The sequence below is a fragment of the Clytia hemisphaerica genome, unplaced genomic scaffold (assembly GCF_902728285.1).
Source record: "Clytia hemisphaerica strain Z4C2 unplaced genomic scaffold, Clytia hemisphaerica genome assembly, whole genome shotgun sequence".
Classification (NCBI taxonomy): Eukaryota; Metazoa; Cnidaria; class Hydrozoa; order Leptothecata; family Clytiidae; genus Clytia; species Clytia hemisphaerica.
The window spans coordinates 103,017-343,283 of NW_027104439.1; the positions used below are offsets into that span (position 1 = coordinate 103,017).

At 35.2% G+C, this 240,267-nt stretch overlaps 15 protein-coding genes across 23 annotated transcripts; 10 read left to right on the forward strand and 5 right to left on the reverse strand.

Annotated features, from left to right (window-relative positions):
- The first annotated feature begins 11,428 nt into the window (after window positions 1–11,428).
- LOC136820798 (uncharacterized) lies at window positions 11,429–18,943 on the forward strand. Its single transcript, XM_067077024.1, has 2 exons — window positions 11,429–11,537; window positions 16,770–18,943. Exon 2 carries the CDS (start codon window positions 16,775–16,777, stop codon window positions 18,791–18,793), a length of 2,019 nt encoding a protein of 672 aa, XP_066933125.1. The 5' UTR covers window positions 11,429–11,537; window positions 16,770–16,774; the 3' UTR covers window positions 18,794–18,943.
- A 5,837-nt stretch (window positions 18,944–24,780) lies between these two features.
- Window positions 24,781–27,201, forward strand: LOC136820812 (DNA ligase 1-like). Its single transcript, XM_067077046.1, has 2 exons — window positions 24,781–24,891; window positions 25,093–27,201. Exons 1-2 carry the CDS (start codon window positions 24,842–24,844, stop codon window positions 26,111–26,113), a joined length of 1,071 nt encoding a protein of 356 aa, XP_066933147.1. The 5' UTR covers window positions 24,781–24,841; the 3' UTR covers window positions 26,114–27,201.
- Window positions 27,202–32,761: 5,560 nt separating this feature from the next.
- Window positions 32,762–39,917, reverse strand: LOC136820815 (coadhesin-like). Its single transcript, XM_067077050.1, has 12 exons — window positions 39,874–39,917; window positions 38,739–38,801; window positions 38,021–38,165; window positions 37,602–37,855; window positions 37,173–37,349; window positions 36,702–36,872; window positions 36,042–36,212; window positions 35,452–35,622; window positions 34,968–35,138; window positions 34,486–34,656; window positions 33,960–34,124; window positions 32,762–33,239 (listed from the first exon to the last, which is right to left on the reverse strand). The coding sequence occupies exons 2-12, from the start codon at window positions 38,788–38,790 to the stop codon at window positions 32,932–32,934; spliced, it is 1,956 nt and encodes a 651-aa protein (XP_066933151.1). The 5' UTR covers window positions 38,791–38,801; window positions 39,874–39,917; the 3' UTR covers window positions 32,762–32,931.
- A 3,724-nt stretch (window positions 39,918–43,641) lies between these two features.
- LOC136820791 (A disintegrin and metalloproteinase with thrombospondin motifs adt-1-like) lies at window positions 43,642–53,497 on the reverse strand. Its single transcript, XM_067077017.1, has 17 exons — window positions 53,395–53,497; window positions 51,897–52,044; window positions 50,888–51,135; window positions 50,272–50,436; window positions 49,923–50,093; window positions 49,311–49,481; window positions 48,287–48,577; window positions 47,642–47,654; window positions 47,480–47,501; window positions 46,945–47,014; window positions 46,624–46,768; window positions 46,162–46,415; window positions 45,770–45,946; window positions 45,353–45,523; window positions 44,806–44,976; window positions 44,313–44,477; window positions 43,642–44,035 (listed from the first exon to the last, which is right to left on the reverse strand). Exons 1-17 carry the CDS (start codon window positions 53,468–53,470, stop codon window positions 43,728–43,730), a joined length of 2,766 nt encoding a protein of 921 aa, XP_066933118.1. The 5' UTR covers window positions 53,471–53,497; the 3' UTR covers window positions 43,642–43,727.
- A 4,056-nt stretch (window positions 53,498–57,553) lies between these two features.
- Window positions 57,554–59,328, forward strand: LOC136820794 (uncharacterized). The gene is made up of 2 exons (XM_067077020.1): window positions 57,554–57,792; window positions 58,188–59,328. Exons 1-2 carry the CDS (start codon window positions 57,627–57,629, stop codon window positions 59,204–59,206), a joined length of 1,185 nt encoding a protein of 394 aa, XP_066933121.1. The 5' UTR covers window positions 57,554–57,626; the 3' UTR covers window positions 59,207–59,328.
- Window positions 59,329–61,323: 1,995 nt separating this feature from the next.
- LOC136820796 (inhibitor of growth protein 4-like) lies at window positions 61,324–71,227 on the forward strand. Of its 2 annotated transcripts, XM_067077022.1 has the most exons (10): window positions 61,325–61,499; window positions 66,591–66,662; window positions 67,543–67,709; window positions 67,919–68,021; window positions 68,178–68,192; window positions 68,503–68,566; window positions 68,982–69,117; window positions 69,394–69,432; window positions 69,692–69,753; window positions 70,376–71,227. In XM_067077022.1, the coding sequence occupies exons 1-10, from the start codon at window positions 61,463–61,465 to the stop codon at window positions 70,413–70,415; spliced, it is 735 nt and encodes a 244-aa protein (XP_066933123.1). In that variant the 5' UTR covers window positions 61,325–61,462; the 3' UTR covers window positions 70,416–71,227. The 2 variants fall into 2 exon arrangements, with proteins under 2 accessions (XP_066933124.1, XP_066933123.1); XM_067077023.1 differs by lacking the exon at window positions 68,178–68,192 and having other exon boundaries at window positions 61,324–61,499.
- Window positions 71,228–80,312: 9,085 nt separating this feature from the next.
- LOC136820792 (protein NKG7-like) lies at window positions 80,313–84,576 on the forward strand. Its single transcript, XM_067077018.1, has 3 exons — window positions 80,313–80,678; window positions 83,651–83,785; window positions 84,093–84,576. Exons 1-3 carry the CDS (start codon window positions 80,447–80,449, stop codon window positions 84,257–84,259), a joined length of 534 nt encoding a protein of 177 aa, XP_066933119.1. The 5' UTR covers window positions 80,313–80,446; the 3' UTR covers window positions 84,260–84,576.
- Window positions 84,577–87,506: 2,930 nt separating this feature from the next.
- On the forward strand, window positions 87,507–128,580 carry LOC136820802 (colorectal mutant cancer protein-like). 6 transcript variants are annotated; one of them, XM_067077030.1, is made up of 16 exons: window positions 87,507–87,738; window positions 102,144–102,460; window positions 104,155–104,312; window positions 104,768–104,929; window positions 111,201–111,365; window positions 111,620–111,788; window positions 114,390–114,739; window positions 115,318–115,429; window positions 116,047–116,108; window positions 118,375–118,503; window positions 118,756–119,074; window positions 119,303–119,421; window positions 119,883–120,012; window positions 120,560–121,536; window positions 121,979–122,305; window positions 128,303–128,580. In XM_067077030.1, the coding sequence occupies exons 1-16, from the start codon at window positions 87,674–87,676 to the stop codon at window positions 128,387–128,389; spliced, it is 3,648 nt and encodes a 1,215-aa protein (XP_066933131.1). In that variant the 5' UTR covers window positions 87,507–87,673; the 3' UTR covers window positions 128,390–128,580. The 6 variants fall into 6 exon arrangements, with proteins under 6 accessions (XP_066933131.1, XP_066933133.1, XP_066933132.1 ...); XM_067077032.1 differs by lacking the exon at window positions 87,507–87,738 and adding an exon at window positions 99,911–100,069; XM_067077031.1 differs by lacking the exon at window positions 87,507–87,738 and adding an exon at window positions 101,563–101,842.
- A 3,090-nt stretch (window positions 128,581–131,670) lies between these two features.
- LOC136820806 (bifunctional protein FolD-like) lies at window positions 131,671–140,438 on the forward strand. Its single transcript, XM_067077040.1, has 10 exons — window positions 131,671–131,749; window positions 134,158–134,254; window positions 134,657–134,741; window positions 136,660–136,719; window positions 137,793–137,983; window positions 138,383–138,536; window positions 138,804–138,887; window positions 139,119–139,230; window positions 139,718–139,810; window positions 140,208–140,438. The coding sequence occupies exons 2-10, from the start codon at window positions 134,190–134,192 to the stop codon at window positions 140,309–140,311; spliced, it is 948 nt and encodes a 315-aa protein (XP_066933141.1). The 5' UTR covers window positions 131,671–131,749; window positions 134,158–134,189; the 3' UTR covers window positions 140,312–140,438.
- Window positions 140,439–141,722: 1,284 nt separating this feature from the next.
- LOC136820808 (uncharacterized) lies at window positions 141,723–156,165 on the forward strand. Its single transcript, XM_067077042.1, has 16 exons — window positions 141,723–142,005; window positions 142,231–142,276; window positions 144,224–144,461; window positions 144,763–144,904; window positions 145,769–145,962; window positions 146,389–146,512; window positions 147,584–147,750; window positions 147,968–148,119; window positions 151,327–151,498; window positions 152,005–152,099; window positions 152,586–152,742; window positions 153,419–153,482; window positions 153,699–153,967; window positions 154,238–154,415; window positions 154,668–154,835; window positions 155,692–156,165. The coding sequence occupies exons 3-16, from the start codon at window positions 144,231–144,233 to the stop codon at window positions 155,799–155,801; spliced, it is 2,223 nt and encodes a 740-aa protein (XP_066933143.1). The 5' UTR covers window positions 141,723–142,005; window positions 142,231–142,276; window positions 144,224–144,230; the 3' UTR covers window positions 155,802–156,165.
- Window positions 156,166–156,973: 808 nt separating this feature from the next.
- On the forward strand, window positions 156,974–165,301 carry LOC136820809 (early endosome antigen 1-like). Its single transcript, XM_067077043.1, has 7 exons — window positions 156,974–157,062; window positions 157,671–159,223; window positions 159,691–160,097; window positions 160,501–162,585; window positions 162,871–163,576; window positions 163,832–164,019; window positions 164,523–165,301. The coding sequence occupies exons 2-7, from the start codon at window positions 157,694–157,696 to the stop codon at window positions 165,211–165,213; spliced, it is 5,607 nt and encodes a 1,868-aa protein (XP_066933144.1). The 5' UTR covers window positions 156,974–157,062; window positions 157,671–157,693; the 3' UTR covers window positions 165,214–165,301.
- Window positions 165,302–165,517: 216 nt separating this feature from the next.
- On the reverse strand, window positions 165,518–188,657 carry LOC136820810 (triple functional domain protein-like). 2 transcript variants are annotated; one of them, XM_067077045.1, is made up of 12 exons: window positions 188,575–188,657; window positions 172,334–172,651; window positions 171,403–171,923; window positions 170,795–170,898; window positions 170,555–170,624; window positions 169,995–170,087; window positions 169,075–169,221; window positions 168,112–168,222; window positions 167,516–167,665; window positions 167,044–167,224; window positions 166,506–166,569; window positions 165,518–166,281 (listed from the first exon to the last, which is right to left on the reverse strand). In XM_067077045.1, exons 1-12 carry the CDS (start codon window positions 188,585–188,587, stop codon window positions 165,924–165,926), a joined length of 2,130 nt encoding a protein of 709 aa, XP_066933146.1. In that variant the 5' UTR covers window positions 188,588–188,657; the 3' UTR covers window positions 165,518–165,923. The 2 variants fall into 2 exon arrangements, with proteins under 2 accessions (XP_066933146.1, XP_066933145.1); XM_067077044.1 differs by lacking the exon at window positions 188,575–188,657 and adding an exon at window positions 176,255–176,610.
- Window positions 188,658–197,558: 8,901 nt separating this feature from the next.
- On the reverse strand, window positions 197,559–213,589 carry LOC136820795 (uncharacterized). The gene is made up of 6 exons (XM_067077021.1): window positions 213,352–213,589; window positions 212,462–212,669; window positions 201,247–201,572; window positions 199,447–199,729; window positions 198,638–199,116; window positions 197,559–198,053 (listed from the first exon to the last, which is right to left on the reverse strand). The coding sequence occupies exons 1-6, from the start codon at window positions 213,407–213,409 to the stop codon at window positions 197,626–197,628; spliced, it is 1,782 nt and encodes a 593-aa protein (XP_066933122.1). The 5' UTR covers window positions 213,410–213,589; the 3' UTR covers window positions 197,559–197,625.
- Window positions 213,590–229,209: 15,620 nt separating this feature from the next.
- LOC136820801 (uncharacterized) lies at window positions 229,210–232,290 on the reverse strand. 2 transcript variants are annotated; one of them, XM_067077028.1, is made up of 6 exons: window positions 232,061–232,290; window positions 231,609–231,721; window positions 231,201–231,318; window positions 230,223–230,311; window positions 229,891–229,938; window positions 229,210–229,524 (listed from the first exon to the last, which is right to left on the reverse strand). In XM_067077028.1, the coding sequence occupies exons 1-6, from the start codon at window positions 232,215–232,217 to the stop codon at window positions 229,456–229,458; spliced, it is 594 nt and encodes a 197-aa protein (XP_066933129.1). In that variant the 5' UTR covers window positions 232,218–232,290; the 3' UTR covers window positions 229,210–229,455. The 2 variants fall into 2 exon arrangements, with proteins under 2 accessions (XP_066933129.1, XP_066933130.1); XM_067077029.1 differs by lacking the exon at window positions 229,891–229,938.
- A 3,264-nt stretch (window positions 232,291–235,554) lies between these two features.
- Window positions 235,555–239,523, forward strand: LOC136820800 (lens fiber membrane intrinsic protein-like). Its single transcript, XM_067077026.1, has 4 exons — window positions 235,555–235,796; window positions 237,985–238,129; window positions 238,969–239,109; window positions 239,320–239,523. The coding sequence occupies exons 1-4, from the start codon at window positions 235,686–235,688 to the stop codon at window positions 239,460–239,462; spliced, it is 540 nt and encodes a 179-aa protein (XP_066933127.1). The 5' UTR covers window positions 235,555–235,685; the 3' UTR covers window positions 239,463–239,523.
- Window positions 239,524–240,267: the final 744 nt, after the last annotated feature.

Sequence of the window (240,267 nt, forward strand, 5' to 3'; positions counted from 1 at the left end):
AATACGGCTAGGGGGATTTCCCAATTGGGGGAGCACGAATTTTAAAGACAGGTGGGGGGAAATGCCAGATGGGGGATTTTAGCTCTTATTAGGGGGGACAAAAAAGTTGGAGGATGCCATGACCTATCCTAGAGCACATGTTCGGTTGCTTATAATTAATTGACTTGGAGGCAGATAGGATTCCTCCTTTATATAATCAATATCTCTCATGACAGCTAAGCCCCAAAATACAATGACATAATATAAAACATAAAATCAGGGCCTAAAGGAAGAATAATGGCTTCAGCCAATAAGGATTATGTTTCCTGAATCTTAGTTGTCGAGCCTCAAATCAATTAATAGATAAAGATCAGAGATCTGACCTCAAGGAGAGCAAGTGTTGAAAATACTAAATAAAATAAAAATGAAACATAATAAACCAGCTGCGCTGGAAGGTCAGCCCAATAAGTTTAAAACGATTAGAAGGAAGTACAATCAAGAAACCTAATTCGTTGTTAAAGTCAAAGAGGTTGAAGAGCTCATTTTGGCTGAAACTTCAGACGAAAAAATGTTTAACACAAAGTTGGATATGTCCAAAGTGAACATGGGATAGATGTTGGAATTTCACCTGGGGGGATACTAGGTTTACGAGGTGACGGGTGTCCGAGCCGAAATTCGACCCTTTGAGAGACAAAATTTTGATGATTTTGGGACCCTTTGAGAGACTTTCCTAAAATTTTGGTAGATTTTTTCCAAATTTTGGTCAAAATTTCTGGAAATCGTGTCCTTTTTAGAGAAAAATTTTTGATAGAGACTAACTTATGAATTTGTACCCCTCTGAGAGACTTTTGAGGCCTGAAAAAAGGTACCCTTATGGTTCGCATCCATTTTGCCTAAGTAAACCCCCCGGGAAATTTCACCTAAATCTGTTCGTTAGAATGTCTTAAACCTGTTCGTTATTCTCTGAGAAAGTATGAGGCCCCCTAGCGGTTTGCGTGATGGCGTGATCAAGATTTTGGCGTGATGCGTGATAGAGCAAAAATTTGAGGCGTGATGCGTGATTTGGGCTATTTTTCGCTATTTTTTGCGTGATGACAAATTTTAGCGATTTTCGTGATGCGTGATGGAGAAAATATTTTTGCGTGATTGCGTGATTAGGTGTGCCGCTGGGGGGCCTCGTATATCCGAGGCGGTCCAGGGGCGGATATAGGATATTTGAAGACCTTGTGAAAGAAATCCGATTTCCCCGATTTTTGCTCAAAACCCGTTTTTATCCCCGATTTTATTGCGTTTGTTCTTATAGAGCTTTTTGATGTTATGTTAAGATGTAATTTCCGCCATTATGGAAGCAAATGTTCGAATCTCTAAACAAGATCTCTCACGCAAACCGAAATCATTAATTCACGTTTCAATTGTAGTCTTAGTGGCACTTGCAATTTTTACTCTCGACGACTTCATTCTACTATCACTTTCACTTTTTGAACCTTTCAACTTTTATCAACAACGACAAAAATATTCGAAAACGAAAGTTTGTCTCGATGTTTTTAAGATTTTACTTTTACTTCAAAGTTATTTTTGGTTGAATAAGCGAGAAAAATTTGCACGAAATTATGATTCTGTTGTTGTGAAAATTGAACTCACAAGGTCATAATGTATGCGTTTCGTTCAAAACTATGCAAAATTATGTAAAATACACACATAATGGCTCTTCACCACCGAAAAAACACAAAATATGATAAAGGTTTCTTTGAAAACGCTATACGGCGGAGTGTATAGATTCTCTTTAAAAAACAGTGAGATATCATATTTCATGATGACGTAAATCAGTGTGTGTGTGTGAGAGAGGCAGTTCGCAAATAATAAAGAAAGAAAAGTAAATTGATTTGTATACAAAAAGAAGAAAGAGCGATGAGAAGCTTGTTATGTAAATTTTTCACACACGACTGAACATACAAGAAATTAAAGTCTTGTCTAATTCTTCAATCACTTGATCAAGAAAATTGACCTTGTGAACGCACAACTTTCACAATGCCTGTATCCGCCCCTGCGGTCGCTTTAGATGTTCACTGTTCACTGCAGCTTTCATCACATTTGTCAGATTGATTTAAATGACGTGTTGAACCAAGTAGGCCCCTAGTATAATGTGAATGAGTAGGGGCATTTTATATTGAGGAAGCTGCGTCGAAAATTCCGTCCAGTTTCGATAACTCAATCGAAAGTTATGATGATTCCAAGTTTCTGTTACGCCACACTTTAACACACAAAAACTCTCTCTCCACACAAGAAAGCCTCAAAACCAATCATAAAAAACTTTCTTTTATACTCTCTATTTATTTACAATGCAATAGCTCCTTTCAATTTATTGAATAAACAAAAAATTTTCATTTTTACTACTTTCTTCTTTTATATAGTGTTCTTTTATTATTCTGATATCATGCGCAAATCTTAATAAATGAAGTGACGTGTTTCTTTTCTCTTCCAAAAGAAAATATTTTTCGCGCCAAAGTTTTACCGATAACTTGTTTTCCGAAAATAAAATAATCCGAAATCGGATTTAAAAAACAAGTCCAAATGCGCTGCGGATGCTGGAAAAAAAATCGCGGAACCGATTTGAAGGGTCACCGGGGCTGACCAATAATATTTTTATAATTATACTTTTTTTCCTATTTTTTTGAATTTTTCTAAATATATAAATCAAACCAATCAAAAATTCTGTAGATATAAAGTTTAAAAAGCCAAGCAGAAACACAAACACAGCAATCACATAAACGCAAACACCAAAAAAAAACTCAAAAACCCCAACAGAAATGTAATGCAATCTGGAGTCCCCGACTTGCGACAGGCGCAGCAACTTTAAACATGTTTTAAGGACGTCCAAGACTCAGCCTCCTCCAGATTCCATAACCCTGAGCCTCAAATCAATTAATAGATGAAGATCAGAAATCTGACCTCACGGAGAGTACTAAATAAAATAAATTCCATAATTCCAGATTCCATAACCCTGAACCTCAAATCAATTAATAGATAAAGATCAGAGATCTGACCTCAAGGAGAGCAAGTGTTGAAAATACTAAATAAAATAAAGATGAACAATAAAAAGGGACTAATATTTTTATAATTATACGCTTTTTTTCCTATTTTTTTGAATTTTTCTAAATATATAAATCAAACAAATCAAACATTCTGTCATGAAATGAGAATTTTATGCAAAAGTAGACATAAAGTTTAAAAAGCCAAGCAGAAACACAAACACAGCAATCACACAAATCACATAAGCACAAACTTCAAAAACCATTCAAAAACCCCAACAAAAATGTAATGCAATCTGGAGTCCTTGACTTGCAACAGGCGCAGCGGCTTTAAACATGTTCAACACTCAGCCTCCTCCAGATTCCATAACCCTGAACCGACCCGCAGTCCAAACAAACTAACAATCATAGAAAAATAAGCAAAAACTCGCAAACAAATACAACGAAACAAAAAAAGGGGTTAAACAACAGACAAAAAACTGAATACTCTCGCTGCAATGAGAGAACTTGATAAACTGTTTGCTACTGTAAAAAGACAGACGCCTACCTTGAACACTTCGACAGCTTCTATGTGTCCCCCTGAAAAAATTAAAAAAAATTTTAAACAGCATTTTAACCCGGAAAAGGAAAACACTGTCAGACCGGACGAATTGGACAATCTACCTAGTTTTGTAGAGTCGCTTCGTAAGATTTCTTCAACAATCGATATCAATATTGAACCTCCTACCATCGATGAGATCACAAAGCATTTACAAAAACTCAAAATCAATAAAGCAAATAATGATATTGACTCTGAGCTTCTAAAGAAATGTGAGTGCCCAGCTCTACTTGACGCTATTCGCAAAATGACAGTAAATGTATGGGAAAATCTCGACATTCCCTCTGCATGGGGAAACTCTAGATTGGAAAGGCAAAGGTTCTAAGAAGGATCCTACTAAGTACAGAGGCTTGAGTATCAGCTCAACAATAAGCAAACTAATTGTGAACATTATCCTAAGCAGACTCCAACCTTGGTACGAGGCAGAATTGACCGATGAGCAAAACAGATTTCGACAGAATCGAGGAACGACAGATGGGATCTACAATATCAAGCGTATTCAACAGATCTCTAACCGTAAAATGCAATCCCTTTATCTGGTATTCGTGGACCTATCCTGCGTTCGACCTTTATCTGGTATTCGTGGACCTATCCTGCGTTCGACCACATTCCACAAAAATGGATGTTCGACTCAATCAGACTTCGATTTAAGGATACCCAAAATCCTATCGTAATTGACATTCTTGAAAAACTGTACGAAAAAACTTCCTTGACGTTTGAAGAAACCACAAGGAGGACCGGAAAGCCCAAATCTTTTTAATCTTTACATTGACTTTGTTATGACAGTTTTTCTTGAAAAGTGTCAACAGATCAAAGAAATTGAGTTCTTCCATCAAAAATATCGATTGAATATCCATGCCATCTCACGAAAACAACGAAATGAAATGAGAGATAAAAATAAACGTTCTTGGGGTACCACTGAGATTCCATGGTCAGGATATGCTGATGAATTAGTGTTGTATCTTTTGTCAATAGATGGTCTTCAGAAGAGTATTGAAATTCTTGATAAAATCTTCTCAAATTTTGGTAGGACAATAAATAATACAAAAACTGTAACGATGATCCTCAATGCTGATGACATACCACCGTTATTGTCAACCTCAAAGGTTTTAACTTGAAAAATGTCACCGTCTTTCGATACCTCGGGGCCTATATAAACTGTAAAGAACCCAGCACAGGAGATAGTGAAGTAAATCAACGTATTCAATTAGCTTGTGTAAAATTTGCTGAATTATCAAATCTCCTGCAAAATTTTCACGTAAATTTACAAACTCGTGTTTCTTTCCTGGATTGTTTTGTAGGAAGTCGCCTGACATATGCATGTCAGAATTGGTGTCTAAGCACAAATCAATTGAACAGGCTAGACATTACGTATAGAACATTTTTGAGACGCATGGTTCGAAATGGCTTCAAACAAGTGGACACTGACAATAATGACTTTTGATTAGTCATTAATAACGAAAACCTACATAAATTGTGTGGGACTCGTGATGTCAGTAATTTCATCAGATATCAACAATCCAACTACAATGAACGCTTATTAAAACAGCTTATGTTTAACGATGACACTTTGAGGAAACGTGGTCGTCCAATGAAAACGCTCTTGGAGCAAGTCATATCAGATAGAAATTTAACTATTGATCAGTTTTGTAAAAAATCTTTTTCAGAGAATGTGTGAGATTGCCATAGGGCTTCCAATAATACAGACAAGCAAGTTGTCAAGTAGACAAGCAAGTTGTCAAGTATTCTTTGAAGCTCTATGGCCAATGCAATCTTTGTAGGGTTTAGATTGTAAACTTTTATTTATTAATACTATTAAAAAAAACAAGTTCAAAGAGACAAGAACAAGACAAACGATAAAAGACAAGTATCAGAAAACACAAATTTTCAAAAAGTAGACCCAGAACCCGGTTCGACACCTAAAGTCTGAAATGCCATGCAGACGTCCACACGGTAAAGAAAGAAAAATAAAATGACAGTCACAATTGTATTTGTTTGGTGTTTGAATAGATTTTGACCCGTTTCTACATCCCTGACATTTAACATATATTTCTACTCAAATAGTTATACCATTGTTGAAAACAAATGTTGAAACAGTGCTCGATACACTGGGTAGAGCTTTGATACATATATTTTCATTTGTTAAAATTGAAAATCCATATATTAATGTCAGTTTCACGCCTTGTGCGATCATCAGATATACTATACTACAAAAATCTTTTTACTCAAATAGTTATGAAAAGGCAAAAAAAGGTTCAATCTATATATTAATACGCTTTTATTTTGAAGAATTCTTACTCAGATTTATTTAGACTCTTAAAAACTTTCTGTTACAGTGGCGGTTCCCTGATACTTTCAAAACTTTTCAAAGTCTTTCAAAACTCTTCAAAGTCACCCTCAAATGATGATGGTTAGCCACGATGGCTAAAAAGATCTAACATAAATAATAACTCAAGAAAACGCAAAAGTTTTGTAACAGAGTAGAAATAATATACAGCAAAGACAAATGAATGTTCTTATATATTTGTATTGTAATATTTGTGACATTAATTGTAAATATAAAAGATTTCCCCTTTTTCTCTTTAATTTTCATTCACAATGCTTAAATGTTTATTTCACGTGCATTTGATCGCAGACATTTTTATACCACCAACAGCTCTAACTTGGAACGAGTGGTTGAAACATGGAATTGTGATGTGTATGGTGTACATGTGTGGAAATGTGATGTGGATGGTGTGAATGGATAAAAAATGGCACCAAACAGAAGCTTGCAAGGTCCCTAACAGAGTGGTTTTAGAAGGATGGAACTAATTAATTATTCAGTTATTATTTTAATGTCTTAATGACAATTTTTGACAAAAATATTAACAGAATCATAAAATCTGATGCAAGAAAAGACAAAAACACGAAAAATATTTATAATACAGAATGTGATGTTGATAGTGTGAAAGGATATAAAACGGCACCAATCAGAAGCTTGTGAGGTCCCTAAGAGAGTGGTTTTAGAAGGAGGAAACTAATTTTAATCATTCAATTGTTATTTTAATGACTTAATGACAAAAATATTGACAGAATCACAAAATATCATGTCTTACAAAGAAAAACACCAAAAATATTTAGCATACCGAATGTGATGATAACAATATGGCTGGATATAAAATTACACCAATCAGAAGCTCGTGAGTTCTCTGAGAAGGTAGTTTTAGAGCGATGTGTTTTATTATATGTAACCATCATATAACATTACAAACATTACAATATGTAATATACCTGTTATACGTATATGGTTTCAAATATTTTCTGGTCTGCGTTATACACGGCGCAAACTGTGAAAGATCGATAAAAGCACATGGTTAAATTTTGATGTTTGAAATGGTTTTATATGGATGAAATTGCTTGAGAATTATGTTTTTGATAATTCTTTGTGTTTTCCAAACATTTTCCTCTGCAATGACATTGATTAGAGTCAACCTGTCATCACTGACTTGTGACCTGCGACCTGCGACCTGTGACCTGTGACCTGCGTTTTACACTAACCGCTGTATTTTCATTTACTGTTGAAATCTCTTTGACAACAAGTTTGTTTCGATACTTCAACCATGTTTATCAATCAAACTTACCATGCCACAATCACAACCAAATGCATTCAAAAGCATTTTATGAGTACATAATTAATAATGAAGTAATTAGCAATTTAATGTCTCATAAACATTGCTCCTCTTGACGCCATCTTTTTGTGCGCCTCTCTCTTGAGACCTTTTTCTGGCGTGCGCGATAAAAGTTAACATGTCTGATACAGATCTCAAGATTTTCTACGGAAGAACGAACTTTTAGATATATGTGTTGGGGTGCGGGCATGAATGCATTTGATCACAGTTTACGCGTTTCTTTTTGTGAAGATCTGTTTCTTTTGCGGAGTGAAAGCCTACCTGGTGAGAGTAGCATATTCACATTATTTGCAGGGTGAATTGCAGAAAAATCATACAATGTCCTGTCTGCAAAAGGCACTTTTTGAGGACCCATAACTCAACTTTGCATAATGCAATTTATAAGAACTTTACAATTTTGTCAACTTTACTAAATAGCCTTCCTTAGAGTGTTATATATTATATAGAATTTTTTGTTACAGCCCCAATCTTGAGAAAAATGTTATATACAGACTTTGTTACGGACGGGACAAAAAGTTTTTCACTCATAGCCAGCACATGTAAAGTCAAGAAAAAAGAAAACTGCTGCAAAAAGCATGTAGTTCCCTATAGTTTATTGACTTGATATAGTTAGAACATTTGAGTTATCTCAAAAAATGAGGAATTAAAACTTTTGTTTTGTGCTGTTACGGACGGTAAAAATTGTTGGACCATATTAGTTTTTACCAGTTAAAAATTCAGAATAGATTGCTTTTTAAAGGCAAAATAATGTCTTTTTTATAACCATTCAGCCAGTTTAGCTTGCGCATCAAAAGCCCTTAGGATGACAAAGATGGTATTGTTGATACTCTCTAACTTTATCTTTAAGGGGGATATGAATTAGGTTTTTATCAACCACGGGAGTATATCGAGTAGTGTGAAGATGTCTTGTAAATACATGCTTATAATATATGCTTCAAATGGAATAAGAGAATGAGACTTGAAATCTTCACCATAAATACAAGCTTTAGTAAATAATAAACCTTTAATAATTACGAGAGTTTCTTCAGGAAGTTTGAAAGCGTTTTCAATCTAATTGAAAACGATGGGAACTTATTGAGCAGTAAAACGTCAAATTAAGAGCGTCAATATATCATCAGTGTATAAGAATGGAAAAGATACTAAAAAATGTTGCTGTATATTTACGAATTTGAGGCCGACATGACGCGCCTTAAAAGACCAAATAATAAATACTTTGATTTCAAAACAATCATGGGTATACCCGGACTTATGAGACTAACTTAGTGGATATAAGTTAGTCTCATAAGTCCGGGTATACCACGTGGAAGACCTCCGTTTCTTACCTGTGCATTGACTATTAAAAAACTATATTTTTACTAACTTTTTCGTAGAAAGTGTTACGCCTTCTAAAGTTCAAAAATTTACGTCACATGGTGTTTTGAATAATTTGACGTCAAAGTTATTTTTGTTAAAAAGTCACTGCAGTAGCTTCTTGCGTTACAGAAATTTTTCATAAACTCATATTAGTATAGTAAGATAACAAAACAAAAGTTCTAGTTCTAACTCTATTGAATTATCACATAATACATAAGTACATTTTCGTGATTTTAAACATAAAGGATAACATAAAATAAATAAGTTAAAAACATTAGCGCAGATGTTGTTTAGACGCTGGTAAAAAATGAGGGTTTGCTGGAAGATAATTAAAAAAATTACTAAAAAATAATTAATTATAAAGCATAAATGGTGCTTTTGTTGCGGACAGGACATTGTATGATTTTTCTGCAATTCAGCCTGCAATCTATGATTTGCGTAAAATGGAGACCAAATTGCTGTCCCATGTTTTGTTAGAAAGTCCCAATTTAGAGCCATTGACGGTATAACTGAGATAGAAAGAGAGAAAAAATCAAGAGTGTAGGAAAAATATATCTTGCAGCCCGCTGGGTTACTGTAGTTTTTTTTTCGTCACTCTGGAAACAAGACTATTTTTTCTAGCCTTGTGCAAAATTTTACTGCTCTATTTATTCACATATCATTCTTTCATTATGTCAGCATTTAATTGTAATGCTTTTAATACTTTGTCTTATTGCATCATATAGCAACTATCTGGTCTTTTGAATTTTTATAAATAAAACCTTCTGAGTAAGCTGTTTAATAGATCTGCAAAAAATATATTGCTATAGAAAATACAAAGTAAAAAGTGATGTCCAGACGGTGTCAATCAAACAACTTCGAACAAAAATCGCAATCGAACCAATTGAACGTATGATTCAAATGCGATCGAATAATTGCAATTCAATTGTCAAACGTAATCAAACAGCCAATTCCTGGGTAATATTCGATTGTGTTTGATCGAGTAAGGTTAGTTTGGTTCGATTGATAATAGTTGACTATGTTCGATTGGTTCGATCGATTGTCAGTTGCATTCAATTAAGCTTCGATTTCAATCAATTACGATTATGTTTGATGAGTTTGATTGCAATTGAATTGTGATGTCATGTTGGATATAATTAAAAATTCCAGCACTTAAACTATGTATACAATGAGAGAATTAAGTGTACACTCAAAACATAATAATCAATGCCATTAATGTATATAAAACTGTTTTCATGCTGGGTTTTTTAATTATCCAATATGGCATTGGGCAGTTCCAGAAAAAAACCATTACCCCCTGTGGACGACAGGGTATTTTGGTGGAAATCCTGAGAAATTTGAAAAAGGTTTCGGAAAACCCAGGATTTTTCCTCTATGTAGTCGTATGAATCAGAAAATCCATAAAATTTGCTCTTTTTTCTTGCCAAGAATTGGAAAATCCATAAAAGTTGCTCTATTTTCTTGCCAAGTATCAGAAAATCCAAGATTTGCCCATAAAAAATCTTGAATATTATGGGAATCCTGAAGTTTTTCAAATCTCAAAATCCATGTCGTCCACAGGGGGTAACGGACTATAACTGGTTTCTAGCCAATCAGGTTCGCGCACTTCCAATCAAAACAATAATATCACGTGATTTCAACAATTGTTTAACAGCCAATAGAATTCTGCGACCAGATTTGGCATCTACAAAAATACCTGGTTACTCTCTGTTATATTATTATTTGTTCAAACTAAATGCTATACTTCAAAATTACACGAACAGAGTAGATGAGTCTCCCAGCTAGTACAGGCGTCAGAGAGTCCTCTTCTAGCAAAAAGATCTATCAATACCTACCTGTCCCAAAATAATGAACAGATAAAAGTAAGAAGTTTATCTACTCAGTAGTGTACTGTTTCTATTTCTATTTGGTTGAGTTGCAGGGGGCTTTGAGGCCTATTTTCGCAACTATAGGCGCTTTCAATGAGCACCCCGTCAGCACCTTGGACTGACTACCCAATTTCGCCCCTCACATGGCATGGGTTGACCCGGGCGAAGGTTCATTCACTTGCCAAGTGAACCGGCTGAGAGTGGGAATCGAACCTCAGTCACCTGGTCATCACCTGTGACCTGTGCAGCAACCAACCAAGGTCAATGACCACTGTACGTACTACTTGCCATATGTTATTAGTTCACTCTTAAGACAAGCAGATTGGGACGTGCAAACTGTGTGTGTGGCTGAAATCAAACTTACAACATAACCTAGCTAGAGATACCAACAACCTTCCAAACCCCGGACGCTATAAAAGTAGTTGTTTGAGGAAAATGCTGCAAAGAGGTATAGTAGGCTGGTAGGTATGAGCATTAAAAGGTATATACAGTTAACATAAGAACAAATAAATCATAAATGAAACACCAAGTGAACAGTGAAGAAGAACAAAGTCGAAGAACAAAGTCAACCATTTTAGATGATGGTGGCTTGTGATCATTCTTTTTTGTGGGTAGCCCTTTTTTGTTGATGTTTGAAAAAGTCTCGATTATTCTGATGTTTGGTTTCTATCACCTTAATCTTTATGAACTCTACTTCCAGCGTGAAAGAGACGTTGTTGTAGAAACCGGGCATACTCATTAAGGCGCACGGATGTTGATTTGACAACTTTTTTTTCAAGTAGCCAATCAAGATTGAGTTCAAGTTTTTCTCGGAAAAGGCACCGGGGCTGTCAATCATACTATAGCTCAAAAGTTGCTGGTGGGAATGATGGCTAAGAATGATGGGATGAAGCCCAAATTTTTTTTTTTGCACATGTGATGTTTGTGGGGCGTGGGTTGTGATCAAATCTAGCATCCACACAAGTTTACAAACAAGCTCCTCCATCCTGGTCCTGCGCAGAGCTAGAGCTGTCATTAAACTAAAGGTCCAAATTGTAGTATGGTGAGTATATTGTATTTTATTCCTACAGTACAGGTTTTATTTTAAAGCTTATCCATCTAATTCTAGACTAAGATTTGAGCCTGAAAAACAACTCTGTGAGCCTCAATCACATGCCCCCCCCCCAATATTTTGCAAAGTAATTTTTTCTTACTTAAAAAAGTCTTATATACTGTTTAGAGGGGTGAAATAAGGGAAAAGTCGAAAATTTTCTTCGTCGCTCAACCATCAACCAACCACTAAATTGGCAATATTTAAAAAACAGCGATAACTTTAATTTTATTGATATACAGTCAACTGCTTTAAGGGGGGTGAGTACGGGGTTTGCGATTTCCGAAATACCGAATAATTTTGCCGAAATTTCTGAAATTCCGTAAAAAATACTTGCAATTCCGATACCGATTTTTTGGGATATTTTTCCTTGTTTTGACTAATTTTTCATCAAATTTGATTTTTCATTTTTGAATTCCCAAAGAAAGGGATAAAAACTTTATATTACCAAAATTTTGAAGCAAAAATTCATGGATTTCCAATATACCGAAACAATTTCAGGATTCCGAAATACCAAAGGAATTTTGCCTGATTTCTGAAATTCCGAAGAAAAAAAAGTCGATTTCCGCAATTCCGAAAAACCGTACGCCCCTCAGCTCTAACTTTGATGGGACGATTGGTGGAAACATGGGACTGGTTGATATCTGGTCTGTATTTTCACTTACTGTTAAATCTCTTTGACAACAAATTTGTTTTGATACCAATCATACTTCTTCGTTCCTCTTAGAGTGCACAGACACTCGCGTGTGTTCCACTACAGATTTTTCTCATATTTCTATTTAAAAGCCTACTTGGTGCGAAAGAGAAATCGTGTATTTTTTAATACGCTATTCATTAACTCAAATCAAATGACTTTGGAGGTTTGGTGAAATGGTGGCAGAATTGCTGTGTCGATTTCGTCCCGTTTTTACCCCAGATGACTACATAAATGATAATAGTATATTTTAATTTAATTTTAGCTTCATAGTAGCAGGTCCACATCAGTGTGTTTTTATTGACCTTCTTTACCAAATAAATTAAGACAAAAAATAAATAATTAATTTTATTTTTTACTTTTACTATTAGGCGAGACCAATTTAATTAATTGTTCTACAGACAGATCGTTAGAAAAATAGGGGTCAGTCGGTCGGCAAAATAAGAATAAATCTTTCATTTATCAGGGTTGGTAAGGTACCGAGAAAATTTTCCAAAAAGTATCTGGATCAAAAATTCACTTTCTTTTTTATCTTCGATGAAGATCATAATAAAATTTTAGTGTATGAAATGCTTTTTATGATTTTTCAATTTCTTGAATTAATTTTCAGCTTTATTCAAGTTTAATCCTTACAAATAACTAGTGTGTAAAATATATTGTAGTGGAAATTCGATATTATTATTTTTTTGATTTTAGCAAAAATAGTGTCGGTCGGGCCCGTAGAACAACAAATTAAATTGGTCTCGCCTTTTCGGGGTCAACATTCAAAAACGCGAAAACTGCCTTAAGGGAAGAAACTTTTGCAGAACAAATTTTTGCGGAATTTAATTTCGCGTTTTTTTGAAAAATCCTCAAAATTAAATTCTGCGAAACACTAATCTTCTCAGGATTAAAAAAAATCACCTCTAAAATTGATCTTTTTAAGGCAAATCAGGCTATTTTGTAAACAAAAAATTCTCTCAAACGTGAAATTAAATTCTGCAAAACTTCAGAATTTTGAGCTTTGAACTGCAAAATAAAATTTCGCAAAATTTCTTCTCTTAAGGTAGTTCCCACAAAAATTAGTTCCATAAAAATTATTTGCCGCAAAAATTAGTTCCCTTAAGGTAGTTCACATCGAGGGGTCTCACTTGGAGAATCAACATTGAAAGGTTCTTTCGATTTTTCTGGTTCACATTTCTTAGTGGTCTTTATCAATTGAAAATCAATTCTTCTGTTTCTAGATGGGTAGCGTAACTGTTGCTTTGCTTCACGATAGAGTCTATTATTTTTCACAAATCTAATATGCTTTTAAATTATGAAAGAAATGTGTCCACAATAGGGCAAAACTGTAAAAATTAATTCTCCTGAGATGCGGTTAGTGTAAAACGCAGGTCACAGGTCACAGGTCACAGGTCACAGGTCGCAGGTCACAGGTCAGTGATGACAGGTTAACTCTAATCAATGTCATTGCAGAGGAAAATGTTTGGAAAACACAAAGAATTATCAAAACATAATTCTCAAGCAATTTCATCCATATAAAACCATTTCAAACATCAAAATTTAACCATGTGCTTTTATCGATCTTTCGCAGTTTGCGCCGTGTATAACCCAGACCAGAAAATATTTGAAACCATATTATACGTATAACAGGTATATTACATATTTTAATGTTATATGATGGTTACATATAATAAAACAAATCGCTCTAAAACTACTCGTTGCTATTAAGGTCGTATCTTCCGGTGTGAATATCTTTTTTCATGAGCTATTTTTAATTCGATTTTTAACCATAAAAATTTTCAACTTTTCATTTTAAAGCGATATATTCAAAATCTGCATTAATTTTGCTTTTTAATGGTACCCATAACAATTAATGTTGAAGAAATTTTATAAATTTAAATTGTGGAAACATGTCCTTAATAAAAAAAAATTTCAGTATTTTTGAAGCTGTGGGACTATTTTTAAATTCTACATCTTGAATTTTTGACAATGTCTTGAGCCGAACTCTTTCTATCAGTTTTTGTCAAGGGGGTTTATATTCGATTTTTTTTCTTTGAATTTTTGGCGGTCAAAAGTTGAAAAAGACGATTTCTTAATCATTTCAATAGATAAAAGCCTTTATATCTTTAAGTATAGATATGAAACCATATCCTCCTGAACAAACTTCGTTTATTTATTATAATTTCAATGGAATGAAATAGAAAATTTCGTCGAAGTTTTGAAATTAATCCCGCTATAACAATTTTAAGGTAATTTACTAGTAGATCGTTGCTTGTAGAGATTTTACTGACCTAATTTCCAGAATATTTTTTACGCAATAAGCAAACAAATGGCCCATAATACAATAAAGAAATTTATAGATTCAACTCCGATAGCTAAAATACATTAAATGGCTTTATCACCTCAATAGATAAAAGATCCAATGGCCCTTTTACAATTTGTTTTCTTGTTAATAAGCAGACAAATGGTCCACAATACAATAAAGAAATGTTTTTATCCAATTGTTAAATGGTTTCATTATCTCAATAGAGATCCCATGGCCCTTTTAGAATTTACTCTTTTGTTTCTAGCCTCCAGCTGTATTTCGAGCGGGAAAAAGTTTTCGCGGGGAAAAGATCCCTTTCCCCTTTTGTCTATAGGTTAGAAAATCCATTATATCAACAAATCAATAGAATCAAAAGCTATTATGAGACTCGTTTGTTTTTCCTTTATTAGACTCCTAATCAATAGGTCTTTTACAAATTAGAAGATTTGATAAACTCAAGACCGGCCTTAAACAATAGCATCACTATGGAAACGAAAATTTTGAAATCAATCTCAAAATTATTTTGAAATAGGGAAATAAGACCTTAATTTCAACGAGTACCTTCTCAGAGAACTCACGAGCTTCTGATTGGTGTAATTTTATATCCAGCCATATTGTTATCATCACATTCGGCATGCTGAATATTTTTGGTGCTTTTCTCTTGTAAGACATGATATTTTGTAATTCTGTCAATATTTTTGTCAAAAATTGTCATTAAGTCATTAAAATAACAATTGAATAATTAATTAGTTTCATCCTTCTAAAACCACTCTCTTAGGGACCTCACAAGCTTCTGATTGGTGCCGTTTTATATCCATTCACACTATCTACATCACATTCTGTATTATAAATATTTTTCGTGCTTTTGTCTTGTTAGGCATCATATTTTATGATTTTGTCATTAGTTTTGTAAGTAAGTGTCACTATGTCAAAATAGGTTGTTATTCTATTCAATTGTCATTTTATAATATCTAAATAGCATGTATTACTTTTTTGTAATTTAATGCGCTATGTATTGATGTTATGTTATGTTATGTATATGTTATGATCTTTTTTTTTTTTTTCCGGTCTGTACTTTGTTGACCTGTGACCTGTGACCTGCGACCTGTGACCTGTGACCTGCGTTTTACACTAACCGCCTGAGATGTGATATTTTCTGATTTTTTTTCAACCGCGAGAATTAGTTCCTGCTTAAAATTGTTGCCTTAAGGTATTCAGTGATCTGAAGCTCCATTTACAGTATTGCATCAAGTTTTTTAGTGTTTTTCTTTTTGTAATTTATTTGAAGGGAGGTTTGTGAAGAAATAGAAGATTTGCTTTGAAGGGTGTGAAGGACAGTAAAGAACTCTTTCACTCGGTGATAGGTTCACTTTGTAGCTGTACTAAATGCTCTCTTCAAGCAAGATTAGTGAGTTATGCCACACAGGACACAAACCTGGATTGAAACAAAAGGAAAAAAGAAAAACTCTTATTTGACGTTTTTTTTCTTCACTTTTTTGAAAAGTGATTTTTGACTTCAGGTGATCATAACTTTTGAACCAATTATTTTAATACATGAAAATTTAATTAAGAGACTCCCAAATTTAATAAAGCAAGGTCGACCTTACATATCACTTTGATAGCTCTAAATCGTCACCAAACATCCAAAGTATTTTTGGACGACCACCCGGTAAGGCTGGTGTAAGTATTCCACCTCAGAGGGGGGACAAATGAGATCTGACGTTTTTAATTACATAATCCCATGCGTTCCAAAGCAAGACAATACCGAGTTTATGTATGTGTGTTTTTCAGCGACGGAGACGGTAAGGTTCTAATTTGGCTAGATCATGACCAACTGAGGACGACGGTAAATCAGCACTTTTACCGTCCTCGATTTTGCGGATCAGAACTGCGGGTTTTTCCAAATCGCCTCAGTCACTTTACCGTCCTGAAAAGTGCAAATACATAAACTCGCTAATACCAGGGTATTATCCTGCGCTATTAGTAAGCATAAAGAGCTGAAAATATGAACGAGGTTGTTCAGATTGCTTTTATTTTATAAAGTTATCTAGACTACCAACCACTCCCTATAAATGTTGATTGAAATGATAATGTACATTATCTATAAGCTACATTTTGATCCCTAATAAAACTTCGCTCCATTGTCAGTATTAGGGTTAAATTCAAGTAATTCTATTGTTAATCTTATCTATGTCATTTTTAGACATCATGGTTCTTCATACAAGTACGATAGAACTCATATCATCCATACATGGTCATCAGAGGCGAGCTGAACGGTGTATCGAGAAGAAAGATTTACAGGCTGCGGTAAAATATGGGAAAAAAGAAATGTGTAGAAGATTTGACAAAGCTGGGAGACCACTCATTCGATTTAAGTACACTTTTGCTGATGTTGTTTATATTACAGACGAGTCAAGTACACGAGAAATAACAAGTTATGTTTTGCCTATCCCACTAGATAAAGTTGATGTTCCATTGATTGATCAAAATAAATATTATGCTGCTAAACGACGTATTGAAGAAGATCCCTCAATTATCACGTCACACTCAGTTTTCGTTGTTGATTGTAGTGGTTCAATGAGAAATGCAGATGTTGTAGCCCATCGCAGTAGATTGGATTCCGTACGTTACTCCATTGCTACAGAGTTCATCGCAAAACGACTGGACAAACCTTCCTATGGCATCACTCCATTTGATGTAGTCACTTTGATTGAAATGCGAGATAATGCCACTGTTATTTTTGAGAAAGAACCAATGAGCTGGATTCTGTACAACAAAATCGTTGATAGAGCTAAAGAGAGCAGTCCATACTACCATGGCAATTATTTACCATCCATTGAAAAGGCACATCAGGCCTTGAAAGATGGCGACCATGAAGATTTGGCATTGTTTTTGTTTTTTCTTACAGATGGTAGACCAAGTGATTGTAATGGAGACACAAACATTCAGTCTATTCTTAACCAAATCTCTGAAATCGGTCAACAGTTCAAGGACCGGTTGAACTTTGGGATGGTTGCTTATGGTAACCAAAATGAAAACATGGAAGTATTGGAAAAAATGACAGCAAGCTTGTCACTCAAAGGATGCACTGGAAAATTTGAGCGCTCGGATCTCAAAAAACTGAATTCTCTATCAACGTCTATTGCTGAAATGTCCAGTACATTGACAAACACCCGCACTTTACTCACTGCTGTCAGAAGTAGCAAACGGAAAGAGAAAGATTATACTCTGACAAAGTTTAATAGGAATGTCAAGATTCCAGGAATACACTGGCAATCGAAGAATGTATTTAATCATAGCTTAACCCGTTATGAGTTTATCCGATCTGGGAAAGGATTCCGCTGGGAAGAGAAACCATTGATGAACAAGTCAGCTGTTGGAATATCCTTTAATAATCAGCCTTTTGGAGAAGGCGCTGAACGTATTGTTTATCAGCTATGTGAAATCAACCAGTATGGTAAGAAAGTCGGTGAAAATTTAGTTGCAAAAGATGATAAATTTCAGGGTAGTTATGAATATCTCCAGTATCATGAATCCTTTTGTAAAACGCAAAGGATTTCTCAAAACCTGGCAAAAAAGTTTAATGATCTTCTAGATCGATCTCCTTATGTTGGGAAGAGTGTTCCTCGTATTACGTTTCTCGATTGTTATGTTTACACTTTCCTTGATCCAGATGACAATATTGAGTATAATTATTTGGCAGAGAGAGAATTGGATAATACACGGTACATAAAGTGGAACAATAATGCAGGAGGCGTGCATGGAATGACAAAACAAAAGCGAGTTGTTTCACAAATTATTGAGGAGGAAGAAGAAGAAGAAGAAGAAGAGGAATCAGGACCTGAGACGACAAAGTTTGAAGAGGTTGATTCTGCTGATGAAGAGGATCATTATGGTGGCCTAGAAAAAATTGAATTTCTATCAAATGTTAGTGCTAAAAATGTTGATATTTTGGACGAGGAAGTACCGCAAGCTTTCACTCATTTCACTTATATGTGGAGCAAGAGAGAGAAGATGGTGTGTGACCTCCAAGGTGTTCTTGATCAGGCGAAACGATTGTTTGAGTTTACAGATCCTGCTATCCATTATGCGTCCCAAAATGGAAGGCGTCATGTTTTTGGACGAACAGACAAGGGAAAAAACGGTATGTTAGAATTTTTTAAAACACACAAATGTAACAAGTTGTGTGACTTACTTCGACTCTCAAGCATTAAACGGCAAAATTAAGATTTTTTGTGATAGATAATTATCATTTTCTTCTGTTTAAATTTTTAATTTAATAATAATTTTCGATATTTTGTGTTTTTTAGTTCATCCCTTTTTTGTCTCAGATTGATTTTTCATACTCAAGAAAGGATTTCTTGTGTTGAATGATTCAAATTTTTTGTTAATAGCTTTCTTGATTCCCCCTTGATTCTTTTGGATTGTCTAAAGCGGTCCAATCTTATATTCTAAGTATGTTTTTTTTTCATGAAACAAGGTCGTTAGTAGGGGCCACTATGTCGCGAAAAAGCTTCCCGTGTGCAGCAGCTTGTGCAAAGGGATTTTATGATTGAATATTGTTCCTTGAATGTAGAAGATCAAAATTTGAGAGGTGGGGCCGGGTGTGACCACCGGTTGCCATGGAAACTGACGTCATTGGTTACTATGGCAACCAAAATAAAAGGTCGTCAAAATTGAAAAATTTTTGTTTCATTCAAAAGAGCATGAAATACTGATAAAGAAAAAGGTCACAACCTATATCTGAAAATGAATATATCAGGAGATATAAAGGAAATAAGGCAAAATGACGTCATAAAACGATGACGTCAGCGAAAAATCAAAATTTGCCAAAATTCGAAATTTTTTGGTTTTTTGAAAAGAAGACCCTCCAGTGAACATAAAATATTATTACGAAAACGTTTGAAAATTTGTCTAAAAAAGTCTATTGGTCAAAATTGACAATTTCATTTTTTGCCTGTCGAAGGTTGGAGCTTGCCCAAGCACATTACAGGCAAAATTTAAAAATATCAATTTTTGCTCATAGACTTCTTAAAAAGGATTTTCAGACTTTTTCGTAATAATATTTTTTGTTCACTGGAAGGTATTCTTTCAAAAAAACCAAAAATTTTTGAATTTTGGCAAATTTTCATTTTTCGATGACGTCATCGTTTTATGACATCATTTTGCCTTATTTTCTTTATATCTCCTGATATATTCATTTTCAGATATAGGTTGTGACCTTTTTCTTTATCAGTATTTCATGCTCTTTCGAATGAAACAAAAATTTTTCAATTTTGACGACCTTTTATTTTGGTTGCCATAGTAACCAATGACGTCAGTTTCCATGGCAACCGGTGGTCACACCCAGCCCCACCTCTCAAATTTTGATCTTCTACATTCAAGGAATAATATTCAATCAAAAAATCCCTTTGCACAAGCTGCTGCACACGGGAAGACATAGTGGCCTCTACTACGTTGCCCTTTTTTTTGATAATCTTTATTATTAATTTCATAGCCATATAGATTGTTGGAGTTAATTTATCTATGTAATGATAGCCTTACCTGTCAAAGCCTTTATTACAGCGTTTTGATATTCGCTAGCGAATTTAACCTACCGTAAATCTTTTTCCGGGGGTAATTTTTTAGATTTGAATTTACAATTTTAGCCTAGACATGGATTATATTGGTAATCATTGCCCCCTCATTAGTGTCCATGACTTTGATAGATTTTAACAATAGGCTGTAGAAAACTTACGCATTCCTTGCACATTGAATTATTGAGTGATTCGCCATCTTTCTAGATTTGTGTTTTTTTAGAAAATTTCAGAAACCCCTCTATTCCTCAGATTATGAAAGATTATTTTGAAATTAGTTTCAGACTTCATTTTCAATTTTACAACAAACATTTATAACGATTTTTAAAGTCTTTCAGTCACACTCAAATGTTTACATACGGTGGCTATTTTTAATGTATATTTTAGGCGTACTAACAAACAAACTAACGCGAATAAGGGCGAAAAAACGCGAAATTCACGACATTATATTTTTCGCGAGCATGAACTTTCGCGAATCAAGATGTAAAATTGAGAATTTTTCTTTTTCCTCTTGAATTGGCTTGAAACATTTGTCCTTTGACTTATTAGTCTTTTAGCAAGCTAAAAAGTGCCATGAAAACTACATTTTATTCAAAGTTTGAATAAATAATTTCGTCATGAATTTTTCGCGAGCATAAACTTTCGCGAACAGGGCCAAAATTCGCGAAAATGGCGAAAGTTTCTGCTCGCGAAAGTTTGTACGCCTAAAGTAGTTTCACGTGCTCTCCTCTATGTAGGTAATGAATTAGTGACAAGTCGTCTGTGACGACGGCCTGTGATCGCTAGTAAATTAAGTCTAGGTTCACTTCTTTATTGAAGTTAACTCCTTGGTTTCGAACATCTTCTGAAATATCAGAACATGATATAGTATTATAAAGAAGAAAACTTTTGATTGTTAGAGTTACTTTTCCAAAGTTTTCACTAAAATACCTCTCAAGATTACTTAGCCTGTTTGATTCGATTTATGATTTAAGTCTAAAATTTATACAGGTTTTAATTTTTCAATTTTCTTTTTACATAAGCCAGTTTTTAACATGAAAATGTTTTGATATTAATCATAGATCGTATTTATCTTGTGTCATTGTATAAATTGCTTAGATTTTTGGTTTCAGCCAAATCTGTGATGGTGAGGTATCACACCCTACAGTCTCTTAAAAAAATTGGCTCTTAAAACTAGAGAAAGAATAAAAACTTGGGAACAATGGGAAATACAAGCTTAAACTTATTGTTTTACAAAGGATCTATATCGAGTCTGATCACAAACAACAAAATTTCATTTTTGAAACATACTCACAGGAAAAAATTTTCGATTTCCAAGGTTGGAAATTCAATATTTTTGGGTTGGAAATTTTGGTTTTATAATTGAAGGTTGGAAATTTGAGCGATTACCTTAAGCTGATTTGGAAAACGTAAATTACCCATAGGTTTTGTATAATAAACCAATGCCCTTGAAAAATCAAGTGAAAAAAAACCAATGCAGAAATGACAGATTTTCCAAGGCTGCTAATGGAAATGGAAATTTTTATTTTCCGAACAGTTTGGGAATTGAAAAAAAGGTCAAAAATCGATGTGAAAATACATATTTTTGTAAATTTGATACCTCGGGTTGAAAAAGTAGACTTTTTGGGTCGGAAATTTGCTGTGTTTCTCCCAAACAGTTTGGAAAACGTTAAAAATCCATATGGAAATTACATTTTTCTAAGATTTTGAGACCCTTTCTTGGAAAACTTGACTTTTTGGGTTGGAAATTTGTGTTTCGCCCAAACAGTTTGGAAAACGTTAAAAATCCATGTGGAAATTACATTTTTGTGAAATTGAGACTCTTTCTTGGAAAACTAGACTTTTTGGGTTGGAAATTTGTGTTTCGCCCAAACAGTTTGGAAAACGTTAAAAATCCATGTGGGAATTACGTTTTTGTACCATTTTCTGCGCATGTCCTTTAAGAAAACCACAAGCGATTTTTCGCGCAGAACTGTTTTGATGTAAATCTAAACCGAGATATTAGGCTATAATGTGAGCAGTCAAGCTGTATTTTTCCGTCAGGTGAGGCGTTCCTTCGGAGCGGCCTCGGTCAATCGCAGTGAGTTCGCACAGTGAAGCACATAGGGTACTTGTGTCATAGTTTCAAATGGTGCCCTGCTGAGCTGTGTGAGTGATCTAAGATCAACCACGTACACTCATTTTGTTTTATAAGCATACGGTAAATTTCGGCTGAAGCTCACTATGCTTAAGTAAAGCTCAATTTTGAGCCTCGACTATGCTTAACCCTATGCTTGGTGAAGGGTAAAGATTTGTTAATACTTTAGAGGATATTTTATTTTTTACGTTCACAAAAACGAAAAGCTTATTGTAAGTTTAGAAAGTGTACATTCTTAAGAGACCAAGTTGTGTTATTTATAAGAGATTAAACAAAATAAAATCACCAATTTTGTTTGTAATTCTCTTCTTCATTCTTCTGTTATTTTCTGAAGTTTTTGAAATTATGATTCTAAAAATTTCTTTGGCTGAGCCTCAAGGTATGCTTAGCATATGCTTAATTTTTCAGCAAATTTGAGCTTCAGTATGCTTATAAACGTTATGCTTATAAAACAAAATGAGTGTATCTGTGCGAACAATAACGCCCCCCCCCCCCCCCCCCCCCCAATAACGAGAGATTGACCGGGAGCCATCGAGCCTAGGCTAGCGAGTGACTGTTCACAAAAACAAAAACCTTGTTTAAGATTCCTTTTCCCACATCTCTGTCATCACTTTTTGGATTTTGGCTTTTTTCAACCTGGATTTTTGAAAATTCCAACCTTTTTTAGCTTGGATTTTGGCTTTTTTCAACCTAGATTTTCGAATATTCCAAAATTGTTAAATTTGGATTTTGGCTTTTTTCCAACTGAATTTTAAAAAATTCCAACCTTGTTAAATTTGGATTTTGGCTTTTTTCAACCTGGATTTTTGAAAATTCCAAGCCATGGAAAATGCAACATTTCCAACCTTGGAGAATGTCCCACATTTTCAGGTTGGATTTTCCATTGGATTTTATCTTTTTTCCAACTAAGAAAACTTGAAATTTCCAACCTTGGAAATCGGTCATTGACCCTAATTATTGTAATTGATGAAAAGGGAAGGATCATTAAAGTCTTTAAGGTCGTAGAGACTTTCATTTAATTTTGTCTAGTTTCGAACTCATTATCCAAAATTAGGCTCTTTTGGCGTCTCGAGTAAGATGTAAGAAACGCCATCTTGAATAGAGTAGAATATTTCAGTAGGGAGAATTTCACTTCCTTCTTTAATTACTTCTCTAATTCAATACGGCCGATTATAAATATAAACAGGCTTGATGTTTACAGAAATTTCAAAATTCATTGCCACTAGGTTGTACGTGAGATACATTAGTAGTTGGTGGGACTTCATTTTTTGTGGGACCTGGAACACCCTTCAACACTATGATCAACTATTCCTGACTAGATATAGTCCAATCTCTATGAATTTTTCCGCATACAAGAAAAGAAATTCCAAAATGTTACCCGGAAAATGATGACGTCAAAAGATGGGCTAAAAACGAGAAAAATTGGACTCGTTTATCAAAGTAAAAGTTTTTAGATCAGTGTGTTTTTATACATGAGCAATTTTATATAATCAGGAGGCTCAACTCTAATACAATAATGACCGGTTAGTGAGGGCTGTACTGAGAAATATTGCCCGAGGTCAAGTAACGACCGAGCTTGCGAGGTTGTTGCGTTGACCGAGGGCAATATTTTCAGTACAGCCCGAAAAAAACCGGTCATTATTGTATTTGTTAACCGTTTCCTTCAACTTTGATTGATTTTTAGCGCTTTATCCAGGAAAAATAGCGAAATAAAGCAGAAAAAACAAGCGAAAAGAGATAAAAAATTGCTACAATTTCTGACGTCAGAAATAAAAAATGATAGAAATGATGTCAACGCATTGTTCATTTTCCTTTGAAAAAGTGACGTCACAATGAATTTTCCTAACGACGGGCAACTCTGGACAATGTAGGCCCGTCGTCATGCGAAAAGAACCAATTGCATTGCGCAAAAAGCCATGTAGCCCACTTCGAAAAAGTAACCGGTTAACGATAGCGAATATTTGAGAGCAAACTAAATAAGACCAACACTGAATCAAGAGTATAGATATATATAAGATAGTAGTTAGTCCAACTCTAATACAATAATGACCGGTTAGTGAGGGCTGTACTGAGAAATATTGCCCGAGGTCAAGTAACGACCGAGCTTGCGAGGTTGTTGCGTTGACCGAGGGCAATATTTTCAGTACAGCCCGAAAAAAACGGTCATTATTAATTTCGCATAGCGAAAGTATTACAATAGCGAGGTTAAGCAGGAGTTTATTTTGTGCCGTAAGCGCTCTATACCGTGGGATTTTCGCGGGCTAGCGCCAAACTCCTGAGGCTGCTTGTGTCCTGTGGATTTTGACCTGTACGTCGTTGGTTGGGGAGTGGATCTAGGCCGTGAAATTTCACAAAACAACGGTGTCGAAATCGCTTAGGATCTAAGGCACTTTTTAGGCTACGGAGATTGGACTGAATCAGTTAGGGTCAAAATCACCCGGGAAAATAGATAAACAAAATAAAATTTTTTTTGAAATTTTTTTTTGAGATTTGAAATTTGGAGCTGAGATCAAAGAAAGCTTTTTAATTTACTTGTTATTAGATACTTTCTGTTATATTACAATGAATACACAAAAAGTGAAAGCATTCTTATCGCAAAAAAATGTCAAGATGTAAGTTGTAAATAAATAATCTTTATTACTATTTTATATCAACAACAGCAGACGTTTCTTTGCTGTTTCTGCTCTTGTTTGTATCTACTATAAAATAAAGTTACATGTCTAGCTACTTTTTTGTTGTTGTTCTGTCAAAATCAAAAACCAATAGATACTTTGAACAATATGAAACCAAATTTTTTATTTCTTATTTTTTAGTGTTTCTGTGGTGCCATCGTCATCAAGTAAACAATGTCATCATACCACTCAACCACCACAACTTCCATCAATTTCCCAACAACAACAAAAGAAGAAATCTCTATTCATATTTCCAACTTCGTCTTCAACTTCGTCCTCAACTTCGTCCTCAACTAATTCACCACATCAGCCTGTCTTAAACCTTGCAACACAACCGCTCAACTTCATACCAGAAAGAAAAATTATCCCCAAAGAATTATACAACGTTCCATCATCTTCAAATTCAACCACCACCACTACTGCCTCTCCTTCCTCTCAAATTACAGAACCACCAAAGAAAAAGATCCGTTTTAATTTTGATAGAGACATTTCACTTTTTAAAGAGGTAACGTCATGTGGCACGTTTCTTCAGAAAAAAGGCACTCCTGCCAGAAGAGAAACCTGGGATAAAGTTGCTGAAAATATGGCCAAATTATACCCACAAGATGGGGAATACAAAAATAAAACTGTTAGAGAGCGCGTGACAAATGAAATGAAGGAACACAGAAAAAAAAACAGTGCTGAACTTAAAGGGTCTGGCATTGCACCTGAGTACAATGAAAGGGACAATCTTTTGGATGGACTTATAAGTATGGAAGATGATTATTTGCATGAAAGAGAGGAGGAAAACAATAACCAAGCGAAAAAGAAGAAAGAAAAGGAAGAGAATGGAAAAGAACAGAGGAACAGATGCTTTGAAAGGTTTTCTGAGACTGAAAAAAGATTGAAGAAGGAAAAAAAGCCACGACAGCAAAGGTCAGATAAAAAAAAATTTGACAGCAAGGAGATGATGGATTTTGTGAAGCAAAAGTGGGATAATGATAAATTAGTTAAGGAAAAGGATCAGTCTTTGCTGGAAAGAGAAATTGCTTTGAAGGAAGAAGAGCACGAGAGGACAAATTTACTAATTGCATCCTTGAAAGAAACAATCCAGACTCAAAAAGCCTTGATCGAGAGACAAAACGAACACATTAAATTATTATTAAAGGAGAAAGAATCATAGGGTGACGTTAAAAATCATCTTGTGAATTGTTTTCCTTCTAATATTATTTTGATGTTTTCGTTTTGTATACAAACGTATTCCTTTCAAGGCTTTTTAGTTTAGATGTTTTGTTGCAAGTATGAAATAAGTACTTTTGTTCTCTCACTCTCTTCTTCTTTCAAAAAAGCTTCTCTTTCAAAAAATCAAGTCAAAAAATGGATTGAGAAATCATCTGTTCCATTTCCTTAATTTTATTTTATCATTTCCTAGAAAAAACCAAAGTTTTTCCATAGAAAACTTCACATAAATTACTTTTGCTTCATGTTCTCGTCATTTTTTATCTTTCTGTTGTTTTTTTTATCTCATCTTTTGTGTCAGATTGAGAGAAGTAGACTGATGTATAGAACTACATCAAATTTAAACTAAATCTGGCTTTTTCCCTTCTTCAATCTTCTTTCAGTTTCAGTAGAGCTTTCATAACATTTGCTGTTTTTTTCTTTTCCTTTCTCTTCCTTTCTTGATATCACAATACTAGAAAATTTTATAGCTTTTTTATTTCCATACTTATAAGTCCGTGTAGAAGATTATCTCATTCTTACTCAGCTACAATTTCAGACCTTTTTAAGTTTTTCACAATATAACTTTGGTGTTTCTTTCATTTCATTGTTGACTCTAACATGAATAAAAAATTTTTTTGGGAACTAACTTTATAAATTGGTCATTTTTCAGCATTCAACCTTTTTCAAGTTTTACGTAAATTTTATAATTGCTAATAGGGTCTGGCAGGGTGTTTCAATGACATTACCTCTTTGAGTAGAGAGCAATCTCTACTGAAATTAAATCAAGTTTTTTTTCTGTTCAACTATCTTCTATCAGGAGATTTGGGTTTGATATCTGATTTACATGTTTTTCATAAAAATAGTTTCTTTTAGGCTGATAGGGGACTATTAGAAATCTTGAATTGAGAGATATATTTTTTATTTTTCATATGTTGTGTTCATGGAAAAATTACATGTTTTATTCAAATGATCTATTTTTCTCAAAAATCTTGACAGTTAAAATGCTTTTCAAAAGAAAAAATTTAGTTTTACCTTAATACTATTGGTAGTTATGTGAATTATACAAAGTGAATTTACATTGAATTATAAATTGATTTATTTATTATTTATTTATTATTTAAATCTAAATTATATAAATTATATTTATTTATTGAAAATTGTTAAACAAAGAAATTATATTTATTGATTGAAATGTTAAATTGTTAAATATGAAAATAATTAATTCTGATGTTGAGAATAATGTTAGAGTACTTTCTATTATAGAATGAATATACTTGTCTAATTTTAATTATTGAGACACGTCCCGCCTAGATATGTTTTCACTAAAGGTGTGTTTTTAATTGAAAAAGAGTTGTTGCAATAGGCAGACTGTACCTTTATAATTATAAAGGCTGGTGCGTCCAGTCAAAACACAGAGTTGATCTGTAGCATCTTGCTTCACCTTTGTCTCAAATGTAAATTGAAACAAACTATTGCCAAACAAACTCTTACATTTTAGCTTTTTTCCTATTTTTCAAAGGAAGTGTATGTCATTTGAGGCACAAAAAATCTATACTACTTTACTAAAGGTGGTGGGAAAAGATAAAATAGGATTTTCTTTCAATTACATAATATATGATTGTCTTTCAACTACTTTCCTCCATAAATATAAATACTTCAAATTTTTCCTTCAATAATAGGGAAATTATCATTATATAATGTTAGAAACAGGGAAAGGGTTTAAAGGGACTCTAGGTTTTGTCAAAAAAGACATAAACATTAGAGAGATATTCAAGTAAGATTTGTTTTTTAGGAGATTTGTGGTTTTAAAAAAAACCGTTTTTTCCACATTCATCACACGTCAATTGATCTTCAGATTGGCTGGAGGTAGTCTTCCAAAGCAGGTGGATCACATTCAAAAAATTGAGCACACTTTGAAGAATACAAACAATTGTGGCAATTTTGAAGGAGGGCTGAGACAGCATACTGTTTAGCAACCGGACTTAACCCTGACTTCATCATTTTTTTAAAGTCTGTGAATCGAAACCTTTCGATAATTTCTCCAAAACACCACTCAACTGATACACGAAGACGGGACATAGCTCGGTTGTACTCTTGTTGATCTTCATCTTGAGGATTGTGGAAACCAGTTTGGATGCTTTCGCTTAAAGGGTACGCCGGATCACCATAAACACACAAACGATTCCCATTAACACCAACCGAATACCTTTCAAGATTGTCCAAAATCCCAGACTGTGCTAACAAATACGAATCATGGCGAGATCCTTCAAGTGGCCCAAAGAAGTTTGCTACCATTCCATTAGGAGTTGATATGGACTGAAATTTGAAATCGTGAACTCTTTTATGCCCATTGTACATCACCCTTTGCATTAATTTCGGGCGGGCTATGGGTCGGAGGGTTCCGTCAATGAATCCCCAGCAGTTGTCAAGTGGGCCTCCTTTGGTGTGGATCCTCTCGGCATAGTGTGTTAGACGCTCAGGAGACAGCCAGGGTTGATCAAACGATTCCAGCAAATGGATAAAGTTGGTGCTTATGTGGTCCAACACATGATTAAATATTACACACAATGTTTCTTTGGGTCGACCAAATTTGGGCATAAGATCAATAAACCTGCAAGGAAACGCCAAACGTCGTAACAACAAACACAATGCCTCAACTGAACTGCACCTCACTCTGTTATGTGTAATAATTTCATCTCCCAAACCAAAAGCTTCAACAAGTCTTATAATGTCAACTTTCTTAAATCTTGTATCCACTCGACACTCTTCCTCTGACCACGCATCAAAATCAAATGGCGCCCACCTCTGCAAAACTCTATCATTACGTGCATCATTTCTAACCCCAGCATTAGCAGCTATCATTAATAAATTAAAATCCTCATCTTCAAGCACACCTGCCAAGTAAGCTCCCACAAGTTCATCCACAACATCAACTTCACCATCATCATCATCCTCTTCATCACTATCATCAGCTTCATAACCACTACTAGAATCACCATCTTCGTTCTCACTGTCATCAACATCACTTACTAAAACCTCATCATCAGAAGACTCAAAACCATCACCAACATCAGAATCAACAACAACATCAGAATCAACAACAACATCAGAATCTTCATCATCTCCACTGGAACTGTCAACAATCATTTCTTCTTCATTTTGATCACCAACAGCAAAATCAATCTCCATCTCTTCATGATTGGCAGCATCCATTTTAAAAGCACTTTATTCTTAGACGTCTGAATAAGTCTGAAAAAGAAAGCTGAAAAACAAAAACCAAACAAAATTTTTTGAAGCTGGAACCGAAAGTGAAAGGCGGCAAAACAAACATTACGTCACACGGCATAGATAGCCTCTCTGCTTAACTGTTTTTTTCCTTAATACCGTAACGTTATAGGAGTCAGGCTAAAACACCCCGGACTGAGCCTAAAACCTTACGGTACGGCACAAAATAAACTCCTGCTTAACCTCGCTAATAGGCTTTCGCGGCGGCGGTGCAAATTTTTTTTCCGTAGACGGGCAGAAATATCTTTAATGGTCGGAAATATCATAGCGTGATGGTCGGAAATATCATTTGATGGTCGGAAATATCTTTTGATGGTCGGAAATATCCAAAACTCTGAAAATTTGAAAATTTAATGGTCGGAAATATCCCGCACTTTTAAAAATGCTTCATCCAGCAAAAAAATGTAAACAAAGATGGTAGCAAAGGTGGTGTGGTGTGGCCAACTTGTTGTGTGTGCCAGACAAGAGTAGCTTTTTATTTTAAGTTTTTGGGACACTGACTGAGAACTGTTCTGTTTCTTAGTTCTTTATACAGTATTTTACACAATACGTAGACAGCTTTTTAGGGAGAGAAAGTGGTATTAACCTTTTTATTTAAACACGACTCTTCTTTCTTTCTTGTCTTTTTATATCCTTTCCTCCTCTAGCCCCCACAGCTCTCAAATCACCCTAAAGCTAGTCCCAACCCTACCTGGACACCCTCCCATTCTAGACCTTACCCCGGTGGATCGATCTTAAACCATACGTTCGGCGGAAAATTTGGCTTCCAAAATCGAACCCTTACAGTGCATCCAGCTGGCATTGAATGCAGAGAAAATTTTGCCAAAAAATGACCCTTACAGTGGGGGCTAGAGGAGGAAAGGATATAAAAAAGACAAGAGTCGTGTTTGAATAAAAAGGTCAATACCACTTTATCTCCCTAAAAAGCTTGTCTGGCACACACAACAAGTTGGCCACACAACACCACCTTTGCTACCATCTTTGTTTATATTTTTTTGCTGATGAAGCATTTTTAAAAGCGCGGGATATTTCCGACCATTAAATTTTCAAATTTTTAGAGTTTTGGATATTTCCGACCATCAAATGATATTTCCGACCATTACGCTATGATATTTCCGACCATTAAAGATATTTCCGCCCGTCTACGGAAAAAAAATTTGCGGCGGCGGTGCGGAAAAAAAATTAGAAAACGAAAGTACTTGATACGATGGACGAACTCACTAAAATCAATTTACAAATTACACGCTCGTATAACCATGGACGATTTTCGCAGGTTTTCTTTGGATTACGTCATATATCTTTGTGTCTTTAGCTTCACAGTTTTGATTATTTCTTCATTTTCTTATAAGCATATACTTTATAAGAATCAAATCAATAACTCTTGATAGACGATGATATACCTTTCGGTAATCAGTTCTTACATAGTAAACAAGGGACAGCGCACAATATGAGCATATTTATTTTTCTTATAGGCATTTACTTTATAAGAATCAAATCAATAACTCTTGATGGACGGTGATATACCTTTCGGTAATTAGTTCTTACAAGGTAAACAAGGGACGGCATACAATATGAGCATATTTGTTTTTCTTATGAGCATATACTTTATAAGAATCAAATCAATAACTCTTGATAGACGGTGACATACCTTTCGGTAATTAGTTCTTACATAATAAACAAGGGACAGCGCACAATATGAGCATATTTATTTTTCTTATAGGCATTTACTTTATAAGAATCAAATCAATAACTCTTGATGGACGGTGATATACCTTTCGGTAATTAGTTCTTACAAGGTAAACAAGGGACGGCATACAATATGAGCATACTTATTTTTCTTATAAGCATTTACTTTATAAGAATCGAATCAATAACTCTTGATGGGCGGTGATATACCTTTCGGTAATTAGTTCTTACAAGGTAAACAAGGGTTGGCGTACAATATGAGCATATTCATTTTTCTTATAAGCATTTAATTTATAAGAATCAAATCAATAACTCTTGATAGATGGTGATATACCTTTCGGTAATTAGTTCTTACAAAGTAAACAAGGGTTGGCGTACAATATGAGCATATTTATTTTTCTTATAAGCATATACTTTATAAGAATCAAATCAATAACTCTTGATAGACGGTGATATACCCTTCGGTGATTAGTTCTTACAAGGTAAACAAGGGTTGGCGTACAATATGAGCATATTCATTTTTCTTATAAGCATTTACTTTATAAGAATCAAATCAATAACTCTTGATAGATGGTGATATACCTTTCGGTGATTAGTTCTTACAAAGTAAACAAGGGACGGCGCACAATATGAGCATATTTATTTTTTATAAGCATATACTTTATAAGAGTTCTTAAAAATTAAACAACAATAGTTCTTAAATTGGTCTTATTTTTTTAGCGATTTTAAGCCTCGTTGTTCTTGTAAAATTGTTTCATCAAGGCTCGATGTAAAGTAGATTTCAGATTAGCTTCAATCTCTACTTCTTCTTTTTCCTATGTAGTTCAAATTGTAGGCGAAATTTTCGACTTCAAGTCGTCTTGTTGTATTTGTTAACCGTTTCCTTCAACTTTGATTGATTTTTAGCGCTTTATCCAGGAAAAATAGCGAAATAAAGCAGAAAAAACAAGCGAAAAGAGATAAAAAATTGCTATAATTTCTGACGTCAGAAATAAAAAATGAGAGAAATGATGTCAACGCATTGTTTTTTTTTTTTTTTTTTTTTTTTTTTTTTTTATGTCAACGCATTTTTATTTGGATATACATATAATAGAAATCAAATATATTTTAAGAAACTGAAACCCTGCAAAGACTAGTGTGAAAAACTCAAAAAAATGTCCAACAATACGTATTGAAAAATACGTGTCTAATAAAATGTAGTAATAAAAAAAACCAAAAACACTGAAAACATGAATTAAATATTACAAATGAAATTTGTGACTTCTGCGTCAGCAGTGGTGTTTTTCATTGTTCACGCATTGTTCATTTTCCTTTGAAAAAGTGACGTCACAATGAATTTTCCTAACGACGGGCAACTCTGGACAATGTAGGCCCGTCGTCATGCGAAAAGAACCAATTGCATTGCGCAAAAAGCCATGTAGCCCGCTTCGAAAAAGTAACCGGTTAACAACACCGGTTAATTAGGGCCTACCATTGACAGGGGTGTTCGTTGTTTCATCGGTTTTGTCACTTATTGTTCAAAAATTCAGTCTATGTAAGGGTCGGCACATTCCAAGCATTCTCCCATCCTATAATACCCCCTGGACGCGATGTCATACTGTGAATTCTGCAGAACTTTAAATAATTAAGACAAGGAAAATTTAGAATTTTTTTGTAATAAATCTTTTTCGTTTGTCCAAAATAAAGTGCATTTAAGTTACAACTTTTATGTAATAGATAATTTTTCAATCTGACCCACGGTGCTTTAAGTGACTACTTGAAATATCAAAACCTGCGGTGCTGTATATGTATATGTTATGAAAATATCACTTAATAAGGACTTTGATAACACCGGTATTTGACCCAGGCGTATTTTGGTGTTCCCCAACATGGATCATCGTTCATCCAGCTATTGTTAGCTTCCAATTTGCATGATTGTCTGTTGTGACATCTGTTGGCAATACGTCCATGACCACCTCGGCAGCTTGTGCTCCAGAACCAATCAACACCGCTTCGGCAGTATGACTTGGAAGTTCGTCCCCAGAAGTAGTCCTGCAATTTGATGACTTTTCCAGATCCACAATCGACATTACGTGACGATCCTTCGCATGTTTTGAATTCCATATATCCAGAATAACCTGAAATAAGATAAATTAAATTTTAAACTCTCCTTATTCACTTGCTAAACTGCATCAAGACCATTAAGTGCCAACACGTATATATGCGAATTGACCTCAGTTTGAAAGCAAACTAATGAACTGAAGTGCAATTCAAACTTACGACTTTCGAATTACATACTGCAACTGATCTACCGACTGAGAAAGAAAGTGTCGGATTTTGGGCTCACTGATGTCACTAGGATCCGAAAGAACCATCTCCCCTGGAACCCGTGAATTCATTATCCTCGTTATCCTCACTTTTAAAACTTTGTTAACATCAAAGAGTCCTTGATTTGGCATGTCTGCAGCATGTCAGTGACTTTTGTTGGTTGCAAGGAATCATGGGTAATCAGGATCGCTGCACTCTATAACTACGGTCTAATGTTGGATGTTTTTGTATCTAACCAACGGTGGGCCGTTACAGAGACGTAATCGGTCTTGATCACCCATGTGTCATTTCGACCGTGAAATGGCCTTCATATTTGTATCTTTAAACCTTTTCTTAGCTCTTTGCTGCTAGTTTATCTTTTAACTTGATCAAAAGGATCCTGAAACAATAGATCCTTCAAACTATCACATCAAACTATACTATGGATAAATTACAATCTAAGAAATAAAGCTGCAAGCTACATGGGGTTTGTGGAAATGCTGGCGAAATAATTTAAAAGGTAATCTAAGATGATAAAAAGTGTAACTTACAAGAGTGAGTGTTGCAGTTTCTGCTTTGTTGAGATGAACCTGAACATGAAGCACCATTGTATTTTGGTGAAGGATTATTACAAGATCTGGTTCGTGTCTGACTTCCTGTTCCACATTTTTTGTTACAAGATCCATATCCGCTCCATGATCCCCATTTTCCGTTGACTAAAAAAAACGGAAAAAGTGCTTAAAAGTAGGTGCAAGCTAAATATCGGTAAATATAGAACTGACAAGTATAAATTCAAAAGATTATTGAGCTTTGTCAGTTTCGGATAATTTTTATGGAAATGTACCCTATTCCTAGATAAACCTTTCACAATTTAGCCATCTCTCTCGTTCTGGTTTAAAACTATTACGCATTGTCCCAGTTAGCATAATCTCTAGGTTAATTTGTTTTAAAGAACCAAAGAAACCGGTTTGAACTTAATTCATTGCTTAACACCGTAAAGTCGCGATCAAGTTCTTACAAAGCATATCTGTTAAAGAAAACCGGCTAAGTTCCTTTTGATGATTAACCTAAACTTACTTGGACAGTTTTGTGTGTTACAAGCTCGGCTGTCAGTGGCTGATCCAACACAAGCTTTTCCTCCGTATTTTGGTGCAGGGTTGTTGCAAGATCTCGATCGTGATTGGCTTCCACCTCCACAAGGCTTGTTACATTGGCTGAAAGCGCCATAAGCTCCCCATTTACCATCGACTATAATAGGAAAATAAGAATCTTTTTTCATCAGCAATATAAATCTCTTCGAGATAATACAATAAGAGACCGTTCCTCGTTTGTGTATATTTTTGGTTCGCACGGTAAAGTATAAACTGCAATTAAGAATTTAAAAACTGGGATTTTAAAGCCTTTGTAAAACATCTTTGACTACTGCTTTTGTAAGCTGTGCATCTATCGTGTCTGGAAAAACTACTCATGATAGAAACTCATAATCAAACACAAAATACGAAAAGCAAAAGAAAATATTGTTGAATTGGATATGAGATTATAAAAGCAAAATATGGCACCTGGACAGTTTTGTGTGTTACAAGCTCGGCTGTCAGTGGCTGATCCAACACAAGCTTTTCCTCCATATTTTGGTGCAGGGTTGTTGCAAGATCTCGATCGTGATTGGCTTCCACCTCCACAAGGCTTGTTACATTGGCTGAAAGCTCCATAAGCTCCCCATTTACCATCGACTATAAAAGGAAAATAGGAAATTTGTTCATTAGCAATATAAGCCTCTTCAAGATTATACAAGAGACCCTTCCTATCTTGGACTTATATATTCTTGGTTCGCACGATCAAGTATAAACTGCAATCAAGAATATGAAGACTTGGATGTTAAAGCATTGGTAAAATATCTTTGACCACTGCTTTTGTAAGCTGAAACTTGATATCGTGTCTGGAAAAACGATTCATAGTAGAAACTCAAAATCAATCTCAAAATTCAAAAAGCAAAAAAAGGTATTGTTGAAAGGGATATAAGATTATAAAAGCAAAATATGACACCTGGGCAGTTTTGTGTGTTACAGGCTCGGCTGTCAGTGGCTGGTCCAACACAAGCTTTTCCTCCATATTTTGGTGCAGGGTTGTTGCAAGATCTCGATCGTGATTGGCTTCCACCTCCACAAGGCTTGTTACATTGGCTGAAAGCTCCGTAAGCTCCCCATTTACCATCGACTACGAGATTGGAAAGTTAAACATTAAAATACTTAAAAATTCCCATTCTTCCCTTGTTCTTTCACAATCTGCAGCAAATCTTTTCTGAAAGACCTCATTGTCCACAAATATCTTTTTTTTGTATATGTTAGTGACATATTATTTGTAGCTTGGCCCTATCGAGCCATCTCTTCTGGAATGGGTTAAAGGGTTTGTTTTAAATAAGAGTGATATCATTTGCTTAAAAAACATATTTTGCTTATATCAGCACAATATAATAATAGGCAGACAATGTCCTAATATAAAACATGTGCCTGATATAAAACGGGAACACTTATGTAGAATAACCCTTCAAACACCAGATTTTAAGGAACTACAAACTACTTCAGTGCTAAAGAAAAGCCAACTAAAACTTGACATGGAAGGTAGACTAGACGCACCTGGGCAAGGATCAGTTCCACATTCTTGTTCATCTTCATCAGATCCTTCGCATTCTTTTCCACCATGTGCTGGTGCAGGGTTTGTGCAAGATCGAGTTCTTTTTTGTGATCCACCTCCACACGAGGCTGAACATTCACCGAACTCACTGTACTCTGTCCATTTACCATCGACTAGAGAAAATGCAAGTTCGGTTGATTAGAATGACTATGATTTTTCTGAAAGTTTTTTGGAAACGTGTAAACCAATGGTTCAAGAGAATGTATTTGGAATACTTTACATATATGTAAACAAAATCAGAAAAAAACTTCTGTAAATTCTTCTTAACGTAAATAGTTATCCACAAAATTTTCAGGAAACATTTGGATATAATGCATTAGAGTGTAGACACCACAAAATATTTATACCGAGATGAAGTTCTGAGAAAAGGATCCCTAAGACCATGTTCGTACGTGGCGGTCCCGTTTCGCTCCGAAACGAAATGAAGCCATTCTTTTGGTTAGTAGTGACGTAACACTTGAATGTAACCAATAGAATGGCTTCATTTCGTTTCGGAGCGAAATGGAGCCGCCACGTGTGAACATGGTCTAAGACCGAGCTGTTGGTGAAGATTCTAAAGCAATATAAATTGTATTGTGATCAAGTATTTAATTGCCACGCACCTGGGCAAGGGTCAGTTCCACATTCTCGTTCATCTTCATCAGATCCTTCGCATTCTTTTCCACCATGTGCTGGTGCAGGGTTTGTGCAAGATCGAGTTCTTTTTTGTGATCCACCTCCACACGAGGCTGAACATTCACCGAACTCACTGTACTCTGTCCATTTGCCGTCGACTAAACAATTTAACAAATTATAAAAATTGATAACGATTTTAGTTTTAGGCTTAGTAGAAATGTACATCAAAATTAGCAATGATTTTAGCTTGCTATAGTCTAAATAAAAATTGTTAGCCCGATTGCTTTGCATGAGCAAATTGGTCTTTCAGTACAAATCCTTGTGAAAGTGATCTTACCAAAATCTGAAAGAGTTCAAAAACATACTTTGTTTTATCAAGATTGATATGTTGAGCGGATAAAAGCAAAGAAATAACCTCTCATGTGAATAATTTACATCAAGAGGAAAGAAGAGTATACCTGGGCATGCTGGGACGTCGCATTTTCTTGTTTCAGTCAATTCTTCTTCTGGACAGTCAGCACCACCATTCTTTGGGACGGGGTTGTTACAACTTCTTTCACGTTCTTGGAAAGAATCGCCACAGCTTGCTGAACATTGTGTCCATTCACTCCAGTTTCCAAATCCTCCATCGATTGCTGAAAAGTAGAAAGAGGCTCATATAGCAATTACAGTGTATTTCTTTAAAACTTCGTATTAGCGAAATTTTTCGTTACGGATCTAAAGTAGTTATACAGTGGAGTCTCCATAACTCGAGCATGCACGGGAAACATAAATCTTCAGACTGGCCATGTTTACGATTTCCTTTTTTCCCTTAATTTTAGCCTAACTGTTCTAATAAACTAAGTTCTAATGAAAAGACAGTGTATAAAGGGAGGACATTGTCTTACCTGGTGGGGCAGCAGATGGAAAGCTGTAAGCGTATTCGGAAGATTCGTCAGCCATGCAATGTCCATGTCCTTCAGCGCATGACCCATAGTTGCTTCCGTCATGACCGATACAACTTCCTGATTGATCAGCAGGATTCATAAGATGAGCTTCATAAGCTGCTTTATCGGTGGCCATCCAACATTCTCCCCAGAATGTCATGGCAAAAGCAACACCACCGAGTTCTTTGACTTTTTTGGCACATGCACATCCTAATCTAAAAACGTCGCAAAAATTAATATTCAGAAATTTATATATCACCCCAGATGTCTATTTAGGTGATTAAAAACGTTATGTAATAAAAAAGATGCAATACAAGACTTGCACTTGTTGACAAAAGTCAGCATCTTTTTTTGGTCCAAGAACGGAAAATCGCACTCACTCGCCAAGGGATTGTTTGAAGTTATGCCAGTCCAAAAGTTTGCCGGTGTAAACATTGCTGCTAGCATCACGATTGTTTGCAACTTGTTGATGAAAGACATTTGCATCTCTGCTCAAACATCCTTGCTTAACGAACGCTGGGCAATCTAGTGAAAAATACCCAAAGATAATGAATTATTCTAATACCTAAATTTCAGTACCAGTGTAGGCCTTCCAACCCAGTTTTTTTAACTTCAACATTCTTCATACTAATCGGATCCTTAATAAGAAATGTAACTTATAAGCAAATCGCAAATCCTAAAAAATTGAGTGATTTAAATAATCTTTTCGGTTTATGATGAATCTTACTGACCGCCCCAGCGGCCGAACTTTTTGGGAGGCACCGAAGATCATATATTCACAATTTTTTGTTACTTTCCTACCAAAATTTTTACACATATATATCTTGCGCCAATTTTGAGAAATTTGCCCCCGATTATGCCCCTATTTTTGACAAACCGCTGCAATTCTAATATTAATAAAAGTTACGTTTGCCGGCCCCGATAATTTAGTTTAGTTCTTTTTTATACTAATTTACATGGCAAGATATAAATTTTCTTAAACTCTAACTATAGTAATATAGTGCAGCAGAGGAGAGCTTGTTTTTTAATATTTACCTTTCACCTCTGATTGACAAGACATTGTCATAAAAACACAAGGAATTCTAACACGTAACTTACCATCTTGTGCCAAGGCAACCCCAAGAAGGGCCAACAAAACGAAAACTTTCATTGTCAGTGGATCTGTATTGGAAAAATAAAATAAATGTTTAACTTTTTCAGTATTGCCATCCAAGCTAAAATTCTTTGCCTTGAAAAAATATTCAAATTTCTGTCTCCACCAGTACTGAAGGAGTTAAGATGAAAAAATCAAGAAAATTCACTTGGGGTAAATTTCACGGTGAGTATCTGTAACCTTTCAATGATTTAAGGCGCTCAAAAATTAACTTAATTTCAATAGTTTTGTTACCATAAGGCGTGGTTACATTACATTAATTTATTTCAAAATTTCTGAAGTTTTTTAATCAAGTCTTTATGATTAAAAAATTTACAAGTGTAACAGTCCTCTTTTAAAGAATATAAAGACCTATAAATTCTTGAAAAAGAAATCATTTCTTGCGATTCTTTACCATTTTTTTGGTAAAGAGTTTAAAGTTTTTTTCTTCACTTCTCTCGAGATCAAAGGCACCGACATGATAGTTCATTACATTTTTTCGATGAATGGATTTTCTAGCGTTTTGAATTTTCAAACCGTATGGCTAATATGAGATAGGGGTGAAAGATAAGATAAGAGAAAGATTTTGCATGATGGATGGATATCAGCCACGAGTTTCTGTGTTCATCCTGAGATATAAAATTCTTCTTTTCTTCTTGGTCACGTAGACGAAGAAGTTCAGCAAATATGTTGTTGTAGGCACTTTTTTCGTTCCTCAACTTTAACCACTTGCGTACCCAGCAAGACCTTTTAAGCTCGACATTTTCGAATATTTCCTCTCAAATTTCCGTTACAAAAGAATTAGCACAATACGTGCTGCAGCCTTCCTCCTTTAACTCATGTCGTTTGTTGAGTGAGAAAATGAGTTGAGAAAAACGATTGAAGATTTGATACAACATACAAAAATTTCGAAAAGACTTTAAAGAAAATAGTTAATTTCTTTAATGTATTTTTGATTAAAAAATTTCAAAAATTTTAAAGATATTAATGTAGTGTAACCACGGCTATAGACAACGATAAATCTTTTTTTCTTCTCATACCTATAAATATACCCAGTGAAATGTCCAAATTCAGAAAGAATTCAAAAAAATATCTTCATACCTTTTTTAAAACCACTGTGCTTGCTTCTTCTTAATGTTTCAAAAAGCAATAATCAATTTTAACCGAATTCATGATATATATTAATTCACTAGTCCACCTGTTTCAATCATTGGTAACATGATAAACAACAGATTCCCTTAAAAAGAGGCTTCCCGATTACAAAGTCGATAAATCTAATATCCGTTTTCAAAACAATTATTTCTAAGTGACAAAGCGTTTCAAGTGTAAACTAAAGATTCTTTCCATTAGCACCAAGAATCAATAATCCAACAACTTGCGAATTAGCTTTTTTGGAGATTCTGCAAATCCAATTCCGTTCGTTTTAGCGTTCAAGATCAAAGTTGTTTTATTTTCAGTTTTGGTGTGTTATGTCGATCAATATAGTGTTAATTTGTGATTTCTATTGCAATCTTGCATTAGGAAATTAAGTGGATTGTGTTTGAGTTAGGTTTCGGTTTAGAACAATTTTCCCCGAAATTTTATGCCGCTTTCACTAGAAAATTGAGATGATAAAAAAAAACAAAGGGAAGTGGAGTTTGCGATAATTCGAATCCTAATGCTTGTTGTACTTACTAAAAATAAAATCTAACCATGCAACTAAACAATGAGATGTTAAATCAATCCCTTTTCGAATGAGATTAATCTTTTACCACGCCGACTTAAGAAAAACCATTTTACCGGTCCTCCAGCTGGCTTTAGGTCGAAATCACTCTCTACAGCAACATCTTCTTTTCCAGGTTGCAAGTTTGAAATTTAGCCAGTAGTGAAAATTACAAGAGGACCTCATTATTGCTTTCTCTGAATTTTAACCTATGACAACACTCTACCGTAAAGTTATCGCGTATGATCCAATTTATGGATCCAATTTATCCACCCAATCCTTTAAAGAATCAAACTTTACAGTACGTAGCCCCCAAAACGTCAGTCAGATTTAAAGTTGTTTTCGAATCTAGAGGAAAAGATGTTTTACAAAGATTTTTGCTTCATGAAAAACTTTAACATCTCTATTTTATTTCCCGAAAGTTCTTTTTCAAAATCTTCAACTTCAACAATATTTTTCGTTTGCTTAAAAACAGGCCTTTAAGCTACGAATATAAAATTTTTACCATAGTTTGCAAATGTGATTGAGAGGGTTTTGGGGATAAAGTTGTTTAAAGAAACTTTTACAGTATACCCCTGGTTGTGAGAACGCAGGTTTGGGGCCCCAATAACGTAGGTTTGAAAATTTAAAATTAAATTAAGAAGCCCAGTGGTAATAGAGGGAGAAACTATGAACATATTTTTGTTTTCCCATAAATTTATGACCCGATGGATGTAAAATTTATGTTTTGTATAAAATATTACAAGATTTTCGATAAAGTCCAGACTGAAAATTTAGAAATTTTGAAAACTATAATTTTGAATTAACGACGTTTTAATTAAGTTTCTGAAAACCAATTTCTTTCGAAAATGGTTCCATTTATGTATGGAATATGTTGCGGAAATTTTGGAAAAACACCTTAACGGAAACAAAAAAAATATTAAGATTTAAAGTTATGTTTCTCCTATATTTTGCAAAAAATATGACAGAATATGTCGTTTTTGCTGATTCAGCAAAAATTTATATATATAATAATGTTAATTCTTTGTTATAAACTATTAAGTCAAGTTAGTAGGAACAGAATTTCAAGATTTTTTCTGTTACTCATATTTAGAATTCTCGGTTTTATCAATGCTGGTTCTGGTTGACCTTTAAGATGCTATATCTTTTACTCATCCTCTAAAGTCACAAATGCATCTGCGTTTTCTGAAAGGCATTAGGCGTAAATCTTTCTGAAATCATCAAAAACATACTCACCCTCAAGAATAACCATCATTCTTTCGAAATAAACAAAAATCGTCTAATTCTGGCTAATTTAAAGGTCAGAATGCGGGCTCTTCCAGAAAAAATTTAATATGGGGGGATATAACATTTTTTGGAAATTTGCCCCCGGACATTGTGACTTTTGACCCAGGACAGCAGGTGTAACATTTCACTACCCCCGGACATTATATTCTCACCCCCCCCCCATGTACGGACATTTTCTGGAAGAGCCCAATCCTCATTTTAATAACAACCTATACGTTTTTGGGGCCAACTAAGTTTTGGGGGCCATATACTGTCGACATTTTCATAAAATAAGTGTCACGAACAACGCTTACCTCGTTTTCAAAATGTTGCTATGGGGATTGATCGGTTAGAAGGGTTCATAAGACGTTTACTCTATTTATAAAGTTGAAGACTCAAGGTATTTCATCACCTTGGTGGTGGTTTCAAAACGAGGCTGCACTCGTTTATGAAAAGGCCATAGAATTCGGGGGAATAGAATGATAATATGGCGAGTGGTGATGTCACACAGTGTATAATCATCCATTGCGGTACGTCGAACAGAATTGGAATGGGATTGGATCTCATTACAGAGGGTGAAGTGAGAAAACAATATTGAAAATACATAGCTTAAAACCATTTACTTTCAAACAAAAATGCTGAAGCCAAGAGATTTCCAACAGTGCCAATTCTTTGCCTGCAGACCAATTTTATGAGTTTTAAATTTTTAAATTCAGATATTTGAATTGCAAACAAGGCTTTCTTTAAATCACTATTACAGTGAGACGCTCTAGTTCTCTATTCTAATTTGTTTTCAACGAAAGAGGACTTTACCACACTAGGTTTTTGTTATCGAAAATGGTATATTCAGGTACGACGCACCGGGTACGGTAGGTACGGCGACGGCCGTACCAGGTTTTCACAAAAAATCCCGAAATTTTCCTCTTTGTCGGTAAAATCCCTTAAATTTCCTCACTCGCGGTACCAGATTTAAAAAGCTTTCGTCGTACCTGTCTCGGTCATATTTATCTCTAATCTCATCCCGGAAGACTGGCTCTAGTTTTAATTTGTGCTTTTCTGTTTAGATTTTGCACTTTATCTTCAACATCATGAAAAAACAAGCTACTCTCAGGTGCCTAATAAACGTGCCTTCACGCTTATTAATTTTTCGAAAATTTTCCAACCCCTACTGACCTTATTAGGACCCCCACGTTTACTAAAATTCAGAAATTTCTTATCAAGCATTTTTCATTGGACACGTCTTATCTTTGAAATAGAGAGTAAGTATTTTCTGCAGGCTTCCAATAACGTTGACCTAGACAGCTGAAAAATTAACAAGTTAAGCAATTTCAACAAATATAATTATACTTGTAGGTGTGACAAAATATGACTTATTGTTGTGTTACACTCAAAATATGTGCATCTTCTAGCTTCCAATAATTAGGGGTATTTTCGACAAATAATCAAATTTCCAACCCCCACGCTTATTAAGACCCCAACGTTTATTAAAATTCTGAAAAATTTCCAACCCCCACGTTTATTAGGCACCTGGAGAGTATTGGATTTTGCTTGATTTTGTGGAGTTATTTATAAGAACAGAAGAAACGGCAGGCATTTATTGTATTTTATTTCTCCCCATGACTCGTAAAAAGGTATGTGAAGATCGAAAAAGGAGTATAACATGTTGGGATAAGAAAAATGGGCATCAAACCAAATCAAAGGTCAGAAATGAGGCTCATTGTTAGATCAATTTGTAGGAATCAGGCACCCCTTTTATCAGTCCGTTAAATCTTACTTTTTCCTTAGCTTCCACCGAGTCACTGAGACAGGAGTGTCTTCAGAAACTACCGAACTACTGTAGTAAACACAAAATACAATTCACTGGTGGTTCATTTAAATTTCTTTCTTTCTTTCAGTATAAATAGAAATGTAAGGTGCAATTGAGTTGAATGTTCTGTGCGGAATATAGCCTACAGTGCTGTATATTAATTTGCTTTGAAAATATCACTTAATAAGGACTTTGGTAACATCGGTATTTGACCCAGGCGTATTTTGGTGTTCCCCAACATGGATCATCGTTCATCCAGCTATTGTTAGCTTCCAATTTGCATGATCGTCTGTTATCACAGTTATTTCTGATTCTTCCATGACCACCTCGACAGCTGGTGCTCCAGGTCCAATCAATACCACCTTTACATACTGATTTTGTGGTTCGTCCCCAGAAGTAGTCGTGCAATTTGATGACTTTTCCAGATCCACAATCGACATTACGTGATGATCCTTCGCATGTTCTGAATTCATGGTAACCAGACCAACCTTTGGTGGAAAAGAGAGTTTATCTTCAGATCGAAATTTGTAAAAAATGAGGTGCTCGCTCTATTGAAGGCATATAAATAATTGGAAGGAATGCTTCAACCATTTCCTTTTCAATTTTTACGTTGTGTACTTGTGGAGAGATCAGTAATCAGGTAAAGAAAAACTAAGCTCATAAATTACAAATCTAAGAAATAAAGCTTCAAGCTAAATGGGGTTTGTGGAATTGCTGGCGAAGTAAGTTTAAAAGGTAATCGAAGATGATAAAAGTGCAACTTACAAGAGTGAGTGTTGCAGTTTCTGCTTTGTTGAGATGAACCTGAACATGAAGCACCATTGTATTTTGGTGAAGGATTATTACAAGATCTGGTTCGTGTCTGACTTCCTGTTCCACATTTTTTGTTACAAGATCCATATCCGCTCCATGATCCCCATTTACCGTTGACTAAAAAAAACGGAAAAAGTGCTTAAAAGTAGGTGCAAGCTAAATGTCGGTAAATAGAGGACTCTTTCTGCTTCAAAACTATTACACATTGCCCCAGTTAGAATAATTTTTAGGTTAATTTATTTTAAAGAATGGAAGGAACCATAGTTATTAAAGAATAATAACGGCTGTCTTGTCACCCCTGATAGTGTCATTCCTAGAGAAGTTATTCAGTCTACAAGGAAAATTGAAAATTGATAGGAAAATATTTCACTTCTTTGAATCTCATCGTAATACACACATGGTAAAGTCTTCTTGTTTTTCGAATTGGACTAGCAGCTAAACTTACTAGGACAGTTTTGTGTGTTACAGGCTCGGCTGTCAGTGGCTGATCCAACACAAGCTTTTCCTCCATACTTTGGTGCAGGGTTGTTGCAAGATCTCGATCGGGATTGGCTCCCACCTCCGCAATCTTTACTACATTTGCTGTAAGCTCCATAAGCTCCCCATTTACCATCAACTAGATTTTTAGAAAAAAATTCAAAACTTAAGGAGCATTTTATTTTGCTATTTTATGATTTTCAGCATACTTGACGAGGACTCGAGTGTCTTGTACTGAAGCTACATTATGTAGATCTAGAAGTTTTATTTAATTTACCCCCAGCATATAAAGTAAACCCAGAAGGCAAAATTATGCATATTGTGGAGTAACGGAGCTTGCAGCATATGTAGTGAGGATTGTGGAGGTGATGCAGTCCATGCTTATTAAGAATTTGCAATACCCACCTGCCCCAGTAAGAAAAAGAGTACAATTACTTTAAGCTTGTCGGAGTATAAGACAAACGTTATTAGAGGGCTCTTGATTAGGGTGAGATATCTCATCGCAAGCAACATACCTGGACAAGGATCAGTTCCACATTCTTGTTCATCTTCATCAGATCCTTCGCATTCTTTTCCACCATGTGCTGGTGCAGGGTTTGTGCAAGATCGTGTTCTTTTTTGTGATCCACCTCCACACGAGGCTGAACATTCACCGAATTTACTGAACTCTGTCCATTTACCATCCACTAGAGAAAATGGAAAGTATAATATTTCGTTAGCTTCTTAGATTCCTCTAACAATACTTTATTTCTTGAAAAACTACACAAATTCTAAGATCGAATTCGGTGATCTATCTACCTAGGGATTGATGCTTTTCAAAAATCATTTAAGATAAGAAATTACAGAAGCTCTAAATTTTTATGCGTTGTCCAAAGAGGCCATCCCCCAACTTTAACGAGTTTAGATCCACGTTTGCTGGATGACTGGTATACCTGGGCATGCTGGGACGTCGCACTTTCTTGTTTCAGTCAATTCTTCTTCTGGACAGTCAGCACCGCCATTTTTAGGGACGGGGTTGTTACAACTTCGTTCACGTTCTTGGAAAGAATCGCCACAGCTGGCTGAACATTGTGTCCATTCACTCCAGTTTCCAAATCCTCCATCGATTGCTGAAAATAGAAAAATTATGGATGACTATCCACTAAGAATAGTTGTAACCCGGGGGAAGAAGTCAAGTAGTGTAGACTAGACTTCGGAAAACCAACCCTTAAGAGAGACAAAAATTTTGCGAATAAGTTACCCTTAGAGAGACAATTTTCGAAAAACTTCTTTCCTTAAGGATATATCTACCATGGAAGATGTTGCCAATCGATCATGTCATTACCTGGTGGGGCAGCAGATGGAAAGCTGTAAGCATATTCAGAAGATTCGCCTCCCATGCAATGTCCATGTCCTTCAGCGCATGATGCATAGTTGCTTCCGTCATGACCGATACAACTTCCTGATTGATCAGCAGGATTCATAAGATGAGCTTCATAAGCTGCTTTGTCGGTGGCCATCCAACATTCTCCCCAGAATGTCATGGCAAAAGCAACACCACCGAGTTCTTTGACTTTCTTGGCACAAGCACATCCTAATCTGTAGAATGGAGGAATAGTCAAGAACTATAAACTATTGATTTAACTATAAACTATTAACTTCATAAGCTGCTTTGTCGGTGGCCATCCAACATTCTCCCCAGAATGTCATGGAAAAAGCAACACCACCAAGTTCTTTGACTTTCTTGGCAAAACACCCTCCACCCTCGATGTATGAAAATACTATCATTATTAATTTAATATCTCACTCTTCAAGAGATTGTTTATAGTTGACCCAGTCTAAAACTTTGCCGGTGTAAACATTGCTGCTAGCATCACGATTGTTGGCGACTTGTTGATGAAAAACAGATGTACTTCTTTTCAAACATCCCTGCTTTGCGTATGCTGGGCAATCTGGCAAAAATGGAGAGGAAAATTATGAAGTATTCGTTAGACTATTTGTTCATTTTTATTAGAAAAACCTTCATAGGAAAAATATTTTTAATAGTATTCTAATTTCTACTTGTCTAAACTAATTCTAGTTCGATCGACAGAGACAGAAATCTTGAAAGGAAGTTAATATGACCTACCTTCTGCTGTCAAGGCAACCCCGAGAAGGGCCAAGAAAACAAAAACTTTCATTGTCGGGAGTTCGGAAAGCTGAAAATCGAATACAAACATTGATAAGATCTAACATTCCGCTTTTTTTCAGGAAAGAAATCTTTCGTCCTGTGATTTTTTGAAAATTATTAGAGTAAATTGTAGTACACGTCTTTTTTATAAGGAAGCCGTTTATAAGGAACTTGAGGCTGAAAATGGTCCAAAAAATAAGGAATTGTTAGGGAACAGAGATTTAAACTTGAATTTGCACACATTTACAAAAGCCTTAAACAAAAAAATATTGACGAAACAACATTCAATAAAGGTCTTTTTGTTGGACTGTCAATTGTTATACTTAAACACAAGTTACACACTTAGCAATTCCATAAGCAAGTAAATAAGGAACTCGATAAGGAACTTTGAAACTGAAATCCTCTGGAAAGATAAGGAACTCCAGGGTCGGAGCCAAGTTAAGCTTCCTTATAAAAAAACTTGTATATTGTAGTAAAGATTTATAAAACCTACCTCTCTTTGACCACTAAGTATTCTTTAAATTTCTTTAAAGTTCAAGAAACTGTGGTCTTTATCAAAAGCAACTTCTTATATACAAATTCACAAGTCCACCTGTTTCAATCATTGGTAACATGATAAACAACAAATTCCCTTAAAAAGCTGCTTCCCGATCACAAAGCCGATAAATCTAATATCCGTTTTCAAAACAATTATTTCTCGGTGACAAAGTGTTTCAACTGTAAACTAAAGATCCTCTCCATTAGCACCAAGAATCAATAATCCAACAACTTGCGAATTAGTACTTCAAAATTGTTCAGTTGGCTTCTATGTTTCCTAGGTCAAATGCTCTTTGTAGAAAACAACAGAAAAACCATTTTGAAATTGGTTTTTGAATAATGCGGTGCTAATTGATTCGCTCTTGGATCTTTGATTAGGATAACTAATTACTTTCTTTTAATGTTCAAAAAAGGGAGGCATGATTTTTGTGTGCGGCAACGAATTTTTTGGATGATACTTATACATGCAATGAAAGTTTTCACATAAAAATATAATGTTAACAGGATAAGTTTTAGGATGAATTTAGTAATTATAATAAAGACCTCAATATCGACATTGACCCATTGGTACCAAAACAAAAACAAAAATATCAAAGAATCAAGTATCTCCGTAGGATTATCTTTCTGGAGATTTTTTTCCGGACAATTTCGGAATTTTAGTCTCATCCAGAATCATTTGCTATAGTAAGAAAAGAAGACATTTTTCACTTTGATTTAAAAACTTCGACAAATTTTTATCTTTTGCACAAAATTCAAGAGCTGCTAAAACATCTGTATTTGACCCAGGCATATTTTGGAGTTCCCAAACAGGGATCACCATTCATCCATTTGTGATTAGCGTTAATAGTACACGATTTTTTTCCATCACACTTTGTTTTGATTACTGCTTGGCCTCCTTTGCAAGTAGTACTCCAGAACCAATCAGGACCAACTCGGCAAACTGTTTTTGATGTGCGTCCCCAGAAATAATCACTCAACTGAATGGTTTTACCGGCTCCACAATCAATCAATCGAGTTTGCTGTTCACACACAAGAACTTCTTGAAAATCTGGGCCTGAAAAGATAATAAAGCATCTATTCAAATATACCGCATTTCTTCCCTTGCTGAGAGGTAAAATACCAACAATTGTAATCTAACACTGGCAATGATATTTTGGAAAAGGAAGTTTTTTCTCAAAATCTTTAAAACCACAAGTGGTTTGTTTTAATGTGCTTTAACTTGGAAATTTGGAAATAAGAGTTAACTCCAAGTAACATTAGACTTAAGACTAAATACTTAGTATCTAAAAGTTCTAAATTTTTTCAATAAAGACTTTAATAGAATATAGGCTGAAAGCCAATAAACCACTCCCAAATGGAAATACTTAATGAACTAAGTGGAAATACTAAAATCGCTTTTCTCGACCGAACTTCAAGTTTCCATAAACGACGAAAAACGCAAAAATCCACCCTTAGAGAGACTGAATTTTAAAAATTTCGTCCATTTTTTGACGTTTTTGCCACCCTTAGAGAGACTATTTCCCCAAAATTTCCAGAAAAAGTTTTCAAACTTTATTCCAAATTTCAAGAATTTATGACCCTTTGAGGGAGTCGATCTTTTATTTTGATACTTTTGGAACCCTTTCAGAGACTTTCGAGGGTGTGAAAAAGGGACCATTATTATGGCTCGCACATGCCAAAAAAAATCTCTAATCACGCTATCACGCAACAAAAAAGTCCCAATCACGCCATCACGCAAACCGCTGGAGGGGGGCCTCTTTGAAGACCTGAAATCTTGAAATTCTTACTTGGACAGTTTTGTGTGTTACAGGCTCGGCTGTCAGTGGCTGATCCAACACAAGCTTTTCCTCCATATTTTGGTGCAGGGTTGTTGCAAGATCTCGATCGTGATTGACTTCCACCTCCACAGCTTTTTGTGCAGGATCTAAAAGAAGTCCAATTCCCATATCTTCCGTTGACTATTTGAAAAATAGATATAAGATAACTGATATATCGCTAGTATTTTGGCATAGTTTAGAAGAAATTGTTCTTGTTTACATATATGATTACAAAGTTTCTTAGAATGAGAATTCTTGTTACTTGCTTTGGTTTTTGGAGAAGACACCATTGTTTCACAGCCCCGGTGGAACTTTTTCCCACAGTGGGGATGAACATTTCTGTCGAAATCACACTAGAATTTCTTTTCTTCTCAGCTCAAAAAACCCAGTGGGGATGGTTTTGGAATTCCCATTGAATTTCAAAAGCGATTGAAAACAAAGTCAAAACTTGGTACACTAAGTAAAACTTCAGCATTGAAAACTTGAACAGGTTTGCTTACATACATTGAGAAAGGCGTCCGTTGATAGATGTTTAATAGAAGGTCATTTCAATTTGTTAAAAATAAAATAGCTGGCGCTTACCAGGGCAATTTTGAGAATTGCAAGTTCGATTTTCAGTTGCTCGCCCTAGACAATCTTTCCCTCCATATTTTTGTGGCGGGTTGTCGCATGCTCTTGAACGAATTTGAAATCCTCCTCCACAACTTTTTGTACAAGGTCCATAAGAAGTCCAATTTCCCCATTTACCATCGACTAAAGTTAAGAAAAGTATTTGCTATCATCGGACATTATTGTATCGATCGATAACGTAATCGTTCAAAAGGTTGAAAAAAGATTTTAAAGCAAAAATAAAAACGATTCATTTTCATGACGAATAAGACATTGTTAACGGTTGTGGTCATTGATGGATTTTTTCAGAGTAACCGCTCACCAGGACAATCTTGAACATTGCATTGTTGGCTTTCAGTTGAAAATCCCTGGCAACTTTTGCCTCCGCATTTCGGTTTATTACAAATTCTTGAACGAGTTTGAAATCCCACGCCACAACTTTTACTGCATTTTGTGAAAGATGTCCAATTTCCCCATTTGCCATCAACTATAGAAAGTCAAAGGTTTGGATGTTTGTTTTTAACTGGCATTCCGATTAGTATTATTCTTTACTGGGATCGGCAGCGTTAGGTTTTGTATAGTTTTCTGTTAAACGTAATTATAAAACCTTTAGAATGATGAAAATCTTAGCTTAAGAAAACGGAGAGACCTGTTGTATATTTTTGGAAAGCTCTCAAAAAATTAAGATTAGAGATATACTGCAAGTATAGATGATTTCTATAACCAACTCGAGATATTAACCCTTAAGAACAGTGTTTTTCAGTCAGAAACAGCTGTTTTGTCCAGTTTTTGCGCTTTTTGAAGACCAATATCTCGAGTTAGGTACTGAAATCACTTATAACAAGTGCTTTGACTAAAAAAATCGAGCGATTTTACAAATTTCCCCCTGCTAACCAGTTAAATTTTGGAAATAACTGAAAAATAATTGATTTCATCACCTGTTTGGTTTTGTTGATGTCCAATGAAATAAACATATTGAGATCCTATTCCACCTGCACAAAGGTTGTGTTTAGAAGAGACACATTTCGTAAAATCATGTCCAATACACCCATCAGATTTTTGCCATTGATTTTCGAAACTAATGTTATAGTTCTGTTCATCTGTAGCAATCCAACACTGATTGTAATCACCAACAGCGAAGGCTATACCATGCTTTGAAGCTCTATTCGCACATTCGCCTATCAACCTCAAAGAAAATGTTTTGAGAAAGTTTCATACAATATGAAGGTACGCCTTTTTTGGGTGAGGAGTAGATTGACACTTTATAGGGGGGTTTCAAGGGGTACTGAATACCGAAATACTGGCAATTTTTATCCGAAATACCGAAATACCGAAGCATTTTTAGACAATTTAGCGTCACCGGCAGCAATACCGGAATACCGTACTTTTTTTCTTAAAATACCGAAAAACCGGACAGAAAAAAGACAAATACCGTGTCAACGTAAACCTTGAAAACACCCCCCCCCCCAGCCGTTATAGTACCAGCTCGGGGGAAAGGGCTACACAAAAAAGCCACCAAAAGGAGCTTTAAAAATTGGAAAAAAACAGTCTCTAGTAGAGTGTGTCTTTTAGGAAGTAATTGGGTATAAATCTACGTACCTTAAGGGAAGAAAGTTTGGCGGGAACTTAATTTGGTCTAAATCCACCAAATTAAGTTTCCGCCAAATTTGATTTTTTTCCGTTATCCGCCAAATCAAATTCCTATTCTATTTATTCCCCCTAACGTGTGCTATTTCAGGCTTTAAAACATGTTTTTTCTTTTTAATGGCGTTTTTCGGACAAAAATGTCCTTCATCCGCCAAATTAGATTACCGCCAAATTTAGTTTCTCAAGTTAACCGCCAAATTAAATTCCCGCAAAAATTTCTTCCTTTAAGGTAATATTTTTTCTAGGGGACTGACTGTGAGAGTCATTTCCTTGGATCAATTTGGTTTACTATTATCTTACTCTTGTAAAGACTTTTGGTAGTTTCCCCAATTGACTTGCTTTCCAGTAAAAACGACACTGTGCGAATCTCTGTTATTCGCGATTTGTGTGTGATAGACAACTCGGTTTGTCTTGATGCATCCTTTTCTTTCAAACTGAACTTTGCATTCTGGAATATTGGAGAAAATCGTTTATAAATGGCGTTGAAATAAAGCTCTTACGTGCTTAATCGTAAAGAGGAGGTCACTTTGCAATTTTTCGGAAAAAAAATCACCCTAGTAGCATTTTATAATGACCTCCAATGACCCCCCCCCCCTATTTTATGAAATTGTCCGGAAAAAGTGCCAAAACCTTCATTTCCCTAGGGCTTTTTGGGAAATCATCCCAAAATTACTTAATATTGACCCTCTCCCCCATTTTATGAATCTTCTCATAGAGTACCAACCTTTCTGCTTATTTCAGCCCCCCTACAAATTAAGCACATAAGAATAGCAAATTTTGTTATCTAAATTTCCGAAAAAATAAATCTTATCACTTCGTGCTCGCGGCGCGCCATAAAGGCCATAGCTGCGAAAAAGAATCTGTCCACCAGGTTGGCTTTCATCTTTTTCATCCAGATTTTGGATTGATATTACATGAGCGGAGTGAATTGGTTAAAGCGAAATAATTGCACCAAGATAAACCGCCAACCATTAACATAAACATTAGAACCCAGTCGCTTTCACTTTCATTTTCAAGCGAGATGCGCACGCGGTTTTAATTGTTTTGGCTAGTCAACCAGATCAGATCGTCATATTTGCCCTATCCCTTTAGAGTAGAGCGTGGTATGCACAGAAAGGATGATCAATCAATCCTCACCACTAGCCTGATCAGGAAGATCCTTCCAAATTAGCTTAAATCTTTCGGAAGTTTTTCTGACTCTTTGAGAAGATTCTTCCTCGTCGAGAAGTGGAAAAATACTCTCGGGTACCTAATAAGTGGGATGCCCGCTAATAAATCTTTTGAAAATTTTCCACCCATGACATTCTTATCCCCCCTCTTATTGATTTTTGGGAAAATATTTTTGAAAGTTCCCTCGTTTGCCTAGTCTACACAATAGACAGATCCAGGCTTTTAGGCCTTACTCTTGGTCTATAGGCACTGCTATAGGCGGCCACTAGTGACCCCCACCGGGAATTGCTTATTAATAGGTTTAAACATAATAGACAACATTCACAAAAGATGTTTATCAATAGAGATTTTAAATAAAAGAATGTTTAAAACACCGCTGATTGGCTTAGGTTTCGAAACTCTCTATTGTTTCACTAATTTTGCTGTATTAGCCTCCTTTTCAAAAATTTACTACCAAGGACATTTTTATTCACTTGAGTAATCTTGCCTATTTGTTAAATATCTTCAAAACCTTTTCGGGGAACCAACGTCTTCCTTTGGAAAGAACCTTCCTGTTTTCGGGCATACCGAAGTTGGACTGATAGGATTACTTCCGAAGTTTCAACACCTATGATTTCAAATAACGTACCCTGAGCATCGAAAATGCTTATTGATAGCACAAGTATCAGTAGAAATGTGAGTAGTCTTTTCGTCATTTTCTTCATTCTTTTCCTCTGTTAGGACTTTGTTTTTCTTTAGATGTTAAAATACTTTTCGAGTACTTTTTTACAAAAACGCCGTCTGAATAGACCAGTCATCTATCTTTATTCAGTTTTTCTCAAAAGCTGAACCAATCTTAACATAGCAATATCACTTGAACCATATCCAATATTGATATTTAAAAATTGCACAGTTAACAAAACAACCATTCCTGCGAATTTCATCAAATCATGATTTCAAAGAAGAATACCGTATTTTCTTCCGAAATTTTACTTCAAATGCCAACTCTCCAATTTCCTTGATTATAGTAATAGTATTCAATCCTATCCTCCGCCAACCATGAAGCTCCCTTAGCCCTACTAATCCACATGATAGGGATAGTCTCGCTTATCATCTTTTCGATTTTCAAGCTTCCCAATGATGAAAAGATTTGAAATTTCGATTTTTTTTGGATATTTATCATCACATGGACAAATTTGAAATGCAGTTATGCTTTTGTACAAAATGACATTATAATTCTCGAGGGATTCATATCATTTAAAACTGCTGTAGTACTCTTCCTTTACTGTCTTCGTTCCAAAGACGCGCAAAAGACAACATCAAAAAATGATCTGCAAAGTCGCCTTGAGAATTGAAAACGTCCATTAATCCCCTATTAAAATGCACTATTCTCCAGAAAATGGCTTTTAAAATCGGAGCCTTGTGCGGCCCTTGAGCAGTATAAAGGTATCCTTACGGTGCATTTCATCGAACGTTTCTGACCCTTTCAGTGTAGTTTGATTTCATATCTTGGATTTGAGGGTTTGATTCCATTTGTGTCCTACAAGAGTTCATCGCGGCGGTTAAAAATCTACAGACCTCGGAAAGCATGCAATGTGAAAGCAAAGAAGAATCCAGATCCAATCCGAAATAATGACACCCCCATCTCACAGAAAATACTAGGAAAATTAGCCAAAAAATCGTCCCCGGTGGAAATTTATACTCCAATTTTTGTCCCCACTGGAAATAATCAAATAAACCAATCCTCATTGCCATCCCCACTGAATTTTCTGCCTTAAAAGCAAAAGAATTTAAATCTCCAGCCATAAAACTCGCCATAAAAAACATGGAAACATCAATCCCCACTGAGTTTTAGTCCGATATTTTTACTCCCACTGATTGAAAAATCCTACCGGGTCTGTGAGAAGGGGGTGTGAAATGGGGTGGAAATCTTAAGGCTCGACTAGGAAAAGGTTACAGATTCCTCAGATTCCTCTAGAGCCTCCAACTTTATCTCAATGGCCCGCTCAATGGTCAAAACAGCTTTGCTACTTGTTGCTAGAAAATTAATAACTTGTAACCTTAGCTGGATCGTCGTTGCGACGACACTATCGGTGATCAACGCTAAGATAATAACGACATTTGTTTTTCTTCAATACTTATTGCCACCGCAGGAAGCCTAAAGCTTCCGAGGATGGCATTCATAGCTTCACTCGTGAGGGAAAGTTGGGAAAACATCTCATAATTTTGCGCGCGCGTTTCAGTATTTTAGTTCCGCTTAGCGGAACATTATCAATTAATGGTTATTTGATTTCCCGGAATGAAGAGCGATAAGCCGTGTTTTACAGGATAGCTCTTTTTTAGCTTGCGCGGCGGACGTTTGTTTCTTCCTATCGTGTCGGAGCTTTCAAACAATGTCAATTGAATTATCTGGTATTTCTTCTATTGACTATGTTTCAAACGATCAGCCGATGGCTCTGGCTTTAGGTATAAGGTAATGTCAGCGATAAAAAAGGAAAGTTGGTGGACCTGATGTGATGGTGGCAGACATCTTGAATTTCTCCCTGTTTCTTTAAATCTGTTTTATTCCAGTTATTAGCACAGTCCAGTAGTCCAATCGCACTACTTTTCTATAAACCCAACAATCCAGTGTGAGTTTGCTGAAAGGAAAACTAAACAATTTGAATCCTTTTTAGACATTGAGATTGATTTATATTTTCCAGCGAAACAGAACACAGACTGACAGAACAACAGTCTGACAGTTATTTATATTATATAGTTTTTTCCATCATCGTTCTAACACTATTGATACAGAACAGCACACAGCTGACAATTAAAAGAATTTTTGAAACTGAACTAAAGTATAAAACAAGGCGCCCTATAAAAGGGAAATTCCATAAAGGAAAGTTTGCATTTTGCAAAAATCTATATATACAGTAGTTGACACTCTCTAATTCAAATTTCAAGGGATTCTCATCGAATACCACAGCATATTGAATATTGAGAAAGTCTCCCAAATCCCTAAAGTAAATATTGAATTATAGAGTAACACGGGAAGAAGAAGGCGAAGCGAAGGTTGATTATTGCGATTGGTTTTTGAACGTCGAATCAGTACAATAACCGAAGATCTTGCTGAAAATTTATATAAGTTTTTTGGAAGAAATCTTTGATATTTGCAATATTTGAGGAGTCAAATTTTGAGTTTCTAATTTGAACGCAACAAAATCGAACATTTGAATTTCAAAATATCTGGCATTTTTTTTGTTACTAGAAATCAAATAAGAGAGTGGTTTTTCAAAACCTTTAAAGTGACTTCAAATTTTTATCCAAAACGGGCTTATCAAATAGTAGAACGTCAAATTAGACAGTGTCAACTGTAATTACATTTTTTGCTTTTTGCTCCTAAAATAATTTGAAGATTTTTCACAGTATGGCAGAGGAAGACTTTGCGATTAATCTAGACACTGCATTGAATGTTGCACATTTCCGAAATTCAAGCAGGACAACTGGCAGTCGTACCTATTCTTGCGCTGTTGATTGCTTTCTTGAAATATGTTACCGCTTGCTTCTTCCAGAAATGAAAGCTAAAGTATCATATGAAAAATCAAGTGATTTTTTTTAAGCTGCTTCAATTAAGTGGATCAATGGAAATTTCACTTGAAGATTACGATATGAAAAGTAATGCTTTTCGACTGCTGGATGAAATTAGGGAACCGGTATGGTCTAAGATTATTGAAAATTGTGGTACCTTTGTGAGAAGAAATAGCGACGCAGAGTTTCAAGAGATTTTTGGAAGTAATATTTTCAAAGAATTATCAGAAGAAGAGAGACATGTTTTTGAAACAAGTTTTGTAATTCAGGGTACTTGTAATAGTTGTGGTAGTGAGAAGGAACAAAGAGAAACGGGTAGCATAGTTTGAGTTGAGTTTGAGTCAGAGTTGTGTTAGAGCTATTTTGGTCCTTTCAAATTGGTACCAATTATATTTGTTTGTTTTGACTTTTGATAAAAATGCTTTTTTTCCATTGCAGTTTTGCCTATAGACGGGTTTCAATGTTTTGATTTTTGTGCGGGCGGTCCAATGCGGGCGGGCCAATGCGATCGTTTTTTGGAGGCAAAAAGACTTACGATTTAAATGGAGGCAAGTGGATATCAATCAATATTTCGAAAAGTACCAGTCAAATCTCTTTGAAATTTATGAATAGTAAGCCTATATACCTCTCATAAAACATACTGAAATTTCTATTCAAAAGTCCTACCAGAAACTTCGTTACAACAAAAAATCTGCTTGCCTCCAGCTAATGTTATGGTCTTTTTGCCTCCAAAAATCGGACGGAAAGTCACGTGACTAAACAAATGACGTTTCACGAAACCCGTCTATAGCGTCACTATTTTAATCGTAAAGTTTTCCCGGGCCTAATCCTCTTCATCCCGTCTCGTAATCTTAAAAATAATATACTGTTCTTTTGAAAGGACTAATAATGGCTGTGCCCTAAAAGATGTCATGGGATCCCAGGCTTAGCCCCCTACTATATGCAAACAAATGTGGATTATAGAAAGGCTGAATTGCTTTTTTCGAAATTTTTTCTTTGCCCAAATTCATTTTACACTATTTTGAGTCTAAAAAGTTTGAAATTTGTGTGGTTAGGGGGATATAGTATGTATGCGCATTTTTTTCAAATGACGTTTTTTAAACAATACATAGACAAAAATGCCTCTGGAGTTGAATTTTTGAATGCCCCTGTGGAATTTATTTATTTCAGTTTATTTTTGAGTTGGGGGCTAAAGAATATGGGAAATAAAAATGCAATGCTAATTTAAACATTTTTAGATGACAGTAAATATCATGCACTTATTTTACCTTAGATTCTAAACCGTTTTGTGGTAAAGATGAGAGTTTTGAGATGCCATGTGAAGTAAAGAATAGTGAAAGAGCTGGTACAGATGATGAAAGCAAAAAAGAACAAACAAAAAGAAAAGCTAGCAGTGCACCGACTGGTTCACCAAAGAAAGCCAAATTGTTTTGCTCGGGAACAGCATACCAACCCAAAGCTCCTGCAAATGCGATAGGTATTGTTTTTGGTTAAGAATTATACTAATTTTTAAATTTCTGGCTGTCAAAATGTTAACTAGAAAATTTGAACAAATATTTTGACGCCCTCACCAAATTTCTGAAAGAACCTAATCTAGACTTATGGTATCATTAAGTTGGTACTAATTTTTATAGAACTAATTTTTGTGGTAACTAAATATTGTGATTTTGGGTGTCTACCGCGCAGTTTTTAATTGAAATCTATAAAAACCCCTAGGAAAATGAAAGAATTTCAGATATGTCAACAGCAAAATTTGTTCTGCCAAATTAAGTTTTGACCCCTCTAGAAACTGAGCAATCTGGTTTGGTGAATGTAGAAATTTCTGTTTTTTTGTTTAAACAAATTGACCAATTTCTTTTTTCCTTATTCAAGATTTTGCTGGCTTCATTGCATGTGTGTCACCCGTACGGTTATCCTATCAATCGAAGAAGGAGCACTTTAATGTGTTCATCAAAACCAAACCAACTTCATTTGCAAAAATCACAGTGTCAAGCACAAACAAACAATTTTCCGCAATACGTCAAAACTTTCTCGATTATTTTCACAACAAGGAGCCCGTCACAATCAAGTCATGCTTGCCCTTGAATGGTAGAAACTTTTTCAATGCATATTCCTTTGTACAACCTTGTGAAAGGCAGTTAACTTTTAACTTAAATGATGCGGATGCTACACCATTAAACGAGATCGAATCAAATTCAATCACTGAGTCCATAGTTGGTAAACTCAGGTTCCGTGGCCCTGTTCAAGTGAAGCCCTATACCACTAGGGGTGGCAAGGCAAGAACGGACAAGATGCGGGAATGTGTTATCTCCGATGGATCCACCTGCCTTTTGATTACGTTTTGGGCAGATTTTCTCGACTATATAGTAGAGGATAAATTAATTCAGTTAACTAACATTAACTCAAAAACAATCTCTAATGAAATTAAACTCACTACTGATCCCAATTCTGCCATATGTTTTTTAACAGAAGAACTTACATGTGGGTTTGAAAATTACGAACAGGATTTAATTGTTCCTAAAAATTCTATTGAGTGTGTAAAATGCGTGGTGTGCATAAAGAAATTTGAAACCTACCAATGTTGCAAAAATTGTAAACGAAGACTTCAAATTAACAGTGGTACTGGCATGGCCGACTGTGTTTGTGGAAGGATTTTCGATACAAACCAAATGAACTCAAGCGACGAATTCAAAAACGTTGTTGCAACCATCGAATTTAAAAATTCTCAAGACATAACACTGCAAGCAACATTTTTCAAAGACACTTTAAAAGCTCTCTTCGAAATCATGGATGATACAAAATTGAAACAAAAACTGTTACAAATGTGTGACATAGATGTTCATTTGAACTCAAAACAAATAGTGGCAAAGACAGAAGCTTGCAAGCATTGAAATGCATTTTATACTTTTTTATCGTTGTTTTAAAAAATTGATTGGCAAAATTTGTAGTTTGTGTAGATTATTTGTTTCGTTGTAGTTGTTTTTGTGATGAAAAATGAAAGTTGTGTTAGAAATCTTTCTTTTTATGATTAAACTTTCTTGTTTGAACTGGTTTGAAATGAACATTAGACGTATTTAAAAATGCCAGCCAACTAAATATTAATTTCTACAGTGAATCTTTCTATTATCTGAACAAGCGTTCCTCCGCTTATAATTCTTTAAAAAAATCTGCACTATTGTATTTATAGTCTTTTCATTTTCATTTGGGTGAACTTTACTTTTCACAGCTTGCGATTTAACCCTTTCGCAGCGAATATATTTTAGCACTTTTTTAGAAATCTCAACCTTTACCGTTTGCTTCGAATTTTATGCTGCTTGTGTTTATTTAAAGATAGGGTTGTTATACATTTTTGGAAAGCATATGAAATAAGCTTTCTTTTGGTATATAAATCATCTATATAGCATTTGGTGATATTTCAAAAATAAATGTAAAATTTTTTGAAAATTTTAGGATTTTTTTAAAATTTTTAAAAATTTTGCCTTTGAGGGGGTCTAAAATTTTGAAAAACCACAAAGAACGTCTGAAATCTCCTAAAAATAAAGTAGGACATAGTACCTCACGATTCAACAAGAAAAACTGTCATTCTGAGTATTTTTTGAAAAAAAATAACCTAAAATAGACAAATTTTAGCAAAAATTTTTAGCCTAAGATTTCCTTTGCAGAAAATTTCATGAATTCATAAAAATGCCATAAAAGTTTAGCACTTCGTTTGTTTTTCAAAAAACTTGGCAGAAAAGGTACTTATAATGTTGGTAACAATTGTGCAAAAAATTGAGTGCTAAATCTTATCTGAATCGAAAATATGATGCTAAAGCTGAGGGGGGCCACATATGGACCCCCTCGCTGCGAAAGGGTTAATTTTGATACTCTTTTTAAAAAAGCACTTGAAATAATTAGAGTAACAAAATAAAATTAAAAATTCGATAAATTGGAATTTAAAGATAATATTCTATTATTTTCTCACTCAGTCTTTTGAAACACAGCACTCACTCCTTAGAATTTTGTATCAATATAAGACATAAGCATGCGGGTGCGCGTCAATAAGAAAAAATTTTACCGAATATTTTAACTGCATTCTTAAACGCAAATGAAAAGACTGAAACTATTATTTCGATCATTTATAAAATCCCAGCACAAGATGTTGTAATGTAAATTGTAAATATGTTGTGATGCCAAGCCTTTTAATTGGTCAAATTCCAATGAAAGTTAGAAAAAGTCTCTTGTAAATAAGTTCAAATTTACGTCCACACACTGTTTTTAATTTGTCTCCAACTCAATTATTAACATGACTGGGTAATAAATTAGCACTAAGCTGCTTGAAGTTTAAAAATGCATTAAAATCATTTTTTTAATCTGCTATTGCGGTGGCATTTTAATGACAATTATGGCTAGTTTATAGAAATAATCTTGTGTATCGTGCAGTTTCTAAATCACTCCGATTTTGTCTTCTGGCGTCTCAAACGGACGATGTCTTGCTTTATTTGTTATTTGCTGTCATTGAGTAAAAAGTCTTTTCGATAAGGAAGTGTTATTGGTTGACGAGCCAGATGTCCCAAAATAACTGGCTTGTTGCTTCAATGGGCCATTCCAGAAAATTTTTGTTACCCCCCGTCAGACGACGTGCATTTTTTAATTTTTTCTAGCCTTGGAAATAATTTTTCTTTTTCAGTGGTGGTCGGAAATTCCGATAAAAATCTATGTACTTTTGCAAAATGCATCGGAAATTCCACTCTTTTTTGCCTTTTTTAATTCAATTGCCTTGGAAATTTCGAATTTTGGTGAAAACTTTTGCCCTCTGAAATCCTGTGTCGTCCGCCCCCTGTTCGCCTGTTACAGACACATTCTGGAATGGCCCAATACGAAACTACGAAACTATGATGTCTCTGAGTAAAGTATTAGTATTGCACACCACCGCTAAATTCTCACCATTAATATTTGGCACTGAATAATTAAGGGAATTTCTGAATAATTTGACGAGGGCCTCTAAATATTTTCGCCAGAAGGGTAGTTGAACCCGACTGTTTGTTCGTCTTTCAAACCAAAATGGTAGACGATAGCTGCGATAGAAAAACTTGAACTTTTTGATCTCATAAGTTTAACTAAATTTAAGCCACAAAGCAGTGGAATATTTAGTTCAGTTAGCAATTATGGCAAACTCGCTGTACTTGGAGCATTATCTGGAAAGTAAGTCATTTGATTTTTCATCCATAAATTTGTCGACATGGGTTTTGCAGAAAAATGGGACTGACATTTATTTACTACCTCTACTTTTTAGTTTTACAACTTTTATAGTCTATTTAGTTTTGGTTGGCACACTATATCATCCACCAGGATGCAAGTGTATGATCCCATAGGGATCTTTGTAGGGGCACTGGTAGGGTTGGGAGCTTTCTTAATTAAGGTCTGTAAATTACACGCTATAAATATGTGAATGACACGTGTCTCGACTCTGACGCAAGCGGTTTTAGACAATGGGTTTGTAAACCAAAAGGTTGTTTGCATTTGGTGGTTCAAGCTTGGGTCAAGTCAGTGTCAGTCTCTTTTGCAATGCTGGAAAAGCTAACCTGATAACAGCTTTTCATAATTTTCTTACGTGCACGTTAAACCTCTGAAGGCACTTGAAAATTATTACAACAAGAATCTTGTTGTGCGCCAGACAGTTAGTCACACTAGCCAGTTAGTCACACTAGGAAATGTAGCTTTCAGAAAAAACAACATCAGTCATCTACAGGATGTATTTGCAACAACAAGGATGAGAGTTACCTGAATCAAGATCACAAGACAATCAATTAAAACTTGAAAGTTTGAAACAACATAAAACATGCAGCAGCCAAAATCAACCAACCAAAATTTGTCATTCAATTCCCGAGACAGCGCTTCGATTTTTAAGGCCTTGTTTATACGCTAAAGTAAAAATAATTCCGCATATGTAAATGGGTCATTGCTTGGGGTCCGGCAAAATTTCTGGGAAATAGCCTATCCGGCGGTGCGCGGATCTAGGTGGGTTCCGCCTCCCCCGTAGATCTTTTTCTTGTGAAGTTGATCTTCAAATTAGTTTTCAAGGTTGGCTTGGCTCAAATTTTTTCATCTATGGCTCAAATTTTAGGCAATTTCTCAAAGTTTTTGAAAATGGTAATTTCATTAAAAAGCGCCGGGTTATTTTTTCATGAATCCCTTTAGAAGTTTTGCGGCGCATTTTTTTACTTGAGAGTCAAGTAAACGATATAGCGCTTTTGCAGCATTAATCTTTGATACGCATTTTGGCAGGACGCTAGTGTGACTAACTGCTAGCGTCCCGCTAAAATGCATATTGAAGATTAATGATGCGAAAGCACTATATCGTTTACTTGACTCGCAAGCAAAAAAATGCGCCGCAAAACTTCTGAAAGGATTTATGAAAAAATAACCTGGCGCTTTTTAATAAAATTAACATTTTCAAAAACTATGAGAAATTGCCTAAAATTTGGAGTAATTTACGATGCGCGATCCAATGATTCACGATGCACGATGCACGATCCATTATGTCGATTGAATGTTAATTATTCTAATTATGCACGAATAAGTTTTCATAATGCTAGCTACAAACATCATATAACAATAACGAAGAAAAAAAATTAAAAAAGAAAGGGAAATAATTTATCATAATCAGAATGATTAAAATAACTTATATCTTCTGTGTAGAAAAGCCAAAAATTTATAGCGAAAAAAACAAAATGTTTGCCGCATACCTCACTCCTTTTTAAAATGAAAGAAAAAGCCTTAACGTCATATAAAAGTTTTGGCGCAAAAAATTTATTAAACACAAACTCCTTTTTGTACGTTTATTATTTTTTTAAGAACAGTGAATACACGTTTTTTTTTTATAAGGAACCTTAACTTTGCTCTGAGCCTGGAGTTCCTTATTTTTACAGAGAATTTCAGCCTCAAAGTTCCTTATCCAGTTCCTTATTTACATAGCTGGTAAGTTTGGATAACCATCTCTTACTGTTCCTTAAAACTTGTTTTTTTATTCTCAGCCTGAGCAGTTCCTAAACAATTCCTTATTTTTTGGACCATTTTCAGCCTCGAGTTCCTTATAAACGTGTTCCTTATATAAAAAAAATGTGTAAGGTAAATAAGGAATCATTGGCTACATTACTTTCGGTATGTTTATAAAAGCCTTTCACCAACTGAATTGCAACTGGTGTTTTTATTTATTTGATATTTTTCTTTGTTTGATGATCAAGTCAATTCATTTGATCTTTCTCAAAAAAAGGTGAGTTTATATACGTGCTCTTCATTAAAAAACGTCTTCCCTACTTTACCAACATTGTAAATTTTTTTTATAACCCTGTCTCAATCCAATGCATTTGGTTGGTTTAATCGGAGAAACCTTTTTTTTTTTAAGAAAGAAAGCAAAAAGGTTACAAGATATTCTATTCAAAGCATGGGCAAAAAAGTTTATGTTTTGATTTGATTTGATTGTCGAGGTTAAAATATAATACACGCATACTTTACATTGACTTTCCAGGAATACAAAAGAAGAAATTAAAATAATATGTGAACTGTAAATGCATAATTAGAATAATTAACATAATATATGCATGGATCGTGCATCGCGCATCGTGAATCGTTGGATCACGCATTGTAAATTAAACAAACCGAAATTTGAGCCATAGATGAAAAGATTTAAGCCAAGACAACCTTGAAAACTAATTTGAAGATCAACTTCCCAAGAAAAAGATCTACGGGGGAGACGGAACCCACCTAGATCCGCGCACCGCCAGATAGGCTACTTCCCAGAAATTTTGCCGGACCTCAAACACTGACCCATTTACATGTGCGGAATGTTTTTTTCCTTTAGCGTATAAACAAGGCCTTAAAACTCGAAGCCCTGTATAAGGAATTGAATGGCAAATTCCATGAGAGGTCCTAAATCCGTCACCCCTGCCTAATTCCGACCCCCCAAATAACCGTTATGAAAAAAAATTCTATGTTTACAAACATTCCCTCTCCAAGTTGAACGATAAACTATTGCTAGAACTCTCGAAACAAAACATCTAACAAGATAGCTGTAATGTCAAGATGTCAATTAATTTAATTAAAAAGTGTAAATATAATTACCTTTTGTTCTGGATCAGTTGCTCATGTTTAAAACGATAACAGCTTTGTAATAATTGTGACTTGTGCGGGAAAATACGAAACAGCTTGGACTGGTTTCCATCAAGAAACAAACAGCCCTCTTTACCACCCATAAGTCCGGATGTTTATTTACGGAAGGCCTGCAATCAAGCCGAGTGCCAGTGTAAAGTAATAAAAACCAGGCTTGACGTTTCAAAATGAGCACGCTCGTACACAGACCTCATATTCGTCAGATTGTATGTTTTCACCCATCCCTTTATAGCTTCAGCGTGGTGGGCAGAAACAACCACAATCTGATCTCAGGTTAGGAAAAACTGAATTCATCAGCTTTGAAAAAGCTGAATTCATCAGCTTTTCTTGAAATGTTTTCCCTTTAACTTCCCTGAATGATTTGACAGAATTCCAATGGAAATCAAGACTATAAAGTGCACTCACAAAACATTAATTTGTCAGATGTAAAAAGTCAATAACGGTACTGTCATCAAATGACAATCGAACAAAGGATTTTCTGTCAAGAACGTTATATAAACATTCCAACAACTTTCATGGAAATGATCTGCCCCAGCTCGGTTCTACCAGGGTGAAATGTCTGATATTCTTGCAGAGATATGATAGCAATATAGAGATATTAGACATGGAGAGTACTAGAAGTTCATTCAGCTATGATAGTCTCTTTAATGTACGAACGTTATTAAATTAATGATTTTAAGGGATTAGAACATCTTAAAGGGACATTAAAGTAGTAAAATGTAAACATTGCGCGAACCACATATCATTAAAGAGAACAATTAAAATCACTTGTCCGAAACAAACTTGTAAAGCAATTGAATAATCAAAATTAGCCATATTTGGTTTGATTTTTGATTTTGACATGTGACATTTGTTTTGATTTTGTATCCGCTGCATACAGTTTGTTTACAAATTTCGCAAGTACTGTTATGTCCCTTTAAAAGTTTTATTGCTTTTTTCCTATTTATAATTTCATAATTTGAATAATTTTAAAACCCAGCAGACTCAAGCATCAAAATAATGACAGTAAAAAATTTTAAAAGGTTTCTTTTTGAAAAAAAATTAGTATTCATATTTTGTATCCATCCTCATATGGATAGGCTGGACGAACATTTCCAGGGGGTAATCCTTCTAAAAAAAAAAGTAATTAGAAAAATTTCTAAAGGTTTTTTTTTTTCGTTTTTCCAGGGGGTAAAAGTTGTATTCTAAAATTTAAAAAGGCATGAAAAGAATTTTTCATGATAGGGTTTTGTTTGCAAATTTTTCCATTTTCAAGAGTGTATCCATAAATGTTCAAGAATTGTTTTTGACTCGAGAAGGTTCGTCCACCTCCCTGTATGGATATTTTATGGAACAGAGGTATTGACAAATTTTTTTCACTATAATAACCCCCTTGAAAAATCTGAAAAATGAACAAGAACCCCTTGGAAAATCAAGGCTCAGACCCCCTGGAAAAGTTTGTCAATATCCCTGTATGGTTTAAAAATGGAATAGCCCATTGTTGCTAATAAAAACTAATCTTTTTATTTATATAAAGCTAAAACAAACCTTTTCGACACACTTATTAAAAATTTCAGAATTCTTATGTTTAAAAACTTTTGATCAATTGAATGACATGGCCCATTAAAGAAAGATAAGAATAAAGAAATATAATATCAAGAACAATTGATTCAAAGGTTGTTTTTGTTTTTCAAAAATGTGTACTTAATTGCATGTTTTCAGCAATGAAATCAATTACAGTTCATAGCGTCAACCCTCCCTGCTGGTTGGGGGGTTACACCCTAAATGTTTCCCGAAAAAGGAGGGGGCTGGAAGTACACCACTTTTTTTTTGGGGGGGGACCTATGTTCTTGGGGGGAGTTAAAATCTCATCACTTAATGCAGAAGCTAAATAGTTGGCTTCGATTACTCAAATTGAAGCTCATGATTCTGAAATATTTTTATAAAAAGTGTGCAAAATATTTTGTCTTGAACTTAAAAGTGTCTAGGGTCAAAAGTCCTGGGGGCTAACAAAAAATTCATAAATCTTGGAGGGGAATTAAAACTCAGCGGTGACCTAATTTTTGCCAGGGACCTAAACCCAGGCTGACGCTATGCAGTTTCCCGAATCTTACAATGTTTTAAGTTGTTTTCTTTCCATTTCAGGTATTGAAAGTTTACCTTACGATCTGCAAAGAAATTTCTCTCTTCAAAGAGATTTGGATCAAAGAGCACATGGTATGTTTGTGTTATTACATTATTGTTCCCTTTTTCATTTTTATCACTCAATTTAAATAATGAATGAAAAAGAGGTCTTTGGTTAAAATGTTTGTTTTAAAATCAAGGCTCTGTACTCTGAAGTACATATTTTAAATGCTTAGCTTTTCCATTTTTGGACCTACCTCGGAGGTCCTATAAATTAACCCATGTCCGTTCGTCCATCTGTCCGTCCGTCTGTTACCAGCTTTTCTCAGGATTGGCTGATTAGTTTTCTCTGATTTTTGGCACAATGATGCAAAATGGCAATGCCCAAAATGTGACGGAGCCCGATTTTCGAAAAAGAAATTTCCGGAAAAACTGGTTTTTTGGCATTTTCTCAAGATTTTATCATTGGTTTTTTCTGATTTTTTGCTCAAAGATGCGTATTAACAATGCCCAAAACATGGCCAAGTCCGATTTTTGAGAAATATTTTTTATGCCGGACATCGCCGTTTTTCTGGATTTTCATTGGACTTTTTCCTTATAATTGATTATTTTTTCATTCAAAAACATTATTAATAGCAATGCCCACCATCAAGCATGTTTCAATTTTCAATAAAATTGATTTTTGAAGCTGGAACTATTTAAAAATTGCCGGAACAAACTATTTTCGCCGAAAAGACAGTATTTCTTGAATTTCTCGAGCTGTACTTTATATTTTTATTTTCTGGCCGAAGATGCCGGAATATAAGTTGGAGATTTGATATACATTCAAATATAGCGCTTTTGATTCTCTGAAACAACCAAAAAAAACTTCCATAATTATATTTGACTATCAAAAGTTACAGGCATTCTTGTTTCCACTGCCAATTATATTTGGACAGACTTTAATAAGAAATGTATGTTTTGTATTATTTAGATCTCCTTGATGATATTGACAAGCTTTGTGAAGAATACATTTCAAAAGTGAGGGATCTGTTGCCAGCTGAAAGAAAAGAATACTTCACAAAGATTGAAAATGCCTTTCAAAAGAGTCGAGAATACGGTGATGACAAGGTTCAACTTGCTGTTCAAACTTATGAGATGGTAAATAGAACTTTGATTGTTGGTGTACCAAAACTAACGAAATGGAGCATTTGCTTGATGATGTTTTATGTTATAGATATTTAAAGTATCTTGATGAAATTACAATCTTCTGATCTAAGGCCAAATGTTAAAATTTCAAATTAGAAATGATATGTGATAAAAAGTCTATTTCTACAACCCTCCATTTTAAAACGTTTCATTACCTACAGGTAGACAAACACATCCGAAGACTTGACTCAGACTTGTCAAGATTCGAAGAAGAATTAAAACAACAACGACAACAGCAACAACAGCAGGGAAATGCTGAAGAAGGTACTGTCATTGTTTTACTGCAAAAGCCTTGAAAATAACAAAGAGCTCTCAATTCACTGATCATTGTTGGCAAAAATATTTTCCTTCTATTGGGGAAGGTCCAATATTTTCTCCATCACACTTGTTTATAACTCCACTTTTCTTTCTTTGTTTTAGGTACCTCAGCTGAGAGTAGGTGTTTTTATATTTGATTTTTTTCAAACAATAGAAATTAACTTTGTGGTTTAATGCAAGACATTTCATTTGTAATGAGAAATCTTTTTGGCAAACATTCAAGAAGAATCTCAAGTTTTTTGCACATGTGAAATATTACCGCAAATATCTCGATGCTCTCGACCAATCAAAAAAAAGATGTTTTTTGGGTCGAAAATAGTGTTTTTATCCTATTTTACCCATTCCAAAGTAGACACATACCTACTATGATATTTTCTTGAATAGAAATCGATTGAGATTGAACTAATAAATAATTATCTCATTGCAGAGAGTCGTAAAAGAAAGACGGATAAAGTGGATACTGCTAAAAAGAAAAAGAAAGGGAAGAAAGAGTAAGCAACAATTCATGATATGCACCACTGGAGGTGGAGAGTCTTCTGAGAGTTTTTAAAATGTTCCACCCAATCAGACCCAATTCGTCACTTAAACAATAGAAAAAGTGACGTATTGGGTGGAACAAAAACAGATATTGCACGATTTCGTGAAGTCATTGCAGTGGTGCATATCATGAATTAGAACGTTAATTCCTCGTGAAACAACAAAAACTGGCAGCACTTATCCTCGGGATGTATTACCTGATGCCTGCAAGTGTGCTACTAACATTTCAAACATTTCTATATCCCTTTTGACTTTTTGACCAAGTTAACAACTGGAGCATTCGTTTAATGGTATGATTTTCACTTAAAGATAGCTTTATTGAAAATGTATAAAGAATTTAACTTATTCCCACTTTTGCACGTTTTTCAGTGACAGTGACGATCCGCCATCTTTGATGTCCTCATTATCCACATCAGCAACACCTTTAATTACCATGGCTACCGACATGAATGTTCTCGATATGCCAGTCGATCCTAACGAACCAACTTATTGTCTTTGTCATCAGGTAGATTAGATATTTCAGATTCAATACTACCTGTCAAGTCCAAACTTTATGTCTTATTGGTGGGTTCTTGTCCCGGTGAAAATTTATTATCAATGGAACAATATAGAGACACTAAATTCAAATGAAGACGTCAAGTGCTACTGTTCACAGCTTCGAAATTCAGTATCTGAAAGATGTTTATATATTGATTCAGTTGGGTGGGATCTCCGTGTATTTTTCTCACCAGGCACTATTTGTCTCTCTTCTTGGTGATATGAATTCTGTTTATCCTCTTAGGTTTCATACGGTGAAATGATTGGTTGCGATAACAATGATGTAAGTGCTATTCAACTTTTAACCTTTCAGTGTACATAGAAAATACCAAGATAATTTATCCCATTGGAATGCTAAACACCTTTTCATAATGGGAAGTCAAAGAGTTAGTTAGGGATTATTGTTGCGATTGAGAATCATTTGTATTTCTTCTTTGACATTCCAATACACATACAGAAAGAAAGCTTAAAGGTTAAGTGAAAACTAGGACTCTACTCGCTTATTTCTTCCGATTAACTTAAAATACTGTTGTTTTTTTCAGTGTCTTATCGAATGGTTTCATTTTGGATGTGTTGGTTTGACCACCAAGCCTAAAGGAAAATGGTATATGTGTTCTTCCTTCCTCATTTACAAACGATTTTTTGCATTACTAGTGCAACTGTTTTACTGATTGAGATATTCAGTTCACACTGGAAGCACATTTGGGAACAGTGTCGGGTTTTGTTCTCGATCACTCCAGAAATAACATGTAGCGTGAAATGAGCAAAGTCGCCATCTCACTTCAGTTCTCAGTTTAGTAGTTCGCTATCAAACTGAGGTCAATGCGCACATATATAAGCGTTAGCACAATATGGAAAGTCCTTGATAATGTCATCGTTGAATATCGGAACGCTCAATGTGGTTGGCATCCCCTTGTGACATCATAGAAGGTGACGTTGTTCATCGCATGCTACACTTGGTCACTGGAGTGATCGAGTCCGAAACCAGTCATTTACAAACATTCTCCCCTTTTCATAAAAACTAGATTTGCTTTTTCTTATTTTTCCATAATTTTGAGGCTTTAAAAATGTTCTTTAAATAGCCTTGATCTTATAAAAACCATTCTCGCTTTGAATTTTGTGACTTTTTTTAACCTTTTTACCCACTGTAAGGATGTCAGCGGTATCAAGTTTGTAGACCTTGAAAAGTATCTAATCCTTATCATTATTTGCTGCTTCATGTTCAGGTATTGTCCCAAATGTTCCGCTGATAGAAAGAAGAAATAGATGATAGGGGGGACGCTGCACCTTTTTTATTGGAAAAGTGAAAAATGATCTTCGAAAACGAATTTCGATATCGCCAGAGGAGAGAACAATCTAGTGCTCGAACAGTGTCTTTGTAAAAGAGATGACATCAAAAGCCGAGTTACTTAGCTGGGCTGGATTAGGTAGAATGTACGTTCATTGTGGATATTGGCATACATGCAAACGAACAAGAAGTAGAAGAGAAATATACAAATGTTTTAAACAATGGATGGTTCCAGAGTAATTGTTTGAATTTAAATGATACACTGTTTTTAGTGCTTCATTGGCCCACTTAAACATGAAATTTGATACTACTCTATTTTAGAATCTCAAATCCATGAATTATCATAGACATTTTGGTAAACATTTATTGAGCTTTTAGGAGGAGGTCCTATTTTTCCTATACAGTTGTCCGTGAACAACATACTGAGTTCTGAATGATTACAAAACTTTTTTATTATTTGTTTAATCAGTAAATAGTTTCTTTTTAAGTCAACTAAATAGTTGTTTTTAAAAAAGTAATCAATTAGTTGGATATTCAATTCGAACAATAATTTAATAGGTTTTTAAAAATAAAATCAAGGTGTATTTTTTATTCATATGAATTCGGTATTTTCTTTTGAATACAATGTATTTTGTCCATTGGATCTAAAGCTACTCGAATATTACTCTTAAAAGTACTTTTAATCTTAAAGAATATCAATTATTATACTCTTGCAATTATGGCTAATATATATTATATTTCATGTTATTTATTTACGCTGTGACAAAAATATACTTTTCTAAACGTGAAAGGTTCATATGTCTATGGTTCCGTGCTTGATTTTGAATTTTGTATAAAGCTTTCGAACTTTCGGTTAATTTGAAGTACTCTTATGTTATGTTTATGTTTATGTTTCTTTTCTTTAAAGTTGATGCAAAGTAGTACAATGTGTACTTAGCTCGAGGCTAATCAATATCAACTATTAATTACAAATCTATCTAGAAGGTTGATACTCAAGATCAACTATTGTTTACAAATTAATTTAAATTCAATCAATGAATCTTAGGTTCCAAATAAACGGGAGTGTTCGAATAAACGGGGGGGGTTAAAAAATTTATGCCTTAAGCTTAAGAATAGCTTAGGATGATTTCGACCAAAAAGTTAAGAATATCATGATAAAACAAAAGTACACCATTCTTATAAAAAAAGCTGACAAATGACAAAAATGATCAATTTTGTAAATGACAAAACGTATCAAATTACATTTACGAGTTTTTATAAATTTCATTTAGTTTATAGTACATCAGTGTTTTTTCGTTCAAACCGAAAGTTCCATCGAGATTATTTTAACGTTTGAGGGGATATTGAGATAATTTGTAGCCAGGACGGGTGAAATAACAGTGGTTAAATTGACAAAGATTTATATATCAGGAGCAGGAATTCCGACGGACTCTCTGATGGAAGCTGCTAAGAGCAATACACTTAAAAGAAATACGAATAGTATACTCATTCCTGATGAAACCGTCGACGAGTATCGAAAAGTTGCTCGATCGTTGGTAGAAAAACTCATGGAATATGCTGTCTCTAAAGATGAAACATTCGCTGGATACAAAATTATTCCGTCCGGAAGCACTGCTGAGGGTGTCCGAGTAGGAAATCCTTTTGAGATGGACTTTTGAGATGGACTCATTCAATACGATATTGACGTCGAATCGGTTGAGGAAGTGCCCGAATGTAAAGGATTTGTTTACATCACTCCAGATTCAACCAAATTCCAACATCTGCAGAACCACTCTGGTTTGTTGAGCTCCGACCAGATTATGTTTCGTTTTTTCATGCTTCTTTTTCATTACGACGAATTGCCGAGACACGACGAAAAAGATCCTTTAATAAACTTAGATCTTAGATATAAATTTGACGAAAAAGATAAGTTCGGGGGTAAAAAGAAGGTGGACGTGTCGAACTTTCGGCGAGTAACAAGCCTCGGTGCTGCATTGCCTTTCATAATACAGAAGCCTGGATGCATGATGGGTAGTCAAAGTACCGAATCGCTTGATATAGTTCTTTCGTTTCATTTGAATGGATATTGGCCAGATTGCGCTTCTGAATGGAAAGAGAAATACAAGACCAAGTTAGCAAAAGAAGCATATGATTTGATAATACAGTGCGGAGTTTCGACCGTTTGTAAAACACCGCCAGTTCAGAAAGCTGACACAGTCAAAAATTTACCGTTGATGTTTCGCCTGTCTTTCTCTCGTGCTGAAACGAAGCTAATGAATTTGGTTACACCAGAGCAGAAAGAAGCTTACAAATGCTTAAAGATGTTACGAGAAACGGAGCTCAACGATTATCGCTTCTTTGGCCTACGCTTGGGTGGTTTTCTGAAGAAGAAGTTTACCTCCTACCATTTAAAGTCCTTGTTTCTCACACTGACCACAGGAAATGATGAGGAAAAAAGTGCATCCGAGTGGTTTGTTGTGCTTTTAAATGAAGTGCTCAGAGGTCTGGCAAATCGAGAAATTAGACACCATTTCATCTCTGGTGTCAACCTTCTCGAGAATGCATCGATCGAGGAAGATTTACAGCGTGAATTCCGAATAAATTGGTTTCAACGCGACCTCCCTTTTTACGATCCACCTATGCTCAGAATCGATTTCGAAAAAACCATCGAAGTTTCAAAGGAGTGGTTCCGTCGCTACAAAAGCAAGTTGGTGCCCTCTGAATACCTGGCTGTGTATGATACTGATCAGTGTGAGCTTGATACATGTATGGTTTTAAGGAAAGTATTTGAAGATGCTCTACACAATCTTGATTCATCAAGATTTCAAGAATTGCAACAAAAATGTTTGTATCAAAACTCATACGATTGCCTCGGATTTTCTGAATGATTTTGAAATCAATCCTTCGCATATTCTTAAGTCGTTCTTAGTTTTTATTAAAATAAAGCCATTTTAGCTGTTTTCAAGTATTCATTTTAAGAAATCTTTTTCAGAAGGCTGTTCTTAAGGGCGTTTTACACGAGCTAATTTTGTCGGCCGACTTTTTGAAAACCTCCAAGCATTTCCAAGCAAAACTCCCGCTACAATGCAACGACTCGAAAATTGACGGACAATCTGTAAACTGTGAACAGATTTTGCCATGATTTTTGGTTGAGTTTTGAGCAAAAATTTTGAAAAAGTGTGTCAGCCGACCAACTTGGCCCGTGTAAAAGCGCCTCTAATGTTCTTAGCCTGTTCTTAACTTTTTTTGACTATTGAAGCCTCATGTTCTCATGTGGTTTGTTCTTTATTATAAGAAAATCGTGTATTTTAGGTGTCTTTACTTTAGTAGTTTAATGGACTTTCTCGAAATAAACACAGTCTCGTTTCAAACATATACGTAGAGCATTTGCACGACGGCTAATGTATCCCAAAAGACAATATTGTAATGGATGTAAGCATCATAGTAATCTAAGTTTTGCAAACAAGGCCAGTGGAAGTGGAACCTGTCTATGGGAACCTGTCCTTGAGATTGAAGACTCGAAATCTTGATGTGACTTACGTTTTTCATTACTAATTACCTTTGTGAGGTAAATATTGTCATTTCTGCCCGATAATCCAACCACAATCACAAAGGTAGAAGTACAGTAATATAGTTAATGTTAAAGTTATTTTTCTTCGTTTTCCTCGTTTATTAAAAAAGCGAGTAAAAAAGTATATTAATTTTTGTACTTTATTGTATTGTGGAGTTATTCATGATATTCATGACGTAATCTTTTATACGGAAGCACCCGAGATAACCCGGAACTAGTGGCAAAATTTGCCACTAGTCTTTTGCTATTTTGCCACTAGTTCCGGGTTATCTCGGGTGCTTCCGTATAAAAGATTACGTCATGAATATCATGAATTAAGTAAGATGCATATTTAATCTGCATATTAAACTGTTACTTTCATTTGTCCTCGAGTACAGCGAATACAATTTTTGTGTAAAGATGAGAAAGATATCGTTGGCTAGTTTTATCTCCAAGGATTGAGTTGGCCTCAGTCAAATGATTTAATTCCCCTGAAATGATACTTCAGTCCATTTATTTCAATCAAGGTTTTAAGAAACACAAGGCTCAAAATGCTAAAATATGAAGCAAAAACAATCATTACTACAATCATGGACAAAATATTTTAGACAAAGGGATACCGGCGAAATTTTAAACACCACAAAATTTTTAAGCGCCTTTAAACTACAGTTGGAAAGTAGAGTTTTAACTCTGAGTTTTAACATGAGACTTAGGACCTTTTATCTGGCACCCAAAGATGGTGAAATTTTCATCCGACACGCTAAAGCTCTGAAGGTAGGGAAAATGTTCAACATCTGGAAGGTTTACATTACGGAATTTTGCGAGATCGCGTCAAGAATTTTGCATAGCTGGAGGTCGGGTAACTCCCAGCCTCGTCCCAGCACTCGTTTTCGGTGATTGGCGGGTCCAACCGAAATATTTATGGGTTTACGAGCAAAGAGTGTTGAACCCGACTGGAGATGCGGCACGTCTTTTGATGAACTCGACAAAGCTTTTAATTCGCTTCAATCCAACAAAAGTCCAGGCATCGATGAAATTGATGTTAACGTTGTGATAAAAACTTATAATATCATAAAACCTATTCTTTTACATATTTTTGACCTCTCTCTCAACAAGGAATCTTTCCTAATGATATGAAAATTGCGAAAGTAACTCCAGTTTTCAAAAGTGGAGATAAAAACGATCCAGGTAATTATAGACCAATTTCAGTTTTACCATGTTTCTCAAAAATACTAGAAAAAATTATGTATAACAGACTTTACAATTATCTCAAAGAACATAATATTCTTTACAACAAACAATTTGGTTTTCAACAAAACAAGAGCCACAAAGATGTGGTTAAATATTTCCTCCAATAGCTCAGAGCATAGATTGTAGTCGCAGTCGAACCCCACAGATTACCTTAAAGGAAGAAATTTAGGCGGAAAGAAAATTTGGCGGATTTGGCGGATTTCGCCAAAATCCGCCAAATTAAGTTCCCGCCAAAATTTATTTTTTCTTCCATCCGCCAAATTAAATTCCAGCCAAATTTAATTTATTTCACGCATTCCCCAAATTTGTGCTATTTCAAGCCTTAAAACAGGTTTTTTTGCTTATTTGATAACGCTTTTGGTCAAAAATATCCTGCAACCGCCAAATTAAATTCCCGTCAAATTTACTTTATCCAGCTATCCGCCAAATTAAATTCCCTCTGAAAAAACTTTTTTGGCCATCCGCCAAATTAAATTCCCGCCAAAATTTCTTCCTTTAAGGTATCCTAAAGCCCCAACTTAGTAACTTAGATTTATTAAAGCCTTTATATTAAGCAATATCCGATGCAAAACAAAATACAACCATATTCCTGCTAAAAATTGTCGTTATTTCATAGACATGTTCACAGATGATATAAGTCTAAAAACTTGTTAAAAAATTGCATGCAAATGATAGCCATTTTAACACAAAAATAAATGTATTTTATTCAACTAATATTGGTTTTTACCTTCATTAAGGAAATAAAATCTTAGATTTACAAGTTGATATTATTCTAAGACTCATCTGAGTAAGAAAGTGCCAAAATATCTTGAGACTGTCTACTAAGGGACTAATATGGCAATATGAATTTGGGAGATATCGAAATATGTTGTACACATTAGTTTCATATGAAAAACTTCCTTGTCATCAATATTTTAAAGCACCACATTATACCATTCACAAATAAAAAGTTACTTAAAATGGATCTCCTTCTTTACAGATTTAGATTTCCAGTGCACAACATCTGTTACATTAGTATTCATGTGATAATATACCAAATTGTCAACCTTGAAATTGTCACATTTAGTTACAGTATTGCTAAATATTTACAACACTTTCCAGCAAACTTTTTTGTGAAATTTGTGTCTTGATAAACTAAACTCCATGACATTTGTATCATTGATCATTAAATCACATCTTGGAACAATAGAGTTCCTTGGTTCAATTATTGCAAGAATGTTAATCTTTGTTCATATTCTCATTATGTGCAACATTATCATTACATCATTGCCAGCAAGTTACATTGTATTGTCAGCTTTAGAGGTCGTCAAACTTTGTTGAATTTGTAATCCTGGTACCTGAATGTGAAAGGAAAGAAAATTCAAAATTTCATAATGGGAAATAATCTCTTTACAGTAATCAATGCCAAATGTGTGGTCATTCACTGAAATCTCCCAAAAAAAAAAGACTTTAAAAAAGTGAGACTCTGCTTGATGGTTTGAGCTATGTTTGCCATACATACTGAGCCATTAAAGAAGTTTACGGGAACGTACAAAAAGGACCACAGGGTATGTACAATAAGGTACACTGGGAAAATACAATAAGGTTGACGGGAAACATACAATAAGGTTCACGGGGAACATACACTAAGGTTCACAGGGAACGTACAATAAGGTACAAGGGGAACGTACCATAGACCTTTTTTCTAAGAGGCCACCCTGTTGAATAATTATGTAGTCCAGCAGAAAAACAATGATAAAACCAGTAATTATGCATGGCTCTATCATTGTTTTTATGGCTGGAGTACATAATTATTCAACAGGACGTCCTCTTTGAAAAAAGGTCTATAAGGTACAAGCGGAACGTACAATAAGGTACAATGGGAACATACGATAAGGTAAACGAGGAACGTACAATAAGGTACACTGGGAACGTACAATAAGGTACACTGGGAATGTACAATAAGGTACACTGGGAACATACAATAAGGTAGACGGGAACATAAAATAAGGTTCACGGGGGAACGTACAATGAGGTCCGTACAAGGGAAACGTACAATAAGGTACAAGGGGAACGTACAATAAGGTACACAGGGAACCTAAGGGAACGTACAATAAGGTATATACACGGGGAACATACAATAAGGTACTGGGGAACGTACAATAAGGTACATGGGGTACGTACAATAATGTATACGGGGAACTGCACAATAAGATACACTGGAACGTACAATAAGATACACGCAGGGAGCGTACAAAAAGGTACCCAGCCAGGAACACACAAAAAGGACCAACGGAGAGCGTACAAAAGGCACCCTGAAAGCATTCAAAAAGGACCATGGGTAGTGTACAAAAAGGAAAACGTACCAAAGGATCCCAGAGAGCGCACAAAAGATACAAGGGAGGGGAGCATACAAAAAGGTAAACAGGGAGTAAAAGCATACATTATGATCTAGTTTTCTTTTTAGCATCTGGCATCAAGGCTAAAAATGGGGCACTGAGAAGAGTGCAAGCTTTTTCAAGTTTTGACCATCTAGACAATATATACATGATGGAAATCAGAAAGAAATTTATGCTCACCTTCTTCTCAAGTCAAGATAGGAATGGATTGGATTTCCATGTGTTTCAGCTTCTTTCTCCACCCTTCTTCTTCTCCTTATGGGGAAAACAGCAAATACAGCACACACGAGAGGCAGTCTTCTGAGCTTTACACACAATCATTTGTTTTATGAAAACCTGGTAAAAACCCCTGCAAACGATACTATTTTTTTCCCCGCTAAATCTTCGCGACGATTTTTAGTCACGTGACTGAAGAGCCTAGTCATAATGTGCAGCACGAATAAAGAAAACATTAACATCGAAAATGGAAGAAACGGAAAAAGGCCGTTTTAATAAATATTCCCCTATAGTAGGGAAATATTTAAAAACTCGACAGAACATGCACTATTAGAACTAATTAATGAAATTTCTGATTCTTTTGAAGCAGATAAATACACTATTGGTGTCTTCATTGACCTTTCAAAAGCATTTGATACTGTTGACCATGACATACTAATCTCAAAACTTGAACAATACGGGATAACAGGTACCAACTTAGACTGGTTTAATAACTATTTAACTGGACGTAAACAATGTGTAGCATATGACGATTTGACAACGACGACAAAAAAGATTGTCTGTGGGGTTCCTCAGGGATCAATCTTAGGACCATTACTATTTTTAATATACGTGAACGATCTACACAAAACATCTAAACTACTTGACTTTATACTGTTTGCTGACGACACTAAAATAATTTTTCTCTAGTAAAAACATAAAAACACTTTTCGAAATTGTAAATAACGAACTAAATCTCATTAATGAATGGTTTATAGTCAATAAACTATCCTTAAACGTCAAAAAGACTAAATACATACTTTTTTGTAAACATAATAAAATTGATGACTTGCCTCTAAAACTACCGACATTGACCATTAACAACACTGAAATAAAACGAGTTTACGATACAAGCTTTCTTGGGGTTATTATTGACGAATCTTTAAACTGGAATAAACATATAGCAAACGTCGAAAATAAAATTGCTAAAAATCTAGGAATATTTTATAAAGCTAAGCAAGTGTTGGAACTTGACTCACTTAAAAAACTTTATTTTGCATTTATACATAGCTATCTAAATTATTGTAATATGATATGGGGTAGTACTTTTAAAACCGCCGTTAAAAAGCTTTTCAGTAAACAGAAGCATGCACTAAGTATCATGTTTGGTGTAAACAAATTTAGTTCGGTCACCTGTCGCTTTAAAGAGATAGGTGCGCTTAATGTTTATCAGCTAAATATTTACCAAACAATTGCATTTATGCAAAGCGTCAAAACTAAAACTTGTCCAGGTTTATTTACAGATAAATTTCCAGAAATCAATCACAAGTATCGAACGCGGTATTCGAGAAATGCATTTAAAATACAAGATGCTAGATTGAAGGCCAAGAGATTCGCTATTAACTATAGAGGGCCTTTTATGTGGAATAATATTTTAAACAATGACTTAAAGGAAACATGTACAAAAAAGTCAACGCTTTGTTTCTTAAAATCTGTCAAAAACTACATTATCAATCTAGACATTGAAAAATATTATTAAAAGTTTAAATACTGTAAATAATTTTGTGTAAAATTCATTTCACCTTTATTTTTTTCCGTAAACTTAAATGTACATAAATAAACATCGCTGAAAAAGGGGATGGGTGAAAAGACAGTGATGTCTTCTTTTATCTCCTGCAAATGTTTTTAGCTCTTAGGACTTTTTTATTTTAAATCGCTATCATTAATATTTTCATCGTGTAAACTTTTTAGGCAAAGTTATTATCGCAAAGACTTATATAAAAAAAAAAAAAAAAAAAAAAAAAAAAAAAAAAAAAAAACATCAAAGATCGACTATCATTCCTCTCCGATGAAAAATTGGCCTGCTCCTATAGATTTATAAAAGCCCGAAGGGCGGGCTAGATAGAGTGCTTTTGCTGAAAAGTGTGCCGAGGTTAGGTCGGAAATCCTACCTCTAAAGTCACGTGACATTACAATAGAATTTCAGTATTTCAGCACTTGACCAATCAGAAGCTTCGCGGGTTTTCGAAAACAATAATAATGGCAGCAATATTTTTTGCAAAATTCACTTTTTTTGCTTGAAGAGCTTATAATAAGGGGCCCCCTTATAAGCACGCCATCAAGCCCTTCATATCGTACCCTGAGTATCAGAGGCCAAGTTTTCAAAGAGAAAATATAGAAGTTACACTATTTATTCGAGCTGTGATACTTACGGTAAGCCTTTGGCCTTTCGGGCTTCTAGAGCTTTGCGTGGGCGGCCGCCAATCCGCCATCGGAGCGAAGAAACGAAAAAAGCGCGGTAAATACAGTTTAATCCCGATTCATGAAACCGGTTTTTAAATTTTCTTGCGTGACGCTTTGGGAGCTGGGCGACAAAATTGTTTATTTATTTTCCCGTTTTCAGGGTAAACAATAAACATGGCTTAATTTACACAATCATTTTAATAGAAATCTATCAAAAATTTTTAGTTTACGAACTGACCATGGAAATTAAGAAATTATCGAGGTGTGTCAGCCAGGTACACGTTTTCCCAGACAAAAAGGTTCAAAAGCTGTCAGTCGTTCACAAACAAGAAGCTGTAAGCTAACAACATCAACAGAGTTTTCACTGTAGGTACTGCTGTTCTAATTATAACTTTGACAGTACTCTAATACTATGGCTAACGTTGCAGCTATCAGATTTTTTGCCTTTTTCTGTGGGCTTCTTGGTGTGATTTTCCTGATCACTGCACTTCCAACCCATCACTGGTACCATGCAAGACCTTACGGCTCAAATGAAACAGTCGTTCCAGAATCTCTTCATGTTAAAACAATTTATGGAGGAATCTTTGAAGATTGTAGAGAAATGTCAGATGGAAGTTATTCCTGTCACACAACCCATGGAGATGGTAAGATTTTTCTTTGGAAATATGATTTTTCATTTTGGGAAATTGCATAAAACAGACTCTCCCGGCAATCAAACCTAGTTCATCTTGTAGAGCTTCAAAAAAGAAAAAAAATGAGGGGTCATACACCTCCTAATGATAAGCGGTTCCGGAGATATTGAGATTTTGGTTCCGCTAAAATAGCACCTTTTTAGACATTTGAGGTTGACATTTTATCCCAGAAATGGCATATGAAATGGCACCGAAATATACACTTTTTGATGGTTTTCCAATTTCAAAATCCAATAACTTTTGACGTGGTTAAGATATATTGACCTGAAATTTGGAGGGTAGTTTCGTCATGTATGGAAAAGGGAACTTCAAAAAATTTGACATTACGCATTATAAGCAATACTTATATGTCAAGAAGCTGCATAAATTATGCAAATATTAAATTAAACATTGATATATTTTTCATCCACACTAGTTTTTGGCTAACTTTCTGAGTTCAAACTATCAAAAATGATAGAGGGTCAATAATCATTTGACTTTAAAGAAAATTTGAGCCATCTGAAACATTTAGGACATCAGTAACTAGTTCTCCGTAATTCAAACTATATGTAATCTGCCCTTGTGTTAAAAATTGTTTGGGTGCGAGGGGTTAGGGATAGGGCGGTCATCGAAAAAATGCTCTGTTTGCAAAATGCATGCGGGCGGACGGGCGGTCAAAAACATTCACGGGTTTTTTTAATCACGCCAGTAACTCAGGGGCAGGTGGTAACCTGAGCAAAACAATTTTTCGATGGTTGTCAGGGCAATTGAGAAAAAAGCTATACTTTAAAAGAACAAATTGCTTTTCCCAGATTTTTTCTGCATCTCTGCACCGGAAAATCAGCAGAAAATTTGATGCGGGCTGTTGATGCGAATAGAACAATTTTTCAATGACCGCCTAGTGGGTTTTCAGCTTTTAACTTTTGATAGCGCGCTTTTCAAACGCTATGCTCAATCAGGGAGCTGAAAGATCTTTCTTACAAAAACAAATAGTAAAGTGTTTTGATAGATTTCCAGAGACTTTTATGAAATTCAGAGAATCTTTAAATGATCCAGCAATTGCATTTTTGAAAAATTGAAACATTTTTATATTATGTAATGTATGTTAGTTTTCTCAGTCATTTTCTTTTTTGTTCTTTCCCGTGTTAGGTGTCGGACCGATTCTGGGCCTACTTTTTAAAAATTTGTGTTTTTGATACTTGTCTTTTGTCGTTTGTCTATTTCTTGTCTCTTTGAACTTGTTTGTTTTGTTTAACCCCTTTTTTGTTTCTTTGTATTTGTGTGCGAGTTTTTGTTAGTTTGTTTGGACTGCGGGTCGGTTCAGGGTTATGGAAATCTGGGGACGTGTTGGACGTCCTTAAAACATGTTTAAAGCCGCTGTGCCTGTCTCAAGTCGGGGACTCCAGATTGCATTTGTTGGATTTTTGAGTGGTTTTTGGTGTTTGTTTATGTGATTGCTGTTTTGTTTTTCTGCTTGTCTTTTTAAACTTTATGTCTATTGGTTTGTTGGTTCTTTTTCGCATAAAATTCTCATTTCTTGGCAGAATGTTTGATTGGTTTGATTTATATATTTAGAAAAACTTATGATTATAAAAATAGTAGTCCCTTTTTATGTTTCATCTTTATTTTATTTAGTATTTTCAAAAATTTCTCATTAGAGGTCAGATCTCTGATCTCCACCATATATATATAGAAGAACATCTAAAATCTGAGGGGATTTTGATCAACAGAACTTACTAAGAAAAAATAAAAAAACTTCCCCTCATGAAACTGCAGGTAAAAACAGGTTTGTTTAACCTCCAGAGACAAAACAGTGGAGATCATCAAAATAATGCACGTACGTCTGTTTTGCAAATTACCAGAAAGGTGTATTGTGATCATCATTTGGGGTTTTTCATCGATTGGAAAAAAGCTATCAAACATGGAGTGGTAGAGTCTGGACAAAATGTCATTTCTGCAAAAATTTTTAGTCTTGTCCAAAAAGTTTTTTCACTCGCTTTACTGTATAGCTTTGTTTTTCAGATTTTTTTAGGGAGATTTTCTGCACAGAGAAAAGCCTGCATTCATAATGAATCATTTCCTGTATATTCATGATATGCACCATAGCAATGTCTTCTTACATTACATCATGGACCCAATAGCTGATTGGTTGTAAGTGACGTAAAATCAGTCAATACGTCACTTTCAACCAATCAGCTGTTGGGTCTGTGGAGGACATTGCAATGGGCTCTTCCAGAAAAAATCCGTTCATGGGGGTGGAGGATATATTATTTTTTTCATGAATTACCCCTGGACATTTTGATTTTTAACCCCCTGGGCAAACATCAAATCCACCCCGTGGACACAAAAAATTACCTTATTGGTATATATTTTCGCGTGTTACAAATTTTCGCGGGTACTTAATTTCGCAAGTTTTTTGGTCAATTTTCGCAAAATTTAATACTGTTTAAATTTTTCAAAATTACAAAATCGCTAAATTAAATACACGCGAAAAATCTTTTCTTAGTATTTTGTTAGTATTTTTACATCAAAAACGTTGTGTTTCAAGCAAAATCAGTCTTTTTCTTGCTTTACATTCCCACTTTCTGAAAATACCTAGTTTAGTGAATCGCGAAATTTAATACACGCGAAACACGTTTTTTCGAAATAATTTCGCTATTCGCGAAAATTTGTAACACGCGAAAATATATACCAATAAGGTACCCCTGGACATTGGAATTTTTTGGTATTTTTTCAATACCCCTGGACAATTCATCCTCCACCCCCCATGAACGGATTTTTTCTGGAAGAGCCCAATGATGCAAATAATGAATATTTAAAAGCCAAATTTTCACAAATTCAGCATGGGGTTTCAAAATGTATAATGACAATTCTCTGTCAAATTTGAAAAGTCAATTTTGACCTTGTAGCCTATAATATTAATGAGAAATTTGCTTTCCTTATAGGATATGTCAAAACCACAAAAGCCTTCCTTGCCTTGGGAATTGTTGGATATGCTGCAATAACAATCTATACATTATTAACTGCATTGACAAGAAAATTATGCTACAAAGTCCTTGGATCTATTACAGTTATTACAGGTAAATTTTTTACAAGAAACTAACAGAAATAGTTTTCACAGATATTAGTAATCTTAAGCATTCCCCCTTTAAAATGCTTATAAATAATGTTTGATTCCCAATAGCTATTTGAATTATTAAAGGCAATATATAAGGAAGTGGTTTAATTGTTAAGAAAATATTGTTTAATGGAAGAATATTTACTTATCTAACGAGAAATGTTACCTCTGAGACCTTTTAGATGATAATTACATCCTGAAAAAGTAAAAGACTTTGGTTTGAATTTGTACTAATTTTATTATAATGCAAAATTTGAATTCCTTTTAAGCTTTTTTCATCATGGTTGGTATGGCAACATACACAGACCAACATCCAGACAAAGGTGATAACATGGAATATGGATGGTCTTTCGACCTTGGATGGGTTTCATTTGTTTTGACTCTCGTAGCAGGAATCTTGGCATTTTTCGGTGACGTAGAATATGAAAAAGTTTAATCTGAATGGATAAAAGTAGATCATTGCTTTCTTTTGTAATTACTGGGTCATTCATTATACTTTGAAATGCACTTAGCAACGACATGGTGACCTTTACGTATCTTGACATCAAACATACACACCTTGGATAAAAAAAAAGAGAAACCCATTCAAACAAACATCAAGGGCACTGTACTGCATATCTCGTTAATTTATGAATTGATTTTTTTGTACTTTTTAATATACACTTTTGTACTGATAACGCAGACTGTAGAATGTTTATTTTTAATGCATTTTCCTACAATAATACATACAGGTTGTTTATAATCATTTAAAAATTACCGTCTCCCTTATCAACAGAATTTATGCTCACATACAATTTTCACAGCCAAAATGAAACAGCGATTGTAAAAACCTTCTTAGATTCCAAATAGAGTGAGTCATAAAGTGTTTTTAGAGATCATATTTCGGTTGAAAATTATTGATAGTTGATGGATTATATGGCCCATACTTCAAAGGTGAGAAAATTGAGCCAAAATATATGTTAAAAGCAAGCAAAGTATTTTATGTTAAGCATTACCATACCTTCAAAACAACTGTACACAAATGTTTGATTGTTACTTTTACCTAAAGCTAAATTTTAGGGAAATTCCGAAAATCCCAGACAAAGTGTACAGTTATTTTGAAGTACAATTGACGCTTTCTATAGCTCGATATTCGATAATATTGAAAGTCGCAGCCGCCAATGAGAAACTCTCACAAACAACACTCTGCTATTCGATATGAAAACCCAATTTCCCTTAAGTTATTAATAATCGAATTTGAGAGCGTCAACAACCTCGTTCCCTGCGTATTATCAGCTTTTTGATGCTAAATGACAGCAATGTCAATTGAATACTAATATTTCTAGTGACTATGCTGACAGTGCCAGATAATAAATACCCTAGACAAGAGCAGCCGCCGGCGGATTTTTCTGAAATATCTGTTCTTTTTTTCCAGGAGAGTAAATTTTAGAGATAAATCTAGGAGATACTTGCCTCAAAACACCCAGTTAAAATCCAGGAGTCGCCTTAAAAACATCTGTTCTTAAAATCCAGGAGCACATGTTACGGAGAAACACATGTAATTTTCCAGCAGACAATCTGCTCAACAAATCAAGGAGCTAAATTGTGAAAAACACAACCAGATGCCAGATTTTTTTTCCAAGGGAACTTCGTAACTTTATTAATAAACAGTCTCATTTTCTAGGAACATTGTAACTTTCTTAGGGAATAGCTGTTATATTTTTCCAGGAGCATAATCTTTCTAGAGAACAGATATACATTTTCCAGGAGTCCCGTTTTCCTCCAGAACAATAGGCTGCATGCATCCCCAAATTAGTTTTGATATAGGGGATGCGAATCAGGCTCTGATATCGCTTCCGAGAAAATTACCGAATAGCTATGTATTTTGCAGAATTTGGGCGACTTGTATTTTTCAAAAAACTCGATGTGTATTGTTTGAGTTATTTGATGACGTAAATAGAAATCAAATAAAGATTCAAATAAAAAGAACATATGGCTAGAAATCTCTCTTTCTCCTCTATTTCTTTTTGTTTATCGAAATTAATTGAATTAGCAAACAAAACTCTCAAGATAACAAAAGACGACAAACTGTCAATCAAAGTTCTCTATCATTCAACTCTTTTTTTGGTTAGCAGATTTTTTGCTAAGTTCGGAACGGTTTTGTGACCCTGATTCGCATCCCCTATATCAAAACTTATCAGAGGGGATGTGGGCAGCCTACCAGAACAAAGGTATATTCTAGGAGAGTCCAGAATACAAAACAGTTCGTTTTTTCCAGGAGAAAGGGACCTCAAGAACAGATATTTCATATTTTCTAGCCGGTGGCTGCTCTTGCCTAGACTAGCAAGTGTCTGTCTTTCCTTGGATACAAGAACGCGGGAATAGTGCTTATAATACTTTAATCGTAGAAATTTTAGCGAGACTAATTTTCGCGTATATTAGCGAGTCAGGAAAATTTTGATTTTTTTTGGATTTATTTTGGCGAATCATGATTTCAAAAAATTTCGCGTGGATAAACTTTAGCGAATACTCGTATTACATCATTGATTGAATTCGTTTTCTAGCATTTCTTTGCACTGAAACCCTTCATTCTATTGATAAAATGTATCAATGCAATATAACCAGAAATTTCGCGCAGATAAATTTTAGCGATCCGTCGATTCGGCGTGTTTTAGCAAGATTTATTTTAGCGAAAATAGGGAGAACTCGCTAAAACGCTAAAATTAGTCTCGCTAAAATTTCTACGATTAAAGTAAAGAGTTCTTATAAAACATAGAAATTGCCGAGGGAAAGTGGTTTGGAAAGTGAACATATGTTATTCAGTCACAATTTAACCATCAGATTTATCCAAGTGACTGAATCAAACTAGCTTAGATTTCTAGGCTAATATAGACATAGATCCCATTGCAAGTTTAAACTGCAGCTAAATACAACGACGTGGTTTACTAGTCTATAAATACCCTGGCATTGTCTGTTTTTTGAATGCGAAAGATTACGTAATCCAAAATAACAAATCGTTAGATTCCATTTGCTCTTCGATTTTGAAGTCTTGCACTTGCAATGTAACTCTTCAACGTCAGATTCTTTTATGACATATTGTTCTGAGAAGTTCTTCCCTTTGAGTATCAGGGTATTCTTTAGCGTCCATCAGTAATGGAACTTACTATTATCAGATTGATTTGAATTTTTTATTCATCATATCATGGTCCCTGTGAAAAAAAGTTAAAAATCAAATTCATGTAGAATTTTCTAGTGAACTTCTAAGAGTGAAATCCTCTGATCCTCTACCCTTCACCTTTTTTATCAGGATTCATTTTTTCATGGAAAATATTTGCTTTTTCGCCTTTCTCCGCAAAAAAAATAACCCGCAATCCAAAGCGGGCGAAAGGGATCGGTCTTTGTATCCTCGCCGTAAAGTATTTCCAACATATATTTGCTCAGATGGTAAACAATGTATTATTGAATCGAACACATTTTGAAAAAACTTCATAAAGGCTTTGACAAGATTCAGGAAGCATTTCAACTGTCCCCTTTTGTTTAAAATGTCTCGCCACAATATTCCGTTCATTTTTTTGAGAAAACCGCAAAAATTTATGTAGTTAAAACCCTATCTACATCAATATTTGCGGATTGTGGTTAATCTAAACAGGGCTTTATAATAGTGACAGCGATTTCTCTCCTTCGTTTGCCGTAATTTTTGTAATAGCTTCCATTCAGACGAAGAAGCGAGCGAGAGCGAAAAGAACAAATTTTTCGAAAAGTTTTTCAAGTTTATTTTAGATTAGATTATTGTTCTGTTTATAACATGACCTGTTGCTGCTAAATCAAATTGGTATGAGGATGAAGAACTTGAAACTTGGATTTCCAACGTATGGACGAATTTGTAAAGAAAGTTTTTGTTGCCTGTGACAAGGATCAAGACGGTTACTTAGACAGGTGAGAAAAATACCTTTTTTATTTTTTGGAAACTTGACAAGGAAATCCTTTTAGCTGAATCCTATAGCCCAATTAAGATTGACGTCAACGCTCCATTGTTTTGCCACTAATTTAGTCTTCTTTGTTCCAGACATTCGCATGTTTACCACTACAGGTATATGGACCCCAAAAATAGCCATTCCAGACCAGGGTCAAATTGAAACTATTCTGATGGCAATCAAACCTAGTTCATCTTGTAGAGCTTCAAAAAAGAAAAAAAATGAGGGGTCATACACCTCCTAATGATAAGCGGTTCCGGAGATATTGAGATTTTGGTTCCGCTATAATAGCACCTTTTTAGACATTTGAGGTTGACAATTTAGCCCAGAAATGGCATATAAAATGGCACCGAAATATGCTGCGAAAATTGAAAGATATTCCAGATATCTTCATTTTGACTGCTGACTTTTATCAAATTCTTTTTGTAATGGCTTGCTAACCACGTGCGTTTGGTTTGGGAACGCGAAACACAAACGCAAACTACCCATGTCTAAACTTTTCAATATATCTCCAGAACTAACAAATTTTTTGAAATTCTGTAAAAAGTTCTAAGTTCCTGAATAGTTTTACTATGTTCTATGGAAAAATCATAAGCATCAGTCAAATACTCGTTCATCTATTTAAGATTGAAGACAAAAATTTGCGAAGAAAAATATACCTTGAGCACAAAAAATGCTTTTTTAAACACTTTTTTCCACCGAAAAACAAATAACTTTTACAGACTTACCTTCCCCAAACATTGAAGAAGCCTCTACTAATTAAAGTAAATGAGATAAGATAAGATAAAACCTTAAAATCAACCAGAATTTACAACCTTTCGTCCAAAGCAAAAGACGTGCTTTTCTCGCCGCCATCTTGAATTTAAAATGAGAATTCTAGAGAGTTCCATTCGTTTCCAGCTCCCGCGGTCTTTTTTCATCCAATCAGATCGCGCGATTTCACTTTCGCTTTCTCTAGTCCAATAAGACTGCGGGATTTGAGTCATGTGACTTTTCTATTAAAAAACCCGCGTGAAATACAGGGGGTCAAAAATAGAAATACAGGGGGTCACACTACGGGCTACAGGAACTGAAAGCAAGCAATTAAGGCCAATATTTTTGGTTTTTCTGAAGGACAAAAGGTATAGGAAGCTTTACTGAAAGAGGGATAAGGCTGGAACAATCTATTTAAAAGATATGGACATAAAAAAGGCACTTTTTTGGGTGATAATTAAGATTTTACTTAGAAACTTTAATTCTCTTACCCCCGGCTTGGCCCCCCTGATATGAGCAAGGAAACCATGATGGCCACCCCTACTGAAAATTTCAGATCAAAACAAACAAGGAATTAATTCCTGTAACTCGAAGAAAATTGGAAAAAACTGGTTTTTGACTGTTTCTGATCCTAAAGTGCTATTTTTTGGTAAAAGCTATACAACTTATGTTTGGATTTCTAGAAAGCTTACCCATTCATTGTTAATACATTTTTTATTTGAAAGTAATCTCTTCATGGAATAAAAAGATATAGTCAAGTCTTGTAGGGTCATTTTTCAAAAATTTTTTGCCAAATTCGATTTTCGCATTTCGCCATTTTACCCTACGCAAACGCACGTGTAACACTTCAAGGAAGAAATGAAAAGACATAGGACCCTGCTGACGCACCGGACTTTACAAACACCGGACACGCGAAAGTCCGGTGTAAAATGAGAATTTTTTTTACCACCGGACAATTTCTACACCGGACTTAAGGAAGTCGGATGTCCAGTGTCGGAGAAGGATATTTTTTCCTGCCGGACAATCAAAACACCGGACATGACCAGTCCGGTGCGTCCAGTGTTTCTTAATTTTTTGTTTCATAAATGTCCGGCGTCCAAAACTCCCTGTATGCAACACAGGACTGACACCGGACTTATTGCGTCCGGTGTAGCGAAAGGATACTTTTTGCCACCGGACAAATACACCGAAACCAAACTCATAAATAATCTCATAACTTTAATCTCTTAGTCTTAAGTCTTACACTTTCCAAGCTTGGACACACTTATCACCCCCCTTTTCTTGTTAGCCCCTTGACTTTTAGACTGATTTTAATATTTATTGATATTCATGAATAAAATTGTTTTTTTAAACAATCTTGTATTTTATATGTAGCGAAAATGGGCCTACGGGCCTAATGTTACTTAAATATATAGGTAGATAGATAGACCGGACAGTCCGGTGCGTCGGTAGGGTCCTAAAGACATCTTTTTGAAAAGAAGACTGCATTGCAAAAAAACAATAAAAACGTTATAAAGCGGAAGCTAAAATTGCTGAAACTACTTATCTTTGTAATGAAAGCGCTGTGGAGGAAAAATTCCCCATGACATATAAATAACTGTTTTAGGCTAAAAAAGGGTCAAATTTTTCAGTGGTATCACTCTCTATAATTCTAGTCCTCATTTTCAGGCTGAAAATGCTTACCAAAGTATGAAAAGTAAAAAATAATAACTTTAATGAAAGAATTAATTTCAGAGAGTAGCACCATTGGATTTCTCAGGTATTTTCTGATAAATATGGAAAGTTTCACTGTCTGAACATTTTTTCCTCCGCAGCGCTTTGAAATCAAAGATAAGTTGTGAAATTTTTTGTGTCCCACAGATCTAATTTTTCTAAAAATGGCCTTAGTTGAAACAAATTTTTAGACAAAAGTGTAGAATATTACACCTGCATATTATATATGGTTGGAAAGCTAAAAGAAAGCTCTAAATTACTCAAAAATAATTAATTTTATAGCTCAACTACACAAAGAACGATTGCTTGTCAAAGTTTGACCTAAAATTGAAGATTTTGATAAGCGTCAAATAAAAAACAAGCAAACCGGAATGGCTACCAAAAACCATGGTACCCCAAAAGCAGCACAGTCACTAAAATAAAAAAATCAGAGGTTTTAGAGCATTAGGATAAAAAACGTTCCTACTTTGGAGAGCCCTGATATCACAGGGTTGTGTTTAATAACAATTTATTCAGAAATATTTTCATTTTAGGAAATTACAGCCCTGTTCATAAAAAAAGTATAGTCCAAATATTTCAAAATTTTAACACTAGGGTCACTGGATTCATAAATCAGGAGACTAAGTTTGCAAACCTAGGATAAAATTCAACCATCAAGGTATATCTTTTCAATTGTCAAAGTTTGCTGACAAGAAATTCTTTGTGAATTTTGTCATAAAAATGGGCCTATCACAGTGTGGGTTTTGGGGTACACCCAGATTATGAAAATGAAATTTCAAGAAAATGTCAATAACTTTGAATTACATTTCTTTAACACTTATTTCTAGATGAAATATAACAAAAATGGAACAAGCACAAGATGTAGAACAAATATCAACCTTATCACAGAGCCACAATAGTCAATAATCCCGACAAGCAATTTCTTATTAATAAGGTTATAATACTTCTGTTAATTTTGGAAACAATTGCAAAACGTTCCTTTATCAATAAGTACTCTGGAATGTTGAATTTTTTTCCTTTCATAGGTATTGCTTCCAAGGGACCAGCCATTATGTCCTCCATTTTAAAGAAACCAATGTCTGGAAGGTGCTGAGGGGTACCTTCAAGAGTTGTGCCTTGGTCTATCTCAGGTTTCAAACATCCAATTTCTACTTTATCAACATTACTGTCTTCTTCAATCAAAAACCATCTACAAATTTTGCCTACAAAAAGTGATGTCTTACGTTTGGTCTGGAAACAGACAGCATTGCTGATATCTACCTCTTTGACTGGAGGTTTGATGCTCTTCCAAACATTTTGCATATCTGAAATAGCCTGCTCCTCGGGGTCACTGTTTTCCTTGTTTTCAATTGTTTCATCTGTTTCATATGTTTGTTCATATGTTTCATCATCTTCTGACATACTTTCTTCAGACATTTTCAAAGTGACTTTCATCACTATCATCAAACAACCTTTTTGATGAACTGTAATGGGATTTAGCTGGAAGGATCATCACCGGTTTTTGACCATTTACCTTGCAACCTGCTTTGCTGCACAAAATCACAGCACATTCTTAAAAATGGAACATTGCTTGAGACCTGTCATCTGTCCTTACACTTGAGAAAATTAACTTTATTTTCCTCTTTTTGGTTAGCTTTTTCTTTCTTGGCTTTTTCTGCTTCTGTCTTCTTTTCTTTGATGACTTTAACTTGTAAAGCAACATCTTTGGCTCTCATGGATCCATACTGATCCATAAACATTTGTTACCCTAAACTCATTTCTTTTCAGTCGCTGGCTTGACTTTCCTCACACTAACAAACCAGGTACCTCCTCTAAATCAATGCTTTTTTCACCAAGTTCCCTTACTAAGTTTTGTGCCTGTTCAAACTTATCCTTCCAATATTCAGAGGAATTCTTTCTTTTATTGGGTAATACAATTGAGCCAGGAGATGCTTCAGCAAGGTTTGAATTTGATAAACCAGCTGACGAACCAGCTGATGAACCAGCTGATGAACCAGCCTCCTCATTTAACAGGTTACTTGCTCTTTCAAATTTGTCCTCTTGCATGTTCTCAACATTTAATGCTGTTTAGCGACTCCGACAAGCTTTTAGCATTTCATAAGGGTTTCCCGAGGTGCCCATTTATTCCAGATCCTAGATAAAATCAGCAGCCTGACCTCTCACCCCATTTTCAATGCAAAACTGGACTGCGTTCCTCTATTTGCTTGTTTTTCAAGTTTGTCTTTTTTCTAGCTACATTTGCTTCATCCCTTGCTGTTTGCTTTTTCACTCTTAAGCTAAACTTTGGTTTCATTGTGTTGTCTATCTTTTTTAATATTATTTTAACCAAAAAAGAAACTGTAAACTTGAGATAACTCAAAATAGATCAAGAAAACTATCTAAAAAGGAATAGTTTATGACAAACAGTCCCAAAATGTACATGGAAAAATTGGCTACATATATTCTTTTGAGTTTTATCGCTCAAATTTTTTGAAATTCCAAAAAGCTGATGTAGGTTTTGGGGTACACATGATGTGGTTTATGTAGTACATTAGGTGGTTACTCAAAGCTTAAGTTTGCAACTACATTATGCATGGCTAATAAATTAAGTAAGAGGATTAGGTGCAAAATATCAATGCTCTATGTTGATTCCACTGTGCGCAGCGGCCATATTTGTGCGTGTGGGTTTTGGGGTACATAGGGTAAAAATATGAAATCTTTGAAACATTGCTGAATCTTTGGAGAAGAAATAAAATAAATGATACCTATCAGGAAGAGTTTATATTGACCAAGACTTTGAGTATACAAACTAACATTATTACACCTAAGCCCATTAAAATTTTATAGCCTTCCACTTTTTACTGCGGTTTTTGGGGTCCATATACCTGTACGGATTTTTCATATTTCGATTTGAAAGCCTACTCCGTGCGAAAGAGAAATCACTTATTTTTTAATACGCTGTTCATTGACTCAAATCAAATGACTTTGGAGGTTCGGTGAAATGGTGGCCGAATTGCCATCCCATGATTTGTCAGATAGTCCCAAGTTGGAGCAGTTGACAGTATGCAAAAAGAAAGTATTAATATAAAACTTACATGCATAATTGGCATTATATTAAAGTGTAGTCTTGTAGAAAAAAGATTAAATTTGCTTCTATTGAAAACTAGAAATAATCAAATTTGCTCATGTCTTAGAACAAGCACTTCAAAAAACCATAACATTAGACATTAAACTCAAGCTGAAAAATCACCCGCGAAGGTCGGGACGAAAGAGCCAAAAATCAGGTGATGGAGTTATCAAAACAAATTTCTTGTCAAAGAGATTTAACAGTAAGTGAAAATACAGGCCAGATATCAACAGTCCAACATGGGACATGTGTTTCGACCAATGGTCCCAAGTTAGAGCAGTTGACGGTATCTTTCCCTTTACATTAATACAATACTGACAAGTTGACACAACACATTGACAAGTAATCCCTGTGTGTGAGAAGTTTATTTCGAAATCTGCAACAAAAACCAAAGTGGTATCTTCTTCTGATTGCTACCTGGCGCTCCTTCGCAGCTGTTTATCAAATTTCCACCAATGAGATTGCAGCATTTCACACGGCCCTCCTTTTTGGCACCTGTGGCCTCTCAGTGCTTTGCACAACAGGCGGCTGTAAAACCCCACCCTTCATAACACCTCTTTTATTTGTTTCAATCCAAAAAGAAGTGCCAAAAAGAAGGGTTGTGTGAAATGCAGCAATCTCATTGGTGGAAATTAGATAAATAGTCCGGGAAGGAGTGTCATTAATCAATCAGTAGAAGAAACCGCTTTCATTTTTGTTGCAGATTTTGATATAAACTTCTCACAGGGATTATTTGTCAATGTGTTGTGTCAGTATTGTATTGATGCAAAAGCAAAAAATAAAAGAGGTAAGACTAGCCTAAGTTTCTAATCCTGATATAGTAGGAGTTTAAGTCTAGACTGCCAAGTGAGAAAACCATGATCAAACTTTGAAATATCTACCGTAGAATCGTCTTATTTATATCGACATGCGTCTTGTTGGTCGTCTCTAAATTTTACTCTCCCTATCACAGATTGTTGATATACCGGGTGCGCCACAAAAAAGTTTCTCTCTTTAAAGTGAACTTTCCCGAGATCTAAAATTTTTGAAAGAACGAATTCTTTTTCATCGTAAAGAAGAAAGATTAACTTAGAATTTGATAGGTCATTTATTAAATTAGGTTTATTAGATCAAAAGTTATGCTCGATTGAATAAAAAAGATACTTTCTTAAAGTGCTCGAAAACGTTGAAAATCAGCCTATCAAATTAAACAGAAGCACGATCACAAGATACATTAATATTGTTGTTTTAGTCATTAAAAATTATAATTAGCTGTCAAAGTGACCTTTTGTTTTACAAAGGAAAGTAGAATTTCAACTTAAGGAAGAAAATTCTTCAGAAAATGCCAAAAATTCTGGCAGAATTAATCAAAATACATGAAATATGGGTTTCGAGATAAATCCAGCCTTACATTGACTTTATCCAGTCTAGAACCAAAAATCTAATGATAAATTCGGTAAAAACAAATTGAATGATTTTCATAAAGATTATAAACCCTTTTTAGGCTTAAGTTTCAAAATTTATGCGTATAATTGCTAAGAAATGCTCTTATTCGTACAAAAGCTATCACGACTGCCAAATTTTAAAATAAAAATTTGATAGGTTGATTTTCAACGTTTTCGAGCACTTTCTGAGAGTAACTTTTTTATTCAATCGAGCATAACTTTTGGTCTAATAAACCAAATTCAATAAATGACCTATCAAAATTTAAGTTTATCATTCTTCTTTCCGATGAAAAAGGAATGTTTCATTTAAAATTTTCAGACTTCGAGAAAATTAACTTTAAAGAGAGAAACTTTTTTGTGGCGCACCCGGTATAAGAAATGTGAAGTGATTTTTTTTGAAAAGATAACTTTAACGATGTAGTCAATATTAAAAAAAGTAATTAGCAATCTTTTTATGAAGATATCTAAATCAAAACAACTATTTGCACGCGAGGAATTTTTTAGTAGGGCTTTTAACCGTGAACCGAAAATAATAAAAAGAACCCGGTTTTCTTATAAATTTAATGTTACCGCCATACTGGCCATCACGGCCAAAAATAGGGAGTCGTATGTGCGTGCAGCCTCTTAGCGCCTAGAGCATGTGTTTGTGATAAATAAGGACGGGGAAACCAGGCCCACTAAGTGCGCAAATTATTTTTTTTCATGTGACTTGAAGCGTAATAAAGTTGTTAAATTTTAATGATGGGCGCAAGAAAGTTTGCTTGCGTTTCATGTGTTGTGTAAAATTGCTTATAATTTGACTGCTTTTTTAATTGAAAGAATTGCAATGTTTACTGAACTTCTAGTTTGATGGATGAACTTGTTTGATAAGAATGATACCAAGGATTTCATTCAAGGTTTTATTTGATTATTTTACAGATGCGGTGTCGACTTTAAAGGAGGGGTGTCTAGATTAGACGATTCTACAGTAGAGTACAGTAGAAGCGTTTTTTATAAGAACATTTTCAAATATTTTTCATTTTCTTCATTTTGCATTTATGTGATGACATGATTCTTCATTCAAAGTCTACCTTATAACCAATAAAGGTTTTCTTGTGTAAGTTTCAAGACAACCCATGGTTGCAGTTTTGAGATATTTGTATGACAAACATTTTCTTTTGTTTGTGTCTGATAAAACCTGATTTTGATCAGATAAAAGATTCAACCACTTCCACTAACTGAACATAGTAAGTTTAAGCAATCTGTGCATTTAACTGTGACTGTAAAACATTTCTGCATCGGTAGAATCAGCCATCAGGGCATCAAGTCAGGAACAATGTTTTACTTAGGACAATTGCCTAACTAGGACAATGGCCTAAGAAGGACGAGGAAGGTGCCAAAAAAATTTCTTTCTGGTTCTGAACATTTACGATCCTGTCAACACACTTCAGCCTTTTATCACGCATGCATCAGACACACTGAAATAATTTAACACCTATTTTCTTATGGACCTTTTGCTATTCGCGATGTCATGTTGAATTTAGTCTACACAATAGACAGCTCCAGGCTTTTAGCCCTTACTCTTGGTCTATAGGCACTGCTATAGGCGGCCACTAGTAACCCCCACCAGGAATTGCTTATTAATAGGTTTAAACATAATAGACAACTTTCAAAAAAGTTTATCAATAGAGATTTCCAGTAAAAAGACTAAAGGATGTTTAAAACACAGCTGATTGGCTTAGGTTTCGAAACTCTCTATTGTTTCATTAAAACCTCAGTCCGCATGTGATTTATCTGGAGAATTTCAATATTCAAAACAAGAGCAGTGCTCATATCCCAAAGAGTAGGAGTTTTATTCTCAAAACGAAGGAAGATATGACCTAGCCTATTTTGAATTAAAAACTCCAACATTTAAACAATAACTTACTAACAGTTTAACAGTCATATATATTTTCTTCAGCAGGGCTGCAAATAAATATTTTCAGTCAATCGGACATCATGTCCGACAGAAATGAAATCCTGTCAGTCAAACTCAAAATCCTGTCGGTCATTCAGTGTATATATATTTTTTTAAAGTTACGGAGAAAGCGAGTAGGAAAAGTAAAAGTTACCTTTTTAAACAGTTTGTTACTGTATATAACAGAGAAATTGATTCGATAAAAGTGATCTTAGAAACACCTTTGGAAGTTACGAAGAAAGCAAGTTGATAAAAGTTAACTTAGAAACACTCTTAAAAGTTAAGAAGAAAGCGAGTTGATAAATGTTAACTTAGAAACACTCTTGAAAGTTACGAAGAAAGCGAGTCGATAAAAGTGATGTTAGAAACGAAGAAGGTTACGAAGAAAGCAAGTTGACAAAAGTAATTTAGAAACACCCTTAAAAGAGTTACAAAGAAAGCGGGTTGATAAAAGTGATCTTAGAAACAAAGAAAGTAACGAAGAAAGCAAGTCGATAAAAGTTAACTTAGAAACACCCTGAAAGCTACAAGGAAGCGAGTATTAAAAGAATAGGCTAAGTAAGACCCCTGTCTGCTAGAGATTTATTTTCAACTCTCAAGTTAATGGTTTATTCATTTTTTCATTCGGACATCATGACCGACACAAAAGATTTTCAATCGGTCAAATAGCTTTTTCAGTCGGACATTGACCGATGACCGACGACCGACGCTTATTTGCAGCCCTGTCTACAGTATATTAAGACCGCAGAGAACTACAGTGATTACTAAGACCCTTTTCGACTAAGATATCCTACTCATATTAGATCGTAGTATACTAAGATTGATACCAGCAGCACTTTTCATTTTTTCCTTAAAAATACTGACACTGTCAAAATATTGGAAATTTCTTATGGAAAAGGAAAAGACCATCACCAACCCTACCTACACACAAAAAATTGAGCTTGGATTGATGAAAATTTGATAAGCATTTTAAGTTTTCCCGTCACAGTTATTTATCATTGCCATGACAACAAGCACAAATATGCAAAACATGCTACAGCCAGTTGTTCCACCCCAATATTGGAAAATAAATTTAACTGTTTTTTTTTGTTCTCCATATCAATATAAAAAAGTCTGGAAATGTCTTGAAAGTCTGAAAAAAGTCTGGAATTGACATATTATTATCTGTCTAGAAAATCTGGACTTTGATGGAAATAGTCCTGAAGTAAGTCTAAAAGCTTTCATCCTTGTATTTGAAATTCCAAAAAATAAATTCTGCTCCCTTTGCTTGCAACCAAATCTTTAAACTATGTTAATTCTGATATTTCTCATTCCTCTGTATTCACGAATCTGCCCTTTAAAATGAGTTTTTAAGGAAGTACTGAAAACTTTCCTAATGGATAAAATATCTGGAAAATATTGGGTATTTTGCCAAAATATCTGGAAACCTTCTGAGATTTTTAGTCTGGAATTCAACTTGGCAAACCTGTAACTGTAGCAGCCCAGGCAAAAACTTTAACTAAATATGTTAATAGCTCCTCAAATTTTCATCCAATTGCGTTCAAACTTGGTAGCTAGGGTTAAAAAAATTACTTTAAATTGTTTTACTATTTTCTGATGACATATCATCATTTTTTGAGGAAAAAAGAAAATTGTTGATTTTTGCTGACACCATCATCTCTTTTGAAACTTTATTGGAAATTTGGTGTAACAAAATAAAGCATTTAAAAATTTATTGAAACTAAAATATTCAACCATTCTATGCAGTTCTATGACATTTTTATAACAATAATTTTTTGATTTCAAGTGTCCATGGATTGGTTTTAAAAGCAAATTTAATTTGAACAACATTATTTGACATTTTGCTTAACAGTACGCCTCATTGCATAGTTTTCTATTCAACTCCTCTTTTTAAATAGGGGGTTGCCAAATTTTTTGATGTTAATAGAAACGCTAGCTATATATTTTTATGTTGTGAATGATGGTGCATAGAAACTGGCTTTGAAAACAGATTTTTTGTAAAAAATTGGGCCCAAATTTTTACAGAAAATCTGTTTTAAAAGCGAGTTTCTATGTACCACCGTTCATATAGGGTTGTGTAGCTATAAGTAGCGTGGTGGCTTGGTAAACACTAGGGAGGCAAAATTGGCAATTTGGCGCTCCTTTACTAGGAAAAATTGTGCAAAAATGACGCTCGCAAAGAGAGTGAAATTTTTTCAACATTTCTCCACTTTTTTTGGGCTAAAAACTGCCATTTGTGAGGAAAAAAGGGCACAAATCTGAATAATTTGTTAAACATAAATGATAGCTTAAAACTGCTTAAAACCATAACAATACTAAGATTTCTTGTATGCTTTGTCAAGAGGAGAAATTACGTGAATGAAAATCATGATGGATGAAACAAAGTTTCTTATCAGCCTTGTGTGAATCACTGCGTTGTTGAGTTAAACATATTTAACACAGTCTGAAAGTAAATAATATATTTGGGTGTATCGAATGACAAAGAAATGTTTTGGGACACAGTCTGAGCATGTACAATCAATGCTTTCCATTTTCTATCTTGTGACTGTTTTAATCTTTTGTCCCACTACAGTGTCTAGTTTTGTCAGCTTTTAACTGAGAGACTAGGTGAATGAAAAAAACCCGTCTTTTACCATGCATTTTATATCATTTGGCTAGCATCACATGGAGTTTGAATGTTTAGTTTATTAAAGTGAATTGATTTTGTTAACAAAATAGAAGTGTGCTCTTGTTAGACTAAAGTACAAGTTGTTGAGATCAAAGGGAAGATAATCCAATTACTGTTTAAGACTTATGTCTGTCTTGTATCAAAAACTCTCTATTGTAATCATAGAAACTCTTCACTTGGGTGATAAGAATAGTGCTAGTTTTCTATGCTTCTTTTTATATTTTATGTTTGATAACTGCTCTCATCTCTATAGGGATTTCTTATGTATTACTCAGCATTCTCTGATTTTCTATTATGATGTTTTATACTTCTTTTTTTGTGTATATTATTAAATATTGTTGGCCAATACTTAACCATCTTGACTGAAAGAGAGACATTTCAATTTCCCTTGAGTTGGTTTTGTAATTACACTTTTCTAATCGTTTTGGGAAGGATCCCAATCGTTGTACTCGATTTTTCTTTTCCTTAACTTTTTTTATTGCGTTGTTATTTTCAACCGAATTGCCATTTGCTTTGTGGTGGTTTTTCTTTCTCAGATTTAGATTCCCTCAAAGACAATCTATTGAAGAGATGTCTGTCTTCAGATTAGGTTTCTCACTATTATGGTTTTGTTGTTAATCTCTCACTCAACATTTTTGGTTTGTTTTTATACTATGAAACTTCTGTAGGAATAGTTTTTATTCTCATGAAAAAGTAGGTGGGGAAGTTATTTTTATTTTTTTTTTTCGAACATTGGAATGTCAATGAATATATGGCTTCATTAATTCATTAAAATTATTTTGAATCTATTTTTATATGACGGTCTGAATGATTTATGATTTCAAAAGGAGTTTGTTTAATTTGTGGTATGTATGGGTTGAATGGACCTCTTGTTGATTGTGAATTTCTAGATCTACTTACCTTGTACTTGCACTATATAGCAAACGTTAGAAAAATTTGATTCAAGGTTTATTCATGTTGATGTGAAGGTTTTACGTCAAGAGTAATAAAGTTGTGTCATGATTTTCAGTTATGTTTTTATTTATAATGGAAGCTTTTTTGAATTTGTTTTAAGTCTGTAGCTTTGCCTTCTAAGTCTATCGCTATTTGCTTTAGATATTTTTAGAGCTTTAGGAAAATTCTTTCAGATTTGACGCTCTCAGAGATAAGCAAAAGGCTAGGTAGCTATGCTATGGCTCCTTCTAATCTTATACCTTTATATAGAAATCTTATGTTTGAGAAGAGAAAGTTTAATAAAGGTTTAGTTCAATCAATCAACATTTTTTATAACAGAGTGTACAGCATGTAGCAATGTTAAAGCTGAAATATAATTCACTTATTCACATGTACTACTGAGTTTCTCTTTTGTGTGTGAGTACTATGCGAAAAGTTTTTGGCCCTTCCATGGGTTTTTTTATTACAGAACCTAGTTTTTTCTTGAAAAGTTTTCTTGAAGTTTTAACGGCAAAAAAAGAAGAGAAGAAACTTCGCAAAGTCTTTGTTCACGATTTTTCAAACATTTTTCTAAAATAATAAGAATTTATTATTAAATTCTGTTAACTTTCTTTTCGACTTTTCGACTCTTAATTTAAGAGCTTTGAGAATACGAGCTACATAATGGTTGCTAAGATTCTCTATATGCGACTTTGATAAGTTTTTGAAGAGTTTTTTATTTATTTTGTTTTGAAGTGCACATGCTGTTCTATTGGGCGACAGCAACTTTTTTGTTTGCTGTTACCTAAGTGTTAGCACCTTCTAGAGAAACAAAGAAAAGTTTGAAAAAGGTTTTCAAAGCAAAAAATAATGCTGGTGTTTTAAAACCTATCAAAAGTAAATTTTGTATGTTTTTGTTTTGATTTTTTCCTTTTTCTTTATTCATTTTTCACCATTCTTCATTTTATTTGGAAATATAAAACCTGTTAATCATATTAATTTTGTCCCATGAGAAAAAATGTTTTAAAATTTAATTTGGTACTTTTAGTTTCATTTATTCCAGCCAGCTAAAGTGTTTTTTCTTAGATAAATCAGTGCTAAGGAAACCATATTTAAGGAAAAAAGAGGATTTAACAAGGGTAGAAGAAAATAGTATAGTGGATTTTCATGGTATTGTTTGTAACTTATAATAGCTAGATTACTTTAATTGATACCTTCCTAATTAGTAATTGAGTGACGAATTGCTTTTGCTAATTCTCATTTTATTATCCTTTCAAACGACTCTCGTTCCACACTGACTGACTGATATTGATCATATCTTATCAATCAACGTGTCTATACTAAGACTTCCATCTCCATTGTTTATTTTGGTTGAATGTTGAACCTCTTGTCTTGTCTCAACATCAATCACACACTCACAGAATATTTTGTATATTTATTTTCTGCAACGTGGTTTTGTAGTGTTTTTAACAGTCGAGAGCTTTTTCATGTTGTACAATTTGTATGTCTTTATGTGTGTAACTACCTGTGCGTTTGATGATTGATGGGAATTATGTAAGAATTTCCTTTCATTTTGAAAAGCTTAGAAAACTTTAAAAGTATGATATCTAAATAATTTAGCAAATTGGACATTTATCGAATGAATCATTGAAGAGAGGACAGAGTCGATGAAATTGAGTTATTGGAGGGTTGGATTTACTGTCTATTTCAAATCTGGCTTTGAGTTGTTTTTGAGATAAGGATATGAAATGTTTGTGAAATATACAATTCTTTCGAGAGAGATTTTCTCATCCCTTGGCAGTTATATGTTTATTGTACTTTGATGTGAATGAGAGTCTTTCTTTTACTTTTATAGGTCTGACTTGGAAGAAGTTAAAAAGCAGATCGGATTAGAAGGCAGCATATCCGACATTTTCGAACAATTTGGTGCTGGAAACACAGGCAAAATCTCTTACAAACAATTCTGTGAAAACAGTCAAATTCTGTTCGGTGATCAAGTCTATAGTTCCGAATCTTCACCAGAATATTGTAGTACTGATTCTGAAACAGCAGCCAAAGAATTACAACAACAACAGAAGCAACTGATACACCAACAGAAACAAAAGCAACAGGTGGCCAGTAAAAGACCAATGGCCTCTGAGAAAGGCCGTGGGAAGGAAGATGTCAGAAAAGGTTTGTTTTCCTATTTACTTATATTGTATTATTCCTCTGGTGGTAGAATCTTGTTCTTATGCTTGATTTTCCTGTTTTCATACCCTTATCAGTTTATGTTATATTACTTTTTGGACCTACCCCGGTGGGGTGGAGGTCCTATAAATTAACCCATGTTCGTTAGTTAGTTAGTTAGTTAGTTACCAGCTTTTCTCGAGATTGGCTCATTAGTTTTTTCTGATTTTTGGCACAAAGGTGCATGACCATAAACCCTCGAATGTGACGGAGCCGGATTTTCGAAAAAAAATTTTTTTGGGCAAATTTGGGTCAAAAAACGGCTTAAAAACGGGTTTTTTGGACTTTGTGAAAAATTGGATCATTAATTTTTTCTGATTTTTAGCATGAAAGTAGGGTACAATGATAGTTAAAAGATGGCTTAAGCAGATTTTTGCAAAAAAATTTTTTTGGCTGAAAAACGAATCTTTATCTATAAGAATCACTATTTTATGAGCATAGATCAATGTTATTAGCCAAATTATTTTTTATTATTATTTTTTCTAACAGAAGAAAATGTCACGGTAGAGTGCGACGGTTTGAGTTTTCTGGAAACCTTATTTATTAAGCTGTGCATTTTTCTGATAGTGGTTTTTATAAAGAAAAGCGCTTAAAAGCTTTTTTATTTCTTTTTCAAAAATCTTTTTCAATAGTGTATGATAGTTTCTCTCAATAGATATGCTTTCATTTTCTTTATTTTTTTGTATTTTGACCAGTTATGTCTTATGTGTTTCATTGTTTCAATGTTCACTGATTAGTTTGATAACCAGGTAGGTCCATAAAAGTATCGCTTGTTTCATGTCTTTCCGACGTAAATTTCCTCGTAGTTTAGTATTTTCTTTGTAGAATATGTTTATGACGGGCACTTTTTCACCAAGGAAGTTCCTTGTCATATGTAAATTGATCAGATTTTTTAAGAGACGTTTCCATTTGGATAGTGCACTATAAACTATACCATTTTAATTCCGTTATAAAAAGTTCCGTTTTATGTGTAATTCATGACCGAGGGAAAAATTACCCGAGATTTTCAAAATCAAGTATTGTTTGTTTTTGTTTGTTTGCGAGTCGAGTCTGTGCTTGCTTTATTTGTTTACTGATAGTTACAATGGTCGTTCTAAACTTAGTGTTCCCTTTGTTTTTGATCTCATTTGTAACATTTCTTTATAATAATAGGTATAGAGCTTTGAAATCTGACCTTTTTTGCTTTTGGAATCATCACTCGGCATTCAAATAGTTCTTTTTAAAGATTTTGTTTTTCTTTACACTAACATTGTAATTTCCCTCCTCAAGTTAATGTCACTTGAGATTTAAACATGTCTAACTTTTTGTTTTGGTTTTAATGCGAAGTATTTGTTCTTTGACAGACCCTTGTCAAATTTTTGAACCTCTTCTTTGATGGAATGTCAACAATCTTTTGCATGAATGAATTGAAGCTTTCCCTAAAGTATACTTTATTGAAATGGCAGATGCAGATTTGCCCTTAGAAAACATCTTGATTTTTCTTTTAGAGATATGACCGTAGTAAGTCGTAATTCGCAGTTTTAACGATGATAAGAAAAAATAACAATATTTTTGAGTAATTTGGACTTTCGTTTCGATTCGTGACTGAACCACAGAGGAAGGAAATACTTCATTGATTTCTCGTCTTTATATATTTTTAGAAAAACGATTTGCGGACCACGACACAACAGACTTGGATGAAGAGCTGAAAGCCAGCGGTGATAAAATCAAACAGATTGCCGAATCTTTCGCACTCGATCCACATTACAACCCTCACCGAAAGAGTGGGGGTGGTTTCGAAGATTACCTCGATGAAAAGGTGGGTGAAAGCACCCGTACACACTAAATAGGCTAACTACACACAATTTTCCCCGTAAAAGTGTACCCAGTTTTGAAGTCAACTAGTCCGCCGTGTGGTTCTGTAATTTGAGTTTCAAAACATTCGAATTGCACTGTTGACGAATTGAAAAAAAGATGTTGGACTAGCTAGATCTAAAAATGGACACGCTTCCTTTATGGGAAGGCAAATCTAGTCATCTAGTCTATACAGCCTAGAGTAGTTGGTTTTTCAAACGGAAGCCAGAATCTGTATTTTGCCTAACACGGAGCAAAAGTCCTTTTATGTGTTATCTATCTCGCCTTTTGCGTCACTCATCGAACTACAATGATCATTATTTATGTACTAGCGGCTTTTCCGCCCTCCAACTAATGAATAGAACCTCCTTTTAAACCTACTCTTCAGTGCAAACCTTTACTTGTGACTCATTTTTTTAGACACTAGCACGTTTAGAAGAATTGAAGATTATTCCCAATCAACCGATATCGGAAAAACCTTCATACGCCGTCCATCATGCTTCTATTTCACACTCACGGCAGCCGAAAGATGATTTCGCTAGTGCATCTAGTGGTCCAGACTATTTGGAGATCTCCAAAAAGGTATGGATATTGTTATAACTTTTATATATTAGTATGATGTTGTCCAGGTATAATTCATATCACAGGATACCTTCTAGTAAATTTAGCTTATGATTATACATCATCCTTGAAGCCAAGGTTCGGACTTCTTAGTCATGACCAGTTTCAATCAGACTTGTTATACAATTTAGAGATTCCTCAAGAAAGTTAATGTTTGACTAGACCATGGTATTTGTGACGATGAATGATTGTGTAGTAAACGAAGTAAACAAGTCGAGTGTGAGGTCATTTTTCGATAAAGCTTTTTATCATTTTGAATCGGCACGTCGATACGCTTGTTACTATAGAAACAGTGTGGTGGGTTCTTTTCTCAAACAGCTGCAGACATTTAATCAATGACTTGTCAAAAGGGGAGGGAAGTCAATCATTTTTATCTATTGCTACACTTTTGTATAAGTTTTGATAAGACAAATCGTTGACATCTTATGATATTGTATTATTGCTACGGCAAACGATATATCAATCAAACATGTTTTCAGAACTGCAAGATTTTGCACATTTGGTCTGCCTTTATTCTATGCCAAAATTCTCTGAAAACTCTGATCACTTAAAAAACAACTACTAATATAGACATAATTATAGCTTTGGAAGGAGCCTCATTACAACATCAAGTACAGTACCCTTTCATTAAAATATCATTAGCAAAGAGCGTTTTATATTTCCAAGATATTTCCAAAGGTCGTTAAAATGGTTCTACAGTTTAAATCACCGAGCGTGGGCTACAAACACCTCTCTGTTATCCCAATATCATGAAATAAATGGAAAGTAAATTATCATGAATTCTTTTAAAAGGTTTTGACAGAACCCTTGACAAGAATGATATCCCTTGTCAATTTCCTTTTAATCATAATGATCAGATCATCTCAATAATTCCATTAAAAGAAATTTCGTGTTCGAATCCGACTTCTTGTTTCCTGGTTGATCATGTCGCCTCTTGATTAGTATTCAGACTTTTTAATTGTTGAAGGAAATTAATTTTAGTATTTTATCTTTTGAGTTATTTTAACCAAATTTAAGCCAGCCCTTTGGTTAAAAATGACGTCAGTCCCAGAATAAGCCAATAGAATGTTTTGATCATGTTCAAAGAAACATATTTTTGGTTCATTCCTTAAATTTTCAGAAGTCGTAAGATATATCGATGCAGACAAACATTTTATCTTTGAAAACTTGGAAAACGAAATCGTAGTGTGGTTGGCTGAACAGAAATCACAGTTAAAGTCGTTTCTCTTAAACTTCCTTTTAAAAATCTTTGAAAATGTCGGCTATTCCCGAAACGAAATCCTTGAAATTCTGCGGTCGAAACGAGAAGGGGCGTGAACAGTATAAAGGAGTGGTCCAACATAAAAATACTTCTCATATTTCTAACCTGATTTTTTTAGCATTTAAAAGGTATTCAGTAATAATGTGTTGTGATGTAGTCAGACATCTTTTTCCCAATTGGTTTGCAAAAATTTGTATTTCCCCGTATTTTACTGTAAATATTTCCCATCCCGACAAGTCTGATACCCTGAGGATTTTACACTGTCAGTGTCTACGAATTATTAAATTAACTTTTTTGAATCTTCATTATGCAAGCACAAATGACCCTTCCGCTTAGCCTATTTACTTATATAAAAACAAAATGTTCGCTCTTAGACATCTCTCTAACATTAAAGGCGTCTCGAAGCTATTGGTTTCAAAATGGCGCTCAAGAGAAGTTTGTTTTGAACTTCTAATTGTGTTATAATTAGTGATGAGATGTTATCGGGCTTGTCAATTTCATATGATTTGGTAATCTACTTTTCGTACAACCCTTGTCTTTCTCTGCTGTCATATATTATCAAAACATGGTGTGTCATGAAGGCTTTGTTATTGCCAACCAAGCTCAACGCTCGCTAATGCTTCCTACTCGATGTCTTTAAAATAGCTATTCGATTGCAAAAAGACATCGAGGTATGAAGCAAGCGAAATGCAAAGACTGGCGTCTCTCCTTTCAAATCTTTGTGCAGTCTAATGCTTTGCTTCTCAGTACTTAAAAAGCAACTGTTTGAAATGTCCGGAATGCTCTCTCTCTCTTCTAAATCGAATATCTTCCACTGTAATACTCTTTCTTTTAATCTTTATGATGATATCTAACGATTTATTCCCATACTTTTAAATGTAGATTTTTGATACTTTAGACTTTGTCAATGAAACTCTTTTAAGGCGGGTCGAGGGTCAGCTTATCAGCTCTTTGGCTTCTAAGATTGGATGGTTTGGCGTAAGAAAGTATACAGTATGATGTTATTCTGGATGTTTTGTTAGAGAAGGTCCGAAAAATGAATCAACTGTAGAATTTTGATGCATTAGATGACAGATGGATGAGGTTTGGGCAGAAGAACTGTTGGATGTCATTGCAGTGTCAATACAAGAAGAGGTTCGATTTACATTTCTCCTGCTTTGTTGGAAAGATATTATCGAAAAGTTGACAGTTTTTCAGCAATAAGTTAGCAAAGGAAATTAAAAACATGTTTCTGATTTTAGATTCGTTTAGCTTCTCTGATTTCTTTCTATTAGGTAACTATAAATCTTTTTCGGCCCAAAAGGTACTTTTCTTCCGCTAGAGCTCTTTTACTGTGCAGAAGCTTCAACTCTTGAAATATAAAGCAATTTTCACTGTATTCTGCAATTCTCAGTTTTGTTCGAAACAAAAGATACTAGATGGCTGAAGAAATATCATATTTTATTATTTATATGCAAGCTTGAAGACTTGTTTAGTAGGAAGGTTAAAATTTGTCTTTATATAAAATATTATTATCCAATAAAGAAATTTTCTATGAGTCACCAATTAAACAGTACTTTGACTTGTGTCGAGAAAATAGAGCTTGTATAGAAAGAGGGGAGCCTAAAAGGAGTGTTTCTCATAGGTGTTGTAGTATAGACAGACAGATGAAGCCACCTTGCTCCCTTCGATGTGCTTTGTTACACATCTTCTCCCTCCTCGTATGTTATTTCAAAAAGAAATAAAAATTGATATATTCTTCAGATTTTTTTTTATTTCGATGAAATATTAATTATATTGGCTTGTTTGTTTAGTTTTGAGCCTTGATTGGATCTCTATGATTGATAGACTTGGATTGAAACTTCCCCATTTTTCTTCTCAGTTTTTCTTTGTTTTGTTTCATCCTTCTAAACAAAAAAGCAAAAGGTGGACTCTATCTTTTTGAGAGATAACGTAATCCCCACCTGCTAGTCTAGTTCATGTATATTTTATGAGTTTTACTTCATATTTATTTTGTGGTTTTATTATTTTTATTCCCCTCACTGTTTCTATTTCTTCATAATTGTTTCTGTTTCTCTGAAATATCAAGCTTTTTAATAGGTCTACAAGACTAGTAAAATTTTGTTTAAAGGGACACAATATATTTTTTGGGGGGGCCCCTTTTAGGACCTTACTCACCGTTTTGTAACTTTGGAAGGGAATTTATTTCAAAGTGATATTGGTTTTTGGGGAATTGGACCTTGTGCTGAGGAAAAATAACATTCCATAAGGAGATATTAATGCTATTTTGCAGGCTCTTGGTGATAAAAATTTGATAAGCCTAGTATTCCTTAAGACTTTTTGTTGTTAATGGCGAGGTTAATGGATGAAACATTCTGGTGTACTTTGCAATTTGGTTTTTATTGAACAAATGAGGACGACAGTAGTATTGATTAGGCATTCCCTTTCAACTTTGAGATGGCACTTTGGGAATGAGTTTCTACACGATGGAAATACTCCCAATTTATCTGCTCGACTTGGTCATGCTATATTGCATGGCTAGATTAAATCCAAGATCATCTCCTTAAAAATCTGATACTCAAATGATTCATACAAAATTTTAATTATAACGAATTGCATGAATTGTTACCAGTTTTTCGAGATCGCCTTAAAATTTTCTTTATATTCATCTTGAACCACGAGTTGGCGATTATCCGATCTCAAATGCGTCTTTATCTAGAAACTCTTGCTTCGAACTCTCTTTATCTTTTTTTAATTTCGACTTTTTGTATCTTTTTAAATGCAGTGCCATGTTTTTATCTCATTTTCGAATTATCTTGCCATGATATACATCAAAGTACTTTTGCTTTGCTACATTTTTCGTTTAATTTTTAAAATGACTTGTTCGAGAGCTTATTGGTCAGGCAAGGCTAAATTTTGATAAACGTTTGTTTACAGGAAAACTGGTTTTCTAGATGTCTCCCGACAAATCATATTTTTGAGCGATTCTGCTTTGAGAGGTTCTGCCCGTCCGAAAGGTTCTGCTCGTGCAATAGGCTGCTGTTAAGATTATTTTGAATTGATTTATTTTTCAACAACAATCATCATATTTTTACTCACATAATGTGGCAACTATAAATTTTTTTTTTTGCAAACTTTTGAAACGAAATTTTGTTTTTCTAGAGTGAAAGTTGACTCTTGTAATGAGTTGTCAAAAAGTTTGCAAGTGGAGAAATAATAGAAACAACCTCGCCCTCTTTTCTCTTTTAAAGACCTGTCTACAGACGGGATAAGAAATGAAAAGTGAGACAAAAAATTGTCAATGTAAACTAAACTGCTGGTATAGACTCCATGAAGAGTAAAACATACTGTAACTCTGCTATGAATATGTGTTTAGCATTTTGCATTTTGGCGGGTCTCGAAATGAGTTGATTCGCATTTGCGATACACTTGTACTAGTGTCAGATATGGATGGGGCGTCCTTGATATTCCACGATCATGGTTTCAAAAGTTCTTTGGACACTGTCAAAGTTTATGTCATGAAGTTGAGAATGGTAAGAGAGCGTATACAGAATATTTGGTATATTCGTTTCTAAAATCTGTGACTCGGGGTACAGTAGCGTAGACAGGTTAGGCGGCAAATTTTTGTAGGAGAGCAGATTTATATGACACAGTAATTACTGTGTCATAAAAACCTGCTCTCCTACAAAAATTTTGCGCCCCTCCTGTCTACGCTACTTGGGTATGTCCTTGAAATCATGCTTGGATGATATTTTATGGTTTTCTCTGATTCAAAATATGACACTTATCCAATAGCCTGATTATTATTTATCTGCGAGACTTTCATATCGAGCTGAAAATGAAGAATTAACTTAAGTTTGAAGAACTTGGTTAGCACTCAAAGTTTTCTAATTAACTGGCTGGAAATTTTCATATCCTGTGTCGAGAAAAAAAGGAAAGTAAAATCTTCGAATTTGTTTTGTAATTCTGCCCTTGAAATGCTACAGTGGTTTCAAATAATTTTGATTCTCGCATCTTGGTTCTAATTTTGATTGTTTAGCACGTCTGAAATAAATGCAGATTTCATCCGGGAATACAGTACCTGTCCGTTGATGTCCTTGATCCAAGGTGCTGCGTAGGATAAGAAGTCTTTCTAGTATACATTTTGTGTTCATCATACCTTTTTACACAAAATTAACTAGTCGTGCTATTAAACGCTTATCACCGTATGATGAAATTTGTGTTAAATATAACCGTCTAAATTTGAGCCATGGTAAATTTCAAAAACACTTCTTCGCGTTAATAAACAGCCGCACTATTTTTACCTGCGTTAAATACTTACGTAGTAGGCTTCAACAGTTTTATTGCTTCAACTTGTCGATTCTCATTTTTGACACCTTAAATGGTTATCCCAAACTCATGGCTAAAGAAAGCTATCTGAAGTTTCAAACAGCCATACAGTTAATACATACCTTTTCTTATTAAACTTAAAGTTTTGAACTTTCAATTAGCAACAAAGCGAACAAATTAACGTACGTCTCCGAGAGCGTTTAGAAGAAGTGAGTATATAATATATACAGTTAGAAGAATGACTCCGAGAGCGTTTAGAAGAAGTGAGTGTATAATAGATACAGTTAGACGAATGACTCATCGACTTGATGAGAAAGCAAGACATCCGAGCTTCTGTTTCCCATCTTTATCAGTTTGAAGTTTCTGCAGACTGAAGTTCTTTGTGTGATGTACTCTTGCATTGGTTTAACATGATTCAACAACAACGCAATCAGTCTTCGAATTTTAAAGTAGATTCTTCCGTTTATAACTTTTGATAATTTTCGAGACTTTATTGTCCTATAACTAATAGTAATTTGTCTTTAACCTCAGCTTCTGAATGTTTTGGAAGGAGCTTTCGCGGGTTTCATGATCATAAATAATGCCGGGAAATCTCTGTCGAACTTTTTTAATTAGTACCAGTAATTGATCGTATAATCAATTGACCTTTTCCATTTTGTTCAGCTCCACTTGGCAGCGTTGACATCGTACAAGAACGAGATCTACGAACTAAACACACGTTTACACAAAACACGAGGTGAGAGAGACCACTTACGCAAACAACAGTCATTATGGAGCATCGAAAAACAGAAAATGCAAAAAGACTTCGAAGAACGGCTTCAATCGCAGGTAAGCTCAAAACTTCATCAGAAATTTACTTCGCTTTTCATGATAATCTTTTACGAATCTTCATGAGCATACGATTTGATCTTTCCTAACAAATCGGTTTTTTATTGAAAGTTTAGGCCTATGAAGTAGGCCAAAACTTCTTCAAACTAGTTGTTGGAGCAAATCATTCACGGCCATTCTATACATTAGGAGAGACAAATGAAGTATTATCTATGGTGCGAACGTGCTCTTTCCAGTACTCTCTTTCCTTTCAGACGATGCGTATAACAGAACTACAAAGTGTGATAGCGGAACTCACGCGCAAGTTGAACGCGGCGAACGACAACAAAATCATTGAAGAAGAAGAAGAAGACTTTGAAGAAAATGACGAAGACGAAGACGAAGACGCGAGGTCCAGATTCACATCGGACATTGAAAACCAAGGTAAGAGCGCTTCCCTTGAATTTTGTGTGGTCATATCTTGTTGAAAGTCACAATTTTGGTTTAACCGTAAACTTAAAATCTTGATTTAGCTCCGACATTGAAATCCACATGAAAAATACTTCTCATATTCGCCTTGAATCGGGCCTAACCAAGGTTTAAACTATTCGTGAGGACGGCTCCCTGATATTGAAATAAAGAGATAGGTGCTTTCAATTTGATTCGTTTGGGCGTTGGCTTATTGTCTCAAACTAAACTTGGTACACGGTTCACTTATTTAAAATAGAACTAAAATAAAAAGACAAGATTGCGCGCATTTTTAGTGTTTTAGACGACAAAACCGATGCTAAGGATAAAGGAATTAGTCTAACTTCCTTCAATACACATCAAATAATCTCAGGTATTTTAAGCATCTTTTAGTTTATGTATCTCAGATAAAGACTCTTTACCATCCTTAATCCTCTGAGAAAGATCTTATTTTGACGAGCACTGAATGATCTCTTTTTCATCAGCATTGACTCCTTGTCTCAGATTATCCGTCACCAATCCTGTTTTCTTGAAGCCTATCCGATTATATATTTTCTATTTTGCTCCATCAAAGATGTCGGTTCATTTGGGAAATTCTTCAACTGTAAGGAGAATATACCTCCAAGGGGAAGTGCTTATCTGAGCCCAGAACGAGCTAGGAAAAGGCATTGAATCGCTCCAGCGTAGTGTTCTTTTCTTTTGGAGAACGAAACCTGTGTTAAAATGGTGCGCAGTTTATGCAGGCGTTGATGTCAATTAGCTGTGACTTCTAGCTGTTTTTATTCTAAACTCCTATTTTGTTGCGAGATATATCATAGCCTGTACAATGAATGCGTTTTATAGCTAAACTATTTTTTTTTTACTTCTGCTGTCTGAATTTCTTGATTTGATTATTGTCAAGTTGTCAGTTCAATCATTTAATTTTTTTTGCTCGAAGAAATTTTTTCCCATGCTAATTTGCTGTATTGTCGATTGTACTGCGCATAAATGGTTGTTATTCACTGGTATTTGCTCGATATCTTGAAAAATTGACTTGACATAGATCCTGTTAAAGTTGCCTACTTTTATTTGAAAATTGTGTTTGAAACGGTGGCTTAAAGTGATTTGTCATTGTTGGATCATTTCTTTGAGACAAAAAAGTTGGATAATCGAAAAAAATTCGTCAATATAGTTTTGTTCAAGTAGCAGCTTTTGGATAACTAGATTTTATTAAGACGCATGACGTAATCTCTTTGTGGTTTTGAAAAGATGAGATGTCAACATTCATCAATGACTTAGGCTTATCACCACAATCTCGTTCACGCGGCGCCAGTGCGACGAGTAGACGGTCCTCGTGGCTCGTCGGTGCTGCAACTTGGGCTCGACTGAGAAAGACTGTTGGCTCCCTCCAACGAACCTTACAAAGGAGAGGTACAATAATGCTTTTGACTGCCATGATGGTCGATCCCGGGCTGATATTGATATCTTTTGTTGAAAGTTTGTTTTGTTGAAATTCGACCTTAAGGAAATTTTTCTTCGGGTTTCCAAAGAGTTTTCAAGCTGAAACCGTCCTTGTTTTAAGGGCTCTGACCATAGTGAATTTTGATACTTGTCATGTACAACATATAAATTTCTGCCTGATGTAGCTAACAAAACTTTGACATGGTATACATTTTCTGTTAGGCCAACTATCCTTGAGTCTCATCTCAATTGTTCATAGAAAAACAGCTATTACTTTTGATACCAATTTAGAAAATTGTTCCGAAAAATTTAAAACAGTTCAATTCTTTGCGGACAGTTTGAAAAAATTTCAAAATAAAAAGGTTAATTACCCATTAAAACTTAGCACTTTTTATAAAAGAGGACGATGCAACATATTATTAACGTCTTTTTAAAGTTCATAACGTCATTTTTGCAATTAAATTCTTAATTACTTTTAAGGGATTTGATCAAAAAAGCAATTTGTAAAGGCAATGCTTTGTTAAAAGTGTAAAGGAACCTGAAACATAACTTTTATGCTCAAATACCAAAATCAATTTTTTGACTATGGTCAGAGCCCTTAAGTTCGAATTTCAGAAAGGTTTGAAGAATGTCTGGAAGTTAGAGAAAATCGGCCTAATTTCTTGCCGTATTATTTAACCTTTTATGAGCAGAGTTTATACCTACAAAGGTATAATTTCCAATAAATCTGGAATGTCACTTAAACATGAATGATAAATGATGTGATTGTGATTCATACTGTAACATGATCTACACAGACTTTCTCAGTTTCACAACACAACCTTAAAGTAAGCAAGGATGACATCACAGTTGTACTGATAGAAATCGAAGAGTACAATGTTTGAGCTCTATCAGCCGTTTGAAGCACATATTCTTTTACTCTTTCACGCTAGATTTCCCGTCTCGTCCCGTGGAAGTGTGTCCAGTTTTCAAGTCGATTAGTCCGCCAAGTAATTTACCTTAGATTTTCGAACGTTCGAACTTCGAAATATTCAAACACTGCCAGTTCGATCATGATTTGGACTAAACTTGAAGTCAATCGTATTCAAATCGTAATTCTTTTTGACTTGAAGAATACTATTGTTTTTCTCTCAATAGGTTCTCGCGCATGCTCAGAATGTTCAAGCGAACACTGCGACTGTCAAAACCACCTTGACATTGAAGGTCCGAATCAAGTTAATCTTCTTGCAACTACTAAAGATCTTATTCGAACGCCACGCGCCCCTAATCAAGATGGGGAGGAACTACCGACGCCCGAGAGCGCCCAAGATAACAACGACCTGACGGTGCAACTACATCGTGTGCTGGGAGCCTTAGAATCGAACATCGAGTTACGAAAACAGAATAAACCTAACACTGATGCCACTGGCGAGCGGTCGAACGTCTCCAACGCAGCGGACGCGAGCGAAGTGGATTTGGAAAGTAACTTCTTGGGTGAAGCTCGAGAGGTAATACTCTTTTATTTGCTCACGTTTTTTGTCTCTGCTAATATATTGTCTCCCTTCTACAACCATTCAAATTCACTCACTTCGATATTCGAGTTACAGAATAGAAGTTGACTTATTGAAACTAAACGATCTATTTTGTATTAAAATTTACTTAGTTTTCAATACATTAAATAGTTTTGATATAGAAATGTCGGTAAAGAGCTATGTGCCATTTTAGTTTGACTAAACACTGATTGCTACAATCAGTTCCAAAATACTTGGTACAAAAGGGAAATTTCCCACGAAATTTTATAACCACAAACAGTTTTGAAGCGCTCTAAATTAGGTTGGAAGGGTAGTCTTAAATCTGAGTTTTAACGCCTCCAAAAGTTCAAAAATGGTCCGGTATGGCTTGAAATATAGCCTAGAAACCAATAAATCCCTCCCAGATCGAAATATTCGATGAAATCAAGTTGAAGGCCCAAAATTGACATTCTCGCTCGAACTTTTCGAAAAATGGTAAAATAGCCAAAATTGCCAATATGTTATGGCACTGATTGTAGTTTCTAAAGCAGTGAAATTTTCTTTTTGTTTTAAAGGAATTCGTGAATCCGTCCTCGTTGCTCAGCCCAGACTCCATGATGAGCGGTGGACCACAAATCACGGAGATGCTGAAGCAAATCGACAACCTTCGCAAAGAGAAACGAGATTGTAAGTTTTATTATCCACCATAAGAATGATTAGATTCGTCTCTCACCCCTTTTATACACGTGTCTTTTTACTTAACTAATACCCTAACGGCTATTAAGTGGCCGCCTCGCCCATATTGAAATGTTTGTAGGGACGGCTAGCTCATCTTTCCTCCAACTCCGTCGATAGACCAGAGCGTAAATTAATTTGCACTTTTGAGGATTGCAGATTGACTGAAGCGATTCGAAATAGCCCGCATTTTTGACCCTCGAAATTGAGGATGGTAAAAGGGCTAATTAACCGTCGTCCTCAGTCATTCAATAGCGAGTTTATGTATTTGCACTTTTGAGGACGGTAAAGTGACTGAAGCGATTTGGAAAAACCCGCACTTCTGACCCGCAAAATCGAGGACGGTAAAAGTGCTGATTTACCGTCGTCCTCAGTTAGTCATGATCTAGTCAAATTAGAACCTTACCGTCTCCGTCGCTGAAAAACACACATACATAAACTCGGTAATATCTAGACAAACCAGAAGCTAGTACCGTCTCCGTCACAAAAGCACAAATACATAAACTTGCTATTAAAACGTTTGAAGGGACGACTAGCTCATCTTTCTTCCGACCTCTTTTTTCTTTTAGTGGAAAAGCAGCTTCAAGAGAACAGCATTCAAGGTTTCGTCAATGCTGGCCACGGAGAAGAGGTATGTGATACTACTAATCTCATTTTTCTTTAACCTTCATTTGAAATAGACCATTTTCCGAAAAAGGATTCGAATCGGGTTATCGATCTTTAACTACTTACAGTCTGAGTCTGTGTGTTTTGAGACTGAATGTTACATGGTGGATGGTATTACATTGTGAAGTAACCAGGCTGATCTCAAACACATATACGAAGAGGCTTTATATGTCATTTTCATAAATAGATTACACTGTAATAGAAAGGGATTTATCTTTGAGGGTGAGATTTGGAGAGAGAGGCAATCGACGTAAACCAAAATAAATAAACCTTGCTCTTGTGTTGTATAAGTGTCGTGTTGTTTTCTCATAATCAGAAAATCCCTTATTTCTAATCTTGACTTCCTTCCTCGCGTGAGCTTTTAAAACAGCAAATTCTATGGATGACTTTCTAATCTTTTGTAAAATAGTTATTATGTAAATGAAGAGGGTACAAAAATTCTCCCATTAACTATTTTATCCCTTTTAACCTTGTTAACATCGGTGATGTATTTGTTCCCATTTCGAATCGACAAATCACGCTCTGTTTATATTTTGGCAGCAACTGACGAAGGCTTAAATATGTTTTTGAATACTTTGATTGTGCACAATCGTGATTTGGTTCAATACTATATCAAGGATCAGTTTTGATTCAAGAATGGTGCCACAAAAATGAATCCTATATTCTGACTTGTTTCAACTTGTTTCATATAGTATCGCTATTGGTGTCAGCGAAAATCCTAACTTCTGATTTTCACTTTACAGGACAAAAGATAGAGATAGCCCATGAAAAACTATTTCTTAGTCTGTCTTCCTTCAAATCTAAAGACGACATCATCGCAGCTATGAAATTGAAAAATATTTAAAAAGATATCATGGGAAATTCTCACGGTATCTCACGCTCAGACGCACAGTTGACCTTTTGTTGTGCATTCTTCAATCTCCTTTACATATCAACAACATTGCTAATCCTTTCTGGTATTCTCCTTTCGTGTTTGTTATTGTTTACTTAATGACTGATATCTTTATATCCGTATACCTGAGACATCAATTTTCTTCTTTTCATTTTGCCTCCTTTCATTTGACATGATTATCTTGTTTTCTTTGTACGAGTGTGTCCAATGGATTGGTTGGCAAACCCTCTTTTTGTCTCTTTACTTAGTTCATTCTTTCCTTGTTGTTCATCACTTTTAGAAGCACATATTTTCATGGACACAGTTGACAATCCTCTTTCTGTCACTTACTTTTTACTCTTAGTGAAGTAAGGGTTTTATCATAAACCAAATTAATATCACCTGTTATTTTACTGGAGTTGTTTTTTCATTTTGGTCAGAGAACTGTTGTTGATAAATACAAATTAATTGGCATTGATCATTCTATGGTTTTCATTTAATTTAATCGTCGGTGTGAGAATTGAACATCGTAACATTTGGAAGATTTGAGCCTCACTTGACGTAAAGGTTACAATATGTTATCGCTCTTTTGTGGAGCATCAAAATCTCGAAGAAAGAAGAAGAACTCGTTTTCCGAGTACTCTTCAAGCAGTGGAAGCAGTTGTTACCATTCCGCTTTAGATTCTTATGGTCAAGCTATCTCCAATTCGGCTCTTTCCGGCCATTTGGCTCTATCGGCCCGACAATCGATAACCGATGTCAACGAGAATCGAATCGTTCGAGCTGAATCGAGTTTATCGAATTTCTATAGTGATGAGTGTGGATCTTCTTCGAATTTGAGCGTTATCGAGAGGATCAACAAACTAACGAATCCTCGTCCCAAATCGATGATGTCATCAACAAAGAATTCAAATGCTAGCGATGAAAAATGTCCCTTGAAACGATCTCATTCGGTTAGGTTCAAAACAGAGAAACCATTGAGTTTTATCGAGGATGATGACGAAGGATCTACCATGAACATTTTTGAGAAATTACTTTTGATCGGTGAAACACGAGATACACCGGAAACGAAATGTAAACTACGCCGAACTCGATCCGGTGTGTCTACTCGCTCTACGAGACGTAATTTCGGATCGACAACTAATTTAAGCGCTGTTGAAAAACTCTCTGTAAGTTCTGGTTATGGAAGTAGAAATGATCTATTTGTCACAATTGAAGATTCTCTAAAAACTTTACCTATGCAGGTTTTGACAAAGCCGTCATGGAAGAGAAGGATATACCGTTAAATCAAAGAAATTTAGTTTAGGTTTAGAAAAAATCGTCAATTCTAACCTCCAAACTCTTCCATTTCTTTCTGTAGGAATTTTCGAAGTTGCGACAAGAGAATAGTTACTTGCGATCGAAACTACGAAAATCAGAACAAGAACTGGACGAGGTGAAAACATCAAACATCGCTTTTAAAGAAGAAAGAGAACGTCTTAAAAAGAAGGTGAAATATTATCATGATCATAATTTTCTTTTGATCTCTGGACAGTGACACTATCTTCAGATTTAACTGATATGAGCGTTTTTTGAGTGCCCTTAAGGGAACAATTCTTTGTGTCGGTATCATTTTTCAACTTTTCCACTCTTTGTCACAAAGTGATGAAAAGTTACCCTAAAAAGATTCCATAATATCAATGTTGTTATTCAAAATCTATTTTTACAATCAGTAACAATAATTCAATCATATCTCTTACAGACTCGATCAATCCAAGAAAGTGCAGACTCGTTGGACCAAAAATCATCTTCAGACACTCAATCCTCACCACACCATGGCCATCGCCGTTCCCATTCTACTCACATCGACCGGTCGCAATCCCCTGTCGCTCATCAACGCTCCTCTAGCGTGGCGGCCGATCGCTCAACTATGCCCGCGCATCGTTCGAACAGTATGACTTCAGGCTCTCCTACGCTACACAAACGTTCACATTCAGAAGCGAGAAGTTCACCCAACAGCAGTTTAGGGCGGCTTCCAACTCAATCGTCCTCTTCAGTTTTTGCTATGGTCAACAATAAAGGTACTTGATGATAAACAGTCTCATTTCATAGTCCCCGCATTAGAATTTCCAAGGAATACTTACCTTGTTGATAATGTCCCTAATGTAACTTTGCTGAATACTATACCCCATTTCCAACCTGACCTAGAACTAAACTACGTCTTTTATGTTTTAAAGAAAGCTGATTATCTCTTAGAGCTGCTAAGGGTGTCATAGTCGGCTTGATTTTGGAATTTTTCGATTTTTTAGGCTACACGGTGAGTCCGGAGAATTCTCTACGCAGACAACAACAACAGCAGATGGATTCCAGTGATTTGGGATCCTCCATCGGTGACGAATCACAAAGAAACGTCCTCAATCAAGCACTGGTAAGTCAATCAGCTTGAAGCGACTTTATGAATGTAATCTTATAATCGACACCTGTTTGGTCTGAAGCGATACTTCTGTTGAGTCTTAGTTGCCTCAACTTCTCGCTTGCTCTCACCGGGACAAAAAACTTTATAAGAACATTTAACATCCATTACACGTCATTTTTAACAAAGAATAAAACAACTACTCCCCCTTCCTACTCTGTATCAGAACGAGTCTTACGTTTCTCGTTTCGTAGTACCTCTACGCTGATGAATATTAAGACTATCCGTAGATGTCGGGTATTTGTACAGACTACCGGACGTATTATTTTGTTAATTCTACTTTCTCAGCACAAATGTCATGAAAAAGAATATATTTCAAAGGACTGAATTTTAAGCATTAGCAATGATACCCTTTTGTATGTACAAGAGCCACATTCGATTTTGAGTAATATCTTTATACCACTCTTTGTACATAGGTACGCAATGTGCGAGGGAAGATTCCAGAAGAATTATTACAAACGCTGATGGCTTACACTTCAGTTGATCCCATCTTGAAACACTTGGCCAATCATTTTGTCGCCGAAATCGAAGAGAGAACTAAAGAAGGTACCTGCAAACCAATGGTCTTGTGTGAACCAAAGATGTTTGAAAGCACATAATGCATGTTAAATGTCCCGACGTTTCTCTTATTGACATATAATATTTTATCTACATTTTACATTTTTTTGCTTTCACGTTCTCGAGTTTAGCATTCTATACCTTATCGGGGAAAACGTAGTCGGGGAAAATTTTCGTCGGGGTAAAATATTCGTCACTTGCTGGTTTTGGTAAGTGCATTAAGGCCGGGTAAAATTTTCCTCGGGGAAAAATATTCGTCACTTGGCCGAAATTTCGTCACTTTTTCCCGACGAAGTTTTCCCCGATAAGGTACCCTATTTAAATGGAAAGCCTGAGTCTTCATTGCAATACAATTGAATTTCGATAAGTAGCACTGTGGATAAGTGGTGCGCGGCTGAGTAGTATCATTTTTCACCGATCTTTTAAGAGTACTTTTCGGGATTCAACCGGGTTATTGGATTGGGGGTAATATTTGATCTTTTACTGGCTAGATAACACAATTTTTGAAATACATCGTTTTTTTTTTTGCTTTCAGGTTTGATAAACGTAGAGCGTCTGGAGAGTAAACTATCGCACTTGCAAGCACAAAAAAACTTAATCCATCTCAGCTTACAGGAAAGCAAACAAAATGCTGAAAACCTGAGTTTGCTGTGTGGGAAATACGAATCGAACAGCACAGCGTGGTCTTTAGCTCTACAGAACACTGAGGAACTGCTCGAAACTTACGAAGTCATGTTACAGTTGCAAGAGTCGGAAGCCGATATTTTCTCGCGTAATTGCCAAGCGATCGGAGTAGTCGGTAATTTCGATACGATTAAATCGATGACATCGACGAAATCTTCTCAATCGAACATTTCGATCGCATCATCGAGCTCACATATCGGGTTTGAAGATGAAGACATTTTGAAAAGTTATCATAGTAAACGGAAAGATTTGGAAACGCAAGCCAAAAATATTTTATTACAACTCGATAAAAAATACGATAATGCTTCACAAAACCCCTCGATTGCTGACCACGATGAACTAAGCTACAAAAGTCGTACGAGTACGGGTAGCTCGATGAACTCGACATGTACCGATACTTTATCGAAAGACGAGGAGCATCGATTACGCGATTATATAAAACGATTAAAATCGGAACGGAACACGTATAAAGCGACGGTAAACGAAAAACTGGAGTCGGTGAACGAATATTTTGATCCACCTCAAAACACAAGTGGTCTTCCGTCGACAGACCGTTCAGAAAAACGTAATTTTAACATGAACCTGGAAATGGCAGTCATCTTAGAAGATATGGAGGCATTGAAGGAAGAACGTGCTGAACTCAAACACAATATTTATCTTCTGGAGAAGGAGAAACGAGCTCTTGAACTGAAAATGAATGCAAAAGATGCTCAAGAGCAAGCATATATTGTTCATATTGAACACTTGAAATCGGAGGTCAAAGACCAACTGAAGAAAAGGAGACAAATGCTGAAAGACGCTCAAAGGAAAGGACAGTTCAGCGTCATGGTAAGTGTCAACGTTCAACCCATTAAGCGGTGGGTAAATACTGGCCCTGGGTTAAAGATAATTTTCAGATATCTATTGCCAAGAGGGAAGGTTGCTGCTGCAGGGTACCAGCCAATAGGTTATCAACCCTGATCTTCAGAAAAAAAATTTCACTGAAAGTAGTATTGGTTACTGACTTTTTTTTTAATTAAAATCAGACATCACCACCCTAGCTGCTATGGGTCAAGTTTTTCTGCAGCTGTACCCCCTGAGGTATCCTAATTCTTAAAGACACTCAGCTTGTTGGCCATTGGTAACATTTTGGTCAAACTATTTTCATGCGAAAAAATTGTTTCAAGACGAAAGAGCCTAATCAGTTACTGCTAAAATAAATTATTTATGTTCGCAGTGCATTACTTTCTGTATCTCGACCACTTTCTATCTATTTTGTATCATTCTTCAGGAGGACGAAACACTCTCCATACACAGCGGCAGCACCCAGACAAGTAGTAATCAACAATACTCTTCCACTGAGGAAATTCAAACTTCAGATTCTTCGCGTAGAGAACGAAAGTTAAAACAACGTATCCAAGAACTTGTTGATACTTTAGAAACATTATCCAAAAATTCCGAGATTCGTCACAAACAGACGAACGAGTATATATCGGACTTGAAGCGAGCTAACGGTGCTCTAGTTACGGCGTACGAGAAAGCGAAAAAACGACATGCACGTCGACTGAAGAAGTTCGAACAGCAAGTCGTGCAAATCGTGGAGAAATATCAGTACCAGGTAATACCTTTGTTTCTTTCTTTCATACGTGTGGTTTACGTATAGAATGATATGAGATTTCAAATTGCTCCCAACACTATCATGAACCCTTTGTTTTCAATCATAAGGATATTGTTTCTTTAATAGAAATCTATTCCCAAGCCAATAGAATGGGTTCCCTGAAGATAAGTCTGATAATGAATATCTATAAAGATAAGCATGTCGAAAAGCTTTAGTTCGAGAGGTGTGGTTAAGCGAATCCGAGCCTCCATCTGAACTTACTTAGATTTCATGATCAGATAGGAGTTTCTCAGATGAGAGAAGATTGCAGAATGAACTTGAGACAAGTACACGCTTTTTTATAAGAATATCTTCTATAAGAATATCAGGGTGAAAATTGGCCAAATCGTAAGAATACCCTAAGAATACCCTCTAGGGTAAATTTCACAGAATTCAGGGGCGTATGTAGGATTTTTAGGATACCCTGCAAAAAAGAATAAGCTATATATAGTGATTCAGGTATATATAGTGTCTAAGGAGGGCCCACCATGGTTGGAAAATTTTTGAATTTCGACCCTCTAGATTGGCTAAAACAGCCACCTTTTTATGCCCAATGTACCATGAACCAGAGATAAAGAATTAAAATTCATTTCAATTAAACACAAAATGAAGCTGGTAAAACTAAAATCTGCCTCTGCCACTGCCTCTAAAATATGGAATAAATGAAGGAAAGAGAAAGGAGGTGTAAAAAAAAATAATAATAACTATCACGAATTTTTTAAAGAACTTTTTGAACTTTACACAAAAAAGTGAAAAATGATAGCCAAATAATACAATAGCACACAAAAGATTATAAATTATACAAAAATCTATATCTGATCGTGATGATAGCAATAACAATAATAATAATATTTACCAAACTGTCTAAAAATTTTTAATAAAATTTTGATTCTTATTGTGTCAAATTTATTTATCTTATTGCTGCCAAAAGGTGACTTAAATAATTTCAAGCAGATTAATAATAAAAGCCTTTTGCCATTTCAAGAAAATTTAGAGAAAAAGAGCAAAACTATTTTATTCAGACTGCTCAAGAAAAGAGTATTTCATTAAAAAAATTGATTAATGTGATGCATTAAAGTATCCAAAACTAGAATTTGTACTGAAGCTGAAATCTCTTATAGTTGGTTCATCTTGAAATTGTAGTCTAGCCCCATTCTGGTGTCTCGTTTGGAACTGTTTGCCAAATCAAGCAGAGAATCCTGTAACAGGGGTAAAAAGCCCCCAATCCGAATTGAAAACAAACCATATGTCATCAGAAACTCATTTATTCATTATGTACATAATGCAGCATGTTTTATGTTTGGTATCAAAATTCAGTTGTTATGTTATAAATTTTATACTATATATATACATTATGCATCCAAATTCATTTGCATTGGCAATTACATGTCAAAATCAAATCAAGATGTACTTTCCAGAGATGATATTACATGACAAATATTGATATCCAGTTTACAGGGAAAATTTTGAATCCAAAAACTTCCAAGAAATTAAATGTTAGGTACACACATCATCGTTGTTACCAACTGAAAATAAATTGATAATAATAATAATAATAATTTTGATTGAATTATTCCATTCTGTTGTTTCCTTTAAGTTAAATATGGTTTCACTCATCTTATTAACAGACTTTGTCAGTGTTTACAAAGATTTCGTACCAACCACGTGAAGGTGCAAAATAATCCATTGATCTAGGGGCTACTGGACAGTATGATGGCAACTAATCTGAAAGTATATAATGAAGAGGGAATTAGGATTTTTGCAAGCTACACCTACATATTTAACAAACACAAAACAACAAAATTTAAGTCAAACAACAACTGGACAACCAATGAAATTAATCTGATATAATAACCGGCTGACTGTGGATAACCGCCAACCGTAATGCTTCATGACTGAGCCAATCTCTAAACTTATTGGATGGGTTTTTTTGTTTGGTTCTGAGAATAATACTTACAATTCAGGAAAAGTTCTGCACACGTGCAAGGCATCGAAGTGTATCCATCAAAGAATTGTTGCCAACAAGATGGAGAGAAATGGAACTGTACAGGCAATTTCCATTTGGAAGAGAACTAAAACAAAATAGAGAAATCATTTTTAAGATTGTCGTGCAGTTTTTATGACCAGTACTTGACTGGCAAGTGCTGGCCCGCAAACTAAACATAGTCAAATACAATCTGTTTGTGTACCTCAAAATAGTGTGCGAAAAACAAAACCCACACAGATCTTTTTCTCTCCCCAGAAAAAAATTTTAACCGGCCAAAACATATTAAAAACATTAGGGTGTCAAGGTCAGAATCACAAAATTTTCAATAATATTTTTTTTCTCTTATTTCAAAATAAAACCACAATAGGTTGGTTGTCCCTTTGCCTCTTAAATTGCCACAAATTCATCTCCTGTCGTCAACCTTTTCTTAGCCAGAGTGATTGGCCAAACAAACAGTAAGTACGTACCCCGATTGATCAAATATCTTATAAATATTTCATGATTGGCCACTCACTCACCACTCACTCACCACACACAACAAGTGGTTTTGTTGATTACCAAAAATTATGACAAGTCATAGGCCATAGGCAAATGGCAAATACTGTAAGTAGAGAAAGAGGGGGAAGGGAAGCAGTTTTTCCTGCACTTATCAGATTATAATTGATAACATGCAGGCATGAAAAATAATAGAAAAAAATACCACATACCTTACAGATTTGACTTTCCTTGTTGCAATGGATTTCAGAAGATAACCATAAGAAGAAAAACAAACATTGAGGTGACCTTGATGGCAGCCCTCAGATGACGAATTTGGAGAAGATCGAAAATGTGCAGGCTTCAAATTCTTCAGAATTTGCGACAAAATAAATAAAATCAGGACTGTCTATTCTGTTTTTTCTTCTCCAAGCATCTAAAGCCGTTTGACGAGTCTTGACTTTTAACGTTTTGACACTAACAGACATCAAATCCCGGGCAAACCCTGCATTTTGACCTCATCCAGGTCTTTCTGCAAAATTTTGCAGGCCTGCAAAACGCTTTTGTACACAAAATCTAAAATACAGACTCGAATTCACGCTTCCTGTAACGCGACTTGATAAACAGTTTTCTTATATTTACCGCGGACTTTAAGTCAGTAAAATAAATCTAATGACACTAACGAATGATCCGGAAAAACAACTCCGGGTAGGCTAAAAACAAGCTGCGACAAAAAAGACTCCGGAGCATACCCTGCGAGTGCATGTTTTGCAGGGGTGTCACACCGCCCCTGGAATTTGATAAGAATACAGTCATTTTGTATTTGGTTAACAGAAAAACTGCTTCCTTTGTTAGAGATAAATTGAAGCTTTGAGGAAGAAATTTAATTTTAACCCAAATGTTCACTCAAAAGTCCAAAACTCTCAAATTGATCATTTCTCATATTTGTAAAAAAGTGAAGTCTAAAAAAGTAAGAATACGTTAAGAATATTTCACCTTCAATTTTGGCAATTTCTTAAGAATACTTGGCCCTCGTCCAAAGTACACTATTCTTATAAAAAAATAAAGTAAAGTTGAAGTGTAAAACGTACATTTTTTTGATAAAATGTTCCTCCCTTATAATATTTACAAGGTGAAACTTGTCTGATGATCTAGAAAATTTTATCCCTATTTATATCAATCGTAAAAGGGGTTACGCACGGAGAACGAGTCTCGTGTTCGCAAAGCGAAAGGGATTCTATAGAGCCAACTATTTCCCGAGTTAGAAGATCAATAATAACTCGGAAAGCTAAGGAAGCAAAAATTCCAAAGTTAAAAAATGAAAAATAACTTCCGGGTCTCTATAATTTCGAATGTTTTTGTTCGAAAATCTTGTTAGATTCGAATTTTAGATTCGAACAAAAACATTCGACCGAAGTTCCCGCCAAAATTATGCACATCAAAATAAAGAAAAATTTTGTCGATCCAGAAGCTTCAAAATAAATGCAGCAGCTTTTTCAGAGATGTGAAATTATTATACATTACAGTAAACACAGAAAAAGAAGATGTATTGAATTTTTTCGATTGAGAAGAAATTCTTCATTAATGAGTTTCTCTATCAGATTGATAACACTTTCGATGTTTTTGTTTATCGATGCATAGATGAGAAAATGCATACTGGTTTAAAAGCTATGAATGGTCTGAAACAACATTTTTGCAACAAAAACTAATTGGGTTGAATTTTCGAAGTAAAAAGTGTTGATTGTTGAAGAATTGATGCTGAAAAGTCAAAGACACAGTTTTTTGTGTGGTGTGTGGAGGATTGGCAGAGACACAAGAGACTTTTTACACAAATCCCTCGTTTTACCTGGTTTATGGTTTAATCAAAGAAAAAGACATTGAATTTCCCTCGTTTTGTTATGGAAAATATTCTTGACAAGTATTAAAGAATTTCAAGTTTTTATCCATACATTGATAAAAAGAACTGTTTGGTTTTCGCAAAACGAACGAAAGAGCCGAAAACTGAATTCATTTACTTTGGGTCGTGTCACGTGTGTGTCGAGTAGTTTTGTAATAATTTCTATATATTTCATCAGTTTTAATTTCACTGACTTTTTGGAAAGAATGGAGTAAGAGCTCATCAAAAAATAGTTTTTTAACGCTTTTCCATTATTTATTTCGAGAGTTCAGTTCTTTTCGGCTGTTTAGTTTTGATTTTCTCACGCTGCTTACCCAAATGTTAACCAATTTTTATTTAAAGTCGTCCTAAGGCCTCATAACACCCCTCTCTCATTGCATTCTCGATAAATTTTCCGATCTAAAGAGGGGTTAGCCATTTCCAAACTCCTTTCCAATCCCATCTCATTCCCCATAAAATTCCCGATAGAATGAGGGGTCAACGACCTCCTAATTCCTTTCCAATCTCGAGTTATCGCATTTTTTTTGATGACGTCATCAACTGAAAATGGCTAAAAATTCAGCCAAATTTGAAAGTCCTACTCAAGCCTTATAAACCCTCCAATCTCATTCCCCATAAAATTAAAGATAGAATGAGGGGTCAACGACCTCCCAACTCCTTTCCAATCTCACGTTATCGCATTTTTTTTGTTTTGATGACGTCATCAACTTAAAATGGCTGAAAGTTCAGCCAAATTTGAAAGTCCTACTCAAGCCTTATAAACCCTCTAATCTCATTCCCCGTAAAATTCCCGATAGATTGAGGGGTCAACGACCTCCCAACTCCTCTTCAAACTCGAGATTTCGCATTTTGAAGTTTTTCCCAAACCCGTGACGTCATTGGGTCCCTTTACCCCTAATGTTATCAACGGTCAATTCGCAAATTTTGGAATTTTTGCGGTCAACAGGTACTTTATACCCCAAGGGTCCCAAAAAACCAAAAAACGTCAATTTTTTCCAAGGGAAAGTGGGTTTTTAAATTTGCGAAAGATTGACACTGCAACGACTTCTCTTAAAAACGCTAATTTTCACGAAATTTTCAAAGTTGAACCATTCCAGAGGCTAAACATGTTTGAATAGCGGCTAGACGAAAAAAATCGTGAAAAAAAACTGAATTTCCATTTTTAGGGCCCGCATATCATTGAAATTTTGTAAATTTTGCTTACGCGCATGCGTTTGCCAAAAGAGTCGCACTCCGCTCGCTTACGCTCGCTCCGTGCGTAATAAAATCCTACTCCTAAAAAAAACTAAAATAGCTGTGGTGTAAATGTGGTTAGAACCTAAAAATGACAAAGTGATGAAGTCATGAGGAAGCTAAGACAAGAAGGTGATAAACAGTGACTAGTAACAGTTTAAGGGCTAAAACTAAAAATAAACGAGAATTTCTGTTAGAGTCGATATTGATTTTTATTGGTTGATTATTTCCTGAGGTTACGTAGTGGTTACGTAATTACCTAAAGGTTCGTTCAAGGCGTGTGCCTAACACGGCAATAGTTTAGAAGGAACATTTTTGTAAATCTATCACTGCAAACTTCTCAGACTCCATTTTTTAAACTTTTCAGGTGAAACAACTGAAAGAACAGATCAAAGTCTTGAAAGACACACCGCCATCCACTCTACAAACACCGCAAACTGAAACGTCACTCTGATCAATCGTGGTACATTTTAGTATTTAAAAAATTAACCAATATTTTTCATTTTTTTTCGCGCCATATTTTGATCATCTTGTGACAAAATTTTTTATTGAAAATAAAACTTATTTTTTTAGAGACCCTTGGTGTAAAATCGAGATTTTGAACTTTATAATATTATACGAAAGAAACAAATACTACGAAAGAAATTATTCGATTATTAAAATTTCTATCTCTTATATTTCCTTCGTATTCGCTTAAAAGTTCTTATGATAGTCTGTATCGCAGACCTTGGTAGATACACTTCCTATAAGAAACTCTTTTCGCTAGAGGATGAACAGAAGCCTAAATAGAATCCCAATAGAAGAAGGGTATACGCGTCTCTGATACAGATGGAAAATGAATAAGTCCCATTTGTCGGTCAACTTCAGACGAAAGGCGTAAGGCTTTTAAGTGCCTTCTTTATTTTTTCGGAAGTCGCCATTTGTGGAGGTCGAAGGCGTCGAAGGTAGAAGTAAGCCTTTTCATTCGTTATCTCTCGAAAAAATTGAACTAGTGAGGAAGATGGCCTGAAAAAATTGACATCAAGCTTCTAATTTTCATAAATTATTTAGAGTGCAACGACTGCCTCGTTTTGAATCTATTACCAAGGTGATTATATCCCTTAAGTGTTCAAGTGTTCCTAATTTAAATAGAGTAAACTTCTTAAATGAACTCATCTAGGAATAAACTAGTCATAGCTTTCACTAAATGCCCCCACTGAAAGGTATCATGTCATGCACTTATAAAGCTTTTAATGCTTTAAAGATTTATAAAGCTTTTAATGCTTTAAAGATTTATAAAGCTTTTAATGCTTTAAAGATTTATAAAGCTTTTAATGCTTTAAAGATTGAAATATAAAAAATAATCAGGAATAATTAATTGATTTGATTATTGATTGATTTAATTATTGATTGATTGATTTAATTATTGATTGATTGATTGATTCTCTATTGCTACTTTGCCTAATAAACAATAGTCAAGAGGATACTGCGGATAGAATTGATCAAAAAGTTCTGCGCCATCTTAAATAGGGCGAAATAGAAACCAATTCTAGCTATAAGGCCCGGACTCCACTCGCCTACGCTGTGATTGCACTTCTCAAGCAAAATCTTTTATGTTGTTGGTCAAAAGAAAAATAAAGGAATGCCATTGTGGTCCATTCAGACGTACAGTCGAGAAATCTTGAAATGCACCTAATTTTTTTTAAAGTGCATAGTACTTTTTCATGATGCAATCTTTTCTCCAAGCTGAAAGGATTGAATCCATTAAGGGATTAAGATGATCGCAGCGCAGACAATGAAGAGACGTGCCTTCAGGAAGCTAGACTTTTTGAGTTTATAGCTATATACTTTCACTTCATGGTGTTTCTGTATGACTGTCTGTGTGCCTAGTCTAACCACCGTTAAATGCCTTCGGGAAGGTCCCTCCTAACTTGCAAAGCCAGAATTGGAGCTATTTTACCAAACTACTGGAGCGCAAGTTATTACGTAGGCTATCACAACTGACAAAGTTGAATGTGCGCCTATACAAACTTTTTTCAGGTTTTCCAAATAGATATACCACACTGAACAAACAGTGAAAACACTCTAATGAGGTAAATCTATTTTGAAGACCAAAAAAGAAAGTTTGTTTTCATATGCATACATTCTACTTTTTTGTACTTTGCCGGTATCTTATTTTACCAAGTTAAGAAAGACATTCCTGAGTTACGACCATATAATGGTCTTTAAAGCTCAAGAAGTTCTATAAACAATAAAGGTAGTTATTAATAAAATAACAGACAAAGATAAATTACAGTTTGAACAAAAATATCAACAAAATGTACATTTGAAAACTTGAGCAACTTCTTTAAAGATTCCAGAAAAAGAATTGAAATCATTGCTGAAATGAACTTCTGACTAAATTACAGTATTTTTTCAGTTTTAAAGACAAAAAACAAAATTAGCCATACAAAACACTTTTTCCAGTCAAAGACGAAAGAATCAGCTCATCATATAACCAGTCTGCCATTTTGTTTGTTTTGATTTGCAAAAGTAATATTGTAATTCGTGTTATGGTGTAATTATATACTTTTTCTATAATTTGCATTTATAACACTCGTTTCAGCTTTTCAATGCTAAATCAAAACTAATGAAATGTAATATATAATAATGGTAATAGCATATAACGTAATATGAAAATGTGTATAACATTTACCGCTGTATAATTTACCGCCATATTTTTGCGGAACACTTAATTGGCCGGAAATCAAATTACAAACAAAAACGCAAAGATTCGAGATTCCAGTCCAATATATATGCGTGAAGCTATGAGTGCCTCCTCGTCGCTGCGCTCCTGCGGGGGCAATTACCCCCATAGCAATATCTTGAAAGCGAGGTATAAGCGTTGTTAGTGACGTAATTTATGAAAAGATCTATTTGGTCTATTCCAAACAATTTCCCCGAGATTTTAACTATCTCGTACAATTTTAAAAAGTGATTTATCCCTTGTTTGGTGGAGGGTTTAGTGCTTTGTGATGGGGGAGGATATACCTTACTAGTGGACCCGGAGACTAAATTTTGGCTGAAATTATAATCTAAATAACGCATTCCATTGTTTTGTTTCTATTTTTGGCGTTATTTTGCAACCTTATTGCTTTGACTGGTAGCGCGGTTAGTGGAGAAAGTACGCCGTCAACGTCAACGCGACGTCACATCTTCTATAGTGTCCATTTTTTGCCAATAGGAGGGGCTAGGATATGATCGTATCCAAACGTTCTTTTGTTTTATTATTCTATGGAATATTCTATGGAAATGAGTTGACATTAGGGAAAATCTCCCCGCCATAATTACGAGGGTAAAAATGTCATGCTCTCGAGTAAAAATGTCATGCTCTCGAGTCATGATAGAATGAACTTTGAACTATTGCAGCATGTTGAAAAAAGAAAACTTATCAGCTGACATTTTGACTTTTTTTCAGTTTTTTTACAATTATCTAGCCCGTATGTAATCTTGTGGGTGACAAGTTTTTTAATGGGGTTTAAAGGTTTTTCAATCAGGTGCTGAGTTTGAATATGGAATTTTTTCAAGAGAGAAAACTCAAAAATTGATGTTGAAGCTACAGGCTAGTTTAGAAATTTCCATTGAATTGAAATTTTCGAAACAAAAGAAATTGGCGCGAATGGCAACTGTGTTGTGGAGCAATCCCTCATCGAGAAGTGAAAAAAAAATTATCGAGCGCGCGCAAGTTAAGTTGAGTAATTTTCCACACTCATTTCAGAAAAATTTCAACAGAGACCTCTAAAACTCAACAAACAAGTACAAAGGTCTTTCATTCACACAAGTCTCTGTGCAAGTAGTAAGTAAAATATATTTTTATAAACTGCGCTTTGTAGTGTCCAACTTTTTGCTATGGAATTGGTTATTGTGTTGTGTTGTTATGCGGTTTTACATTTGCATTTGGACTATAAGTTCTCGGTTGGCAGACGATATCATCCACCACGTTTGCCAACCAAATCAATCATGGTCAAAATATATTGAGATTTTAGTGCATTTTAACTGTTTTCAGAATTTAAAGTTCGGGCGAGAATTGCTATACATTGCAAGCCTTATTATCTGGAGTAAATTTTAAAAGCTTCTAAATCCTGAGATCTTAACCAGACGTCCGCGCTCGATAGGATCGATCATCGGAACGGCTCGATGACAGATCGATATGTGGTCGATGGATTACTTAACGTTCCGGATAAGAGATCGATGGAAGATTCAGCCATTAAAAAGTCTTGAGTATCAATCCTTCGTTGATCCATTATCGAGCTAGTATTTCAATCGAGTATACCGATTCGTCATCGATCGTTAATCGATTTGTTAGCGATCATAAATCGAGTATGAGTCGATAGGGTCGATAAGATCAATAAAAGATCGATGATAGATTGATAAATAATCGATATAACTAATCATACTTACTTCTGGTTACTTTTGGTTGTCTTCGAGCTTCATGCTCTGGTAAGAAACTTTCTGCTTCACACCACAATGCTGCATCCATCAAACCTGAATAAAGGAAGGATGTCGGCAGCTAAACAGTTTTCATGTCAAGAATGGAGTTAGAGTCGGCTCTCCTGCACCCTGTGTAACCATGAATCTGTGGCTCGTCTGGGATCGAACTGAGGTGTCTGTCTAGAGAGTTTTTGAACTTTTCGACTGTAACATTCTTCATATTTCTAATACTCTTGGGCATTGAATTGAATAACTTAGCACCTTGCACAACAAGCGTGCTATCATGTAGTTTTGAACTATGGGTGCGAACACACATCCTTCCCAATCTTGGGAGTTCCTTGAATTGAAATTTATTGTTGATGTTTGGAACCATCATAAGCTTTAAAAAATCTTGAGTATCGATCTCCTATCCGGATATCGTTAAGTAATCCATCGATCACATATCGATCCGTCATCGAGCCGTTCCGATGATCGATCCTATCGAGCGCGGACGTCTGGTCTAAAGCAGTGAAATAAGCACTACCGTAACTTGGTCTAATATCGATCGACATCCCTCCTCTAATTCCGACACCCTTTTTATCAGCTGAAATTGATAGAAAGGTTGAAACTGTTTTTCTTTGCTTAGTGATGGTCAGAGAGAAATAATCCTTTTTCAATCAGTGATTCAAGCTTTCATATTATTCCTTTCTATAAAGAAGGGTGTCGGAATTTGACGAGGGATGTCGATATTAGACCAACTTACGATAAGGTCCTCAGTCTTAAGTCTCATTGTTAAAACTTTCCAATAGACAGGCAGTGCTGATGACATCAAAAAAAGTGAAATAAGTTAAAATTGAGGGACAAATATTGAGTACCCTCAACTGCTCTAACTTTGGGACGATTGGTTGAAACATGAGACTGTTGATATCTGGCCTGTATTTTCACTTATATACTGCTGTCATAACATGTCACCATAACTTTCACTGATAGCGCACCCTTTTAAACTTTTTTGTTTTCATTCAAAATGACCGAAAGCCAATTGGAGAATTAGAGAACGCTCGTCGCCTAGCCGCCTATCGCCCGATGGGATTAAGACATAACGAGTGTGTAACTTACCGCAGGATTGATGTCAAACGCTCCATCGGTTTGTCACTAATTTGGTCTTCTTCGTTCCAGACATTTGCGTGTTTTCCACTACAGATTTTTTTCATATTTCGATTTAGAAGCCTACTCGGTGCGAAAGAGAAATCGTGTATTTTTTAATACACCGTTCATTAACTCTAATCAAATGATTTTGGAGGTTCAGTGTTAAATGGTAGCCAAATTGCTGTCCCATGTTTTGTCAGATAGTCCCAAGTTAGAGCAGTTGACGGTACTTATTTATTTGAAATCCTTAAATATAGTTTAAAGAGTCAGAATAATTTACTCTGCATGTTTAGAAATCTTTACCAGACGTGTCAGAGAAAAATTTACAAATTGATGACGTCACAAGCAAAAGTGAAAAATTGATGTTGCAAAATTTCAAAGTTTTAAATACCATTCGAAGCGTTTTCTGATGTATAGATTTTAAATCACATCAGTCTCAATAAGCAGTCTAAGCCTAACTCCTATCAATTTTCTCAAGTTAGGTTGAGAAATCGGATATATATACATTCGTTTAGATAATGTCTTCTATACAGTTATAACAGTGCCAATTCGAACAAGACTTATTTGTAGGTAATATCTAATTTCCTGCTGGTTTTACTTGCATCCTCTGAAGTATGAGCTCATTTCAATTTTATTTGCTATCTTTAGATTTAAAAAAACTAACAAGGAAAAACATCAAAATGTGTGGTGTAAAAGATAAAGAAGTAACAGAAGCCAAAGTCTTAAGTGGAAAAGAGATTTCCAAGTGAGTAACATTATGAAAAGAGAGTGCTTTCATAACAAGAAGAATATAGACGTTCATGATTGCTAACTTGTACATTTTAAAAATTTTTATGGCTTAACATTTTGATTAATGTTATTATTTCGAAATAGTTTTGCATAAAAATTTTCTCTATATGATTGAGGAGCTAAATCTTATCAGCAGTTTAAAGATTTTTTTGAAAATAAGGAACATTAGCTAAATAAAATATGTACTTCGGAAATTTTTTTTTTTCTAAAGCTCTCAGTAAAACTTGAAAAAATTAGGTGAAAAAGGGGTTGATTTGTGAAATTTAGTCCATGTGACCTTTTTGTTGCGAAAAAAAGTTCAACACGAAAATTTTCCCACTTAAAGTAACCACTGCATCTCGCTTCTTTGCAACTTCAGGAAAATTAAAGAAGGAATGAAGGAAGAAGTACAACAAATTAAAGAAAAGAATTCTGAATTCACTCCTGGACTGACCATTGTGCAGGTAAATTTGTCTTCATTTTGATCGTTTGAATTTTTTTTTGAAAATCTGATGGCTGATGGAAGAGGAAAATTTTGATTTTTGTTGAAGTTTATTTGCTTTACCTGGATTTACTTGTGCGTTCTTTTAGCCTTCATATGGAACGTGCCAGCGTAATTATATATTTATTTAAATATCTTTTTGACCACTGAATTGTTTAGTATAAAACGTGAAAAATATTTACATATTAAGGGAATGTGGGGCTAAAATTCTCTGAAAAAATAAGGAATATCCAGGCTTTGAGCTACATAAGCTTTAAAGCTTCTTATAAAAAGTGTATTATCATAATAAAAACCCATTTTCCTTCAAAAATACAGGAACTGAATTTTCTCTAAATACAAAATAAAATTTTCATTTGAAAATACGGATGAATAAAAATAATATTTTGGGAAATTGTCTCTGAATAGGACAAATAGTAAATCAGTAAGGGACTAAGGGTCAGTGACTCTTACTGTACAATTTCCTTTGTAAGTGGTTTCCACATATAAAACATAGTGTACACTTAAAATGTACCCTTCTCTGACAGATTTCTGTCTCACTTAGGTACAAAAAGAGCTTTTTTCGTTTCCAACTTCAACTTCAACAAAATTTTGCGAAACTTGAAGAATCTTGTCTAATTTGTTGTTAAATTCCATTCGACCGTCTGAGACTAAAAGACCACTGCACTTAAAGCTTTGCTTTGACCACTGCACTTAAGCGTATGAAGCTCACAAACCAAGTTTCCTACTTCAAAGTTAAAATCGGGCGAGGAGTCCAAATTGTAAATAAAGCTACTAGCTTATGAAGGTAGTTTCAAATTTTTACTGTTTTAAATATAAAATGTGGTATAAAAATATAATCCACCAGGGTGTGAAATCATTTACAATGTACGTATATTAATTTTTTGGGAATAGTGACTAGCAGATTGGATTGACGTCACTAACAATGCTGCATACACACGCCAGTACTAACCAAACTGATATGCAAAACGTCATAAGGGTGGTATTATAAACACTTCATTGTCTCTCGGTATCAGTTTGTTCGGAGGTCGCGCTTTGTGTCTATATTCTTGAAGTTTATATTTTCAAAATTACTATATCTATTTTAAAAATAAAGAGCAAGATTTGAGTCTTTCAAAAGTTACCTTTTTGCAACATAGTCAAGACGATTGGCGACGTTGTCGTCTCCATAACGACGTCGTGCGTCTTGCTCGACACCGTTGTCGTTCATCTGAACGCCTAATTAATGGCGCTTATTCGAGCAGGGCGCTTATGATATTATTTTAACTAAAAGGGGGTGCTTATTCGAGCGGGGCGCTTTTTCGTGGATTTACAGTAGAGAGTTTCTTTTGGTTATTTATTATACCCTTTCCTTACTCTGACCTCTGAGTGTCAGATCGTTTCGCTCGCTTCTTGTGTTTCTTTATGTTTTGTTTAGGTGTTGATTCTGCGTGTGAAACGAGTTGTGCTTGGAATAATTGGTTTTAAGCTCTATATTCGTTAGTGGTGTCCAACTATTTAGATTTTGATAACTATGAACGAACCGCTCAGAACCGCTTGAACAAATAAAAGTTGCTGAATGATCACGCACGAGATTGCCTGATTTGGATCATAACTCGAACATGCATGAGAAACACAAATTTGTTCGAGTTAAGGAAATTTCGAGTTATGGAGTAAGGTTTATAAGGCTTGCTAACTGAAGGTACGAGTTATAGAGGTTCAAATTAAAGAGACTCGACTGTAGTCTGAAAACATTAAAGCCTACCCTATCTCATCTCTGTAGGTATTTCGTTCTCGAGTTATAGAATCAATTATTCACTTTTTCTTGTCAAAGCGCTCTTATGTCTCGCCAGATCACTGCCGAAAAAAACTAACAAACTTCTGATATCATTTCATTATCATAGGTCGGCGATCGGGAAGATTCAAATGTTTATGTGCGGATGAAGATGAAAACCGCCACTGAGGTAAGTATAATGCTCTATTGTTTCAAGCTGCGGCAGGTGTTTTTTCTTTTCAATCTACAGTAGATTCTTGCTTTTTCGAACTTCTATTATTCGAATCTTTCTATAATTCGATATTTTTCCCAAATTCCCGTCCAGGAGAAACGCTCTTGATATACTTCCGATGATTTGAATTTCTCTGTAATTCGAACAAATTACACTTCGCGTCTGAGCTGGCTGGGGGGGGGGTCGGTAGTAAAATCTCAGACACAATGACGTTTACTACTGTGGTGGTGTGTGGCGAAAAATTGAAAAAAACTTTTACTACCCAGGGTAGTTAAATACTAAAATGGGGTGGTATCTATGTGTTAAATGTTGAAAAAAAATTTACTACCTGGGTAGTTAAAAAACTGGTAAAATTAGCAAATTTTCGCTATTTTTGTAATTCTTTTAATTTTTTAGATGACTTTTATGAAAAAATGTGAAAATTTTTATAATTTGAAAAAATTTTCTGTTGGAAAGTTGTTTGCTGTTAACAAAAAATGCTCAAATTTTTTTGTCATTATAAAAAACACTTGAATTCTAAGGGCAAAACATTAATTTTTGCACTAAGTGAAAAATGTGTCACAGAAATAATCATTTTTTAGCTTTTTTTGTAAAATCAGTCCAAAAAGTAACCAAAAAATAGGTGGCCTCTATGACAAATTGTCCCAAAAACTTTTACTACCAGGGTAGTAAAATACCTCTTCCAAGAGTCTGGGTGGTGGTATGTAAAAATTCGTAAAAATCCTTTTACTACTCATATATGTCTGAGATTTTACTACCGACCCCCCCCCCTGGTCTGAGTTCGAATAAGCGAGATCTTAAGATATTTTAAATTAAATTGAGATTCGTTCTACCTGCCTACTTGTTTGTATTGAGCACATTATTAAAAGTTGTTTCAGCTTCTTCATTATTATGCACTGATAATCTTGAAGTGCTTTAAATGTATTTGTTGGAGATTTGATATTTCACTGTTAGTAATAGATTTCATGATTCGATGGGCAAGCGACTCGTTAAGCAACTCGGCCCTAGCTCCGTTCTTGATTTTCTCTTAGCTTGGTTTCAAACCTGAACATGTCAAAGTATCAAAGAATGCATCAGAAAGTGAGCTCATCAACCTCATCAACAGTTTGAACGCCGACAAAACAGTCCATGGAATCATCGTTCAACTACCTCTTGATACTGACGAAGAAATAGATACCACCAAAGTTATCAATTCTGTTCTTCCCACTAAAGATGTCGATTGGTAAGCACGTGTGATTGACCTAGTGTAATTCATCATATGCACCACTGCAATGACTTCATGAAATGTGTAGATATAATGTTTTTGATTTTCGCTTGCAGCTAATCATTCAATTTCAGAATAGGTGTAGGGGTGCATATTCTAAATTCCTTTCTCTTAAAACAGGGGTCTCATTTGAAAATTATAAGGGCTTGAAATAAGGGTCGATCACCAGACATGCCCGACCCAAAAATCAACTTTTCAAGCTAATGCACGCAACTCTGAACAAACATTTTGTACCGACCACTTGAAATCATTATGAGCCGTGTTTAGCAATTTTACACCGTTTAGTGGGGCTTAATATATAGTATTCAAAAGAGAATTGTCTTTTGAATTTCAAATTTTTAAATCACACTCTTTTAGTCTGAACGAGGTCAACACTGGGAAATTAGCACATGGTGATTTGAAAGGCTTTCTACCTTGCACACCACACGGCTGCATGACCATGATCGAAGAAAGCGGAATAGAATTACAAGGAGGAAAACGAGCTGTGGTTGTTGGAAGATCGAAAATTGTGGTATGTTATAGAGGTCGACTTTTAAGGTCATGCTGCAAAACCACCTTTCCTTAGAAAGTTTTCTGTATCTATTCCAAGATTTGAAAAACAAGTTTCACTTTTAAACAAGCTTAAACCTCGCGGTTTCAGAAAACTGGATCAATATCATTTATTTCAAATTCGAATAACTTAACTTAAAAAAATATAAAAACACATTCATCACCGAGTCTTTAAATAATGCAAAAGATACACAAAAGAAATAATTCGAATCTCATGTTTATATTCCAGGGTATGCCAATGTCAATGCTGTTAACTTGGGCAAACGCCACCGTCACCATTTGTCATTCAAGGACGCAAAATCTAGAAGATATTGTAAGTAGTTATGTGTTTTAATGATTGGCTGTTTTGATGAAATTTCCTCAGAAATGAACCGGAGAACGTTATCACAGATCCAGGCTAAAAGCTGACATTAGGTTCCCATTTTCAGCACTCAGTTTGAAGTTTAATTTGCATTTGATCGACGCTTTATTCCCTCTTTGATTTTTCAAAAATATCATACTTTGTTTTTGCTCATTCTCTGAACAACCTGAATTTGTTCAAAAGGTACGAGAAGCTGATGTCTTAGTAGCAGCCTGTGGCCGTCCAAAGATGATCAAAGGCTCGTGGATCAAACAAGGAGCGGTTGTTATTGACTGTGGTATTAACTCTATTGAAGGTTCGTGTAAAACAGTTTTATTCTGGATTAACAAGTGAGCAAGTTCTATTGACATTCCGACCATAGATTGATAATACCCGAAGGATTAGATGGAGTGCTTTAAAGCTCTTCCAAGCAAAACAAAAGTGAATATCGCAAAAAATGTTGCTGCTATTGTTTTCGAAAACCTGCGAAGCTTCTGATTGGTAAAGTGCTGAAATTCTATTGTAATGTCACGTGACTTAGGTAGGATTTCCTACCTAACCTCGGCACACTTTTGAGCAAAAGCAAGATATCTAGCCCTTCGAGCTACGATTCCGACACTGTGTTGTAGATTAACGCTTTTTGTCTTTAAAAAGAGTCTGTTAATTAAGACTTCTTCTAAAATGTGAGTCCTTTTTTCATATGGTTACAGGAGAGAATTAGTATAATATCCCAATAAAAATAAGCTTGTGTTTAAGTTCTTACGTGCTTTGGGGGGGTATTCATCCAAGTCCTTTTTTTCCAGATGCATCAAGAAAGAGTGGCAGAAGGTTGGTAGGGGATGTTGACTATGATGAAGCCAAGAGGAGAGCATCTTACATCACACCTGTACCCGGAGGTTCGATTTTTCATTCATATTACCACAAATTTATTTATTTTCCTACAAAGTGAATCGCTATTTCATTAATTAGCTGTTTCATTGCTTTTCTTCAAATGCCCCTCTTAAGGTTAACATGCAAAAATTAAACTCTCAATATTTTCGTCCCCGTCGTTGATGATATATTTTCATTGTCTCTTTTCAATTAAAATCAAAGGGAGTTTGTTTTTGACACTGTTTTTAGTCTTTTATACCCCGCCTTGAAGTACAAAGGTCAAGAATTTTACACCTGAATCACCATAATACTTCATTAAAGTGATTAAATGCAATTCTCAAAACATTCTGAGTTGTTTTGATGGATCATGAGATAGCCTTAGAACATACTAAAAGTTTTTGACCATTTTGAATTTTATTCTAGGTGTTGGTCCAATGACAGTGTGCATGCTGATGAAGAATACGTTGGAAAGTGCTAAACGACATTTGAATCTGCAGGATGAGAAACGTGAAGAAGCTGCTAAATAAAACAACCATCCTGAATTCCTTGGGTTTGAATATTTTTTGACGTGGCAAACGAGAAATCATTTTGATTGCCAGAAATTTATCACTATAATATTGTATTAGATTTTAGATGTAAATAGTTTGGTTATAATGTTTTTATGTTATTTTCATTCCTTTTTTTATAATATTTAGCTTAATATTAGCTTTTTGAAACAAATTTTCATTATAGATTCACTAACTAGCTTCAAATTTGATGTTCTCTAAAGAATATGTAGAAAATATTTTGTTACAAGCGCAATTGTACAAAGCTCGTTATATATTTTGGGTTTTTGAGCTAAAAAACTTAGGCAAAGTTAAGTTAGATATATCCCCTAGCATCATTAAATTTTTTTTTTTCAAGTAGATTCATAGATAGATTTTTCCAAAGTTTTCACTAACATGACAGTAATTTTTAATCTAGTGTGATAATTCCAAATATTTTGATTTATTATAATTTAATCAACTAAAATATTACAATATGTAAAGTAAATTATATTCAACAAAACCACTAAATTTAGTATGACAACTTTTGTGTCTTATGATTTTTATTTTATAACTTTTTATTATTTTATGTTGAATTTAGAAAAATAGAACCAAGACTGCTTCTCCTTCATCATTTCAGCTCCTTTTTAACACCCCTGTGTCAGTGACCTGGTGAGATGCTTTAGGAATGGGGTATACAAAAAGGGGACGTTTGCCGGTCGAAATAAAAATCTCAACCACGCCACTTCAAAAATCCTATTAAGTTTACAAACTTGATCCCTGATTGAATAGCTCCTCTTTGTATTTCTTTTATTTTTTTTGCTATTTTTTTCAAAGTTATTATTTTTGGGACCTGACTTGGTAAAGCTATTTAGTCAACTGATATGACATATAATTGACACATTCACTGGTGTAAGGAATATCTATAAAAGCGCACTTATCCCTAAAAAATCTCAATCTAAAGAACTCAGAAATGTTCCTATTCGAATTAAAGTTTACAAAATTGAGGACCTCTTGGGTATTCCTTTCATTTTTTGCAATGTTTTTAAGCCTTTTATCTTCTTTATGACCTGGAGACGAGTTAAATTCTAAGCTTACTTAGTGATTACATAATTCAGCTTTAGATGTAAATAAAACTGGCAGTGGAACCAGTGTTGTTAACATGAAAGAAATAACTTAAACGAGGACTGTGTTATATTTTCGAGTTTTGCCAAGGGGAAAAGTGCTTAATTCCCAACCAGTTGCAATTTTTGGGTCAACAATGATATAAAGACAATTAGTAAATAATTTTAAGTCTGAACTCTGAATCCAATATTATCACCTTTCACTCACAATCCATTTGCTCTTAGCAATCTCTATGATATTCCCTGGCGTTTTTTAACTAATTACTATTTCAATATTTCTTCTTTTTTTCAGTAAAAATTGAAAAAAAAAGCATGAAAAAAAGAAATTTCAATTAAAAAGTGAGAAAATGAAGATGGATCTATTTTGTTGGAGAAAAAAACAAAGTAACACAACTACTTCAAAAATAAGTTATCTTTTCAATAAAATATTAGCTTTCAAGTTTTACTTTAACATAAATCAAAGACTTTTTGGGAGCTAGAGGGTAATCTAGTCTGCTGTTGGAAATGTAGCAGTTGTGGCAGTAGTAAAGCTTTTGTTGCATAATGATCTGTTTTCTCTTGTTACTTTACCTTGTGAGTTTATTTTTTGTGCTCGTAAGCAAATCTGTAACGACATGATTGTCCTAGATATAATCCTCAGTTAAATGCTTCTAAAATTTCGATGAGAAACAGGTCAACCCCCCCTTTAAAAACAATGCCTCGTTCTCCCCCTGAAAGTGGAGTTTGCTCACTATGAAAACATTAGGCCGTTGATTAGTTAGATGTATTTAATGTCGGTATTTTTCTCTTTGTCTTCAGGTTGATTTCTCCGCCAGCAAATATGTAGACCCTTCAAAAGATATTCGTAAGAAAACAAATTAGTTTTAATTATCTTATTTTTTGTCGATCTTCCCTTTCAAAAGTCTGTTCGACGGTGTTCTATGTTTCGACTAAATCTACTTCAATACAATGCAAAAAACAACCGCAACCACATTGCCAAACTATTGCATAGCATGAAACACTGTGTAGCAATTTCAAGTTAGTTTATTACTGAAATATTATTTTCGTTCAGTTTCCTTTGAGCACTCTGTGACTATGACTATTTTTCTTATTGTATTTCAATACTTAAGGGCTCTGACCATAGTAAATTTTTCATAATTGCCGTGTTTAAAATGTGTTTTCTGACTGATGTAACCAACAAAACTATGGCATGTTATACATTTTCTGTTAGACAAACTATTCCTGAATCTGAAAATTCAAAAATTGCATTGAAAAAATTTGATGAAGAAGAAAATGAAGACTTTTGCGAGGAAGAGTATTTCAAACTTTGAAGAGCTTTACCGAACAATAAAAATTTTTGCGGAAAATTTTTGTAATTGCATCTTTGTCTCGAAATCTTCAAAATAGTGGGTTTTTCATCAATTTTTCATCTGGGATTTGCTTAAAAAAACAGTCATAACTTTTGACACATCTATTTAGAAAAATTTTCCGCAAAATTTAAAATAGTTCAATTCTTTGCGGACAGTTTGAAAAAACTTCAAAACAAAAAGGTTAATTACCCATTAAAACTTAGCACTTTTTATTAAAGAAGGTGATGCAACATATTATTAACGTCTTTTTAAAGTTCTTAACGTCATTTTTGCAATTAAGTTCTTAATTACTCTTAAGGGATTTGATTAAAAAGCAATTTATAAAGGCAATTCTTTGTTAAAAGTGTTAAAGAATCTAAAACATAACTTTCATGTTCAGATACTAAAATCGATTTTCCGACTATGGTCAGAGCCCTTAAGCAGAGCATAAAACATATTTGAGATGAAATAGAATTTTGCTAAGCATAATGAGGCTGGTAATCAGGTCAAAATAACTCCGAAAAAGTCTTTTTGGTAATGATGAAACGATAAAGTTAAGATAAGAATGATACTGGGACTCCATTTAAGCGGGACTAAAATACTGAAAAAATGTGCGCGCAAAAACATGAGATGTTTTTCCAACTTCCTTATGATGTGTGAAACTATGAATGCTATCCTCGGTATTTTTAGGCTTCCTGCGGTGGCAATGCCGATTATTCTACAGTGGAATCATCAAAAAATTATTTTTAGTGTCGGTGCCGATATTAAATATAGAAAATTCAAGGATCACGAGTTAAGATTTTTGGCAAAAATTTCAGGGTTGAAAATTTTGTGATTTTTTTTTAACCATAACATTTCTTGGTAACAAAAATTCGCAAAACAGGTAAAGATTTAACAGACCGAGAGCAAAAAAGTTGATTTTTCGCGAAAACCCCCTCCCCCTTCACAGAAATTTTATGACGACCCTTTTCAATGTTTTGATGGTAGAATTTTATCTCGTATTACCAAAGGCCATTTTTCGGCTGCTCTTAAAGTTACTGTTCGACTTTGGGAACCTAAGAATGATTATAAAGACGAAGTTATAATTTTCTCGAGCTCTAGCTTTCCATATAATGATTCAGTCATAATGCGGTTATATCATCAGTAAAATCTCTAGGAAATTCTGAGCAAGCTTCATGTAACTCGAGCTTTTGTCATTTCCATAAACTCTTTGCTTAGAAGTTGAAGTTTTCAAAGGATGGGAATGTTTTCCCTCTGAGACCCCCGATTGTAGAAGTTCCAGTAAAGGACCTAATAACTTACAAGATTTTCATATTATTTTCTTTTTTCAGTCCCTAAGGATTTGAAAGTTCGATGGTGGTATCGACCCCTGATTGCAGTAAAAGTCAAATCTTTTTATCGGTCATTTTTCCTTTCCTTGAAAGTGATTATTAAATATTCTTAAAGACTTTTTCTTTACGCAGAGCCCGAATGTCTTCATTACTTCAACGTTACGAAAGAAAGAAGGTGGTATTTTCAACGCCCGACTACCCTAACGCCTACCCACCCCTCAAAAAATGTGGATGGATCATCAATCATTCTCCTAATGATGCTGACATCAACATAAATTTTCATGACTTTGAATTAGAGAAGTTTCCACGTTGCTACAAGAGTGATTACATGACAATTTACAGAGATCAAGGAACTGGAAAATGGGAACAGGTAAGAAAAATCCCTTACGCTCTTATTGAATTTAAGTCTTTCAAGTCATTCATCGATGCTAATGAATTTTATCCAATATTTTCTTGGATGAAATGTTGGATACATTTGTGTCTTAACAATTAATGTTTTTTTGCACTGAAAGTCTCATAATATGGGATTGAGTCGGATTTTATCTGAAAACACCCGAAACTATTGCACGAATACCGACAGGTTAAAATCACACGACTCCAGTAAATTGGTTACGATGGGTTCGATTCCAATCCTGTGTTTATATATTTGTTATTATTATTTTGATTTAAAGATCGGATCAATGTCTGGCTACTGTGGTGAACTTCCCAACTTCCTCATATCCACAAGTGCAAGACAAATCTTGGTCAAATTTACATCTGACTTGACCAAAAATTATCGTGGCTTCAATGCTTCTTTCACATCAAATGTTCATCGTAAGTCAGACAGCTTTATGCCGTTTTCCGACATTTATATATTTCTTTTGCATAGAAGTCTCTTTAATGGTACTAAGACAATATTGAGGGCTGATTTCCATGTATCTTTCTGTTAAAAGAGAAATAGGTTTGCGCTTGCTAGTATAGCTAGGCATAACGTAGCCTATATTAGACGTCACCCACGTTTTTTTTACGCAATTAACGTCTATTCCACTTTGCGACTTTTTCGAATGTTTTGAGCCCGGGTTTTCGGGCTCTAAACATTCGATTTTTTGACGTCACTTTTAACTTTCGAAGCTCCTGCAGTAGTAAAATAATCGAATTTGCGTCAAAACACTTGAAAGGCTTCTATTTTTCAAAAATCGTCAAAGTGGAACTCACTAAGAAACGAGATGAAAAATCCCGGTTTTTAGTGGGGTGCTCGCTAGGCATAACGTCAAATATTGGAAGTCTCCTCAAATTCCGACCGTGCTGCTAATGGTTGATATGTGTCTTGGATTTCTCACACATATTACATGCATTGCACGTCACTTTGGCCTTGCATAAGCTCTCATCCTAGATTACTGCTAACTCTGTCTTTCAATTGTAGCTGTCCTACTTATCCAATTAAAGCCGGACCAAAAAAAAGGAAATATTTCATCCTACTGTATCTCTCTTTCTCAATATAAATTGGAATACTCGCTTAAAAGTTATCATTTTAAGAAAAGCTGTTATAAATAGGAGATATCCAAAAAAGACAATTTGGTACAGTCTGAAAAAACCGACATAAGCTTGTACTCAAGCGCCCTTCTAGCATTAGGGTCGAAAGTGTGTGATGTCAGATGCAAAACTTATATCTACAAATCAATTTTCTTTATCAACCAGTTCCTCCCAATATTACATACATCGGTGATTTACTTCGGCAACAAACAGAAGATGGTGTTTTGACCGTGGAAGATAAACAAACCATCCAATTGCAATGTGATGCTCAAAAATCTTCACCTTATCCTTCGTACATTTGGGAGAAATTGAACACAACTATTGGTTTATATCAACCAATTAGAAAAGCCCTTGTCAAGGTAAAGTCTTGTTCGTTACCGGGAGCACCACAGTTTAGCTTTTTCTGAAATTTTAATGGGTTTGTACGAATGTTATGGCTAGCCATTGATTAGGAGACTGCCCATAACACTAGTAATAGTGAAGAAGGCCCGACCATGAATGGAGAGACGCGTCTCAGATATATCTTACTTAATGAACGAATAATGCAGAAATCAGATTAAATTAAAATTAGAAAAAACGAATATCTTCATGTTGTTGTGAATAGTACAGTGAGTTCGTCTTTTGGTCTCTTAGAGTTTTATTTTTTTCTTTAACGTTTAAGATTTCCCCGTATAAAACCTTGCCGTTAGAAGATAAGAATGCTTTTATTGGCAAATTCACTTATATTGCGTCCCGTTTACAAATCTATGTCATTGACCGATCACTCTTTTATTATTCCTTTCTAGTTCGAGCGTTCAAATGGTTCAATCTGTTTGACAGACATTCGAATGATGGATGGTGGAACTTATCGCTGTACCGCTCAAACTGCTTACGGGACTGATACGGAAACTCTTTACGTCAATGTGACAAGTAAGTGAACATTATTTATTAAAACGTTTTGCCTGTAGATATGATTTACTGCCCAGTTTTGCTTGAAGATATTTTTCTGATAAAGAAAGGAGGCACTCTTCTTATGCCGAAAAAGCAAAATAAATAGAAGAATTTCGCAAAATTAGCATTCGCGCGGCGACGAAAGAAGTTTTTTTTTAATTGTCGTATATACAAATGGTAGGGAATACATTAATTCAAATTTAGCATATTGACCGATTCTACAAAATCCATCAAAAACCATCTTCAACCGAAATAAATTTTACCGACAAAATAAAATCAAACAACTAACAAACTTTTCGCAGATCCGGACACATTTACAAGATTGAGGCTGTGACTAAATAAACCTGTATTTTTCTGCCATTTCTAAAATAATGGCTGATCACGTGGGTGAGAATAACAGAGAGATTATATATCTGGAATTCTCTACGGCTACGGTTAAAGCGGCGAGGAAAATGGTGAGTAAGGCAAATAATGGCGGGTGAAAGCAAGTTTGATATTTGACGTACGGCATTATGTCGACTTACTTAAACGGTGTTTTGGTGTTTTCTCGTACAGAGAGCAAAGTAGACAACGACATGTCGCCTTTGGTGACGACCCGCATGGGCAGCCCCGCGATCCTAGCTGTAGAATATCTCTGATAAATAATCTCGCTAACGTCACACGGAATCGGTTTATATCGCGAAATTCAGGATATTTACTTTTGGCATAAATTTTCGCGAATATAGACATGAAAATTGACAAGAAAACTGGCTTAAATTTTTGTTTTTTGACTTATGAGGCTAAAAAGTACCAGAAGTCTTACATTCTATTTTAAGCTAAAAGTTTAACCTGATTTAACATATTTTCTTTTTTGTCAAGAATTTTTCGCGAGCATAAACTTTCAATAATTTTCAATAAAACGTTACGCTCGCGAAACAGGCTAAATTCGCGAAAAAAGCGAAAGTTTCTGCTCGTGAAATTTTGCACGTCTAAAATATCTTAACACAAATTTTGTCATTAAACTTGCACTTGCAACTGTTTGTATAAGAAAGTCTACTTTAAACTTTACAGAAAGCTGTCCATGTCCAAGAGAAATTCGTGCGGCGTGGATGTTTTATCCACCGTACACCAATACCAAAGATGTAATCACCAGAGACGGGAGACCAGTTCAGAAAAATGGGATATTCGAAGAGTATTTACAGAAAATGGTCAAGGAAGTGTGTACCGGGTGTACCAAGGTAAAAATTCCATTTCCTCTTTTTAATATTGACTTCATTAAGACTTAGTTTTATTGATAACCCATTCCCTCTTTGACCTGTCATAGAAATAACTGTTGTAGTTGAATTGTTACGCAATTCTTATAGAGGCTTTATTCCCAAAGCCTTTATTAGTCTCCTAGCAACACGAAGATTGTGATCAATTAGGACTCAAAAAATGTATTATTTATTTTTAAAGCTTATATGGGACACGTCAAATTTCAAAGAAAGATTCTCACAACTCGAAAAAGGGATTATGAATAGCGAGCTAAGCAATTCAACAGCTGATATCTTTTTCCCTGTTCAAGGGAGTTCCGGTGGATCAACAGGTGGCCCTGTCACTCGGTATAAGTAAGTCATTTCTTGATGATGATAAAATGACAAGGTATCCAATCTTCTTCCTCTTCTCTTGAAATAATTTGAGTTGTGGGGAGGTATTGCATGCATTTTTGCTAGTTTATGTTCAGTGTACCTGAGTTTTTAAAGAACACTTTAAAATCTGCTTGATTTCGTGTTCCCGACCACAAAATTCAATATTTATCTATAGTATGTATTATATCTCACAGTTCAAAGTCTGTAAAAATAGACTTTTTACACGACACTACATTGAATTTCTTTTATTTTCTTGCTAAAAATAAGAAACTTGGATTTCTCAAGCTGATTATCTAAACGATTTAAGAAAAACTTTCAAAAATATTTCGATAAAATCACCTATTCGTATTGTAGTCGATGAGTTTCAAAACTGTGCATCACATTTGACGGACCGAAAAACAAAGCATGTTTTTTATTATTTATTTATTTCACATTTATTTGGCTTCAATTTGTACAAATTGCTCTTCCGCCTAAACTTAAAAATGAAAATGAAAATACAAAATACAAAAGAATAAATAGAATAAATAGTTATAAATTTTTATTAAATATATAAGTTTAAAAAGGATTATAACGACCCAGAGGCTAAACGAGGCTAGAATGAAGACTTGAGAGTAGTGAAACTACCGGAGTTGAGTAATGAGTATATTGAGTAAAATGGCAAAGAGCCTAAAGTGGTTGAAAAGGTCTAAATGTGTATATCTGCCTAAAGCAGCAAAAATTTTTGTGATAAAAAAAAATATATATATTTAGTTAATCTAAGATCTAAGAAAAATAAAATAATGATAAATTAAGATAAATTATTAACTTAAAATAGCAAAAGAGAACACAAAACTCAAATCACTGAATAGGCATAAGATTGCTAGAATAGGATAGTAATGTAAGAATGGAATTGGGGATCGAGGTCGAAGTGTTGTAATAGTGACAGAAATTGGTAGAAAAAAATTGAACCTAGAAAAAGGACATAATTCTAAGCTAAAAAATATGATCATAGAGACAAAGAGCGAGCTAATGATTTGTCAAGATAAAATTTCTTTGCCTCTGAATTAAATTCATCTAGAGTTTCTAAAGATTTAATATTTTCCGGCAAATCATCATAACATCGTGCCTGACATTGGAAAGTGCCATCATTTACAACTTTGACCAAAGATTCTTTATCTGTGGATCGAAGACCCTTACTTTGATCACAAAACTCAACTTTCAGATAATGGGGGTGGTTAGCATCACGACGGGATTTGTGAACAATTTTTGATGTGTTGAGCTCAAAATACTCTTTCACAGGTAACCATTTTAATTCAATCACATCGTGTAGGGTAGTATATCGCGATAGAACGTAACCAGCTGCTACCGGGTGCGCCACAAAAAAGTTTCTCTCTTTGAAACTAAATTTCTCAAAATTGAATAATTCTAAAAGAACCATACCCATTTCATTGGAAAGAAAAAGATAAACTTAAATTTTGATGGGTCATTTATTAAATTCGGTTCATTAGATCGAAAGTTATGCTCAATTGAATAAAAAAGTTACTTTCAGAAAGTGCTCGGAAACGTTGAAAATTGACCTATCAAATTTTTATTTCAAATTTGGTAGTCGCAAAAGCCTTTACATGATTAAGAGCATATTTTTCAGTAACTAAACACATAAATTTTGAAACTGAAGGGTCAACAAGAGTTTAAAATATTCATCAAAATCAATTTAATTTACTTTTACCGAAATTTTCCTCAGATTTTTGGTTATAGACCGGAAAAAGTCTATGTAACCTCGAAACCCATATTTGATGTATTTTTAAGAATTTTAAGATTTTTTGGCCTTTTTCGACGAATTTTCTTCCTTTTATTGAAATTCAACCTTCCTTTATATAACAAAAGATTATTTCGACAGCTAATTATCATTTTTTAATGACTGATTCGAAAATACTGATGTATCATGTAATTATGCTTCTGTTTAATTTGATAGGTCTATTTTTAACGTTTTCAAGCACTTTTTGAAAGTAACTTTTTTATTCAATTGAACATAACTTTTGATCTAATGATTCGAAATTAATAAATGACGCATCAAAATTTAAGTTTATCTTTCTTCTTTCCAATGAAATAGAAATGGTTCTTTTAAAAATTTTAGATTTCGAGAAATTTAGTTTAAAAGAGAGAAACTTTTTTGTGGCACACCCGGTATGTTCTGAATTTTTTGTAGCCGATCAAGTTGGTATTTCGGAATCTGTGCAAAGACAACATTACTGTAATTCAGTTTTGATAGTATCAATGTTTCAGCAAGTGTTTTACGTACACTAAAGGGTGTGAAACGACTGAATTTTCGAAGAGAGCGTAGGGTGCCTTGAGATGATTTAATGATACCGTTTATGTGTGTCGACCAAGTAAGATTTTCGTCGAGTTGAACTCCAAGTAGTTTGACATTGACTTTGTGTTCGATGGATTTCCCAGAGCATCGAAAGAGTAGACTTTGATTCTTTGGGTAATTCCTTATACGAATGGAAGATGATAAGTTGCAGTTTATCACTGTTAAAAAGTAGATTACTACCCTTCGACCAGGATCGAAGATTTTCGACATCTTTCTCCATTTCCTTGATAGTCTGCAATAAGTCTCTAACTTTGCAGTGCCGATAGAGGGTGGTGTCGTCGGCATACTGAATGCTACTGGATAATATTTGGTCGGAAAGTTCAACGACATATAGATTGAATAACACAGGGCCTAGTATACTACCCTGTGGAACTCCGAAAAACATAGATTTAATTGATGAAGTTTTATCTTCGACTTGGACATATTGCTTTCTGTCTTTTAAATAGCTCGATAATAACTGCAGAGAATCAATGGAAAAATTCATGTCTCGTAATTTCAGAAGCAAATTGGTGTGATCAATAGTATCGAAGGCTTTTGAGTAGTCTATTAGGATGGATATGGTAACTTCACTTTTCGCCATCGCTTTCTTGATATCATCCCTCAGTTTTACGAGTAAGGTTGTGGTGGAGTGACCTTTACGAAATCCAGACTGTGTTTGGTGGTAAAGTGCTTTGTCTTCGATGAATTTGCAAAGTTGGACTAAGATAACTCTCTCGAATACTTTAGAAAGTACAGGAAGTACGGATATAGGACGGTAATCTTTGATCTTTATAGGTGAATCAATCTTTGGAATTGGACATACTCGAGCCACTTTCCATGTTCTATATTTTTCTTAGATTGAAGTATTACTACCTGCCAATCATGAACTCGCCGAGCATCTTACATTACACAAGCAAAGAATCGTCTCATGACAAAGACATTCTATGGAAATCTATCTCCAGCGCATGGCCTATTGTTATTAGTTGCGTTATCCTGGCCGTGCTGGCTGGAATTGTCATCTGGGCTTTGGTAAGTACCACAGGGTGCTCTCGTATATCAATCACACATCTTGCAAAATCGTTTCAGAATTCGAAGTTCAAATGCTACCAGTTTAAGAATCATCCTTTAATCGAACCCAGTGCTAGACGACTAATTCAAACATAATATAATATATAATAGAAGAGGCGACACTTTTTGAAAAAAACGAATTTAACCATCCGTAATTCCAGGTCTCTCCGCCGCGATTCTAGGTTTGATCTAAGGAAGGGCGGACGGCTTTTTCAATCATTTCTGCGTTTGAAAGATTGGATATATATAGTAATTTTTCATTTGCGCTCCCCAGCGTAGGTGAGATTTAAAGGTACATATACACGATAGCAAAACTGCTTCGCTCATGTAGTTTATGCAAACTGATACTATTCTATAGCAATTATTGTATTATCATATAACACCCATATTATTGTATCACACGGGTTATAAACGACTCAAGTCTAATCGAATCCTTGTTCTACGTTTTCCATCTTTTTATTTTGCAGGAGACTTATTGGAATGAAGAGCAATTCCCGCGAGAATTTTCAAGTGGGATCGTGGAAGGTTTTTGGTGGGCTATCATCAGTATGACAACTGTCGGGTGAGTTTCTTTATTTGCTCATTCGTCTGTTCGTTTGTTTGTACTATTGTGTCAAATTGTGTGTGTTTCTCTTTTCTGGTTAACAGCCAATTTGAAGAGAATTCTAGACGCAAATTGAGTTGAAGGTCTTGGATAGCTAAAATATGATAGATTTCTAAGTCTTACAGGTTTTTGATCGTTAAATCAGGTCTTGGATGGCTAAATGCTTCCGCGCGGCAAAACAGGTAGGTCTTGGATAGCTAAATCAGGTCTTGGATAGCTAGATTTTGCGCTAAGAAAGTTTTAGAGGTCTTGGATCGCTATTGGAGGTCTTTGATCGCTTACGGAAAAAATTTGCGACGCCGACTCGCGCTCTTATTTTCAATTGCGTAGTGATTATTCTTGGCAAAAATGACAATATAATTATACTTCGAAAGAAAATACTTATTAAATTTCAAAAAATTAGTTTCAATCAATATAAAACAACTTGTTTATTTATTCTCTTAGATATGGTGATATCGCTCCAGTGTCGGTCCCAGGTCGTTTGTTTGCAGTCTTTTGGATACTTACGGGTTTGATCATTGTCGCCATTTTTACAAGCGTTTTATCGACCTCACTTTCTGTACAAGTGTTGACCAGTGAAGTCAAATTGTACGGCTCTAGGGTATGTTGATTTTATTTCTTGTCCCAAATTGTCCTTACAAATTGGGCCACAAGCGTAACAAAATCTACGTCGTTAATTGACTCCACGACCACTGATCTAAATTCCAACTCTTTTAACTAAATTAGCCACTTTTTCAAAGACTTTATACTGGAAGTCGTAACGATAAGAAAATAGTCTGAATAGCAGACCTCTATAGGGGATATTTCCTATAAAAACTATTTTCGCTAGAGGATGAGCAGAAGCCTAAGTCGGCTTTACTATCCTGTTCACAAGGCTCGCAAAGTTGAACAAAGGCACTGTCAACTATATGCTTCTTTTGGCTAAGCACCCCTCGGATTAACTTTCATTGAATACGTAAATTCTTGAATCATAGAAATATTGGAAAATTATCTAAACTAAACGTCTTCTTTCAAGTCACCTAGACGATCTATCGTCCGTATAATATATTATTATGATATAACATAGTTTGTATATTATAAGACGTAATATGTTGTGAGGCGGAAAATAGAGTCTGTGTTTATGAGACAACAGCTACCCCCGAAAAAATTCCCGTTTTCACGTTTGTTCCTCTTAGATGAAACTCGTCCTAGACTATAGCATAGTCAATCTTTGACCATGAGTAAAACAAGCTTCTCTTTGTTTCTTCACAAATTTCTACATTGCTTTTTTTTTCCAGGCTGGAGCGATAAGTAATACGTACGAGTCCAGGCTAGGCTATTTGAAGGGAGCAATAATGCAAGGTAAGATTGTGATATGACTTATCTCAAGTTTTGTTGATAGCAGGAGTTACTTTCTTTTAAACTTAATGTTGTACATGTCTTGCAGAGAAAGGCTTTTGAATGCAGAGACCTTGCATTCTGCCGCCCTCCTGTCCGAGCTGCCAGAAAAAATTCCTGTCCTGAGTTTTATCTTTTTTTTTTACTTTTACTTTAGTTATTTTCAAACTTTTCTTATAGATTTTCAAACAGTGGATGAAATGGACAGTGCTTTGTCCGATAAACAGGTTGATGGTCTTTTAGTAGACAGTTTTATTGCTGGACACCATTTTAAACAGATCTTCCAAAAACATCGGATCAGTAAAAACTTCCAACCAAAGAAAACTTATGGTTTTGTTTTTGGACGTCAATTATCAACCAGTGTGTTTTACCAGCGCTTCTTGAATTTCCATGAACAGCACATGGAATTCGCGACCGATTTGGTGGCTAATAAAACTCATTCGCCTGAGGTATTTAATTTTATTGTTTACATTTTAAGCTAGGTTACTTTTTATGGCATTCGTTAGTGACTACTATGAATAACGGACTGATATTTTATAGAGCCATCTTCGTTTTCTTTAATCCTTAATATATTAGATTCTCTCCTTTGAAATATCTTTCCAGCGATGTATAGCTTCCTACTATAGCATAAATGAGCGTAGAGAAAATGTTAAAAAAGTAAAGTATCTGCATGCTTTTTACGACAAACTATAACAATTCTCGATTGTTTTTGTTTGCAGATGGAGGACCAGTCTTCTGCTATGGAGAGCGCTGACCAAATCATCAGTAATGAGAGTGAGATGTTCAAAACAGCTGTTCGAATCTCTGGCATCGCACTGGGTTCTCTCATTGTTGTCGGTCTCTTCTTCGAATATTGTTATCTAAGACCGAGACATCGCATGATCCAATCCGCTAAACGTATGTTTTCCATATTTCTTTGTATGCTAGTTTGTTGGTAAAATGCATGAGTATATATTCATCAAAAGGTTTTTTCTATGAGTAAGGAGGCTGTCGAATATATTATGTTGTTTAGATCTGAATTTCTTTGATGGAATAATGTATGTTTAAAATGATTTCATTCTTTACTAGAGACAAGTACCTAAAATTTCTTTAAACTCTTTTTGCAAATCTCCATCTTTTAAAACTTTTCATCTTATTTTTCGTCCTTAGGAACTGAGCTTTGTCAATCAAAAGCTGTGAAGGAGATGATATTCCGTTCTAATCTTTTGAAATCGACGCTCGTCCGCGAAGTTGCTCACTTCAGAAAACGATGGGATATTAAATTGAATTATGTGAAGAGAAGACATACTATTGAAGTCAAGAAAATGAAGACTAAATGTAAGAAAAGACCTTATCGGAGTTTTTGATTTTTCTAAAAAAGCGATGCATTGTGGGATTGTTTCGAGTGTATTACAATAGAAATCTCTTAGGAATTCCTCAAGGGAATTCTATTGTAATACACTCGAAACAATCCCACAGTGCATCACTTTTTTAGAAAAATCAAAAACTCCGATTAAAGGTCTATTATAGAACATTTCTGTAACCAATTTGACAAGATTGGAACCCTTTTGATATCTATTGATCTGACCTGACCTGACCCGGATCCTCTCCATCTCGTTAGACCTGGACACATTACAGACCTGAAGGTTGAGAAAGTTTTTTACATCTTCAATGTTTGGATTATGGAATGGGGATGTCGGCGCTATCAAAGACCTACTATCATTCCTTACCGAAGAGAAATTAGACCGTTTCTTTGTAGGGATACACGCTTTTTTTTATAAGAATGGTGTAAATCCATTTCATCATGGATATTCTTAACTTTTTTGAGAAAATCATCCTAAAATATTCTTACAGCATTCTTAAGTTAGGATCCTACATACACATAAGATGGCACTTTTGTGAAAGGAGTGAGCCTTACTTGGGGGTAATTGAAAATTTATAATTGAAAATGCTCTAAAAAATGGCATTCTTAGCTTGAGTAGCAAAATTCCATGATGGTGATATTCTTAGCATTATTCTTAATTTTTTGGCCATTTTCATCATGGACATTCTTATAAAGTGTATTCTTATAAAAAAAAGAAGCGTGTACCATCGGAATATTATACGAGGCTTAAATCGCACGGGGAAAAACTAAGGCGGGAACGACTGTTAGTTACTACCACGGTACTTATTTTTCTTTTTCCTGTTTTCAAAGTGGCGAGACCACGCGTGACAGCGGCACCACAAGAAGAAAACTCAACTACAGTGATCGTCCAACCCTCTGCTCCTTCTTCGTCTATTGAAAACAGTGAATCGAGATGTTGATTGATGAGAAAGAAGATAAAAAAATGGTATTGTGCTTCCGTAAGAATGTTTATGTCCGTTTATTGTGCTTTTGTACCTTTAATGTTTCTGTTTTTCGAGAGAATCTGCTGATTTATGAATATATAAAAATTGTATGGCACCTTAGACTTTGCACGTGAATCTGTGTTATACGGAAAACTGAGGTGTTGATGTCCATCATGTTACCCTAAAGGAGGAAATTTTCGCGGAACAAATTTTGTCGGAATTTAATTTCAGGGCTTTTTAACAAATCCGCGAAATCAAATTCCGCGAAACACGATATTCTCAGGATTTAAAAAATCACCTCTAAAATTTGTCTTATTAGGGCAAAATAGGCCATATTATGAACAAAAAGTTTTCTCAACTGTCTCAAATTAATTTCCGCGAAGTTTTCGAATTTTGAGCTATTAACCGCGAAAAATTTTTCCCGGAATATTTCTTCCCTTAAGGTATGTTAATGAAAGTTTCGATTGAATCAAATTCGTGGTACTTTCAACGAAGTTTTTATCCCGGGGCTACTAGGTTAGGAGGGCGTTGGAGCGGACATCCAATAACCGACCTTGAGTGACAATATTTTACCTAAAGGTAACTCTTGTGTATCAATAAGGGTCGTTTTGTTACTTGCAATCATTATGAAGGCCGGAATCGCCTTCCGTATAGTCTCTGTAAGGATGAGCAAGCCGAAATGAAAAAAGCCTCTCTAAGGTTATGCGATATTTAGTCTTTTTTTATTTGTCTCATATCAATTATCAATTCCTGAGGGGCTTCTTATATTCTGATCTCCTCTTAACTAATGCTATTCGCCCTGGTTATCCCCGATAAGTTTCGTACCGTATAAGAAGTGGTTTCATAGCCCTTTCAACTTAATTTTCACTTGCACTTTCATTAAATTATTTTTTCACTTTGAAAAATAAAACAGAGAAGAATATGTACTTGAAAAATTTACAACCCAGTCTTTTAACTCTTTATGCCACCAACTAAGAATTTTGGACGCAATCGTTAAGCTGTGCCTTAAAATTATTTGAAAATTTAAAGGGTGTATCCCCTTTCCACAGCATAAATTGTCTGACGTCGCATTTCGAAAAGTTCCTTTTTCGACGTCACTTTTTGGAAGCGAAGACATTACATTGAAAATGCTGGTCGTTGACATTTCAATCGAAGGAAATTCGAAAAACTGAACACGTTTTTCAAAATGTTATTATCTTTGGCAAAGATAAAAAATTGAATGATTTGATTCGTACATGTAAGTATATCGTCCGCCCTTTATTTCATTCGTATCATGTGTTTTTTATATGTTCTGCTTAGGTTGCCCGAAAAAGAGCTAAAATTTCCAGATCTAAGATTTAAGTGGGTGGCCGATTGGCTGTTTTATTTATCTTACGCTCGGGAACCTAGCAATGGCAGTCCGAGCAAAAATGCTAAAGCGTAAAATTATTGTATTTATCATGGTCCGTCCCGGTGAGGGGTGGGCAGTGTTGATACCGTGCTGCACCTACAGGGATTGGTTGCGCAGGAGAAGTATCGATTATTGATATTGCTTTCCACTACCGTACGCATATTTCACGTTATTCTCAAAAAGAGTAAGACGAAGCTAACAGAGATTTCGTCAGAAGACCTGTTTGCTTATGTTAAATTGTTTGCTGAAATTAACAAATCAAAATTTTATAAGCTGTCAAGCTAAGACTTTTCAGCCTCAAAATTTAGCGAAAAACATATGAATAAATCTGAAGAATTGTAATCTCTGAAATCTATTTTCGTTGAAATCTTTGCGCTTTTACTTCTTTTTTATAAAAGAAATTTACTATTTACTAAATAGTCGAACCCTTCCTAAATCATTGTTTTTTTTCCTAGGATGTTTCATAAGAAGAACAAGGATGAGTAATCAGGCTCGTCGAGGGAGTCGATCAGAACCCAACGTTGCACCTATTCATACTCTAGACCAAGATCACAGTCATTCATTCCCTAGAGCTGTTTCTGACGATCCATCCAGATCAAGGTCCTTGAGCACAGACGTGAATAGCTCTTCGGGAGCCTCCAATATCGACAGTACCTTCACAGCCAACGGTGCAGTCACGGGTAGCGAATATACCGTCAATAGCAGTAGCAGTGTAAATACTTCAATGTATAATCATTCAAGAAATTCAAGCGATGATAGCAGTGGAACTGATCGGACATTGATGTCTGGCGAAAGTCAAACGTCTGGAAGCGTCCCTTCGCAACGTCCGATGGAATCAAGCAACGTATCGCAATACTCGACAGATCCAGGTACCCGTTCTCAGGTTTCTTATTCCGAATATACAATCGGGAGTAGCGATGGCTCTCGAAACTCAACTCAAGCTAGCAGCAGCAGCAACCGTTCGCAATACACCACCGATGCTACTCATTATTCATCTGAAGCGGCCCAACGTCTGATGAGTAACCGTTCCTTGGGTGTGCAATCCATGGTACCCGGCATGCTCACAGATGTCACCAGCTACAACAGCAGTCTCCGTGGCCCAGAAGTTATCCAGAGAACCGATCTGACGTTTAGTGGTGGTTTCCAAACACCTTCATCGACGCTGGTGGACGATCGTCGTTCATCGTCGTCGCAACCATCCACCGATCCTAGTGATCGCACACTGATCGCTGAATCATATTCGTCATCTGCGAAAAGCCATCAAACATCGAACTCCACTCACCCTCCATCGTCAGATCCAAGATCTTCGTCAAACTATTCAAGCGAGACCAGTAATAGAACCGAATATGCATCATCCAATCCAAACCATACCCCTGTATGCCAACAAGGATACTCGTCTTTCACTCACATGGGGTCTCAGGGTCCACAAACGCCCTCGCAACCTCACTCAGCATTATCAAGCTCGTCCCCTTCAAATCGTACCTCTACACCCAGCAGTCAAACAACTCGCGGGTCAATATCTAACAACACAAGACATTCACACACATCAAACAACACCTCAAAATACACTGTTATCAGATCTGAATATCCCTCCAGGGATTCAGGGACTTTGCAAATGACGCCCGACGCCAGCAATTTCGCCCACAGCAATGGTCTTTCGTCAGATCTCAGACTTACACAAAACACGAGTGACTCAACCAATGGTACGCTGGATTGCTCCAGATACCCAATCCAAGACTCAAGACTTTATTCGCATCCTTCCACTGATAGCAGAATGCGTACCCTGAGTGGTAGTTACGCAACACCACCATCACTTTTCGAATCTGACCCAAGAATGCAAAACCGTTCTAGGAGTGAGGCTAATCTGACATACAACACGGAGGACTCTACTCAAATTCCAGTAATTTTAGCCGCTGACCCTAGGATTTCAAGATCAAGATCAATGGGTTCAATCAATATGACAAAATCGACGACTGAATTACGAAACAATGATGACAATATCAAAGAGGTTAGTAGCGCCTCCTCTAGACTTATACCAATCTGTAATTTTTTACAATTGACTTCACTAAAAAGTTTTAAGGAGCTGACGTCATTTCATTATACAGTTTTTTATTGGAATCATAAGTCGAGACGATGCTCCATGATTCTTAAAAGTTTTATTTTCGAGCTTTAAAGTATTCTTAGCGATTCTTAGATCTTTAAAGAAGAGCAAGTTATTTTCCATCGCTAAGTGACGCCATTTGGACGTTCTTTGAACGTTGTTTTGATGTTTTAAACCAGTCTAGTTTATGTCCAGGGAAATCCCTTTTCAAATCAGAGACCGTCAATTTGTTTACGTTTCGAATACCCGCTAAAGTTTACTGGCTCCTAAATAACAAGTGAAATAATTGTTCATGTTGAGGAAAATATGATGCCACTATTAAGGAGACTTCACTCACAGTGTTTTAAAACTTTTCTTGTTATTCTAAACGTCAGGTATCAATGGCCATCAAACAGTATATGGATGAAGCCGATATCAAGCAGCACGATCTTCACACACAGATCGATAGTCTTCACCGAAAACTTGATGCTTCTAACCTGCACATACAGCACATCGAGAAAGAGAAAGCAAACGAGCGTGCACAGTTCGTGCGCGATAAACAAGCAATGTTGGTTTCACATCAAGAAATTGAGAAGAAACTGGAAGTCTCATTATTCGACAAAGACGATCAGTTACGTCTTTTGAAGAAGATGTGCGACAAACAGAAGACGACCATTGAAGAACTAGACATGGAGAAGAATATGGAGCTGGAAGAAATGCAGAAAATAATGGAAACCGCTGAAGCAGGCTTTGTAGAAGAACGTTTGAAGTTTGAAGAATTTGTTAAAGAACTGCACGCCAGGTATGTTCACTTAGAGATCTTTACTCTTGCACAATTGTCTCTAATTTGACCGATTTGCATGGAGTGGAAACAAATTCAGTTTTGTGTCATTTATGTTCTATAAATCCCAATCTGTAAAGAAATCTGAGATTTTCGAGTTTGTCTTTCAGCACACTGCGTACGCATGTAATTTCCAACAAAAGCGACCCTGCTCTATCTCAAACTTCCAATGATTGAATCAATTAACAGGTCGGAAGCTTTGAATTGTCAGGGACAGTCTTTTTACAGCCTTGGTGTTCCCTCATTTGGCATTTCCAAACCAATAGGATTATGAACCATTCTATAGATATCTCCGACTTCTCCATTTATTTTAAAGTGTCAACGAAATAGCGAAATAAAATTCTCTCCTTTCTACTTTTTCTAGAATTGAAGCTTTGAATGGTGAGCTGTTGAAATCACACCAGAAAGACAATATAACACGAAGCGCCGAAACGAGGCTAGTGATGGAAATTCAGTTGAAGAACCAACAACTCAACAACAAACACGAGACCATCGCTGAACTCAACGATAAAGTCGAATCGCTGAAAGAAGAACTTAAGTCGAGCCAAGAGGTCGTCACCAGTAACTCACAAGAAAACACTCAGTTGGTCGAATTCGGCACTGCGCTTAAGTTTGAACTATCCAAAATGGAGGAATCCTTAATTGAACAAAACGAGGAAAGTGAAAGACTAAAGGACGAGTTGGCGAGAACCAAACAACAACTTGAGTGTATTGAAAGCAAGATGATGGGTTCTATCGAGAACGAGGTTTGTCTTCAAGACGCAAACGAGAGCAGTCATCAGATGCTCATGAGAATGCAACATAATTTGGAGGATCTGAAAGAGAAGAATGAACATTTGGTGGATACGATTAAAGAATATGCTTTCCGCGAGAACCAGCTGAACTTGAAGGTTGAGGAGTTGACTCTGAACGAAACCAAGCTGATTGAAGCTTCATCAAAATCCGAATCCAAAGTCAAGAAAGAGGTTGAGAACATTAGCAACAAGATGCGAAAGAGTTCAGCGTCACAAAAACAAGAGATAGAAACGCTCAAAGAAACCATTCGAAAACTGAGTAACGACCATCAGAAATCACTGTTCGATTGGCAAACGGCCGAGCGAGACTTACGTGATCGCATGCAAGCTGGTGTCCATGAAGTGAACAAGAGTTTGGAAGAAGAGAAACGAAACGTTCAGGTCCTTCAAGCTCAGTTGGAACAAAGTTATATTATCATCAATGATTTGGAGGGTCGATCTCAACAACTGACGCGTAAATCAAGTGACGCGGACGCTCAACTGCTTGATTTAGAGGTCAATAAAACAGAACTTCAAGTCCAACTGGAACACCAAACAAAACTACTAGAAAATCTGGAGAACAACTACAAACATTCCAGTGATAAAGATAAGCAAAGAAAATCACTCGTTTCACAGCTGCGTAAGAAAGTTAAAGAACTAGAGGAAAGCCTTGAAGCGCAATCTGATGAACTGAAACGTTCGAAAGAAGAGAGAGAAAATATCTCGGTTGACCTAAAAGATATGACGATGCGTAAAGAACAATTGGAAGGTCAAGGCAAGCGACTTGGTGGTAGCTTGTTGGAGATGAACCATTTCATGCAACGTACTCGTAAGGAGGTCGAACAACTGCGTATTGAGAACGAGCACCAAGTGGCAGCCAATCTTCAGTTATCACAGAACATCGAAAAATTCAAAAGCAAACATTCACAAGTCGTAGAGAAACAGCAATCAGACCAGGAGATTGTAATGCGATGTCAGATAGATTTGAAGGAAAGCAAGATACGTTTGGATGCTTATGAAATGGAGAATGGAACACTGAAAGCACAGGTCCATGAACGAATGGTCGCGTTGGAGCAGATTATGAAGGAGAATGACAAATACAAGGATAGCTTCACGCAATTGGAGACAACAGTTGAGAATCAAAAGCGAAACTACCAAGCTAAGTTGCACGAATGTGAAGCAATGCGTCGAAGAGTTGAAGAGTTGACTGCTAAGCTAGAAGAGAAGGAGGAGGCCGCTTTGACGAGCAAACAAACATATTCGAGTTCTCAGCTTGAAACGGAAGCGTTACAGAAAGATTTACGTACGGCTAAAATGCAACGCGAGGAAGTGATGCGTGAGCGCGACAACCTATCTAACCAACTGGAGCACTTGTCACGTGAGAGATTGAGATTCGAAGAGCAAATCAAATCGCTGACCATAAATCTTCAAAGTGCAAACGAAGATAACACAACCTTGACCAAAGACAAGATTGCACTCTCTGAATACGCCAAGAAACTTGAGACTGATATTGCGAAAGGATTGAAAGCGCTGCAACAACAAGATGCCGAGATAACTGATTTATCCAACATTAAGAGAGAAATGCAAGAATCCGTTCGGTTGATGAAAGAACAGGTTATGACTAGTGAAAATCAAACGGCTAGACTCCTTGAGGAGATCGAAGAAGGGGAGAAGAGGTTTGATTCACTATTTTTCTTCATTTTGCGTTCATTCTTGTGCAATAGATTTTTAAGGTGCTTTTCATTGAATTGTGACAAATTTTTCCAAACTTTTTTTTTGGCTACCAATTTTATGACGACCTTGTACCATCTCTTACTTCGAACAGAGGGAAGACAGAAAGTCTAAATTAGGTCTAAATGGAGGCTGTTGGCTAACGGATTCGAAGTCCTTATAGATATAAACTACCTGGTGTTTAGTAGATGTCTGTGATTCAAACTGCTTAATTCGACTTGGATTTCTAGATTGAAAGAAGCACAAATGAAGCTAAAGAAAGTCGAGAAACACATGGAAATGGATGTCAATGCAAAGGATAAACTGAGGATCCAGAACAGCTCCATGAAAATCAAAATGGAAGAACTATCTCAAAAGCAATCCTTCCACACAGGCATCATTGAAAGCCACAAAGTCGGTTATAATGATCTCATGAAGCAATACAAGAAGTTGGAAGTTGACAATGATAAATTGCTGACACAGAACGGTGAAATGAAGGCGCGGGCCATCGAGATGCAAGCTATCGTTGATGGCACCATTAAAAAGCAAGACTGGAACGCGCAGAATGAGAAAGATTACCAAGGCGAGATTCAACGATTACGTCAACAAAATAAATCCATGACCGACGATTTGTTGACTTTGAAGGAAGAAATGTTGAAAGCAAAGATGCGTTGTGAGCGCTTAGATGATGATTTGTCTCACAAGACTGCTGACCTTGAAGCTTGTAATAAAGAACTGGATTCTCGCTGCACGAGCTTTCAAAACAGAGACAAAGACGCGACTTGCCAGATTAAGAAATTGGAAGATCAGAATCTGCAGTTCAAAAACAAGATGTGGGATCTTCAACACGGTCACGATACAATGAAGGAGCAGTGCGCAGAAGCCAACAACTGTTTGGAGAAAGCCAAAGAATTATGCGAGAAGAAGGAAGAAAAGATTGAAAAGTTAAACGAAGAGGTTAGATATTTTACTGATGAGGATGTGATGGCGATTTTTATCTAAAAAGTAAACTCATAATGCTAATCTATTTAGTCGGAATTCTAACCCGATTGATGGCGGTTTAAGATTACACTACGGACTTTGGGAATCCAAATTAACGCCAAGCAGGCTCGAAAGCAATCGTGGCTCTGTGAAATTTACTAGCCCTGTAAAAAGTTAAATCTTAAAAGAAGAGTTATAACGATTTCTTCTTCCACTATGTCTACTTTCTAGCTAACAGAATTGAAAGTTCAAATTCAAAAGTATGCGGACGACCATGTTTCAATAGCCAGCAAGAACGAAAAACTTCAACAGAACTTCCAACAGTTGGTAGTTGTGATGAGGAAACTGAAGCATGAACGAGATCAATTGTCGAACCTCATCAAACGGATCGAAGATGAAAATGAAAAGCTGACTGAACAGTAAGAATACAAACACTCTGATTGGTTACCAAGAACACAGGGCTCACATCGAGGTCTTAACACCCCTGTCTCACAGCCCCCGTGAAACTTAGTATGAAAATCCTATTGAAATCCTAATGGGGATAGAAATTTTATTGTTCAAAGGTTAAAAAATCCAGTGGGGACGGTTTTGGGGTGCAATTTTGACTCCAAGTGGGGCTAAAATTCCAGGGTATTTTCCTGCCGGGGACAAAATTTTTGTCAGATTTTCCAGTGGGGCTGGGGTCCCAGCGGGTCTGTGACGCGGGTGTTTCATAACTATTATTCTATTGGCGAAGTGCAATAGAGATTTATGTCGCCTCGATTTACATCTTTTAAAAATAAGTTCCCAGGAGCAGAGTTTAAGATTTCTAATTCCCTAAATTAAGAAAAAGGTTGTCATTAGCCAAAAAAACAACACAAGACCATGACAAGCCTTGTCGATAAAACCTTCAAACCAAAGAATTTTACTTTTTTTTACTTAGATGCAAGAAGTTGAAGAACGATATTTTCAACGCAAACCGTGAGGTCGACAACGGTAAAGCCAACGAACATCAACTGCAAGAAGATATCGAACAACTCAAATCACGCATCAACGTTCTCAAATACACAGAAACGCTTCGGACGTCCGAGAATAAAGAATTGACGGAGAAACTATCCAAATACGAGGCTCAACTTAAAGAAATGAAGCAAGACCAACACGATGCATATCTATACGCCGCCTCTACGCCCACTCCGAATAGAGATACGCCCACTAGCACGCACGATTCTGAGTGGCTTCAGCAAAGCATGGTATTAGAGTTATGCCAACGACTGAAAGATTGTTCGACGCGTAAAGGGGCGACGTCTCAAGGGACGACACTGACAGACAAGTATAAAGAGGAAATGAAGTCATTCATGGACGACTTATTCATCAAGCGTCATCAACAACAATACGAAAGCAAACCGGATATGAAGCGGTCAGCGTCCTTTCCCGTTTTTCATAACTCCGTACGTCGCCCGCACTACCGCCCACAACAACGCCAACCTGCGCCCACTTTCATCGACCGTCATAATAACAACACAAATTTCAACCAAATGGAAAGTTTGTATCAAGAAACAAAACATATTCAAGCTTCATTGCTCAATGATATTAAGAAATTGTCCCGAAATTTTGCAGAACAAAGACGGTTCTAATATAAGACTAAAATGGGTTATATTGTATTTATTTTCGATTTTTTACTGTAACTGTCAGTATACATGGATAATGAAATGTTTGAGGGATTTGATCATCGAAAGTTCCTTTAAAAGGTCAACTTAAAATAATTAAGGTCCTACTGAGAATCTGTCTAAGACCGAGATATTCAAGCTGTGAATTTTGAAGAAAAAAGTCCTTTTAATTTCAAACTATACCATGTACTTGACTTAAGGAACCTATCAATTTGCTAATTCTGCTTCTTCTTACCTAAGTACACTACAAGATGAATGTGTATTTTTTTATTATAACGTATTTAAATTTTTCAACCCATCAAGATTGTAATTTTCCTATTTACATTTTTATACTTTAATATTTTTTATAGAATAATAAATTTTAACAACACGATATAAGTAAGATTTTGTTAAAAATATTCCGAGTACCGTTCCCAGTCCAAAGCTCAAAACTATCAGAACAATTAGCTAATCTGATAACTTTGAAACATTTCATAGATTAAAAGTTCCCGGTCAACCATAAAGTTCTTGTTACATGACTTTCCTGATTTAGTTATACACAAACGTCGTTCAATGTTCGACAAAGATCTGAGCAAGCTAAATCGTACATATGAAAGATTAAAACAAGTCAAAACGTTGAGATAACTCATCTAAAAATCTGAAGTACTCAATTATAGCCAACCATAACCCCCTGGAAATCAAGCATCTAATTGATTAAAACTAACATGAGTGATTGATTGAACGAGTGCTGCTTTAGGGCGAGCGTCTTTGATATACGGTGGCCGAGTGTAGTCAATTTGTGAATAAAACCTTGGTCGGCAAGTCGGCTTTAAATCCCACTCGTCAACTAAGGAGGAAATCGGGACGATACTTTGCGATCGTTGTTTGAAATGCGAAGGGTCGCCTTCCGACGCCATTATTAACTCGTTCAGAATATATCTTTCAATGTTATTTTTCAGTCTCTCAGACATTTCCCCGATTCGTGGATGTCCTTGTAAAGCTTGACGTAACGTTTCGCCGACGACCAAATCGTTAACGTATTTACCACGCGATGTCCTACGATAGAAGGAAAATAAAACTTCCTTTTAAATCATCAAAAATCTGTATACTACCCCATGATCGTATTACCGAGAACGAGTTACCAAATATGCTCCAATCTATAGCCAGAAACTATTGTGGTTTTTTAACTAAATTCCAAGAAATGTTTCTCGGGCAAATTCACGTGCAATCGAAAGGAATGGAAACCATAGTTACAAACTCTATGTTTGAAAGGACCTCACCTCCTGTAGACGCCTTCACGTTTCTTGTGGCCATCAATTCGATCCAGTGATGTGTGTTGACTCGCTGTTAAATATAAGATGCAAGATTATCATTTTTTAACCCTTACCCCCAAAAGCTTCAGGGATGGGTTACTTCAGTTTCAAAGGACTGAATGATGTCAAAGTTTGCGGTTCATTGGCACGCAAATACAGACAACGGCGCTATTCTCTAACCCGAACCTAATCATCTAGCCATGTAATAGGTATTATGGAAATTAACCAATCGAGAGAAGAGATGATTGATAAGGAGTGTTTCAGTGAGTTCAAATCTAATCTTTCTATGATTTTCCCGTCAAAAAGAAAAGATTATTTCGGATCTCTTTTTAATTGGAAGAAATCAGATTTCCACGTTCGAGTTCGAACAATCGAGAATAAACTCAAATATACAATTAACGCTCGCTATTTCGATTTGCAAGGAGCATTGGATTTTCATCGAATAATGGAGCGTATCGAATTAAAGAGTATGGACGTTATATGGACGATGTCTTGACGTCTGTACCTCGATTCATGATGATCATCTGGAGTGCGATGACGTCTTTCAAGACCTGTATCCATTCATCTTTCGTTTGTTTGTTGTCAGCTTTGCATTGGTAGATATTTGTGCTGTTGAACTTACGAAAGAATATCGCAAACGAATATGGCTCGTTCTGTATTGTCTCTGTTATCCCCATCAAGCTGGTCTGTAAAATACACGAACAGTTCTAGACTAGCATACTCTTTCATTTCTTTTCTGTATTTTCATTTAGAGAGTGGTAGTGGTGCAATAGCTACCAGCTTCAAATTTAATCATACGAAAATTGGTTGTCCTTTAGACTGTCTCAAAATTTAATGACAGCAATAAACATTGAAAGATACGGCAGCATTAGTTATGAACTTACTCGATCTATTACTAATTTCTGTTTTCGAAGACATTCTATCCAGACTAAATATAATTCCGATACAATTGTTTTCCTCACTTCAAATAGACTCACCTGACCAGAGCCGACATATTTATAAACAGCTAGTTGTCCTTTCCGTGGCACGATATCACAAAACATGACCATACTGTCGAATATGAAGACACGCATTTCTCTCGGTTTACATTTATTGTCTTTGGGTGCTGGGTCAACTTCGATCACTTCCTGGAAGTAGAAATTGTAAAACATGGTAGGCCATGCAGACTCAAAAACGCTTCAGCTTAGCAGATGTTTTGTGGTGTCACTGTGGGTTTATTTAACTTAACTCGATCCAAAAATTATAACTCTTTTTAAAAACAGATTTCCATCTTAAATAATTTGTATGATAAAGTAAAAATCACTAAGTAAGAATGATAATTGAGGCTGATTCGAGCCTCTATAACAAAACAAAACAGAGGGATACTAACAGTCCAGCCCTGGATGGTTTTTTCCATATTCGAATTGTCCAGGAGGGAAGTCCGATCTCCAAAATCGCGAAGGTGTTGGGAGTTGCCCATACGACTAATTTACCTACATAGTCTTTCTAAGTTCACCCTTGTATACAATTCGAAATATGCTCAGAGATTACACTTTATGGTTCTTCACCAGTTGGGTAAAAACAACGAACCTACCTGGAAAAGCAGATCTTCAGATTGTAGAAATCCTTCGTATCCTTTGATCAGCTCGACATGCATTGCATCATTAGCGAGTTTTGGCACACGGTCCATCACTTCTATCGCGTCCTGTGAGAAAGAAAATAGTTTAAATGATAAAGTGACTGTTCACTTTCATCGCGATAGGGAAATATCGACAGATTTTTTCGGTTGTTTTTAATAGTTTACATAGATGTTCTCCTTATATCTAACCTGCAGGAGTGGCTGCTCTTGAGAAAGAGCAATTAAGAAAATATCGGAAACACTTGGGGACGTGTTCCTTAATGTGAATTCGCAGCCAACGAGGTCACAATTATACTAAAAGTGTGTTTCTTTAATTAATGACATCCATTTGTCCTGGTTAAGGATGGCATCGTTTAGACCAGCCTGGCATTTGTAATTGCTTACAGTATTCTTTTGAATTCTATTGTTCCGCGCAATTGTTCGGTTTGTCAAATGCCTAATGATGCCAGCGTGTTGGTATTTCGTTGGCATTTGAAATGCCATTTTGAGCAAAGGAATCCCCTTTTCTGGCATTTCAAACCAAACAAAGGAACCGAAACAAAGAGAAAAATGACATTTTTGATTTTTTAAAGTATTTGCACGTTTTTTATTCAGTTCTTTCTATAGATTGTAAAGTTTGAAAGATTTGCCATAGCCTAGCCCTACGGCAAAAAGTTTCAGTCTTAATGACTGCAGTTTTTGAGAAATTCTATGCTTTTCATTGTTTGATCTGTCAAAGTTGAACTTGAGGGAATCACTCTAAAAAGACGATTCCTTAAATGCCATGACAGAAAATACAATGGAAAAGCTATTAAAATCGAATCCCTCATGAGCAAATGCCAAATTACAAATGCCAGTTGGTCTAAACGCAGCCGATGGTGACAGATTTAAATAACGATTGAGAACTCATGCCATTCAAATTTTAACACACCAACCTACCTTTATAACGATTTTATGGGCTACAGATTTTTCTGAATATTTCTTAGCGGTGATCAACAACAATTGATATTTCATCAAACGTTGTACTGGTGTCACCAAATAATCTTTCAACAAGAATTTCACTTTTGGTAAATATTTTCGACGTAGCTGTAGAAAAATAGATAAAGATTATTTTTAATTGATACTCCAAGTTAAACCACATGAACAGCTTCTTTACTTAATGATGCTGTCCCCAGATGAGATTTCTAGCATGGGCAGGATATCTCTAGTAAAGCTGACACAGTCGTTACACTAGTGATACAGTGATGAGCCTGTGCCTATGCTATATGTCAACTGACTTTGGTTTGTCATTTTGCCTTTTTAAAGGTTTTACTATGGATGGTGACCCCTCGCTCTTTACGCACATCCCACGCAACACGCTTTGATATGAAAGGAAGTCTAAGAGAAGTGAAATTCAGCCATTTTAGCTACGTTCTGTGCAAAAAAAATAGTTAATTAAGTTACTTTCTTTTACGTTAAGATAAAGCATGGCTGTAAAGTACAACGACCCACGCAAAGCAATTCCTTTGCAAGAAAATTTAGCTTAATGAGCCGGCTATACGGAAATGACTAATTATGAAATGGTCAGAATTAACACGCTGGAGTTTTCTCTCAGAATCGGGCCAATTCCAATTAAAGCTTCCTTATGGATACATGATTTTTGTACGTACGTGTTTTTACATGAACCATTCATTGTAAACTTTATACACAGGCCAGAACTGTGTCTACAGTGCCCAGACTAGCAAGTTTGTCTCCCGTGGGAACAATCGACGCACTTACCGTTAGTTGGCAATCCCATTGCCCCTCCCCAGGTCGATCTTACAGTATTTCAGCCGCTATAAGTGCTCTGAATACTGTTATGTCACGATAATAAAACTTACCATGTCGATTTCGTCTTGATGATTATGTAATGCTTCGTCAGCATATGGTTTGCATTTGCAGTATTGTGAATATAATGTGGCTAGCTCGTCCTCCTGTCAAAAGATGAAACAATAGAAATCAAATTTTCTAAACATACACATACACCCCTGTGTCGCTTCTCGTGTTTTACCTTACCCCAAAGAAGAATAGGCTAAGAATGTGGAAAAACGTTCTGAAATTTTATCCTAATTGGAAAAAGCATCGAAATTTCACCCATTGGAAAAAAAGTCAACTATTTAAGTTGAACTGACATAACTACATTATCTGTCCTTTTAACCCAGTTCTCATTTTAGAAGCAGAGAAAAAATATCGTAGGACTTGTATGATGTAGATTTTTGCGTTTGAGTTTTGGAGTGCTTCAGTTCCTCGGTAGTTCAGTGTGAAAAGGTCCTTAAAATAATTTTCCCATACTAAGAACACTCATTCAAAACAAAAATGAAAATGAACAACACGATTACATATTAATTGTAGTCGCTATTGGAATGTTGACACGAAACAGACAAGTTAAATACAAACGTACGTATTGACAAAATGTTTCGTTCAGTAATTGTGGATCTTCTAAACAATCTTCGATCTTCTCAGAAAATATCCTACCGAGAAAGATAAATATAAAAATATCACTATTTACCAAGCCCCTAACTGGTCTCAGCGATTCGGATCTTTTGTTTCAAATATCTATAAGGCAAGCCTTAATCCCAACTCCAAAGTCAGCAGTAGAGACAGGGTCGAAATATAAATTTTGGATGTGTAAAAATCGTACCTTGAGTGAAATTTATAAATTTCTTGGATATTTCCGAATATCTTTTCGAAATCGCCATTCAAGTCTTCTGACACTTCATCTTTATCCATCAAGGGGAAGTACTCCTGAAATTTTGTATTTGTTATACATTTAATGAAATTCAGCTTCAATAAATCTACGGTTGCATCTCTCTACTTTGTGACTAAGACATTTCTTCGAATTAGACAAAGTTTTGAATTATAGAGATGCGTTTTACACTACTTCCCAACTAAGAGGACAAATGATAATGATTTTGTTCGAAGATATCCTAGTAAGAGTGAAAAGACTGTACAATTGACACTCGTTGATTCGATTTTCAAGGGGGGATTGGATATCTATCGAATAATGGAGCATATCGATTAGTACTGTAGTTAAAAATTATCAGATCTTAGAGAGAATCTTTGGTGTTTTCACCAGTGCACTTTTGACTGATGAGTAAAATGAATAAATCTTTCCTCAGTAAAAACCTTAAGCCGCAAAAAAGATATCGAACGAAAAAAGGTAACCGATTATCAACGTCATTCAGACCCTGGTAAACCCGTACCCAATCTCCCGTATTGTGATTGTTAAAAGCTATATAAACTCCTTACGTTAATAATGAACGCGAGGTCGTCTACGTAATTCTTCTCCGTATCCGCCATCTCCGTCAAAACCAAATCTCTTCGCATCAGCGCCTCTTTCTCCGAAACGCTATATTTTCGATTCGACTTTGCTGAAACGTTAACTACCTCACTGTCCGAAAACTGACGATTCTCAGCGTCCGGATAGAAATTGAAATCCACATAAGTGTCTAGTAAGTTTTTATATAAATCCCCAGAGCCTCTCGAAGCAGCATACTGTTTATATATCTCTTTAAGCTCCTCCATTTTCATACGTTTTAGCCGTATCACAGATGGGCGTTGCTTATATGACGCCATATCAACCGCCCCGTTAGCTATGACACCGCCACGCCGTTGACACGTGGGCCCGTTGGCGGTGGTCGTAGAGTAAGTGTTCATGTGTTTCGTTTCATCGCTATCCGTACTGTAATATCCTTCTTCGCTTGAAACGAGTGAGCCGTTTGAATAACGACCTTCTTTACAAAGAGTTGGAGAATGTTCTTGTTGGGTTTCTATGTCAAATAAAAAGAGATAAGAAAGGGGTTAAAATGATGCTTACTTTATCGATGTTTCTAACTATTCCCCTTTAGTCGCCAAAATTGTTCAAGCAGCTTGGAACTAGGTTTGGTTAATGTGGCCGTCCCTGGTAGTACCCTCCCTTTTAACCTGTAGACCAACCAACTACTACTATTTCTGACTCCAAATATTCAGCCACACATTCCTAATTCTTGTATAAAGTTCAGTCGAGTCTCTATATCTTGAACATGTACTGGTGAATTAAATATTGTTCGAGAGTGGGAAATTCAAGTTATAGTGACTTGTTAAATCTGAAGGGACCAGAAAACTCTATCTATGGAGACTTACAAAAAAGGACTGATGTTAGTACTGTTGTTTTATAAGCAAAAAAATAAAATATCTTTACCATTCCTTCCACTCGTCAAATAATGTTTGGCGAAGTCGTCCTCAGTTGTCACTTCATTATTTATGGAATCCATGTTCTCGATAGCTTTCTTTAATTGCCAATCGTGTCTTTTCGTCATCAAATGGATATCCAGTGTGGCTTTACTTTGGAAGATTTTTAAACAATATGTGCACTCATGGTCTTGTGGTTGTGACGCCATGTTGGTTACAGGATTATATGATTTTTGCAATTTCCTTTTGTTGGCTTTCTGAAGATGGTCGCTGTTGAGGATGTTGTTGTTCTGATCTTCGATGACACTTTCGGGCCGTTCAGGAATCGCTACAAAGAAAGGAGAAATTGTGTTTGAATAATCCACGGCCCTACTGTACTTTTAAGAGGAATATATCTTACCAAAAGAAGCAACTTTGTAATGCTTAGTACTGAAAACATATCACGTCTGCATTGGTCAGACTTGACGCTGCCAAGATTAGGAGCAGTACCATAAGTGCGATTCCCACTATATCCCTTGAAAACAGTTCTTCAAGAACTTGAAGACGAATTTCGTTTTCAAATTCGAAAATGGTATGATCACCGCCCATAACCTAACAAAAACTGATGATTGACCAAAGACAAAACTGAGTTTGCCAATGCCTTAGATATCCAGCATTACTCTCGGGTGCCTAATAAATGGTACATGTACGTTTAATAATTTTGACAAAGATTTTCCTCAATTTCAAGTCCCTACTTGTGTTTCTGAGGCTAAATACCTATCTTTGACTATGGAGGTTTTATCTATTCATCAAATGAAAGCAGAATACCCTTTATTTACCCCCTAAACTAACCTGAAAAGACCCTTCAATCAGATTTTTATGCCTTCACGCGGTCGAATTGTATCATGGTTACCACATGTTTAACCCTATATGTTTATTCGTTACTGTAATTTTATTAGGAATTCGAGAGTATACCACTACAATTTGTTTTTAGAAACAACCTTTGAAGATAGGAATTTAGTTGGGAAAGTATAATTACAAGGTCTCAAAAGAAGGTTGTCTACTGCTCATTCCGACATTTTAAATTTTCCGGGGGTTTTGTTGTTTGGAATTGATTAGGTAACAGTAAGGTAGGGTCAGGGTTGCTAGTAACGGCTTGTCACTGTGCCGGGTGCATACTCGGCGCCTTGGGCCCCGCAGGGTTGCTAGTAACGGCTCGAATTTCAGTCAGGTTAATAGTCGATGTCGGAATGAGCAATAGACAACCTTCTTTTGAGACCTTGTAATTATCGTCTCCCAATTTAGTTTCACAAGATCTAAACTTCCTTCAAAGTTTATCGTGTCTCACCTTTCATTTGTAGACCTATCATTTTATCTGTATATCTTATCTTTGATTGTCAAAAATGTTTCACTCGTCGCCTATTTTCAAGGTGAAAAAGTGAAGAGAGATTTCATAAGACAAACGTGGGATATGGAAGTGCAGGTCAACCACACTTTTCTTCTTTCTGACTTTCATCCTTCTCAAAAAATAAAGGAAACAGGTCTGATTGGCAAAAAAAGATAGAAATTTTCGGGTCCCTTTTGTTGAATAGACAGGGATAGAGACAAAGGGATTTATAAAAAGGAAAATAAAATATGATAATTGAGAAAACAACCATGAAAGATTCATGATCAAATTTGTGTAGGGCGATATTTCTTGCCTAGATATTTGGTTCAAAAAGGGTAAATACTTTCCCAGTCAACGCCTCATTTGCTTGTATTCCCTCACCGTATGATAGAAAATTTTTAAATTTCAAATTCGTAAAAGCCGGATAGACATTTCCATTTTTTATAATTTTCTATTTTTTTCAAACAGAATGACTGCTTGTCAAAAAGCCTTCTTTCTTTTAGTCTTATTGCCGATTTTCGAAAAATCTTTTTTCAAAACCACGACTCTACGTCTTTCTAGGGTTTTTGAGACCCTTGGAGTTTGTAAACAAATGCCCTCCTATACAGGTAAAAGATGTCAATCATTTAATTGAAACCCCTGTATCCAGTTCCATGTTTCCCCATGCTTAAGGAGCCGTTTTTAAATATGTCGACATGTCGATATAGATCTACCTGGTTGACATTTACTGTATTTACGGCTAACATTCACTCAACATTCAAAGGCGCCAAAATCTCAAAGAATACCGATTGTGCCACTTTGAAATGAGTTAAAACCAAGCTGGCACATAATTTGGAAGGGTTTTGTTGAACGTTTTTATTAGCAGCCAGCTTGGTTTATATCTCAAAATATTCGGTAATTTGGAAATGTTTACATTTGAATATAAGCGAACTTTTGATTAGTTAGCCGTAAGAATGATAAATATCAATCAAGTAAACATACTCTAACGGAACGTCACGTAAATACGGTAGGTCGTGCAATATTTGGACGATAGCATCACCTCAAAAAATCTATAATGTGTATGGAGAAGAAAATTAACAAGTCATTCATAAAATTCAATTATCACGGCACTGATAAAACCATTGACTACTGTTCAAAAATTCAAAGGAGGTCCTTTTTTAACTCACGCCATTTATTCTTACTGTTTAAGTCGCCATAATCCATTTTTCAACTCTGTTTTTAGAAATTGGATTTCGAAAAATTATCGTTCCAAAATGCAAACCATATATAGCTTTTTAGCACTTGGATTATGATTCAAAGCTAAACTCTGTTTCCTACCACTAAATTTCAATGTTAAAAATCTACCCGGGGGTAGAATCACTCTTGTAATCATAATCCGTTAATTTGCCTCAGAGCAGATAAACTATAAATCTTTATCCTGTGTTATGAGTAGAGTATTTGTTTTATAAGATCTTTAAAAAAAATAAATTTAAGACCTGATTCAAAATTGTTTAAGGTCTAAAGTAAGGCTGTTTCAAAAGAACGTTATGTAGAGCATATCTTAACTTCAAATTAGGAGATACTACAAGCGAAGGGGTGGAAGATTAGTTCCATATCCATACAACAATATATCTGAGCCCATTACTCGAACTTTCCGAACCACTTTTTTACTCGAACTTACTCGAATAAGTAAAGTTTCGACAGGCCATGGTCTCGAGTAAACAAATTACTCGAACTCCTCGCAATTTTTCAAAAATATAAGTTCGAGGAAGTTCGAGTAATTAGCCGAACTTTGGATACCTTAGTATGTTAAAAGTACGAGTAAAGTTCGAGTAAGTTTGAAAATTGAAAATCTGCCAATTCTAATTCAACCATGGCGTACCATCTCATAAAATAGGAAAATTTGAGCTTCCCGAACATTTTTTCAATGGAACTAATCGAACTCCTCGAACTAATCGAACTAATCGAACTTCTCACAAATTTTTGAAAATTTCCACAAGTTCGAGTAAGTTCAGATAGTTCAAAATTTGAGTTTGGCTAAAATCACATAGTACTGACCGATGGCTCGTTCGATTTGACTGAAATTCGTTCCTGAACGCTGGTTTGTTATCAGTGATGTTAAGCAGGTGTTTATTTAGACCGTTCAATGCGATATCGTAGGCCTGTACATAAGATTTCACTTGCATGATTTGCTTTGGCAAGTTATGTACAGGCCTATACAGTATCGCACTTTATGGTTCAATTAAACCCGTGCTTAACGTCGCTATTAGCGGGCGATGACGTCATCAATGGTGCTGAATTTTCATTTAGTGGGGAGACGGCCCCTTTCCCAAAATGTACGAGTAATTAAGTAATTAAAAGAATAACAGAAATATCCATGCATCCACAGGATGAAAAATAGAAAATTAGTTTTTCTGATTTCAAATTTCAATATGAGCATGAAGCATTGACTGAGGTTTAAGGGAACCAAAGAAAATCGTGTTAACTAAAATGGTCCTTGTATATTGTGTAAAAGGCAATCATGGAAATACGCAACCAATAACGCCCTTCAGACCGCCCGCCCAGATCGATATGACTATACATTACCTTGAAGTCCTTGAGTATCTTGCATAGTTGGTATTCCCCATATCGCCATGCTCAAATATCTCATACAAAACTGTACCACTTTCTTTTCTTTACGGGATGACTCCAAATGAGCTGTTCCGTATACATTATTACGTTTCCCGTAAGAATAACCACCGCTTGATTCAGCGGAATACGCCCTGATAAGTAACGGTCGATTTTTCTCGATCATTTTATCTGCCGCTTGTTTTTGTTGTTTGGCTTTTCGAATGTTGACTTTTGTTATGATTTTGCTTTTACTGTTGATAACCATTGTTCAAGAAAATGATTAAGTTCGAAAAAAAAACGAAAACACAACAATACCATTTAAATTTAGAGCTTTCCTTCTTCTCAAATGTCCTGGTTTGAAAACTTGACCAAGCTTCCTTCCTCGTCTATAACTCTATAATGACTTTGAACCATCTAAGGTTCACTCTCTCGTGCAAACGGTTAAAACAAATAAATCCTTTGCGTTAACAAACTTGTCACTACGATTAAATGTTGGACTCTTTAAATGCAGCATTTTAGGTATTTAGTTAAGACTTCCTCTGATATCGGCTGGACATCAATTGAAATGCTTTTTACATTAAACTTGTATGCATAGTAGTAGATAAGACCATGGGTTTTTAATTAAAAAGACCCTTATACCTGCTGATCTTACAACCTGGTATGCCTATAGAAAATGCCATCAATAAGAATATAGTTAAAAAGACTTTTAAGGCTTGTAATTCTAACCATAAAATAAGTGGAAACTTCTTCTCTAAAAAAGAAACCAACAAGCTGCAGCCTCCTAAAGCTAGCCTTGAAATACCGCACAGTAACATTCTAATACTGACTCCTAGACCTAAGATTACCTCATTTAGAAGAACTTGAATCTTCAACGAGTTAATGGTAACTAAAAGAATGACATGTCATAAAGTGTTCTTATTAAAAAATATGTTTTCCAAACAAAAGACGGTGGTATACACCTTCCACTAGAGGATACCAATAGAGAAACACTTCTCCAAAGCTTTAAAGCCAGCCTTCTTCTCTGTTCTGCTTCTCTTGCCAAATTCTTTTCTCTACATTTTTTATACAGTTAAGATTTTTCTTTTTTAGATCATAAAAAGAACTTTAATATATGAATGAAGGTAAAACAAATTCTGTGAAAAGAGAAAGAGATGGTCAGATAGTTGAACGTTCAAAGAATATCCAGAAATGAGCCAGCGTCAACTTAAAAAACAAACAGCGACAAAATAGAAACTCCAATTTTAGAAATGCTAAAGTTGTTTTTCTATAGAGCCACATATAATTAACGCAGTTCTGCCAAGATGTTACAATACCTGAAGTCCTACTGTGGCTTTGACCTCACTCATCAATTTGAAATCCCTTCCAACAGGGCTATTGTATTTTTGAAAGACATTGTTTTAAGAAATACTCAACTGGTTACTGTCACCGTTTAAAGACGTGCAGAAAGCTCTCTTCTATGAGTTATTGCTTTAAAAGCCATGGATTAAGCAACAGTAAATTATCCTTATTTTGTCGAAAACCAATTACTTAAATTTACTCAATTCGCTTTTTTTATTTCACTCCAACTACTCTTAGGTTCCAAATAAACGGGGGGGGGGTTCGAATAAACGGGGGGGTGGAAAATTTTCTAGACTTTAATAAACGGGGGGGACCTAATTGCTGGGGGGTTGGAAATTGTTCTTCTGAAACCCAAAAATAAGGTAAAAATAGGCTAAAATCAGGCTATTTAGAGCAAAATATTTAAGGGGCCTTCTCTTTGACAGCTGAAAATATTCTTAGAGATTAATAAACGGGGGGGGGGTTCCAATAAGGTCCGGGGGGTTGGAAAATTTTCGAAAAATTAACAAGCGGGGGGGGGCGTTTATTTGGAACCTAAGACTACCAGCTCTCTATCGCCAACTATAACCTGGTAACTATACTATGCGTATCTCTCCCAAGATATATCTTATCAATAATTGCATAATTTTCTCTACAAAGAAATAAATGTATATTAAGTATGGCTTAATCCACATTCCAAGATTAAAAGGATCCCTGGTGAAGCCTATAAAAACTGCTGAGTTAGACTTCCAAACACGAAACAACAACAACAAAGTTCAAATACACGTTTAAAGTACACGATATTTTTAAGTACATTTCAAATTTACTTTAACCTTTTTATAATGGTATTCTACTCACGGTTATCATTTCAACGAAAAATTGCAATCTACTTAAAACCTGATCAAAACTTGAAGGAAACATCTAAAACACCCCCTTCTCACAGACTCACTGGGACCCCTTCCCACTGGAAAATTTGGCCAAAATATCGCCCCGGTGGAAGGTTATACTCTAACTTTTGTCCCCATTGAAAATAATCAAATAAACTTATCTTCATTGCAAAATATTGTGTAATTTCTTCCATCCCCACTGTGAATTTTCTGACTTGAAAACAAAAGAATTGAAATCCCCAGCCATAAAGAATATGAGAATATAAATCCCCATCGAGTTTCAGTTCGTTATTTCTAACCCAACTGGCTGAAAAAATTCTACCGTCTCTGTGAGAAGGGGGTGTTCTAAACTGTCAATGCATAAAATTCTATTCCCAATGATAACTCTTTTCCTCTATATCCACGGCAGCTTCTGTATATTTAAACTGTGCGAATGTCTTCCAGTTACTAGCTCATGGTGTACTATACCTATCATTTTCACTTGAGAAAATTGGAGAAGATCCTCAAATGATCAACTTGTTATCACTCTAACAAACACATTACACAAAAAGTTGTAAGCATCTATACTATACATCACAATCAGTGCCGTAGGAAGCATTTTCATATTGGGGGGGGGCTGAAGTTTAGTGACACCGCGAGGGCCAACCATGGTTTGGCCCGAGGGGGGGGGGGGGGGATTTTGAAAATTTAAGCTCTAGATTGCTTGAAAATGCACTCAAAACAAAATGCTTTCAAGAAAAAACAAGAAAAACTTTGCATTTTGCAAAATAACCATTTTTAAAAAAATTATTGGGGGGGGGCATAGCCCCCCCTTGCCCCCCCCCCCCAGTTGCTACGGCACTGGTAATGCATACAAAACATACACTGATCTATTATTTTTCATCACAACACAACAAAGGTAGATTTCCCTGTCTTTGATATAACTACGAATGTCTATATTCTATACTGAATGCAAATAAAAGACTTGGAAATGATCAGCCTTGACACCAGGAAGTAAAAAATCCTCAGCCTCAAAGAAAGTTAATTGCTTTCCATATCTCTGAAAAATATGTTATTGTAGTCTTGTAAAACTTTTTAATCCAAGTTTCTTCCAACTCATTGAATGGAGAAGTTATCTTTTATTCCCTTCTCCATTCAAGAAATGAAAATGATTTTGAGTACTGATATACTAGCTATCAAACCTTTGAATATTTGTACTATTAAAGCATTAAGGAAATTAACCAAGCTATTCCAGTTCACCATTTAAGGAATATCTAATCTTGATCAATAATTACCAAAATGCACGAATGGTGTATTGTTGTTATCTTTTAAACTATCTACACGTATTATTTCCAATACGTGACTGATTGACTAGTTAGTTAACAATAAACCCTTCAGAAGAAGAAAAACAACTTCAAAAAAGCACATTATTGATGACAAATAATTATGAGATCTAGGAGAGACGTTTATCCCAAGAAAATCGGTATAAGCTACTTCTCCGTGATAGGGTTACGAACTAAGCCGAAGATGATTGATCATTTAACGTGGGAAACACGAAGAGGAGTAATCAAGGTCTTTCGTTACGTCATTCTTATGTCATCAATGCGCCCATTAATCTACCATTTCGATTTTAATAATGGCGTAGTATAAGAGGTGATCAGCCTTTGCGATTTAAATGGTGATTTTGTAGGCATTGTAGAAACTTTTCTTAATATGGAAATGTAACGCATTGTCAAAAGAATTTTCTTTGATTCATTTTAAATAAGGAAAGCTACTACGCCACACATCGACTTCAATCATATGGGGCAACCTTGAATTCTAGATTTCGAGGATTGCAAGCTTACACTTGGTGCACATCACTGGGAAAGCTGTAAAAATACGTCAACCGTTATGAATGTCAAAACAACACTGTGAAATCAGTGAGGCTCAAATATTTGATCAAGTAGAAAAAAGCCCCCCTTTTCCCATCCATTTTTTTCCTTCATTTTTCTTCATATTTTCAATTATTGTCCACAAAGAGTAAAGTGTTCACATACTTTTAGACAGATTTCAGATTCAAATGTAGTCCTAAGGATGTATTTTTTTTTGAAAAGGTACATCAATTAGCAAAGACAAAGAAGGTTACATTTTGTTTTCATGAAATGTCGTCATTGACACTGACTTGTTATCTACTACTTAGCTCATATTCCTATTTCCGTCAACTCTGGTCAAACAGATACTATGGGTAATTTTATTATTAAAAGAGATTTAGTTCGTCCTGATCTAACGCCAACTAGTTGGCAGCTCTTGTTTTCTATCAACTCTGGTCTAATTCTTTTCCAGGATTTAACTGATTATATTGTGAGTTCAATAACGGAAATAATCTTTTAGTGATTAGTGATAAACCGTAGTGCTTGTTTTTCCTTTCGAAATGATCGAATCTTGATTGAATGTCGGTTGAAAAGTATATCATGTGACATTATGAGGCGAAGAAAAAGTACTAAGTAATGAGTTGCAAAAGAAGTCGATCGGTACACATTTTTTTATAAGAACAAACTATATAAGAACATAAAGCTTTGATGGCCAATATATTAAGAAAACACCCGAATTCTTAAGGAAAAAGAACAAAAATACTCATACTTCATAAAATGATGAAAATAAGAACATGTTAAGAACATTTTAGGTTTAAAACTCAAAAAAAGATAAGAACATCTGAAGGGCTTCAAAAATTTTGGATGTTCTTCTAAAAACCATGCATGGCCCAATAGAAAGTCTGGAGTGTCGTCACTAATTCACGAGATAAACTATTGATAAGATATTCAGAATCTAAGAGAAGCTGAAGATTTTCTACTGGTTTACGAATCAACTAAAAGCTAACATACATGTTTTTTTTTTAAGAAAAACACTTTTAAGAAACATGAGGCTCAGAATGCCTAAAAACTAAGAAACATCTAAGAAACATTTAAGGCTCAAAAGGCCGATTTATTAATAAACATTGAGGCTGCTTGGGAAAACTAGTTTCTTAAAAAAAAAACGTGTACTTTTGTAACTGAATCAGGCTACAATATACATGCACTATAAATTAAACTATAATAGAATTACACGCCCAGGGTCCTCTTTAAATACTCGATGCAAAACAAAGAAACACTCAAACGAACACGATTTGACAAATCACGAGAATGATATTCGCTCCTCCTTAAATAACTTGTTATGCTCATGTTGTGTCAAAATTAACTAGATGAATATCTCCACATTACTCTGCGGGAAGACTTTAAATGGGCCTGTCTCCTTTCCCACTACTGCTGATCATTATCAAAAACTCAAAAATGCGTAAATTTTAAATTAATATGGCGCTAATGGTCTAATTGGTGGTTAATTTTCGTCATTGCTACTCTAAGAATTGCTATAGATACCCAGTGTTAAAGATAACCATCATATCAAGTCTTTGATCCTTTTTAAGAATTCACACAACAAACAGATATAGCAGAAAATTCCATCATGGATACCTTTTTTTCTATTTTATTAGGAAGGATTAAAAAATTCTAATCCTGTTATAAACTTGTAAAAAACCGCAAAGATAATTTCCAAAGTTTTTTGAAAGTATAAGAATAGTGACATAATGTTTTTTAAAACTCGGGGGACTCTTCTTTGCTGGCCTTAAATGTCTTGACACTACCCGTGACCCATATTTGTTTGCTTACAGCTAAGATGACCGTAGCATAATAGTAGAGCATTCGGCATCCACATGCGCAAAGTTGGGGGCTAACCCCCAGCCAGCTGAGTACCAAATATGCATAAAATGGGACTCCCCTCTGCTTGATGCTCATCACTTAAAGTAGGGTCAAGAAAAAATGGAGAAATTCAGGGAAAGAAGTGGTAGCCTCCCCTGCTGGTAGAAGGATAAGGAAAAAGGAGCTTTCGGGTTGCAGCGAACCTGCGGTCGCAAACTTGATTAATTACTACTGCCTATGTTATCAAGCCCTGGTCTCCCATTATCTCCCAGAAGAAAATTTAAATCAACTAAAATCTACATCTCAATCAAAACTGCAAATTATTACAAAACGAAGGTTGCAAAAACTTTTAATCTTCGCATCAAGCCATTACTTAAATTTCTGTCAACACTTTAATATTTTATCCAAAAAAACGCTGTTTTAAAGATTCCAATCGAAAAAAAAAAAGATTAAAAGAATTGAGTAATGACGTTTTCAATATCCTGTGTTTGAAGGAAATTGTTTCGTCCTTAATTAATGAGAGGTCGTTTCACAAAGTTGAGGACCTGTTTAATGGAAGGAAATATGGTTTGTTTGATTGACCATCGCATTATAATCACCTTGAAATTAAAATGTAGAGCCAAATTATGTTATGACAAATGTTCCATCATCAGATGATAATCTACACGTTTTTTTTTATAAGAACGTCAACAATTTTCGAAGCCTTCGGATGTTCTTAGTTTTTTGGATTTGAAGCCTAAAAATGTTCTTAAAATGTTCTTATTTTCAGCATTTTTTGAGCATTTTGATGTAATTTCTTAAGAAAATGCATGTTTTTAAGTCTCCAAAGCCTTAGAATATTCTTGGAATGTTCTTAAATTTTTGGGCCTCGAAGCCTTATGTTCTTATATAGTTTGTTCTTATAAAAAAAACGTGTACAGCACTCCAAATTTGTATTTCATCAATTACGTAATTAACGTAAATTTTGGTCAAAACTTGAAATTGAAATTAATTGATTAGAGTGATTAATTATATTCTGGCGACATGACGAATTTCTGAACCTGTCTCTCATATGTCCTCGGATTTGTATTACTATTTAGTTTTAGCTCAAGATGTGGATTGCTGGTGACTCCTGTTTTTTCTTCGTCTACAAAAGTGTTACGCCAAAGTCAAGTGAAAATTTCCTGTCCATTTTCTTCCCATAATCATGGTCAACTTTTTTTTTACTTGAAGTCTTTGTGATGATAAAGTGATGTCTTATGAAAAAAACTTCCTAATTTGTTTTGAGAACTAGTAGTAACGGTTTTAACGCATGAATTCGCCAGACAAATTTCCTTCATCTCTACCCGATGCTAATGTCGAAAAGATTCCAAAAAACTTAAAAGCTCTCTAAAAACAAACTCAGAAAAAAACAATACGGAAAAATCTTCTCATTAACTTTTTAGATACACTGCATATGCAAACTTTATAACAAACCAATATGTTAAGTCGTGTTGCCTGGATAGAATGTATACAGTAAAACCTCCAATTAACAGACACTCTAACAAGCGGACAACTCTAATAAGGGGAAAATTCTATTTTCCCCGGCCATTTCCTTGTCTAATCGTCAGCCGTGCAAAATTACTCGAATCTGATTGGTTTAGAGGAGTGCAATTAATCGTTAATTGCACTATTACCACTTTTTGCACTCTTCGGCGGGGGGACACTTTTGTCCCCTATTCTTTTCTCTCCCAAGTCCTGTGTCAGAGACTTTTTTTTACTATATAATAAAAAACAAAGACATTTTTTTTCTTCAATATAAAAAAGAACAAAGAAATTTTACGTTACAATAGCTTCTTTTAATTGAAAACAAAGAATCCGAATGTCAAAAATTTTCCCTTTTTCTGAAAAAACTATGATTTACTAATGATTATTTACTGACGATTACCTCGGAATCGTATGTTTTGTCGTGCAATTAACGATTAATCACTCGTAACAAAGGAGAAAATACCGTAATTTGCACTCGTCCTTCGGACTCGTGCAAATTACTATTTTCTCCTTTCTTACTCGTGATTAATCGTTAATTGCACTCCAAACCATATGATTACTAGTACAAATCCTTATAAAAAAATTTTCAACAAGTGGACACTCGATTAGCGGACAAAATTTATTGCACGAAATGGCTAAAACCTTACTTTTTCCTTTCTAATTAACGAATATCGACGGTCAAACTGGTCACAGACTTCAAAAATTAGACACAATTGATTTAACCAAACTATTTATTTCTTAAACACTTCAAAGTTTCAGTGAACAAATTGCTTATAAACTTTTGCTCCTTTTATCCAGTCGGTGAATTTGCTTATGTCCTAAAAATGATAGATAGAGGGACCTCAAGACTACTCTGATTCATAAAAAAACTAAATTGTTGCATTTGAATAATCATTCTCTTATTCTTCCACGTCCTAGAGTGTCTCCTTAAAAGCACTTTGGACCACAAATTTACATACTTAACCCCTTAATAGTACCTTATCCCAAAACTAGAGCACAGAATTAAAAAGTGTCTAAAAGGCGGACACTTCTAATTAGCGGACACTATTCCACGACGGTGTCCGCTACACGCTTTTTTTATAAGAGACACTTTATAAGAATGTCCATGAATTTTGCTACTAAAGCTAAGAATGTCATTTTTAGAGCATTTTAAATTATAAATTGCCAATTACCCCCAAGTAATAAGAATGCTGTAAGAATATTTTAGGACAATTTTCCCAAAAAAATTAAGAATATCCATGATGAAGCGGATTTACACCATTCTTATAAAAAGAAGCGTGTAATTGAAGGTTCCAATGTGCCGAGATTCTTATGACTATAGTAAACATTCTTCATTATATATTCGTTCTATAAACCATTATCAGATCTGATTTCAGTGTATGGGATTTCAGCATGGTCAGCTCAAGGTCCATGAAAACATTTGTTGTTATTGATGCTTTGCGGTCGATGTGAAAAATGAAGTGTTGAAAGTGTTAGTACGCATAATAGCACTTCCCTCAACTCCCTATCAACAAGGTTTTCATCTAAAGGTCAAAAGCCGCTCGACAATTCACAACTCTACTGTTGATCCATGCAGTTTAAGATCTTTTTCTGTAAGCCCAATTAGAATGAAAGAAAGTTTAAAAAGAAGACACCTGAAAAGGCTTGGTTCCACCAGCAACATGCAAAATTTAAGCTAAAAAATCTGCAAAAGCTTTCTTCGAGTTATTCTATAAAAGGTTATTTGATGAATATGAATGCCATCGAAGAAACGGAAAACGAACCATTATCATTTTCTTGAATTCTTTGATTTGTTTTTCGCAACTTTGATACTTTGAAGCACCTTAATATTTGAATAAGTTACTTGATGTGTGAATATCTTATCTCTTTCTTTCGCTTTTAGAAGACAAATTCATAGTATAAAACCTTGATAATTTCTCACTCCTGCTTTTAATTAATTTATCATCAATGTGGGTTCCTGGGGTTCCTGTACAAAAACGTCCGGTGGGCCCTTCTGTAGCCAGTACCTCTCCTGTTACACGTTGTTGTTTTTTAAGAAACTAGTTTTACCAAGCAGCCTCAATGTTTCTTAAGAAATCGGCCTTTTGAGCCTTAAATGTTTCTTACATGTTTCTAAACTTTGTCAAGCTTAACGAGGACGCATGTCGATAATACAATAGTCTGATAGCCTAATCTACGGTACTTTCCTATCTTCTATATTGATTTTCTGACCATCTCAAGTGTTTCTAACTGTTATGTATGTATATTTCTGGAACCTTGCCTTGATTGGAAGGTTCTTTAAAAAAGACGAACTAAAAATGTTATTTTCTCATTCTCAGCCTCAGCATGTTTCTTCAAAGAGATTTTCATAAAAAAACGTGTATGTTGCAAAATGACCTCTGCAAAGATCTGACTGGAGAATCATCTTTTGGAAAAACTGTAAAGACATTTAAAGCCATTTCATGGCCATTTTAAAGATGACTCCTACATTACACCCCTGTATCAGTGACCTGCTCTGATCCGTATAGAAATAGCCTAAAATGAACTAATTTTAAAACCCCAGTACACGTTTTTTTTATAAGAATGGTGTAAATCCATTTCATCATGGATATATCATGTTTTTTGGGAAAACCATCTTAAAATATTCTTACAGCATTCTTAGGTTAGGATCCTAATTCAGACTAGATTTAACATTTAGTACATACGTCTCAAGCATAAAGTAGCATTTTTGTGAAAGGAGTGAGCCTTACCTTGAGCCTTACTTGGGTATAATTGGTGACTTATAATTGAAAGTCCTCGCTCTAAAATGACATTCTTAGTTTGAGAAGCAAAATTCCATGATGGTGATATCTTACATTATTCTTAATTTTTTGGCCATTTTCATCATGTACATTCTTATAAAGTGCATTCTTATAAAAAAAGCGTGTAGAATAGTGAGTAAACCAGATCAAAATTTCTTGAAATTCTCTACGAATAAGATACGGTACATTTATGATAATAGCCTTTTATCGCCTAAAACGTTTACCGCCAGATGCCATGCATGGCAGATGAGTAGTACCGAACTTTAAGTACAGAACTTTTTATTTCTGTCTACAGATTCAGATGAGCTATACCAAACAGACGACGTATTTTTCCACAGACGAAATAATATTTGTAACTGTATTTTTACTTGATTTCTTTCGTGTTATCTGCTTTGCATTGCTCTTTCGAAAAAAAAGATTGAGGGTGAAGCCTCTTGAAAGATAAAACATTTTTCAAACACCAAACAAAATTAAAGAAAAATTTTCAAAAAAGTCTCTCTAAGGGGCACTTTTTCATTAAAAATTAGTCTCTCTAAGGGTCGGTTTTTGGAGGTCACGTCCGCACATACCCCTTATCCGCCAACCCTAGTATTCCCCCTCCCCGGAAGTTGGAGGTTGGATCCTCTCTTCTGCAGTTTTGAAAATGCAAATCAAAATGTAGGTCAAGCTAAGGATCCGATATTTGAACCAAAACATTCACAAATTTTTCATCAGTGGGCAAGGAATAGTTTTGCGAGGTGATGGATGTCCAAGCCAAAAATCGAAAGTCGACCCTTGTAAGAGCGAGCAAAAAATGGCGTTGTGGGACCCTTAAAAAGACTTTTCTCAAAATTTCTACCGATTTCCACTTGTTTTTTTGTCCAAATTTTTGAAAAGGCTTTGCCATGTGCTTCTACAGCACTTGAGATCATCCAATGTAATTAAGACGTCCAGACGTAATCCCATCAACTAAATTTCCTGTGTCAATCTTGACACCTATCTTGTTAAATCGAATCGACCTAATTATATGTCTGTCTTCATTAAGACACGTTTCCAAGTCAGCATTGCGAAACACTTGAGATTTGTCTGATTATAGTTCATGAACATAATCTTATTCAACTCAGAGAGGTACAAACCACAGCTATGACAGTTTTTTGAACCCTGGATAGACTGATTTACTATAAAGAGTTACTCCAGTAATAAAGTCGACTGATTTTGTCAGATTTTGAACGTCTCAGCGGCAAAATTTGTCGTACTTTTCGTCTGTTTTTAGCAATTGTAGGATTCTTTAGATTAACCCCCTCATATATGTTCATAGTGTACACATGTCTTTGTTTCGATAGGGAGAATTCCCTCAGTTTTAACATTAGGTTTAAGGCTTACAAGTTTAGGATCTAAAGATCTAAAAGCTCAAAAATGTTCCAATATGGCTGAGAATATAGCCTGGAAGCCACTTAACCCCTCCCAAATTGAAAAATCCAATGATACTAAGTGGAAGTACTGAAAATGCAATTCTCGTTCGAGCTTCAAATTCTGAAAAACGTTTGCCAATATATTTCGCCGCTGATTGTACCCTAATCAAAGAAAGCATAGATTACAGACTAGCAAACTAGTCTGTTAATTAATCATGTCAGAGGCGGGAACATGAAGGCGGCGGGTGGTTGCTAGAATAGTAGCTGCGTAGGAGAACGAGCAAAACTTGGTGAGAGTCCTTGCCGCCGACAAAATCTCTTCCTACGCTTACCTAACTCTTACGCTCACCTTTCACGCGTGATACCGTTCCAGCCCGACTGGAGTGCCAGTCTACATAGATTACCGAAGAAAGACCAGAAAGATGGAGTCGATATCTTGTTTCATTTTTTGATATGCACCATTGCAATGTCTTCCACGGACCTAACAGCTGATTGGTTGAAAGTGACGTATTGACTAATTTTACGTCACTTACAACCAATCAACTATTGGGTCCGTGATGTAATGCCAGAAGACATTGCAATGGTGCATATCATGAATATAGACATTTTTTGATAAGATAAACAGCAGTCAAAATTTTAGTTCAGACTCGAAGGTACATCGAATCAGGCTCTTATTCAATGGGGGGGGGGGGTCAAAACCAGTAATTATTTGATAATCAAACTTACCTTCCAGTACCATCTTGTTTGAATGAAGTTGGTCTTCTTTCGATTCTTTCTTTCCACTTTTTATTTTATTTCAATTATATCTTCATAGGAAAGTAGATCATTATATTATCAGTATCATAAACAAAATCACAGACTTTATGATCAATCCTTAACCCTTTTTAGGATTTCCATATTCCTGCCAACATATACATTTCGCTGATCCTGAAAACCACCCCGTTCCTTTGATTTATATACTCGAACGGTAAAAGAACCTCTCAATCTGAAATTTTAGATCTTTTTATTTCAAGAGTTATTATAGTTATAAACAAAGATATATAATGACAATTTATGTAATTTGGAGAATTTGAACTTTATAACCTTCCTTTTTCAATTCTACAGTTGGCAGGGGGGGGTGCGTACCAATTTGTCGGTGTGTCGGTATTGACCTTTTTTGCGTCGATATTTTGGTGTTCAACAAAAGATGTGTCACGGTTTCAGTGTTTGAGATGCTTTTCGGGGACGGAAAATGTTAAATTTTCAATCTATGATGCGGTAATTTTGCTTAAAACGTCGGAGAAGCGGTGCTAAATCAAGGGCTATTTCTTAAAAATCTCTCCTCTGTAAAACTCACGAGTGCCTCGTTTCATCTTTAATAAACCTCTTTCAAGACATTTTTTTTTCTACTTGGAAATGAAAGTCAACTTTCCTCGACTGCTTGAAAAATGTCGGTGTCGGTATTTCGTAAAAAATGTGTCGGTATTGCGGTGATTTTGTGAAAAACTGTCGATATTTCGGTGTCCAGGACCCTCACACCAGTTGAGTCTCCATAACTCGAACACACACTTCATTTGTTTGAGTAATGGAAATCTCGAGTTATGAATTGAATAATTATTCTAAAAATTTACAGTGCTCTGAATTATCTTTCAACGGTATGTAATTTGTTACATTGGAAACATTGTTTGAAAGTGGCAAAGAAAACAAACTTCAGTGCACACTTAAAGTGAATGGACTTTATAATCAATGCTTACCAAACTTTAACAGAAAAGCTTTAACAGAAAAACTTCGAAATTTACAGTAGCCGAAACTGAATCAGGCCAAACAACAAATTTCCATTGTCACTTTTCAAACACAAAACATTTTCAACTCAGACCCTAAAAAATGACCAAATCTAAAAATCAACCCTTTTTTCATTTGAGAAGTTTAACAAAAAGAGAAAGCCATTGACAATAAAATCCTAAGTTTTTTGAACTATGAATCCAATAAAGAATTTATCCCCATCAATCAAACAACAAGAAAAAACATCCAAAAAGATCCAACCGTTTTCACTCAGTTTGACTTTTTGTCTTGTCATCTTAAACGAATGAATCAATCAGAAATTATTCGGTTCATAAGAAAGAACTTTCTTTGAATAAGCTATCCACTGTGTATAAAACCGAGAAGGGACAACTAGGAACACTCCACTTGCCAATGACGAAAATCAGATTTACAATCAAGTATAGCTTCACTCCAATCAATTATATATTAAAAATCTCAGCCATAAAGAAAAGTAAGCTAAAGACATAACAAGCAAGTGAATAATTAAAGGTCTTTCATGGCTAATTAAAGCAAACCTTCTGATCAAATCTCTAAGCATTGTCATTCGATCACCGTTTTGTCCTTAATCCACTTTTAATGTACTATTTATCCGACCATTTCGATGTATAATCTCCTTTTGATAAACTACTTATTGACGTGTGCATGTTCGCACTGTAAAGGTGGGTGCTCTTACTTATGACGAACTCAGAAAAATCTGAGATCCAAGATAATTATAAATGAAATATTACCAGGTAGAAAAACCATTAAATTCTTTCTTGATCGTATCGAGTTAAGTGGATTTGTTAGATTAATTTCTTATTTTGATTTTGGTCGGAGGACAAATATACTTTTCGTGTCAGCAAGTGTCACTGATTGATTGGAGTTTAAGAAAGCTCTAGCAGCCCAGTTCTCTTTTTCGGAAATTTTTTTTCAGGTTTTTCACAAATGGAAGTCGACTATATTCCTCTCCTGGAAGAAATTGACCCGCTCCTTGAGAACTTCTGTCTGGGCGGCCGTCAATCCGCTATCGGAATATCAGATAAAGGTTCAAGGATTCCAAATATCGGACGATACACATACCCGTCATTTCGAAAACCTTGTATTATCAGGAGACAATAACCTTTTTAAACAATCTCCCGAGGGATTCTTTGATCATCGATGCAAAGTCAAACACTTTCATATGTTATTGTCCTTAAGATAAGTTTGAATCGGTTGATTAATAAAAATCCTTTATCTACAAACAAACATATTAAGGGGACGCTCAAAATCAATTGATCATTTGATTTCTACCCTAAGATCCAAAGACTATCTCACAAAATTCTTATGATTAATGCAATGGCAATAATGGCAGAAATCTCCCACACACAAGTTTAGATATTGCTATAGATAACCTAAGATCTCCAATTATTGTACACGTTTTTTATAAGAACACGCTATATAAGAACATAATGCTTCGATGGCATATCAAGAACAAGTTAAGAACATTCTTAAGGCTTTGTGGACTCTAAAACGCCCGATTTCTTAGCCTTAGGGAAATGAAAATAATAAAGAATTTTAGGCTTAAAACTTCTAAAAACCTTCAAAAATTTTGGATGTTCTTATTTAGTAACGTGTATTAGTTATAGCATTTGACCAATCAAGATTTTATTTGTTCGATATCTTTATTGTTAAGTAATTGTTTAAAGCAGAAGTGCAACATCCGACAACCTTCACGATGTTTTTTTCCAAGAAACTGCAAAACCCCTGTTTCAGTGACGACCCACCAGTAAAAATAAGTTAAATGCTAATGGGATAATTAGATTCTGCATTACTAGTCTGGGAGCCGGCAAATCCTATATCTCCTTAAATAACCACTTTTGCTTAACCCAAGATTCTACAGGATACACTATATATTTTTGGAATCCTCAACTATATCCTAGTTTAAGAAATGGTCGGTCCCCAACGCTAACTCCTGGTCAATTTGTCATACTGGGCCCGAGTTTAGGGGTACTTTTTACCCTTTGTAAGGATTTGTTAAGGAGAATATCTTTCCATGTATGATATAATTTGCTATATCTCATGAACAAATTGACCAATTGCTTTGAAACTATTTTCCTCTTTGGCAATGAGTATAAAAGTGTATTATTCTAATTGGAATGAAATGTCAAGGTACTTACAGTTAACTCTCTAATTCGAATCTCTACTATTCGAATCTTTCTATAATTCGAACAAAAATATTGGGCCCCTCAGCTTTAGAATAGTGTAGAACAATCTCTATATTTTGAATATTTCTCTAATTCGAAGAAAATTCTAGGTCGTTTAAAGATCGAATTAAAGAAAGTCAACTTTATTTTTATCACTTCAGAGATGCTTATGCATTTTTTGTGTAGGGGGTCCAAATGATCTGATGCAGTAGTCTCTCTTGAGATTCAACGAGAAAGAAGAGGCTTATGAATCAGACTCTGCGCTAAAAGTTCATTATTAAAGATAAAGCCATTAGGAAGTAGACTTTGGTTGTATACAAGTTTTTTTATAACAAAAATACCCACAAAATGGTGAAAATAAGAATATGTTAAGAACATTTTTAGGCTTAAAACTCTAAAAGTTTGAACATCCGAAGACTTCAAAAATTTTGGATATTCTTATAAAAAGAAATTGCAAGAACTTTTTTTGTCTCCCTATTTTTCTCATACGTTAACTGTGCTTTATTTTCACATCATTAAACATACAGTTATACTTTTTATTCGTCTGTATGGTTGCCATCAAAACGAGCACTTTGAAAAAGCAATAATGGGAAATGTCTGGAGTCTGTTAAATGACGCGCCTGAATTTCGACGCGCCTTTAAGTTTTGACGCACCTTCTTACGCGCCTTATTATCGATGTGCCCTAAATTTTTGACGCGCCTTACTTACTTGCCTTATTACCGACGCGCCCTGAGGTTAAGTATCAGTAGATAACTCAGGACGACGGACGAATTTTTGAAGCCTTCGTTCGCGCTACGGCACTTTTCTACAGGCTAACCCGAAAGCTAGGCAGACATACCCCGGGCAAAAATATCGGATTTGCTCTAGAACGAGAAACTGAACGGAAACGTGTTCTAGAGCAAAACCGATATTTAACCTCGCTATTAGTTCTTTTCAAAGCAAGTAAGGAATTGTGTTTTATGTCAGCATATTCATTTTTCTTAAAAGCAAGTTTCACACATTCATTATGTTCAAAAAGTATTGTCTTTTATTCCAATGTATGATAGAAGTCTATTCCAATACATTTGATGTTGGTTCCAAGTAGTATTCTTCTTCTTTCTTCCCAAGAATCACCAAATCTACTCAAAAAGCACTGTTTTGCAGTGCTTCCCCAGCCAAAAATGTAAACAAAATGGCTTCCGCCTCGATTTTTGTCCCGACACGCACATCAACTGCAGCGCAGCGAGCGGCTCCAGAATTTGGCTAATAAGAAACCAATCAATAACTTTTGATTTGAGGGGATTAGGCTTTCGGTAAGCAGTATTTTCAAAGCAAGTAAGGGACTGTGCTTAACGTGGGCATATTTATTTTTCTTATAAGCATCGTCTTTATAAGAAACCAATCAATAACTTTTGATTTGAGGGAATTAGACTTTCGGTAATTAGTCCTTTAGCAAAGCCAGGAAAGAATTGTGCTTAACGTGAGCATATCTATTTTTCTTTTAAGCATCGTCTTTATAAGAAACCAATCAATAACTTTTGATTTAAGGGAATTTGGCTTTCGGTAATAACTTTTTTCATAAATCAAACATAGCATACTTGTTTTTACAAACATCATTTTCGTAACAAAACTTTCAATTAGTTTCCTTCAATCTGAATCTCCTATAATTCCTAACAATTTTTCTTTAATTATGTGATGCCGAAGCTTTTGTCAAAAATAGTTTACTTCTTTTTGAAGAATGGTAGAATATGTATACATAGGCATTACATTATTATTGGTCAGATAGGGCTGATGCGTAAGCATACTTTTAAAACTATTGATTTAAAGATGCATGGTAAGCAGCATTAACTATCGCTATAAATGCCCCCATAGCCCTGAATTTATGATAATTTAATAAGGAATGCTACTTTTAGCCTGAGTAATCGCCCTACCGTTACACTCTTATTTATTTATAAGCATAACGCTTAAAAGCACAATTTAGCTAAAATGTGGAAAATAATAAGGCATAATCAATTAAGTATGAACTCGCAAGAAAATAACACACTGAGAATTCAACCAGAAAATGAAATATTATGATAAAACCATGTGTCATTGAGTCTATAAATAAATTTTTACGAAGTGTTTTTGATAAATATGATAAATGATAAAGAAATAAAATCACTTCTGTCTCATAGAGAATGCTAAAAAATTTGGATTAGAAATCAAAAAAAATGAAATGAACCGCCGTGTTGTCGTCTTTTTTTCTGAATAATTTTTTGCAGTAGAACATTCGCCTTTCACGTGCCGGGGGGCAATGAAAATTACGTCAAAATTTACAAAAATTTATAGTAGTAATACTGTAAGGCACGTCAAAAATTTAGGGCACGTTGATAATAAGGCGCGTAAGAGGGCGCGTCAAAATTCAGGCGCGTGAGCGCGTAAGGCGCGTTGGTGCGTAAGGCGCGTAAGGCGCGTGGGCGCGTAAGGCGCGTCATTTAACAGACTCAAATGTCTGCCATCTTGATACTGGCTTCACTTTTGGACGGAAAAGCTATTGATGTGTCTTTCCAGTCGTTATTTTAAGGTTCAGTGCATGAGATGAAGTTAACGAAACAGTTGCTTACCTTCCATTTGTGCTGCTTTTGGGCTCACCGACCTCGAACGAACTCTTGCTGGTGGTAACGCTAATTGTCCACACCAAGTGTTTGCACGTTTTCTCATTTTTCCTTTTCTAAAATCATAAACACTATTATAGAATTGTATACCTTTAAAAAAAGCATGTTGCTATAGCGAAGGATTATTTATAGATGAATTTTTTCATCCAACCTTTTACGTAATCTCTATCTCTCTTCGAAAGGGCATGAAAAGAGCATGAGTTTCAGCTTGCAACAGATACTGTAAAAGATTTTGTTTTAACTTGTATATCTTCATCATTTGCCAAGAAGGGATCAAACCAGGGATAACGTAACATTTGTTTTTTGGGTGTGGATTCGATGGCCAAAATATTAAGAACAAGCTAAAAACATTTGATGCCTTGATGGACCTGAAACATCATCCAAAATTTCTTCCTTTAAGGTACGTAAATCGCACAAAAATACTAACAAAATGATAAAATTAAGAGCATCCTAATATTAGCAACAGATTAAACCAAAGAACTGGTGATCACCGATAGCATGCTATGAAAACAGCAAAAACCTTTTTAATTTTTTTTTAGATGTATATTAAGAATATTCTAATATTTAGGCTTAGGGACCACTCACATATCGATTTGACAAAATGCCATCCGCCTTAACGTCAGCGTCAGTAGTTAACAAAATATCAAAATACTGGCTCACCTGTTAGAAAAATTAGAATTCAATCAGCCTCGAAAATAGATGTTTTAATTGATTTTCTTTGCGTCGCTGGCCCCCAGTAGCGTGGTGGGTTTACTAAAATTCGGACAAACTGGGAAGGTAATTTTAAAAGATTTTGATTTTGGCCCTCTCCCCCCCCCAATGAAAAGTAAATATTTTTTAAAGGATGAAGCGAGCGAATAAGTGAGCAGGATTTTTGAGGGGTATTTTCTCTTTCTTTTTGGCCGAAAACTGTCATATCTAAGGTTTTAAAGAGCAGAGGGGCGCCGAAATTAGTAATTAGAGGCGTTTTTTGCGCCCTTTGTATTTCGGCGCCCTCCCCCCCAAGCGACCGATTTTTTTTTTGGGGGGGGCACTAATAACGTGAAACACTTAAAGCCATCCAAGACAGAGGCGTACCTAGAGATATCAGATATCATACCCGCAGAGCAATACCTAAACTCCTGATTAAACTTTTTTTTAACACCCCCTACCAAAAGACTTTTTTTGAAACCAAACTGGAATGAAAATCGTATCCATTTTATTCATTTACCGTAATACTTCAAATAAAGGCCTTCTTTAAAAGCAACCATACCATTCAATAAACGCCTCCCCCTCAAATAAAACCTTGGAACCCCTTCTAGGAGGTACTAGGTTCTACTACCCACATTGAGTAACTGTGCATTATGCTGCCAAGCTAAAAAACTGTAACCTAAGATTTTATTAACCTGGGATTGAAGAAATCTTTCTCAAGGTTTTACAAAACTTAATGCGTAAAAGTATCTTTATGGAAGACATACGACCGTTCACCAAGTTCGAAACCACAACATCTGTTGTGGGGATAATGTTTGTCATTTGTTTAATCCATCATTTCTTATCATCAAAAAGAAGCTATCATTAAAATCGAAGTTGTTTACGAAACCTCAAATATTTTTATTGGTGAATTTTACACCCTTGCCCTTAAGGGCAAGAATTAGAATTTAATGGAGAGATGTGTGACTGAGAAAACAGGTTTCCTCTCCTTGCACATCTCTCCATCTCTGTTCAACCTAGGAATAGGAATACAGTAAATTTTATAATTTTGTCAATGGGCATATCGAAATGCTCGTCCGTTTACATACTAGTCAACATAAAATTTTATCTCAATCTTTAATCATCAAACAATGACGATCACCTATGATAACGTATTATAATTGCCATGATGTTATCAGTCGTTTGTAAAAGAGATCTAAAGTAGTGACAAACCTTTCAGAGATTTTTGTTTCGGAACTCCACCTTACTACACTTTCAAATCTGTATTTCAGCCCTGCAAATGAAGATTTTGTTCTCTCTCATCTCATTCAGGAAACCTGACTGAATGATAGAAAGGTGCCGAGTGGTTAAACTTCAAACTAGTTCGCTGGAGGACAGAATCAAGTTAATCAAGGCCAAATTTGGAGGTTCTTGGATCACTCGTTGACCAAAAATGGTAAAAAAACGGTTAAAATTTTAAAAAAAGTGGATTTTTGTCAAATTTTTGCATTTATTTGACTTTTTAGCTTTAAAAGACTCACTTTTGATTTTTTTTTTGCTTGACCATGAAGCCCAATCCGATTCCCTACGAGTTAGACCAAAAATGACGATTTCTAATTCAAACTACGCATTACAGGAGGTCTTCGCCCTCCTACATAGCCCATGTCTGATATATACGACATTAGCACTTAAAGGATTAAGCATCTAGGACGGCGACTTGAATGAGGACGTGAAGTAAATCTTAAAAGGAAATGGCTAATTTTATGCGATTTTATCTAGATTTAATATCACATCGACAAATTTTAAATCCAGGAAAGTCTTTGAAAATAAACGTTATGATTCTCGAGGGATTCATATCATTTAAAACTATTGTACTCTTCCTTAACCGTGTTCGTCCCGAAGACGACGTCAAAACTGAGATTTGTTTCTTTCTACAGTGATTAGATTAATATGTTAATATTTGCTTTTCATCTTTGATTCTTTCTACAGTGATTAGATTAATATGTTAATATTTGCTTTTCATCTTTGATTCTTTCTACAGTAATTAGATTGACACATGCGCGATAAAATTTCTATTATTGGTCTTCAGAGGTTGATATATTCTTTGAAAACTCGACCTCTAATACTCAGGGTAAGGATTTACATTCAAAAGGGGGGAAGTACCACAATGCGCTTGATTTAATTAATTCTGAGCCTCCCTCGAAATTCTCCGTAAAATATATTATTCTTGCATGCATTTAATATTTTCTAGTAACAAAAAATTCAATAAAAATGGTAATATACAAAAACCCAAAACAAAACAAATTAACCCCCATAAGACGAGAAAGTAACAAGGGTTTCCTTTTGATGAATAGCTTTTTATATTATAACTGTATTAAATTTACCCTTATCAAGACTAACGTTCGAAAGTACTCGCAGACTTATCTCCACGCGTTGAAATGTCAGTCGGATCTAACAAGACAATGTCGTCTATTTTCAAAAGATTCTACTGATTGCTCTACTAAAAATAAATTCAATCAAAATCATCAAATAAATCTTGGTTTAAATCCTCCTTGTTCATATAGTCCTGTTCTCCGTCATAAAGATTATCTTCTAGACCTTCAGACAAGATCTGATCTGACATATCGTAGCTATTACCGCCATTATGATATTTGAATTTATGATGCTGATGATGATGATGATGTATTTTCTTCATGTTAACTTTCTTGGGAAATAAATTGGTGTATTTGATTTTTAAACCACACCTTTCAATATTGTGGATATCAACATACCAGAACCGTGGTGTATGATATCCAACGATCCGCCTCTTCTTATCATGCAACCATTTTTTACTATGTTTTGGAAATCGCTTTTGATAGAACGCCCACAGACCGTCAATCATGGAATGGAGAAGAAAGAACTCTGGTAACAGACTAGAGAAGCCGTAGCCAAAATCACCACCTAGAAGAAAGAGAAATATATTTGCGCATTTCAATCATGAGGTTCATCGATTAATGACTAATTTTTATTGTTTTTGAATGTTCGATGTTAGGAAAAGAATACAAAATTATTATTATCCTTATACCCTTCTCCAGCGAATTGCAATTTCTTAGGATACTTGATATTCGGTTTGACTACCTTAAGGGGATTAATTTTCGCGGGGATTATATTTCGCGAATTTCGCGAGTTTTTCCGAAATTCGCGAAAATTAATCCACGCGAAAATTTTAAAAACCTTTCGATTCGCGAAATTCGCAAAATATAATCCTCGCGAAAATTAAGTTTTTAGAGAAACGTAATTTTAAGGGGTTTTTAAGAAATAATTTCCCTTTGTTTAACAAAAAACAAGCCCATTTCTCGCGAAACTCGCGAAATTTAATCCTCGCGAAAATTTAGAATTCCCGTCTTCGCGAAAATAAGTCCCGCGAAAATTAAATTATTTCGCGAAAAAATTGTCTCGCGAAAATAAGTTACCGCGAAAATTAATCCCCTTAAGGGAGTAGTGATTGGCTGAGAGAGAGCTTTAAGTCATAGAACTTTATTTACCTAGGTTATCGTGTACTGAGGCATGACAATCTGCTCGGATGAATTCTTCGAACTTCTCGAAGGTGGTTTTCGGATCATGAAGAATTCTGTAGGTTTTCTCATAAGACGGTGTTTTTTCGTTATGAGACACAGAACGCAAGATACAGCGTGGGTTGAATACTTTCCGTAATTTGCGATCACATTTCTGATAAATCTTAGCATTTGTATCCGGACACGCTCCGTTCCGGCGTTCCGTGTTATTGATTTTGTTGACGAAAAACTGAGGGAGTTTGAACACAGGCCATCGGAAAGGGCCGTCTTTGATGCAAAACTTTCCCTTGAGGTTGGTCTTGGTACTACCGAAACCACCGTGCGCGTCCCACATATGGTAACCAGGGTAACGTTGGTAGATGTGTTTTGAATGTAACGCGAAATTCCAAAAGGGTAGAGTAATCCGACAATCTACTTGCCGTAATAAGTTCTCCATCATTAGTGCGTATCTATATAATGAAAAAAAAGTAAGAAATTACTTCAAACCAAGCTGACACACAATGTTGTTTCAATAATGTTATATAAACGCCGAGACAACGCTGTGTGTCAGCTGGAAACTAGTAGAAACTTATGGATGCACTCCACCACACATAGCAATTCTTGTTTTTAGTATGAATTAAAAGATAGATTAATTTTAGATCCATACAAGATTCAACAAATATTTTTTAGTACTTTGCCGACCCTAAATTCCTACTGAAAACTTATTCTTATCATACCGTCCAACGATCTGTCCGATTCGTCCATAGAACAACATATTTAATTTGTTTCGTTTGACTTACTTTCTATGGAAAGGGAAGAGTTCTTCTGGGGAATGCAACCGATCGAAATTGACCGTCGGATGAACAATCACGATCTCGTAAAACTTCTTTTGGAATCTCTTATCGTTAGCAGCAAACTTGTACGTCCGAATATAATGCAGTCTTTCGGACAGAGGTAACGCGGAGAATTGTTTCCGGACACGATAGCAGTTCACCAGTTTTCCGTTCACACATTGACATTGCCGGTTGCACTCGTCATAAACGTATCTCGCTTTGGATGGGTTGGTGCATGATAGAAGGTTGACTAGAAAAGTAACCAAACATAATACTTCTTTTAATACCTGTTTGGGACTTTAAAACTACAAGAATTGTGTACCCAAAAGAAATTATAAAAACGACTTCAACTGGATCATCCTACTCGGATGGCACACAACGTTAATTGAACGTTAGTCTGGTGTTAGATGGACGTTGTGAACGTTAGATAAACGTTGGAAAATACTTTAGGCGTACAAACTTTCGCGAGCAGAAACTTTCGCGAGGACGTAAAATCGCGAAATTCACGACATTTACTTTCGCGAATTTAACAGAAAAATATTTTTCGCGAGCATAAACTTTCGCGAATCAAGACGTAAAATTGAGAATTTTCACATGAAAAAATGGCTTAGAGAGACAAATACTTCTTGGATTGGCTTGAAACATTTGTCCTTTGACTTATTAGTCATTTAGCAGGCTAAAAAGTACCATAAAAGTTACATTTTATTCAAAGTTTGAAGTTTTACAGATTTTCTATTTTGTCAAGAATTTTTCGCGAGCATAAACTTTCGCTCTCTCTTAGAGCATCTTCAGTTTTTTTTGAATAACAAAGACGTTTAACAATTATATTTAACGACGCTAGAACGGCATTACAATGACTTCTTCAGTTTTTGACGTCACGGAACATCTGGTACACTTCTTTCGCGTATCCGTGGCAGTCTTTGTTGAGACCTGATGGAGCCAGAGTTTGGAGTCTGCACATCCATTTATCTTCGGCTCGTTCTTTTTCTGCGGAGGATGAAAAGTCACTTTCTAGGATCATCACCTCAAGGTCAGCAAAGGAGTGGTCGCGATGGAAATGTTCTGCCAACTCTGAATTTTTCGGTCTCTTTCCAATGTCGTAGCGGTGCTTTGAAAAACGCGTTGACAAGGCTTCTCCTGTGTGACCAACGTACAACTTGTCATGGATCTTGCATCTGGCTGCATACACAACGTTCTTCGTTTTGCAGCTACCACCATTGGTTACACGTTTAGTGATACCATTGTGAGTGATTTCTGACTGGGTGACAATGTTCGGGCATAGCTTGCATTTACCACACGGTGTGTGACTTTTCATCCTCCGCAGAAAGAGAACGAGCCGAAGATAAATGGATGTGCAGACTCCAAACTCTGGCTCCATCAGGTCTCAACAAAGACTGCCACGGATACGCGAAAGAAGTGTACCAGATGTTCCGTGACGTCAAAAACTGAAGAAGTCATTGTAATGCCGTTCTAGCGTCGTTAAATATAATTGTTAAACGTCTTTGTTATTCAAAAAAAACTGAAGATGCTCTAAGAGAGAGCGAAATATTTTAAACCAGTATGTTTTTATTCTGAGTTTTACTTCGTCCGCAATGCTGAATTGAATTGAGCATAAACTTTCGCGAATGGCCCTTCCTAGAATTTTTAAAGACATTTACTTACGCGAAAAGGGCCAAAATTCGCGAAAATCGCGAAAGTTTCTGCTCGCGAAAGTTTGTACGCCTAAAATAACGTTGTGTGCCTGCTGGGTATGAAATGAGTTCTCACCTTTGGTAAAATGAAACAAGCCGTAAATTCTTTTCAATAAATTTCTCACACCGTGACTTAAAAAGTTGGTATGTCGCCACGAATGGCCAGTTGATTTCCACAATAAACTTTTCACCTTCCCTGAAAGGTATTTCTTCAACTGAATAACATATTTTGCTTCATTTCTCTGCAATCTTCGTGCTAAATGATCTAGGCTTTTCCGCAGATGGATGGACGATCGACGTGACGTCAAAGCAACAAGAACATTTCGATCTTTACGGAAATAGGTCAAATCTTTGTAGACTGCGGATAAGACTTTGTTGACGGATACTCGATGTTTTGTTTTTCTAAAGGTGAAACGAAAGGATTATTTTAGTGAGAAGGTTCGACGTGACTTAACTTGACTTAACACAATATAACTCACTAGCCGTCCCGGCGCCGTCCGAGACGACTCTTTAACATAATAAATAAGCTCGCTTCGCTCGCTGTCATTATCGAGGTAAAATGTATGTCTAACTTATGAGTAATATTTAAATGATTACTTGATATGATTGTTGAAGTAGTGAAATTATTTTTCAGTACTGATAGTTTCAAGTCTCAGAGTTGAAAATAAATGATTTCTTGTATTTTTCAAGGAAAATGAACAACAATATTTTCTTGTTATCGAATGAAACATTGATTAAAACAATTTCCTGTATTTTGCAAGGAAAATGACTCCAAACAATTTGTTGTATTTTCCAAGGAAAATTAGATAAAACACATTTCTTTTATTTGGTAAGATAAACAATCCTTCTTGTATTTTTGAAGGAAAATCAACCAATACAATTTCTTGTATTTTCCAAGGAAAAAGTACATGATACAATTTTTTCAGATTGGAAAGCGCTCTTGAAAATGTTCAAAAATGAAGATTAGAAAAAGGAAAAAATTACATTTTCACGGCTTTCATTTTAAGACTGAAAATGCACCTTATACGTCATGTTTCAAGCAAAATCAGTCTCTCTCTTGTTTTAACCATTTTTATTGAAAATTGTAAAATATATTACATAATTTTTCATAATTAGCATATTTCGCATAATTATCTTTTATCTTTTCTTTCTTTGTATATTTTTATTATTCTAAGATCACGTGATTATCTCGTGGTCTTCCATGTATTTAAATTTGTGAACTCACGTTTTTGAGGAGTTACTTTTCATAATTATCTAAAGTGAACGGAAGAAGCATGTAAACTAATAAATCAAGATTCGACTATTATTGCTAAAGACCGACCAGCTAAAAATACAACCCTCTGAAACCTAGGGACATCAGGTTTTTACATGGCGCACCGATTTGCTGATACAGAACCCATCTAAAGATCATTGGAACGGAAGCAGATCAAACTGGAAAAAACGTCAGGAGTTGAGGTATCGCGTTTCCTTCACCAGTTTTGATATTAATCTTTGAGTCTTAGCGGTATTGAAGGCCATAGGCTAAGTAAAGGTTATTGCTTTTGTTTTTATTGAGTCTTTCTTTTCAAAATTTTTTACATTTTCTTCTTCGCTTTTTTTTTTCGCTGTGATGGTCTTGGCTTAGTAGTCGTTCTTTTAAATTAGTCGAAGGATTTTAAAAGTATTTCTCATATAAATTTTCAACGTCTGTGGTACGGGAGAGTTCTTTTTAAATGATAGTGTTGTTGCTGAAATTTGGTTTCTTCTTCATGCATTTTTTTGTGATTTACGGAATTTTTAAAGTTTTTATTTGTTGCCCTCGTGCACAAGTTAGTGTTGACAAGGAATTGTCATAGCGTGTTTTTTGATGAATTGGTTCGGCAGCTGTCTTTTGAGTGAGAGACATTTTGGTGAGTAATTTTTTTAATTGCCAAAAGCTTTGTTTGCTTATTTTATGAATTGAATTTTCAGCCGTCTTTATTTGAGTGCTACATTTTGGTGTGAAAATTTTCCTTTTTCGGAAGCTTTGATTATAATTGATATCAAGCACAACTGTCCACTTTGTTGTTTATTGTTTTTACCATTTTCATTCGTGTGTGAAATTTTTACCGGTTGTTTTTGAGCCGAGTGGACATTTTGAGAAAATTTAATCACGTGATATTTTTGAGTCTTTTTGCATACTTTTAACTTTTGACGCGTGTTTTACGAATTTTTTATAAGCACTTATTGGTGATTTTTTGACAAAATTTTGTTGCGTTTTTATCTGATTGAGTAAAAGTTTGACGTTTTAAAAGTTTGGTATTTGGGAGAATTTATAAGTTATTATGGCTGCTGCTCTTGCGAGGAAGAAAGCAAGGAGAGAGGCTTTCAGGACTAGTCTCAAAGAGATTATTGAAGAAGCGAATAGAGAGCTAGTAAATGAAGATTTGGGGCAAGCTAAAATGGTGAGTTTGAAACAGAGAATGGAGACTTCTAGAGAAGGACTAAGTACCTTAGATGACGAGATTGCCAACAGTTTAGACGCTGAGGAAATTCAGCGGGATGTTCTTGACAGTATAGAAGCAGTCAAGCCGACGTACGAAATATTGGCTAACCTTCAGTTTCGACTTGAGAAACTTCACCTTGAGACCATGAAAGTTTCTAATTCTGTACCTGAAAGAGCCAATAGTTCTGCTTCGTCAGTGACAAAGTCTTGTAGGTTGCCAAAGTTAGAATTGCCGACTTTCAAAGGAGATGTTTTGAAGTGGAGAGGCTTCATTGAACAGTTTAGCAAAACTGTAGATGATGACGAAAGTTTAAGTGATATTAACAAGTTTATTTATTTGAAGAGATATTTGGGGGGTCAAGCGTCGAATTTCGTTTCTGGTTTGTCCTTAACAGCTGCTAATTACAAGGAAGCACTGTCACTTTTGGAAGGTAGGTATGGGAATCACCAAGTTTTAATTTCAGCCTACATGGAGTCTCTTTTGAAATTAAGAAAGGTTGACAGTATGTTAGAGACAGAAAGTTTAAGGAAATTAGCTAGTGATGTGGAGAATTGTGTCAGAAATTTGAGGTCTATGAACGTAGAAACTTCCACATATGGTAGTCTTTTGATTCCGATTTTGAAGGAGCGACTACCAGATGAGTTAGTTTTCCACATTTCTAGACGTTTTGAGGATGAAGTTTGGACTTTAGACAAGTTGATTGAGTATATGAACAAGGAGATCAGAACTAGTGAGAATTGTTCCTCATTCTTAGGTGGATCTTCATCGTCTCCTTCGTCCAAAGGTAAGTCTACCACATGGAATCTTTTCGGTGGTATGAGTGAGGATGTAGCTGATAAGTGTGTTTTCTGTAGTAAAGATCATGCATCTCACAATTGTAGAAAGGTGACTAATGTCAAGTCTAGGACTGACATGTTGAGGAGAGATAGGAGATGTTTTCTCTGTTTGAAGAAAGGTCATCAGAAGCGAGAGTGTAGAGTAAAATATATTTGCAGAAACTGCAATGGGAAGCATAACATTGCAATTTGTTTTGGAAAGGGAGACAGGAACGAGAGAAATCGAGAAAGAGATAGAGATAGAAATCGTGGAGGAAGAGATCAAGAGAATAGAGTCAGAAATGGTGATCGAGGTGGAGAAGACAGAGAGAGAGAGATCAGGATGACGGAGAGTCACTAGAAGAAATTCAGCAAGGTCTTGTTATGTCAGCCAGAGCAGAACGCGAGTCTATTTTGTTGCAGACAGCTACAGCTTATATTCAGGATAAGTGTAAGAGACAGGGGAGTTCTTCTAAGATTTTGTTTGACAGTGGCAGTCAAAGGAGTTTCGTGACTCAAGCGTTGAGAGATAAGTTACAGTTGAAGTCTGAAAGAAAAGAGAAAGTAGTCATCAAGACTTTCGGTGAGGGAGACAACAGCAACAAAAAGTTTCCCAAGTTCTTGGATGTTGTCACGATCAAGGTTAAACACAAAGGCCGCAACTCTTTCACAGCTGTTGAAGCACTTTGTGTCCCGATGATTTGTGGCTCGATATCCAAGGTCTTTGATCGTTCAAAATACGATCATTTGATGGATTTAGAGTTGGCGGATACCTTTAATGCGGTTTCAATCGATTGCCCAGTAGGTGTTCTTGTCGGTATTGATTTTTACCATGACTTTTTCTCCGGTAAGACCAAAACAGGTAAGTCAGGTCCAGTTGCGTCGTCGGAGACGGTCGTTGGTTGGGTTTTGAGTGGAAAGGTTAAGGCAAAGGTCAAAAGTGAAGAGGATAGTTATTGTTTTTTGAACTTTAGGTGTTCTGTTGAAAGTGATTCGGATCGACAGTTGAAGGAGTCTTTGGATCGTTTCTGGGAAGTTGAGAACATTGGTAGGAAAGATTGTGTGGTACACCAGTTTGAGCAAGATATTGTCCATACTGGAGAGAGGTACCAAGTGAAATTGCCTTTTAAGCCGGATCATGATACTATTCCAGACAATTTTAAGACTTCTGAGAAGAGATTAGTTTCCTTGAAGAAGAGACTAGAAAAGTCAGACTTGGTAAAGAGGTAATGAGGTTTTTGAAGAGTATAAGAAAGAAGGTATCATTGAGAAAGTTCCCGAGAATGAGATTTCTGCAGAGGTAGGTAAAGTTCACTACTTACCTCACAGGCCAGTGGTGAAGGAAGATAGAGAGACAACCAAGATCCGTGCTGTTTTTGATGCTTCTTGTGGTATAAATGGTCCTTCTTTAAATGAGTGTCAGTATTCTGGTCCTAATTTGTTGTCGAAGGTGTTTGATATGTTGATTCGTTTTCGTTTGAACAAGGTTGCTATTTTGGCGGATATTAAGAAAGCTTTTTTGAACATTGAGGTTTTTGACGAGCATCGTGATTTTCTTCGTTTTTTGTGGTATGATTTTGAGTCGGATGGTGATCCTAAACTGGTTTTTTTTTTCGTTTTTATAAGAGTCGTGATGGGTATGACTTCAAGCCCTTTTTTGTTGAATGGTACTATCAAGCATCATCTGGAGAAGTATTTGTCGACTGACAAGGAGTTGATTGAGCGTCTTATGGATGATTTTTATGTGGATGATCTTGTATCCGGTGTTGAGAGTGGTGAGAAAGGTGAACAGTTTTTTGTGAGAACATCTGAGATTATCAAGGATGCTGGTATGGAGTTAAGGGAGTGGGTGACAAGTGATCCTGAGTTGAGAAAGCTTTTGATTGGGGATGCGGAGTTTGTCCGCTTGAAAAAGGTTTTAGGAGTTGAATGGGATGTAGTTGATGATTGTTTTGTCTTTGATTTTAAGAAGTTTCTCGAGATGTGTGAAGGTTTAAAGTTGACTAAGCGGAACATTTTAAGTGTTTCTGCTTCCTTTTATGACCCTTTGGGTTTTATTTCGCCAGTAACGGCTAGGATCAAGTTTCTCTTCCAGTTGCTCTGTAAGAGTAAAGTTGGATGGGATGATGATGTATCTGAGGAATTAAAGAAGTATTGGGTTGATTTTCTTGCTCTTTTGAGGAATATTGGTACTTTGAAGTTGCAACGGTTTGTTCTTACTACTGATTTTGTGAGTGTTCAACTGTGTGGTTTTTCTGATAGTTCGGATGAGGTTTATTGTGCTGTAGTTTATTTTGAGATTTTGTTTTCGGAAGGTGGAGTTTCGGTGAATTTTGTTGCTGGAAAGACAAGGATAGCACCTTTGAAACGTTTGGGTACTCCTAGGTTAGAGCTCCTTGGATGTCTTTTGTTTGTCTGATCTGTTATCACAATGTCGTTCACAGCCTTTCATGGGAGGGTTGACATTAGTGATACGTTGTGTTGGTCGGATTCTGAGATTGCATTGTGTTGGATCAAAGGTAAGGAGAAAGATTGGAAGCCTTGGGTAGAGAACAGAGCGGTGAAAGTACGAAAAGTGGTTGATAGAGACAAATGGTTTCATGTCAAGAGTGAGGAGAACCCATCTGATTTTCCTACTCGTCCTTTTGAAACATATTCTGAAATGTGGGAAAAAGGACCAAGTTTTCTTTTAAATTCTTCCTTGAATTCTGAGCCTTTTGAGTGTCATAACCAAGCTATGCTGGTGGAAGTTATGAAGGAGAAGCGGAAAAGTGATTTAAAAACTCTAACCTTAGCATCTGTTGTCGAGAACAAAAGCAATAATTCTTTTATTTAACGTGGTTGACATTACTCGTTTGGTTCTTTGAAAAAGTTCATATCTGTTGTTGGTTATGTGTTCCGATTTATCAACCTAATTCGCAAAAAGAAACCACCAAATATGGATCAAACTCTGTCACCAGAAGAATTCAAAGATGCACACGATCGAATCATCAAAGAAGAACAATACTTCATCAAGATAGACGCTTCTTTTGACAAAATGAAGACATCGTTGAACCTTTATGAAGACGACAACGGCATCTTACGGTTAAAAGGACGTTATGGCACATCTCTACCTTACGATCAATCGCATCCAGCAATCATCAGGAGAGACGGACACCTCAGTCAACTCATTGTGGAAGATGCACATGAACGGACGTTACATCACGGAGTTGAAACAACATTGGCATTCGTGAGACAAAGATATTGGCTAACAAAAGGAAGAAAACGTGTAAAAGACATCCTTCGAAAATGTACGATATGTAAGAGGTTCAACCAAAGAACTTTTTTACCTCCACCTACAGCAGATATTCCGTCTTATAGACTTGAAAGCGATTTTGCTTTTCAACACACTGGTTTGGATTTTTGTGGACCTTTATACGTCAAAGAAAAATGTTGTGAGAACTCTTTTACTAAGGTCTATATTTTTGCTACTGACTTGCGCGACTAGTAGGGCGTTGCATTTAGAATTAGTGCCTGACATGGGTGACGAGTCTTTTATTCGTGGAATCATTCGTTTTTTCGCCCGGAAGGGTTATCCTATCCTGAACTGGTAATTCATGATAATGCAAAAACTTTCAAATCACGCGAAGTGAAGCACTTTTTTCTTGAAACAGGGCATCAAACAAGAATTTATATTGGCTTTAGCCCCTTGGTGGGGTGGTTTTTATGAACGCTTAGTAAGAAACGTGAAATCATCACTACGCAAAATCCTCGGAAATTCTCTTCTAAGTTTTGAAGAAGTTTCTACCTTTTTATGTGAAATCGAGGGTACACTGAACTCACGCCCTCTCAGTTACTTGAACGAAGATGACATTGACGAGCCGCTTACACCTTCTCATTTACTTTATGGCAGAAACATTTTATCGAAAGCGAAGTTAAACAAAACTCGACACACTTTTCCAACACACAAGAAAAAACGTTTAAAACATATTTCTTCTTTACTTGACCATTTTTGGCGTCGTTTTTCAACTTGTTACCTCGGTGATCTCAAACAATTCAATTTGTACCGAAAACAAAATTCATCCATAAAACAGGACATTTCTGTCGGGGACATCGTGCTTTTAAAGAAGATCTCCTTCCACGCAACCGCTGGAGAATGGGAAAAGTGAAAGAATTGGTCATTGGACATGATGGATTCGTTAGAGGTGCAAAGCTGCAGACAACATCGAAAGAAGGACGCAGAACAACATGCAGCCGCCCATTGCAAAGATTAGTACCTTTTATCTCGGACTCTTTGACTCAGCCCTTGCCAGAACCTGAAAATAAGTGCGCACCCAGCGAAATCAAGCTTGTCAGTAGTAATCTTAGATCTAAACGTAAAGCTGCCGCAGATGGACAATTGAAACGGAGACTTATTGAAAAATTTGGGTAAACAAATTTTGGGGGGAGTGTAAAATATATTACATAATTTTTCATAATTAGCATATTTCGCATAATTATCTTTTATCTTTTCTTTCTTTGTATATTTTTATTATTCTAAGATCACGTGATTATCTCGTGGTCTTCCATGTATTTAAATTTGTGAACTCACGTTTTTGAGGAGTTACTTTTCATAATTATCTAAAGTGAACGGAAGAAGCATGTAAACTAATAAATCAAGATTCGACTATTATTGCTAAAGACCGACCAGCTAAAAATACAACCCTCTGAAACCTAGGGACATCAGGTTTTTACAAAAATATCAAATTTAGTGAATCGCGAAATAAAATTCCAGAAAGTGGAAATCGCGATATTTAGTACTCGTGAAACACATTTCTCAGAAAAGTTTCGCGATTTGCATTGAATTAAGTTATAAAAAAATACCTGAATTCCATTTTTACTCAATTCCAAAGTTTGACCTAATTTGCCTTAATAAAAAACTAAGGGTTAAATCATTTTCAATACTCAATTATGATATAAACAAGTCGGAAATGGTGTTCAATTTTTATATCATTTTGTAATTGTAATGAAACAAAACTACCTCGAATTGTCGAACTTTAAATCTAGGAAACATAAATATGAAAGAATTCTGTTATGACGCAATGCTTGTATATAAATAAATTAAGAAATGCTTTCATGGCGAAATTTATCGCCGTCGATTATAATTTCCGCTAAAGAAATTACAAGTTTTACGAGCAGTTCTTTTTTCATAACAAATTGTATGCTTCCTCCTCTAAACTAATTCCTTAATGTAGAAGATGACTGCACTAAACGGCTTTACAAAAGCATGTGCCTAATGATATCGGATATTCAGGGGGTTTATATCTATCAAAAAGGCTGGTTATCATGGGGTGTTTAGTAAAAATTAAGGCAATTTATAGATATTAAGCGATGGAGAGACAAAAACTTTGAAAAATGAAAAATGATCATTTTCAATTTTAAGGAAAAGTAAGTTTTAAGAAGATTTAAGGTTATATAAAGCAATACTTGAAAGTTTCATTTATATCACTTTTAGTTATGGAGATATGATTGTTTCGACTTTCTGTCTGATTTTTCTAGATGACCACCTTAAGTCAAGATTATTTTAATGAGATAAATATTCGTGGAAAAAAAATTGCGGATGAGGCCTTCCCAAATTTCCACTGGGATTTAATTTCGCAGATGACACCCAAATCCGCAAAATCCGTGAAATTTAATTCCGGCAAAAATTCATCCCGTTAAAATAAATGCTTTTAACCTATCAAACTGTAAAAAAATATCCATCAATCGTCGATGTGTGGGGATCCACACAATTTCCTTTCTGAAAAGAAAGCTCCCCCAGGTGAGTCCCTGATCTACGCCATCACACCAAAAAATATTCTGACATTACAGCTGATCTCTGACTACTTGACTGGGTCGGGCTACCCGTATATATGAAGCTTGTCCAGGTTTAGAGCTGACTAGTCTGCTACTTTGTTTTCAACTCAAGTCGTCGACAGTGTTTTAAAAATCGAACGTTCGAAAATCTAAGGTAAATTGGAAAACAACATAGCGGACTAACCGACTTCGGCTGGACACGCTTCCACGGGAAATCTTTGATCAGTTAGCTTATGTAGTGTGTAAAAGAATATTATATCTGTGAAATTACGCTATCACATCAAAAGATATTTCATCAATCACGTACAACTGGGAGGATCAGGAAATTCATAAGAACACCCCATTCTCACAGACCCGGTGGAACTCGTTCCTACTGGAAAAGTTGGCCAAAACATCTTCCCCAGTGAAAAATTATGCTCTAATTTTTGTCCCCGCTGAAAATGATCAGATCGGCAAATCCTCACTGCAAAATATTGTACTATTTTTTCCATCCCCATTGAATTTTCTGACTTGAAAACAATGGAATTCAAACCCCCAGACATAAAAGCATGGGAATATTAATCCCCGTCAAGTTTCAGTCCGTTTTTTATCCCCCACTGGCTAAAAATATACTGTCTGTGAGAATGGGACGTGTATAAGAATGGTTTCCTATGCATCAGCAATCAATGGCATATTATCACAGGAAATGATATTCACTTTATAATACTCATTGCTATCAGAATATTGCATAGTTTATCAGAAAAGCGGATATCGATTCTATAACTTCTTCGCGAATGTAAAAAAAAAGATTGTATAAGAACGAGCTACAATGGAGAACTTCCTCGTATAACTGTTTAGTTGGTTGAACTTATGGATCGTTTGAAATTCGGTTTACAATAAAATTGATCCACTTAAACAACTTGTCTCTCTGATTGTAACTTTAACAGGGATCCAAAAATCATTTACCAAGGTTCCGAAATATACGGACAACATGCTAACTTCAGAAACTACTACCGTTTTTTTAATACAGTTTTTTTTAAGGGACACGTTTATGAGGCTGAGAATGATTCCAAAAATAAGGAATTGTCAAAGAAGGCTTAGGCTGAGAATAACAACAGTTTCAGAAATAGAATTTCATATCAGAAAGAGTTGACTACATTGTTTGTACACAGATGCGGATAAAGAAGGGTCGCTTAATTAAAGCTTCCTCGTGATGTCTTGTTTCCAATTAGCAGAGACCAGTTTTGTGTGGTCAAGAGGGTTCAAGGAAGCTCATTTTCGAGATGAAACGTTTGGTTTCGAAAATATTGACACAATTCAAGAATAATTAATCACCTCTACACTTTTTCCAATTGATGGTAAGGGGATAGTTAAAACCTCATTATCGCGTGATAACGAGTCTGTTGATTCTTCAACTTATGAAGAACAATACACGTGTTTAATTAATTGCAAGTTTTTAATTAAAAGTTGATGAAAACCCAGACCAAACTGTTGTTGATGTTGGCAAATCTCCAAAATTCAATCTGTCTTAACTGGTTTCACTTTCAGTCAAATTTAAATGACTTTGGTGTTATTAAATCAAAAGCAAACCGTGTATTTATTCAGACACGATCTTAAACTTCCTCGTAGATCCCTGAACCATTCTTCAGTCTGACCTCTCCTTTAGAAATACCCTGGTAGATCTAACATAAGATCTTTGAAAAAGTAGGGGCTTGGAGATCGGATCTACAGTTCAGTAAAGATACGAGTTTGCCTATATATAGTTTCTATATGTCCAAAAGATCACCAAGCTATCTTGAAAAACAAAATCGAAGTCATCCTATTCATCTTCCTCAGGGACCATCAATATTGGATTATCTGGGAAAATATAGGAACCTTCAATTAGTTTATTTTGGAATTGCATCATAACCAGGCTACGGTTCATTCTCCTTACATTATTATTTATCGAGATCTGTTATTCATGATACCTTATCGGGGAAAACTTCGTCGGGGAAAATTTTCGTCGGAGAAAATTTTCGTCGGGGAAAAATATTCGTAACTTGCTGTTAGTTGGTAAACGCATTAAGGCCGGGGAAAATTTTCGTCGGGGAAAAATATTCGTCACTTGGCCAAAATTTCGTCACTTTTCCCCGACGAAGTTTTCCCCGATAAGGTATATAAAATTGCGTATGTGCGTATGGCTGCGCGGGGCCGAGGCGCTAAAGATGTTCACTAATACCTGAATACTCTACCAGAGCACTGTCGAGTTTGGAATTCCAAGATCTTTTGTGAAAGCCCATTCGTAGAATATATTCCGATACGGTATTTCTTTAAAGGGATGGTGTCGAGAACTTGAGAGACCAGCTCTTGTGTTAGATGTGATTCTGAAGCATGTGTGTCAACAATGAATACAACGTTCGTTCGATGAGGGATGCTATCTTGATGTCCTAGAAGATTGAAGTCAAATATCATATTGGTCGCTAGGATGTTAACATGAAGACCTTTTTTAAAATTATCGAAAGTTAAAGGGTTAGCTATTACAACAGAAGCGTATAATAAAGGTCAAGCGAGTTTGCCTTGGGTTTTGCAAAGAACACAACAGCAAAAAAGTTCGAAATACTTCAAGCTTTCCATCCATTAATAAAATTATTTTAGCAACAGCATAAAAAGACCGGCAGTCTGACAATGAAAATATAAGCTATGAACAAAGCATTACATCAATCAAAAATTCAAACGATAGTCCAAAATTACTGCTTGTTGGAGGTTACAAGATTCAAAATACAACGAGACTCAACCTCAGAACAATAAGAACAACCTGAGAATATATGCTTAAAGCATGGCTTCCACCAGTGCGAGAGTTGGTGGAAACCATGCTTGGATGACTGGACTGCTGAGCAAATTAAAGAGTCAAAGAAATAGAAATAGTTTATGAACCTGAAATAGAATTTTGCACTTAGGATAATAGAAAAAATTTGAGACTCAAAGAGTCGATTTTCGAAAAAGTTATTGCGCCTCCTAACTTCATTCAATTTTAAAGTAGGATAATATTTTAGATATTTTCAGCCATAAATGTGGAGCTAAGATGGTATTAGTTCGTAACCTTTAATCAATACAATTCCATATTCTCACCTGCAACCAAATAACCAAGAGTCGAAAAGAGACAACAAATCGTTAGTAAAACTCTCATGGCAACAATAAAAGGCCAAAATTAAAATCCTAAAGACATTTCAATTGGACAATTAATTAAAAATTCAAATGCACCCACTGTTCATCGGCTTTCTCCATTTTTTAAGAGCAAGTAAAGATGACTATTCTACTTTATATATCTCTTCGATGCACTGTATCGCAACCCATAAGGAAGTAGTTTATAAATCAAACCGAAAATATCACTTAATTGACGAGTTCGTTCAAAAACCTACAATTAATTATTCAACTTTATTGCAGATGTTGACAAATTGCCGTCACCAATATATTTATAATTAAAACACAAGGAAATGTAACGAGAAAAGAAGCTTGACTAAATGATGGCTCCCTATTGTCCGAAATTTTAAAACTGCATTTAACATTGAATACAGTGTGTTCCAAAAAAGCGGAAATTTTTATGCAAGTATACAAGTCATAAATTTGACATAAATTATGAGGATTTTACACACATACATACACACATACATACATACACACATACAAGAATTTATTGTGAAAATGGTGATTATAGCGCTATTATACAAAAGGTTAAATTTTTTCTTCTTCATTTTTCTTTACTTTCTTGAAAAAAAGTTGAAAAGAAAATGAGTGGCAAATATACACATTTGAATATCTTTCCAATGATACCAAAGTTTTTACCATACAACAAATTCTTGGAAAGTTATGGACAAAAATAATAACACTAATAATTAGAGTCCATAAAGTCGAAAAATACTTTTAAGTCGCTCGTAGTATTTGGGCCGTCAAATCTGTGTTCTTTTATATTTTTTGTTTTTATGTGAAAAAGTGTTGCAACTAGGTTTTGTGAATATGGACGGAAACCTTAGGATTAGATGGTCATTTGAACCAAAAACCCTCTTACTGGCAAGAGGGAAATGATATATTTGTATCTCAACTGGACGGGTATCCGTCTACAGACGGAAAAGTTGCAACACTGGAAAAGACGTGTATCAAAAGTTTTGAAATTGACACCGGAAAGGTTAGTGTTCTTTATAACAATTTTCTGAATAATGCAGGCTTGAAAAAGTCTGTTTTTGATCAAAACTAGATAACCCTGACGAAAATACTAATAATACTGCTAAAAAGAAGCATAGCATTTTTAATAATCATTTTCTATGATAATATACAAACAGACAGATAATCAAACAACATCAGTAATTTGTGGTGACAAAGTTCTCTACAGGGTGTCCGGAAAAAAAGTATCGAGTTCGAACATGATTCTGAGTAGAAGGTTGTTGCGTGTGTTTTACAAAATGTAAGAAAATATATACCAACATAATAATTACAACAGTCATTATGATTAAAAAGAATTAGCTTTCTTTACAATTTTCATGACGTTAAAGTTATTGAGAATTGTTTTTGGTAAAAGTTATTCATAAAAGATGTCTCATGATTAATATGACACAGAGAGAAACTTTGATAAACATTGAAAATCTAGTGAAACACACACAAGAACTTTCTTTCTATAGAAGTGGTACGACTCGATACTTTTTTCCGGACACCCTGTATTCAAGGGTAAACATATGATGCATAATCGTCTCTGTGGAAGAATGCTTGAAACAATACGTATTTAATTTTTTTAAAATAAATAAATTTCGAACACACAGATAATCCGATAATCATATATTTTATACGTTTTGTATGCGGTTATGAATTATGAAAACGAGTCGCTAATCAAGTTAATCACCCGATTAGAAAGAGGGTCTACAATCAATTTATAAAGTATCAATTTAAAAACTAAAACCAAAAAGTAATTGATGCAGGAGTCCAGGCTTCCGATGAGGGGTCCGAATTGTACAGGCTAAATCAGCTCTAAGTAGGTTTAAATGTTCACGATGATTACTTTATTCATCTATTGGATTTTAAATCCTGTTAAATCATATTTTCGTAGCCATTTGAAGCTGGGATTGTTTCAAATTCGTTCTTAGATTTTTGCAAAAATTGGGACTACTGTTCTTATAGTACTGATAACCATGTTGTAGAGGTACACTCTTTTTTATAAGAACCAGTAAAATTTTGCTGAGGCTTAGCTGTTCTTACTTTTTTGGTACTTTGAGCCTCAAATTATTCTTATCCTGTTCTTTTTCATAGGGTTTAATTGAGGTATTTTAATAGGCTCAATAATTATACTCAATTTTTAGTACTTTGACCCCTACATCGCTTGAAATTGAGTAATTTCAGGCTCAGCATTGTTCTTATAAAATTGCTCTTATAAAAAAAAAAAAGTGTAATGGTGCTAAAAGATCGTCTACCCCGAGCATTTAGATTTTCCACACATGAACACTTTTTTCAATGTGTACTTTTTTCTGAAACACTTGGTCGCCATAAATGATCGTATCCACTCCACCTTCCCGATGAGTTAAGGAACCAACATATTCGAAACTTACAAGAAACCACAATGTTGTAAAATTAACCAAGAGAAAACCTTCTCTTATTCACATAATCAAATTAAAATTCCCTACAACTTGATAACTTTGATGCAAGAATAAAATTAATGGTAATTTTACCGAAACAGAATTTTGAATGGCTCTACACTAAAAGTTTGTTGGATGTTTTTTGATATTCATGACGTATACGTTATGCGGAAACACCCGAAAAATATCGGGCGTTTGTCAGCAGTTTTGAATTTTTCGTTTGTTTCCATATAAAAGATTACGTCATGAATATCACGAATCCCATTTTTATTTGTTTAAAAAATTAAAATCTTAAATTAACATCAAGTTGTGAGGATCTTTTGGTCCGATGGCAGCCTTCTACAAGTCAATATTGCAGGCACGACGCACCGTAGGAGGTCTTCGGTTGTTGCAGCATCGATCACATATTCAATCTGTAGGTCTTCGGCCGTTAACGTTGGAAAACAGCGATTTAAAGTTTTTTTGCGCTGCCGTACCAGATTCAAAATAGTCCCAAAATTTTCCTTTTTGTCGGTAAAATCGTTTAAATTTCCTCATTCTTCGTACCAGATTTAAAACGGTTCCGTCGGGCACGATTAGGGTCACTATATTTAGTCAGAGATTGTAGACGAAATTGTATGAGTATGGTTTACAATTTAACACAAGGAAGCATGTATTATGTATTAGGAACCATTAGCATTTAAAATACATCAAATATTTATACGGAAGTCCGCACCTCTTCATTGTCTTTCAAATAATAACGATGACTTCCTCTGAGTTATGAGAATTCGATGAGAATGTCATCAGAACCACTCTTTGATTTTTACACACGTACCCCTCATAGTAAACTACTCCAGGGGGGAGGGTGCTTAGGCAAAAATGGGCGCTAGGTATGTGCGGACGGTAAGGGTCGGTTTTTTCACCCTTCAAAGTCTCTCTAAGGGTTGGAAAAATCAGAAAGTTTTAAATTAGTCTCTCTAAGGGCCGGAAGATTCACGATATTAGAACATTTTTTTTATTTCAAGTGAAATAATTGTAAATAAGTCTCTCCAAGGGTCACCTTCTCAGTAAAAATCAGTCTCTCTAAGGATCGATTTTCGGAGGTCCCGTCCGCACATACCCCTCATTCGCCAACCCTAGTACCCCCCCGGGAAACTATTTCAACTAAAACCGAAAAGTTCTATAAGCTTGTCTTACTTTTAGACTTGGATTTTTTTTTTCGGCTAAGTTAATTTGGCTTCTTTACAAAGTTAAAAACCATAATCAACAAACATCCCAATTTGATGATAAACAAAGTGTCTGGTGAATTTAAAAATCTCCACAACGCATAAGAACCAACACAAAATCGCAAAATCATAAACAAAAAGAAATAAACGATTTTCACAACCAACATTGGTTTACTAAATGCCAAGGGTCTCGTAAACGAACGCCAAGGATCTCGTAAACGAATGCCCAGTAAAACATCAAACGCAAAGTAATCAGCACAAAAAATCAAAAAAGTTTTATCGAAATCAGTCAAGCCTTTTTGACCACAATTCTCAAAAGTCAACCAATGAGGATTTCGGTAAAAATGAAACTCGATGATTCTGGGAACTAATCAACTAGACAATGTCCCATTTGGAGCCAAATGACTGGTCAATGAAAAACCTGCAAAGAGCACCATGCCAGAGTTGAGATTACGATGTCTAGCAAAATGGTTTCAGTTTGTTTTGGTCTGATTTGCAAAATGGTTTCAGTTTGTTTTGGTCTGATTTTGACAAATAACAAACAAGAATATGAATCAACCAGTGTCAATGGGCAATTGAAATTTAAACGTTTTATGCAACTTCTATGAAGATGATTTACTGTATATTCAGCCGAACCTAACACATGGATTGGCTTGAAACAATTGTCCTTTGACTTATTATAGTATTTTAGCAGGCTAAAATGTGCCATAAAAGTTACATTTTATTAAAAGTTTGAAGTTTTACAGATTTTCTATTTTGTCAAGAATTTTTCGCGAGCATAAACTTTCGCGAATGGTCCTTCCTAGAATTTTTAAAGACATTTATTTTCGCGAAAAGGGTCAAAATTTGCGAAAATCGCGAAAGTTTGTACGCCTAAAGTATGATGATACTTCAAAAGTCTACATTGCACCATAACTGTCGTTTTTTATAATTGAAGTATAGTATTTTTTTACCTTACTGTATGCGTGACATGTCCCGATATCATTTAAAATGTAATTCTGTTGAAAATGTTGTGAAACATTTGGGATCTTTTCTGTTATGTATCAAAACATGACAATATATTTATCTTGCAATATGGAATTCGATACTCGACTGAAATCATATTTTGGTAAGGCATAAGAAATTGTATTTTGGAGGTATGTATTCAAATAAAGTTTGAGCAAGTCTTCAATTTTGTTCGTGTATGTAAAGAGGGGAAATGGAGCAAGTTATCTTAGCGGCATTATGCTGGACTCTAATGCATTTATCTATAGAGAAGATATTTGGTTCTAAATGGGTCATTGTTACATACGGTATATTTGGTTGGACTGTGCCACGATTTATCGAGTATTATTTCTATCGCAATCCAGGACAGTTAGATTTCAACCGATGTGGAGAAGCTGGTTTGACTGAATTTGAAAGAAAAGTTCTCATTTATGCTTCGGGGTATTTTCTTTTTGATATTTTCAATGGCGTTCGAATGCGTGAAGGTTTCATATGGCAAATTCATCATTCGGTATCTTTCTTGGTTGTGGCTTCACCGTTGTATTATGAAAAATGTGCTTTCGAGTTGTTCTTGTGCTTATGGGTGGGCGAATTCACCTCACTATTCGCTTTCTGGATCTTCCGTTACGAAAAGGAGCCTGAAATATACAACAGTAAACCAATGTTGGTTGTGAAAATCGTTTATTTCACTTTGTTTATGATTTTGCGATTTTGTGTTGGTTCTTATGCGTTGTGGAGATTTTTGAATTCACCAGACACTTTGTTTATCATCAAATTGGGATGTTTGTTGATGACGGTTTTTAATTGTGTCATCGTTAAACAAGCAATTGATGAAGTCAAACGTTTTATTCTCCCGGACAATAAAAAAAATGAATATTAAAAACATTATAAAATTTTGACTTATATTGATCGATTGATTGATTGATTGATTGACTAATCTTTAATGAATTAAGATACAAATGAAAAAAACCTGCGCAGAGAATATGCTAAGTTCCTTCTTGACTTGAGTTGGTTAACATTCGTTCAGGGGATTTATAATCTTTATAAAGTCAAGGATTCTTGAATCAGAAATGAGAAAGATCCAATCAAACATGTTTTTATATTTTTTCCCATAGTTTCTTTAATAACATTCCGGTATTTGTAACATATAGTATTAAAAAGTTGTAAAATAAAAGAATACAAGCGATACTTTTATGGACCTACCTGTTTATCCATTTAACACATATACAAGTGATATCTACATTGTTTTCATCATTGATTGTCTCCCGTGTCCATTGGGGTGGTATTAAGGGTTGGGGTTGGAAGGAAAAAAGAATATCTCCCTCATCAAAAAATTGAGTAATTTGACTAAGAACATCGATGTATGCTTATAAATAGTGATATTTATGCACAAAACAGGAAAAAATAATGATCCAGTTTTCAATAAAGTTCAAAAAATCCCTTTCTTTAGCTGTTTTTTTGCTGGAATTTGCTCCCCCCCCCCCCCCCCCCAAACAAAGAAAATCACATTTGAGGGCTTTTAGTCATGCATCTTTGTGCAAAAAATCATAAAGAATGAATGAGCAAATCTCGAGAAAAGCTAATAGTCTGGCTGAAATACAATAAAACAGGGGTAAATCTAGAAAAAAATTCCGCGTTAACTTTCTAGGTACCGTTGGAAGCCTCAGAGCCTCATGGCGAGGCCCTTGGGGAAAACCTTTAGTAAAATCATAAGCCTGAAGTGTACTTCTTTGCCCTAAAATAGATACGTTTTTGAGCACTGTACTGGTCATCAGCTACACTAAAAACTTATCAAAGCTATTCAGCGCTATCACCATGTGCTTTCGTCTTGCACCTTGACCCATTTCATATCATTGATGACACTCTTTAATTAATTGTGGCTTTCAGAAATGTTTGTTGGGAAATCCCCCCAGATTTTTGAGACAGGGGTATTCATTGAGTGTTTTAAAAGGCACCTACCATTGCAAGGATAGCACTTTTCAAAGCATTTTATAGCGAAGATGGGCCCTTAATTTCTTATTTCACAGATAATTTTCACCAGCCATGAGGCTCTGAGTATGTGAAACCTCATAAAATTCCGCTTCCAACGGTACCAAGAAAGTTAACGCAGAATTTTTTTCAAGATCAAACTTTATTTCTGCCGGACTATAATAACAGACGGACGGACGGACATACACAGGTTAATTTATAGGACCCCCTAGGTAGGTAAAATTTACCGTTTCGATCAATTGGTCAAATAGAAAACGTTTGATTCCATCAATTGCTTGTTTAACGATGACACAATTAAAAACCATTATCAACAAACATCCCAATTTGATGATAAACAAAGTGTCTGGTGAATTTAAAAATCTCCACAATATGTATAAGAACCAACACCAAATCGTAAAATCAAAAAGAAAACAAAATACAAGATTTTCACAACCAACATTGGTTTACCAGAAAGCACATGGTGCCGAAAAACTCGCCAACCCAGATGCACAAGAACATTTCAAAAGCACAACATTCATAATGAATTGGTGCGAAAACAGTCACAAACGAAATCACATGATGAATTTGCATGTACAATACTTCTTTGAGCAGAACACCAAGGACAAGGCTGTTTAAGAAATATCCAGCGCTTGCAGTCATCAATCTCCTCTCAAATTAGGGGCCGCGGGAGCGGGGGGGCCACCCGGGTCTTGGCCCGACCACATTTTTTCAAAGCAAAAAGAAAATCTACTGATTCAGCTAAACTCTGCGTAAAAAAATTGAAAAAGACCTGTTTTAGGCAGTCTAGAAAGGCTAATTTTCAAAAGTTCTCCCGTCGGCGCCAACCATGGTGGCGCCTCCTTAGACACTAAACCATGGCCCTACCACTTTCAAAGTGGAGCCGCGGCCCCTGCAAATTCCAGATTCTCCACATCGTTCATCATTCAGCAATTCGGGATTATGGTAGAAGTATTATTCCACAAATCTCGAAGATGTGCATCCGAAAAAACCATAACTTAAAACTTCCACATTTATCACCAAAAACCTTTCGATAAACGTATCGAGACAAGAACAAGAACAATAGCCGTCTCTAAACGAGGCGTAAAAACAAGTTTTAAAGTCTCTATTATTGCTAAAGTCGAATATATATCTTCAATTTTATCTTTAATACCTTACCGTTAAGCTCTTAAGTTTTGAAATAGAAGTGAAATCATGCAAAAGTCTAAAAAAATTCATATCCATAACACGATAAGCAAAATAAAATGATATTAATTCCTCGTTGATATTTTCATCCAGAAGTTGTTCTATTTGAAAGCGAGGACGTTCGCTCACTGGTCTCTTAAAGATAATATTTGGGGGCAAAAGGAAGCGACAAAAAAGGTGGCACCTCCATGCTGAGTCAGATAGATAAAAGCTACTTCTTTACGTAACGATAACCTCCAAGCAAAATGAAAGATGGAAAGTAGTTTCGAAATGTGACCTCACATTCTATTGCTTTTGTAAACAAAAGTTCTATTTATTATATGTATAAAAACATTCGAAAAAGTATCAATTAAGGCTACCTTTGTGTGAGAAATGTGTTTTTATTAAGGGCACCATAGTGAATTTTTCATATTTGCCATTTACAAAATATAGAATTCTGCCTGATGTAGCCAAAGAAACTATGGCATGTTATACATGTTTCCGTACAAAAAGTCATAACTTTTGATACATCAATTTAGAAAATTTTTCCGAAAAATTTCAAATAGTTCAATTCTTTGCGGACAATTTTAAAAAAATTCGAAAGAAAAACGTTAATTACCCATTGAAACTTAGCATTTTTGTATAAGAGGGCAATCATAACATTTGATTAACGTCTTTTTAAAGTTCATAACGTCATTTTTGTAATTAAACTCTTAATCACTCTTGATAGAATAATTTTCCAAAAAACTTGTAAAGGCAATTCTTTGTTAAAAGTGCCAAGGAACCCAAAACAAAAGTTTTATCTTCAAATCCCTTAATAAATTTTTTGACTACGGTCAGAGCCCTTAAATATCTTATCATTTCAAAAACTTTATCTAATCGCTTGTTGTTACCTACGCATGCACACAATGAATCACGAAGTATTGACATGGGCCCCGGTGAGCTATTTGAAGTTGAACCAATATTTTTAGGAAAAAATGTCGCCCACCATTTTTGCACCGTCAAAACTTACTTTTTGCACCGTCAAAACACCCTAAAACGTTATTTAAATAGCAGGCGAAATTGGGAACAAGAACGTGCCGCTGGCCAGGGTCCCTTTTTTAGGCTCTAAAGATATTTGACAGGGTCCCAAATTTACTCATTTTCAACATTTGTACCTGACAGGGTCGTCTTTTGGTTATTTTGGACAGTTTTTAGAGTTGAAATTAGGAAATCTTTCAATCTTTTGTCTACATTTCGTCCTTTTTTACCACTTTTCAGGGTGAAAATGGGAAATTTTTTCGATTTTCCTTCCGACAGGGTCCACTTTTCAAACTCCAGCGGCACGGGCCCGTCGGCCGTCAAGGTCAGTGCCCCCCCCGGTAGTTATCACATGGTATCGAGTACAATATGGGATATATTTTTCGAGTTCGGATTTTTCGTCATATTATAGAAAGCATAGAAAATATAGAAAACTCGGAACGAGAAAAATATATCCCATATTGTACGAGTAAAAGTGGTAAAACTGGTTTATTGTCAAGTTGTAAAATATTAAGGGTAGGTTTTTCGAGACCCTCAAAATGCACTGGAAGGGTTTACTTTTGATAGAGTGCACTAAAAGGGTCTTCTTTTAGCTGGATACACTGTAAGGGTGTGTTTGGGACTACTGAATATTTTTAACTCGCCCCCATTTTGGATTCCTTTTGCACATTTTGTCGACATCCTTATGCTCATTTTCAAGTGGCTTCAGCAAAATAAAATATGAACAAGTGATACTTGTATGGACCTACATGGTTGTGCATTTAACACATATATAATAATTGATATCTACGTGAGCGTGACCATTAAACAATCATTCAGAACACAAATAGTGACGATCTATTAATATTAGTCGTTTGTTTATTATAAAACAAACGTTTAGAAACCAAAATTTCATGCTATTATTCATTCATATTCAAGACTTCGTGAGCAAAAAAACCATCTATCTCATAAAAAAATTGAGTAATTTGGCTAAGAACATTGATGTATGCTTATTAATAGTGATTCTTATAAATAAACATGCGTTTTTTGAGCCAACAAAAATTTTTTGAAAAAATCTGCTTGCGCCATCTTTTACCTATGATGGTACTTTACTTTCATGCAAAAAATCAGAAAAAGTTAATTATCCAGATTTTCACCGTTTTTTAGCCGTTTTTTGGCCCAAATTTGCCCAAATTTGCCCAAATTTTGTTTTTCGAAAATCGGGCTCCGTCACATTTGAGGGTTTATATTTATGCATCTTTGTGCAAAAAATCATGAAGAATCAAAGAGCCAATCTCGAGAAAAGCTAATACCTAAGTAATTGATAATGTGCTTATAAATAAATATCGAATTTGGCCAGTTTTTCTATAAAAACACGCCAAGCAACCAAAATGTCATGTCTAAACACACACATTCTTCAAAAGTAAGCCCTCATGAGCAAGTAAAACATCTACCTTATAAAAAAATTGAGTAATTTAACTAAGAACATTGATGTATGCTTGTTAATAGTGATTCTTATAGATAAACATGCGTTTTTTGAGCCAACAAAATTTTTTTGAAAAAATCTGCTTGAGCCATCTTTTACCTATGATAGTAGCCTACTTTCATGCAAAAATTCAGAAAAAGTTAATGATCCAATTTTTCACAAAGTCCAAAAAACCCGTTTTTTAGCCGTTTTTTGGCTCAAATTTGCCCCCAAATTTTTTTTTTTCGAAAATCGGGCTCCGTCACATTCGAGGGTTTATAGTTACACATCTTTGTGCAAAAAATCAGAAACAAGCAACATGCTGAATGGACCTACCTGATAATGAAAGTTAGATAGCAATGCGAAAAGAAAAATGAAAAAAATCAGTCAGAAAATATAGCGTTTAGCGAAAATACACAACGCAATAAATTCATCATTGATTGTTGATGGGTTGTAGGAAAAAAATAAATAGGAAGTTCTGGTTGCAAAAATCAGCTTTATTGACAATTGAATCATGCTTGATGGTGAGCATTGTTATCAATAATGTTTTTGTGTGAAAAACATAGAAATATAAGGAAAAAATCCAATGAAAATCTGCAAAAACGGCGATTTCCGGCATTTTCAAACAGAAAAAATTTTTTCTCAAAAATCGAACTCGGCCATGTTTTGAGCATTGCGAATACGCATCTTTCTGCAAAAAATCAGAAAAAACTAAAAATGAAAATTCGAGAAAATGTCAAAACACCGATTTTTCTGACATATTTCCGGCATTTTCAGCCGGAAAAAAATGTTTTTCGAAAATCGGGCTCCGTCACAATTTAGGTATTGACATTTTGCATCAGTGTGCAAAATTTCATGAAAAAATATAAAGTACAGCTCAAGAAATTCAAGAAATACCGTTTTTCCGGCGAAAATCGGCTGTTCCGGCGATTTTTAGAAAGTTCCGGCTTCAAAAATCAATTTTATTGAAAATTGAAACATGCTTGATGGTGGGTATTGCTATTAAAGTCTATTCACGATAAGTGTGCACTCTTTTTTCTTTTACCTATAACTTTTGAAGGAATTCTCCAATCTTTATAAATTTGGTATCATTGGAAAGATATTAGTGAGTGGAACAATTTGAAATAAAAAAATCTTTGAAAAGATTCTAAAAATGAAGATGAAAATGAAGAAAAAAAAAGGAAGATCTTGTAGAAAAGTGCTATAACTTTCATTTTCACTGGAGAGATTCCTTGATCTTAGGAGATCATCACTGTGAAGAAATTTTATTAAAATACTTATTCAATATAAAGTTATGATACAAAGTTAATAAGTGATTGACCCCAAAAAACAGCAAAAAACTGCAGAAAACAGCGTTTTTAGACGTCAATCACGTTATAACTTTGTTTGATATCTTTTGACTGAATGATTATTTTTGAGAATTTTTTTCACAGTGATGACGTTCGATAATCAAGAATTTACTTCAGTGAAAATGATAGTTATAGCACTTTTCTACAAGATCTTCATTTTTTTCTTCTTCATTTTCATCTTCATTTTTAGAATTTTTTCAAAGATATTTTTATTTCAAATTGTCTACTGACTAATATCTTCCCAATGATACCAAATTTATAAAGATTGAAGAATTCCTTCAAAAGTTATAAGTAAAAGAAAAAAGAGTGCACACTTATCGTGAATAGACTTTAATAATGTTTTTGAATGAAAAAAACAACAAATTATATGGAAAAAGTCCAATGAAAATCCGGAAACACGGCGATTTCCGGCATATTTTCGGCATTGTCGACCGGAAAAAATTTTTTCTCAAGAATCGGACTAGGTCATGTTTTGGGCATTGTTAATACGCATCTTTGAGCAAAAAATTAGAAAAAACTAATGATGAAATCTCGAGAAAATGCCGAAAAACCAGTTTTTCCGGCATATTTCCGCCATTTTCGGCCGGAAAATTTTTTTTTTCGAAAATCGGGCTCCGTCACATTTTGGGCATTGCCATTTTGCATCATTGTGCAAAAAATTAGAAAAAACTAATGAGCCAATCTCGAGAAAAGCTGGTAACTAACGGACGGACGGACAAAGGTTAATTTATAGGACCTCCACCCCACCGGGGTAGGTCCAAAAACTCATGAGCCAATCACGAGGAAAGCTAATAACGAACGAACGAACGGACGAACGAACGGACAAAGGTTAATTTATAGGACCTCCACCCCACCGGGGTAGGTCCAAAAACTTTTACTTCAGCTGACCCAGATTTCATTGTGATGATGAGTTGCGTTGACGACGACATAACCTTCTGACATAATAAGCTTAATCATACTAGATATAGCTTACACTAACTGCCACCTTTCAAATAATATGTTTAAATATTATTACTAAAGTCTATTCACGATAAGTGTGCACTCTTTTTTCTTTTACCTATAACTTTTGAAGGAATTCTTCAATCTTCATAAATTTGGTATTGTTGGAGAGATATTTGTGAGTGAAACAATTTAAAATCAAAAAGTATTTTAAAAAATTCTAAAAATGAAGATGAAAATGAAGAAGAAAAAAATGAAAATCCTGTAGAAAAGTGCTAAAACCATCATTTTCATTTAAGTGAATCCTTGATCATCGAACGTCATCACTGTGAAAAAATTTCTAAAAAATAATACTTCAGTCAAAAGATATCAAACAAAGTTATAAGCTAATTGACGTCTAAAAACCCTATTTTCTGCTGTTTTCTGCTGTTTTTTGGGCTCAATCACTTATTAACTTTGTATCATAACTTTATATTGAATAAATATTTCAGTGAAATTTCTTTACAGTGATGACCTCCTAAGATCAAAGAATCTCTCCAGTGAAAATGAAAGTTATAGCACTTTTCTATAAGATCTTCATTTTTTTCTTCTTCATTTTCATCTTCATTTTTAGAATTTTTTTAAAGACTTTTTAATTTTAGATTGTTCCACTCACAAATATCTCTCCGACGATACCAAATCTATGAAGATTGAAGAATTCCTTCAAAAGTTATAGGTAAAAGAAAAAAGAGTGCACACTTATCGTGAATAGACTTTATTATTTGTTTAGTTACTTATTTTTATCCTTTTATTTTTTACTTTCTCTTATTTTTACGTTAGGGAAGTCGATTTTATGTTGAAAAGAAAGTTCTGTAATGGGAGATTAACTTTCTTTAAAAGTGGCAATTATAAGACAATAATTCGGATGGGTACATGAAGAAATAGCTGTGAAGATTTTCTAAAAATAACAATGTAAAGAATCTATCTAATAAATAAAAATGATGCGGATGGGTTAGTTTTAAAAATGACAATATAAACAATCCATCCAAATATAAAAATGATGGGCTAAGCGGTTTTTCTATATGCAATAAATCTAAAGAAGTACAAATCACAACAATGACTCTTTTATAACTGCTTTAAACTGCACCCCATTAAACGAACCCTCCTCAATTTCTTGCTGGTTATCTATCGTACAATATATATAGGGGAAAGCTTCCAGAAAAGTATCAAGAATCTTAGTGCAGAAATGGGAATCCTATACAAAACAACGGTACCAATAGAGTTTTTAATGTTTTCTAAATGAAAACCCTGATTAGCAAAAGGTGTATCAAAATCGGTGAAGTTCCATATTGAAGCTTGATTTATTACTTTGTTGCCCATTTCCGACGGCTTATATTAGCAGACGCCCACGCTAAAAAGCTAAAAAGCTTAAGAGCCTTTTTTTTAATCTTCAGAATAAAGAAAGTGTGATACCTCACCCTCCTAATCCAATGATTGTAGTGAGGGATTGTTTAGGCTAGAGCTGTTGCGCTAGCAATAACTGGAACCATTTTAGCTACAAAAACATGGATTGAACTTGATCGAACTGGCGATATAAATATAAAGTAATCAAACTTTAATCAAACTGAAGATTTTCCGGTAAAGTTCGATTAGGCGGTCATCGAAAAATTGTTCTATTCGCGTTACCCGCCCGCATCAAATTTTCCGCTGATTTTCCAGTGCGGAGATGCGGAAAAAAATTGTTTTGCTCACGTTACCACCCGCCCCTGAGTTACTGGCGTGATTAAAAAAACCCGGGTATGTTCTTGACTGCCCGTTTGCCCGCATGCATGCATTTTTAACACCCGTTGCGACGCGAACAGAGCATTTTTTCGATGACCGCCTTACTGTTCGATCATGTTCGGTAATCAAACACCTAACCATTTGATTTCGTTCGATGAAATTTGATAGTTCGATAAAGAAAATTGGATTTGATAGGGTTCGGTTGACATCGCCTGGGCATCGGGATCGGGGAGGAAAAGCTGGAACTTTTTCTTAAACCAAACTCATTAAATACCAATCAAACTTCATCGGATAAGAAACTGTCGTCATCAAACTTATATAATCAAACTAATCAAAAAATTTTAATCGAACAGCTATCGTTTGATTTTGTTGAATAGTTCAACAGTTTGCTGAATTTCAATTGACATGATTTCTAAGAAATACCTGCTAAAACTGACTGTTTGTCACAACTGGTTAACATTTAAAACATAACTATCTGGTGAAAAAAGGAAAAAAAAAGATCATACCTGTGTTTTTTGTAGTTTTAGTGAAGAAGAGGGCTATGTGTTGCTATTAGTAGTGTTGTTGTTGTGGAAAATTAACTCTTTTTGTACTATGAGCACATCATCAATTTATTGGTGCATTTACTAACTACACAAACATAAAATATTTAGTAGTAAACGAATAATAAACCTCTTTAAATACTCTACAAAAGACCAGAAAACATGACAAAAATCTATAACAGCAGCAGCAAATTTCAAAAGTTAAAAAGCATGTAGTGCAATGAAGCAGCCATTAAAAAGTTCTCACGATGAATATGTTTACAAAGGCTTGGTTACACTTCTTACATTAGCGTATTTTAATTATTAAGAAAAGCGCTGTTTTTTATCTTTGTGAGTGAGTCCACCTTTAGAATATTGGCCGTAGTACGCCTGCAGCCAAACACCGACGCCATGATTTGCGCCCCAAAAGTATTGCCCGGATAAACTACGGAATGTGAAACATACGGAAACTGAAAGACGACAAAAAAAAAAACAGCGAAAAATTTTATCCCGCCTCTCACTCATCGCGAAACTATTAAGCCACCTACGCTCCGCTCGGTGGCAATAAAGAAAGAGGTAAAGAAAATAGTGATTTTAAAATTTTATAATATCTTACCTTTAACTAAGGTCGGGAAACTTCTTCTTCTTCTCAACAATGAATACCCATCAAAATGCATCTTTGCTTTAATGTTTTTTTCTTATAATACTTTTTAGTAAAATCTAAAAAACAAGTTTAGTGGATACCTGAAAATACAAATGGAACAAACAGAATATCCTTATTTTAAAAAGTGACGTCATTCTTAAAAAATGGTCATTAGTCTAATAATTCAAGAATATCCAGCCCTAAGGGTGGATGTGATCTTTTACATAGATAATGTTTTTATTCTAAATCAATGATGACCAAAAATTCGTCAAAATCTAATTGACACATGAGTGACAGCAAGTTTTCATGTATAAGTTTTTATGAATTAAAAAACATTAGATTATTGAAAAGCTTTATAATATGTATCGAAATAATATCAATTTACATAATCACAATATTATCATACACCATATTAAACAAATTATATATAAGTTTTTTACAAAATAAATAGAAATAAATATTAATTTAAAAATAATTGTCCTCTTAAAACCATGCATATCAAATTTGAGATAAAATGTAAACGATTAAAAATGATTGACTTGTACCACTTTACCAAGACTTTACCAATAAGGGAGGCTCGTTACAATCTTTGCAGAAAATCACTTGAGTACAGGAGAAGTTCGTTTGGAATAATCACAGGTCACGTGATCCCAAATCCATTGTCCAACCTTAAAACAACAAAAACGACTCTTGAATTTGTTGACTTTTAATTCAAGCTGCATGGGTTATAATTTTGAAGACTGCAAACCTATACCAAATGAATTTTACTGCTTATAAATTCTATCAAAATTTCTCAAGTATATAATTCTATGCAGGTTCTGAAAGTTCGCTATTTAGAATTTTGAAGACAACCGCGCAAGCTCGTTTAATTGAAGTACGATTAAAATTTCATTCTGAAATAACAAACATGTTTATCCTGCCTGGTCTATCAAATTTTCTTGATTAGGCTCATATTGTTCCCTAAATATTCATAATTATCAGATAAAACTCGTTAAAAAACAATCGACAGTGGCTATACAAAATGACAACCTTACTTGAGCTTGTTGGTGACCGCTATGGTAGATCATTATCTCCTTGCCTTCCTGCAAAACAAAAGCTTATGCGTAACGTATAAATATAAATTACTTTAAAAATCAATTTACACTTTAGGATATTGACATTTTCAGGTTTAACGCGCTTATTTAAGATTTTACAAATTTCAAAAACTTTTATATTTTGAATACGACTTTTCGCTGTTATGAATTTTTTTGTGATTTTTTTGTGATTTTTTCTTTTTCTGTAATTTCCAAAAGAATTTGATTATTTTTCAAAAATGCACTTTTTGCAAAATATTTTTCTGATGCTTGCAAATATGATGGAATCATACCTTGTAATAAGCATTACAACTATTAAGCTCTTCGTTTTGCAGTGAATGACAGAGTTTCTTCCATGTGTTAACCCAAACCTCTTGCGAATCTAAAGCAAGGGGAAAACAAATATGTCGATCAAGTTTTTGATTAAAGACTAAAGATGTGTGATTCAAAGCAGATAGCAATAGAAATCGCGAAAAAGCTCAACGAGTTTGCTGGAAAATTCGTCGTTCTCTATTAAAAACATCAATCAATATTTCTGTCATAATGGCGAAAGGAGTGTAAATTTTCTACCGGGTGTCTCTGAAAAAACTTCCCCCTGTTTGATTCAAAATTGCGAAGAAGTGAAAAAATATATTAGCTTGATTTTTTCGAAATCGTTTAGAGGAGGGTTTAACTTAAATTTTGGTATATCAAACTTTAAAATTGCTTCATTAGACCAAAAGTTATAACAAAAAGAGTAAAAAATCTTTTTTCAAAAAGAGCGAGAAAAGACGAAAAAACAGGGTATCAAATCTTTTGTTAGAAAAAAAGACACTCAAACTTTCTCTTCTCCACTCAAATAGACTCGCTAAGCTTTGGAAACTTTTGGAAAAATTTTGATAAAAGTTTGTTGCTTGTTTAAACTTCATGCTCGTTAATGAATCCAAAAGGAGCTCTAAATTGGCAATAAAAATCATTAAAAACGAATAATAAAACAAAAAAGATACACAGAAGTTCAAAAGTAAAACTTTACTGTCAATAAAGTACAGTGTTTTCTTGTCTAATTTGATACCCTGTTCTTTCATCTTTTTGCGCTCTTTTTGAAAACAATTTTTTTACTCTTTTTGTCATAACTTTTGATCTAATGAAGCAATTTTAAAGTTTGATATACCAAAATTTAAGTTAAACCCTCCTCAAAACGATTTCGAAAAAATCAAGCTAATACATCTTTTCACTTTTTCGCAATTTTGAATCAAACAGGGGGAAGTTTTTTCAGAGACACCCGGTAATACCATTTAACGTGAGTTGTGTCTTGTGTCTTGAATTATCTGATGGAGTGGTAGGGATTAGAAATGAGGCTGAAGAATTGTCTTGTTTGTAAACATTGGTTGAAGACATACACCAAAATATCTATGACCAAAAGAAATAATAAAATGTTACATCAGTGTTTCTTTACAAAGGATTTTTAATCTTTATAAGAAATTGAACTTATTTCGATTCTTCAAAATGTAAAGGAAGGATCTCACTGTATTAACGGCAATGAATATATTTTTATTCATTCTCTGATTTATTTAATGTTGGTGTTACATAGTTATAACTAAATACTAATTTATACAAACTATAGACAAAAAATTATCATATGAAAAGATAATTTCTAGAAGACCAATATAATCAACTGAAATTATATTAAAGAAACATACCTTTTCATGTTTCTTGCTGGTAATTTCTTTTGAGACTGAATGATTTGTAGTTGGATTGCCAACACTGATAACAGGAGGTGCTTTTGAAAATTTGTAAACAACGCAATCACATTCTTTGAAACAAACGTAAGAAATAACAACTGTTAATAGCTGTTACTGTGACCAATGTAAGAAACTCTTTCCAAAACGAGGTTTTCGTTCACTTTATTAAAGTGCCGTTAGTTATAAATTAATTATTAAACGCCCATTCTTTTAAACGCACCCCACTCAAATTAACATCCCTCCTATAAACCAAATAAAATAAGAACCGGGGGCATTTATTCGAAGTGATACTGTAAGACTAAAATCGTCAAAAATTGTACTTTACGAGTGCTTCGCTAATAAACGCAAAATAACTAATTTGTTACGGAATAAGATAGAATTTTGGATGATCGAATGTTTCGTTGACAAACCTTTATGTTCAGAGATAAAGCTATTTGAAGTCCAAACATTCCAATCAATTGTGGATGTGACATTTATTGCCTCAGTAGCTAAGAGCCGTGAAACTTCTACAAAATCTTCCGATGAACCACATCTTGAGTGTTTATAAACAATAACAGAGTCCGTCATTGTTTTTTCCTAAATTCTATTGTATTTGACATCTTCAAGCAGGAGCTATAAAATCATTACAAATAATTGATAAAACTTATGCTATTATCTTATGATCAAAATTTAAAGCTTTTCAATTAACAAAGGAGTAGATCACCTGGGAATGAAAAGAACTGAATAATTCCGCACATGTAAATGGGTCAATGTTTGAAGTCCGGTAAAATAATTCCGCACAAATCCGATAAAATTTCTAGGAAATGGCCTATCCGGCGTTGTGTGGATCTAGATTGGTGTCTTCTTACTCATAGATCTTTTTCTTGGCAAGTTGTCCTTCAAATCGGTTTTCAAGGTTGGCTCAAATTTTTTCATCTATGGCTCGAAATTTGGGTAATTTTTCTTAGTTTATGAAAATGTTAATTTCTTTAAAAAGCCCCAGTTTATTTTTTGATGAATCCCTTTAAAAGTTTTGTATTTTGTGTATTTTTTTGTTTGCAAGTCAAGTAAACAATAGCGCTTACTCAGCATTAATCTTTGATACGGGGGGGACGCTAGTTTGACTAACTGACTAAGTGGGAAAAAATTATTGTTCGCCAATTTTGGGGTTTTGCTTAACTCAAAATTAGTTAGCAGGTTTCATGAGCTTGCATCAAATTCCTGATTCCTTTTGGGAATAAAGATGAGAAAAAATTCACCCTTTGATTTAACAAATGAAACAAATAAAGTTATATGACTGCTCGTCGTCCAAGGCGCCGAAAAGCCATTAGCGCCAAAAATTAGGGCCAGTTGTCAACCTTCATTATATGCAGCAATTTAATGATTGAAATTTAAAAAAGACTTTCCGTTGGAGTGGCTTACGGAAGGTGAGAAGAGGCCCCTCAAACGATTTTTTTGGGATTTTTTTAATCAATTATGTAAGCATATTATTGTTGGAATAGCAATAGAAAAGAGAAAAGGGGTAAGTCTAGTAAGTCAGCTCGCTCAAAAGGGGACAAAAAGAATACGAGACAGTCTAAACTTAAACTCTTATATCAGGGTTAGAAACTAGGCTAGTCTTTTATCTTTTCCTTTACAACAGTACAATGCTGACAAGTTGACACAACACATGTGTACATGTACATTGACAAGTAATCCCTGAGAGAAGTTTTTATAGAAATCTGCAACAAAAACGAAAGTGGTCTCTTCTACTGATTGCTTCCCCGCGCTCCTTTGCAGCTGTTTCTACCAATGAGGTTGCCGCATTTCAAACGGCCCTTCTTTTTGGCACCCGTGGCCTCTCAGTGCCTTGCACGACGGGCAACTTGTAAAATTTCATCCAAAAAGACACCAACTAAACTGCCTCGCATTTGCTTATAAACTTTTAACTTAAGTTATGAGATATAGCCAAAAATCTTCAAAAAATTTCTAAATAAGCAATAAAAATCCTTGAAAATTTCCTAAATAAGAAATTAAGATCAAAAGAAAAATTCGCAGTGGAAAAATTCCTATTTAGAAAACTTTTACTGACTGTCATTCAATTTAATTCCAACTTTAACTTTAACAGTTTAAGACAGAAACCAGACGGTACTAATCGAACGTTCGATTGTGATCGAAGTAATCAATAATGATCGATAACAATCGAAGGTGATCAGTGACCACTTATCGCTTCTATCGGTGATCGAATACTCACTCAACTCCAAATCATGGCATTTTTATCGACCATTTTCGATTCGTTCGATCGTTTCGATTACTGTTCGATTACTTTCAATCACTTTCGATCATATTGAATACCTTCGATTTTATCAAATATGTTTCCAGTAGCAGCGCGTCAAAATAATCTGAAACCAAGTTTATTTTGGCCAATTAAAACACGCGATTCACGCGTAAAAACCACTTTCGTTTTCTCCGACCATACAGAACGCGCGAAAACAACTTTCGTTTTCTCCAACCAATCAGAACGCACGATATGAGTTACTTGAGGAAACCCAGGGCGAAGGCACAGAAGCATGTGCGCACCATGTGTTTTAGAAAAAAAATACTATGACTATATTTTTGTTGGTTGGAAATAAGTGTCACAGTGTCCTGAAACAATTTAAAGCATTGATTACCAAAATAATTTTGGTTGTGCTATAAACCAGACAGTACTGTACTATAAATTTGATTATTGAAGTAATCGAAAAATAGATATGAACTTGATTTTTTCTGTAAAATGTCACTATTGAGTATATCTATTGTCCACACTATGTTTGGGTCACGTGCCGTTTGATCCAAGTTGACCAGAACACTAAAGCTGAGCTTTTCGACAGATTCGCCTATGTCAAGCAAGGATGGTTTCCATGCAGTTTCTCAAGAACCAAAATAGATATGAACTTGATTTTTTCTGTAAAAGGTCACTATTGAGTATATCTATTGTCCACACTATGTTTGGGTCACGTGCCATTTTGTCTAGGTTGGCTATGCTACCACTTTCGATTTGAATCTGTCGAATCTGTCAAATCTGTCGAAAGTGAATATGACGCTAGATTCATTTTGGTATAAGGAGGTCAATCTTTATGGAGGGTCTTCTTTTTGTGCTTTGGTTGTAGGTCAGTTTTTTTGGTTTTTCTTAAAGATATATCATAGTAATTGGTTATCAAAGTAATCAATTGGTTATCGCAGTTGTCAAAGTTATCGAAAGTAATCAATAACAATCAAAGTACTCGAACGGTTACACGTCTTTTTTTTTTAAGAAACTAGTTTTACCAAGCAGCCTCAATGTTTCTTAAGAAATCGGCCTTTTGAGCCTCAGCATGTTTCTTAGATGTTTCTTAGTTTTTAGGCATTCTGAGCCTCATGTTTCTTAAAAGTGTGTTTCTTAAAAAAAAAAAGACGTGTATTATATTAAAAAAAGAGTCTTCGAAGGGTTGTTAAGAAAGTGATAGAAGAATCACAATTTTTTTGAAATTTTGGTACTCGAAATTCGATTGTTAATCGATAAATGGTCGTTCGATTACTTCGATCATAACTTCGATAATTGAATTTATCGATTAGTACCGTCGTCTGCTGGAAGAAAGACTGAAAGAACATCAGAACATGTCAACAGTAAGAAGTGACTGAGTAACAAACAAAAAGAAGAACTCAACTTGTTAGCTGGCTGGTGCTGCGCTGGGTTCACTGCACCAATTATGAAATCACTTCACTGGTCTAGACAATTGAGAATAAAGACCAAGAAGAAGTACTTTTAACACCACCACCATCTTTAACTTTAAAACATTTCAAAAAATATTTCCGCCATTTTATGTAAAAATGAAAGTGAAAGTTACTTCACCATTCACTAAACCTAGTTTCCAGACTTTTTTGATCTTCTCCGTAGCAACTTTTGACATATCTCCACCGTACAGGTTTTGAAATCAAAACATTAAAAATTTCCCAGAAGACGAAAATTTGAAAATCTGCAGCATCCACACACCACTGAAGTCATCTCCATCTGTCCATCAGTCCAAGAACTGAAACTACAGAACAGCAAAGCAGACCATGTCAATAAAAACAGTTGTTACATATTCTTGCATAATTTTTAGCATTATTATTTTAATAATCTCATTAGCAACAAACTATTGGCACGAGTATGAGATTCCCGATGGAAAGGTATGATTTTTTTTCATATTTTTTTTTCTTTTCGTCCTTCCATAGTTTTCCATATTGCTGTAGCCAGGAACGAAGTTTTTTGTTTTTTTTTGGCCAATTTTACACCCCCTCTTCTATAAGACCTTTTTTCAAAGAGGCCAACCTGCCTGTTGAATAATTATGTAGTCCAGCAGAAAAACAATGATAAAACCATGCATAATTATTACAAATATGCATGATACTAATTATGCATGGCTCTATCATTGTTTTTATGGCTGGACTACTTTAATGGGATAAATTTTCGCGGGGATTAATTTTCGCGGATTTCGCGGATTTGGGTGTCATCCGCGAAAATAAGTCCCATTGGAAATTTGAAAAAGGCCCATCCGCGAAAATTAGTTTCCGCGAAAAATTTGAATTTTTGTTGCAATTCGGGAAATTTCTATTTTTATCGTTTTTTATTTTTTTTCAACTTTTCATAGTTGTAATACATATCTCCTCGCCCTGTTCAAAAACACCCTCTTATTACTTAAAAAAAAAAATTCTTAATTTTCCTGGAAAAATTTTATTTCAATGTTTTGACCCTTTTCAAAAATTTTAATTTGTACCCCAATCCGCGAAATTAAATCCCCGCGAAAAATCAGGAAATCTCTCATCCGCGAAAATTAATCCCCGCAAAATCTTAAAATTTTCGTGGATGAGATCAACCGCGAAATTTAATCCCCGCGAAAATTTATCCCATTAAAGTACATAATTATTCAACAGGACGTCCTCTTTGAAAAAAGGTCTATACGTTTGACACCCTCATTTAGAAACTGGAGATAGGAATAATAACATGGTGCATTCTTCAAAAAAATGTGTTCAAATCACAAAGGGAATAGGAAAGAAATATGCAATATATAGAGGCCTGCTACTAGGGATGTTGATAAAATTAATCAATACGATTGATTTGGATGGAGCAGGGATCCATCCTTAAAAAAATACTAATAGCCAAAAACAAGAAAAATTCAAAACAATGAAAATGTCTCCAAAACTACTTACAGTCTGGGAAATCCTCTCAATTGCACGCTTATGTTCCGAGGGCAGGGCGTAAGCGCGCAATTGTTCTCGCGGGGATTAAATTTCATGTATTTTGCGGATTTGGTTGTCATCCACAAAATTAAGTCACAATGGATATATTAGAAAAGTCTGATCCGCAAAATTCTCTTGAACAAAACTCAAAAAATGTCAAATAACTACTTTGAATGTTAACTGGCATCAAAGACGAGCTAATGATGTTTCATAGTTTGTTCCCCCCTTTCTTAAGGGGGTGGGATGACACCTTCCAAAAAGTTGAAGAAGGTGGATTAGAAATTTTCATGAAAAAGGGGGCAATAGCAAGGAAGGGGGGATAGTTTAAGAAGGGGTGGCTTACATATATATTGTAGATTATTTTCAAGCACAGGTTAAAAAATTTGGTCTTCATGAAAGGAAGTTTTCTGTTAGAGTAGTCTGAGTCAAAAAGAACAAAGAAGTTTATTATTTCGCTTTCTCTCTAAGATATTTCACCATATATTTGTTAGCTATTTTTGTCCAAAATCCTTGGGGATAGGCATTTTTAAAGGTTAGGGGATGCCAAGAAGGGGGATCAGACCCCTTTCCGCACTGTGTTTATTTCAACAACCAATATGTATAATTTGGAAGTATAAAGACACAAAATCATGAAAATATTGTCTCCTGATAATGCCAGTCGCAAAATTAAATCTTAAAAAATCTTCAAATTTGCTGGATGACCTCAACCACAAAATTTAATTCCCAATAAATTATATTATTATTATTATTAAATTATATTAGAGTATTTTGAAAGCATTTGCTAAGAAATTCCCTTGTATCATTCACACACGACCTCACTCAGTACAGTCTAGGGAGAGTCTTATTGGGGCCAATGATACCAGACTAAATAATTGCTTCAATTTTGTGCTGAAATAACAGAATTTGAAATGAAAATCACCAGTTAGAGCTGTCCTATTTTTTCACAGTTGGAAAGATAGTTTATAGTGTAATATAACCATAAAATCACTCGAGGAGTATGAGGTTTGGGAGGTGCAGTGTCAATGAATCTTTTTTCTAATCTCCAGTGTCATGTCCTCCACACGCCAAAATAATAACACCTATAGTTTGGCTACTAATTCTGAAAGTTTTAGAAAATACGATTTACTTTTTGTTTTAGACACCGCTCACAGTAACTTACTTCAATGTAGGATTATTTGAGAAATGTACAGAGATTCACTATCGTTGGGGATGGCACAATACAACAGTGGAAGATCTTGGATGTGAAGATTATGAACCCCCCCTCTCGCTAGATGATTGGGAAAGTATGTTTTTGTTTTGCAATTGAAAATGAAAAAAATATTTTTTAAATTTTCATAGAAATTTTCTAAGAATATCTTTCAACAAAGACCCCCACCCCTTTCGAATTTTGTATTTTATGTTAGATTGTTATATTGGCCTTTTCCAGAAAAAATTGAATATGGGGAGTGGAGGATGTAATATTTTTTTGAAATTTACCCCTGGGTATTGTGACTTTTGACACTAGCCCCCCCCCCCCCGAACAGCATCAATTGACCCCCCTTGACATTCAAAATTGCTGTCTAACAAAGAAAAATTACCCCAAATCAGAAAAGTTTACCCCTCCGAACAAGGCAAATTTAGCAGATTTTTCACTACCCTCCCCTCCGGACACTATATCCTTCAACCCCCCATGTATGTATTTTCTGGAAGAGCCCATTCTTCCAGCAGGATTTGAAAACTGGTGTATCGTGAATTCAAAAACGAAGAAGAACTTTGAAGTCTCGCTAAGATTTGAGAAAGAATCTTTTGCCTGTATTTCATTCTTGGCATCACTATAACCAGAAATAAATCAATGACGAATCATACCATAACTAGTTTAGACTTTTTTACGAGAATAGACTTTTTTACGAGAATAGACCTTTTCATAATTACATCACAAACATCACTTGCCTCGTATTCAAATAATTTCCATGGTGATCATATCCCTTGAGGCATGATTTTTTTATGAATAGAAAGTTGTTGTAATAAAATCCGCTGGGAGTTAATCACCATTGCATTAATTTTAAAACCAGGCAAGTGATGTTTGTGACATAATTTACGAGGATTGATATGATAATCAATAAATGTTGTCTTTATGTTTCAGTGCGACGAGACACGTTAGTTGTGATGTTTGTATTAGCTGTCATCTTCACCCTGATCAGTTTCATCTTCATCACTGTTTATTGCGCTACTGGAAAATATTATTTCCCTGTTGGACGAACTGCTATCTGCTTCATTTTAGCTGGTAAGCCTTCAACCCTTTCAATTAGATGGAGTACAATAATTTTATTTTCTATAGAGTGTCCTAGCGAGTGTTTTCTCGTTTATTGATTATGCCTGAACTGATGTATTTTTGTGATTTTAGACTTTTCAGATGCTTTGCTTAAATAGTATTGCAAGATGCTCCAAGCCTGAAATCCTTTAATTGCTCTTATGCATTTCTTTCTTGTTTTAGCAATTTGTGTAATGATAGGTTTGATAGTCTACACAAACACTTTCATCAACCACGATGTTGCATTCTCATGGTCTTACGGCGCTGGATGGTCAGCCATTGCAATGTACATCATCACGACTATCTTGATCTACGCTGATAAATAGAGAGATTTTTCAATTTTATTGGGTGGATATTTTTTAGGAAGATACGTTCCACGATAGTCCAGCAGAATAAATCAGGTTTTAATCTTGAAAAAAAAAAAAAAATGGCTAAAATTAGGCAAAGAAGTTCCTCGTGATTCTTAGATCCGCCAAAGAACAACTTGCAACCGATTTGAACAGCATAGGACCCTTTTATTTGGACATTTTATATGACGTCAACATAGTTCTCTAGGTAACGATGTTCTCGAAATCATAGAAAGGTAAAAAATCATCGATCCTAAAACCTAAATATCTTGTAATCTAGTCTTCGAAACCATGTGAACAATACCATTTCAAGGCCCATCTGTTGAGCTTGTTTTTAAAATCAAATCTTACTGGACAGCTGTAAACTGGGCACCCAGAAATGTGATGGATGTTCAGTCCTTTCGGTCCATTTTAGGGGGTTTAATTGACAAAACCTTTCACCCCATTTTCGTTATCTACTTTTCATGGTTTTAAAACGAGGCAGTCGTAGCACTCAGAATAATTTTTGAAAAGGCCTATTTATTTTTGAAGCTTTTTTCTAAGAAGTGACGTCATCATATAAAACGCCTCAAAAAAGGAACAAAACTCTTGATTCGATTGTGGGTTTTTTCTCGAGGTTCTGGGGCCCACCAGAAACCTTTGTGCCAAATTTCAGTCACATTATCTTTTAAAGGTTTGTCCATTATGCAGTTGATTCTATCAGACTAAAAAAGTTTGAATTCAAAAACGAAGCTACTCTCGGGTACCTAATAGCCGGGGGGGTTGGAATAAGCAGGGGGGGGGG

Coding starts and splice junctions, on each gene's coding strand:
- LOC136820802 (XM_067077030.1), top strand. CDS start 87,674: ATGGACGAATTTGTAAAGAAAGTTTTTGTTGCCTGTGACAAGGATCAA. Junction 102,461..104,154: donor GAAGGAAGATGTCAGAAAAG/GTTTGTTTTCCT, acceptor ATATATTTTTAG/AAAAACGATTTGCGGACCAC. Junction 104,313..104,767: donor AAGATTACCTCGATGAAAAG/GTGGGTGAAAGC, acceptor TCATTTTTTTAG/ACACTAGCACGTTTAGAAGA.
- LOC136820792 (XM_067077018.1), top strand. CDS start 80,447: ATGGCTAACGTTGCAGCTATCAGATTTTTTGCCTTTTTCTGTGGGCTT. Junction 80,679..83,650: donor TCACACAACCCATGGAGATG/GTAAGATTTTTC, acceptor CTTTCCTTATAG/GATATGTCAAAACCACAAAA. Junction 83,786..84,092: donor ATCTATTACAGTTATTACAG/GTAAATTTTTTA, acceptor ATTCCTTTTAAG/CTTTTTTCATCATGGTTGGT.
- LOC136820794 (XM_067077020.1), top strand. CDS start 57,627: ATGCCATGTGAAGTAAAGAATAGTGAAAGAGCTGGTACAGATGATGAA. Junction 57,793..58,187: donor AGCTCCTGCAAATGCGATAG/GTATTGTTTTTG, acceptor TCCTTATTCAAG/ATTTTGCTGGCTTCATTGCA.
- LOC136820808 (XM_067077042.1), top strand. CDS start 144,231: ATGTCTTCATTACTTCAACGTTACGAAAGAAAGAAGGTGGTATTTTCA. Junction 144,462..144,762: donor GAACTGGAAAATGGGAACAG/GTAAGAAAAATC, acceptor TTTGATTTAAAG/ATCGGATCAATGTCTGGCTA. Junction 151,499..152,004: donor GAATTGTCATCTGGGCTTTG/GTAAGTACCACA, acceptor TTTATTTTGCAG/GAGACTTATTGGAATGAAGA.
- LOC136820795 (XM_067077021.1), bottom strand. CDS start 213,409: ATGAGAGTTTTACTAACGATTTGTTGTCTCTTTTCGACTCTTGGTTAT. Junction 212,670..213,351: donor TCTTGGTTATTTGGTTGCAG/GTGAGAATATGG, acceptor TCAATCTTCTAG/GACATCAAGATAGCATCCCT. Junction 199,730..201,246: donor CTTGTTTCATTTTACCAAAG/GTGAGAACTCAT, acceptor TTACTTTTCTAG/TCAACCTTCTATCATGCACC.
- LOC136820796 (XM_067077022.1), top strand. CDS start 61,463: ATGGCAAACTCGCTGTACTTGGAGCATTATCTGGAAA. Junction 66,663..67,542: donor TTTGGATCAAAGAGCACATG/GTATGTTTGTGT, acceptor TGTATTATTTAG/ATCTCCTTGATGATATTGAC. Junction 67,710..67,918: donor CTGTTCAAACTTATGAGATG/GTAAATAGAACT, acceptor CATTACCTACAG/GTAGACAAACACATCCGAAG.
- LOC136820815 (XM_067077050.1), bottom strand. CDS start 38,790: ATGAAAGTTTTCGTTTTGTTGGCCCTTCTTGGGGTTGCCTTGGCACAA. Junction 36,213..36,701: donor TGGAACTGACCCTTGCCCAG/GTGCGTGGCAAT, acceptor CATTTTCTCTAG/TCGATGGTAAATGGACAGAG. Junction 34,125..34,485: donor TAACACACAAAACTGTCCAA/GTAAGTTTAGGT, acceptor CGTTTTTTTTAG/TCAACGGAAAATGGGGATCA.
- LOC136820809 (XM_067077043.1), top strand. CDS start 157,694: ATGAGTAATCAGGCTCGTCGAGGGAGTCGATCAGAACCCAACGTTGCA. Junction 160,098..160,500: donor GTTAAAGAACTGCACGCCAG/GTATGTTCACTT, acceptor TACTTTTTCTAG/AATTGAAGCTTTGAATGGTG. Junction 162,586..162,870: donor ATCGAAGAAGGGGAGAAGAG/GTTTGATTCACT, acceptor TTGGATTTCTAG/ATTGAAAGAAGCACAAATGA.
- LOC136820806 (XM_067077040.1), top strand. CDS start 134,190: ATGTGTGGTGTAAAAGATAAAGAAGTAACAGAAGCCAAAGTCTTAAGT. Junction 137,984..138,382: donor CCCACTAAAGATGTCGATTG/GTAAGCACGTGT, acceptor ACACTCTTTTAG/TCTGAACGAGGTCAACACTG. Junction 139,811..140,207: donor CATCACACCTGTACCCGGAG/GTTCGATTTTTC, acceptor ATTTTATTCTAG/GTGTTGGTCCAATGACAGTG.
- LOC136820810 (XM_067077044.1), bottom strand. CDS start 176,543: ATGGTTATCAACAGTAAAAGCAAAATCATAACAAAAGTCAACATTCGA. Junction 170,088..170,554: donor ACGAAACATTTTGTCAATAC/GTACGTTTGTAT, acceptor ATCTTTTGACAG/GAGGACGAGCTAGCCACATT. Junction 166,570..167,043: donor GATGATCATCATGAATCGAG/GTACAGACGTCA, acceptor TATATTTAACAG/CGAGTCAACACACATCACTG.
- LOC136820812 (XM_067077046.1), top strand. CDS start 24,842: ATGAATACACAAAAAGTGAAAGCATTCTTATCGCAAAAAAATGTCAAG. Junction 24,892..25,092: donor TCGCAAAAAAATGTCAAGAT/GTAAGTTGTAAA, acceptor CTTATTTTTTAG/TGTTTCTGTGGTGCCATCGT.
- LOC136820801 (XM_067077028.1), bottom strand. CDS start 232,217: ATGACGGACTCTGTTATTGTTTATAAACACTCAAGATGTGGTTCATCG. Junction 230,312..231,200: donor GACACAACTCACGTTAAATG/GTATTACCGGGT, acceptor CCCTTGCTTTAG/ATTCGCAAGAGGTTTGGGTT. Junction 229,939..230,222: donor GTTGTAATGCTTATTACAAG/GTATGATTCCAT, acceptor TTTGTTTTGCAG/GAAGGCAAGGAGATAATGAT.
- LOC136820791 (XM_067077017.1), bottom strand. CDS start 53,470: ATGAAGAAAATGACGAAAAGACTACTCACATTTCTACTGATACTTGTG. Junction 49,482..49,922: donor CAATTCTCAAAATTGCCCTG/GTAAGCGCCAGC, acceptor TTTTTCAAATAG/TCAACGGAAGATATGGGAAT. Junction 48,578..49,310: donor TAACACACAAAACTGTCCAA/GTAAGAATTTCA, acceptor TTATCTTTTCAG/GCCCAGATTTTCAAGAAGTT.
- LOC136820800 (XM_067077026.1), top strand. CDS start 235,686: ATGTCAATAAAAACAGTTGTTACATATTCTTGCATAATTTTTAGCATT. Junction 238,130..238,968: donor CTCGCTAGATGATTGGGAAA/GTATGTTTTTGT, acceptor TTTATGTTTCAG/TGCGACGAGACACGTTAGTT. Junction 239,110..239,319: donor TATCTGCTTCATTTTAGCTG/GTAAGCCTTCAA, acceptor TTCTTGTTTTAG/CAATTTGTGTAATGATAGGT.
- LOC136820798 (XM_067077024.1), top strand. CDS start 16,775: ATGGTTCTTCATACAAGTACGATAGAACTCATATCATCCATACATGGT.